Genomic DNA, 288,358 nt, shown 5'->3' with positions numbered 1-288,358 from the left:
GAATAACTGTATGCAAGAAAGGGAAACACAGAGATGTTTTGACCTTACACTGCTACCAAGAGATCATAAATGTCACTTACTACTATTCTCTGGTTAGAAAATAAAGTATGGAGAACAGGTGATACATGAAATTCTGGTCCAAATCCATCTCACAGTAGACTCATTAGTTATTTCTCCAGTAACTGAGTTTACAATTGGGATAAACTTAGAAGATGGAAACCCTCAAACTAGTTCCCTGAATTCTGAAGTTAGAGCCTTTATAATAAGGGCCAAGTGGGAGATCGTTGTGACATTTATAGTTCTAACAGCAAAGCAAAATCAGGTAACACCCATTTTCTTCCTGGGCATCATTTGAGATGAGGCTGAAAGTACTAAAGACAGAGTGTGTCCTCTGGGTGTAATTTGAGGCCCACGGGGCAGGTTTCCATCCCCCTAAGTAAGTCTTGCACCCCCTAGTCTATCTTTGCAAAGGAGAGGGGAGACGATTTAACAGGCAGTCAGTTATACTCTCTAAACCACCCATCAGAGGATTTTTTTAGCCTGAGCTAGATACTCTCACTCACAAGATGATCACAGGCCACAAGTGGTGTACCCAGAAGGATGTAGAGCAGGACCCCAGGGCACTAGCAGGGCAGCACCAGCAATTTCCTTCAGGGAAAGCCCATGTATCAGCCTACACAGCCATTCAGTGCTGACTTCTCACCAGGGACAGCTCAAGTTCAAGGGATGAGATCCACAGGAGCCAAGTACGGGAGCTAACCTGGCTTCAAATCCTCACTCCCCAAAGGAGCCAATACTCCTTGTAACAAGTCCCTAGACATAGCTCTCATCAAACCTACAGGACACCCATTACACAAGTCACCTCACTTAGGAAAGCCCAAAGGATGGTCTCCTTAGCAGGAATTTATGGTTCTTTATAGTTCCTCCCACTCCAGATACAATTTCCCAATCAGGAGAATTTTTTTTAATCATTTTTATCATCAGCAATATAGTAGAGTTTGCCTTCTACCCTGAAGAGGTTGCCAAAGTAACGGAGCTATACAGTTAACCAAAGGGCACGTTCTTACGCAGAAGAAAAAGGTTTGTTTACCCTTTACCCACCCATCCTTACATGAAAGAGTCTACAGATTGTGCTCTTCAGGAAGGATCTACTGTAGCTACAGGGGTACTCCAATGTCTTCGCGGGAACTGCACAGAAAGACACAGATGGAGGGAGAGGAACTCCAGCACCAACTTTATCTCCTCCACTTGTTTTTCTGCAACATGTGCTACTTGAAGTATGAGATCAATGTGGTTTTTTTTTTTTTTTTGTATTGATTGATTATTTGTTTCAAATAGGGAGGCTACTGTAGCAAATTCCAGCCAAATCTTAGGGCTTCATGTGCAAGCCAGAGACTGAGGTGCTTGGGACTATTAAAGCAGGATGTCCATGTTACCCACTCTCTACTATGCTCTTCAGATCACAGGCAGGACAGTCTCATCCAGGGTCCAGAAGGTCACCTATCAAGCCACCTGGTAGGCTCACCCTGGGTGGGTAATCAGGAGCAGTTCTCCTTAACCTCTGGGATCTCGCCTAGCTCCCAATGACACAGGTCCTGGGGCAGCAAGGACCTCTCACCTGTAACTGTTCTTCTGTCGGGCCCCTGAGCCCAAAGGCCTCTTCAACTCTCTGCTCCCTTTTGTAGTGCATTCTCTTTCCCTCTCCCAGATTTTGTCCCTTGGCTCCATTCCATGTCCTCTGGCATGGAGCTGGAGAGAATTCTGGGTCCATATGGATGAAGGGCAGAATGAAGGTCAAGCGTATATTTACACAGCAGTAAAATCGTTTTCCTAATGAGAGTGAGTAACTCCGTAAAAATCTCCTGCTCCGTTTTGCTCAAAGGATCTCTTTCTTCTCCCCTTTTGAGTTACATTAAGAACAGGTCCTCTTCTGTCCTCTTTGGCTGATGGGTGCCATCCCCCAGGGGATGGGGGAGAGGCAAAGAATTCATTCTACACATAAATGCTTCCAACTTTCCAAAAGCCTGCTTGGTTTGTTCCAAGAAGCTGAACGTCCATAGAAAAAGGTTCTTCCTAAAAGAAGATCTCACCTTCTCCCAGGGGTGTGCACAGGCAAACTCTTCATGGAGACCCATGTTGTCATCTTCAGGGCTCTGCTCTATCCTCCTTGTGGCCAAAATTTCCCTATGCAACTTGTGGACTGGCACCAGCCCAATGGAGAAAACTCGATTCTTTTCTCCTGCAGCAGGTCAAGACATGTCCTTAATGATTCCAGCGGTGCTTTGGTCTATTGTCCAGAGAGCCAAGAACAGGCTCTGGGGGGAGAGTGGGGACCTGGCATCTATGGACCAAGGAGAGTTGTGCAGTGATTCCTTAATGACTTTGTTTAGCGGGAGATGAAATATAGGGCAAAGTCCGAGAAGATGGGGTGGGGGGAGCTGGGGAGAGAGAACAGATGTTGTAGAAGATACTCTTTCATGTTTCCTGTGCACCAGAAATCTGCAGATGCACGTTGGCAGGGCTCCAGTCAGAGAGCAGAGGGAGGCTGGGGTTTACACATCTGGAAGTCATTGCAGGGGCAGAGTTCAAACGCTTTCTGCTTCAGCTGCTCTTAGACATACCTTGCCATGCAGACCATTGCTGAGTGAGGGGCCAGCCGTTCACAGAGTCCCTCTGGCCTCACTCCGGTGGAAGCCCTACCTAAGCTGGTGGGTTTTCTTCTGTATCAGTTCAGTCACATGGAAAAGCTGAAATAATTATAAAAAGAGAGAAGGGGACCAGGGAGGGAGGGGAGCAAAAGAGGAGAACGCACCACAACTGAGAGAAGCGTGGCTGGAAATCAAGAAACAAAATGTACTTGGACCAAATCCAGTGCATGAGTTAACTTGAGAGCAAAGAACACCATTCGGGGGGAAAGGGGGGGGCCTTCTCTGCAGCATAGTAACACCCAGGGATCATGCTCACACCACATTTATTTTTCTCAGAAATCCCTGTACATTTTTGCCTTCACCGATTTTAGGAATGTAGAGGACTCTCTTGATCCTGAGGGAATTACTCCCTTTGGAAGGATTTATGGGGCTCTGTAAAGAGAGAAAGCAGGGTCTCTGAGGGCCCGGTCATCACCCCACCAACCTGCAGCCTCCTGCTGCCACCCTGAGATATGGTCCTCCCTCTCAGAAGGGGGCAAGGTCAGCTCTGGTGTTTCGCTTCCCTCAGGGGAGAAGCACATCTTTGGGGTGAAATTGTGTCCCAGCTCAAAGTTGCCACCATGTTCAACTCTGCAGACCATATTGCTTGCTGCTGCTGGCAGCCTTAGCTTGGGACTTCACACAGCCCGGTGTGGTGAGGTGAACTGGCAAGGGGGCGGTAATGAGTTAAAGGCTCCGGGGCATCCCCAGGTTGGTTAATGCAGTCCAAGACCTCAGGAGGATCAGAGTCCACCTGGGGAGACAACAGAGCACTTGAAGAGATGAGTAACAAAATACAACCAAATATAATAAATGCCAAGTGTGAGATAAAACACGTTCAGACGGATCTCCTCATAATTCTCACCCCCTCAAACCTGCTTAACTTCCTGTACCCACTAATTTGATGGATATCTCTGTCATCCCCATAGTTGCCCAAGCCAGAAATGTTCACTTCTCCCCCTCCATCACCCTATGTGTCCAATTTGGCCCCAGGTCCTGTTGATGTTATGCTCTTCACATCTCTTGAACACGTCCACCCCTGAATCCCAGCACCCTTGGCATCTCTGGCCTGAACCACTGTAGCTGCCACCAAATCGGTCTCCCTTCTGCCAGCCTTGACCCTTGAATCTATTCTCTGATTTCCTTCCTGAAATACAAATTTGAGTGTGTCCTTTCTCTAAACAGTTCAGTGATTCTCCATAGCTTTCAGGACAACGTTCAGCCTCCTAAGCATGAGATATAAAATCTTCATGATCTGGTTTTTGTCCAACCTTCCAAACTTCATCTTCAGGGTGCGCTGCTAAATGTTGAATATCCAGACCTCCAGGCATACCATGTGTTATCTTATAGACACACTTCCCCTAGAACAAACAGGAACTTCTACCAACTTCCTGGTCACACCCCAATCTCTCCTTCACCAGGCCTCTGCATATATTTCTCTCTCTCTCTGCCCAGAAAGACCTTCCTCCTTCCTCCCTACTCATCCTTCAAAACCTATCTCCTCCAAGAAGTCACCCCACAGCAAGCACCGTGGCCATGGAAATGCTGCACTGTAATCGTGTGCCGTGGGGCCTGCTGCTCCAGCCAGGCACCAGTGAGAACAGGCACTATCTTTATCTCTGCACCCATATTGCCTTACACAGTTCCTGGCACACAGTAGCTACTTAGTCATCGCTGAATCAGAGAATGCAAACAGTGCTAGTTTTTAACTTACTACTTATACTCTACCCTCTTGTACAAAGATTGTAAGTGCTATAGGCCTTCTACGGCTCTGGGGACTACACAGAGTAGCCAGAGAAGACTTCTTGGAGTAGAGTTGCCAGACTTAGCAAACTAAAATATAGGATGTCCAGTTAAATTTGATTTTTACATAAACAATGAGTAATTTTTTCAGTATAAGTATATCCCATGAGATATCTGATAAATACTTACAGTAACAAAATATTTGTTTATCTGAAGAGCGCATTTAACTGGGTGTCCTGTATTTTATCTGGCAAGCCTTTCTTTTGAGGAGGCTGCATCTGAGCAAGAACTTGATAAATGAGTCAGATTTAGAGAGGACAAAGAGAGAGGGGGCTGGCTCTTCTCATTTGAGACTGGCGGGAGGGGCCCGGAGCAAAGAGCTCAGAGAATGGAAAGCTGCAAGGAATCTTCAGATTGGTCTGGCAAGAGGATGCTGTCTGTGCTCAGGAAGGATGAGAAACTGAACACGAAAATGGACACTGGAAGTGACTGGAGAGGAGAGAAATATAATTATTCAGACGTTTGTTCAGAGTTTATAAGTCCTGACCTGGCCCAGAGGTGACTGGAAAAAAGGACGGGAAGAATGGGCAGATTACTAAATGGGGGGGAGGGGGGATAAAAGGGAGGAGCTAAGGAATCCTTGAAGGCTGAAGACTCAAGAGAAGAAGCCAGACTGGAAAGGGCAAGCAAGGAGGATGAGCTTCATTTAGACAAACTGACTTCAATGTGACAGTAAAAGGCACAGCTGAGCTGGAGATGGGGTGCTAGGGTGTGACAATGACGGTGGAGTGACCCTGTATATGTGACCGGGATGGTTTGCAAGGGCTCTCTGTTGCTTACATGACACAGAAACCTAACCCTAACATGCTGCTGTGTTCAAGACTCCACATTCCAGAGCTTCTCAAGAGTCCTCCAGGCCACCAAGGGGACATCTTGCTCTCTGGCTTCCTGACGGAATGATTGATGTCGTTCACCATAAGACATCCCCAAGATGGAAAAGAGCATTTTTCCACTAAGTCACCTAACTGTGCTGTTAATCCCAAATGTAATAGAGTTCAAATCCAATCCTGAACAGAGCAAAGTGCTTATGTACATGAAACTCGCAGAGGCACAGTCTGTAGAAATAACAGATAGGAAAGCGCTTTGAAAATTATAATGCACTACACAAGAATATTACTATGCATACCAACTGAATATCTCCCAGATAACTGAAAATAAATGCCCCGACATTTAAAATTACGTTTGTGTACTGCCAAACATCTGGATATCTCAAGACAGTCCGATTCAACCCTTTCCCTGACACTCCCTATGCCCCCCTCATCTTTCTCATAAATACCAGTTACCACCATCCATCATATTCTATAAGCAACACCTTATTTTGTGTTTTCTCTGATTACCCACAAAACCGTACAAGTCTGGAGGGCAAAAATTGCTATCTTTACTTTTCAAAGGGATGGGTGCGTCGCATAGATATATCTTGGTAGCTCAAAAGTGTCCTGAAAAGACAAATATGAAAAAAATCTCCAAATCACAACAGCCACTGTCCTATAGCTGGGCATCCAACTGTCATGCAGGCGTATTAGGAGACACTGTCCATGTGAACAACTTGATTGTCCTCACAATAAGACAACTGTAGGCCAGTGCCTAAGTCCTTCCTGGTAGAGGGTAGTATGGGCATGCTGGGTGCCCCGTGAGAGTTAATTTCTCTCCTTGCTAAGCTGGGCTCTTTGGTATTTCCTCTCATACCCCAAGAGGCCTCAGAGCCTCACCCCAGCCCCGCTGAGCATTGACTCAACAAAGACACCATGTGGACCATGCTTTTCTCATCGTCCTGGGATATTGTGTTTGAGTCCAATGCGAGAAAAGAGCCATGTTTGAATTCAGATTCCAGAAACCAGCATGTCTACTTGAGCCTATGGTTCTTTTTGCACAGTTCATTCCCCTGTCTCTGGAGCAATCCTAACTGCCTCAGAGTGTTGACTGGACACCGCCTTGCACATGCTATTCTACAGAGCAAATGGGAGAGAAAGGATTCCTGCTCAGCTTCCCAGTGTGAACTGGCAACCCTGATGTAGACAAACAAAAAATACACCAGCTGAAGCTCAGATGAGCCTTGAAAGACATCCAGCTGCACTCTTCAACCCAGCTGGTATGCGTCCTGCTTAAATAATGGAACAGACTGGTAAGTCTTGGAGAACCCAGTGCTAAAGTCCAAAAAGCTGTCATGTCTGTGTGTGCTTGCCCTCCCTGGGAAGCAGGAGGCTGGGGGCGGGGGGAGGGGAGGATTCAGTAGCAGGATGTCAGGAAAGATGGAGGCGTCCTAACTGAGACCCTACTCAAGAGCTGACTCTTCCTTGGAGTCCAGTGCCAAGGAGATGGATGGAAATTAGCAGGGACAGGTGAGCCACAAGGCCCAGAGGGGGCAAACTAGAGAACCCGAGGAAGTCATGGGTGGTAGCACCTGAACTCCCAACAGGTCATGGTGATAGGAAACCTGTTGCCCTTCTCACCATTCCCCGCTTGACTACTCTGTCTCCTCTCTCTCCCATGTCAGTCATATGGCCACCCACAAAGAGGCCAGAGAGGAGGCTCCCCTGCTGTCTCCTTCTAACACCGGGGACTTCCTCCTGCAAGTCCTCCCCTTCCTCTGTAAGGCCATCCAGCCTCATGGAGCCTATCAACCCTTTCTCTTTTCCATTCTCGTCCTCAGTTGATTCATTGCAGGATTCCTTCGGCCTCCTAATTACTGCCAGACGTGAAGGTGATGGGTCGGCCTTTACAGACACTCTTCCTGCCAGATCCCTCTTCCTTTCATTGTCTGGAAGCCTGTCTCCATTTAAGCCCTAATCCTTTTTGCCATTTTTGACCTAGTTTCCATTATTTTATATTTTTCCATATTAAGTTAAATAAGCCACTTGTCAACCTGCATATATCTTATTGGATCCAGTTCTTCTTTTGTGACTCAAATGAATGCCTGATTGGAAAAAAAAAAAAAAATTCTACCAGCCAGTAGTAGAGATTTATCCACTTTCTTAACTTACAGAATAAAGGACTAGATGGAAACCCCTTTTAAAAATTCTGGTGATGTTCCCTAACAAGGCAAAGCAGTGCTATAACTCATTACCCACCTACTCTCGGCTGTCTTCAGACAGACCAATGTGTTTAAATATATAGAAAATATGAAACATGTGTGCATAAAGCCCTCCTTACAACTGTTAAATCTAGCCATTACTGAATGAAAAAGTGCTAACAGTTGATGAATGTGTTCCACGGATAAGGGGGAAGGAGTAACTGAACAAGAGAAGAAAAGAAGAATGAGGAATGAAGAGTTTAACAACAATAATTAGACACTCACGTAAAAGGCATAATTAATCCTCCCTCCTTATCTTAAGCCCCAGATAACTGTATGTGTGACTAGGCAAAAGCCTAAGAAGCATGCTGTGGAAAACATTATTTCTTGAAACATACATGGCATGACCATAGGTATGAGTGACAAAGACACGTTTAGTGATAACCCACAGACTGGTCCGCCGCCCCTTTCTGGGTGTATTTCACAAGGAATCACATGTACTGTGTCCATACCACAAAACCTTTGCACCAAACCAAACTTTTAAAGGCTCTCACTATTGCTTTAATATGTTCTATCTTGCTTATCCATCATTTAGGGAGACATTAGGACTACTTAGGGGTGTTTTCAGGTACCATTCTTAGTCCGTTTTTCGTCTCCAAGATCAAACAGTCTCACAGCTGATGAACTGAAACTGGAGAGCAGTGGGGTTCTCAGGGATTGCACCCAGAAATACTCCCATGTTAAGGTGGTTTTATAACCCTGGTAAGGAGTGATAACTGCCTTGTCCTGACTGGTGGAACTTGCACTGTGCAATCCAGAGATAACATCTGGGACAAGTGAGAAATAAGCAAATTGATTGGTTTTGACCCTCCAAGAAGATGACCTGATGCTTATCCAATCCTCACTGAATGATAGAGTCAATCCATTCTATTTTAAAAGAATATTTTTATTTTTTTTAAATGTAATATTTTTTTTAATTTATTTGACTTTTTAGAGAGAGAGAGAGAAAGAGAGGGTGGGGGAGGAGGGGAAGAGGAAGAGAATCTCAAGCAGACTCCCCTCTGAGAGCAGAGCCTGATGCTGGGCTTGATCTCACAACCCTGAGATCATGACCTGAGCTGAAATCAAGAGCTGGACACTTAACCAACTAAGCTACCCAGGTGCCCCTAAAGGAATATTTTTAAATTACTGATAAAATATCAATAGTAAAAAATAAATTAAAATAAGTAACAGGAATAGCTGTGACAAAAATATGCTATGCACTTTTTATGCATTATTTTAACACAACCATCTATCAGACAGGTATTATTATGATGTACATTTTATAGATGGAAACCTGAGGTTTAGTTAGCTAACCAATGTCAAAGGACACTAGGTAGATGTGCACAGGTTCATCTGAACCTTGAGTCCATGCACTTAGGTACAATGCTTTAAAATACAATAGAAATTTTTCTAATTAGATATGTAAAAAGGATAGCAAAACCAATTACAATCACATTCACTCAGAGACAACGTGACAAAATCTCTTCTACATATATCATACATATCCCCACAATTTAACAAAAAAGGAAGCAGAGATCATTCCTAACATATTCTTGTATAAGCTTCGTATTTTCATTTGAATTACTGCATGGAGGTCTTTCATGTCAATACACTTCTATCACATTGTATTTAATGACTGTTTTCCATTGTTATCCCTACACCATAATGTATATAATAAATCCTCCCCTGGGACATTTTGATTCTTATACAGAGTGATGATATAAATATCCTAATAATTGACTTCTTACACACATTTTTACATCCTTAAGATAAATTCCTAGAAACAAAGTATAGGTTTATCACATATTGCCAAACTGCCTTGAGAAGTGTGAATTTTCATTCTTATCAGCAATGTATTAAAGAGCGTCCTCTTTCCCACACCAGCACTGGGTGTTAGCATTTTATCATCTCTGCCAATTTTAAAGGGGAAATAATAAAATCTCATTGATCTTTTATTTGCTCTTCCTTAATTAGCACTAGGGCAGGGCATTTTTCATGTCTTTGGTATTTGTATTAGTGCTTTTGTGAAATATCTACTCCTGTCCATACATGATTTTCTTTCAGGCTCATTACATAGTAATCATTTGCCAAAATAATGCATTAAATATATTTCTCCCAATTTTTAAATTTTTTTCAATTGCAGAGAACTTAAAATTTTTCTTTTCTTCTTTGGTTTCTGTCATCATCATCATCATCCATAAAAAGAATCTCTATCCTAAGGTTATAAAAATATCTAAGTTTTCTTCTTATACCTCAAAGTAATTTTTTAACATTTCAATATTTAGTTCATCTAGAATTTCTTGGTGTAAGATGTACTTTATTTCTTACAATTTATTAAATCAAAAAGTCCAAACACCATTTACAAAACAATCTAAAAATTCATAACTCATTTGTAATTACTTATTGATTTTATACCAGAACTTTATATATACTTATGTTCATTTCTAGCATTATTGGTCTAGTTCATAGACTTTTCTTCTGATTCCCTTGCTACTATTATCTATTTCGGTTCTTAAAGCTTTATAAGCCATATTAATGTCTCAGGGTGCAGTTTTCCCATCATTATTACTAACCATTTATTCTTCCAAATGCATTTAATAAAAATTACTATTGTAAGTTCCCCCTCCAAACAAAAATGACATTATTGTTAGAACTGTGTTAAATCATTAGAATAATTTGGAAAGAATTGATAGCCTTACAATTTGAGTAAATTGTTCCTACTAGGTACAAGCAAGGCATGTCCATTTATTCAAGTTTTCTTTTATTTTTCTCAATAATGCATTCACTTTCTTCATATATAATGTGTGCCATTTTATGAGTAAAATTATCTTTGTTACATTTTACAACTACAAAGAAACGTAAACCGGAATCCAAGCGGTCCTCATTTTGACAAGGGTAAAGCTGATGCGCAGAGTCACCCTCTTCATTTGCAACACAGCAGGGTTTATTAGAGGCCACAGTTAGCCCCAGTGACACTGTCTCCAGGACATATTCCTAAAGATTTGTCCGATTTCCCATCGCTACCACCACCACCACCCTGCTCACGGCACCAGTGACTTTGCTGACTTTGCCCAGGCTGTTATTTGTATAACTTCTTAACTGACACTCCTGATTTCACGCTTTGCCCTTTAATCTATTCTTTGAATTTCAAAAATGAACAAATCATACCACTCCGCTGCTTATTACTCTCCAGGGGGCTCTTAAATCCAAAAATCCTACTCTGGCCAACAAGGCTCTACAAGATCTTGACCCCATGTGCCTTTCCAAACACACCTCTGACCTGCCCTCCCTTCTCGGGGTGCTCCACCACCCTTGCTTTCATTCAGCTCCCCCCACCATCCCTCTGCCTCAGAGCTCTTCTTCCAAAGGGCTGCTCCTTCTGACCATTCAAAACTCAACCTTAAGTGTCACCTGCTCAACAAGATCCTCCCTGATCATCCAGTTTAAAATAGACACCATGACTCTGATCATATCTTCCTGCTTTGTTTATAAAAACATTGATCGTGAAATTTTGATTTGTGTACTATGTATCATCTCCTCTCAGCCTGTCTCCCTCATCTCCATCTTGAAGACAAAGTCTTAAAATAGTTGTAATTTCTGTCTTGAACACTACAGGATTGCCAGGGACTAGATAAGTACCTGGCACATAACAGATGCTCAATAAAAATCTGTGGAATGAATGACTAAATGAACAAACTCATATTTTTCTGAGTCATGGTGAGCACAATTTGGCGGAAGCAGCATGCATTTTACAACAAAGCAGATCTGTGTTTGCATCTCAGCCCTAGTCCTTGTTTGAGTTTCTGGGGAAAATACTCAAAGTCTTGGAATACTGCTTTTTTCAGTCATAAAATGGGGTGATTAGTAACTGCATCACAGAATTTGACAATTTAATAAGAAAACAGTATAAACACTAGTATAATTCCTAGCACATAATCGGTACTCAAGATATGTTTGTTCTTTGCCCATTCCTGAACTGCTTTCACTCACCAACTAGCATGTTAACCTATGTTACACCTGGGAAACTAAGAAATTTAGTGCCCAGACAGTCTCAATATTAGGTTAAATCAGACTTTCAAAGTAGGTACAAAACAGGAAGCGCTGACATCTGAGATAGGTCTTTGTTGCAGTTTGCTTTCTGAAATTCAGAAGGAATAGACAAAACATTTCAGCAAATTATTCCCTACCTTAAACTGCAACATAGAGTCAAAGACAAGGACAAACAAGTCAACAATAAACTTCATTTTGCTACAAATCAACACAATTAGGGTCTTTAATCTTAATGCCACATTAGGGGAAAATACTCATTGCTCAGATGTCATATAGCACATTGGAACTATAAAAGGGGGCATTAAACATACTCCCCAGAGGAGGATCCAAAATTCAAATAAATCGATGATTATGGTTTCCTAAAGCAATTTCACTGAGTTTCCATGAGCCACCAACATCAGCAGAGTACATAAATTATATAAGGCTATAAAGTCTGACACAGTAAAAGTGGTTCGTTCTGAAAAAGGAAATGAATTCTTTGACCTTGACTATCAAAACACCACCAATGATTTTTTTCTTTTTTTACACTTTCCTCTGGAGTTTACACTTGAGAAGCCAGTTCATTTTGTTTTCTCTTTTGTTTATACTTTTGGGGTTTAAGCCCATGGATACAAGTTTCCTAAATCTTAGGAAGGGTAGGCTTGTCATCAAGAAGGCCAACAATCCCTGTTCGTGATACCCTTCCAATCATGAGCAGCCTTTCTTAAAATAAGGACTCACTCCATTTGAAATACTACCTGGAAAGTAGTGGGCACAAATTATAGGTCATACCCTATACTGAAGCGGTTATGTGAGCATTTTTTTCTTAACAAACATGCAGCATATGCTTTCCCACGAAGTACTAGAAGAGAACCAGCCAGCACCAAGAAGGAGTACCAGCCAAGCATGGCAATTGAGAGTGCAGATTTCAGAACATACTGCTGAGTTTGTTTTTTTAAAGATTTTTATTTATTTATTTATTTATTTATTTATTTATTTATTAGAGAGCCAGAGAGAGAGAGAGAGAGAGAAAGAAACAGCATGAGAGGGGAAAGGGTGAGAGGGAGAAGCAGGCTCCCTGCTGAGCTGGGGAGCCCGATGCGGGACTCGATCCCGGGACTCTGGGATCATGACCTGAGCCGAAGGCAGTTGCTTAACCAACTGAGCCACCCAGGCGCCCCCATACTGCTGAGTTTGAATCCCTCCCTGTTCTACAACTTACTAGCTGTGCGAACCTGGGCAAGTTACTTTTCCCTTCTGTGCCTCAGTCTTCTTGTCTGTAAAATGAGAAAGATAATAGTGCCTACGTGATATAGTTTTAATGAGTTCAGATTTGCAGGGAACTCAGTAAAGCTTATTAAAGGCTTTCTATAACCCAGTTACAACTCAAGGGAGAATTTTCATGTTCCTGTTCTGTGACTTTGTGTTCTCAGTTAGATGAGAAAGTGAGCCCTCCCGCAGCCTTAGTGGAGTGATGAACAGGGACTCTCTTCACCTTGCCCCACCTTGTTCCTCCTTTGTCCCACAAGGTGGAAGAGGTAAACAGGAGTCGTCCACTCACTTTTATCCGTGAGAAAATGACAGCAGTGAAATGAATAAAAAATCCAATCCCACTCATCTTAAAAATCAAAAGAGGATACAGTAATTAAACCCTGGTCCTCAGCTTTCCAGGCCTTCCTATCACTTCCTACAGGTGTCATAACAAACTGTGGCCTATTCTCAGGGCAAAGATGCTGCAGGTAAGTATCCACTGCCTGGGCAAGTATAGAATATCAAAATTTCCTCCTTCAGAGGGCTCCCACAGAGTCAAAAGAAATAAAATAAGACAACACCATTTTAATGCTCCCAAACATATAAAGCTGTGGCATGAAAAAGAACCCTTCAAACTCTTCAGAGGGTCAATCTGATTGTGCCCCATACCTCACTACTCACTACCATGCTGTCTCACCTTTACCCCCTGAGTACTAGATGATCTCTTTGAAATCTGAAAATAACTTGCAGTACATGCCATGAGAGCAGCCCATCTTCTGAGAAAAATTTAAATGAAATGTTTTTGGCTTGGGTTTGTTTTTTTTTTTTTAACCATGAGATGGGAGTGATTTTAAAACTAAGGTTTGTAGGGGGAAGAAGAACCGAATCTGGATGCTAACCAAAGAGGGCTGTTTGCAGGTATTGGGCAGCCAGATAAGCTATGGGTCTCCCCAAGAAGCAGCGCAGACTTTCCTTAACTAGAGGATGATTCAGGAAAGTGAGAACAAAGACAGCAAGAGCCCATTCATCACCACTGTAATAATGAATAGCCATAATGACAATGGAAGGAGAAAGCAGAGAAAATAAAATGTTTCAAGATGGAGAGGTGGTTAGGAAAACTGCATACTGATCATTTTTCTTCAGGAAACACCACTGAGAAAAATTAAGTCTTTAACCTCTGATGGCTTCCTGTAGCTAAGCCACAGAAATCTAATTGAGAGACTCAGGTCCACAGAAATCTGCCGTCTGCTCTGGCTTCAGAATCATATTATTATAAGCCTTGGACTTGATTACTGTAAGAAACAAAGAATTATTGCCTAAGCACCATTATAAAGACTGTACATCCAAATGATGCTTTTCTAATCGTTGTTTACTAGTCTTTCCCTCTTACCTCCAGCAAAGAGATGACAGAGATACCTCAGGGGACACTGTATTCTGTTTGGTTCTGGGTTTTTTTCCAAATGCATTTTGTATTCCCACTGTAGAAAACACAGAGAACTGAGTGCCTGTATAACAGACAAGAGGGCAATTACTTTTGGGCTATCACTGTAACATTACTGATATTCCAATACACCTTGTTATCTTTGGGGCTAGGAAAGATGTTGCAACCACATAGCTTTTCACAATTATGTGCTTGCATGCTTGTTATATTTGCCCATTGCACATTCAGAGACAGAGCAACTGTATTGTTCCATTTGCTCACAATGTGTAGCTCTAACAGTATCTGCACAGAACAAACCCCAGCCGAGAACTGGGTCTCCAGGTAGTTTTATACTTTTCCATTTTCTAGCTAGTGGCAGGTATGAACAATTTGACAAAGCCAACGGGCTTTCAGAGGAGGAAGAGGCAGCTAAGATGTAATCTCAAAACTCCCTCTGTTCTCTGTTAGAGTAACTTTATTCAGTGTTGCCTTAAACCTCCATCTTTTGTTCATCAGGAAAATCCCCAGGACAAACGTCACCCCCTCTGGTGGCCTTCACTAGCTGTCTCAAAACAGAGAGAAGGGCCCTCACCTTCTCCTGCCCAAGCAACTCCCTTTGCACAAAGCTTTTTCACACTCATCACTTCCACTTATAATGACCTCTCTGCAACTCTGCCTCCCCAGTTTGGTTTTTGAAAACCGCACCAAGCCCCGCGCCTGGCTCTCAGGGAATGTTCTCTGAATAAATGAATGGATGAATGAATTAATCAACCAAGGATTACAATTAAATGGTCAGGAAGTAGGGGCGCCTCGGTGGCTCAGTCGGTTAAGTGACTGCCTTCGGCTCAGGTCAGGATCCTGGAGTCCCGGGATCGAGTCCCGCATCGGGCTCCCTGCTCAGCGGGGAGTCTGCTTCTCCCTCTGACCCTCCCCCCTCTCATGTGCTCTCTCTCTCTCTCTCATTCTCACTCTCTCAAAATAAATAAATAAATCTTTAAAAAAAAAAATGGTCAGGAAGCCTCAGGAACATGAGATGTTGACACCGGCTAGGAGTACAATCTCTCGTTAGGTATGCAGTTGACGCTACAATCACAAAAATAGGACTCCCAAGAGAACACGGTAATTTTTCATTAACCAAAGTATCCAGTATTGGTCGCATTAACTTCACTGTTTATGGCATGCATTTTACATAGCCTGTGGGGGTAAAATTTAGTAGCCACTGTATCAGTTCAAGGAAAAAATAATGATGCTGTTGATGATGATAATGAAACAATCAGTAAGGGGCAATACAGGTTAATTTATCATAAAGAGTAGCAGTAAGAGTAGGTTTTATTTTTGGTGATGGCCTTGTGCTGGGGCTGGGCAGTAGGTTCACAGGTGTTCACTATTCTATTAAAAAGTCTGAACTACACATGTCTTGAACCAAAGATTATGATCAAAGATCAATAAAATCTTGCACTAAAATAGAACAAAAAATAAAGAAAGCAAACATCCTACAATGTGTAATTCTCAACCTATTATAATTTTCTATCTTTGGATAGCACTTCAACTTAAATAGCACTCAGTTCTATTTCATGTAATGATTTAGATTTTTGTCTAAAGTTTAATGAAGTCCTTTGTTAATATGGAAAGAGACAGATAGCTCTCAATATCCCTAAGTGAGCTGAACATGTAAGACTTTAATTATAAGTAGATGTTCTGTTTTAGGGGACACTACAGACTCATAACCTATTTGTATCTACACAATAAACTATGTTAAAAATGAATTAATAAATAAAAACAGCAGGGTTCTATGATATTCAGACACAAAGCTTAAATGGACTTGTGAAAATCAATTCAATCCTTATTTTCCTGCATTCATGAGCAATGCCCTGAGCTGTCATAAAAACTAATCCTAGTTAAAGTTCAATTCAGAGGACAGAATTGAATTAACCAATGTTCCAACAACAGTAACAACAATAAAAAGAATAAAAACTGAGTAATGACTTCACACTTGCATAAGGCTTTACTGTTTCCATGACATTAGAACCTGTATTTGTTACCAATGCTAGGATCCTTCAGCATGCGGTCGGTACAGCAGAGCACCCAGTGTGAGGCGGATAAATATTCATTAGTGACAGTGATCGAGCCGAAGAGGCCATCTACAGTGCTGTGCATCATTCGCTCAGGACTCTGTATGATATCTGACCATAAACACTTTATTTTATGGCCAGCTTAACACTTGCCTTCAGAGAGCAAAACAATTAACAGGAATGAAGTTAGAATTTAAGTAGTGGGAGCATTCTACCCTGTGAGGCTATAATGGTGCCTAAGAAGAGTCAATTAGCTTCAGGTTCAGAGCCAACCTTGAACACAAGAGGATTTTTAATCATGAAGAAACTGCCATCTTTCTATGTTATTCTAGTGACCTCTGGGTCACTTAAAACACGGGTTACAAAAGACTATCACTCCTGTTGCCTTTACAACAAATGCTCTAAAGGTGAGTCTCACAGATTGCAATCTGTCGTGCAAGGATCTTAGAGGGACTGCAATGTCGCAGAATATGGGTTAAGGAAAGGGCTTTATCGAGGAAAGTGGAGGCTTGCACAGCTAGGCTCAGCAAGAGGAGAGGAAAGGAGGTGGGATCACCCCTTGCCCTCTGAAGAGTGGCCAGGGCACCCTGCTAGACAAGCAGGGTGGCTTATGGTCCAGTAAAGGAACCCAAGGCCCTTTCCTCTGTACCTCTGTTAAGGACATGCAGGAGAAAGTGGCCTTGTTATAGGAAATGCAGACAGATTCCTGTTGCTAGGTGGGCTGTGTTTAGTGCTGTTACTATAGTTGTCCAGGAAATCCAGCCACCCAGCATCCAGAGATCTTGAAGCCCATGTGGGATTACAGGTCTCCCTGCTGGGACAAAAGCCACCCATCATGTGAGAAGCTGAACTGGGGCACATCTCCGCCCGGCAGAGGGAAGCCAACAGGACCAGCTGAATCACTGTCGAGGCAACCCAGAGAAGGCATCTGTGGTCGTTTGCAGATACCCATTGCTCGCATCACACTATGACTCATTAAGTCTGCAAAGCCTGAATCTTTTGCTTCCCTGTGTCTTGACTTGCCCGTATTAGAATGATCCTGTTATAGCTAATGCCAAATAAGCATTCTGTATCTTCCTTGTAAGAAGAGGGCATCCCTACCCAGGTTCCTTTCTTTCCTTAGAAATATTTCCCTACAAAGCAATTCTAAATCCTTGGCTTCCTGTTATTTTGTAATCCTATTATACTAGGACCAATGAAAGGAAAAAATAAAACTAAAGTATAGATCACGTTTGTCATCAGAGCTCCTGACCTGCACACTGCCTCTCCCTCACCAGGCACCAGATCCTTGGGTTGCCCACCTGGGACTCAGCCTCAGAGTGCTAAGCTCCTGACCTGACCCCCTTTTGCCAACAAAATGTACCTGCTTCCTGCCCCAACCTGTAACAATAAATGGTGATTCGATATGCAGATAAATCAACCCTCTTAAACTTTTCCATGATTTAGTGTGCAGTGCAATGTGTGAATAAGGAGTGATGAAAATTCTGGCCACTCAGAGAGGATATGTTTGTCAGGGAAGGCTTTCGTGTTCCTTACTTTCTAGCCTGGGGTCCTTTTTACACTTGACTTCAGGTTGGCGTGTGGCCAGCCAAGAGCCTGGACTGTAACAGCCCTCACGTAACATTGCTGAAGTCCTTTGGTGAAGTTCGCACCAGCTTTTTGTCCTGATCTCTACATTCCGGCTCCTCTGTCTTCTCTTTTGTCCTTATCTATTGGACATGTTACTGCTGCAGACCACTAGTTTCCTTTACAGAATGAGGTGCTGTGTACATCGATTAGTAATACACACTTTGGGTGTTGCTTCCTAATAGTTTTTGGTGTACATGAATCTCAAAAATGGAGCTCCAGTCTCAAGTTCTTGTTGATTAGCTGTTAAATACTCGGTTTGCTATGTACAATGCCAGAGCAGTGTACCAAACCTGGAACCCAAAAATCCCAGTTTGATTCCTGATCCTGCATTTGGTTTTTTTCCCTAAGTCTCCTCTTTCCTCTTCTGTTTCTCCATACCGGGGAGGAGTGGGGTGTCATAAGAAAAAGAAATGCAAAGGGTGCACACCACAGGAAATCACCAAAGACTCTGTATATTCTTGGCAACCTTTCACAGTCAGGGAAAAAGGTTTTGTTAAGAAAAAAGGAAATATCATACTGAAATAATTTATTAACTGATTAAGTACCAAGATAAGTATGACTCAAGTCTCATTAACAAACCAACTTCCAGCCAACCCTTCAAACCTCTTTTAGGAGACCTTTTCATAGTCCTTACAGTAAGTTTCCTAAGGTTTAAAACAGATTGCTTAAACTTGAGCCCAAATCAACAAATTTCTCCCCAGGATTCCCCAAGCCCTCCGGGTGAGGGCCTGACAGCTAGACATGGGCAGGACACAGGAAGTGCTGTGTGTACTACCTGGCGCGCACCAAGGAATGTCTGCAGCCTTGGAGAACCAAGCAGGTGCCTGTCTGGGTTTCCCATGGTCTCCAGGAGCTGGGAACTAGACTAAGTCACACCATATTTCAGCTGCAGCAAAAGAAATAAACGGCAACGGTACAGTTCCAACAACAAGCAGGTGGCACTTCTTTGACATCAAAGAGGTTATCCCGGAAACACACTTCATTGGCTAGAAGATAGGTAACACACCTTTCTCACAGGCAAAGAAGGCTTGAAGCTGTCAGTTCATCCAGGTCTTCCGATTCTCTTCTCTACAGTGGGCATGTGAGACCCCTTCGTAACATAGATGAATGCATAAATGAGCAAAGAAACGGCCAAATAAATGACACTCCTGTCACTGTTTCAGAACCACTAGAGGACAAAAGTAGAAACTGCAGCATGAACCCCAGGTCTTCTGCCTGTCAAAATGCTTCTCAGTTGCTTTTACTTCTGTATTAATCAGCCTCTGGCTGGTTCAAGATTTGTCATCACAGAATGAGATTCTTTCCTTTGTTTTTTGTTTTTTGTTTTTAATATCAAATTAAGAATTCAAATCCTTTGTGATGTACCTCTCTGAAATGATTTTTTTCTTCTCAAATACTATGTCACATTCAATTCTGATAGCTATAGGATACAGGGGATCTTTTCTCATTTTAAAAAAACTCATCAAAAAAATCATCAAAATACCTGAATATTTTAAGTATGACTGTGTGATGAAATGTCCCGAATAAACCACTTAGATTCCCGATGTGCTATGGGACCTGACACCAAAATCGAATATCCCGATGTACAGAAGTACCATATGTATCAGAACTAGCCCACCTGCTCCAGAATAAGCTCAGGTAGATGACCACAGCCCGCCTCCCCCAACACTCTCCCTTCACACACACCATCACTCCCACCCCATGCAAAATATTTCCCTCCACGCAACTTCCCAGATGGACACACAGGTATCTCCGCAAAATAGAAGCTAAAACCTTCTACCCTAAATATAACCCAATTATAAAGTCTAATTATAGATTTATATTCTTTCAGATACTTCAAAACAATAAAAACGATTGTTTATATTGCTGTAGGCTCAGATTCTGCCAGCATGTTGAGTATCACTGTCCTTAGAGTTACATACTCTCATTAACATAATTTTTCCCTAAGCAGGAACCAGTTGATTTCTCTATCATGAATTGTATTTCCAGCTGAGTCAATGCCTCTGTGGCATTAATGAGCTGGGAGCTATCACAGCTACAGTTTTCCTATCAACTTGCACTGCTTTCCCCAGCCAGGGTAAAAGTCCAGTTTTTCCAGGCCTCCTGCTTTGTGGATAGTGGGAAATGTTACAGTTATGCTTAGACAGAAGTTGATGAAAATTGTATGAGAAGTAGAAAAATGTACGTATGTATATACACACGTGTGTTTATTACTGTATCTATAGCCCTCATCTGGTTGTAAGGGAAGCAGGTTTCTTTTTCTTTCAAAGAGATCCACATTATGTTACCAGGCTTTATCTAAATACAAATTTCAAGACAACCTAGACCTTTTCCTTTTCATTTCCTTGCATTTCCTCCCTTGAATAATTTCTGAGCTCAACCCCTGATCTGCCACACAGTGGCTTCGTGACAGTGGACAGGTTACTTAACTTCTCAGAACCCCTCTTGAGAATGGGAAATATTAACATCATCTGATTCGGAGAGTTGCTATGGGGACGAGATAAGGGAACGTCCATGTTAAGTTCTGGGTGACTCTACTCACTTTTGTTTAATAACTTTCCACTCCTGCCTTTCTTCAGGAGTAAGATCATTTGGGCCATTACATGAACACCCTCCCTTCAAAGCACAAGCTTGAAAACACTCAGCTTTTCATCTCTCTGTCCATCAGTAAATGCTACTCTAGACACACACAGAATGCACAAACACTTTTAATAACAGTGGTGGTGGTATCAAGGGAGTCACATAAAAGACAGTATGTTTTCAAGTAAGGAGTTACTTTCCGAGTATTAACTTACCAGCTTTCCACACACCAAGTTCCCACAGCAGTCAAGAACATCTGAGATCCTGCTAGCCTCAAGTTTCCCCTAATGGGACACTAACTGTTTTCAAATAAATGCCCCTAGTGTGCAAGCTGTCTATGTAGAACACAAGTAGATTAAGTAATGGTAAACTGAACCCATCATTCTGATGTCTACAATGTCATGCTTCAGAAGATTCCAGGAAGGACCTGGTTGGAACTAAACCTATTTAAAATCCAATAAAAATATTTAATATTTAAATTACAAGAGTATCAATCATTGAACACCTCCCTCAAAAAACAAACAGAACACAATTCTATCACTGCTCCCCATAACGTTTACTTTTCCTGGAATGATTACATCTTTAATACACATTCACACACAAATAACCATCACACATGCGCACTCCACTCCTGCGATACAAAGTATTTTCTTGTGAAAGCCTCTTTAATTTTGTGTTTTCCTTCTTTATTTGCAATCTGGTTTAAGGACTTTAAAATGAGGTGTTTTAACAGCGCCACCTTGTGGCAATAAGCCATTTCAAATTCATCTACCCACTGTCTCTTCCCCCACATTTCTGTTTTGCAAGTGGTTTTCTTCATTTGTATTCATTAATCATTCGTCAGCATTGATGTTACTGAAGAAGATAGGATTTCATCAAAACAAAGTTGGCCATTAAAAATACTAACAAAAAAGCAATAATGTGAGCCGAACAGCAAAACCTGTACACTTAAGAAAATGCCACTCTTCGGGGCAAGAAATGTAGCTACAAATCAGAGATTTATGAAGAAGGAGGGAAAGAGAGAGAGAGAGAGAGAGGAGTCCCAAATGGGTTTTAAACCTGATTTAAAGCATTTTGGCTAGTTTTCTTCTTACATCCACCACATTTTCTGCCTGTTGCCAGTCTGAGAGCCAAGCAGCTTAGAACAGCAAGCAAATGCTTCCCAGCCACAAACAATGGAATATTAAAGCCATTGATATTCTCCTCACAGCAGCTGGAGCCAAAGCCAGGTGCTAAAGGAATCAGTTGTTTATGAAGAAATAATCAAATATTCCTGCCTGCCTTCCTTCCTCCTCATTGCTGCTTCCTCTCACATAACTACCAGCATCCCTTTTCCCAAGGGCCAGAGTGCTACTTGGGGAAAATAATAATAATGTATGATTTTTTTCCCCCCTCAAACACTTCAGCACTAAAAATTTAGACCTTCATTAAAGAGCTTTTATGTCCAGTAGCAGGTGTGGCCCAGTTGGCCAGATGGTCATCAAAACAGGTAATACATGTATTTTTTTTTTTAAGATTTTATTTATTTATTTGAGAGAGAGACAGAGTTCGCGAGAAGAGAGCATGAGTGGGGAGGAGAGGGAGAAGCAGGCTCCCGCTGAGCAGGGAGCCCGACGCGGGGCTCCATGTACTTTTAGTATTAAATCATCAAGTCCATTGCAAACTTCATCCAGCCTCTGAAAGCCCTTGACTCTTTCAACTTTGAAACAGATCGTGATGTGGATCTACCTGAGGAAAAGGAGTAGAGAGAAGACTTGAGAATGATGGCCAGAGAATACCCACTCATGAGTCTAACTAAGGACACCCAGGCTGCAGAAGGAGCTTCCCTGAGCAGAGAAGCCCAAGGGGAAGGTGACCTTCTGATTTAAAGGTCAAAGTCAGATATATGCACACATGTGCACACATACACACATATGAACACTCACACACAGGGACAATCATCCAGTCCAGTGGCAGAATAGGGTTCAACCCCAGCTCCTTGCACTGACCTTCTATGGAAAGACATTTGTCTTCTAGGGCCTCAGACCTGGGACCAGATCCCAGGGATGGAAGCATAGGGTAGGGGACTCAAAAGTCAAGTTGTCAAATTTGTGGAAGATAAAACTGAGAGAAGACAAATTGTGTCTTCCGGAGATTTTGGTTAACAGAAAGAAATCTTAGCATCGGCAGATGCCAGGCCAGGGTGAGATACTGGGAGGAGTCATGGACCTGACTGTGAGGAGGGAGAGATGACTAGAGTAGCCAAAGGAAGTTCTGAGTGGGCCACTGTAATCACCAAACTCAACGTATTATTCCGTGAGTGCAGAGCCCTGGAGGCCTGCCAAAATCAGACATGCATCCTAGCTGACCTTTCCAGGTCTCAGTGACTCCCAACCAGACTGAAGACTGTGACTGAGAAATGAATTCCTTTTCCTTCCTGGTGACCCCACATTACTTTCCAGTAAGTTCTCCCACAATACTATTGTTCCTTTATCTGCACAGGAAAGGTATTTGTGATTCCTTCTGGAAACCGGAGCACTGTGGGTGCCAGGCTCACTGTCTTGGCTGCTGGCTCAGAGTCTGACCATACACAGACCTGGAAGGAAGCCCAATCATGTGTGGGTTGTGATGCAACAGCCCAGCTCACCGCCAGGCTGGGTGGTGGTTTTAACTCTCCAGAACCCAGTAGCCTTTTAGTGACCAACATGTAGAAGTCACTGTAACTCCAAAGGTATAAAACAGGGGTCAGCAAATCATAGCCCCCAGGCCAAATCAGGTCTGCTGCTGTTTATAAATAAAGCCTTATTGGAACACAGCCATGCTCATTCATTTTAGTATTCTCTATGGTTGCTTCCACACAAAAATGGCAGAGTTGAACAGCTGCAACACCAACCACCGGCCAGCAAAGCCTACACTACACAATACTAGGCCTTGACAGGGAAAGTCTGCCAACCACCGCTTTAAAAGAAAGATCCTCAAAAGAAGGCAGTGTGGTGTACCACAGAGACCAGGAGAAGGGGACTCCAAAGGGGTCTCCAGCTCTGAGTAACCCTGAATGCCTCTGCTAAGCTGCAAAAGATACAACAACTCTGTAATTTATGCATTTGGTAATGCACAGGATTTCAGATGCCAATTTTACTGTACATTTCCCCAAAAACGTCATTTTTCTATTTGTAATCCAAGGATTGTGATACTTAAAATCGTTACGTTGGAATCCATACCTTGGGCTTAAAAGGGAAATAGACACACACAGGCACACATATACACACACACCAGGGCCAGCCATCCAGTCCAGGGATATACGAACAGGGTTTCACATCCAAGCTCCTTAAACTGACCTTCTATGGGAAAGGCATGTGTCTTTCGGGGCCTCACCACTTGCTCAGAGAAAGCTGCTGTGTCTAGGGCCTCACCATCTGTAAGGCTGTGATCAAAACATCACTATCAGTTACCACCTAAGGCACAGCTGTAGAATTACGGAGAAGTGTTTTTACAAAACTGAACAACTGTCTGAGTCTGTCCCCTGACTAAAGGAATAAGAATCCCTAATTCACAGAACATTTCATACTTTATACCACATTTATATAAAATTCAGTTGATGCCATCCTATTTATTTGTATTCTGTACCATCTGGCTACTTTATGTGACTTGCAAATAGTCTCCAAACATCTCTCAAGCTAAGAAAAACATAACATAGTAATCTGGTTTTAAATCAAGGCTCTGGCTTAGTCTGGGCTTTCTTCAAAAGCAGAGCCTAAGACAAGATTATTTATTTGGGAAGTAATTCCAAGGTACAGGAGTAAAGGACTAGGCAGAATGAAACAGGGAGGGGAGGGAAAGCCAATCCAAGGATCCCTTATTGAAATAGTCACTGCTATGGGCAATTGTGGCTCCACCCCTCTGGGATGCTTTGATTTGCCTTGTGGAATGAGCCCCCAATGTCTTCCTGAGGAATACGGGGACTTGGTAGTGTTCATCCAGCAATTACCACCATTGCCACATAGGATTTAGTTTACTCCCACTTCCAGAGTGAGCACAGAGCAGAATGAGTGGCCTGGCCTCTGCAAGCGGAAGCACTGGAGAAGCCCCAGGTCAAGAAGCAAGACTTATGTGGTGCAGGTGAGGCAAGGAGCTGATGAGTCACAAGTGCACATAGTTGTCATAGCAACAGCCAGAATCAAAAGGTAGGCTGGGATGCCTGGGTGGTGCAGCTGGTTAAGCATCAGACTCTTGGTTTCGGCTCAGATCATGATCTCAGGGTCATGAAATCAAGCCCCACATTGGGCTTCACACTCAGCATGGAGTCTGCTTAAGACTCTCTCCTTCTCCCTCTGCCCCTCCCCACCCTGCACTCACTCACTCCCTCCCTCTCTCTCAAAAAAAAAGAAAAGGTAGGCTAAGGGGAGAAAGGCAAGATGGTGGAAGAGTAGGGGACCTCATTTCATCCCTTGAATTCAGCTAGATATCTATCAAATCATTCTGAACACCTGTGAATTCAACCCGAGACGTAAGAAAAGAATCGCTGGAATTCTACAAATAGAGAAGCAACCACTTTTTGCAAGGTAGGAGGTGTGGAGAAGTGAATCTGATGGGTGTATCAGAAGATAAACAGCAGGGGAGGGAGCCTCTGGAAGCCAGCTACCAGAAAGTGATAGAGCCCTGGAACTTTTAGAAGTCTGCTCCAGTGAAAGACATCCCTGCCTCAAAGGGGCTCAGGAGATAAAGTAGGGCAGAATCCTAGGTGGGACATTGTGGTCTCAGGATCCCTGGGGACACAGAGTGAACAGGGGATGCCGGAGCCAAGAGAGTTCCCAAGCCTCCGAGCAGGAAAGCCGCTGCAAACAGCAAGTCCAGGAGTGGGCTTTCAGCTTGGTGTTGCCAGAAACCTCAAACCACGACATAATCAGGTGACCGCTCTCCCTGTGGGGGCCCTTCAAAGGACAAAAACATGGAGACCCTCCTCTCTCCCCCAGGAGGGAGCAACTACATGCCAACAAATTAAGCAATCTGGAAGAAATGGATGCATTCCTAGAGATGTATAAACTACCAAAATTGAAACAGGAATAAATAGAAAACCTGAACAGACCCATAACCACCAAGGAAATTGAAGCAACAATCAAAAATCTCCCAAAAAACAAGAGTCAGGGCTGGATAGCTTCCCAGGGGAATTCCACCAAACATTTAAAGAAGTGCTAATACCTATTCTTCTGAAGCTGTTCCAAAAAACAGAAATGGAAGGAAAACTCCAAACTCATTCTATGAGGCCAGCATTACCTTGATCCCCAACCCAGACAAAGATCCCACCAAAAAGGAGAATTACAGACCAATAACCCTGACAAACATGGGTGCCAAAATTCTCACCAAGATACTAGCCAGTAAGATCCAACAGTACATTAAAAGGATTATTCACCACAACCAGGTGGGATTTATTCCTAGGCTGCAAGGGTGACTCAACATCCACAAATCAATCAACATGGTACATCACATTAACAGAAGAAAGGACAAGAACCATATGATCCTCTCAATTGATGCAGAAAAAGCATTTGACAAAGTATAGCATCCTTTCTTGATTCAAACTCTCCACAGCGTAGGGATAGAGGGAACATACCTCGATATCATAAAAGCTATATATGAAAAGCCCAAAGCGAGTATCATTCTCAATGGGGAAAAACTGAGAGCTTTTCCCCCAAGATCAGGAACAGGACAGGGATGCCCACGCTCACCATAATTGTTCAATACAGTACTAGAAGTCCTAGCTTTATCAATCAGACAACAAAAAGAAATAAAAGGCATTCAAATTGGCAAAGAAGAAGTCAAACTCTCTCTCTTTGCAGATGACATGATACTCTATGTGGAAAACCCAAAAGACTCCACCCCAAAATTGCTAGAACTCATACAGGAATTCAGCATAGTGGCAGGATATAAAATCAATGCACAGAAATCAGCTGCATTCCTAAGAAAGAGAAATTAAGGAGTTGATTCCATTTACAATTGCACCCCAAACCATAAGATACCTAGGAATAAATCTAATCAAAGAGGCAAAGGATCTGTATTCAGAAAACCATAAAATGCTCATGAAAGAAAATGAGGAAGACACAAACAAATGGAAAATATTCCATGCTCATGGATTGGAAGAACAAATATTGTTAAAATGTCTATGCTACCTAGAACAATCTATACATTCAATGCAATCCTTATCAAAATACCATCAACTTTTTTCAGAGCTGGAACAAATAATCCTAAAATGTGTATGGAACCAGAAAAGACCCCGAATAGCCAAAGGAATGTTGAAAAAGAAAACCAAAGCTGGTGGCATCACAATTCCAGACTTCAAGCTCTATTACAAAGCTATAAACATCAAGACAGTATGGTACTGGCACAAAAACAGACACACAGATCAATGGAACAGAATAGAGAGCCCAGAAATGGACCCTCAACTTTATGGTCAACTAATCTTCGACAAAGCAGGAAAGAATGTCCAATGGCAAAAAGACAGTCTCTTCCACAAATGGTGTTGGGAAAATTGGACAGCCACATACAAAAGAATGAAACTGGACCATTTCCTTACACCACACACAAAAACAGACTCAAAATGGTTGAAAGACCTAAACGTGAGATAGGAATCCATCAAAATCCTAGAGGAGAACACAGGCAGCAACCTCTGTGACCTCGGCTGCAGCAACTTCTTGCTAGACACATCTTCAAAGGGAAGGGAAACAAAGGCAAAAATGAACTATTGGGACTTCATCAGGACAAAAAGCTTTTGCACAGCAAAGGAAACAGTCAATAAAACAAAAGGACAACCAACAGAAGATATTTGCAAATGTCTTACCAGATAAAGAGTTAGTAACCAAAATCTATAAAGTACCTATCAAACTCAACACCCACCCAAACAACAAATAATCCAGTCAAGAAATGGGTGGAAGACATGAACAGACATCTCTCCAAAGAAGACACACAAATGGCCAACAGACACATGAAAAACTGCTAAACGTCACTCAGCATCAGGGAAATACAAATCAAAACCACAATGAGAAACCACCTCACACCAGTCAGAATGGATAAAATTAATAAGTCAGGAAACAACAGATGCTGGCGAGGATGTGGAGAAAGGGGTACCCTCTTACACTGCTGGTGGGAATGCAAGCTGGTGCGGCCACTCTGGAATACAGTATTTTTAATTCAAGAAGTTAAAAATAGAGCTACCCTATGACCCAGCAATTGCACTACTTGGTATTTACCCCAAAGATACAAATGTAGTGATTCGAAGGGGACCTGCACCCCAATGTGTATAGCAGCAATGTCCACAAAAGCCAAACTATGGAAAGAGCCTAGATGTCCTCTGAATAGATGAATGGAAAAAGAAGATGTGGTATATATATAAAATGGGATATTACTCAGCCATCAGAAAGGATGAATACTTACCATTTACGTCGACGTGGATGGAACTGGAGGGTATTATGCTAAGCGAAATAAGTCAGTCAGAGAAAGACAATTATATGGTTTCACTCATATGTGGAATATAAAAAACAGTGAAGATCATAGGGAAAGGGAGGGAAAACTGAATGGGAGGAAATTAGGAAGGGAGACAAACCACGAGAGACTCTAAACTATAGGAAATAAACTGAGGGTTGCTGGAGGGGACATGGGGGGGATGGAGTAACTGGTTGATAGGCATTAAGGAGGGCACAGGATGTGATGAGCACTGGGTATTATAAGCAACTGATGAATTACTGAACTCTATAGACATCTGAAACTAATGATGAGTATACTATATATCAGCTAACTGAATTTAAATAAGAGAATGAAAATTAAAAAATAAAAATTGTAAAAGGTAGGCTAAGAGGACATAAGAGCACAGGAAGTCACCATATAGTATGTAATGCTTGAATTTTACTACCCTATCCTCTTAACACACCATCAGTTAAGTTAGCATGATCACAGTATTCCTTTATGCAAAATCAGAAGAGCATCTGCCTCACGCTAGACACCTGAAATAAGAGATGAAGACAGTGACCTTGTGTTCAAGGGGAAGTCCATTTTAAAGGAGGATACAACTCTGAAAATAAGTTATTTTAATGCATTCAGATCAATACCACCAGTTAATATGCAAATACAGATAGCTCTTCCAACCTCTACTGGATGGGGAGCAATGAATGGATGTCAATACAAGGGAAGTCTTCTTGGGGATTAAGGAGTGCGTTTATGATGAGCACTGGGTGAAGTATGGAATTGTTGAATCACTATACTGTACACTAAACTAATATGTTTAGTGCTAATATATTAGTACACTGAAACTAATATAACACTATAGTGGAATTAAAATGAAATTTTTTTTAAAAGGGAAGTCTTCAGAAAGAGAGTAATGCCTAAGAGATTTCAAAGGACCAGTAGTAGTTTTTCAGGAAGTAGAACACAATGAGAGAATGAATCATCTACACAGAATCATGGTAGTTAAAGTGAGAATGAGTGCAGGAAAATACAAGGACTTTAGAAAGGATGACATCTAGGTAACATGTGGGGAAAGGGTCAGCCATAAAGAGGCAGCAGGGCCCAGACCATGAAACCCCGGGCCCCATCTTAGGCACCTTGAACTCCATTCTCCTGACAAGAGAGGGAACATGTTAAGATTGTGAAAAAGGAATGGAGTTATTCAGTTTGTTTTTAAGGAGAAAGGTAACGCCAATAACATCATGGAAGGGAGTTTATATCATCTCAAAGGAGTTGAACTCTGTGTATCTTGATGATCCCAAGATTAAAATAATTCAGGTCCGTCAAACATGTCAAGTCATAGAACACACAACTTACTTTTCTGTAAATGTACAGGACATTATGGCTAAATTTAACACAAGACTGAATGAAAACCACTGCAAGCCTTCATCAAAGCAGAGACATTTGTGAGAGTGTAGGTCTGTTATTTATTATTTAATGCTCACAACACGGTAACACAGGCCTAGAAATAATTTAAACCACTGGTCATTTCCCTGGCCCTTAGCTTCTGCAAAGCAACATGAATATTCAGGAAGACTAATGCCAGGACTCAGTCCCAGAAATATATGTTTTTCCCACCCTGTTGACAAGAAAATCAGTTGCCATAAACAAGGGGCATCTGATAAGCAAAGTTGACTTCCTCAACTTAAATTCAGCAAAACAGCAGAGTAGTTCTAATGTTCCCTTCTATGAATCTGTGTGCCAAATACAAGAGGCAGAGTCATATCAAAGAAGAAGACAGAGATAGAAAATTGAACATGAAGGGATAAACTCAGAGACAAGAGAAAAAAACTTAAAAGGACCAAAGAACTTGCTGTACCTCAGTTTCCACATTGCCTAGAATGAGCAAGTACCCCGTTTTTCCCTTCACCAAACTGTGACAATAAGTGGCGTTGATGTTGAGTGGCTAGAAATACGACAATTCTAAAGAGGTACCCAGAGACCATCAGCTTATGTTGAAGCCCCTCCCCCTCCTTTAGTCAAGACCTGCATTCATTTCGGAGCCATGGCCCAAGCCAGCAGTCTGGTAAGACTTATAGACCCTTTCCTATTTCTAGTTTCCCTAATGTATTTGAAAGCATAAAATTATATTGAAATGCAATTACCAAAATATTAAGAACAAATTGTGTGACAGACTAATACATGTGCTTCTCTATCAGTGCATTAAATATCAAGATCTAATGGTGACCCTGATAACTAGCATAATTTCAATGTAGTGAGGAGCATGAATTACATTTTGAAATATCTGCAACACTGTGAGGCGATATGAAGTATCAGTAATTTCTACCGGTGACAAACTCTTATGTGCTGTTAATATTGTTTTGGTCAATTGCCTAGTAGTAATTGATGCATACGCTAAAGCTACATTGGAGGCTGATAAAATTGAAGATGTAATTCACGAATCCCCAGTGAAGTCTGCTAGCCACACTTCTGAAGGTGTGGCCTCTGTGTTTCAATCCTTTTCCTGGAAAAAAGCAACTTCAATTTCAAAGAAGTCCTCAGACCTCCATATGATAGAAGTTGTAATTTTTTAAACAAATGATTGAAAACAGGTATAATAACCAACTAAAAGCTACCACAACTTTAGTTACTTAGAAATATTTGCATTTGATAAATCGCAACCCCATCTTCACGTATTAGATCTAGAACAGCACCCATTTACCCGTATGTACAAGACCGTGTTTTCAGGCCACAGACAATGCATTAAGCACACAAGAATTTAGAGAGCTATGTTTTAACACAACTGACATCTGTTTTTTAAAAATATATTTTTAAAGATTTTATTTATTTATTTGAGAAAGAGAAAGAGAGAGAGCACAAGCAGGGGGGAGGGGCAGAAGCCTAGGGAGAAGCAGGCTCCCCACTGAGCAGGGAGCCCAATGCAGGGCTCCATCCCAGGACCCTGGGATCATGACCTGAGCTGAAGGCAGATGCTTAACCGACTGAGCCACCCAGGCGCCCCTTAACACAACTGACAACTGTTTTGGAAAAAACATATAATCTCAAGGATAAGGTATAGACTTTGGCTTCTTTCTACAACCGTGAACAAATGAACTCAGTTTTCTCATCTGTAAGATGGGTGTTAAGAGTTATAATGACTTCATAAGATTACTGTGAAAAGTGAAATGAGCTAAAGAAGTTTTTTTCTACACAGTGGGTTGTAAATCATTAAGAGATAAAATCCATTAGCATGTCACAATCAGCATGTTTAAAAATGAAGTAGAATAAAATGGGAAACAGCAAAGCAGATCACATACGGTAAAAGTAAGTGTTTTATGAAACTTTTATTCCAAATATATAGGTCTAACCTAGTCCTGCTGTACAACATCACTTTTTTAACAATGAATCGTAAAATTATTTTTTTAAATGTTGAAATATAACACATAAAGCATATAGTGGAAGGCATGGCACTCAGCAAACTACTGCTAGCAATAACAGTAAATCACTCGTGCCCGAGGTCCAGTCACAAATTGGGAGCCACTCCTCTCAAGAGGCTGCTTTAAGACCTGGCTTGCTAGGAATGTGTGAGACCAACAATTGGTTGGTCTTCAGAGGGATCAGACAAGCCTTGCCAAGAAGAGAACATAAAAATGGGACTCTAGAAAAACAGGATAGAATTTTATTTAGCTTACTTCGAAAGATCACTTGAGTAATAACTAATCATGTGACCTCACACAAGTTATTTAATTTCTCTGGACCTCAGCTTTCTAAAAATTAGGATAACAGTGTAGTTATCTCATAGGGTTGTCTTGAGTTAAACATAAACAGTAAACAGGAAATATAAATGTTACATAAACAGTAACAATAAACGTCAGCTGTCATTACAGTTGCCAGTATTATTATTATTACAGTACTGAGAACAGACAAAACTACAATTTGCAACCATTTTTCTACTCCCCCCCCAGCTTGAAATGACTTTTATCTTTTATTGTTATTCCTCCAGCAAACAAAAGACTTGTTTAAACCAAATACAAGGCTGCGAACAACTTCATTTTTAGGAAGTCCTTTATATATTACCACCTACGTTCTTCTTTTCTCTGAGATCTAAGTTATTTTTCCAGAGCTATTTTTTATTTTTGTCTTGTGTGGCTGACAGAGGGGGTGTGTGTATAAATGTTCACACTCCTAAGCATATGTTGAAATTTTATCAGAAGATCCAAGGTGCTATTCCCAGTTTTCTGGATGCACTACTTCTTGCTTTCACGTGGAAAATACCATATGGAATTCATGTGACCCGTGCAAAGGGCAGTTGAGCTTCTCTAATATTCACAGACATATTGGCCCCTGGATTAAATTTGGGATTTAATATGCCAGAGACCAATCCCCTGACAGAGTCTGGTAAGTGCCTGCCTGGAAACGGACTTTCTAGATGACCGCTGAGTTTCTAAATCACTTCACCCTTTCGTCAAGCCACAGAGCTGGTAAACGGTGGAATAATTCAGAACCTCAGACATCAGAGAAAAGCATGCACTCCAGAGAGGAATTAGTCTCTGCATTTCTTCTTTGCCCTCCCCTTGCCTAGAAGCATCTTTTTAAAATTGTGAGGCATGCAGCATCCTTCCACTCACAGTCCTGTTCTTTTTGGGCTCGCCAGCCAAACACCAGGTGGTGTTTGGAACACCACCCACATGACGTCCCATCCAAACCCCTATGCTCTGTGTGTCCCGTAAGTCTCCAGAGGTAAACATTTCTGATCCAAAGTAAATAAATTGCCTTTGGGGCTAGGCAGAATCTCATGAGAATAAGTAACTGTAACCAAAAGCGGAGCCAAGAAAAATGGACAACAGCAGAAAGGGTTTTCCCCAACTTTTCAATATGAAAATTCTCTAAAATGAAAGTTGACAGACTAGTACAACCAGTATCTATATATCCACCACACAGATACAACACCTGTGTCTATTTTGGCATTTCTATGTATGTATGTATCCACTTGATCTGTGTGTGTGGCTGTGTGCATTTGTGTGTGTTTTGAATCATTTGAAAGTGAGTACCTGATATCATAATTCACCCCTAAATATTTCAGCATGCCTCTTCTCAGATTGACGTTCTCCTATATATTCTCCTATTATTGACAGAATAATAACACCTAGGCAAATTAAGAGTAATTCCATAATATTTAATATTAGCCCACATTCCAATCTCCATTCTCATCCTAAGAATTAAAGCACTGTGTTTGATTGCTATAGCTCTTTAGGCTCTTTTAATACAGAGCAATCCTCCCTCTTATTTCAATGACAATGGCTTTTGCATGTGTCTAGCCTCTGTCTAGCAGGGACAGCAAACTGAACTTGCCATCACACTCAGACGGGAGGACAAAAGTCCTAGCTCCATCCCCCCACCGCGCTTCACCCTTAAGTCACTTGGCGGCGCTGGCCTCTGTGCTGCTCCCAACACGCTAACAACACGCCCAGCTCAACACCTGCTCCTGATTCTTCCCTTCTTGGAATGCTTTTCTCCCCCATATCCCGACAGGTGCCTTCCAACCTCCTGCAGGTCTCTGCTCAATAAAACCTATCCTGAACATCTTAATCACAACTATAAACGGCCTTCCCCACCTTATTGTTTCTTCGCAGCGTATTTCACCATCTAACTTTCTAGGCATTGTGTTTCTTTTGCTGATCGTTTACCTCAGCGCCTGGAACATACCCTCCTCCAAGACAGGGTCTTTGTGTGATATGATCATTGCTGCATCCCTGCTCCTATATGAGGACTGGACTCTACTCAGTCAACAAGTATTTATTAAGACCCCCTGCTGTGCTCCAGGCACTGGCAGAGCAGGAGGACCTGCTCAAAGCTGGCCCAGGCTGGCTCTCCAGCCCCCGATGCCCCAGCGCAGTGGCGAACCCACTGCCCAGCATTCAGAATGGCTCTCAGAAGTCAGGTGAGGCCCTGGGGCAGCGCACATCAATTCTTGAGCCCCGGCGTTTGCTTGGAGGTAGGACTGACCCTACATCTCACCCCTGTTGTCCCACCGTTCCCCACGTGAACCCCATGGCTGCCTCTGCAGGTCTCTGAAAATGTACCTGGGCCTAACAACTCCTCAGCGTGCTCCAGTCAGAGCACCCAGAGCAAACGTGCCCGTACCCACCCCCAAAGGACCACTTCACTGGTTCCAGTCACCCACCGTCCCGCTTGTTTTCCTTGAGGCCACTGCAATGATCTAAGACACACACATGGCCAAATCATTACTTCAGCTCAAAATACTTCACTGGCAGTCTTCCTTGTCCAGGATTAAATGTAAGCACCTAGCCTGATATGCACACAAGACCCTTCTTAGTCCTTCCCACTACCACCTCCCCCACCCCCATCTCCTGCCACGCCCCACCTCACATTTGACACCATTAAGTTACTTTTTAGTAGTTTCTGGAACATCCATGCTCCTCCCACCATGTACTTATTTATCTTTGTGCCCAGCATGCCCACCCATCACCTCCCGTCTTTGTCCTGGCAAACTACTCTTCCTTGAAGTCTCAACTCAAATGCTACCTCCTCTGAGAACCTTTTCTGACTCTGTAGGTGAACTTGAACACTCTCTTCTATTTATACTCACACGGGGCATTCTGCCTAAAAAGAAAATCACTTTAACAGTGGCACCCTCCAATTTCTAGTGTCTCTGCCTGCCAGCCAGGTCTCACTGCAGGCCTGCAACACATGCCCTATGAAGGGGCTTGGGCCTTTGCATCTTCCTATCCAGAGAGTCTCTGGCAAAATACTAGGCATTTAATAAATTTGTACGACTTGGTCTAAGGAGCTATTTTGCCCTGGGCAGAGCTGTGTTTAGGGTCTTAAGGATCAGAGTCAGTGACCCTGATCTTCCCTATTCTGATTTTATGGCTCAGGCCTAGAGTTAATGGTAAATGTCCTCATTGTTTCGGTTTACTGAAACATTATGTAAACCCAGCATCAGGCGGCTGTTTGACTGGCGACAAACAATTCTGCATTCCAGAGCATGCTGACCCTGTGGCCAGTTTGTTTTGTTTGCTTTTCACTAACAAAGAGGCTCTCATTTAAAGTTCTGAAAGTTAAACCACATTCTATGTTCCATCTTGCCCTCCCTCATAAAAATGTGAGAGTGTGTGTGTGTGTGTGTGTGTGTGTGTGTGTGTGAAAGAGAGCGAGAGACGGAGACAGAGCTGTGAAATCAGCATGGCAGCTAGGCTTCAAGCTCTTATGCCCTGACCCAAAAGGACGGTATAAAGCACATGGGATGAGGCATCAAGTCCAAAGGTCCCATGGTGGGCGGTCACTAGACTTAGCAGACCACCTACTTCCAAAGTATTAACAAATATGGACCACATCCTCACCAGTTCTCCACTCCATTTTATTTCCCTCTTAGAGTCACTACCTTCTTCACCCGCCTGAGTCCACACAATTATATGTGCCTAACATTCTGGTCATGGTTAATACTCAATGAATGGCAGTGTTAGGATTTCTCTAAGGAGTTGAGACTAATTTTCCACAACCTAAGAATCTTCTATATGGCAAATACACTTTCTGTCATTTCTATCTACAACATATTCACATGGCTACAGTATCACTTGATGTTATCATTTATAAATTTGCAACCATTAGCCTACCCCATAGAAGAATGGGTGTCCATGGTTCCATGCAGTGGGAGTCCACAAGGACTCAAAGGCTGCTCGCATACTCATACTTAGACTTTACAGACTTCAGGCTAATGGTGAGTAAGCATTTCCGGCAGGGTCTTGAGACTCCTTCCCCTGGCTGCTAGCATTGTTTTACTTTGTCTGGTTTGAACCAAAGCCAGCTGAATCTCCTCCAAGTTCCAGTTTTGGTCAGATCTCGGGAGACAGCCTGTCTGGTTGTTTAAAAACAAATATCTACTTGCACATCCACCCCAACCTGATATGGCAGATCACTGATGCCTTGTGACCGCACCTGTGTCCCCATTTGTGGTGGAGGGAGGGGTAAGGACATTAAGTGCTGGGATCTCCACAGCTGAGGTTACCAAAGTATGAACAAGAGGTCCTGCGAGCAGACAGTGAGGCTACAGAGCCCGTTACGCTCTTACACAACCAGTCTCTGCCGCCAGGCACCCATGCTGTCTTCTCCTTCCCCTGTTTACTCATGAATGTCTCCTTTCGTGGCCTCAAAGCACGTCTGATTGTCTGCCACTACCGAGTGAGCCTACAGTGGGCCTACCCCTGATCAGTGTGCTGAAAAGACAGGAGAGCACAAGAAGAGGGGAGTCTTCACTCCCAAGGAGTTTATAATACAGAGGTGGAGACAAAAAATACACCGACATGAAAAATGGAATAGAGATCTGGGATTATTGTATTGTGTACACAAAGAAGGGGCCTTTTGCTCACTAGGTTTTACTGCAGTGAGTGAGATCACCCTCAGAATGGCACGTAAGACCTATCCATCAAGGGGGCAGAGGCAGGGGGGATTGGATTCAGCGCTTGAAATAATCCACTTTCAAAACATTTAACAGTTAACATTTTGGAATTCAATTATAGTGACGTCAAATATTTTTCATTGAATTACAATTTTTTAGTGAAAAACCCCTCGTCAAATTTACCATTTAAAAATTTTGTTTAAATGTTTAAGAATATGTATATTTTATTAACAAAAGCTTTTCTCCTCTCAATCTGTGCCAACCTCCCTAAGTCTGCCCATCTATCTATCTATTTACCTGTGTTTCTTCTTCTACCAGGAAATGCAGAGCAAATTCTAAGGCTAATCTCCAAACACTAATATAACAGGGGCATGTGGTAATTAATATTATAAACAACGCAGTAAAGAGGCAGGTAGGTGTGGTAGAAAGAGCCTGGGTATCAGAGAAAGGAGGCTTTAATTTGAACGTGCCCCTTTCTCATTAGGTGAACTTGGAAAAGAATAATAATCCTTATTAGTTGAAGGATTTTATCTCATAAGTTTTTTAATAGGAAAAATATTAATGTACATAAAAGATCTAGCACAGTGTTACATATGTTATTTTAAGCTGCCTTGTACATTTTGAGAATTAGAGAGAAATCATTAAAAACCCATATAACTCCTGTTTTTAAAAGTTAGTGTTTTCAAAAACACAAGAAACAAGTGTTGGCGAAGATGAAGAGAAAAAAACAAAACCTATTGCACCGTTGGTGGAAATGCAAAATGGAGCAGCCACTATGGAAAACAGTATGGAGATTCCCCAAAAAGTGAAAAATTGAATTATCATATGACCCAGTAATTCCACTACTAGATATTCATCCAAAGAATTAAAAAACACTAATTCATTGAGAGATGAATGGATAAAGAAGATGTGGTATATATACACAATGGAATAGTACTCAGCCATAAAAAAAAAAATGAAATCTTATGATTGGCAACAACACGAAGAGATCTAGAGGGTATAACACTAAGTGAAATAAGTCAGTCAGAAAAGACAAATACCGTATGATTTCACTCAAATGTGGAATTTGAGGAACAAAATAAAAAAAGAGAGAGACAAACCAAAAACCAGACTCTTAACTATAGAGAACAAACCGGCAGGGGGATGGGGGAAACAGGGGAAGAAGATTAAGACTACACTTACCCTGGTGAGCACTGAGTAACATACAGAACTGCTGAACCACTAGGTTGTACATCTGAAACTAATATAACACTGTATGTTAACTGTATTGGAATTAACATTTTTTAAAAGTGTTTATTAATAACTGTACTACCTTTCAGGATGAAATTGTGCTCTCAGGCCTCCCCCAGAGACTTGCGATAACCAGAACACCTGCAATGAAACAGGTTCATCAAAGTTGGGTATGGTTTACTGAGTAATAGCTTTGAAGAGGAATTTGTGTTTGATGGAGGTTTAAATTAGGAGGATTATGTTCTGACAGAAAATGAAGAGGACATGAGGAGCAAATGCGTGAGACTGGAAGGACAGAAAAAAGCTGGAGACAAGGGGAATCAAATCAATCAACTCAAACAGAAACCCTCGAGTCCCTGTGAAGAGACCGCATGGTAGTGTGGAAAGCTCACAGGCTTGGCAATCAGCTGCCTCCAAATTCCTGGTCAGCCACTGGTACTTGTGTGGCCCTAGGCAAGGCACGTAACCTTTCTGAACTTCTACGTCTTCACAGCAAAATCCCTGAAAAATACCTATCTAGCATGAAAGATTATGATCTGTGTAAAGTGCATGACACAATACCTTGTCCACAGGGATGTGTAATAAATGCCCTATTATTACCTCTTAGTTATCATTTGCTATTGGAATCCCCTGGCACCAGTGTGAAGCAGATCCCTAAGAAACTAAAACTAGCCAACTGTCCAGCCAATACAGGAGCAGACACTGAGCTAGAAAACAGACCATTCGAGAAGAAAAAAAAAAAATCTTTTTGTAGCCATAGCAAGATCAACCAAGAAAAAAAAGGATAATATCGGAATATTATGGGAAAACGTTTTGATATACCCACAAGGAATAAGTTTTGGGGGACTTGGTAGCTAAGTATCAGGAAACCAGAGTTCACTAGCTTCATCTTATGACCCTTGGTAAGTGCAGCCATGTCCCAAAGCAGAAGTCCCCAGAGGAACCAGAGAGAAAGAAAGCTGGGCTACCAAGTTATAATTATAGACATCCAATGAAGAAATTCATAACTTATGTACCTGATATAATAGCAACAGATGACACCCTTTCTGTGGAGGAGATTAACATGCTGTCTTGAGAGGTGGGATTCTGGCCACTGGAAAGGGGCATCCAGGTGGAGCCAGCGAGGTTCTCCTTCTCCCAGAGCTCCTCCGTGATGGCCCCATGGCACAACACGGTCAACAGCAGAAGGACGGTGCTCAGAGACTGACTTAAAGACCAGGAAAAGAGGTAAAACTGCAACAGCTGGGACCCATAACATTCCTTAAGAATTTCTCTGCAAAAGTTTCACTTCCTGCAGGGGCTGAAGAACGGGATCATTTCAGGAAAGATACCCCATTCCTGGGTCCTGGATGCCAGATCCTGGACAGCAGCAGCATCCTACAACACACAGGAAAACAGCAGAGTGTAAACCATCAGCTCCGGAATCATTTAAAGTACTAACACCATGTCCTAAATCCTGCAAAATAAGAATAAATATATCGTATGCCTGATAATACAAGGCCTCCCTGTGTTCTCTGAACAGTTCTACTGTATTCAGCCTACAAATATATATTCTAGCTATAAGGAGTTTTAAACACGTAACTGACAATAATTATCTTCTTGGAATTCAGGGGAGTTTTTTGAGGCAGTGCTACAAATGGCCTAGCTCTCCTAACACAAACCAAACAAACACGAACTCTGACCCAAGAACTTTATACAGCTGCCTTCTGATTCTGGTCACATATGTTAAATTAAACAAGGAAGCCATTAGACTGAGGTGGCTTTAATGCCTTGGTAGCCTAGTGAACAAACCAAAACCTAAGCCTGTAAATGCCTCCAGGTTAAGAAACTGAAACCTAAGGACAAGCAATCACAAACAGCCAACTGGGCTTCCCAAGCAAGGCCACCACTTATGCTTCAGCCAAACTGAGTCATTCCTTTGCTTGCTTCCCCGTCTTCTCTTTGAACGTCTCTCCTCTGGCTCCCAACTTCTCTAGCGTGTCTCTGCCCAATTAGAACCCCTGTTTACTCAAGTAAACATTTTAATATGCCTCATTTTATCTTTTAACACATTCAAACTCAGTCCTGAATACCATTCTAGCTTAAGGTCATGTCCTCTGACATTTAAAAAGGGAAATGTTTTAGAGATCATCCGGCCCACCCCACCCCACTCTCACCCTGTGACCACTTAAAATAAGGGAACCAAGACTCAGGAAGGCTGAGGGATGTCCAAGATCATAATGATGCTAATGTTGATCCTTCCTTCTGTGAATGCAGACCAAATGATTTTAATGAGACTTAACAATATCCACATAGATCACTCCTCCCAGCACGTATGAGTGACCAATGCTACTCAGTTATGATAGAAAAAGTGAAATGAAAGTTAAGTGATGTGTCATGCCCTCTCACGTGACAAATCTATTCTGTGGAAGGCTGCCACAAACAATGTGAACGTTCATATCAGACCAGGGAAAATTTAGAAACGGGAAGTGTGCCCAGTTACATGAAGCTTATAGAGATAGCCCTCCAAGTAATTCATAGAGAAGCATTTTTAAATTATCATTTTTATAGGGCTGTATTTTTAAAATAGCTTTAAAAATATTTCACCAAAATGATTATTTCACAAAACGTCTAGAAGTCTGAAATCTAAGTAGAGCTTCCTCTGTTTCTTCTCCTCCCCCTCCCACGCCAAGCCACCACCATCAGTCCACACTCCACTCTGGCTCCAGCATGACCCTGCAAAATCCACCATTGTGATGCTCACCCTGTTGGGCCTCTGGACAAATCATTCTGGTTTGTCCTTATGTCCTTCTGCCACAAACAAGCAAGTCCCTCTCTGAAGCTTACTGGTCCTTCTGTTTGCCTTGAAAAGACCTACCTTCTCATCCTCTCTATGCCAACAGCAAATGGATTCCATGTTGCAACCTAAACCCTACTCAAATGTGTACAAAGGAGTGAGTGGGCCATCCAAGCACCTACAAGCATCAACTTATTAAATGGACGCATAAATGCAACATAGGAATAAATAGGCCAGTGTGCTGGTTTTCCATATAAAATTCTTCACACACTGGCCAAATGTAAGCCCACTCCTGGCTCCCACCAACGTGTATATTTAAGATCATCCCACATAGTACCACTTTTTCCATACAATGCACCTCAGTGAGCTGGACGATCTTGAGATGGGCTGACAGAATAGCAACGGTGGGCAATAAGGGGCCAACGAAATGCAGAAACTATAGGATTCAGGGTATAGTATTATCAGTAACAAGTGAGTCACATTATTATCTCAATTTGAAGGCTCACCTGAGAATTCTACAAAGTTGTCTGGTTCAGGGAAAAAAAAAAAAATCTCAAAAAAGAAGTGAGAGAGAGTAGGAACTATAGGAAAATGAGAAATGTTTTGTTATCATAGAAGTCAGGAAAAAACTTTCAAATATATTTTGAAAAAAATTTACTACTATTCATGTAGTAATTTGAGGTCGTTTTTCCTACACTTAGTAAATGAGAGTACCTAGACTACTACTACCACTACAAAAATATATGTGAAGTGAAAGGCAATTTCAACTAAGTCTAAATGTTATACTATATCAGGGTATGCAATAAACTAATTTTTAAATATAAACATAGTTCTGCAATTTTTCAAAAGAGAAAACCAGCTTCTCCCTGCTATGACAGAATGACTATTAAACAAATACTTGAAAAATATCCACTTGAGGGGCACCTGGCTGGCTCAGTTGGTACAGCATGGGACTCTTGATCTCAGGGTTGTGAGTGCAAGTCCCAGGCTGGATGTAGAAATTACCTAAAAATTAAAAATTAAAAACTTTTTTTTTTAAAGATTTTATTTATTTGAGAGAGCATGAGCAGGGGGAGAAGGGGCAGAGGGAGAGGGAGAAGCAGGCTCCCCGCCGAGCAGAGAGCCCAATGTGGGTCTCAGTCCCAGGACCCCGAGATCATGACCTGAGCCGAAGGCAGAAGCTTAACGAACTGAGCCACCAGGGCGCCACCAAAAATTAAAAAAAAAATCTTTAAAAAAAATAGCCACTTGAAGGTTGTCAGATTATGGCCCTGCTCCCAGAATCCTCCCCACGTGTCCTGGGTCCTGCCCTGAACTCAGCCCCATTTTATGAGCACAACCACACCAAACATCAATTCTGCTTCTCCCTCCTCTCCTCGCAAATTGCCCCGCTCATTGCTTGCTATTTCTGTGTCTTGCTTCTCCTATTTCGAAAGCAGAAAAGTCTCTTTCCTTTCCAAACTGCTTCTTCCTCAGCTCCCACACATAATTTTGGTTTTATCAATCCCTTGCCTCTTTGGTCTACCATTCTGTACTTAAGTACTCCCTTCTGAGCATCACCCAGCAGGGCTTGAGTCTCCATAACCCTAACACACCCATTTTTTTCCTCCAGAGCACTGCGCCTTAGCAGCCTCTTTCTGTTCTGCACGGCATCGACAAACTTTCAAAGGACCAGTCTAGATTTCCTTACCACTTTCACATGCTTTAAGCAAAAATGCAACCAAGCAGCAAGTATGGGAGCATGAGGCTGAGTGCATCTGAAGCAACCTGATACGGGCAGCCCCCCACCTCCCACCATAGCCCTGATACAGGGGCTCCAGCAAATATCCAGCCTGAGAGGAAGGAGGGCCCTGGGTCGCCACATCGCTTAGGTTTGGAATTTTGAATTTTCATGTGAACGCTAATAATGGTGAAATAGTAGCAATTTATTTGACTTTTTAAATAATGAGGAACAAGTAAAATACCTCTTTGGGTTGCATCCCGCCTATGGCCCTGAAATTTGCAAACTATTCTCTGAAACCTTTGGCTTCCTTCACCCAACTTTCCAAAACCAGTTTTCTTAGAAGTCATCAGCGACCCCTCAGCTGCCATAAAAGAAGGCCTTTCTCACTCCCTTTCCTGAACTCTCTCTCTGGGAGGGTGGGCACGTTCTATCACAAACCCCTGTGGTAAACTGCCATGGCTAAGACTCTGTGCCTCCACCCTCTCCTCAGTGTTCTTGTCTTGTCTCCTCTGAGGTTTATCTTGCTTGATCATTTTCTTTTTTGCTTTTTCAAAAACCTCTAATTGCAGAGATCATCTAGCCTCTGGGCTTCAACTATTCCCACTACAGAGCTCCCCCCACTAAAAATCTTCAGTTTCTCTCATTAACCCCATTCTCAAACTCCTATGTATTGGATTCAAGAACCCCCCAAAACACCCTGTGCTGACTCCACCTCTTCCTCAGCGCCACTGCCACCAAATCCACCAGCCGACCAGCCTCACAACTTCACCAACTGCTTCCTCTCTGCTGACAGCCAATCAGCCATCTCTTCTCCTCTGTGCCCTTTGCAAAATGTATCGTGAATATTTCTTCTTCTCCTTTCTTTCTCCTGGACTCTCATTAGCTCTCAGCTGGATGACTAATCCCAGAGCCTGAAACCCCGTCTCCCAGGCCCAGCTCCCTCACTGCTTACTTCCACTGTGGTGCCAGAGTCAGGTTCCGGAAGGTGTCAAGTCCTGCCACTCCTCGGCTCACAACAACTAAATGGCTCCCCGCTACTGACCAAACTGGAACTCAAGACTCTCTGCCAGCTGACCGCCCCCACTCTTGTCAGCCTATCTGCCTCCCATCCATTTCAAATGCCAAGCATTTCAACCAAACTGCCTCATCTGTTTCCCAAACACACGTCACTCTCTTTGCTTAAGCCACTCATTGTCCGCCCTTTCCTCTATCAAAATCCTAAACGGCAAGCAAAGCACTTTTTTAAAGGTCCCAAATGCCTCCTGACTAATGCAACCCTCCTCTTCTCTGAAACCTTATAATCCTGTATCTATTCCTCTGGCAGGACTTAGCACCCTAGAGCCTACATTAGAGTTCACGGTTGCTTATGTGTTGTCTCCAAGACAGTGGGTTCCTCGGTGTGGCAGGCTTGGGTCTCATTTGCCCTGGACCCCTCACCACACTAGCACAGTAATGTCCGCCGATGTATTTGAGGACCAGGTGACCGAGCCAATCTTCTGTCTGTACTGGTGATAACAATCACATCATAGGTTTTCACCACCTGGGGTTGAGTCTAGTCGTAGGAGAAAGTGAGGCGGACTTCTCTCGCAGGCTGAGACAATCTTGGAATTAGAGTGATGCATACATTGCAAGGGAGTTACAGGTGCAACATTGCACATTTAAGCTTGACAATGATTCATGTCAAGTGAACTTTCACTGCTATTTCTAATTCTCCTTCCAATCTGATATTACAGCTACTGCTTAGTCACCAGGACAGCACGCTCCTTTGCATCAAAACCACCCTCCTCAAAAATCCCCCCTGCCATCCCGCCCCTGATACTCCATCCACGTCTGATCCACCATGCTGTCTGGACTACAAAGTTTCATTTCATTCTCCTTCAAAATAAATGTGGTATGTTTTTAATGGAAACAGGAATACATCACACATGGTTAAAAAATAATTCAAGCCAACAAAAGTTCTGAATGAAGTACTGAATGAAAAGTCTCCTTCCCAAAACCATACTTCCTCAGCTGAGGAATCTCTCAGTCTCCTAAAGGGCAGCCACTATACCATTTTTGGGATACCCTTCCAGAAGTTTTCCCTCCCCTGAAAATATATAGAAAATAAACTAACTTTTTCACAGGAACATGAGAACACAATGCATACTCTTGTGCAACTTGATTTTTGTTCTTACCATACTCAGTAACTTGTAAATCTAAGTTAATACATGCAAAGCCCTTAGAATGGTTCTTGGCCCACAGTAAGTGCTAAGTAATTTTCAGGTGGAGTGTATCAGAGGACATCGCAGCACTCAAGAGTTTATACCAATTAGACCCCAGAAGCACACAAATAAACGCTGGGATTCCGCTGGACAAGAGCTCAGAGGTGCTTCTTCCCACGCACATTCCGAGAGACAGGCTCCCTGCAGACTTGGCTATTACCTCTCCCCCTGGTGTGGCATTTGGAGGAAATGGTGGCCCCAGAGCTCACACTTCCTAAATAAAATCACACCTACCTCCCACTGATCCCACCAAGTCTAAACAATACACAGAGGAGTAAAGGCTTCCTAAAGGGTTTTTGCTGCAACCACTTTCAAAACACAGAGAAAAACACTTTCTTGCACTTAAACTTGATTACACGGTAAGGAAGGATATATTCAGCCAGGTACGATTAGCTGTGTGGAATCAGCACCCCGAAAATTCTGCCCGAGCTGGCTCAGCTCTGCACTAGGTCACGGGGTGTTTCTAGAAAGTCAGGTGGAGTCCCTTGCATTTGTCTCAGGTCCCAACCCTTCCTGAGTCCTCTAAAAAGAGCAGAACTCACAGGAGGTGTGAATTCAGATGTTGACTCAGGCGAGCGCAAGGCCACGCGTTCCAGCGGCTTTGGGAGATGACCGTAGAGTCCCTGTCACCCCTCCAGAGCAGTTTTCAGCTCAGAGAACTTTGGAAAGCTCAGAAGAACACAACCCTGTTTCCGCCATTTTCGCTCCCACACCCGCAGGCCCGCAGCACTTCCGGCTCATTTGCATACCTGATGGGCCTTTCTCGCCCCCGCCCCCACCCTTTCCAGGATCTTTCCGCAGCCTACCAGAATGCAGCTCGTCAGCCTGGACACCAGGGGGAGCGGGGGGGAGGGGGGGAGCGGGGGGGAGGGGGGGAGCGGGGGGAGGGGGGAGGGGGGGAGAGGGGGGAGGGGGGAGGGGGACGGGGGGCCAGGGGAGCGGGGCGCCAAGCGTTCTGACCCTAGGGGCCGGGGTGGAATTGGGAGAGCCTGTGACTACAATTAAGGGGAAGCTGGCGACTTAAACACTGCTCCTGAACAATTAGTTGAGGATCAGTTAAATATAAGCCCCCCAGAGACTTCTTTGCAAGGACATGTACCCCTGTGGACGCCTGGACCCATGTGCACACACACACACACCGGATCCACTCAGCAACTGAAAAGAGGAGAAAGAGAAAGAGAAGGAAAAACAGTGGCACTCCTGCGTCTCACAGGGGAAGAAACATGAGAGGCTTGACCCCTTCATGTTGCTTGCTGAGAGGCTTATGTGGGGTGAGGGACTGGGTCAAAACAGGGTCTGTCTTAGACACCTGTTCTTGCCACCGACTCTCCCAAACGTTTCCCAAAGGCCTAGAGCACCGGATACACGTACCCACATAACTGCACATACACAGAGAAAATGAGCCTTCCTTCTTAACAGCTGCACCTTCTTAACGGAATGGACTTTCCACTGAGCCTGTCATATAAACTAGCCCACGGCCCCTGTCAAGGAGAATATTAAAAATCCAGGAAGAAGTGGAGTCAACAGGGCATAGCTTACCTAAAGTAGCACTTGGCCAGGCCACCTGGGCCAACAGAGGTTCAGGGGCTACTGAATTACCTCAACTGTTCTGGACCAGAACAAGTAGAAGCTTTTCTGAGCAAAATAATAATCAGGCCAACCTCCTAGAGCCTTAGGTGTGAACACAAAGCTGAGGGGCAGAAGGACAGGGCAGTGTCCCACCAAGCTCAAGACGAAGGGAACACACCGTGACAGTGCATCACGGCTGGAATGTGGGCTGAGCATTGATTGTGCTGAAGGCAAACTGACCTAGTCCCCCCTGCACAGACGTGAGAGAGGAGTGGGACGTAAGTGTAGGGGCGGGATCAGACACTCTCCAGGGAAGGATGGATGATGACTCCGAGCAGCTGTCTGGAAAGTTCAGGGCTGTTGAGCTGTTCCAGTGACTTTAGGGAATTAAGATGTTTGGGGTAGGAGTCCCAGACAAAACTCTGAATTTAGTCTAGTTTCCAGTTGCTCAGACCAAAAAACCTTGGTGTCATTCTTGACACACATCTCCTCCACCCCCCACCCTCCCGCCAAAGTCCAGTCTATCAGGAAATTCTATCAGCCTTATTTTCTCGATATATCCATTTCTGCCCATTTCCCACCACGTGGGAAATGCTGCTATCTATCACCCTGGTCCGAGTCATCATTAGCTCTCATCTTGATTACTGACATAACTTCCCCAGGGTTTTTGTTTCCATCCTTGCTCACCTACAGTCCACACAGCAGCCAGAACGATAGTTTGGTAAGTGATGAATCACTACATTCTCCACCTGCAACTAATATTACACAGTGTGCTGACTAACTGGAATTTAAATAAAAACTTGGAATTAAGGAGGGCATGTGATGTGATGAGCCCTGGGTGTTATAGGCAACTAATGAATCATTGAACGCTACACCAAAAACAAATGATGTACTACATGTTGGCTAATTGAATTTAAACAAAATAAATAAATGAATGAATGAATGAATGAATAAATAAAAACTTGAAGAAAAATAAATATTTATTTGCACAGCAAAAATAAGTAAATAAAATGTAAGTCAACTGGAAATCCTGTGATAGCTCCCCTTCTCACTCAGAGGAAAAGCTGAAGTCCTTCCACTGCTTTACAAGGTCCTCTAGAGTGTGGCCCCCATGGCGGCGAGGCCCTCACCTCCTACTCCTCTCAGCCTCACTCAGTGCACACTGGCCTCCTCATCCACCAGGAACTGACCAGGACCACTCCTGCCTCAGGGACCTCCTCAAATGCAGTTCCCTCTGCCTGGGAATCTCCTCCCCAGGTATATTCATGATTCACCACCTCAGCTCCTTCAGGCTTCTTTTCAAATATTGACTTCTCATAAAGCTCTACCCCATTTAAAATTACAAGCACATACAAATCTCCCTTAAACTTCTCTATTTCTTTTCATATCATTTATCACTTTCTAATGTTATATTTAAGCACATTTACATATATTGAATGCATTTATTATACATTTATTACCCTTCCTGTCTTTCCCCACACAAACATGCAAAGTTCCATGAGCACAAGGAGTTTTACATAATTTGTTTACTCGTGAATTCTTTGAGCCTACTAGATTGTCAGGCATTTAGAGGACTCTCAACACAAGTAGTCTAAATAAACAAATATGGTCATTTATGTCAAAAGCTATTGAATGGCTCCTTTGCCAGAGCAGGAGCTCCTCCATGAAAGGAAATGTGGCATCCATCCATTCACATATGTGGTAAGTATTTACTGAGCACCTAATCTATACCAAGCACTATGCTGAACAAAACATGTACAAGTTCCTGCCTTCATGGAACTTACAAATTAGTGACTAGAAACAGATACTCAACAAGTAACTGCACAAATGAGATCATTACAGCTGACATAGTATACCATTAAAATAGTCCAGGAAAAACGTTATGTTTTCTATTGGGTTGGTGGTAGAGGAGATGGAAAAAGCTAAGCAGATTAAAGATTATTTAATAAAGAGAACATAATGGGAGATGTCAATGTCTTAGATGGGTTTGGGGAGAATATATGACAAAGGTTAAGTCCCAAAGCTCTGGTTTAAGTAACTGAGTGGATGAAAGTGCCCTTTGCTAGAGTAGTGTAGTAGGCTGAATAACGGTCCACCAAATATATCCATGTTCTAATTCCTAGAATTTGTAAATGCTATCTTATCTGGAAAAAGGACATTTGCAGGTATGATTAATTTAAAGATCTTAAGAACAGGAGATTGTGGGCGCCTGGGTGGTTCGGTTGGTTGGGCGACTGCCTTCGGCTTGGATCATGATCCTGGAATCCCGGGATCGAGTCTCGCGTCGGGCTCCCTGCTCAGCGGGGAGTCTGCTTCCCACTCTGACCCTCCCCCCCCATGCTCTCTCTCTATCTCATTCTATCTCTCAAATAGATAAAATCTTAAAAAAAAAAAAAAAGAACAGGAGATTGTTCTGGATTATTTGGGTGGGCCATAAGTGCAATCCCATATAATCACATGAATCCGTATAACACATGTATCCTTAAAGAGGGAGATCAAAAATACACAAACACACAGGCACAGAAGGCAGTATGAAGATGGAAGCAAGAGAGATTTGAAGATGCTGGCTTTGAAGATTGGAGTGATGGGATCATAAGTCAACTGTGATGGTTAATTCTATGTGTCAACGTAACTGGGCCACAGGGTGCCCGGATGTTTGATCACACATCATTATGGGTGTGTCTATGAGGCTGTTTCTGGATAAGATTAACATTTATTGCAAGACTGAGTAAAATAGATTGCTTCCCTAATGTGAGTGAGCCTCAGCCAATCAACTGAAGACCTGAGTAGAACAAAAAGGCTTAGTAAGAGGGAATTCCTCCAGCCTGACTGATAGAACTAAGTAAGACATTTGTCTTCTCCTGCCCTCAGACTGGAGCTTATACCACTGGTCCTCCTGAGTCTCTAGCTTGCAGATCTTGTAACTTCTCACCCTCCATAGTTGCCTACGCCAGTTCCTTATAATAAAACCACACGTACACACACACACACACACACACACACACACAAACACACACACTATTGATTCCATTTCTCTGAAAAACCCTCGCTAATACACCAAGGAATGCTGGAAACCATCAGAAACTGCAAGGGTCAAGAAACAGATTCACCCCGAAAGCCTCCCAAGGAGCTGCAGTCCCGCTGACACCTTGATTTCAGCCCAGTGAAACTGATTTTAGATTTCTGGCCTCTAGGACTGTGAGACTATAAGGCACCGCTTTAAGTCAATCTGACTGCAGTAATTTGTTACAAAAGCCATAGGACACGGACACAATAGGAATCACTATAAGAGGAGATAGGGGAGGTCTCAAGATTTGGTTTGGAACATGGAATCTGGGATGCCTATCACACACCTAGGCATCAGGATTTGGACATGCAGGTATGGAACTGCTGGAATGGTCTGAGCAGGTTTATAAACCCCGAGGTCCAGGGACTGGAATGCATAAGAAGCAGAGCAAAAAGGAAAGACGGATGAGCACCACATCCTCTAAGGCAGTCTCAACAGTGAGAGGTCAGGAAGAAGGATACCCTGAGAAAGAAACAGGAGAGCATGGGGGTGAGGCCAATGGAGGTGAGTGTTTTTGAATTACAGGGTCATCAACTCTGGAGCAGAACCCAGCGTGGAAGAGATTTAAGAGTGAATGGCTGATGAGGTAGAAACAGAGCCTGTGTGGGCAACTTATTCTTGAAGGATATTTGGCTTGGAAAGTAAATAAAGAGAGCAGATAGTTGCTGGGAATATTGGCCCCAGGGAGGATTTGTTGTTGTTGTTGTTGTTGTTGTTACTTTAAATAGGAGGGTCTAGGGCATCGGGGCATCGGGTGTGCCTTGAAAATGCCCTGAGAGACTAGAAACAATCGAAAATGCAAGTGAGGGTGAGGTTGCCGGCCGGAGCCTGAGAAGGACTGAAAGGGGGAAGCATGCAGAGAGCAGGTCTCAATCTGCGCCGTCATTTAGGATTTCCTGGGGATAATTTTAAAATCCTGATGCTCAGCCTGCACCCAAGACAAACGACATCAGATTTCCTGAGTTAGGACCCAGACATCAGTCACTGTGAATGCTTCCCAGATGATTCCAAAGAAGTGGGCCAGGGGCTTCAGACCACACCCAGAAGTCATGGCCTCGAGTCCAAGGAGGGTCAGGCGCAGGTGCGGGTAGGGCTGGAGGTTTGGTGGGTTTAAGTTAGGGAGTTGCCAACTTCACCTTGGTATTTTCAAATTCAAGACAAGGTCATGTGCTAAGTATGTCCTGAGCATATCATGGAATAAGGGGAAGAATGAGAGCTGAAGAAAAGGGAAAAAAGAGATGACTTAGTTCATACTGAAAGTGGAAAAGAGAATATGGCCCAACTGGGGAAATGTGGCAAGAGCGCTGGAAAGGGCTGTGAACTTACAGCTATACCATCCACCCAACCAGTCAACTGTCATTTGTCGGAAAGACACCACACTAGGCAGTAAGGATAAAATATAAGCAAGACACTGTCCTCACAGATTTCACAATTCAATGAGAAAGGAGACATATATAATAAAGAGAAGATTCAGGAACTTAACCCAATCAGAGGGATAGCTGGGGCCCTAACCCTTATGGGGACCGGAGGCATCTCCTTGCATCACAATACCTGGTACACAGGGTGCCCGAAGCTGTGGTCATTGTACTCCAAGAACTTGCCCGCTGCGGGGAAAGGGAGGACATGAAATTGACATGAAATGACAATTCGGCTTTTATTCGTCAGGCATGACTAAAGCAGCTGCAAAACATAATGACCTATCAGCAGCACAGTGTCACATGGCGTCTCCAGGCAGGAGGAAGTCTCAAGAGCTCTCAGAAGGGGCGCCAATGCAGAGGTCAACATGGCATTTTCTACATGGTAATCTCCATGTGACATTCAGAAAGTGGTCACTAGGTGGCAGGATTTACATTTGCAAAATGACTGCCAGTTGTTGGATAGGATGTAGGAACTAATCAGATACCAGCTGGTGCCCAAAACCAAACTTCCTGGCCTGCCCAGGGAGTTTCCCGTGCCGATGTGACCAGCAAGAAGAACAATAAATAATGATGGTTTTAGGTCACTGTTTAGATCACTGTGAACTGATTGACCCATGGTTATTTAGTTTCACGTATCTCTAGCCTCTAAAACTATGTTGTCCAATAAAGTAGACACTAGTCACATGGACCTCTTGAACACTTGAAGTGTGGCTAGTGCAAATGAGAAACTAATATCTAATTTTATTTTCTTTAATTCATGTAAATATAAAAGCTGATATTCTATTTCAATTATTGAAAAACTTTCAATTATGCTTAAAATCACTTGGGTATGTCAATCCCAAGTTGAACCATTTTCAACTATAAATTTTCTGAAATCTAAATACAGACTAAGGGGGTGCCTGGGTGGCTCAGTCAGTTAAGCGTCTGCCTTCGGCTCAGGTCATGATCCCAGGGTCCTGGGATCGAGCCCCACATGTAGCTCCCTGCTCCATAGGAGCCTGCTTCTCCCTCTCCCACTCCCCCGCTTGTGTTCCATCTCTCGCTGTGTCTCTCTCTGTCAAATAAATAAATAAAATTTTGAAAAAAATAAATACAGACCAAGAATTTCCAATGAAAATGTACTGTGATATTGAGATGTGGTGTAAGTGTAAAATCCACAATACGAAAAATAAAAGGTAAGTATTTCGTTAATATTTTACACCGACTACAGTGATTTTTACATTGCATGGAATTTTATATAATGTTTTGATGTATTAGACTAAACTCCATTACTAGCATTAACTTCACCTAGTTTTTAAATCTTTTTAATGTAGGTATCTTAGCCTGCTGTAACAGAATACCATCAACTAACTGGTTTGTTTAAACAACAAACATTTACTTCTCACAGCTCTGGAGGCTGGGAAGCCTAAAATCAAGGTGCGACAGATTCAGGATCTGGTGAGGGTCCTCTTCTTGGTTTGGAGACAGCTACCTTCTTACTCTATTTTCACTTGGTGCAGAGAGAGATCATCTCTCTTATGTCTTTTAAAAGGGCACAAATCACATCACAAGGGCTCCCCTCTCATGACCTAATGACTTTTCAAAAGCCCCCACCTACAAATACTATCAAACTGGGAATTCAGTCAGTCAAAACATATAAATTTTGAAGAGACATAAACCGTGCAGTCCATAACAGTGGGCTACAAGAAAATCTAAAATTACTTAGGTGGTTCCCATTGTTTCTCTTGAGCACTGTTGTTCAGAAGGATGTGTCAAGTTCGCCTATGCAATGGGGTTTTTGTTTAATGAGATGACATGGGGGACTGAGAAAACACAGGACAAAAAAGTGGCTAGGGAATGAGGCTGACCTGGGCGAAGGGAGCAGTTGTCACAGAGCAGTGGGCTGGCATTCCCCTACCTTGCTCCACTCTTATGCATGACACCCTGACCAAATGGGCATTTTTCATTTCTAGCCCAAAGGGACAGTAGATTCAAGTCCTGGGGAGACAGGGTGGCTGGGGCAGGGTCTTTCAAATTTCACCCAGAGCCTTTTCTGTATACAATCCCCCACTTCTAAAGCTGGATCCCTCTCTGTTCTCAGGGGCGCTGGTCTCAGTTCAGATCCTGTCCTAAGAGAGGATTGTCAAAGGGAGTAGGGGGAGCAGAGAACAGAGTTCAGAGATTTCTTCAAAGCATTGGGAAAAGCTGGTTGTTCTGACTGTTTCTTCTCTTCTTCAGATTTCCCCGTCACCTTCCTTCTCCTGTTTTATCTCTGGTGCCAGACTCCTTAGGTTCAAGCCCTACACATCCCTGAATGACCCTGAACAATTTATTTAGCTTCCTTGTGTTTCTTCACCCAGAAAAGACTACTCAGAGTGTAGTCATAAAGATTAAATGAAAAAAATATCTGTGAAGTACGTAAAACAGTACCTGGCCATAATAAGCACTATGTGTTAGATATTATTATTATTTTCTCATACCTTTTTTTCAACTTCCTTATGAAGGCGATAAAGAGTTGGCATTCTAAGTCATAATATTTTTAAAAAACTAAAAAGTAAAAATACTTCCCAACCCAATTTTGCAGTTGAAAGTATAAAGAAAAAGTGACAAGCCAACAAAAGGTACATCTCTTCTGCAACTGTGAACCATGGTCAGGCTGTTTTCCTGGTAGATTTCTGGGTTGGGAATGGGCCACCTACTGCCTTGAGCACCCAAACCCTCAGGTATCCAGATTTCCGCTCCATCCCATGCAGAAAAAACTGCCTGATGCTTGGTCGGCATGTGCAGAGCAAACTGTCATAGGTCTTAATGGCGGTGGTAGCTCAGTCATTCCTAACAGCACATTTTGACATGACAGCTGACTTCTCTGGATGCACTGCCCTGCTCAGGCTTCACATCTTTCTCAGAAAACCACAGCTTGGGCTAGCTCTAAGACAATTCCTGCAGTGGCTCCGACATTATTGGCTCATACGAAGCAAACATTGTTTGTCATGTGCTTGGTTTATTTTTGGCTCTTGAATACTTACCGTGCATATGTTTCAAACCTACGAGTCAGCCTCACTTTACACAGCAGATACAAGAGTAGTTAAATTCTGAAAAATCAGGTCATCTAAAAATGCACTAGATGTGGTTACAGTTTAAAGGAGGGTGAGGTGCAGTCATGGATAAACTGAGTCCTTTGTTAAAATAAATCTTTCCATTTCATCAGTGTAACAAATTCCAATTTTTATGGTAGATTTGTTTAAAATGAATTAAACTATGTTTAGAAAGTGAAAAGGAAAGTTTAGAATTTCCTCCTTCTACTTCATCCCTTTTTTTTTTTTTTTTGGTTTGTTTCTTAATAGACCTGCAATGGGAAGGAACTGTGTTCAAAGAGGAAGACTATGCTAGAACTGAAGCTATAATCGCAATCTTCCCATTCTTGGCCTTGGGGTTGCAAGTTTGATTGCATCTCCATGTAAAGACATTTTTTCTCTAACCTTGATGTTTATTTATGGCTGATCTTCACAGTCTATGTTTATGCAGGAATACAAAATGGATTTTCTCTCTCTTGTTGAAAATCCCAAGGCCAGTTCTTGGCTTCCTATTTTCTTCCCCACAGGTTCCACATGCTTGCATCTCATTTGAAAGAAAAAGCCAAAAGCTAAATGTGTACCATCTTGGAGGTGAACTGCCTACCATGTCGGTCAATGTCAGGGTTGGGGGCATGGTGCATCTCAGGTGTTCAGGGCCCTCTGCTCCCTGACTTCCCTCCAGCAAGGCACAACCCATTGGCCAGGCTCAGCTGACCACGGGGTCCCAGCCCCAGAAGTGGAGGAAGCTCGAGGCTTTTCCTTTGCAACTGTACTGGCTACTGACCTGATCAGGCATCTGGACAACCCCACAGGGTCTTGGAAGAATGAGGACCTATGGAGAGAAAACACATGGGTGCTGCCTGGGCCTTCCAGAGACCAAGACACATGATGATCCTACAGAAAAAACGTGCGGAAGAGTAAGGGCTAAACGGGGTGCTAGGAGGATGAAAAGCTGTAACTAAAGATGAGGCTCAAAAATAGAAAGGAATATAAAAATCCAAGAGGAAGAAAAGTTAGAGATAAAGGTATTTGAAGCAAGAACTGAACGCCAACAAAACAGACAAACTTTGCAAGAAAAAGGTTTTCAGAAACGAAGTACGGGAGGAGTGGCATCCCCTGGTTGGCATGGAAGTAAGGGCTCGTGTAAAGGACACAAAGGAGAAGAACGGAGAGGCATTTCCCTGAGCACAGAGGCCGGGCGACTGCAGGGCTCTGACCCACTCTCTCTGAACTGATGAATTCCTGTGATTGGGGTTGGCTTTGTCTTGTTTTGTAGGTTACAGCCCAGAGTAACTCAGTACACACTTACAAACACGATATTTTTCATTATTTTGAAGTAAAGCACTCCAAAAGGCAAATTGTCCCAGACTAGCAAATCTTCCCCCCAAACCAAAAACCTTCAATATGTTCCAACTATGCAGGACCTAAGAGAGACCTATTTGGAGTGTAATCAGGGTGTCTACTCGGGACAAACAGTGACCCTCTGGGGAAGTAAAAGGGGAGAGAGGTTGGTTCCAGCCAGGCCATGTTCAGTAGCTTCGGGCACCTTTGGAGATGTGAGCTATGCTTTAACATAGACAGAAGCTGAGCTGGTGTGTGAGGTTCAAGCCAGCTCTAGAAACGTGTTTACAAGACACGTGCAAGTGTTCAGATGTCGCCACAAGAAAAGCTCTCTGTGCAGCATCTTAACCTTCTATTTCTAGTTCCTCAGCTCTTCCCCAAAGCCCTTCATCCTCCACCCTGGGCACCCCCGTGCAGGCTGACTGCTCAAGAACTCGTGTGATTGGAGACAGCCTCCTTCACAGGAGGCAGCAGCAGTAGGCATAGATTGGGCAGGCAAACCTGGTGGGCTCCCTTAATAAGCTTCTTTGTTTGTATAAATATTTCCCCTTGGCCCTACTTACCAATCGGCAGCCATGATGTTTCCCAATCACAACAATAAATGGGGCCTGGGGCAGCCACCTCTTGCTCCATCATTAAAGAGGACTATTTACAGTGGCCTTTGCAGTCAATCCATCTCCTTCTCAGTGGAAAGTCAACTGCAGCTCACAGTAGTCACTGGTTGTGAGTGAGGAAGCACTTGGTGGTCAATAGCACTGGGCCTTCAGCAGCCCCAGCAGTGGCTCAGAGCTGTAGATTATGCACAATTAAGAAAATGCATCTGTGTGAAGCAAGGAACAGCCCACAGGCCTGGGGACCGAGTCAGCATGTCCTTGGCATTTACTAGGTCCAGATGTCTTTATCTTCTGGGCAGGAAGTCAGAGTCTGTCCAGATGGCTTCTTGATTGCTTTCAGCCCAGCTGATTAAATTTCTAGGGCTGACATCCCTTCCAAATACACTCTCCATCCTCTGAAAATGTGGTTGTCAAATAAGTGCCAGAAGAATCCCTGCACACAACAGCTAACTGGGAGGGCTCAGATTGGAACCTGAGTGTCTGGGACATACACACTGTGCAAATTTCCTGCCACGTGGTTGTGGTTCTGGAATTCTTTCTGTTACAAGCAAGGGAATTTCTGGAAAGGCAGTGTGGTGAGGTGCAAGAGCGTGACTCTGGGATCAGATGGAGCCCATGAGGAGTCATGGATTCTCCACATTCTGACCTGTGACCTTGAGCATATCCCTAAACCACTCTGGCCTCAGTTTACTCACCTATAAATTTATGATAACAACAGGAACTTCCTTGATAGGTTGTTGTGAAGATTTTTTTGAGAATATGCATGTCAAGTGCTTCTAGGAGTACCTGGCTCCTTCCTAGTAAGGGTTCCTTGCATGTATTTTCTAAGGAGTCTTCTTTAGTTTTGCTCCTAGCTTCTGAAGGAGGACCTGCTTCTTAGAAACAGAGACCTGAAATGGGGGTGACAAGCCAGCCTGGGCACCCACACATTCCTTATGTTAGAAGTAATAAATTATGGGTGCCTGGGTGGCTCAGTCCATTAAGGGTCTACCTTCGGCTCGGGTCAGGATCCCAGGGTCCTGGGATGGAGCCCCACGTTGGGCTCCCGGCTCCGCGGGGAGCCTGCTTCTCCCTCTCCCTTTGTCCCTCTCCCTTCTTGTTCTCTCTCTCTCAAATAAATAAAATCTTTAAAAAAAAATAATAAATTTTTCTCCATAGTCCTTTACGGGTTACCCTTCTATCACAAGCACCCTTGAGAGGTAAGCAGGACAGATGCTATTTCCCTTTTATAGAAGAGGGGGAGACTCTGAGAGGCTAATGACTTGTCCAAGGTCACACTCAAGTAGCTGAGTCTGAAGATGGAAACCCATAAAGGCTGCTGAACTCCTACCTGCTACTAATCCTACCCCCAAGAGGAAGTCAGTGTTGTGTGTGGTGCAGAGGAGTTGAACAAAAGCTCCCCTCAAACCACCACCATCACACCCCCAACTAATGCCTCCCCTCACACCAATGGGACTTTTCTGGGGTTCACTAGAATGAAGAAAGGATGCCATCCTGCCATTTACCGAAATTGTCTCTTCCCTCTCTGCTGGTTCAGCAAGTGCTTTCCTCCTATGCTTCACTGGGCAAGGGAATTTAATCTTAATATGATGCTCACAGTAAAAAGCCTGACAAGAGACAGGATGTGAAAAATGTTCCAGAAGGGCTAAAAGTAAATGGTTTACTAATAATGTGAATATGAATAATCTCAGCTCTTGGGAACGTCAGGCTCATGTTGTTCTTTTACATGCTTAAATTAAAAAAAAAAAATGACAGGCTTGGATTAGCTTATTTTAAAGCTTATTTTTAGTTTTAAAATTTCTAATATTAATGTACAACTATCAGGACGACTTTATTTCAGAGTTAAGGGTTTATCTCGGAATCCCCATTCCCAGTCCTATTCTGTAGTCCCTGTAACCCAGTGCCTGTTAATATATATTCATTTAAAGCTTGAGAGAAAAACCCTAAGGATGCCTTTAACATTTATGCCTTTATAAAATATACCAGATGAAAGAAAAGTTACTAAATGGCCCTGACATTATGGTTAATTGGAAGTTAAAACTTGATAAATAGGGCGCCTAGGTGGCTCAGTTGGTTAATCGACTGCCTTCAGCTCGGGTCATGATCCTGGAGTCCCGGGATCGAGTCCCGCATCGGGCTCCCTGCTCGGCGGGGAGTCTGCTTCTCCCTCTGACCCTCCCCCCCTCATGTGCTCTTTCTCTCTCACTGTCTCTCAAATAAATAAATAAAATCTTAAAAAAAAAAAAACTTGATAAATATTCTTATATATTACACATATTTCCAGAACCATATGTGTAACCAGATGACCACAGATAATAATGAAACCTAGATTCGGGGAAATGTTGAGTTTAAAACATCCATTTTTGAATGGTTATAAACTTAAAATGCTATAACTTTTAAATCCAGTTTAAGTGGTTATAATTCCAGGGACTGGCTATTTCTGATACCAGTCATCTTGGAAAGGCGTGAATCCTGGGGCAGGAAATGCAAACTGTCCCTGGACTGGGCAAGAAGAACTCCCCCTTTCTCTGAGAACAAAGGCCAAGGAGGCCTGGGCTCTGAGATGTGAAAAGGCCTGGGGCATTTTTGTGGAGGAGAAGCGAAGTCCCGGGAACTCAGGTTCACGGACCATGTGAAGTTACGGTGCCTGCTTGGTTAATGGTGGTGGTGGTGGTGGCGGTGGCGGTGACAACAGAGCCATCAACCACAGCATAGAGACACAGGCAGTTCTGGAGCAAGACGATCAAAGGTGGCATGGCGAAGCCATCAACACAATGAGCTTGAACTCGAGCACAAGGTAAGAAGAGCCATGTCTCCTCTACAGGTGGGGAAGGGGCTCTGTCTAGCCTGGGGATGTCATAAGAGCCGCCAACTGAAAGGCAAAGGCGTAGAGCATGACGAGAAGCCTTGAGGTCTCTGTTCTAAGGGGCCCACAGGCAGCATACCAGGAAACCCTGGGAGAGAGTGGGGGAGGACCTAAAGAGGGCTTTACTTCTGGACGTCATTGCTCTGAACCTTCACGGTCTAGTAAAATAAACAAATATGGAGAAATACAACAAAAAGGCATAAAATTGATCATAAGATGCATTAGAATATTCAAGTTTAAGTAGAATTTTAGATGCAAGTAGATTTAGCCATCTGGGGGTGGGGGAGGAACCAGGAGGAAGGGCAGGCATGACCCAAAAGCAGAACAAAAACTAAATGTACAAGAGGAAAAATAAAAAAAAAGATAGGACAGTTGTACACCACCTGGTGCCCATAAGCTGTACATGGAAATTAAGCATCTAGTTCTTCACTAAAGTTGGAAGACAGAAGCCTATTTTGGTTTGTAAACCCCTGAAAGTAGGCATATTAGCCCTTGGGTTGTAGCAAAGAAAGGGCTTGAAGAGGCAAACAGGGTATCCAAGGTATCCTAAGATCCCAAGTCACTCCTCCAGACTATAATCAAATGGAAACATGAGAAATTGAGGGCATGGGCCTCCCAGACATGAAAGCGGGCAGTTCTGGGAAGTCACCCATGAGGTGGCAGCTCACCCAATGGATGAAGGCATGGGAACATGGGGCAATAACTGCCCTGGTTACTGGTCCAAAGAGATAAATGAGTTTCTAGTGCCTTTCTCACCTTCTCCTTTCTCCTTCCTTATCTCCGCAAGAACTGGCTCTTAAAATAGGGGACGGCAGTTCCATCCCTTAACGGCTCTGTGAATTGGTCGGGATCACAGCAATCGTGATGTCCACTGCTCCAGCCAAACCTCTCTTTGTTTTCTATTTGCCAAGAAGGGGCAAACCCACCTGGAGTAAGAAAGAGTCATTGTCAACAAATAGCAAGTATAAATCCATTTTATTGGCTCAAGCCAATCAGTTACATTAGTAAAATGGAAATCGCTGTTCTGGAAAAGTACCTTACAGATAAGCTAGTCTAACTCCATCATTTGACAGATGAGGACATTAAGACACAGAAGGACCTTCCCAGTGACTCACAAGTTAATGGCAAAGCTAGAACTAGAATCCAAGTCACTGCTTTCCTTGGGAGACCTGGAAAATATGCAGATAGACTGTAAGGGATTCGGAGGCATGCAGGTATGTAACAGTTGGAGGAACCAGAGATTTTTAACCTGGGAAGGGGATCATTCAGAGACATCTTAACTACTGTCAAAAGCTAAAGGACCAGCAATAGATAAGGGCTTGAACTTGTTCTGTTGGCCGGAGGAAAGGAAGATCACTGGAGGGAAAATGTTAGTGTTTTGGTGGTTTAGGTTTTAAACAGTCAAAATTTGCCAAAACAATTTGTTTTGTTCTGTCACCTGAAGCATTTCAGAATAGACTGGGAGGTAATGTAGTGTATATGTTTTGTCTATGGAAAGGGGTGGGGCAAAGGGTGTGGAGGAAAGAATTCAGGCATGAAAATCATTTGGATGGGGTGACCTTTAAGAGCATGTGATTCTTTACAACCTGGTACCAAATAAGGGTTTCATTCTTGCCTTTGAACTCTAAAACCTATCTTCCCATCTGTTTGCAATAGTTTAAATTTTAATCTATTTCATATTTCAGGGTATTATGCCCTGAATATTTGATTTGAATGCTGTGGCAGAAGGTCACTCATACTCATTTATTTTCTTTTACTCTTATACACTTGCAGTGAGTCTTTTGAAGCCATTATGCAAATGCATGCAAAACATATGCAAATAGTGTGGCCTCTGAAAATGACAAAATCCTATGGCCTTAACTGAGCCATCAAACCTTTCTTTAATAAGAAAAGTAATAACACCTTTTCAACGTCTCTGGGGCAGGAGACAATTTCCTGATAGTGATATTTATATGACATCGGAATTGGTTAATCAGAGGAGTAACACGTTCTTTATATTTACATAGGACTTAAAGGTTAAAAAAGCATTTTCACATGTATGCTCCTGTTTGATCCTCATAATTACCCTGTGAGGTCAGCAGAACAGGAATTGGAATTCCTGTTCTATTTTTCACATGGGAAATAGACCCAGACAAGTGATATGACTTGCCCAAGTTCATTTGGTTGGTAATCAGTGGACTTGAGGCCGAGAACTACACTCCTTCAAGACCAGAGCTCTTGCTTTAAAGACATGCCTTTAAAGTAAGGTGGGCTGTCATCAAGTTTGCTTGCACTGTGTTTTACCAAACGCATCTTTGGAGCTGCTTCTGTCATGAGGATGGCATTGGAGCGGTGAGACTAGAAAAGCCTAAATATTTGTAGCAGCCCTAGCACAATGCCTAGGCCACAGTTTCTTCAGCCCCCTCTGCCTTGCAGCGTGCTCTGACATCTCCAGGTGACGAACTGTCTTCACCCCACCTATTCTTCACTCTTTCAGGAAGCAAAACTCTTTCTTAAATTACGGAGGGTAATAACACAGTCTCCACCATGAGACCGTGGATCTGAAGCCGTTGTCCACCATTTCCTAGTTGTGTGGCCTTAGAGAGGTCATTTAATTTCTCTAAGCATCAGTTTTTACATCTATAAAGAGGAGGAACTAACAGCACCTCTATGGTAGGACATGCGATAAGGATATAAACACAAACAAAAAACGCCCTGCCTGGTGTCTGACATATAACAGGTGCTCAATAAATAGTAGCTCCTATAATCCTTGATTAGCAGTCATAATACAGTAGTGGGAGCAGCATCTCGAGTCATTCTGAACTCTGCTGCGAAGAACCAGGCTCTGGGAAATGGAATGGGAGAACCAGAATGCCCAGCAGCCCCTCTATACCAGGAGGCTGGAAAACAATGGCTGAGGTAGCTAAATTCAGCCCAGGGAGGAATGCCTGAACTCTGCCTTTCTTTAATCACTACCCCATCTTGCACCATGATGAGGGTAATTGCCATCCTGCTTGAAGCTATTTCTGAGAAGAAACAGAGCCAAGGCTGACATCCTTCACCCTGCTCTCCTTGCCGGACTGCCCCATATACAGTAGTGCCCCCTACTTCCCTGGGTTGGAAGAGAATAAAGGGGGGATTCCATTCCACCTCAACTGCTTTATTTGGCCTGCATCACTGGGTCAAAGGATGGATGTGTTGTCCTCCCGTACTAAGAGCAGAGGCAGGGGGAGCCAGGCAGCCTGGGCAGCCGTGGAGGGGCCTGTTCCCTCCTACTCCAGTTCGCACCTCCAGCAGGCCCCGCCACAGAACCTGATGGGCCTTCCGTCTGCCCCCACGGCATGCCGCGGCACCTCTCCCCATGGCTCACTTAGACAACTAGCGAAGCGGCTTCCTTTGTGAGGACAGCTTCCTGCCTCTACAGCCTCTCTGGGGGAAAGGGACCAGAAGCTGTTGGAGTTAGCCAAACCCGTGAAGCTGGCCTAAGTCAGTAAGTCTGGGTGACCCACCCCAGAGGGGTGGTCAACTGATACATGCTTGCCAGGAAATGCACTGGGCCATTCTGGGGCTGGGTTCTCAGCTATTTTTGGCAAGGATTGGTGGTATGCAAAAGCAACTTCCCCCTTTTTTTTTTTTTTTTTGGCACAGACCTAGCAAAAACTGAGCAATCAACATTTCTTGTTCCCCTGTCACCCTCCTGAGCACCTCTCTGCCTGCCGAATTACTGAGGCCATTACAGTTGGATTCCATTTCTCCACTTCAGGCACGGAATAAGCCCAGCAAGCTGGGGTGGCCTCATTCCGGTGATGGCTCTCCGTACCAGCTGCTTCCTGTTGGCGGTGATGTTTTCTGCAAGTTGTAAAGCCATCACCTCCTCGGATGGGATGTGCACTGAGGTGAGTCTGAACTGTTTGTCCTTAACCAGGTTAAACTGCCTGGAGATTTTGAGATTCAGCATGCAGTCCTATCTGAGCCTTGGCCTCCCAATATCCACTGTCTTTAAAAGGGTGACACAGTGTGTAAGTTTTTCTTTAGAGTGAATAAGGAGCCCAGGGGATGGGCTCAGCCAGGGGATGATCTGGGAGATTCTTCACTGGAAGAAGTGAGTGTTTTCCTCCTCGGCAAACAATTCCCTAAAAAACAATCCTGACTGGGGGCTCCTGGGTGGCTCAGTCATTAAGCGTCTGCCTTCAGCTCAGGTCATGATCCCAGGGTCCTGGGATCGAGCCCCGCATCGGGCTCCCTGCTCCATGTGAGGCCTGCTTCTCCCTCTCCCACTCCCCCTGCTTGTGTTTCCTCTCTCGCTGTGTCTCTCTGTCAAATAAATAAAATCTTTAAAAAAAAGAATGATCCTAATTGGGACATAAGACACCAGCAGGGTCTCAGGGCAAAGGACAGCCCTCCAAATGTGCTTCCAGCATGGAGGGGCTTTTTGCCCAACAACCTAGCATAAGGCCACTACCCCAAATAGTTTTCTGGTTTCCTGGAGATTAGTGAAGATGGCGTGTGCCAGGTTTTAGAGCATATAAAGATCACTCTGAATGAGTCTGGCTTTCTTCTCGCACTGGACAGCCCTCTATCTGTTTTATTAACCCACAGGAGTAACACTGGAGAATAGGGCCAGATTGCATCTTCTGTTTTGGCCCATAACAATATTTACCAACTTGTGGGACGTTCTTGGAGAGGATGGTGAGAGAAGGGAGAAGGGCCTCAGTCTCTTGCAAACTTCTAAAATGTTCCAATGTTCCTCCCACTGAGAAACTTTTCACAATTCTGGAGTCTAGAAGTCTAAGATCAAGGTGTCGGCAGGCTTAGTTTCTTCTGAGACCGCTCTCATGGGTTTGTTCTCTCTGTGTCTTCACACTGTCTTCCCTTTGACGTGTCCGTGTCCCGATTCTTCTCCTAAGGACACCGGTCATACTGTATTAGGGCCTATCCTAATGATTTCATTTTAACTAAATTACCTCTTTCAAGACTCTCTTTCCAAATAAAGTCACATTCTGGGGTACTCAGGTTAAGACATATGAATTTGGGGGCAACACAAATCAGCAAACAAAGGAACGGGTTCAAGGAAGAGGTTTTATCTAAAACCCCCAGAAGGCTACCTCCCCCTCATTCAGGCTGGAAGGTCAATTACACACAGACATGCAGGGGACATGATAAGAGGCTCGGAGTGCGGACACCACCTCCTCAGTGATCAGGGAGGTATGCCATTCACTATCTGACAACATCCTCAGGTAGGATAGTACCACAATTAAATTCCAGCTCACTGGGAAGCAAGCTCTTTTATACGCCCCCCTCTTAAGCCTACCAGTCCAACTCTTAAACCCCTGCATTGCTACAAAGCCCACGCAGCCCTCCAGAGGCCCACAAGGGAGTCCTGGGAGGCTCTGGAAAGCCCGTGGAAATACTAGACCATCTCACTTCCTATTGAGGACACTAGGTTCCAGAGTTGCCAGTTCCTTTTTGCAGGTGGCCCAGGCTTTGGCAGGGGAGAGGGGAAAGCAGCAGGGCGAGCATCCTAGGCCTTGTGCTACCTATTCCACAGCCCCCCTGACGCTCAGGTGGCAGAAGTGATGCTGAGGGCCCCGGGATCTCTGGGCCTGGCCCTATGCCGCAGCAAGAGCTTTCTTTTGGGAAAGTCAGGCGAGGCTGAAACCTTTCAATACCACAACCTCCTTGCAACTCTCCCTCCGAAAGGACCAATTTTCAATGCTTTGGAACCAATGCAATTAACATTGGATCTATACTTTCGTTTACATCCTCTATCGTGTATGAGTTTTGGTAACAGGATTCGCAGACTGTTTCCTGAGCGATCACTCTCTGTGACTCCTGGGACGTTGCTAGGGGATACAAAGATGAGTGAGAGTTTGGTCCCAAGGTAAGAAGTGCTGCTGGGAAGTGCAATAAAAGTGAGAAGGATAGGAGAGGAAGCTTTGGGTTGAAGTGTTTGGCCTTTTTTCAAGTGCAGATCACCCCAATTTGCCCAGCCCTCTCGCTCACCTTACTTTCCTCTTTTGTTCTGCCCTCCAGGTTAAGCAGATTTAACCACACACTGTCTATGGGCTCCTGTGGGCCCCATTAGCTCACCAAGCCCTATCCTGAAAATAAGTCTTTTGTTTTGCTTTGTCTGGAGTTTAATAAACCTTTTACTGAAGTAAAACATACATACAGAAGGCTCCCCAACCCTAAGTGGGCAGTTCAGTGAGTTTTCACCAAAGGGAATCACACGCATGTGACCGGCACACAGATCAGAAACAGCACATTCTCCGAAGGCCCTTCATGCCTCTTTGCAGTCACTAGCCCCCGGGGGCATCCAGTATTCTAACTCCCATGACCAAAGAATGATTTTTGTCTCTTTGTGAATTTTATATACAGGAGACCACATGGTATGTACTCTTCTGTGTCTGGTTTCTTTTGTTCAGCATTAAATATACGACATTTACCAAAGAGCCTACATAAAGCAATCATTCGTTTATCGTGTATTGTATATTTTTTGTGTATTGTGGTAGTCTCTTGTATTAGTGAACCACTATTTATTCATTCATTCTACTGTTAATGGCCATTTCCCTTGTTTTCAATCTCTTGGCTATTATAGATGCTGCTGCTTTGGACATTCACATCTATGTCTCTAGAAAAGAGATGTGCAAACCTTGATTAGGTGGTGATGTATTTGGTCATAGGGTATACATGTATTTAATTTCAGTAGATATTGCCAAATGGTTTTCCAAAGGGTTGCTACCCACTTATACTCATTGGCAATGTATATGAGTTCTGATTTCTCTATATCCTCACTAATAGCCTCACTATTGTTTAAGAATGTTAACCATGCTGCTGGATGAGTAGTGGTATTTACTGGGATTTAATTTTTATTTTCCTGATGATTAAAGTGAGTACATTTTCAACTTCACTGGCCATTTGCCTATCCTTATGTGTGTGTGCGAGGGAGAGAGGGAGAAAGAGAGAGAGAGGGAAGTGCTTCTCTTTTGCCCATTTTCCCTTGGGTTATCAGTCTTTTAAAAATTGATTTGTAAGAGTTCTTTACGTATTGTGGACACAAGTCCTCTGTCAGATTGCAAATATCCTCTCCCACCCCATGGCTTGCCTTTCCACTCTCCTAATGATACCTTCTGATGAACAGAAGTTCTTAATTTTCATGTAGATTAATTTGTTATTGTTCCTTTATTTTCAGTGCATCTCTGTCCTGTTTAAGAAATTTTTGCCTACCCCAAGGCCATAAAGATATATCCTATGTTTTCTGAAAATATACTTTGGATTTATTTCTACTGCCAGATTTCATATTTACATCTACAACCCACCTCGAATTGTTTGTTTTGTATATGATGTGAGGTGGGAGTCAAGATGAATTTTTTAGTAAACTTTTTATTTGAAAAATATTTCAAACCCAGACAAGTTCTAAAAATGTAATGAACATCCATAAACACTCCATGTGGAATCCTCCATTGTTATTTTCTACATGTTCTCTGTGTGTGTGTGTGTGTATCATAAGTAACAAAATTAGAGCCATGACCACATATTTGGAGGCTGACAAATGTGCAAAGTCTAACTGGAGTAAGTGTTCTGTGATTTGAATTCTAGTAGCCCTTTAGATGCACTCTTGAATAATTACTTTGGGGTGTAGACACAACACCTCATTTCACATGGGCTCATCTTGGCTGTCCCGTCCCCTCCAAACTGTGGTAGGAGGCAGTCCTTTAGTCCTGCGGAGGGGTGGGCAGTGCTTAGTGGAACTTCTTGTTAAGAGAACTCCAAGTTCACAAGTTCACAGATACAAAGACTTCTGCAGAGTTGTCAACAATGACATGATATTGTGATGATTCGGAGAAAGATGACTCTCGTCTCGTGAGTGCTCAACATACATTATCTCATTGATCCTCAGAGCTGGCCTGCAAACAAGGTTATCCCCCATCTATAGTTGAGGAAAAAGAAGGCTCAGAGAACACAGTTTAGTGGTTGAGAGCTGGGATTTGCCCCCGAGCAGTCTGACTCAAGACAAAGAGGAAACGAACGGCATATAATTGGGATGCCCTTTGCCTGGAGGTGTCAGTTTTAAGACTGGGTCCTCCTGGGAATATTTTATGTTGGGGAGCAATTATTACTCTGGGATTTGATGCAATCACACTGCTGTCTCTGGATAGAGGAATGAAAAATGGAAGGAGGGTCAATGTTTGTCATCCCAGACTCCTCATGCAAGGGGAGGAGCTAGCCGCTGTGGGTGCCAAATGCAGACGAGACATTCATTGGAGAGGTGGGAATTGGCACCCGGTGAAACTCAAAGGGTTCAAAATTAGAAAATGATTTCAACACTTTCGATAAAAGAAAATGCAGTGGGATAGCAGGAAGTTAGAGATACAGTGGAAGGCAGCAAAATAAGATCTTGATTGAAAAAATGCAAATGTATAGCTGGGAGGGAAAGGGATCGCAAACACAGAGGTTGCACTTGGAAGTCCTGCTGTGGTGAAAAGGCACAGCTCCAACAGGACGCTAGGGACAAAGTGGTTGGTGCCGGTCCCAGTGCACACGGGGTCGTGAGTAAATGCTCCCTGACTGGGAAGGTGGGGGGGGAGGCCGGGGACGGCTGCTGTGAATGCCCCGCAGCCTTGCTCAGCCCTGTATGGCTGCATGAGTTCACAGCAAAAAGGGACCCGTGTGCCATGGAACCAGCCAGGCTAGGAGAGAGAAGGTCATTTCAGACAGTGACCTGGCACTGAGGGCTAGAGAAGGAGAGCTGGTTTTATAGGAAGTGCTCATGTGGAACTCAGAGGAACCACAGGGGCTGCCTGGAGAAGCGATGAGCACGTGTCCCTGGCAGCCAGCCCTGCCCTGGGCAAAAGGGCAATGGCCACACGGTGTTCCCGTTCTGCAGCCTGTCCCTTCCTTCTCTCTTGCATTGCTGTTCCGTGGTCCCGGAATCCTGTGCTCTGCTAATCGCACTCCCACAAAGTTTTGAGATGGATCCTCACAGTAAGCAAGACACAACTTCATTCATGCAGGATTTCTGCCAAAAATGTATAACCTGCATCAAATCATGAGGAAAGATATGACCCCCAAGTGAGGGACATTCTGTAAGATATGAGGCTGTGTTCAGTAAAAAAATGAAATAAAATAGGAGAAGAAAAGATGGCGGAGGAGTAGGGGACCCTATTTCAACTGGTCCCCGGAATTAAGCTGGGTATCTACCAGACCACTCTGAGCACCCATGAAACCAGCCTGAGATGTAAGAAGATCTGGATCTCTACAAACAGAATTTTGTGGGTGGTTGGTTTCAAGGTACGAATGATTCCGCAGGCAGATATCGGAGGATAAACGGCAGCGGGAGGGAGCCTGGCCATGGGGATCCTACACGGCCGGTGAGCGACAGACTCGTGCTGGGGACCCAGCACAGACTCGCAGACGGGTAGCTTTAGGGCAGCCTCTGGGGCAGAAACCCGGAGCGGGATTGCACTCGGTAGAACTGGGAGCAGCTGGTGGTTTTAGAACCTCAAAGGGCAGAGACATGCTCCAACCTAGAGGCAGGACTGGGGGCGCTGTGGAGGGGCGCACAACCCAGGCCGCTGCAGTTTATAGCAGCATGGACAGAAACGGAGACAGTGTGGCCTGGAGAGCTCACTGAAGAACAGACTGCGGTCTTTCTGCTCTGAGGCAGAGGATTGGAAACGGTCTCTTCTACTCTGAATCGCGGGAGACGCGGAAAGCCGCCAGAGAACAAAAGCCCCAAAAACTGATTCCCACAGAGCCCATCCCCCACCACAGGGGGGCAGGGCTACTCCACCCAAACAGGGTTGCCTGAGTAACAGTGCAGCAGGCCCCTCCCCCAGAAGACAGGCTGGGAAAACAAGAGGCCAGCAACCCTAAGGTCCCAAGAAAACAGGTATATCTTGCTTGGGTTCTGGTCAATAATTTGGACTCTCTACATTCCCTCAACCACCCGTCAACAGAATGACTAGGAGGAGGAACCCCCAAAATAGAAAAGACTCAGAGATTATGACTTAGGCTGCAGATTTACAAATGGATTCAGATATAACCAAGACGTGGGAGATGGAATTCAGGCTAGCAACTGTGAAGACAATGGCTAGAATGGAGAATTCAATTAATGGCAACATAGAGTCTCTAAGGGCAGAAATGAAAGCTGAATTGGCAGAACTTAAAAATGCTATCAATGAGATCCAATCCAATCTAGATAATCTAACAGCTAGGGTAAGTGAGGCAGAAGAACGAATAAGTGACCTGGAAGACAATATAATGAATAAAAAGGGAAAAGAGGAGGCCAGGGAAAAACAACTTAGAATCCATGAAGCATTCCAATGTCAGAATAATTGGAATCCCGGAGGGAGTGGAGAGAGAGAGAGGACTAGAAGATGTATTTGAACAAGTCGTAGCTGAGAACTTCCCTAATCTGGGGAATGAAACAAACATTCGCGTCCTAGAGGGAGAGAGGATCCCTCCCAAGATCAAGGAAAATAGGCCAACACCCTGGCATGTAATAGTAAAACTTGCAAATCTTAAAACCAAGGAAACCATCCTAAGGGCAGTTAGGGGGAAGAGATTCCTTACGTACAGAGGGAGGAACATCAGAAAAACGTCAGACCTATCTGCAGAGACCCAGCAAGCCTTAAAGGGCTGGCAAGACATATTCAGCGTACTAAACGAGAAGAACATGCAGCCAAGAATACTTTATCCGGCAAGGCTGTCATTTAGAATGGATGGAGAGATGCAGAGCTTCCAAGACCGGCAGAAACTGAAAGAATATGTGACCACTAAGCCAGCCCTGCAAGAAATATTAAGGAGGGTTCTATAAAGGGAGAAAGACCCCAAGAGTGATATACAACAGAAATTTACAGGGACAGTCTATAAAAACAACGTCTTCACAGGCAACATGATGACAATTAATTCATATCTTTCAATAATCACTCTCAACGTGAATGGCCTAAATGCTCCCATAAAACGGCACAGGGTTGCAGATTGGATAAAAAGACAGGACCATCCATATGCTGTCTACAACAGACTCATTTTGAACCTAAAGGCACATCCAGATTGAAAGTGAAGGGATGGAGATCCATCTTCCATGCCAGCGGACCTCAAAAGAAAGCTGGGGTAGCAATTCTTATATCAGACAAATTAGATTTTAAACTAAAGACTGTAGTTAGAGACACAGAAGGACATTATATCATTCTTAAAGGGTCTATCCAACAAGAAGATCTAACAATTGTAAATATCTATGCCCCCAACATGGGAGCAGCCATCTACATAAGCCAACTGTTAACCAAAATAAAGAGTCATACTGATAACAATACGTTACTTGTAGGAGACCTCACAGATCATCTGAGCAGAAAATCAACACGGAAACAGGAGCTTTGAATGATACACTAGACCAGATGGGCCCCATAGATAATATACAGAACATTCCACCCTAAAACAACAGAATACTCATTCTTCTCGAGTGCACATGGAACTTTCTCCAGAATAGACCACATAGTGGGTCACAAGTCAGGTCTCAACCAATACCAAAAGACTGAGATTATTTCCTGCATATTCTCAGACCACAATGCTTTAAAACTGGAACTCAATCACAAGAAAAAATTTGGCAGAAATTCAAACACTTGGAAGCTAAAGACCACTCTGCTCAAGAATGTTTGGGTCAACCAGGAAATCAAAGAAGAACTTAAACAATTCATGGAAACCAATGAGAATGAAAACACACCAGTCCAAAACCTATGGGATACTGCAAAGGTGGTCCTAAGGGGGAAATACATAGCCATCCAAGCCTCACTCAAAAAAATAGAAAAATCCCGAATTCACCAACTAACTCTACACCTTAAAGAACTAGAGAAAAAGCAACACACGATGCCTCTAAGACACGCATTAGTAGAGAAATAATAAAAATTAGAGCAGAGATCAATGAATTAGAAACCAGAAACACAGTAGATCAGATCAACAAAACTAGAAGTTGGTTCTTTGAAAGAATTAATAAGATCGATAAGTCACTGGCCAGACTTACCCAAAAGAAAAGAGAAAGGACGCAAATTAATAAAATTATGAGTGAAAGGGGAGAGATCACGACTAACACCAAGGAAATAGAAACAATTATTAGAAATTATCAACAACTATACGCCAATAAACTGAGCAATCTGGATGAAATGGATGCCTTCCTGGAAACCTTATAAGCTGCCAAGACTGAAACAGGAAGAAATTGACAACCCGAATAGGCCAATAACCAGTAGCGAGACTGAAGAAGTGATTAAAAACCTCCCAAAAAACAAGAGTCCAGGGCCTGATGGATTCCCTGGGGAATTCTACCACACATTCAACGAAGAAATAATACCTATTCTCCTGACGCTGTTTCAAAAAATAGAAACAGAAGGAAAACTTCCAAACTCATTCTATGAGGCCAGCATTACCTTAATCCCCAAACCAGGCAAAGACCCCATCAAAAAGGAGAATTTCAGACCAATATCCCTGTTGAATAAGGATTCCAAAATCCTCAACAAAATCCTAGCTAATAGGATCCAACAATACATCAAAAGGATCATCCACCACGACCAAGTGTGGGATTTATCCCCGGGATGCAAGGGTGGTTCAACATTCGCAAATCAATCAATGTGATAGAACACATTAATAAGAGGAGGGAGAAGAACTATATGGTCCTCTCAATTGATGCAGAAAAAGCATTTGACAAAATACAACATCCTTTCCTGATTAAAACTCTCCAGAGTATAGGGATAGAGGGAACATTCCTCAAGTTCATAAAATCCATCTATGAAAAACCCATAGCGAATATCATCCTCAATAGGGAAAAGCTGAGAGCCTTTCCCTTAAGATCAGGAACACGTTAAGGATGCCCACTCTCACCACTATTGTTCAACATAGTACTAGAAGTCCTGGCAACAGCAATCAAACAACAAAAAGAAATAAAAGGTATTCAGATTGGCTAAGAAGAAGTCAAACTCTCTCTTTTCGCAGACGACATGACACTTTATGTGGAAAACCCAAAAGATTCCACCCCCAAATTAATAGAACTCATACAGCAATTCAGTAATGTGGCAGGATACAAAATCAATGCACAGAAATCAGTTGCTTTCTTATACACTAACAATGCAACTGTAGAAAGAGAAATTAGAGAAACGATTCCATTTACAATAGCATCAAAAACCATAAGATACCTCGGAATAAACCTAACCAAAGAGGTAAAGGATCTATACTCTAGGAACTACAGAACACTCATGAAAGAAATTGAAGAAGACACAAAAAGATGGAAAAATATTCCATGCTGGGGCGCCTGGGTGGCTCAGTCGTTAAGCGTCTGCCTTCAGCTTGGGTCATGGTCCCAGGGTCCTGGGATCAAGCCCCTCATTGGGCTTCCTGCTCAGCCGGGAGCCTGCTTCTCCCTCTCCCACTCCCCCTGTTTATGTTCCCTCTCTCACTGTGTCTCTCTCTGTCAAATAAATAAATAAAATCTTAAAAAAAAAAGAAAGAAAAGAAAAATATTCCATGCTCATGGATTGGAAGAATAAACATTGTTAAAATGTCTATGCTACCCAGAGCAATCTATATCTTCAATGCCATCCCAATCAAAATTCTAATGACATTTTTCAAAGTGCTGGAACAAACAATCCTAAAATTTGTATGGAATCAGAAAAGACGCCGAATTGCCAAGGAAATGTTGAAAAAGAAAAACAAAGCTGGGGGCATCACGTTGCCTGATTTCAAGCAATATTACAAAGCTGTGATCACCAAGACAGCATGGTACTGGCACAATATGCCTATAAGACATATAGGCCAATGGAACAGAATAGAGAACCCAGATATGGACCCTCAACTCAAATAATCTTTGACAAAGCAGGACAAAACATGCAATGGAAAAAAGACAGTCTCTTCAATAAATGGTGCTGGGAAAATTGGACAGCCACATGCAGAAGAATGAAACTCGACCATTCTCTAACACCATACACAAAGATAAACTCAAAATGGATGAAAGACCTCAATGTGAGACAGGAATCCATCAAAATCCTAGAGGAGAACATAGGCAGTAACCTCTTTGACATTGGCCACAGCAACTTCTTTCAAGATACATCTCCAAAAGCTAGTGAAACAAAAGCAAAAATGAACTTGTGGGACTTCATCAAGATTAAAAGCTTCTGCACAACAAAGGAAACAGTCAACAAAACAAAGAGGCAACCCACAGAATGGGAGAAGATATTTGCAAATGACATTACAGATAAAGGGCTGGTATCCAAGATCTATAAAGAACTTCTCGGGCGCCTGGGTGGCTCAGTTGGTTAAGCGACTGCCTTCGGCTCAGGTCATGATCCTGGAGTCCCGGGATCGAGTTCCGCATCGGGCTCCCTGCTCGGCGGGGACTCTGCTTCTCCCTCTGACCCTCTTCCCTCTCGTGCTCTCTCTCTCTCTCATTCTCTCTCTCTCAAATAAACAAATAAAATCTTAAAAAAAAAAAAGAACTTCTCAAACTCAACACCCAAAAAACAAACAAACAAACAATCAAGTCAAAAAATGGGCAGAAGATATGAAAAGGCACTTCTCTGAAGAAGACATACAAATGGCTAACAGACACATGAAAAAATGTTCATCATCATTAGCCATCAGGGAAATTCAAATCAAAACCACACTGAGATACCACCTTATGCCAGTTAGAATGGCAAAAAATGGACAGGGAAAGAAACAATAAATGTTGGAGAGGTTGTGGAGAAAGGGGAACCATCTTACACTGTTGGTGGGAATGCAAGTTGGTACAGCCACTTCAGAAAACAGTGTGGAGGTTCCTCAAAAAGTTAAAAATAGCGCTACTCTATGACCCAGCAATTGCACTCCTAGGTATTTACCCCAAAGACACAGATGTAGTGAAAACAAGGGCCATATGCACCCCAATGTTCCTAGCAGCGATGTCCACAATAGCCAAACTGTGGAAGGAGCCAAGATGCCCTTCAACAGACGAATGGATAAAGAAGATGTGGTCCATATATACAACGGAATATCACTCAGCCATCAGAAAGGATGAATACCCAACTTTTACATCAACATGGATGGGACTGGAGGAGATTATGCTATGTGAAATAAGTCACGCAGAGAAAGTCAGTTATCATATGGTTTCACTTATTTGTGGAACATAAGGAACAGCATGGAGGACATTAGGAGAAGGAAGGGAAGAATGAAGGGGGGGAATCGGAGGGAGAGAGGAACCATGAAAGACTATGGACTCCGGGAAACAAACAGGGTTTTAGAGGGGAGGGGGGCGGGGGGATGGGTTAGCCCGGTGGTGGGTATTAAGGAGGGCACGTACTGCATGGAGCACTGGGTGTTATATGCAAACAATGGATCGTGGAACACTACATCAAAAACTAATGATGTATTGTACGGTGACTAACATAATAAAATTTTAAAAATAAATAAATAAAATAAAATAAAAAATATACATCTATCTCAATGCCATGAGAGTCAACAAAAGGCTAAGGAATTGGCACAGACCAAAGGAGCCTAAAGAGCCATGAAAACTAAATGCAGTGTGTGAACTTGGATTAGAAAAACAAAATTAGTATAAAGGACAATATTAGGACAATTGCCAAAATGTGAATATGAACTGTATGTTGGACAATAATACCCTATCAATGTTCAATATTCTGAATTTGGTAACGGCACTGTGATTACAGAAGAGACATTCTTGTTCTCAGGAAATTTAGGGGTAAAGGGACATGATGTCTGCAATTTACTATCAATAAAAAAGAGAATGAGAATAGCCTCTGTGTGTGTGTGTGTGTGTGTGTGTGTGTACTCCTGCCTTAAAAAAAAAAACAATAACTGGGGCACCTGGCTGGCTCCGTTGGTAGAGCACGTGACTCTTGATCTCGGGGTTGTGAGTTTGAGCCCCACACTGGGTATAGAGATTACTTAAAAATAAAGTCTTTAAAAAAAAAAACATAATAGACTGCAAACAATTTAATACTGCTTGAGTGATTCCAGAGCACGGGGAGCTTTGTATCACCATCCATAATAGTAGCTGTGATTGTACAGGAGTGTAAATATGAAAGTCAAAGGGGAGGGGCTGTGTGTGTGTGTGTGTGTGTGTGTGTGTGTGTGTGTGTGTAGCTTAGGACATTCTCCTAAATGTGCTTGATTTTTAAATTCTCTTATAAACTGCAATTCTTGTCATTTGCCTCTTTCTCCCAGGAATCAAGGGCAGAGAGTTCATTGCAGTTTATACCTAACTAGAGATTAATGTATGACACAGGCTCATGGTGGATTTCTCAATACTCTGTGGTAGTGTTATCCACTGGTTCTCAGTTTTTCACTGGGTTGAAACTGAGGTTTTCATTTATCTGTCTTTGAATTTCCTAGAAGCTCCCTCAGGCCACTGGTTCAGTAGAGCTCCTGCTGGATCCTCAACTTTCTGAATTACATTAATGCAGTAAAGTGCTTAGTAAAGCACAGAAGAGGACTAATTTAAGTGTCTTGGGCACTTATATATTCAGGAGAAGGAGGGAATCACCAGCATGGTGCCTTTTGCTAAGGAACAGAAAAGAGCAAGACGACTCGAGGGAAGGTCCCTTTCTCCAAGTGTATGTGACATCAGTTATGCCAATGGAGACCAGAAAAGAGAAATGTCTTCTCAAAGCTACTCCAAACCTTAGCAGCTACTGGGCCTAGCAACATGTGTTTTCCCCACCAGTCGGCTAAATCTAAGTTTAATTGCAAAGTGTGCATTTCAAGGGCATTAGGTGGATCTGTGGCAGTGCCCAGAGGCGTTTGGGTCTCTAAAATGGGTCCGAAGAATGAATTGCAAGGAAATAAAAATAACAGCATTTTCATTAGTGACATTCATAACATTTTCACAATATAGAAGAAAACTGGTGATTTCCTGTAGATGAGCATGCTCCATGTCCCTACAAAAATGAGCACCACTATGCAGAAGTTAGAATCGAGCAGAAAGCAATTAAAACGGTGACATCTCTACAACACCAGGCTTCACAGTGAAGGAGAATGTGCTCAGTCTTCTGTTTCCTGCTAAGCGGGACTGTCTGCAACTCAGTTTGAGGACAGCTGTGAACTAGAGTCTGCTGGGGCAGGTCTTGCCCAGACCAGGACAGTCTCAGCGGGGCCGCTGGTAGGACCACTGTGTGCTGAGGGCAAAGGCAGGTCTGAAAGGGTGGATGAAATCACATGCAGTCTGACATGATGTGGGAGATGGCCCCCAGGTGCACCTTCCCGCAAATCATTTCTTTCTTTCCTAGGAGCCTCCTTGTGCGATATATACCCCATCAGACCTTCATCCTACCCCACACCCCTTCATCCTAAGGCATCATCCAGATAAATTATGGCCAACCCCTTCCCATTTTTACCTAGCTTGTCCAAGATTTGTGAGGCAGGGCATCTAACAAGTAGTGATTAGCAGACTTCTAAATACTTGACTCCCGTGGGGCACAGGATGAGGCAGTCCTCTGAGCTTACATGCATGGCTGCGCCCAAATGCTAGGGTCTGGTATCAGCAGCCTATGGTTCCAGAGATCCAAAACTGAGTCATGCTTCAAAGTTGCAAGGCCTCACGACCTACGGTCTGTGCCACACTGCTAGTTTGTTTAAACGTTGTATTAAGAAAAAAAAGTTTTTTGATGTGGTGGTCAATGATTCATTAGTTGCATATAACACCCAGTGCTCATCACATCACATGCCCTCCTTAAATATTAAGAAAATTTCTAAGCAGATACAGAAGTAGTTAGTTACAAGGAACCTCCGTGAATATGTATCTATATTCAACAATCATCAGTATTTTGCCTACTGATTTCACCTAACCACTCCTCCCCTCCTTTTTGCCCTGTTTTAAAGGAAATCCTCAACATCAAGTCATTTTATCCAGAAATACTTCAAGAGGCTTCTCAAGAGAGTAAGAACGTTGCTCTTATAATTAACAAAATTCATAATTCCTTAACATCTTCTAATATCCTGTCCTCAAAGTTTCTTGATAGTCCATAAAATGTCTTTTCCTAATGCTTTATTTGAATTAGAATCAAAACAAGGGGGCTACTGTATTGTTATTTGGTTTTACCTCTTAAAGAACTTTTATCTCTTGGTCACTTTTGACAGGAGCAATCTCCTCTTGTCCCACGCCCCTCTCTCTCTACTTCCCTAACACCATTCACAAGTCCAGAAAACAGAGTCGGTAATTCTATAGAATGCCCCACCTTCTGCATTTGGCTCACTGCTACCTTGTGGTGCTGTTTCACTTAAATCCGTCATACCATCTGTAGACTATAAGTAAAGTCTTGGATGCAAATTTAACTCTGGGGGGAGAGCGGGATGGGAAGAGGGACGAATACCTCATAAGCAGTACTGTGTACTTAATATTGTCTCACATTAGAAAGTGTGTAAGGTAGGACTGTCTTGTTTTAGTGACGCAAATGCAGAGTTGTTTGTTTTCAGACTGAAATAAAACATTTCCATGCATCCAAAATCAAAACTACGAAACAAAGTATGATCAGAGAAGTCTTCTTTCCTTCCCTGCTCCTCCATCTGGTTCCTTTCTTCCTCTTCAAGGCAATGAGTTTTGGGCTTTTTTCCATGGTTTCTTTTTGAAAATATAAGAAAGGCACAAACCTTTTTTTACAGAAAAGGTAGCACAGAATATGCAACATACTACATACCATATACCATGTACTACATACCATACATGTACATTCTGTACCTGGCTTTTTACACCTTACAGTATACCTGGATATCACTCCATATCAGCATGTGGAGATCTTACTCATTCTGTTTTCATTTGCAGACAGTTCCATCTTGCGAATGTACTGTATTTCATTCAACAAGTCCTATATGGATGAATAATCTGGTTATTGCCTATCTTTTGGTATTGCAAAAATTGCTAAAGTAAATAATCTTCTGCATGCGTCACTTTGTGCCTTTGCAGGTATATATTTGGTAAAGATTGCTGGAAGTGGGATTGCTGCTCAAAGGATAAAATATATGTAATTTTGCTAGTCGATCAAATTACCAACTCTGACATGAATTTACATTGTTTCTCTCATCAGAAAGAAGCCAACAACACATATAACTGTGAAAATTTAGGTCTCACAGAAGTTCCCAATACGTTACCAAATACAACAGAATTTTTGGAATTCGGCTTTAATTTCTTGCCTACACTTGAAAATACAACTTTCAGCAGACTCGTAAGTCTTATCTTCTTGGACTTAACCAGGTATGTATCTGAGTTCCTTGTCTGTAGTTGATGTTTTACTTATGTAATAACACAGCTTGCATTCAAATTGTTTCCAGGATCTTCTTTTGGGAGCACAGGGACACTCTGTCTATCCTGCATGTTTACTCTTTCCCATGAAATGTTTTTATGCAGGTGAAATGTAATATTTAAAAAACCCAGTCAGTGGAGAGAAAAGTGGATTATTTTCAAACTAGATTGCATCAGCAGTGTTAAGAGGTTCTAAGGAATACTGATTAAAAAAAAACAAAACTGAAAACAAATCTTGTATTAAATCAGATGCCATAGTTTATTCTTGGGTGAGGACATTTTAAGAAAAATTTACAGGAGAAACACATAAGCTACTCACTTTTTCCTCCTCTAAATTGAGAACAGAGTTCCATTATTTCATTTTAGAAGCTGAATCAGGATTCCAAAGGCTGAACCAGTGTTTGTGAACCAATGGGCAGAAGTATCACAAGAAAATAAGGGAAGAAAACAGAAGGGAAATACAGCCTGCGTGTGTGTGTGCATGTGTGTGTGCGTGCGTGTGTGTGTGTGCATGTGTGTGTAAGACGGGAAAGGGCTTTGCATGTGGATGGGGTCTGCCTCCCTTGCAGCAGCTCTATTTCTTTGGTGGTTCAACTTGAGCTTCTGCAGAGTGGCAGAGCATTCACATCCCTACAACTATTTCAACTCTATAACCACCCCTGGGAGGTAGGCATGCTGAATATCACCGTCCAACTCATGTTCAATGAGGAAATGGAGGCTCAAGGAGATTTTGTGAGTTTGCTTAGGGTCACAGAGTAAGGGAACTGGGACTCTGCTCTCCTGAGTCCCAGTCCAGAGGCCCCCAGGGTACCCCAGGCCACCTCCACAGCCAAGATTCCACAGGCTGCCTGCCCACACTTCACTGAGACAAAGCCTTGCCCTTTCAGACAGGGACAGAGGTAAGTCTACTACCTACCCATTGTGCCCTTGAGACATTTACTTTCTCTCTACTTTACCATTTCTCATTTTTAGATGGAATGAGTTTGACCACATTTCTAACGACTGCCTGGGGCCGGGAGAGCTTTTCCAGCTAGAGGACCCTAGGTTTCCTCTTCTGTTATTTTCAAACGGTGATACAAATATGACCTCGTACTTTCTAAACTCCCTCTCCTTAGCTCCCCGAGCCCCTGCCTCTTACCTGGCCACCAGTCAGACACTATTTTTATTACTTTAGCAGCTACTGTTTCTTTAGCTTTACCAACATGTTTTCTGTTTTCTTTGCTCATTCTTCATCTTGCTTTTCAGACTTTCTCTTGGAACGATTTTCCTTTTTTCCTGAAGTAGATATCTGACAATTTCTTTCGTGAAAGTCTGTTAGCAGTAAACTCCCTTGGTTTTTGTTTTGTTTTTCCAAAAATGTATTTCCCGCATGATTCTGAGTTGGTAGGTGTTTTTCTCGGCCCATTGATGCTGCCGTTCCATTCTCCCCTTGTCACTGTTAAGACAGTCACCTGTCTATGTAATCACTGCACACACACACGTAATCTTTCCTCTCTGGGTGTTTCCAGTAGTTTCTCTTTGTCTTGGGCACTCTGTAATATCACTGTGCTGCACTGTGTACATCGTTGGGCTCCTTGAATCTGCAAACGGTGACTTTCATCAATTCTAAAATATTCCGGCCATTATTTGTTTGCAACTTGGTTTGCTTCCATTCACTCTTTCATCTCCTCTGATTCTCTGATTCATATTGCAGCTTCTCATCCATCCTCTGTATATGTCAATATGCCCTTTTTGTTTTCTGCCTCTTTGGTGGTTTGGACTATATTCTAAGTAATATTTTCACATCTACTTTTAGTCCATTAGTATCCTCTTCAGCTGTGTCTAATCTCTTGTATAAACTGTCCTTGGTCTTTCAATTTCATTAACTTCCTATTTCAGTAAATTTCAGTGACTTCATTTTACAAATATATCACATCAGTTTTAATAAATTTTTCCTTCATCATATTATTGGTTCACACTGTTTCCTTTAAACATATCAAACACATGTTTGATAGAAATATATTTATTATATATTCTGATAACATATATCAGGTATCTCACATATTCTTTATAAATCATATATATATTATCAGATATACCTCATAATTCTAGTATCTGCTGTTTGTTTTAACCTGATTCTGTAGAACATTTTTTAAAAGGATTTATATATTTGCTTAAGAGAGAAAGCATGAGCAGGAGGGGCAGAGAGAGAGGGAGAGAGAACCTCAAGCAGACTCACACTGAGCGCAGAGCCCGACACAGGACTCCATGCCATGAACCTGAGATCGCAACCTGAGCCGAAACCAAGAGTTTGATGCTTAAGTGCCTGCACCACCCAGGCCCCCCGTAGAACACTTTTTTAACTGACTTTGACTACTTAATTCCCTTATGTGTTCAGTGAAATGTTACTTTGAGCTCATTTATCATTTGAAACTTGATGTAGATCTTTGTTTAAAATACTTTCCTGGAATTAGACAATGGTATAATGGCTACAGAAAATAAGCCTACATTTTTTTGGAGATGCATAATGAAATATGTATAGGATATCTAGGATCCAATTTAAAATAATTCAGGAGGGAGAGGTAGGAACAGAAGAAGCAAAGAAGTATATATGGCAAAATCTCGAGAACTATTGCAACTGTGTGATAAATGAAAGTCTATTGTACTATGATCTTTACTTTTATGTAAATTTGAAGGTTTTTCATATTAAAAGTTAATTAAGTAGGTACATTACTCCCGAAGAAATTTCTGTTTACTTCTGCCAATTACCTGAAGTCACTATCATTCCAGAGCCACTTGAAACTCAATTTTCTCCAGAGGCTTCTTTTGGGTGGTCCACAGAGGGAACGTCAGCTCGGGCCACGGTCCTCATGAATAGAAGCTTATGGGTAGAGACTCTCAGAGGAGACCTCTCTCATTATTGTTGTTGTTCCATCCAGAGCTATGGCCAAGAAAAACACGTATCCTCAAGGTCATCCTCTATGACTTTTTTTTTTTAAGGTCATCCACTGAAAGGATCCCTTTTGAGGGTCTTGGCGGTTGGCAGGTTTTTAATAGGACCTCTTACTCTGCTTGGACCCCAACCTTTGTCTCCTGCCATGGTGCATGTGGCTTATTACAACTCGGGCTCTAGGCCACCAAGGACTGGCAGACATTGGCAGATATGACAAAGCTAGCTCTAGGGCTCACTTGCTCCTAGGGATTCCAACTTCTTTTTCTAAGGGAATTAGAATTCTAAGGAATTCCCTTATTGATCTCCAGGGGAGTTCTGTGTGTGCGCGTGTGTGTGTGTGTGTGTGTGTGCGTGCGCGCGCGCGTACATGCTCGCACCTGTGTGTGCATGCATAATCCAGTATTTTCAGATGATTCAATACCAGGATGAAAACTCTAGTGTTCCATATTTCTATGGAGCATTTTCATATGTATCATTTGACTAACAGCTGTTCCACAAAGTACTCATCATTTCTATACTTTATAGCTACAACAAAAGAGGTTGAGATAAGTTGTGATTTGCCCAGAATGACAGAGATACATATATCATATATCATATGTTATATATTATACATTATATATAACATGCTGTAAATTACTTAAAATAGTAAATAGTTGGATTTTGCCTACACTCAAACCGCTAACTGTTCCTTAGATTCTAAACACAAACCTCAGAGAGTTCAATCCAAAGGGGTAAGATACCTGGAAAAAATTCTAAATTAGAGTTTTCAGAATTGAGGTTAGCCAATTAATTCAACAGATCATCTGTTGGTACTGAAGAAAGTTTTTTGTGTTTTATTTCAAGTAACAATGTATACTGTTTTTACTAAACACAAAAGATGGCTTTGTTAATGTAGGTCACTGTGATAGTTTTTCTTTTTTCCAATTAATTACTGTTAAATGTTATTACCTTTTCAAGGTGCCAGATCAACTGGGTACATGAAGACACTTTTCAAAACCATCATCAGTTGAACACAATTGTGTTGACTGGAAATCCCCTGATATTCATGGCAGAAACATCTCTTAATGGGCCCAAGTCGCTGAAGCATCTTTTCTTAATCCAAACAGGAATATCCAATCTTGAGTTTATCCCAATGCACAATCTGGAAAACTTGGAAAGCTTGCATCTAGGAAGCAACCATATTTCCTCCATTAAGTTCCCAGAAAACTTCCCAACCCGGAATCTGAAAGTTCTGGATTTTCAGAATAATGCTATTCACTACCTCTCTAGTGAAGACATGCATGTTCTGGAACAGGCCACCAACCTAAGCCTTAATTTCAATGGCAATGACATTAAAGGCATCGAGCCTGGAGCTTTCCATTCAAACATCTTCCAAAGTTTGAAATTTGGAGGGACTCTTAACTTGTCTGTTGTATTAAAAGGTCTACAGAACTCTACTACTCAGTCTCTCTGGCTGGGGTCATATGAAGACACTGATGACCAAGACCTTACGTCAGCCATGTTTGATGGACTTTGTGACATATCTGTTGAAAGCATCAATCTACAGAAGCACTATATCTCTGATATCTCATCTGCCACATTTCGGTGCTTCACTCAACTCCAGGAATTGGATCTGACGGCAAATCACTTAAATGAGTTACCCTCTGGGATTGAGGGGATGAAGGCTCTCAAGAAATTAGTTCTCAATGTAAATAGTTTTGACCAATTGTGTCAAATCAATGCTGCCAGTTTTCCATCCCTTACAGACCTCTCTGTCAAAGGCAACATAAGGAAACTTGACCTCGGTGCTGGGTGTTTGGAAAAACTAGAAAATCTTCAGAAACTTGATTTAAGCCACAGTGATATAGAGGCTTCTGACTGCTGCAATCTTCAGCTCAAAAACCTGGCCCTCTTACAGTACCTAAACCTGAGCTACAATGAGCCTCTCGGTCTCCGGAGTCAGGCGTTCAAAGAATGTCCTCGGCTAGAAGGTCTAGATTTGGCATTTACCCACTTGTACATTAAGGGTCCACAAAGTCCTTTCCAAAACCTCCATCTCCTACAGGTTCTGAATCTTTCTCACTGTCTCCTGGATACCAGCAATCAGCACTTTCTAACAGGCCTGGTGGATCTCCGCCATCTAAATTTACAGGGGAATCACTTTCAGGATAGGAGTATCTCAAAGACCAACCTACTTCAGACCTTGAGCAGCTTGGAGATTCTTATTTTATCCTCCTGTGACCTCCTCTTCATAGACAAGCAAGCATTCCAGAGCCTTAGGAAATTGAGTCATGTTGACTTAAGCTACAACAGCCTGACGGGCAATAGCATTGATGCTCTTAGTCATCTTCAGGGAATCTACCTCAATATGGCCGCCAATAACATCCACATCATCCCATCTCATCTCCTCCCCACCTTGTCCCAGCAGAGCACCATTAATTTAAGTCACAATCCCCTGGACTGCACTTGTTCAAATATTCATTTTGTAACATGGTACAAAGAAAACCTGCAGAAATTTGAGGGCTCAGAGGACACCAAGTGTGCAAACCCCCCATCTTTAAGAGGAGTTAAGCTGTCTGATGTCAAACTGTCTTGTGGGATTACGGCCACGGGCATTTTCTTTCTTGTAGTATTTTTATTCTTGGTTGCCATTCTGCTCATTTTTTCAGTTAAATTCCTTCTGAGATGGAAATACCAACACATTTAATGCTGAAGGTTTCTAGAGATGGCAAGTCAATGTGTTCAGTGAGAATGCCCCAAGTAAAGGAACTGTTGTCTGTTCCTTTTCGGTCTGTCAGACTTTTCGGACTGGTTCCTGCAGCTGGGCAGGGATTCATTGTGCTTTTCTGAGTCCAAGAGCTAATGAACCTTCCTGGAACTTAAACTGACTAGGGCTGGGGGCGCCCAACCACAGCTGTGAGAGACCCAGAGCCATTCCTTCACATGGAAGGTGGTTGGAGGACCCATGGCAGGGAAAGGCCAGGAGAAGAATGCACTAGGAGGCCATCTCCCTTCCACTTGTGGGCACCCCTCAAAGCAGCTCCTACCCTGACCCTAAAAGATGATCAACTCTTCCCACTAAGCAGTGCTGACAGCCCCAGCCCAAACTCTGTCTCCCACAGCTTGGACATCGTGCTTGGCTCTGAGTCCTCAGTAAGGCAGTCATTTGAAAAACGTGTTGAGGATAAAGTCTCAAAGCTTATTTTAAATGAAAAAGGGGATACACGGTGAATTTAAAAGAAGAGGCCGAGAAATGAATCTTGACATCAAATTGACTTCACTAATCTCCTTAATCCTTAGGTTCCTAAGGCCTCTACAAAGCCGCTAGGGCGCAAATAGCTACCAAAAAAAAAAAAAAAAGGCACCCACCAGCCCCCATCCCCCAAGGTCTAGGAGTTTAGCTACATTGGCCCCCCTCTCTTCAGAATCATGGAAGCACCTTCTACCTATCTGGGGTGTTTGCTCTTACATTACAAATCCTACCTTATGCACGGGCCGTGGTCCAAATGCTCTTCTCATTTGGATGCCTGGTCCTTAGAAGCTTCTCTCCCGCAGAAACTATGAAATAAATGGTGGTTTGGTTCCCAGGCCAGCTCTCAAAAGTCTGTTCACCTGGGACAACAATTGAGACAGCACATTTCTGTTGAAAACCAGTGGAAGAAAACATTGCTTGTACGCTAGCTGTCCAGAACACAATAAGCTGGCTTACTGAGTTTCCGGTGAGGCTGGGGGTGTCAGCAATGGTTATACCAGTGGAAAAGAGAGGACGAGACCATTGAATGTAGAGAGATGGAAAGGCCAGGGAAGGGGGAAAGTGTTATGACTTAGGCCTTACAAGGCACAAAGGGTCACACTCATGTAGGGCTTGATCTTCTGCAGTCTCGACGGCAGATAAGATTGGAACCTCTTGTCCTCAGGTGTTGCATATATATGGCCTTAAGTTCCATAATGAATTTTAGGCTAGAGGTGGTAACTTAGAGTTATGAAAATCTGATAGGCTATCAAAATCAAATTAACTTTCATATCCAATCAGAATTGGTTAGCCCTTCAGATGAGGGCATAAGAATGGGACATATTAACAGAGTGGAAACGTGGGGAGCAGCCTCCCTTTACCTCTGTATCCCCAAGCACAGCAAGAAAGACAGGAAATAGTGAAGAAATGCCACAAACCTCTACTGCAAACGCTCCGCTAGCCTTAGGGGGATTTTTTTTGTGTGGTCCTAGATGGGAAGCCAAGTTTTCTCAGAAGTTCTTGGTTAAGAGCACAAGGTGGGGGCTAAGGTAAAGTGAGAGAGGCACTTGCCTTGGGTGCAAAATTTAAGGGGGAAACAAAAAACTCATTTTTAATGCAGTATTTTAAAAAACTTTTTTAATGCAGTATTGTAAAAACTTTCACGAAAGAAATACATGGTAAATAAAATATCAACATTCTTAAAAACAGGATCCATAATAACAGTCCCATGCTGAACCATATTAAAGAGCCTGAGGCAAAAGGAAAAATCAGTAATACTGATGCTGCCTTTACTTAAAATTTTGATATTTTGTTCATGGTTGATAATTTGCATCAGTTTTTTTTTTATTTAATGTTGCATTAAAATATTACCTTCATTACTGAGTTCTTTGGTGCCCCCTTAAATTTAGCACCCAGGGTGGGTGTCTCACTGGCCTCACCCTGTTCCCACCTTGAGGAATGCTAAGAAGTAGGGATTCTCAGCTAACTCCCAGGCCACTGTTCACCCAGGGCCTATTAGCAGGCATGTGGTCTCAGTTTTACTCAGAAGCATCTATCTCTTTCCCCTCACTGTCTGGCAGCAGGTCAAAGTGTCCAAGAACTTACACCTTGTTGTCCAAGGTGTTGGTAACTTCCAGCTCCTGGGCTCAAAGGCATCCTTCCTTCAAAGCCAAGAGAGGTGGCAGAGATGAGTGGGTACCATATCCCCCTGAGCTCTAGGTGGCCCGGACCTGATGAGCGAGGGCAAGCTGAGCACCACTCTGCTAATGAAATGACACATCACACAATTAGCTGCTTTAATTACCTTGGATATCAGTGCTTGGGAAAACAGGTGCCTGAAAAGGAAGTTTTCCTCAGCTTTCCTGAGGGAGCATTGGAGATGCAATCATTTAAACATGTGTGTGGAAGGAGAAAGTAAGGGCTACAAATATGAGGAGATTGGGCTTCACCCATCATCTCCCTTTCTTCCTTCCCAGGGCCTACAATGGTGGGGCACCATTCTGAGAAGGCCAGTTCAAGCCACTGCTGGGTTGGTATTGGCCTTGAGTCTGGCAGCGACCGAGGCCTTTTCTCACTGAGTCCTGGGCTCAGGAGGGACCTGGCACACAAGTGGGCACGGCTGCCTTGGCCAGGCTCCGTCGGTGTGCAGAGTGTGTGTGTCGGGGGACGGTCTTCCAGGCAGCTCCCTACCTGCTGCCATGGGAAAGTCCCCTCGTTCTGGGGACCTGGAGGCAATGCTAGTTTAAAAGTTCAGGCAGCCAACCCTCCCAAGTCAAGAGCGAGCACCCCAGCCGACTACAGCACCCCATGCACCCCACTCTTGTGCCAGAGCCACTCACCTCTGAGAAGTCAGGGGGGCAGGGGAGCAGGACACACGGTTAATTTGTTTCATTGATTGTGTTCATTTGCTTGTACCAAATTAGATGATCAGCTTCGGAAACTCTTGAGAGATGTTCCTGGTAGTGACCCTGAAGATGCAAAAACCATGCTCACTGTTTCCCCCCTCCCTCCCTTCTTTCTCTTTCCTTTTTCTTCCTTTGTGGTCTCCTCCCTTCTTTCCTTTTCTCCTTCCCTCTCTGTGCTTCCCTCCTTCTTTGCTGGTTTCAGGCTTTCCTTCCTCCCGTCTTCTACACCTCAGCTTATGGAAGTTCACACTCTATGAATCCCGTCCAAGACAGAGCCAAGCCACTGAATTCCCTGTGCATTCCAGCAAATTCAGGCTCTTCCCTGACTTCAGGACTTAAGCTGCGGATAGGAAATGCTAACTGCTGACTTACCACTCCAGAGCCACACTGTGCCCCACAGCAGTTCACGTGTGAGAACAAAAATGCAAGTATTCTGTTCAGGATGTCCAGGATGTGGATTGCATCACGTGCGAGTCGGTGGGGTCCTAAGGCCCAGCCAAATGTATTTGCCTGTCTTGCTTTCACTTCTCAGGCGCGCGCCCCTTCTGTGGCATGCAACTTGCTATTCCGTAAGGACACACTGATCCAAGGCTTTGTAACAGCTCCTCTGTTTTAAGCAACAGTAAATTCACCCTGCAAAGTCAGAAAGGGAGCTTTTTTGATAGCTGCTGTCAATTTTATTGTTTTATCCTGGTTACTAGGATAGAATCTGGAGACATGGTGTGTTTATTGGTTTTATGTATCGCATGTTGTTACCGCTCTGACAAGCTACTCCTATAAAAATGTGTTATTATTGCATGTTGTAGCTCAGTGAGCTGACCCTGCATTTCAAAGCGTACTGAAGCAAACAGCAGTGAAGTCCATAAAAGCTGACTGGCCTCCATCACAGAGGACTCTCTATGCATGAGCTGCAACTCCCACAATCTGGTGGCTAATTATCCCTTTCCCCGGAGCCACAGCCATCATTGCTAAACGAACACAGCACAGACCCAAACAGAGGCATTATCTGGAAAATTTCCAGACAGGAAACTGCCATCTTAGTCCTACTCTTCCAATTCCCCAATAAGTATCATTTGCAATTTTGAAGTCTATGAAAGTATGAGATGAACGGCTTTTAAATGGTTTTGTATAAGATGCAAGAGGGGCAGCTGACATGGTTTTCTCCCTTGACTGCTAAAGAAAAAGTTAACTTGGGTTAGAGCAAGAAAGAGTGTGATTAGTTCTAAGCAAGTCACAACTGGGGATCCTGGGTGTTTAACTAGAATCAATCGCGTGGAATGTGAAGAGTTAGAACGTTTAATAGCGGAAGGTGGGGTTAGCTTGAAGGCTGCAAAAGAATGGGCCAGCCAGGTATGGCTCCCAGAGACTGATTTATCACCAGAATCATCTGGGGGATTCATTACCAAACAGATTTCTCTGCCCTACCCCTAGAGGTTGGAATTGTGTTTAGACTGGGTTTGGCTCCAGACTCTAAGCCAAATGATTTCATGTGAAATATCCTTCCCTAATTTTAATTTTATCAACCAATAGTGGAGTTGTATGTTAAGCTCCATGAGTCAAATGAGTTGAAGAACTGCTCCATATTCTCTAAAAAGAAATTTTTGTAACAAAATGGGAATAAGGGGCTAAGGAGCCTTCAAATCCAAGGGTGAGACATCCTGGGGCGTGAAGCCTATTGGTCTCTTGCTACAACTGCTGGGCCACAAGACTCTGCTGCGTAGCTCCCTCGCTCCCCGACCCACCCTCCACTTGCACTCCCATTCCAACCCGTCTACTTACAGTATGAAATCAGTTGTTGAATAATGCTGGTCTTGAGGAAGGAAAGAACTAATCTACAGATTATTTTTAAAAAGTCATTATTGTTCATGAAAAATTAAACAGTGAACTTCATTGAACTCTCATCCCCCCCAAATTGAGATATTCTCTAAGCATGTGACTGTTCAAGACAAGGTATTAGATCCCACAAAGATAAGCAGAGGACAGGTGGCCACCAGAGTATCCATCCATCTCCTCCTTCTCCCTGCATGTTCATTCATGGGTTTCCTCAACAGCTTGGGTCTCCCTTTTTTGCTTTCTCTTATCTTTGGAAACAACCTAAATATTCAATAATAGAAGAATGACTTAATAAATTAGATGATGTGAACATCATCATGTTCTGTATTCTTGGGTGGGAAAGGAACATTGGAAACCTGTTGGTATGACCAGGAATTAGAGAAATACAACTTAAAATGAGATAAAGGTTTATATCTATTAGTCTGGCAAAAAAGAACGAGCTGAATAATAGCATCGGTGGGATGTGGGGTTATAGGAACTGTGTGCATGGCTTATGGCTGTAGATGGGTGAAGCCATTCAAGAACCCTGTGACAACAATTAGTCAAGTTAAATATGTGACCCACAAATTCTGCGAGGGTATATTTCCAAAGAAAATCTCACATTTCCACAACAATATTTAGTGCGGCATTATTTATGGAGGGGGACGTTCAAAGCAGTTTGAGTGTTCATCACTAGGAAAATGGGTAGGTACATGTGGAAGACACCCACCATGGGTATTGTACAGTCGTCAGAAGCAGTGGGCTAGATATAGCTCTAGCAATGTATTTGAATCTTAAACATACAGTGTTGGAGGAGGTCATCGATAGGACACGACTACTGGTTGACCCATGAGTTGGACCTGCGCCATCAGAGGCTCCTCACACCCTCCCCTGTTCCTGGAATGTACACTCTACCCACCATTCCCACAATGGGAGCTGGTTTGAAGGAGCAGTCTGGAGAGAGCCACGTTCTGTTGATCTGGATGGTACACGTAACTGAACCCTGTTAAGACCTCTATACAAACTTTTAAGATTCAGGCACATGGGTGCAGAGATCTACTTGTCTGTGGCCACCCAAAACAAGCCTCATACGCAAGTTTCCTTGCTTATTAAATCTGCCACCTACCAATCTGGACTGGTCTGCCTCTTCCTTCTGTCTCTCCTCCCTCTTCAGGTACAGGGGCCAGTTTGTGAACCAACGTAGAGAGCTTGATGGGAAACAAGCAAACAAACCCCAAATGACATATCAACACAATTATTTTTATACATTAAAAATACACGCATACTTCAGGGCGCCTGGGTGGCTCAGTCGGTTAAGCGACTGCCTTCGGCTCAGGTCATGATCCTGGAGTCCCGGGATTGAGTCCCACATCGGGCTCCCTGCTCAGCAGGGAGTCTGCTTCTCCCTCTGACCCTCTTTCCCTCTCGCGCTCTTTATCTCTCATTCTCTCTCTCTCAAATAAATAAAATCGTTAAAAAATAATACACGCATACAAAACAATACCAGCGTTTTGTAAGAACACAAAAAGATAAGCCATTTAATTAACATGGCTGCCTAGTGGGTGGAAGGGGGGATCAACGGAAGTGTGGGCATCGATTCAATGAACTCTGGCATAAACTGGCTGAGAACTGGAGAGCAAGACGACCTCAATTGTCTACATCTGGGGCTCCCTGCCGTGAGTGAAAGCAATATGGCACATGCATAAAATGAAATGCCATGCAGCCATCATGAACAACATTGCAGGAGCATATTTATAGATATTGAAATATATTTGTGATTTAATACTCAACCAAAGAGGTCAGCAAACATCATGTCCACTGTTATTTCAGTTTTTGGAAAAAATTAAAAACCTATATACACTGAAGAATGACAGAGTGGCTGGTGGATTGCAGCAATTCATTTTTCTTCATCTCTGTATTTTGAATTTGCCTCCTATGACCATGTTAGGCAACGAAAAGGAGTTTCATTGTTTAAGAAAGACTTCTTTTGTTTCTACAGAGGGACAAGAAGAATAAAAAGATTACTGGTTGTGAGAATTTACAGGTACTGAAAAAGGAGGCAGGCCTTTGCCTAAGGTTCTGTGTTTTTAAATACCAATGGTCAAGCCCAAGGTTTACCAGTTGCTTTTTGAGGTCAGGGAGCAAATAGTTCTTCTAAGGGTGCCCACGTGAATGAAGCAGGAGGCCGAGGAGCTGGGGCTTGCACTACAGGCTGGCACCCCAGTGATGGATGTGGGTGGGCATCTGCAGGAATCGCCCTAGTCCCCCAAAGAGTCAATCTGTCTCCAGCCTGGGAACGTCACTTCACAGCGCTGTGTAACACAGTGTGTGTATTCCAGAGGGACAGAATCTTCAGGCAAAGGATTTTTATTTAGACAGCTTAGGGCTGGAGGTTATGGCGATGCCAGGCTGACATATGAAGTCCTGGTAAATGCAACATGCTTGCTTCAGGCCTCGCAAACAGCTTCATCTTTCACCTCCTGGCTACTGACAGCCATCTCCAGGCCGTGCTTAATGACACGGGAGATGAGTATTTGTTAGAGGCTTTCCGCTGCATAGTATCAACAGACTTTCTGCAAAGCGGTGTACGACAAGACCTACTAACCATATACACCAGATCTTTCTTTTCTCGACATCCGAACAGGCTTGACTGGCACGTGACGGAGGACACAGGGAACTCAAGTTTGGGGAGCAGATTCCCTTTTAGAAGCACTTGCCTGCACCCATGTGTTGCAACTGACAGTCCCCATGTCAGCCTGCGACAAGAGAGGGCCACCTTGGTTTTTGGAACACACGGTCCCAGAAGTCAGTGGGGGTGTTGTTGTGTGTTTTTCTGTGAGGACTGGTGCTGAGATTCCGGTCCACGGTGCAAGGAGTCTGAACTGCCAGAATACTTGAATCTGGGCCAGACAGACTGACTTTCAATATGCAAAACGTAATGAAGCCAAGGTTCAACAAAGCTGTGGTCATGTCTAGCTTTTGTAGATACATAAGACATGGAGAATATTCATGGGGGTAAAGCTAGAAAAAGAGAGGACTAACACAAATCATTGCTTTTAGTTAATAAAGCTACACTTCTTCATGTTACATTTGTGTTGTGACCCAAAAATGCTAGATGGGAAATTGCCTACTGATTAATTAGAATTAATAAAGGAGCCCTAATACAGAGAATGATTAGCTGCCTTGGCTCGTGGTTTGCCACCAATCATCAAACATATAATTTTGCACCATATGATTTTTCTGCATGTAAAGAGACAACGAGATGGCTTCAAGCATTCACAGAGGGGCCCAGACCTGAATGCAATCACATGACATCTGAACATATTTAGAAAGGTCAAGAGCTTTAGAGCCAGAAAAAAAAAAAAAATCTGGATGCTAATACAAGCTCTCTTTACAGGGTTGTATTAAACAAACAACATAAGTCTGTCTGGGCCTGTTTCCTCATCTGTAAAATAGGGATGCTGCTACCATCTGGGTTGGGGCTCAAATGACATGGGAGATGAAAAGCATCTTGCCCAGCACTATGCATGCACATACTAGGTAATATATGTATATACTAGGTAGACAACAAATGTTAGGCTGTATCTTTCATTCCTGGTGGTTTCAACGGCTTTGATTACGAGGAAGGAGACAGGAAGGGAGGAAGTGAATGAAGACAGGGCACAATGCTAATTGATGGAGGAAGGTTTTAGGAGAAGTGAAGGAGATGGTGTCCCTGAGGAAGAGACTGCACAAAGACAGTGACCGTGGTGTGGAAGCTGGTAAGTTCTGCAGGCAAGGAATAAGGTTGGGAGAAAATGTAGGAAGGCATTATAGGAAGACTTAATCTCCAAGAAGAGAACAGTTGTGTAAGTTACATCAGGGGCACCTGGGTGGCTCAGTGGGTTAAACATCTACCTTCGGCTCAAGTCATGATTTCAGGGTCCTGGGATTGAACCCCACGTCGGGCTCTCCACTCAGCGGGGAGTCTGCTTCTCCCTCTGCCTGCCGCTCCCCCTGCTTGTGTTCTCTCACTCTCTCTCTCCCTCAAATAAATAAAATCTTAAAAAAAAACACAACAAAACCATTAGAAAACCATTCCCCTCCATAAAAAGCAATCTGCAAAGCCCCATACTTCCCATAATATACAGTTATATTCAGTAACACTGTAGAGCTGTTATGCGTATATTTAAGAAAAGAACATCTTAGTCATTATCTTTTCATGCTAAATTTTTATTTCAATGTTATGCAACTGCATAAGTATAAATATTTGTTCCATATACAACAATTATGACATCCATAGGGAATTTCTTAGAGAAAATAAGACTGCAAACACTTTATTGCACAGATCCTAACAAACTTTGAAGCTGGTAAATCTACAGCTGGGAGTACTACCGAGGAGCACATCTTACAATCACAGGAGACTGACCAAATAGAACACAGGAGAATTTCTACCAGCTGACTGGAGAGGTTTACAACAACAAACAGGTATTACATGAATGCAACCTTAAGTACTCTTTACTCGTCCAAAATGCAAAAACGTATTTGGCAAAAATGATAATACACTATACAAAATATACATAAAAATATCATTTGTAAACAAGCAGCTAGTTGTGCTTTAAAGGAAACTGGACAGTTAAAAAGCAAAGGCCATAAACCTTGAACTACGTCCCCGACAGACCTGCCGTGGTGTCTGAGTACAGAGGACTGGGTTATGACAACTGCCAAACACAGATATGAATTATAAATGTTGAGACCACTTGGGAAACCCACGTGAGTTCTTTTACAGTATTTGTTTCTTCTACAATTTCACAATGTAGTGATGGGGAAGAGCTAAAACTACATGGGGAAAAAAAAAGTCAGGGGCAAGGAGGAGACTTTTTTTTTTTTTTTTTCCCATTGCCAACTCATTGTACAATGAAGGACAACCAAGTAGTCAGTTAAGTTATGCCTTTGTTTTTTGGAGCAGGGTTTACAGCCTTGCTTAAATAATTTATAATCCACAGGCTGTGCTTAGAGGAACAATTTTATAGCTTAAAGATACTAAGATATCCGAGGGGGTTTGGGTGTTGAATTCGTATTTATTGGTAAATTTTTTTTCTCTTAAAAAACAAAATAAAATATCCTGCTATGGATCCCAAACATCTTATAAAGACTTATCTGTGTGTATTTTCTCTTAGTGCCTTTAGAACTTATGTCAGCAAGTGTCGTCTTACAATACAAAACAAGCCACCAGGACAACTGCAACAAAAACAAACAAAAAAACCCCCTCAGCACTAAAATGATTTGACGAATTCTACATATCCCATGGTATACAAAATTTAAATAAGGCTTAGCAAAAGTAAAAAGGACACATTCAAGCACCAAATAGCTCCACCAAGTCTTTTTGTTAAAAAAATGCTGTTCTTTATTAATACAGTATTTTTTTTTTTTGCATACAAATAAAGAGATCGTGTTATGCAATGTATGGAGCTACTCGATGCGTCAGAAATGAATGTGAAACCCAGGAACTTGCTAAAAACAGCAAGCTTCGTCTACAACATAAGGCCCCAGCTATGTATTAAGATGTATCTGATGTCCTGATTATTCATTTATATGCTATGATGCCAAAATCTACCCTTTTCCCTCAAAAAAAGCAATTTAAAACCTCTTCCAATGCCTGATCCTTCTTACTCGATTTAAGTACGATCCGATTTGTGTGTGGCCAGTAATCTTCCTTTTTGTTCAAGAGCAGGGCTGGTGCAAAACGACTACAAAATGTGTGCTTCTTGGACTAGTGACTCATAGCATAAAGGCCTGAGTTTAAGAGCATGAAAAGAAGGGAAAGTAAGAGAAATAAAGTTGACGTGTGTTTACAGCCCCCGCTACAGCAAGGGTGAAGACCCCACATACACGCCCACAGACAAGGACAACTGGCCTTTCAGACAGTTGGACCCAGGATCAGAATGTCCACTGGGATGGCTGTGAAGTGAAAATGGTTCCCTCCCTTGGCTCCGGCCATTCCTAATGGAGGAAGATTCCAAATGCAGTGATTAGAGTAGTTCTTACTTTCAGATCTGGAAACACAGGTAGCCAGATACAGTACTACCAAAGTCTCTCTTGAAAAATACACACAAAAACTCACGATCTACTGTATCTAGGACTTTCACCTTTAAATCTACTTAGAATGTTTCAACTTAGAAAAATGTAGCTTCATTGAAACACTCTCTTAAAACCACAGACCAAAAAACATGTGGGTGGATGTGTATAGACGAACAGGAGAGTAGCTATACTTTTCCATACACCCAATTTTAACCGTTTGCTTCATTACTACATTATGATAAGTGGTAAAGCAAAAATCTTAACTGGGAAAAAAAAAAAGCTGTGGTAAACAATGCAATCAGCAGCAAGGTACCGACTCTACATCCCAAACCAAACACATTGCTAGATATTTACAGAGAAAATCTTTTTCCTCAACAACCCTCAACTGTAAAGGTTTTTGTTGTTGTTTGTACAAACACTATCTGGTAACAGTTTTACCGGTAACAATTGGGAAGGCAATTGGAAGAAGGTCCCCTCTGTCTTTCCGACTTTCTTTCTGGCCCTCTCCCCCCCCCCGCCCCCCCCCCCCCCCCGCAGTGAGGCTCCAGGGCGCCCCCCCACAGTGCTGGTTTCGAAAGGTAGTGAAGACTCAGGTACACATTCAGGTCGGGTCTCCCCAGTCCGGCCGGGGGCCTGCCCCATTATGGGGCCTTTTTGTGAGGGCTGCTACGCACACTCTCTTTCCCCCGCCTCTGCCGGACCACAAAGTCCTTCTCAGAAGAAAGGGCGATGGGCCGCTCAGGGTTTGGAGCCGGGGACGCCTTGGTGACTTCTCTGCCCGTGATCTGCTTCCGAGTCTGAGGGGGCTGGGCCGGGGCGGGCTCTCTCCCTTTGGTTTCTCCCACGGTGGCAGTTCCTGACAGGGCCCTTTCCCGGTGGCCGGCGCCCCCCACCACACTGGGGCCGGGGTGGTGCAACTCCAGAGTGACGGTGGGGCTCCGAAAGGATGGCAAGGAGTCACTCTTGGTTATGGGGGTTCGGCCATCCCCGCCAGGCAGGGCCTTGGCGCTAGACGCGTCACTGCCACTCGCGGCGGCCTCTCGCGCCCCGGGTCTGGCTTCGGGAAAGCTGGAGGAGTGGCTCAGAGGCTTCTCCGGGAGGGCAGCGGGTCGCAGAGAGCTCTGCCCGGTGGCCGAGGGCGACCGGCTCATGCCACCACCGGGCTTGCCTGCCTCAGTCGGAGGCTTCTGGGGACTCAGCCCTCTCCCCTTGGCCTCCGGCAAGCCCTTCCCCACGGCAGCGGCCGGCCTCTCCGTGCCCTTGGGCCTGGCCTCGCCGGGCGCCAGGGGAAGGCTGGCCTCGGGCTTCCCGCTGTCTGCTGCGACACAAAGTGCTTCGGTGCATTTCCTGCCCTCAGACCGCCTATCGGCGGCGGCCGCGGCCTGCGAACTTCCACTCTTGTCTGTCGGTCTGCACAGAGGTGGGCAATCTTTCACAGTGGATGGTTTGGGGTGCTTTGGAGACAGGTTTTGCTTTTCACTGGCAGTGGCGGGTTGCCGGTCTACCGACGCCTCAGCTCCGGGGTGTCCTTGCCATGGCAGCCGCGCGGGCTTCTCCAGCACCTCCGAGGGACGCCCGCCAGTGGCGGGTTTCAGCTTGGTGTCGGCAAGACCCCCTTCGGTGTGCAGCGGAGCTGAGGGTCCACCTCCCCCCTGGCTCATCGCATCAGTGGCTGTGTTCTGGGAGCCTGGCAGGGCGGGGAGCGCATCCAACACACCCTGGCGGCCGCCCTTCCCCTCTCGGCCGGGGCCCCCAGGGGGCTGAGCCCCAGGCTCTTTGCCCGCTGCAGGCCCACCGCCCGGCTTCTGGGGGGAGGGGGCCCTGTCCGGGTGCTTAGACTGCGGAGGGCTCGGGTCAGGGCCAGGCCTGGGCTTGGGGCCGCCGCTTTCACTGTGCGCTGCGGTCGGCTTGGGGGCGCCGTGGAGGCCGGGGCCGGGCTCTGCAGCACTGGGCCTGCCCCCCGGCTCCCTGCCGGAGGAGTGGCTCGGCCGAGCGGCCAGGCCCGGCAGTTCTTTGGTGACTGGGGCGGGCTGGGAGCTACTGCCCACGTGCTTCTGTAGAAGCTCTTCCTTCCTCTCCGGCTCCTGGGAACTGTCTTTCTGCCACACCGGGCAACCAGAGAGCTGGTATCCTTTCCCCTTCTCGGTGCCGAGTGGCTGCAGGGACCGCCGGGCAGGAGGGGCTTCGGGCGGGGGTTCCGTACCACCTCTTCCTCTGCCCGGCTCCCTCTCGGAAGGAGTCCCTGCGGACGGCAAAGAAGAAGAGTCCTCCCTCGCCAGCGGCCTCACCTCAACCCGGCCCTCTCTGTGGCTTGCTTTCCCACAGGGGCCCCATGCTTTCTCCGTGGGGGTGGCGTGGGGCTGTGTGTAGCCGTCGGGGCGGGGCCTTCCCCCAGAGGGGGCGTTTCTGGAACTGTCACTGGTTTTAGCAGCTGCTGGAGGACACACCTCCACGGAGGGGTCTCTGCGGGAGTCAGGCGCCGTAGCCGACCGCTGGCCTCTGGCTGCGGAAGGGCCCCTTTCAGACGAGTCCCTTCCGCTCAGCTTCTCCCTCGAGGGGGCGCCTTCAGGTGGCAGCAGGCTGCGGGACCTGGACGGGTCGGCACTGTGGGGGTTTGGCCCCAGGTAGGGGAGTTTAGTGTCGGGGCTGTGGTCTTGGTGTTTGCTGGGGCCCCCCTCTCTCTGCTGGGGATCGCTTTCCATGGCTGTCATGGGGCTCCGGGCAGCATGAGAAGCTTTTCTGTCCCGCTTTAGCTCAGGCTCAGGCAAGGGAGCTGCTGGTGAATTCTGGAGACCCCGGCTGGAGGGCGGGAACCGTGACTCCAGCAGGTAGGACTTACTCATCCTGAAGCCGGCATTGGAAGGCTCCCTCTGACCGGCCGTGTCACCCTTCATGCCCCCGCTGCTGGGGAGAGCCAGTGGCATAGAGGGCCCCACCTCCCTGGCGGGGCTGGGGCTCTGTGCGGGCTCCGGGGAAGGCAGCTCGGTCTTGGAGGCCTGAGGTCCAGACAGGAGAGCAATATCCAAAGTGCCCTCAATTGGCTTCAGGCAGGACACAGACCTACCTTCCAGCTTATACTCTGAGGGGCTTTTGCGGACAGGTGACTCGGGAGCAACCAAGCCCGGCTTGTCCACTCCACCATCCACCCGGCCGGCTAGGGCCTTGAGAGGGACAAAGGAGACAGCACTGATCTGCGCCGCGTGGGCACTGCTGCTGAACGCCCGGCTCTCAGAGGCCGGCAGGGCCTCCTGCTGTGCACCCACTGCCCGGCCTGGGTTCCCGGGCAGGCTCTCGTGGGCACTAGAGGTCATCTTGGGCTTGAGCACAGGGCACAGGCTGTCATCTTTGTCTTCAAGTGACATTTTCTTTCGGAGGTAATCGATGTTGGCCAGCTTGCTGTCTAATTTCTCACATCGGAGACACTCCTTGGCCTGGGGGGCCTTCTCCAGGCTGTCCCCCTTTGCGGAGCTGCACCTGTCCGTGGAGTGACAGAGAGTGTCCTGGAGGGTGCCGGGAGCAGAGGTGCGCTTGAAGTCACAGATGCCCTGGCTGTGCTCCCCGGGTGCCAGGACTTGGCCCGTCGCTGCCCCTTCCGAGGTCACCCCCTCGCTGCCCCGAACGCTCACCTGCTTGTGAAGAGCCCCTTTCAGCAGACTGCCCAGGGACTGGGTCTCCTGCAAGGCCACTTTGTTTTCAAAATGATTTGACCTTTCTAAAGCCTTTGGGTATATCTTCTTCTCTCTCTCTTCTAGCCTAAAAGTTGAGAGGTTCTCCAAATCACTACCAAGTCCATGGGATTTCTGGTGGGGTTCCTGTTTCTCTGGGAAGCCCTCTGGTTTCTTCACTACCACCTTGGCCTTCAGCTTCTCTCGGTCCAGCTCGTCCACAGACTCCTGTCTCCCCAGCTTCCGGGAGACAGGGCGCTTCAGGCAGCCTTGCTCCACAGGCCTGGCGCGGCTGAGCGAAGGCGCCTCACACACGCTCTCCTCCAGGCTCTGCAAGGTCACTTCCCGCTGAGGCTGCTCCTGCTGCGCTTCCTCCTGGGTCACCTCCAGGCTGTGCTTGCGGGAACACAGGTGCTTTTTGTCACTGCCATAGGAGGGGGAGAGCTTCTCCTCTGACTGCACGCGCTTGAGCAGCGGGGACCTCGGGGGCTCTGCGCTCTTGGGCCTCACAATATGTCTGACGATGGTGGGAGGGGAGTGCATTTTGCTGGGAAAGGCCTGAGTGATCTTGGAATTGCCAAGTGAATGTCCCAACAGAGGGGATGGTGACCGCTGGGGGGAGGTGGGCTGTGGCGTTGGAGAGGGGGTCCGGGCCAGTGGGGAGAGGGGGATGCTGCCAGCTGACTTCCGCCTTCCGGACCGGTAGCGCTGTCCGCTGAGTTTGGGGGCCAGACCATGGAGGGTGCTGGGCCGGATGTGTCCTGACCCCGCTGGGGAATTGGGGGCGCTTGAGCTTGGGGAGCTGCTCTGAGAGGAATTAGTACCTGTGGGTAGAAAACAGCCGTGAGCAGTGGACTCCTTCCCTTTTCTTTCCGTGCTTCCAACCCAAACTCTTTTAGATCAGGTCCGATAAAGGTCAGCAAATTGTCTTAGTATTTAACTCTAATGAATACACGCTTTTCAGGTAAATCTTCCCCACATCAGGGTTCAACCCACTACTTCCTGCCTTAATTAGGTCTAAATAGCCACATCTCATGACTGCCCTATAAATCCTGTTTGTTGCCATCTACAACCTCAACCATCTTTCGTTAAGTGGAAGAAGCCTCCTGTCACTCAGGAGCTCAGATGGTGATTCTGACCTCCTCTCAACTCTCCCTTGCTGTGTGGGCCAGGAGACTCACTCACCGGATGGGAAGTCGGGGGTGGAGCGATAGCTGGGCGTGGGGGACCGGGGAGACAAGCTGTGAGTGGGGGAACCCGGGAGGCTCTCCCCTGATGATAGGGACCGGTTCAAGCAGGAGAAACTTCGGCTGGTGTGGAGCAAAGGAGAAGGCTGCTTGGCTAGTTTTTTGAAAAGGGATCTTCTCCTGGAGTGAAAACAAGAGAAAACTGATTAGATTCTACATCTGGGGCCACCCCGTCTCCCCACAATACCCGTGTAGTCAGTTCACACTTCTGGGCGAGGGATAGCGGTCTGGTGGCAGATCCTACACTAAGGCGCAGGTACACACTTTCAAATTAAAAATCTTCTTATGACTTAGAAAGGAAGAGTCTTTGATAGTAATACAGTGGAAGCTCTCTCAATTCCAAATACTTTAGGAAGGGCTGAGAAAGAAAAAATATAAAATACATGAAATAAATATTCATTTATTTATTTGTCAGGCTTATGAGGGGGCATTCTTTACCTGAAAGCTTCTAAGCATGTACCCTCAGACAAAATGATACAATTAAGAGATAATACAAACTAAATCTCTGGAAGAAAAACCATTATCTTGGATATAGAATTCTTTAATGGTGATACGCTGGGCAGAGGCTTTATCTAGGAGGGGCTGTTTGCTGTGCTTATTCCACTGTGGGCTCTTGAAAATTCCTAATGACAATGTAGGCTATACATTAACATAGAAAAAGCGAGAAAGGTGAACTGAAGCTTATCGTATCAGCAGGGCACCAGACACTACTAGCTGCAGCAGAAGCAAATGTGTATTTAGTGCTCAACAAGTATATCTTAAAGCAAAAAAAAAAAAAAAAAAAAAAAAAGCCTCACACAGCTTAGAAGTGCAAGTGGCTGTAAGAAAGTTCTTTTACCTCTGCCATCATGCAAGCCTCACTCACCCCCAGTGAGCTTAAGCAAAAGTTTAAACACCGCTGCCCCTTGGAAATAGTGCTCTGTACGACTTAGAGCACAATCCAAATATAAAGCACACATTAAAAAATATATAAATCACTTATTTATCTAATAAAGCACACATCTCAGAACTCATGTTTAATTTTAATCAAAGCAATACATGTACTTGGGTTAAACAATTACATCATTTTATACAGTTCATAATGAAAAATAGCAACTCCGCTACTCTGCCCTTGGCCCAGTCGCCTGAGAAACCACTTTCTACTCCTTTAACTGTTTCTTCTCCTATTTGTCTGCATATTGCTAAGTAATCTCTTTATGCTATGTTTTCGTTTTTCAGTTTTAGACACTATCTGTTGATTTCCTAGCATAGAAGATGAGGATGAAGCTCTTACACAAGCCCCCTTCCACCTTCTGACCAAATACACTTCCCTTTTTCTATTCCTCCCTCTAGAGCTAAACCAAAACTTTCGGTTAAAGAAAAGGGTGGCCTTTTTCCCCTCTATTTTATATTATAAATATTGTTCACAGCTGGGCTATGCAAAGCATGATTCCATTTCCTTTCTTGTATGCTTTTGTCTTTCCTGGAGTTAATACGCATTCTTTTTTTATTTACTTATGTTCCCACATTTCTGTTGCTAAAAATCCTCTTAATACAATCAGACACATTAGATCCAAGTGGGCAAAGGAGAGATGCTTCTGTGGCGTCATGTGGGGAGCCCATCCAGACAGTTGTCTGGCAAGACATGTCCCCACCGCAAACACATACACGCATTCTGCCAGCGTGTGCAGAGAGCACAAAAAGACTCACAGTGCCTCCCCGATTGCAAATGTGTAACCCAGTTAGATCTTCAGTCAGTAAAACAAAACTCCTTTATTTTTAGGCTTATTTGGATGCTTTAAAGATATAGTTATTTTCAAATATCTGCCATTTAAAAAATATCAATTGTATGTTTTTAGATAATGTAAAGGACATTATTAAATGTAGATTTAATGCTAAAAACTGCCTGAAGATCCAGTGCCTTAAATCCAACTCACTTGAAATGAAGTCTAGATGCTTAAGAAACAGCAAAGGGCTTTTCATGGTACTCGCACAGGAAAAAAAAAGCAATCTGAATTTTTCTATGACGTAACTATGTAAATCTTTTCATTGTGAAAAATAATGCTATTATGAATGTGAACTTCAATGTATAAATATTTGAATCACAGCATGAAATGTCTCACAGAGCAATGGATCTTTCTCACATATAAGTGTTTAAATTAAGTAAGGGTAACTTTCCTCTGACATGGGTATATACCAAACTTGCAAAAATACTGCTGTAACTAACCTTTCTAGACTTTCCTTCTTCTTAGATTTCTTGCTCCGCCTCACCATCCGGCTCTTATAGCTGTTTCTCCTCGCTGGTCCCGTTTTGATTGATGTGTTTTCAAATGGGGTAGTAGTGATTGACACCTTATTTCCACTCTACAAAAAAAGTGGGGTGGTATTAAAGAGAAATTCTGGGAGGAAATAAGATCAGAACTGGGCTAGGAGATTCAAAGACAAAGCTACCTAAAGACATATGTACAAAAGCCTTCCATTCCTAAGTAACCTTTTAAGCAGTGACATTCTGACAGAATACAAAGGGTGGAGGGCAAAATGACAGGTTGCTTTAAGAGGGCAGGCTCTGGACTCCACAGAGGTGAGTTCAAATCCAAGTCCAGTGACTGCAGGAGGTTGCTTCTCCTCTCTACCTCCAACACCTGCACTATCCAACAGCAGAATCTCACGGGGGCTCATGTGAGGATTTCATGGGATGGAGTTAGTAAAGGCTCCAGCACCGAGTGTGACACGTGGAAAGCACTCTATAAATAAGAGTTATTTTCGTCCATATGTATTAAGTATAAATGTGCCCAGGGGCTGTCTGTTCTTGGTTGATTTCTTTTTCTTTTTTCTTTTTGTGTTTTTCCTTTGACCTAGAAATCATAGACTAGCAAAACTGAATGAGACTTTTATTTTTAATTATTTTAAAAGACTCCTTTTCTGTCACCATAAAACTTGTCAGCTTGCAGAACTGGAAAGTTGATGTCAGTGAGTATAAAACAGCCTCTCTTTAACCAGGTCACGCATGGTGAGGTAACTCCTGGTGGCTTTCTGAGCCTTTCACTCAGTGCGGGGACAGGGCTTGCTGGGCAGGCCCTGAGGGTAGAGAGGAGAGTGGAGTCAGAAGCTGGGCCGAGGGGTGCCCAGGGCAAATGGTAGGACTGATCCCCTTCACTCCTGCATCAATGACCTCTTCTTGAATTTCTTAATAACGGGGGGAGAAACATGTCCTTTCAAAATCACAGATGGCCCTGATTACTTCGAAAAGACAAGAAGTATAAGGAGAAGGGTCTTTTAAAAGGCCTAAGCCTGGAAAACACCTAGCAAGTCAGCTCTAAGTGGTACTAAGTGATGGGGGAGTTAAGTATGGTGAGGGCAGGGGACCAAACCAATGAGGATTGACTGCTTTCATGTTAACATCTACTCCCCTGTTCCAGTTTGGGAAATAATACATGACATCATAAGAAGTAATTGTAAAGTGTAAGTAAAAATAAAAATCACTGAGAAACCTATCACTCAGCTAACATAATATTTCAGTATATTTCTTGATCTTTTTTCAGGCATGTATAAATTATGCACATATATGGACATACTTCATAAATAATTTTAATCTTAATCTAATATTTAGCTTTATGTTGTTTTTCCATTTCACATTATATAACTTGAAAAACCTTCCCTGCATCATTGAATGTTCATTAAGAACATAATTTTTATTGGCTGTATAAATAATATTCCAGGAGATGGGTGAATCAAAACTTAACTATTTCCATACTGCTACTGTTTTCTACTTTTCAGTTCTTTTACAAGTCATAAGTATGCTTATCTATAAATCACTGTCCTAATCTCTGTCATTGTCCCTAGATTACATAATTAGAGTCAATGCAGTCAATCAAAGGCTCTTTCCAAACTTTTTATAGACTCTTGGTCCATACTAATACACTATTTTCCAGAAAGTTTATGTCAATATGTATTTTTGTGGGCAGCACATAAATTTTTTTTAAGATTTATTTGAGAAATAGAGAGATTGAGAGAGAGAGAGAGAGAGAGAGAGCAAGGGGAGGGGAGGAGGGAGAGGGACTGAGAATCTTAAGCAGACTCCATGCTGAGCTTGGAAGTCAACAAAAGGGTTGATCTCAGGACTCCATGACCTGAGCCAAAAGCAAGAGTCAGATGCTTAACTGACTGAGCCACCCAGGTGCCCCCATACATACCTTTCTTACCACAGGTTTGTCAGAACTGAATATTAACATTAAACAAATGATCAATTTTATACAAATAAGCTCTATCAAGTTTTAATCTCCGTTCTTTGACGGAGTCTCGTTTATTTTGGTCATTTCTATCTCTTCAGGAGATGGTCTGTCCATATCTTATATCCACTTTAGAAACAGCAAGTCTTAGTATTTTGACTGATTTTTAGAGTTTTTTGTATATTTAAGACATGAATTCCCACACCTAATGTCCTAATTGTAAAAAAATATTCTAGGGAAACAGGATTCGAGCTGAAACAAAAGGAAAAAAAATCATTCTGAAAGAATAAACTGTATGTTCTACATGCAAATGCCAAAACTTTAAGAATAAACCTTCATCTGATGGTAAAGACTGACACTCTATTTCTTGTTTGAACAGAACATTCAGCTTCTAAGTATGAAAGGCCTACCACTGGAGGTTGTTTGGAATGGGATCTTCTCTTCACAAATTGAGGGAGGTCATGCTAAAATGTGAGTTTGTCCTGCATGCCTTAGGTGAATGAAAAGAGCAACCAAGATGGATGGAGTTCATCTTTCATTGTGGTTCTTTCAACCTTTTTCCATATTCATACATAGATGGGACACAGAGAGCCTTTGTGACCACTGAGGCTGTCCTAGTATTGTGAGTCACTGAACCTGAGTCCAATTCTACCCTTTCTATCATAATTCACCACTGGCCTTCCTATCTTTATAAGTGGTTAACAATGTCACACAGGCTTTTTAAAAGCGTATTTTGAGCATTAAAGTGTTTTTCACATATATTCCCTTATTTTATTTTCACCACCACGTCAGGAGGGCTATTTTATTTTTTTACCACCTGGTGAAGTGGGAAAGAATTGTTATCCTTGCATGAAAGATGCGGAAAACAGATTCAGGGACACTGGGTTTTCTTCTTCCCAAGGTCCCAGAGCCCAGTGGAAGAGCCCACTCCTGACCCTCTGCCCCTCATCTCCTGTGCCCACTCGTCATGGGCACAGCACGCTCTGGTCCTCCACCTCTCTTGCTCCCAGCAGAGTACATGGCTTGTACTTAACAGGTGGTGGCGAGGGAACCAGGCATTGGGTTAATATAGGGAATGATCAACGTATCAGACTGTCAAGAAGAAAACGAAGAGATATAAAAATAGCATAAACATTTTAAGAAATAAAAATAAACGATGAACAATCTCATCAGAAAACAGTTATGACCAGGGTTTTTAAATCAGAGCACACCACTGAGCTCTGTACAAATATTCCCTTCCCCTATAAAAACCAAACCCGGTTTTATCTTTCTTGTTTCTATGTATGGCTATTCCAGAAGACAGTTTGCTTGACTTACTGTAAATGCACAGAGATAACTTCCCTAAGGAGGAACTACAGACACAGAAGATATAGAGTGCAAATATTTCACCGGGATCATTAATGACAACGAAAGTGGTAAATGAATGGAAAAATAACTTTTTCGACAATAGGGTAGGAATCATAAAGCCTGCCACCTGGTGGATTCATTGGCTACATGGAGGGCTATCTGAGCTCAGTGCAATTTGTCTTACTTGGTCAGTTCATCCTCAATACATTCTTCTGAAGAACGAGTGAACTCTTCTAAGAGAAATTCTATGGTACTCGTTTAAGAAACAACAAGAAATGGGGCCAGCAGATTGTTAAATGTTCAGTTTGTTCACTTTTACGATAAACCATTTGTATCAGTGTGCATGGTGGGAGGGAAATTACTTTAAGCTGGCTGAACTCAATACAATAGGAGGCTAACCAATCTCTTCCTCTCAATCTGGCTCCGTGTTAGCTTATGGGTGGCCTTGGACACCTTATTGGGGTAGACTATTTGTACATTCCTTTCTCTGTATCACGCACATGGGGAATGCTGCACGTTCTGTAGGCCTATGTCTTTGCTCTTGTTCACATCCTCCGCAATCCAGCCTCAACCATCTTGCACACTCCATCCCATATACAAACCCAGGCTCCTGCCACACTAGTTTACTCATGTACCTCAAGCACTTTGAGCTTTTTTGCCCTTCTGTGTGCACACACCCTCTCTGTTCTGCTGAGACCATCCCACACTCCCTTCACATACGCTAACTCTCCACCCATAACCCCCAGCTCTTCCTCCCTGTCTACCCTAGTTTAAGCTCCCTCTCCTTTGAAATTTGGGCCATATTTACAGTCTGTTCCTTTGACTACAGACTGGTATTGCGACCGTTTTTCCATGTGGCAATCAGAGAACTTCAGGTATAGGGCACTATGGTTGGATTAATGCAAGGCACGGGCTCTGATACTACACAGCAGGGTGCAAATCCTTTTCTGCTCCTTCTTAGCAGATAACCTCGGGCTGCTCTGCTTTAATTTCTTCATCTGTAAAGTGGGGACACACTGGGGACACACTGTTATTTATAGCATCTACCTCCTAGGGTGTAAGGATTATAGGAGCTCGTCTACATAAAGCACTCCCTATTACCTATTATTCTTGTGTGTCCTCTGTTGTATGACCTTTCAGGACCTAACACAATGCTGTGCACATTTTCAGGGCTCAAAGAATTATGTAAGGATGGTAATAATGATCCTATTTGATGGCCTTCATTCTAGTATCTAAAAGTTCCCCAGAGTTCATAGAAAGGAAATTTCTGAAGCACGGGCTGATGAGGAACATACCTCTCTTATGTACTGGGCACTTAAACTAATGCTATCCTGAAAAAGCAACCTGACTGAACTGAGAGTTTCCCAGATTAGAGAGGTAAAGCTGGGCAGGTTATTACGTGCATCAGTATGGACTTCACCCACCACGGCAGTGGGTGGAGAAAGATATTATTGCTTTTGCGAAGTTCTCTAAGAAAGCTACCTGAAAGCCCAATGGAGGTGATTAACTCCTTGTGGCAGGGGAGGGGGAGGCAAAGGTGAAGGAGCACACTTTAAGGGAGTCCCAGAGCCAATGGGGAATTGAACTGGAGAAGCAAAGATTCTACAATTCCATGGATCTAGGATGTGAAGTGACTGCAGACGTAACCTCCCCAGCAGGTTTGCTTGAAAGTTGTAAGAGTAAATGAGACCAAAGGTTGAGGTATTAAATGTGGAAAATGCTTCCTACGTTCACATTCCAAAAGATAAGTGAATACTGTACAAACATTTCTAAACAGACACCTAGCAGCCTCCACCTTTTCCTAAGGGTGCCATGACATTTCATGAAGTAGTTTGCAAGTATAAAACATCAAGGAAACAGTATCCAAGAACACCAAAATAGAGCTACCACCCTGGTGTTCCACGAGCTATGGCATGAGGGAGCTCAGTGCAGATGCTCCTCACTTTACACTTCGTCCCAGAATCGCTGTTTAAATTTGGAAGAAAGCTACATGATTACACAGTTCACTGGGAAGATAATTAAATCCCTTGTATCCTTTTTGTTTCATTACATTGGTTGCTCCTCTCCAGTGCTTCCTTTATGAACCAGAGGCAGGATCCTCTGTTGGCTCTGTGACAGAGATGCCACGGCTCTCCAGTACCCTAAGTGTGCGTTTACACAATTTCAGAGACACGCTGACTAGATCCAGGAACGAAGGTGCTCCGTAACCAGACGAGGACAAAATGTTATAAATGGGATTGGATTCTGCCAAGAGGCCTTGCCAGAGACCTTCAGGAGAAATATATATTCAAATTTCACAGAAGCAGGTTTTAAAATCTTGAATCATATCAAATATAAAACAAATTATGAAAATCATCAAATGTCTCAGCCAAGGAAACAAATGGGTATTTTCTAAAGATATATATATATATATATATATATATATATATATATTTCAGTTTATTATTTCTTGTGATTTTATGTGCAGACACACGAAATGATACGAAGATAGGCTGTGGCAGGAGCTATACCACACGTAACAGAACACTGTTATAAAGAAGGCAGAAAGCCGAACTGTGTTACCATTTAAAATCCCTTTGACCAGGATGCCTGTGTGGCTCAGTTGGTTAAGCATCTGCCTTCAGCTCGGGTCATGATCCTGGGGTCCTGGGATCGAGTCCCGCATGGGGCTCCTTGCTCAGTGGGGTGTCTGCTTCTCCCTCTGCCTCTGCCTGCCACTCCCCCTGCTTGTGCTCGCTCTCTCTGACAAATAAATAAATAAAATCTTTAAAAAAAAAAAAAAAAAAATCCCTTTGACCCTCTTTTAAATGCTAATGCCAAGATTTGCAAAAGCTCCAGCAGGATGAATAACAACTAAGAGAACCTCACCTGTAAAACACAGACTTATTATCTAAAACAAAGGGTGAGCTCCTAGAAAAGAGCAAGGAGCATTTTAGAGATAATAACACCTCTGTCTGCCTACCTCTGCGGTGAAAAGGTTTAGATACCGGATATTTGGACAGGGGGTGGGGAGGAGGGAAACCCAAAACAACTTCCCTGGACTCTTCTTCACAGAGGGTCGATCTGTGAGTTAGCAATGGGGCAGGCCTGGACCACAGGAGCCGGTACTGTGAGAGAAACTGCCTGTCAGACTCAGGAGTCTTTACATCCCTTCTAGAATTTTGCCCTGGAGAGCCCAAAGTCATTTCAGGTGACTTTCACAGAGCCAAAGGATCTCCGAGTCAGCAACCCTGTTGTGCCTCCTCCCATTTCTTGGACACTTACTACGAGTGAGTTGTTGCGTACCAGGTGGGCAAAGAATATTATCAGGGATAGATGGGGAACGAAACTAAAAAACTCAGGTCTTATTCACCATGTCCTCTGTTTCTGTTCGGTAGCCACACTGCAAGGCGTAGCCTAACGGCAGCCATTTAATGTTGAACGGTGAAGTGAATGGCATATATAGCAAGACGTGAGTCAAAACATAACAAAAGTAGTAGTGTGGTATTTGGCTCCTCCCATGGTAACTCTTGGATAGCAGGCAAAAGAGAACCCCACTGTTCACCTCAATACCACAAACAGTGATTGGGTACCCATCTATATCCCAGGTGTTGGGTAAATGCTGGGATTATGCAGAAAGCTTTAATAGTTAATATCTGCCCTGCAGGGCTCTGTCCGATTTGCTATGTGTTCAGCACGACCTTAGGCTGATTTCCAATGCTGCCTATGGCACTGTGGTGTTCTCTCAATTGAGTCCCATCCCTCCAGCGATCGATACATGCATTTGTGAGAAAGGTGGCTAGTGTTAGGGGAACAACCTGGTGGGTATGAATGACAGCAACGTCAGGCCCCAACCCCTCAGACTTCAGTTTTGAGCCCAAGACCAAAATTTCATTAATAATGTGAATTAATCGATGGCAGTAACTTTCCTACAGTCTGCTACTTCACAATGGACCTTTGAATATGCATGCTATTAACTACTCTCAAAACCTAGGCCAGACCCTTAATTTTTTGAAGAATATACTCCTATTAGCTGTTGGAATGACAGAAAATGAGAAAAGTCATTAAATTGCACTTATTTTTGGAAGGCTTAGCACACCCACATCTTTGTAGTGCCTCCTAGATTTCTAATTTTCTTTCATGTTTCAATTCAATGAAATTTCTCTATGATGTCTCTCCCCACTCCATAGAATATTCTCTCCGAGAGTATGACATTCCTCCCTCTGCTACAGCCCTAAGTTGAACTTTATCTGCTTCCATACATCTCCTACATCTCCCATACTTCTCAAGGGCAAGGACTATACCTTAATTCCTGTGTTATCAACATCTACTACGGCACAGGACTCAGAGCAAGTGTTCTGAAAACAGTCTAAATGCACATTATTTAAAGCTATGGCTCACACCTCTCGTAGAGAAGTCCCTTACAGCCCCTCTGCTGCTCAAAAAGTAAGAGGTCATCCATCCATAAATCTGTTGCTTTGTAAAATAATCCTCCAATTAAAGACTGTATTTCTGATTAGACTTCTTTTTCTGAACAGATTTAAAATCAAACACAACTTCATCTTTGTTTTACAAGATCCATATTTGGAGCTCTAACTTTATATTCTACAGTCAGCAGGTGACACAGCAAGTAACTCAACAGAAATGAGAGGATCAGTGTAGATTTTCTCTCTCCACTCACGTTCATGCTTCTTGTGGTCTTAACTCTATAGGTTTTATTCAGCTTACATTCAAAAAAGAAAATGATTTACGTTCAAATTCATTTGTGTGAGAGGGGAAAGGCCTAATGATTGCTAGCACCCCTTCCCCCATTACTACCTATTTCTTTCATTTACGGTATATGTGTATATTTTCACAATTCTTTTTGCAAAAGATTTATTTGAGAGAGAGTAAGCAAGCGTTAGGGGGGCGGGGGGAGACAGAGAGGGAGAGAGAGAATCTCAAGCAGACTCATCGCTGAGAGCAAAGCCAGATGTGGGGCTCGAGCTCATGACCCTGAGATCACGACCTGAGCTGAAACCAAGTGGGGGAAGCTCAACCGACTGAGCCACCCAGGCACCCCTGTATTCACAATTCCATCTTTCAAAGGAAATCCAACTGTCAGACTGAACCTTCATATCTGACCTCACAGAGTAATACCACTTCATCTTCCACTGCACTAGAATAAAATTTACGTAATGTCCCTGAAGAAAATCACCCTTAGGATTGGTGATTTCCAAACAGATTTTGCTATGTGGGGTTCACAAAATGAAAAACTCTCGTTACCTGTGACTTAGAATAAAAAGTTAAATTAGGAAGTGATTGGGCAGATATAAGAACTTGGTTTTCACAATAGAAATAACCAGAGAATTCACATTCTCTTCTCCTTTATATTAAACCTTAGACTACTGAATACCTTTCTCAGTGATAAGACTGAGTGTGTATGGGTGTACCATAGAGAAGAACTGTAGAACTTAAGGAGAGAATTCTTGGTACCAGTTGTTTCTGATGACCTGCTTTATCTGTACGGCATGGACATAAAAAGATAATACCTTTAGCAAGAGCTCTATAACTTCCGTGTGGACAAGTCCATGCACCGGTTCTCCATTGATGTGTGTGATCAGATCCCCAGCCTTCAGTCCTGCCTGGCATGCTGGACTTCCTTCTTCTACATTCTAAAGTCCAAGAAGAGAGTATATATTCGTAAGCCAACAAATGGCAACCCTAACAACTGCTGTTTCTTCTGGGAGACTATTCTGAGTTAATCAGCAAATGATCCTAAGCTCCTAAGAGGAAATCAAGAAGGCATGGTTATTATTCCTTTTCTGTCATCATCGTAAAATAGGACCATTCCTTATAAAATTTCAAGTGGGTGAAGAAGGTAGTTTTGTTTTGTTTTGTTTTTAAAAGAGGACCAGGAAAAAATTACATAAAAAGAAAAAGAAAAAAACAAAAAAGAAGGGTGGCAAGAGGACTTTCTTTGACTATTTCCACCAGCTTGCTATGCAGACTGGACAATCGAACATGAAAACTGGGCAGAATTATGAGAAATTACCAGTTTTCGCTAAATTCAATGCCACCCCCTAAAGGGAAAGGGCATGAAACAGGTCCCAAATACCAGCTTAACAGAAAAACTGCTTGTAAATAGGCCCCAGCCAGCTTATTCATTCTCCAGGATGCGCGGGAGTGAAAACTAACAAGGATGAGAAGCTGCTGCCCTTACCCAAACAATATGGTGCACCGTATAGATGTCACTGTCTCCCACATACACCCGGATGGCTCGGATGGTGAAACCATAGTTCTTCCCGGAACTGTGGATCACGATGGGCTGATGTGGACTGGCGGAAGCTGCTGAAGAATCTCGGCTGGGAGAGGAATCTCGTGAAGAAGAAGGGTCCGAGGACAGGGAATGGGGGGACATTGGACTTCCCAGTGGAGAAACAGCAAACATATCTGCAACACAGAAGCCAGTCATCAAAGCTGATCTTGACCACACAAACATCCAAGCCGCCAGCCCACACCGCATTAGCCCTGCCATGAGTGGGAGCTTGGCTACCCAAACAAATCCATTCATGTCTAATAAAGAAATAATATAAAAATATTTATATTGCTAATTAGCATGGCTTTCCAAACAGAGCCTATTAAGAAAACTTCAAAAGAGTATTTTAACTCGTTTTTCAATTAATTCTCTGAAGTTATAATTTCTTAATTCCCTACACTAATTAAAATACACACAAAACCTAGCTCCTACCTGGCTGTGATAGTTCTAGTTAGTACGTTTTGTTTTAATTAAAGAAACAAATCAAAGATGCACAAATTTCAAGTAAGCCTTTACACAGAGACAACTGTTTGGCCTATAGTAAGAGATCCTCAGGCTCCAAATCTTGCCCTCAACAACTTGAACATGGTCATTCTCAAACATCCGTGGTCAGGAAAGCAATTTGTCAATGCCCCAGTTGCTTTTTACAGCATTACTGAACTAATACTCAGTAAGTGATTTTGATCAAGCAACAGTGAAAGGTCAATTTCTCTATGAATCACTCCTCATTTCTCTGAGGAGTGACTGTATATATAACTGACTGTCTTCATATGTTCCCTATAATTCTAACGATTCTGAGAGGATAATACAGGTGAAATAGAGAAATCTTAAGAAAAACTTAGTTCACCTTCCACAACACCAATTCTACTCTGTTTTTCTTGTTTCATAAGCAGACACACTTCTAATTTACTGTTGCTGTCCCTGTTGCGTCTGTGTGAATCTAAACAGAGCTTAACTGGTCATGTGAAACTGTGTGTGTGTTTGACAAGAAGAACAATCTACAGAGGATGCTGAGGTTGAAGGGTGAGCCCCGTTGGAGCCACGCCACTAAGCCGCAGGGCTACTGAAGACTCAGCAGGTGCACAGAGTACACTCTGGCCACAGTGAGCTGAAAGTATCTACACTATCACTTCTTCCCAGTCTTAGGTCTGGCCAAAGTAGAGCAAAGCTAAGTGTCTCACTAGCCACGCTCCTTCACTTTGTGACTGCACGTGGCATCTTGGCACTCCTTTGCTGGCTATCTCTTATCTAAATGTCAAAAGACCAAGTGAGGAGACACACACTGGTGGGCAGCAAACTTCTAACCATGCAAGCAGGAACGGGACAGGGTGGACACACGCACACACACATACATCGAAACTGCTGGAAAGCCAAGTCCCCGATCCTTTCCCTCATGACAGTTTCCCTTATTGCCCCAAATTGAACAACTGCCCTACTTGACCAAGAGGTGGGCTTTCTTACCAGCTTTCAAAAGCGGACTTACCTTCCCAACTGCAGCTGCCCTGGGGCCACTGCCTTTGGGTCATGAACCGTCATTCAAACTAGGGAGACAGGTGTTTGTTTTATAGTACTAAAGAGGATGTCTCCCAGCAAAGAGTATGCTAGAGTGAGCAGTACCCCCAACGTGAGCATTTGTTTCTGTCAAATTTCTTTCTGCACAAACAGGAAATTTTGAAAATATCAACACTTCCTTTTAGACATGGTCTGTATTCTTCCAAATGCAAGCCATCTGCAACAGAATTCAGTTGCCACTTGGGTCCCTGGCCGCCATTTGAGTGTTCAGTCACCAACACTAGCGTGCATATTTCATCTTTTCCAGTGGAATTTCTGTGCACGTAGTGATTTGTGGAGGCAAAACCCAGTTGTGGAAAAATACTGCCAATTCCACAAAACCGTAATTAAGCTCCGTCTTCCAATACAGGGAAGAAAATGGTTTGACTACCAGTAGGAGGAAGCATAGCTCAACAGACAGCGTTGGGAAAAAGTGTAATTTCAGTGCTGTCTGTGACTCTCTGCATCCCCAGAAATGAAAAACTTACGTCCTCCGTGTCTATTTCCTCATTAATTAGATGAGGAAAAACTATACTTAGCTTTCCTACACAGATGCTACAAACAGCTCGGTAAAGTATATAAATGATGCCCAATCTAGGGAAGAAAAATTATTCAGAGGAGGTAAATTTACCACTTCACTTGGGAAGGGGGGAGCAGAAAAGGAAAGAAAACAAATACAAGAAGGCTTTGTGGGAAGGAAGCCTGCCTCATCTCCTGATGCAGAAAGAAGCCAGAAGACACCAGCGACACATGCTGTCTGGGAGCTCCCGGGCTCCTGCAGGGAGAAGCCCCCGGGAGAGCTGTGCTGGGCGGTACCACCGTTACTGCTTCTAGCCATCCTGCATCCCCATCAGCATTCCAAACTGGGGAAGGGGGGGAACACATGCACAAATCACACAATTTCATGCGAGTAGATGTCTCTCTACCTCCTGGGATCATGAGGGACAGAGCACTGGCAGAAAGGGACTTTGTGACCTTCCCCGAGATTTTCTTTTTTTCTGTGCTTTCTAATCGCTGCCGGGCCATGTGAGAAGCGGGTTCACTGGAGGGCTTTGAGGAATTATCTGTACTGTCCACACACTCGCTTCGTCCATTTATCTGATCCAAGTGCTCTGAAAAACTGCCAACTGCACAAAGAAGAAGGGATAAACACGTTCAGGGAAATCTGGGACAGGAGAGGCGGGGAGAGGGGAAGAGAGAGAGAAGGAAGAACACACTGGGAAACGTCCTCCCCTGCGGCTCGCCAGCCCTTATGGTGTCAGCCAAATGTTACAAACACATGGCTGGTCGGAGAAAGGTGCCGTGGAGAAGGAGAGGAAAGGGGCATCCGTTCAGGTGTCACTCTACCTGTCCATGAGTCTGCTCATTCTCAGCCCATGACTCCCCTTACCTAGAGACTCATTCTTTCTAGAATCTCTATCTTACAACCCTTGTAGTGACAACTCCTCCCCCTCGCTTCCAACCCATGGAAGGCCACGCTATGAACCAGCACCACCTTATCAATGCCATGACCGCCCACTGTATACTATGACCATCCTGTGCTATCAGTGATCATCCTTAGCAATGCTGTTAATGATGTGGACAAGGCTGTTTGTGGTAAGCGGACATCACCTCATTTCTTCGTGTAGACTTATGCCTGTGTCACCTCCTACCATCTTCCTAGGACACACCTACACTAAGCTCACGCGTTAATTGAGAGAGGAGCGCCCGAGGTGTCACCTTTGACTTCTCATGCCATCTGCCCCCTTACACTCTCTGCTCCTTGCAAACTCACAGGATGACAAAGCCTATTACCCACTGTGTTACTCAGTGGCTCACTACATCTTCCAGGCTTTTCCTCTTGGCAGTGTGTCATTCGCTCTGTCCTGAAGTTGCCGGACCAGTGGTAAGATCCTTTCCCCTCTAAGCCAGCCGTGCCTTCTTTATTCTTAACCTTAGTAACCCTTAAGAAACACTGGAGGTGTTTTTTTTGTTTCTTGTTTTTAGTTAGAAAATTAGGACTCCCCTCAGGAGAGGATCCGAAGAGAATGTAACCATGCAGGAAGTGACAAAAAATGGAAAATCACTGATGTCTGTCTGGGCAATGGCACAGACAAAGAGTAAAAGTTTCTGAGCAGAAGTAACATGTGGAGTGCCCCCAGAGAAAAGGTGAACAGCATCCCCTCTTGGTTCTTCCTACTCTTGCTTTTGTAGACTTTCAGTTTTCCTTCTATCTTTTTTTTTTTTTTAAATCACTGATAGTTTATCTTTGTCCCTCCAGAAAAAGCAATGCTTATCTCATTTTGACTTCTAAATGCTGTGTTACAAGCCCCCCGTGCTTTAAAAACCACCAACACGATCATCACCTTAAGCTTTGCAATCCAGGCAGAGAATCCGATACCATTACAAATGATCCTTTGAAAGACCAGCAGGCACATTTTAAAGCACATTGACACTCTTGGCCTAGGGAAGAGTTAGGCTGGATAAGACTTAACTCACATTTCTGTTCTGCTGCTGAATGTACCACTCAATTGAATGTACCAGTCAAGTCTGGCCTTTGTGCACAGAGTGGGCACCTGCCCTAGAGATGGGGTCCTTGCTGAGGGCAGCTGGGATTTGGGAGAGTGCTGTGGGTGCGGGAAAAGATTCAGACTTCCATGTGACACCCACGTGACCTACAGAGGAAGACAATCCTAAGGGAAGTATCCGCAGCCTTCCAGCTCCCATCCACCCAACTCAACCTCACTCAAGTCCATCTACTCTGTGCTCTCTAAACAAAGAAATCAACAGCTCAAGGACTTGATAAAAACTGCGTCACAAATCAAACACCTCATCTCGAAAACCTTGAGCTTCCTTTTGGGTAAGTTACATGCTCTTCTCCTTGCTAATCCAGGTGGGTGGGACCCTCGACAAGTGCAAAATGAAGAGCTGATGCTCTTCACAACGAATAATGGGTTTACTCAAGCACTACACCTAAGACTTCAGGACTTTTACTTTTCACCGATTCAAAAGCAATGTAGTCACGAAGAAAGAGAAAGCGGTATAAAGCTGTACTTCCCTAAATACCCGAATGTGACTATATGGTATTCTTCTCTAGCATCCCTCCCTCTTGCCTCCACCACCTCATTTCATAGCCCGGGATATAAGCGTGCATTTCTGTTCTGCCAATGGTGGATAATGTCACCTTAATGTTCTGTAAATGTCAAGGGTTCTTTCTTTTTGATGGTGGAGCAATATAAAAATCAACAAATTTAATTTTACTACAGTCACGGTTTTCAGATTTCCTAATTACCCTTGGCCATGAGCAGATCAGCTCATCTCTCTATTCTGTACAGCCCCCAAGGTCTTTGATTATTTTTAGTGTGTGTATGGGGGAGACACAAAGGTGGTTTGAATCAATTAATCAAAATGCATGGCAGGACCTAAGCAGTTTTTTTTTTTTTTAAATTATGAAAGTAATCAATCAACTGCTTAGATACCATTTCCCTCCCTTTCCCTACGACACTGCTGATGGGGACCAGGGCATGGAGACTAAGTGATCCATCGTATTAAGAAAAAATTTTAAATGGAGCTAAGTATACTCTATTCAGAGCATGATCATAAACTAGGAGACAGAGACCTTAGTAACCAGAAATATAAAATATTGAGATAATTCCATTTGACTTGACTACCAAGATGAACTAAAAATAATTAAGAATCTTGGACCACTAGGTTGTGTCTACACTACTTCTACGTTGCTACTCTCTTGGCTTTATAAAAAGGTAAGGATAAGGGGAATTATCCTACATGGCAACAGAACTGAGGGGAAGAGGGAGGAAGAAAAAAAAACAAACCCACATTATTTTTCCCCATGATAAACTAGAAGCACATGTGAAGCTCCACAGAAGCAAACTTTTCAGCAAGGCTGAAATAAACCTAGCCTGTAAAATGTGTTTTCTTGAAATGATCTTAAAGAGAGTTATGCTGTGAATATTCAGTTAAAAAAATGTTCATAAAAATTCTTGGAATTATTCATGGTTATCAATATAGCATATTGAATATAGCTTAATGAAAACATTTATCATAGCAACCCTAACCCATATCCATGTTTCTTTCTTTTTTTAAAAAAAAAAGCATAAATGCACACTGCTCTGTAGAAGGATATGCTGTGCCAAAAAAAAAAAAAAAAGGTTGTAAACCAAGTAATATTTTAAGTGCGCTTGGTTTGGTCTGAGAGAAATGTAAGTTGGATCATCTAATGACACATTAAGCCTTTTAAAATACTTTGAAGATACTGTCTCTGCTGTCAGGAAGGTTGTCACACAAAAGTGACACTATAAACGTGCTCTCCAAGAAAAGCCCAATCCCCTTGATTGCCTCACCACCACTGAGGGACGTGTGGGAAGTTTCTGTGTCCAGTTACCCAGAGACTGGGACAGTAATGTGTGTCTGCAGTGGAGTCTTCATATGCACATGGAATACCAATTTGAATTGTGTTGGTATTTCTCACTCTCTCCTCCCCTCTTAGTCCTAGATGCACGGAGATCATCGGGGAATCCCCCAGAATAAGCATCTTGCTGCACTAAGAGGCTGGTGTGGATATCTACAGAAGTTATCTGGCACAACATGGCCCCATAACAGAAACCAGCTCCTTCAAAGAAACCACCACCCATTTCAACACCGGGAGGAAAGCTAGCTTTATACTGTACCTTATGGGGGACGAGAGCCATCTTTTGAGGGTAATTTTGAGCACATCGCTGTCTGATACAGTTCCTTACTCCTAACTTTGACTTAGACACAACTGTGGGAGACCTGCTTTTGCATCAACAACAGAGAACACCACACGGTCCTTAGTGAGTTCTGCCTGCCATCCGAGAATCCCACCGAGGCCCAGCAGTGAAAGCGAACTGGCTCTTGCGTCAAATTGAATCAAGGAGGGTTTGCTCTATGGCCACGTGGCCAGGAGGCGTGACCTCAGTTCGTAAGAGCTGACCCCCCAAGTCCTAGACGTGGGGCCGTGGAGGGAGCAGAGCCGCACCAAACAGCCGCTGTCACTGCCTAGTGAGGCCAGCCTGGGATTCCCAACACCGGCCATCACTTCTCAAGGTGGCGGACGGAGAACGGGTGGACAGCAGGCTGCACGCCCAGGCTCTTACCCGACAGCGTGGAGCTGCTGATGGTGCTAGCGGGCGTGGAGACCTCGGGCTCCTCCTGAGCACTCTCTGCAGGAGGAAGGGCTGGCTTTTCTGGCTCCTCCGGCAGGTCTCTGGGGCAGGGGGCAGCCTCATCTTTCTCTGCCTCTGTTGAAATAGCCAGTTTGGGAAGTGGGCCAGAACTGAGTTTATGTCTGTTGCTTTCAGTATCTGAAGAGTTGGATGTGGATAACTGTTGCCTTAATTAAAAACAAAACAAAGTCATGTATGCATACACACTAGGAAATTGCATTCAAGGAGACTCTGGGAAGCAATGAAGTAAAAATGGAACTGAGGTAAGCCTAACCAACGCACGTCTAGTGCAGTGGTTCTTACAGCATCCCCTGGAACTTAGGACAAAGGCACATTCTCGGCCTCCATCCCCGATTGAGCGGAGCAGACAGGATGGGACAGGCCCAGCCATCTGTGTTCTCACAGGGTTTCCAGGAGATTCCGATGCTCCCTCAGGCTGAAGAACCACTGCGCTAGCAGCGACCGCTTACGACCTCTCTTAACAGGTGTTTCACATACATTTCGGAATATTCCGAACTCCAGCTGAATGTTTCTGTGGACGGCAATGCTGTGCTTTTCGTTTTGTCTCCGGGGTCTTCCTTCTCTTCTCCGGAATTCTGAGTTATTCGGTCTATGCTGCTGAAAACCTGCGAGGCGAAGCATTGGCGTTTATTATCAGCTTCTCGAAAGAGTTTGTCAGAAAAAACCTCAAACCTTGGGAGAAAAGTCTGAGAGCATGACCAAAGTTTCAACTGGGACTCTGTATTCAGAAGGTACTTTCCGACGCTGTTTACTTGAGTTCTGAGATGAATGGTCCGTGTATCTATTTTTTTCTCCCTGGAGCGGGGAAGCTACGAATTCATCACCTGCTTGCCCTAGCTCGTTATGGACTTTGCATCTGCAAACACAGTCCACAGAGGCTTTGGGGTTTCTAAGCCCCAGGATCAATGCACATCGTAGATGACTCTTTAACCATGAAGTCTATCAGAAAAAAGAAAGTCACAGAGAAAAATATTTAATGGCCATCAGTCAGGAGTGGAAAGGAGAGAAATGAATTGGAATTGGGTGCAAAGAGAAGAATAAATTACCTCTTTCAAGACGTGTGTGTGGGGAGGCAGTGCATATTTGGTTCTGAGTCAGAGGTGTTTGTTTGGCTTATAAATCACATACACAGATGGGCAGCTTCCTATGATGGGACTGGTGTTTCTGAAGGGGATCAGAGCTTGGGCAGAGATCTTAGATCTCCCTTAGATCTCTGCTGTCCCACAGGAAAGATGGAAAGAAAAATTGGGAGCGGAGAGCCCAGGGCAGGAAGCACTCCCCACCGTCTAACACAGCCCCTTGCTGCTCTTGTGGGAGTGGCCCTTAAATGGCCTGTCATCTACTGCGGTGAGGCCCACGGTGGCTAACGAACAGGAGACAGTGGGAAGGAAACAGAGTTCAGGGCCCCTCTTGGATGGGCCAGAGCACACGCACGGGGGAAAGCCTGTCCTCAGCTTCAGTCCTGGCTCTGGGCGGGCTGGCCAGCAGCCCCTCTAGGCATACCCCACCTCTCCATGGCCTTCCCTTAAACAGTGAGGGCAGCGCCGGCCCATCTGCAGACGTGCTCTATCTAGTGGTCACGTACAAAAAGGTACGGAACACTACAGAAGAGCTGAACAATCATCAAGCAAAATGCCATGGCAACAGGTAATGCATAGCTACTGAAAATAGAAAAAAGGGAGGAAGGGGGCCCTCCATGTTCCTTTCCATTTTCCTAGGGCCCTGCCCAGTTTCAGGACTGTCCGGTTTCTTTGTGAATTTTTTCATCTTACCGCTATCAGTAAAAAGCATCATTCTCAGACATCGATTTTATTTTCTTCTCCCATTTCCAAATTTCTAGCTTGGCTTCCTCCGGCCTCTGTCATGTAACTTACATTTTCTATTACTGGCTACAAGACTTTCTCATTCCATAGCAACTATCCCCAAGGGTCCTAGCTGATGTCAAGGACTCCCGACTGCTCCCTTGTATTGTATTCTGTGTGATACTAGGTGGAGGCTGTGCACACAAGGACTCAAGCTCAATGTTCTTTATTAGAAGAGCAGAGAAATGGGGGACTCCTCCACAGCCTGGCACTGAACTAGACTCCGTCCTGCAGGGTGAGGTCAGTATATATATGGCTATCGTGTTCTACGAAGACAGCACTACGAGTCCAAGTCTGGGCCACTCATTGGTGGAGAGTGAAACAAGCAGGTAGGGACTCTGGATTATCAAGATGGTGGGGTCACTTCCGAAACTCAAAGGAATTTTATGTACAGGAGACCCCAAGCCCCAAAACACTGTGGGTGGTTTTTAGGATCTTGTCCAGCTACTTAGGCATGCCTACTATCTGGCCGGAGGGAGATTCTCTGGAGAGACCCTGCATGTTTATGCCCCATTTCACTTACTTTGGAAAACCTGTGTGAACAGGAGGAAAACTGCCTTATTTCCACATTAAAGTCTTCATCGTTCGTGTCATCTTCTTCCTCTGTCTCCATGTGATGATACTTCTCTGATCGAGCTGCAGAGAAAGTTTGGGAACAGTTCCAATTACTCTGAATTTCAGCTTTTAATTTAGATATATTAATTAGGAGCTTCTATATCAAAGCAGCCTTATGTGTAAGAACTCACAGGTTCAAGACTGGAAGGTTCTATCCTAAGTGGAGATAATTTTCTACAAAGTAAAGGTCAAACAATGTTTTATGTCAGAGAATTCACGTACTATCAAAATAACTTGTGTCATCCTCGGATTCCAGTTGGGGAATAAATTCTGCCTTCTGTCTCAGCAAACTGTTCCAGTCTAAAGAACGGAAGAATCGATGCTGTTTGACTTCGTAGGCACCACCTTGGGGGGGGGAGGGAGGGAAAGGACAGAGGGGAAGATGTTAAACTGCCCTCCAAGCAAACTTTTAAGAACAACCCCCATGCCCCCAATCTATCAGTAGAGAAATAAAGAAATCATGGAAATCTTACTTTTTTATTCAACAACCAACGCCCCCCAAAAAAAATTTCTTCCCCATAATTTATCAGCAGAGGATTTGATTATGCTAACAGCAGTTGCTACGGCACACTTTTTCTTTGTTAATTTTTCCATGACTTCCTCCATTTTTCAAAGGTTAATGATGCAGCCACTTAAAATCACATTATGCCGAACCTGGGGACGTGGACGCACATTGGCCCAAAGCAGACTCGCTCATTACAAAACCAAAGAAATTCTAACAAGGCGCAAAATGTGTTCACAGCAATATTTCCTCTGGAGGCAAGGTTAATAAAGATGAATATTTCCTGAATAGTATATAATGGTTTCCATTCAATTTTACTGGATTGCTCGTTAACATAGGTAGGACTTTGATTCTGTGGATTACAGATTCTTATGTAAGAAACTGGCAAACCTATTTGATAGATTTATAAAGCATAGGATGAAAATCAGTCACAGTTCTTAAGTTTTAGGCGTTTTTTTTGCCAAGTCAGCATGACTATGCAATTCGGCAAAATTTTTTTTAATTCATAGTTTTATTATTTTTAAAAAGTATTTCTTTTTTTAAAAAAATATTATTTGAGAGAGAGAGAGAGACCACAAACCAGGCAGAGAGGGAGAGGGAGAAGCAGACTCCCCACTGAGCAGGGATCCCCATGTGGGACTCGATCCCGGGACTCTGGGGTCATGACCTGAGCTGAAAGCAGACACTTAATCGAATGAGCCACCCAGGCGCCCCTCAGTTCATAATTTTAAAGAAGGATTTGGAAGGGCAAATCCCATCAAAATATCACACCCTACCCCAGGAAAGAGAAGAGGGCCCACATGTTATACGGTTGTAGCATGAACATCAGTCCCCTGCCTGCTCCCCCTCCAAAAAAACTGCTAAGGAGGGAGAGAAGGAAGAATCTATCCTGAAAAAACACCAGGAAGAGAAATTTCACACAAGACTAATAGAGGCTCTAATCGCTTCCCTGCCAGGAGACGCCCTGTAGGGGTGACGTAAATGCCTCTTTCATGTACTTGTTGTCATGCTTCCCACCCTGTCCTTAGTGCAGTACGAAGAAAGGGGATGAGAAATGCAAAGTGAAGGAGAAATGGGTCTGGGTGTTGGGGTGGGGGAGCTGTCTGCGTGGTCCAGAGACGTGGCTGTGTCCCCATCAGACTGCTCTAGCGCAGGGGGCAGGTCGGAGCCCCAGACCCTACCAGGACGAATGAGTGTATGGAGAACAATGGAGAGAAAAGAGCAAAGTGGGAAAATCACCCCAAGAAAAGGAGAAGAGATTCTTCGTTACTAAGTATTTGATGAGAATCTTTGTCCAGGATCGTGCACGGGCATTCTCTGTGTTTCCAGCACAACAGCAAAGTCTGACAGTGGTCACAGCGGCAGCAGTGCTAGCCAGCTCCGAGAGGAAGGCTGACTTGGACAAGGATTGCACTACATGCTAGAGGCATCTAGTTTCCTTTCATGAAATCACTGAGAGCAACCCCGCAAAGTAGGCATTCTGTCAACTCCATGTGTGGATGGGGAAACGAAGCATAAGCAATCAAGCATACCGAACCGCGAGCACCTGTTAAGTACAATTTGGAGAGGTTGAGCTGAAGTCTGTTTAAAAAGGGCCAGGCCCATCCTTGGTGTCACAGTGCCAACACGCCCACACAAAGCTGCCAGACACACTCTCTTCCAGCGTTCTTAGCTCAGAGAAGCTGAAAGATCTTAAGCATCTATCCAGCTCCCTCACTGTGCCGATGACACTGAGGTCCACAGGGTCAAGCCCTACCGAGTGGCGCACCACACACCACGCTGCAGGACCCTCGCTTCTGCTGCTGTTCATGGGGACACACCAATGACAGCTGAGACTCCGAGGTCGCTCAGCTTTACTCAGAGAAGTGCAGTTCTCTAGATCCAAGGGCTCACAGGGCACTTCCAGACCGTAGCAGCGGGAGGGTTTGGGTTTTCATTCCCCCACCCGCCACTCTTTGGAACCCAAGTCATGGAGAACATTCACTTCATCTCTGTGGATGATGATAAGTGGGTCCTCCCCACAGAGTCACAGCCCATGGGTGACCCAGCTCACACTTCTCACCCTTTGGCCTTCGTGCTCTGCCCCCCCCCCTCCCCCACCGAGAAGAGGCTCCCTGACCACGGAATCCTGTTTCTCACGCACTTTGGCCGAGATGGGGAACAAAAAAATTAAAAGGACACACTGGGGAGAAATGACCTCTGGGCTAAACCACTAGGGCAACGCGGATGATGGCATTACGAGCCCTATACAAATGATCGGGCACAGGAACTCAGGCAGGTGACAGTGCTCAGTGCAAGAATTCACCATGCAGGGAAGGAAAGGGAACGGATTATGTCTGGAGCTCTTGTGATGCACTATGTTAATGTACTCTGTAGCTTCATGACCATGTTTGCATTCAGTCCTTGCAATCATCCTGAGAGCGGTACAATAACATGCCCATTTTCCTAGATCAGGAAACTGTGACCCAGGTCACGAAGAAACTACTCTGTATCTCCCAGCTGGTACCCAGGTGGGAGTCAGTCACCTCTGAGCAGCTATAAAGTCCAATACACCAGGCTGCCACTCAATACTTCACAAGTTCAGAAGTCTAATTCAAGTAGGACAAGTTTCCAAATTTTAAGTTATGCTTCACACTAATGTTCTCCCTCTTGAGTTTTTCTCTCCTTTCATTGAAGTTTCTTAAACATCCATTATGTTCTTCACACCCCTCTTCTCAGCCTCTCTAGTCTCTCGGGCAAATGTGAATTCACACATTTTCACGGTGCATTATTTTGCCCGCTCAATATGCATTAAATCCAAAATGCTGTCATTGGGAGCAGCATGGCAGGCCTGCGGGATTCTCAGTCTCATTCTCCGGGCCCTACTGGGATCTGTCACGTTGGACCTGCCTGTTTGGCAAGTACTTTCTGAAAATGCTAAAAGCTTGGGCAGGGCCTTTTAAATGTCTTTTTTGAGCTCCTGCTAGGAGATTCGCGTCTCTAATTGTCAAGCCCTGAAAAGAACACAAGTAGCAGTCAGGGAGAAAATGCACAGATAACTCACAGCCTATAACATAGAAGCATGGGTGTGCTGACCAGCATCAGAGCCCCGTTTTGTAGAAGTCAAGCCCAGTCAAGATTCCAAGCATTCTCAGAGGAGGGAAACAGGCAGAAGACTCAGTGGGAAAACTCTCCAAACTGACCCAAGAACACTGAAGAGAAGCAGGCTCTTGGGAAGGCATGTTACAATTCTATTGTTATCTTCAGTCACATCTCAGGACAACGCTTCCCCAGGGCAGCTGAGTAGGACATATACATTGATATTTGTGTTGTTGCAGGACAAGCTGAAAATCAGTCTTCAAAACTCTACCCCATTCAGAGTGTGACACAGATTCTTTGACCGCTACTCCTATCTCTGGGGCCAGAAAGCAAATGTGACTGCAGGTCACAGCCGGCAGTGGGTAACAACTTTGCTAGTCGCTTCAGACGAAAGGAACACCAAATAGGAGGGGAAGGAATATATTCTGTTCAAAGAGTTCAGTCAGCTGAAAGGTAGGGGCACCACCACCATTTCTGGAACTCAGACGTCTATAGGGGAAAGCACAAGATTATGCAGGCAGGAAATAAAAATGACAGTACCAGTGGAAGCAGTGTCCCACCTGGTTCTAAGAGCCAGACTGGGTGATCTTTTGTCCTCATGAAAACCCTGTGAGGCAGTACTTCTCTAAGCTCCATTTTACAGATGAGGAAATGAGGCACAGAAAGGGAAGCATCCTGCCCACAATCACACAGCAGAGATTTTAAACTCAGGCGATCTGACTGTGGAGTTTGTGCCCTTAATTTCCACTTATATTGCCTCTCCTAGCCGAAGGCCCACTCATCCACTGCAAAAGGCATACAGGCACATGGCACTCCAGGAAGAGGCTCAACTCAAAAAAGTTTTCCCGAGTGAGCCTGAAGTTTCAATCTTCTTTGATATGCTAATGCAGTCAATGAGATTTTTCTGTACAAAGCCAAAGAGTAAATACTTTAGGCTTTGTGGGCCATACAGTTTGGGGACTCAACTCTGCCACCGAACCATGAAAGGCAGCTACAGACAATGTGTATGAATGGCACGGCTGTATTTCAATAAAACTTTATTTACAAGGTAAGAATATGGCCTATGGGTTTCAATGCATCATCGTCAACTCTAGGAGCACAGCATACTTAAGCAAGAATGGAGCCCTCCCACTGAGGGGAGCTGTGGGCAAACATGGAGAGTAACATGTGTATTTGAAGCTGTTGTAAATTATCTTCGTCTAGGAAAAACTGAGGGAGAGAATGATTTGTTCAGTATTTTCAGATATTTCTATTACAATGAAGTAGAATGAAACAGCTCAGATTAAATATTCCATCAGGTCAACAATTTTCACTGCGGAAAATTATGGATACTATCTACAATGTATACGTGTGTGTGTGTTGTGTTTATATTTAATATTTAGTCCCATCTAGATAAATTCATATACTGAGGTAGACTGGGACTCGATACTGGGATCTCTGTGTCTATTCAGAATACAAGAGAAGCAAGAGGAGGAGCAGAAAAAAAAAAAACTGTAAGTAGAACAGTTGAAGGGGAAAATAATCAGCAAGAAATTATCTTGAAATTATTTCCTTAATCTTGAAAGCCAACGGTTTTAATCCTCTTTCTTGGGCTATGGTGCTGATCACCATGATGAGACAGCATAGTTCAACCCCAGACACTCATTTCTAGTAATTAATTAGTTCAAGTACTGATAACCCATTTCAAAGCCTCTAGATAGTAATGGGCTGGGTCAAATCTTGCTGGGAGGGAGGGAGGAGAGAGAGAGAGAGAGAGAGAGAGAGAGAGAGAGAGAGAGAGAGAGAGAGTGTGTGTGTGTGTGTGTCTATATCCAAACAAAAAAGCTTCACATCTTAAATCCTCTGTTTTTAATTTATTTAAGATGCATGTTTTTCAGGATAGAAGAATTATATTGTGCTCAAACAAATTGAGAATGACTTTTGCTTTGCAAAAAAACAAGAAAAAAAAATCAAAGACAACCAACCACCAACCCTCCTAGTGTACATACTGCTCTGAATCAGAAAAAAAGTCCAAAATATTATTGTTATGATGTGTTGTAGTCATGTCCTACATCAACCAACAGATGTTTCTTATGCCAAAAAAACAAAACACAAACAAAAACCTCTGAGTGCTCCACAAAGGCATTATTTTTTGCATATTAGCAAAATTAAAACATATGTGCTCTAACCTGTTCCCAGTCTCTCCAGGGGATTCTGCCTAAGAAGCAAGGTAATCAGATCCTGGGCGTCAGGGGGTGGTGCCTCATCCTTTTCTGGCCAGTTGATCTCATCTAGAAGGGAGACATGTCATTTACAACTTTATTGCTCAAATAGCAGTCCAGGTCCCAACAGCCTAGAGGTTGCCTGGGAGTTTGTTACAGAAACAGAACTTTAGGCTCCATCCCAGACTGAATGAGAATCTGCATTTTAGTAGGATTGTCAGTTGATTCCTGGGCCCAGTCAAGTTTGAGAAGCATTGTTTCACCAGACATGAACCAGCACAGCTTACAACAAGGCAGGGAGAAAACATTTCGATAAGCAGTACCTTCCATTTGCTTTTTTGATTCTTTGTATTTTTTTTTTCTTTTTGGCAGACTTGGCTCAAAACAGATTATTCCTTCTAGTTATTAAGAGGACTTAATATGGTGAAAACTCTTAACACCTGTGTTTTAGACGTCCCCCTTCCAGGGAATCAAGAGAGTAAGATTTTTCTTTCCTACTATCCTCAAATGTGAATTTGGCCCCAGCCCTAAAGTTCTTCAGCGTCCAGAAGCACAAATTAATTTTGCAAAAATAACTATTTCTAGAGACAAACAAAAGGCCAGTGTTAAGTTTGAAGACAAAAAATCCAAAGTAATCATAGTAATAATGGAAGTATTTAAAGTCTGTCATAAATACTAGAATATGTTCTACATTCCACAGGAGTTTGCCCAAAGATAAGGTGTGCATGCTTGTGTGTATGGAAATGCAATAAAAACATGAGTTATTTCTGTGTGTGCCTGCCTCCAACTTCCTCTGCTGCAGTTTAAATCTGATTTGGAAAATAAAACATGAATATGCATCTGAGCCGTAAGGCATGGAGAACAAAGCCAGCATTTGCTGCTGTGTTAATTAAACAGTTGATTCCTCCTGCCATTCAGGCCTTAGTATATCAGAAAACAGCCTAGTTATAAATCCATAAACAGCTCAGATATTGTAGAAAAGGGTTATACACTGCAGGCAACTCACAAATCTACTTTGTTAAAGTTTACAGATATGCCTGGCTTGAATAGTCAATGATAGAGAATAATGCCGTGATTAAGGGACTCCTCATCCCAACATGAATTTTCCCTCCCTTTCCACTGATAGACCCTGTAAGCACAGTCCAGAAGGTGGCGGGGTGGGTGATGGGGGTATCAGTGATGACTGACAAACTTTGAGGAGGAGAGGCCTTTTTGATCTAGGCTTCGGGGAAATTTATAAAAACAGCAGGTAGGGTAGTAATAGAGCCTATTTAATTATCATTTAGTTTTGCCACAAGCCACATAACAATAGTGAGGGTCAGTGTGCAGGTTAAGATCTAGAGGTTACTGAATTTTAAATGAAAGATGAACAGCTATTACAGAAATAACATTACACCATAACAACCACCAATGAAATCATTAACAATCTGTGAATTAAATTTGCTTCCTTCCTGTTCTCATTATTTATTATTTGGTAGACATTTGTTTTAGGGTTTATTACATTTTTGTTAATTTCTTCATTGTGCCATTAGCCATTTTCCCCCATTTATGTAAATGTTACCCACATTAACCTTTTCTTCCCTGGTGCAACTTTCCTATTATGGAAAGGAAGACTGGACGGCAATGAAATAATTTGCAAATCCCACGTGAATTTCTTTTGCAGAAGAACACACCATAAAAATTGGTTACACTGCTAGTCCATTTCCAAATTCCATGTTAACGAAACTTCCTCAGATCAATTTTCAACACAAATTGATCTCCTGAGATTTGTGAAAGTCAGTTATGTGCTATGATGAGTGAGTTCTTTTAATCTGTTGGCTAAACTGTTTGATAAAGGTTAACATTTTAGTAGTTAAAACAGCAGTACTCCACAGAATTGCATGAAATAGCTGTTTCCCAACAGTCGCTTGAAGATAACTCCTGATGATATTTACCACTGATGACTTGTCCAAATAGCTCTTCTGGAGTATCCCCAAAGAATGGCACGCATCCAACAAGAAATTCATAGAGGATAATCCCCATGGCCCACCAGTCCACCGGCTTCCCATAGCCCTGCCTCAGAATCACTTCTGGTGCAATGTATTCAGGTGTGCCACAGACCTAAAAGATGATTGCAATATTAGAATAATTGGAATATTAGACATGAATTAAAATGAGCAAGATGGCTACACACCATTTATTTTGCCCAGAGTGCACCTGCTCAACCACATGGAACCACACGGACAAAGAACTTAGGAATGGCAATTATAAGTCAGTATCCATAACACCAAAGGCAATGAAATATTTAAATAGCAAAAAAGGGAAATTTAAAATGCTGCTGTAATGTTAAACTGTGTAGTGAGCAATTTCAAATTGAGGGTTTGACCCTATTTGGTGGTTTTACTTATTTCATAGGATTAAAAACATTTTTAATCCTCAAAGTTAATATAATGATGCATTTTTAATCTGTCACTACCACAGATAGTTTTAGTATTTATATGACCAAAATATATTCATATCCTGGCTACTTCATAAAAGCATGACAGTTGAGATGTGTTTTACCTTAAGTAACTTACAATGAACAGATTGTAGGCACATGGTAATGAGGCATGCTTAAAGGGAAATGGGCCATGGCTCGGATTTTAGCACCCGTGACTGTACAATGCATCATGAGTTTCATGAGTACTCTGCTGAGATTCCTGAATTCCTTACAAAAACCGTTTTCCATTTGTCTCTCTCACATTCTCACTTGTGTGCAATTACATCGTTCGTCTTGCTAATAGACCATAATGCTGGGGGAGGAATGTGGAGGAATGGACAGTTCAAAGAGGCCTAGGGAGAAAAATGGAAGCAATCTGCACTTTATTAAACGTAAGGCTCATACTGACATCTAAGCTCCCAGTCCTAACGTGGACCTGGCTTACACAAGTTGATTCTGAATGTCACTGGCAATATCGTACTTTGTATCCTTCTCTCCAACTGAGCAGGAGCCAAGCTTACCTGTTTGTCCAGGAACTCTCGAGCATCCTTCTCGATATGACCCTCATAGAGATTGGTAGTCATGCTCATTAGTCCCACCTTGGATAATCCAAAATCTGTCAGCTTTATGTGCCCCATGGAGGTGACCAACAAACTATGAAGCAGAAGGACACATATTATAACACTTGTTTGAAGTTCTTTCTTTTCTTTTTTTTTTTTTTTTTTTTAGGCTTTCTCCTCCTGTCAATTGGTAAGACTATTCACTATAGTGGTATCAATCTTTTTCATTTATTTATTTATTTATTTATTTATTTATTTATTTCAGAGAGAGGGGAGGGGCAGGGGACAGGGAGAGAGGATCTTAAGCGTGGAGCCCAACATGGGGCTCGACCTCATGACCCTGAGATCATGACCTGAGCAGAAATCAAGAGTTGGATACTTAACCGACTGAGCCACCCAGGCGCCCCAAGGTATCAATTTTAATATTAAACCCAGCCTGGGAAGAGGTAAGGTCATATGAACATATTACATATGTGTATCTGGCTCATGAGTGTAATTTACAAGGGAGGGCCAGACACCCGGCCCACCTAATCTTTGTTGGGGCAGCCACATACAGTATCATTTACAGGTTTAAACTTAGAAAAATCCAAGCATGGGACTCTGACATCTTTCTATTTTCGGAACAATAAAATAGAAAAGTGTTACCAATAATCCCATGTCATACATAAGAACTAAGATTAGCAACCTGTCTGTGATTTAAGTGACACATAAGCTAAAGAACTTGGACAGAAAAATGATTTGAGATTTTAACTTATGGCTCAAATTTAAATTTCTGTTCATTAAGCACAAAATGTAGATTTCTTATACAATGCAAAGAAATCACATGTGGCAGTTTTATGAATTTAATTTTTAAACATTTTCATTTTCAGAGGAAAAATAAAAATTTTAATTAATTAAAACATTAAAGGAATAGAGGATGTGAAAAGAGGAAAAAATAGCTACTGGAAGGAAATATTCCATATTCTAACAGCTGTCTTTGTTGGGTAATGTTGTGAATGAATTTTTTCATATGCTTTTCTGTACTTCAAAATTTTCTGGAATGAGCATGAGTTAATTTTATCATAAAATTTTCAGCATGCTTAGAATCTTTACATATTAACATGTAATGCTTTTAGAGGTGTCTGAAATTAGTGGAGAAAGCATAAAACATTTAATAAATGGTGTCAAGATGAATAACTTAGTCATTTGAGAGGAAAAAAAGTGTATCTGTATCTCAAATCAGACACTAAAATGAGCTTCATGAAGATTAAAAATTAAATTCAATATTAAATGGTGAGAGAGAATATAATATCAAGTATATCATCTTGGTGTAGGACAGGGTTATCTATGTATAACACCAAATGCAGAAACTATCCAGAAAACAATTAGAAGCTTTCTATGAAGCTATTCAAAAATGAACATAATAAAAACAACTTAAAAAATTTTAACTAACCCTGGCTTTATAATCTTTTTCTTTTGTTCCTTATAAGCTATTATTATAAGCAGCAGAGCCTTTAAAGTATTATATAAATATTATCATATATACTGCCAAAATAACTCATTTGGGAACATTATGGGAGAATTTCAAAACATGCAAAGCAACATTAAAAGAAAACATTTTTAGAGACATAAGACAACTTTTTGTACTGTGTGTAAAAAAAGATGTTTCCTCAGTGTACATACTTGTCTGGTTTCAAATCCCTGTGTACAATTCCATAATTATGTAGATATTCCAAGGCCAGCACCGTCTCGGCAAAGTACATCCTGGCCATATCAACAGGGAGAGGCCCCATGTTCTTCATTAATGTAGCACAGTCACCCCCTGTAAAACCCAAGCACAGGATTTAGCAGGTGGAGTATCAAGAAGACCATCAGTTCAGATTACAGACCTTCAAAGCAGAATGGCCTCTACCCACAGACACAGGATCTCAAATTCCAAAGTGGAGGCCATGCACTGAGTAATCATGTTTCTAATTAAGATGTGGTATGGGAAAAAATATATATATACATATATATATATATATATATATACACACACACACACACACACATATATATTTTTTTTCTTTTTTTTTTCAAGTAGGAGTCCTCCTAAGGGAGGAAATTTGCTCCAAGGTGGAACTGAAATTTGAAGAACAAAACACACCAGCATAAAGCATGGGTTCTAGAATCAGGCTACCAGAGTTCAAATACTACCTGTGACTCTCACGGGCAGGGAGATCTTAGACAAGCTAGTCCCAGCTCTTTCCTCTAATATCAGGATGGTAAGACTGTCATCCTTTTTCAGATTATTGTGAGGATTAAATGAGGTAATCTATGTAAAGAATTTAGGATACTGCCAATATTTATTAAACATGTGATAAATGTTAGTTACTGTAAACACAACCGAGGTTAATAAAGCCAAGTGCTGTTGTGGGGAAAAAAAAATGGGTGGAAATCAGGCAAGATATGCTTTTGTCTTGTATCCACGAGGAAAGTATCTAGTAAGTCTCTCCCTTTTGAGGATTTCAGTTCACTCATCTGCAAAATGAAAAGGTTGAACTAAATGATATTTAATGTTTCTTTGAGGTTTATAGTTTTGGAATTCTGCTCCTACGATTTTAAGAGCTTAAATTAGATGCTTTGAAGATTGTTTTGGCCCTTTCTAATATATTCCTTTTATTAACTTTGTTTATATCAATAAGTCATGGCCAAAAACACAGAAATTGAATGTAAAACTGAAGGAAATAAGAACATTTAAAAGGTAAGTCGTAGACGTCAAAAAAAAAAAGCTACATTTTCTTGACTTGTATCTCGTCTCCTAATTCATTTTTAATTTCATACCATAGACGAAAAAAGGATATATTTTTAATTCATTCTTTAAGAAGATCAATTGTAATGAACGATTTTATGCTATGTGATAAAAGTGAGTAGGAAAAAAATCCCATCACCTATATTCTAACTTTAATGACCAATAGGATTAAAAGCTATTAAAAAAGAAAAACAACCTTCTTCCAAATAGCACTAATTTTCCCTTTGTTATAGTAGAGCAGGCACTTTACAAGCAATTATCAGAAGATAATGACTGGGAATACAGCCATCTCATTGCCTGGCTTCGCTTCCTAGGTGGATACAACCATTATGTAGCCCAACAGGGAAAGCCTCCACCGCACAAAGGAGGAGGCAGTTTCTGGGTACCGGTGTCATGTTCTCTGATTTACCTTCCACGTATTCCATGACCATGCATAAGTGGCGCCTTGTTTCAAAGGAGCAATACATGCTGACAACAAAGGGATTCTCTGCAAAAGTCAGGATATCCCGTTCCACGAAGGCCTGCTGGATCTGATTGCGGAGGATGAGGTTCTGTTTATTAATCTTTTTCATAGCAAACCTCTGCCGGGATTCCTTATGCCGAACAAAGTAGACTGCCCTGAAAAGGAGCACAAGAGTTGGGGTTCACGGGAAGTGAGGATGCTTCTGGATACGGTAAACAATGGGTGACTGTCAACTTTTTTTTTTTTTTTTTTTACATTCACATGGCACCTGGAATTCAGCTCACACACACTATCCTAGCAGCTACAAACATCCCATTCCAGGCCAAAATCTTATGGCTACATTTATTTCTAAATCTTTCAATAAAGGTCACTGATCATACATAAGGCATCAAATTCATCTTCACCACAAGGACAGAAATGGAGTCTCCAGTGTGAGCTATTTTCCAAAAGCTAGCTGATGTTTTCAGTTTTTCCACAAACAAAACAAAATTCAATATATAAATCAGAGCAGGAAAAGAACTAACAAAAGTACATACATACCATGAGCTATACCCTTTCAAGCATTAGATATATGTTAGGCATTTTTTCTAGACTGACTAAAGTGATAATTTTCTATATGATACCCTTGGGATCTGCAAAAAAAAGGACCAAAGCTTCTTAGGGTAGGTGGCTTCCAACTTGAGGGTAATTTATTCCCCATGAAATTCCAGATAAATGAGAAGTATGTAATAGGTCATAGGAGGCTGTCCTGCAATGTAGCGTATTTCCCCACTACACACCTCAGCATGATTTACACCTGTGGCTGTTTCAACAGAAAATGCATTTCCCAACATAAAAGGGCACCAATAATACACTGTTCCATCTGACCCATGGCCAACGTGACAGCCAACTTTGCTGTAAAATGAATTTCTGCTGCAAGACTCACTCACATACTCTAGAGAAGCAATTCTGGCTGGGTAAAGACAATGGACTCCATGAAGCTTGATGTGGAAGAAACAAGTCAAGAGAAGGAGGAGGCTTAAAACCTCAACTGGAAATGAGGAGTAACGAGGAAAATGTCTTCAATTGGCTCAGTTTCTCCTAAGCTACTCTTCACTTGTCATTATTGTAGAAGAACAGATTTGAGCTCTCAGGTCAGCAAATACTCAAATAAATAATAATTTACAGAAACAGCAATCATCCACAGTAAAGGATATCCAATGTCTGTCTCCTAAAACAAAGGGTTATCTGATCCGAGATGCATATTCCACTGCTCATGAAAAATAAATGCAAGGTGGACTAGGTCACCCTAAGTCCCCGCCGAACCAATACACGCAGAGCAATCCACTTACATAAACCTTAAGTATATTCTGTCTCAGTTTAATTGGTATTCACATGTTCCGCCCAAGTGTTCAACTAGGAATTCATTTTTCTTTCAAGTCTGTGTGGGTTTGCCTTTCCATTGTATCCATCTTTTTCCTTCACTTGCAAAATTACATTTTTTTGGTCTCCGTTTAAACCTTATTTATTTATTTATTTATTTATTTTACTTTACTTTACTTCTTTTTTCCTCTCTCAATATTTCTTTGGTCTTCTCTTTCTTCCTTCACCGTACAGAAAAAATCTCTTTTATCCACACTTTCTATAACCAACTCAAGGAAGAATCTAGTGCTGTTATTCCCACTGTACCACAAACTGACAAGGGAACTGGCCGGCTGGGCGGCCAGCACTTTCCACACAGGCTAGCGGTCTTCTTCAGGATGCCAAACGCTGGGGCTCTCACCAGCTGGGTTTCTCTCTACACCTGTTTTCTTGGCAAGGCTTGATATCAGGATTAACTAATTTAAACAAATATTTAAACTGATGAAACAGGAGTGTGAAAAGGAAAAACTTTGTTGTTTATAAAAAAAAAAAACCAAATGGAATGCTTTGGAAAGTACTGATAGATATGTTAAATGTGAGTTACTGGGTGTTATGCACAAACAATGAATCATGGAACACTACATCAAAAACTAATGATGTAATGTATGGTGATTAACATAACAATAAAAAATTAAAAAAATACTAAATAAAATTCCAATTGACTTAGTATGGGTGAGAAGGTTTTCAAAAGTGGAAAAAATAATACAGATCTAGAGTCCTATGTGCAGATTGCTTCAAGCTCCCGCTTCACCTTTAAAGCAGCGAAAAATGAAAACAAAAACAATGTATTAGGAGGATGGTTTATATAGGCTGTCTTAAAAAGACCTTATATCAGAGGACTAGTAAATTTATATATATGTATATATCTGTGTGTGTGTGTACACACACACACACATTTTATTTATTCATTTATCGTTTCTTTTTTTAAGAGCGAGATCGTGCGAGTGGCGGAGTGGGAGGGGTGGAGGGGAGAGGAGAGAGAGAATCCCAAGCAGGCCCCACGCCCAGCACAGAGCCTGACATGGGGCTGGATCTCACAACCTAGGAGACTGTGACCTGAGCTGAAATCAAGAGTCAGACGCTTAACTGACTGAGCCACCCAGGCGCCCCTGAATTTACATATATTTAGATTGAACTGACATGTTTAATTTCAATATGCATCTGAAATTAAAAGTATATTTAAAGTATACTTTTTTTTTTTTAATGATTTCTGACTTTGACTTCTTAATTAACCAACCAACTACTCCTTTTTTCTGGATCAGGTTAAAGGCTTTTACAGTATTTTTCTTTTCCCAAACACTGATTGGATAAAATCAAGTTCCCCCCGAAAACCTTGCGCTTCTCCTAAGCAGATGCTGGAAGGCAGACAGACAGATACAAAGGGAGGGCAGAAAATAACCTGGCTTCCGCAGACACAGAAGACAAACACTGGTGAACAAATATTGTTATGAAGAACTTTTTAAAAGCGAATTTCCCTTTTAAAATAAGATTTAGAATTTGAAATGTTGAAAAAAAGAGTATCTTTATATGAGCGCCTGCCTCTTACTGAGAGTCAACTAGAACATAGCTTACGTTCTATCTCTTCTTTGAATATTTCACACTGAGTAGATGTAGCGCTGAGGACCCTCAGACATGATACTAGGAACTCCACTGTCAGGCGGCTGCCACTGGATTTTCATCAACTCTCAGCGTTTCTTACATAAACTGCTCAGCAATATGTCTGAGAACAACAGGAAGTGGGGAAGGAAGAATAGGGCCATCCACCATTTAATGAAACAACAAAGGGGAAAGAGGCCTCAGGCCCAGTTTGACCAGCATCCAGACCAGGTTTCCCAGGGGCACTCTGTGAATGAAGAAGGACTCATATCTTTACTTTCAGATTTGCAATTTGTAAAACCTCATCTGACTTTTTGCGCGGCCTTGCTGGGATGTGCTTAAAAAGCATCAGTTAATCCCTAGGGAAATTTACCTACACCAATGGAAATTAATCCTATAGGTAGCTTGAGACATCACTGCGGCAGGACGTGCATATCTTGATCAAGTTGCAAAAGTCAACTAGACTTCTCAATTAGAATCTGCTGTAGCTAGTTATCTGCTTGTTTCATGTTCTTGTTTTTACAGTTCTTTACTGCTTTAGGAATACTCTTCTTAACGCTGAAATCTGCTTGTTGAGCAGTAACTGTCCTCTCTCACGTACACCTTTCTTCCTCCCCTGTAAAGTGATGTTCCAAATCTACTTAAGTCAGCAGAGAGAGGGAGAGATTGAAACAGACAGACAGACAGCAACCAGCTGACAGACAGGACATCTATCCCTGCTACGCATAGCTATACACCGTCCAAGGTTACAAAACTGGACCGAACGGATTCAGCCCCTCATTTCTCTGCAGTTTGGCCTCAAAGGCTGCTTTCTTTGAAAGGGCTGCTTCTGTCTCTCTCTTCCTACACTGACCTGCCAGGTAAATAGTAGAACTCAAGGGTGGGGGGTGATGCGCAGAGCGGGGCAACTGTCCCCTCTCAGTCAAGCTTTTTTTCATCCCAGGCAGAAGTGAGGGGTGGGAGGGTGGGGAGAAACGGAATCAAAAGCTGATGGGATCTAGAACAGAATGAATCAGTCCTATCAGGAGTGTGAATGTCTAATGCGTATAAAATTACGCATACATCTGAGAGCCCAGGACATGAATTCGTGCGAGCAAATCTGCACGTGGGAACAAGAGTGCATGTGTTAGAGGAAAGGCTGTAGGGGGAGAGGCGTAAGCCACCAACCTGCACACATGGGTCTGTCACGTAAATGACCCCATCTTTTGAGGCATAAAAGAGAATGATGTGCAGCGAAGCTAGAAACTAAAGCAAAGTGGGACAGAAATGCTGCGCCTTTCAAATTTAGTTTTTTAAAAATTTTGAGTCAATTTTATTCTTTCACTCTGAAAACATCTGAAGCTGTCATTTGAAAGTCCAGATGGAATCAAGAGAAGATGGCTCCAAGTTGTAACAGGAATACTTTGAGAAGGAAGGAGCGCTGCTTGGAATCAGCACATCTGTGACCAGCCATGCCGCTGAGCCTCTCTTTCCCCACACCTGGGTGGAAATAATATCAACGGGGCTCTTACGAGAAGACAGCATACATAAACCAGCACCGTGCCTGGCACGTGGCAAGGATGAGCTTTCTCCAAAGTGCTAAGCTGGCATGAAAGGACGTCTGACCTTCAGCCAGGGATCCGAAACGCGTTCAACGGAGAAGGAAATTGGATGATACCAAATTAGCAGACTGGCTTTATAACATGAACTGTCACTAAGTATGATGTTGAGAAAACCCCGACGTGTTATAGCTCCTTCTAATGAGAGGGTTAGTTTCCAGCACAGGTGATTTTCACCAAGTCGCAGAATCAGGATCACTCTAAGCCACTGATGTGAGTGGTGGACTGTAACACAAGCGCCAGGGAAACCCCCAACAGCCTCAGTTCATCTCCAGAGAGGCATCCACGTGTTCAGCCAGTTCGCATAAGCCTGCAATCAGCATCTTGACTGGGTGGACCAATAGGTATATAGCTCCATTCAAATTTTAAATTAAAAATAATTAAAATGAAGAGGAAGTCTGTCAGAAATGTAATGAGAGATTAAATCTAAGAAGAGCAAAAGAGGGAAAAAAGTTTTGGCTGACGGGCAGAAGCTGCGGCAGGCAGCCTGTCAGCCCATTCAGGACTTGGCCTGCATCCTGGCTGTTTACTGATTCACAGCTTGTTTAACTTCTTGTATATTCCCAACCATTCCCCGAAGTGTGATATACCTCATCTACTAGACAGGGGTTTAATTGCACTACAAATGAGTTTACTCAACCAATTAGAACTCCAAATACTGCTAAGATATATGCCCAAATTTTATAAAAGCGGTGTTTCACAGATAATCTTATTCTAGAATTCCACTGCCAATAAAATCAATCAGTGCTCAAGCCCAGAGACCCATTAAATCAAAGTTCAGTTTTTTCCCTAATGAAGGAAGAAATCCTCAGAGGATCTCGAAAACTAAAACTAACTAAAACCAAGTAAGAAACAAATAAAACTCACAAAAACCGTATGCTAAAACAATTTTCTTAGGGGGAAAAGTTTCCATGAGGTCCTTGAACTAAATGAAATATTATGAAAATAGAACATCAGAAAACATTTATAAGCCACATCAAGAAATATACCATTTGACATAATCCTGAAAATAAATCAGTGAAGCACAGAAAGGACTCACAAATATTTAAGTTCTTCACTAAGTTCATGGTGTGGAAAATATTAGAGACAAAAAACAAAAATCGTAAGGAGAAACATCCCTCGTGGCATAACAAAAATCTCTTTGATAATCTGCTCATATGTGTGATAAATGGCAATAAATGTCTATGGGATTGTTTATTGCTCTCCATATACAGATGGAATTGAGATTAATACTTAATTAAACTAGAGCTCTTGGGCTGTCTAAAAATGGATCAGGACACAGTATGTGTATTAATTACCCTAACTGCCTCTTAGTAACTCAGCAGGATCTTGTCACCACTGACCCTACCATAAGAAGAAAACCTTGTGTCTCTAACAATGAAGCAAGAAAGGGGCACCACTAATGTGACCAGATCAGAATACAGACTTAACTGAAAAGAAAACAAACAAAAAACCCTGGTATAATATAAAGACTGAAAGAAATGCACTGCTTTCAGTTTTCAAGCAGTCTTCTTATTTAAGTACTTCTCTCACCAGACTGACTGGGGGGGTCAGACAGAAAGTACCGGCTAATTCTTAAGTAGTGATCCTATGTATGAGTTTACATGTTTTCAGAGATACAGATTTTATATATCCAGATATGGCTGTGTGTATGCATATATACGACCAAAAGTCAGGTGTTTCTGCACCCAAAAGGGAGGCAGAAGGTCTATATAAACATTTTCCTTTACTTGATAAAGTCTTCTTCTCTATACCTCTAAAATAACTCCAGGTCACTTGATAGGTTTTCTTGATGGACTATCTAAATGAAAAACAATTTTGGCTGCACACTATACCCACCACTAAAGGAGCAGTCAACTGAAAACTCAAGTCCCTAATGACACCTATTTGGCCTAAGATAAATGCGAAGAATATATTACTCAGGTGTGTAAAAATACAACAAGAGAGTTTTCTTGAATTACTCACCCATAGGCTCCATTGCTAATCAATTTAATCGTTTCAAAATCACTTTCCCGAGGTTTCCTTTGAAGTTTCAGGGAAGCATTAGAGCTCTTGGAAACAAAATATGGAAGTTAGAAAATAGTTGGGAATTCAAGAAAATGATTTTAATAGCAACACAAATGACACTTGCATTCTATGCTCTGGCGTTGGATCTGCTAAAGGGCAGTATTCGAGCCAAAGGAAGCCGGCACCCAGCTTTAAAGATCAATTCTGCAGAGCAGCGCTGGTAGACTGCCTCTCAGGACGGCGCCTCAGTCTTGTTTAAGTGAACCCCCATTTCTTGGAGATGAAGGTACCAAGCTTCTGAAAATTTCCAGTTTGGGGGCACCTGGGTGGCTCAGTCGGTTGGGCATCTGCTCTGGTCATGATCTCAGGGTCCTGGGATCAAGCCCCATGTCGGGCTCCATGCTCAGCGGGAAGTCTGCTTCTCCCTCTGCCCCTCCCCCTGCTCATGCTCTCTCTCTCTCTCACTCACATAAATAAATAAAATCTTAAAAAAAATTTCCAATATTAATTTACCTCTGTAAACTATTCAGGTTAGCCTCATCCTAGTCTTTTCAAGTTTTGAGATTTAAGTCCAAAATGACAAACCTTAACTCTAGTTTCATTCAGTCGGAACAGAAAGGACGGGCCATTGTGGCTCTACATGGACTGATGGACAGTGCAGCTTCTCTGTCCCTGACCAGAGGATGTCTGTCCTTCCTATGACAACCCTTCTTGTTTGGAAAAGGTAGTCGGCAACGATGAGACAATGTGTGCCTCTCTTGACTTCCATACCATTAGTCTTACCATGGTTTAGATATCTATTTCAAAAAGATAGCTCTTTAAAAAGTTGAGCTCAGGGGTGCCTGGGTGGCTCAGTTGGTTAAATGTCTGCCTTCGGCTCAGGTCACGATCCCAGAGTCCCGGGATGGAGCCCCGCATCGGGCTCCCTGCTCAGCGGGGAGTCTGCTTCTCCCACTCTCCCTGCTCATGCTCTCTCTCAAATAAATAAATAAGATCTTAAAAAAAAAAAAAAGCTGAGCTCAAAGTATAATAGTAAGTAAAATTTTTTTTTTTCAAATATTCTCTAATAGTCCACATATCTTAGCACCGAGAGGGTGAGCACTGACAGCCTCTTTGTTTCCACTGCAGAGCCTTCCTATAATTGTGGAAGAAACCCCACAAGTCTGAGGTATGTGCCACCCTCCCCCACTGGATGCTGTCATCTACTGATGTGCTGTTTCATTTATCTTAGGAAGACCTGGGTACCCAGTTTCCCACCTTCCTCTCTGCTCGTGTTCTCTCACCACCCTGGGTGACTTCAGTGTCCGTGTAGGTAACTCATGCTACACTCTGGCCTCTGGGCTACTTGAGTTGCTCAACCAAACAACTCTTCCTCTCCTCTATTTCCTCTTGCCCTCTGGCCACAGGCCCTGGGTCTAGTCATCACTGCTGATGCCCCATCTCAGAAGACATAATTGAAGACTGGGACCACTCACCTGTTCCACCATTCCACTCTGATGGGTCCCCACAGCTTTGGGCTCAAAGATCCTGTTCAAGGCCCACCTGTCTCAATGCTTCCCCACCCAGGTGACCTCATTCATGCCCACGGATGACTGCTACATCATTTAGAACTCCACCGAAAACCCTCCGAATACCAGGAGATTCCATGCCATGTATACGGATGCTAGTGTGATGGCTTTTCTTGAATGTCCCCCCAAAACTTAAGTCTACACTCATTCAAAATTATAATAATTACGATAAAATTAACAAAACAGCTATCATTTACTTAGCATGTAGTAGTATTGCTGATCTAACCATTTCACGTAAATTATCTCATTTAATATTTTGTCATCTTTTATATTTACTTTACAGAAGAGGAAACTGAGGCACAGAGAAGATTCCCACAGCTACCAAGAGATGCAGCCAGCTTTCAAATCCAGGCCATCTCACTCCAGAGCATGAGTTCTTAGCCTCCAGGCTACACAGCTGCCTCTATTTCCTGACCACTCGCAACTCGCTCCAGTCTTGTTCCCCTTTTGGCTTTCACAGCTAGGGACAATGGCACCAGCATCCCAGAACTCTCACTTGTGCCACTGCAGAGCCTCCTGAGAGGCTTTCCCATGGTCGCTCCTGCCTGCCCCCCTCACCCCATCTGTGTTCTATACCGCCATCCTAAGATTGTTTTTAAGCCATAACTCTGACCGGGTCATCTTCCTGTCCACCTGTATCCACCCCACAAACACATACATTTCTTCCCAAGTTTAATAGCTTCCCACCATTCTTTGAAAGAGAAGATTTAACAAAGAAGAACAATAAGGACCTCTATGTCTGGTTTTTGCCCCAGCTCTCCAGTCTCTATGGTCTCCTTGCCCTTACCCTCAGACGCACTCTGCTCCCTTGTGGCACAGTCTTTGTCCAGGATGTTCCCTGGGCCTGGAATGTTCCCTCTGCCCCTTTCTCATCCTAGTAACTTCTCATACCACAGCTCCTGGGCCATTTCTTCAGGAGATCTTTTTGGACTGGCAAGACTAAGGTCACTCTCGGGGTGCCTGGGTGGCTCAGTCATGAGGTGTCTGCCTTCGGCTCAGGTCATGATCCCAGGGTCCTGGGATTGAGCCCCGCATCAGGCTCTCTGCTCAGCGGGAAGCCTGCTTCTCCCTCTCCCACTCCCCTTGCTTGTGTTCCTGCTCTTGCTCTCTCTCTCTCTGTCAAATAAATAAATAAAATCTTAAAAAAAAAAAAGACTAAGGTCACTCCCTATTAATGTTATGTTTTAGTAGCACATGGCCCTTTTCCTTCGTACATCTTATTCAAGTTTATCATTTTTATTTCTTGTGCATGGTTTCTTTTTATTAATTACTTTCTCTTTGAAAAGAGGGGCCAAAATTGTATGCTGCCTTGCATGATACATGTTTATGGAAGAAATAAAATAACTGACACACTCCAAATCTCCAGACGCTGATAAATGGAAAAACCAACACCATATTTCATCAAGAAAGATACTTACACTCACTGATTCATCTGTTTCTGGTGTTTCTGCTGTCCCACTATCATAGTTTCCCAACTGAGCCATTTCTAAATTAAAAAAAAAAAAAGAAAGAAAAAAATTGAACAATTTCAACTAGACAAGAGGTAACTTCTTCAATATTTAAAAAAAAAGTTTACACTTCAATGTACCCATGGGAAAATCTTAAATCAAAAATGGCAAGACCCAATAATTGACGTTCTTGAAATTGTTCAGGACATGCCCTTCCCTGGAACCCCATTTCTCATGAACACTTAGACACAGGTACTTCAGAGCTGGGCCTCTGCTTCATCTAGCAGGACTGACTGGCCAGCACAATCTAAGGGTTGGGGGGCGGGGGTGTGTGTGTATCAATGGCCCTGCTTATAATTGAGTTCTCAAGAGAAGCAAGTCTTCCCAGGCTCTGACAGGCATCGAAAATGCACTGACTCCAGCTCAGAGATGATTCTCAACTTGAGGTTGAGTATTCCTCATTCCATTCTTTCACAGCCACTGAGTGATATCCCCTGCCTAGTACACAAAGAATTTGCAATTTGTCACAAAGGAAGTAGTAGTTGTTACGGGGCTGGACAATGAAAAGACTTGGCACACCACTATGATCAGCACTTACTAGGGACCTTTCACCCTCAGGCTCTCCATCGTAAGGTGGGAAGAATGTATTCATCTTTGAGAGTTTCTTATAAGTATGACATAGGAAATTCATGTAAGGCTCTTAGTGTGTTGACTAACAAAAATGAAGTGTTCACTGAATACTGATGGTTATTTATGGTTCTTAGTTACATCCTGTAAAGAAGTCAATCCTGGGCTGGATGCCACATGCCTGATACCAGCTTAAGTACTAACCTGGTGGTCTAGTTAAAAGAGACAAAAGCAAAATTAAAAAAAAAAAAAAGAAGAAAAAGAAAAAGGCATTTAATTGCTCAGTCTACAATGGAATGCATCTCTGAGTCTATATAAGTAAATGAAGAAACCTAATTCATTTTATTGTTCATTTTAATTTTTATATTTAAAGAAAAAAAGATGTTTAATTAAAAAAAAGAACATGAAGGAATTCTCTCTAAAACTCTGATAGGTAGCTACCTCTGAGTGTTAAGATCATAGGTACTTTACATTTTCTAATTTTTCCAAAATTGAACATGTATGCTCAGTTATATATATATATATAATAACTTATGCATAAGTTATAGTTTTTAGTTACCTATTTTTGTATGCATCTAAAAGTAGTCCTTAGACTCTCATTTCATGTATTCACATTCCTATAAATATCATCATCCTTTTCGGGAGAGATTACACATAAAAGCTATGAAGCCAAACAACACTGGAGTGTTGTCTTTAGATAAAAACTAACAAACTCCAGAATCTAGAATAACTGATGATACTAACTTCCCTAGTTTACCAGTAGGGGAAATTCAAGAATAAAAATGAGCTCAGTACAAACCAGGTGCTTTCTTAGTGTCGTTCAAGTGATGTCAACATCCTATAGGACGAGCACTTTAGATTGGGGGACTGGGAGGTGAGCGAAAATGTATTCAGTCTCAGGGACTCTCAAGGATAGGACTGATTTTAATATTGTTTCAATAAAACAGCAACAGTAGCTAACATTTATCACGCATTCCTGCATCTTGGGGGGAGAGATGAACTCATATAATCCTAAAAACAACTCTACGAATAGGTACCATTTCCTTGGTTTTATGGAAAGAACACTGAGGCACAAAGAGGCTCATCAAAATAGCACAGGACTGGTGCCAGGGTGCAGACCTGAGCTTCTCCACTCTACACCCGCACTCCCAACCTTCAAAGGTCAGACCGTAGGTCTGTTATAGTGTAGATGTTGACAAGAAGGGGTAACAAATGTAGATCAGAGTCCTTAATAATGGCATGTTAAGTGGTAACAAATAGATTAAAAATCATCCTCAGATCTGAATCAAGAAAATGAAGTGTCAAGAGTTAAAAAACACAACTCCCAGGGATGAATTTGTGTTATTACTAAACTCAACACTTGTCCAAGGTCACTATTAAGATTTTTTTAGAGTCTCTATAACGGTACATAGATGGGCCTCAGATGATTCATCTACCAAAGTTCAGCCCACAGTGGTCTTTACTGCCAGGTTAAGAACACTGTGAAGAGCTCACTCACTCTACAGTTCAAGGGCTGAAACAACCTCAACTCCACCAGCGTGAACAGTCATTCTAATATACTTTGACAGCCTCCCCACTCCAATTATTTTCATAAAAAAACAAATTAAAAGATGGTTCTGTTTAAATAGGATTTCTGCTAAATAACTATTATCTGGGAAATACATATTATTTGCAAGCAGTGAGTAGTAATGGAATGGAACCAGGAGTCAGCTTTTGAAGCAGGAAGCTAAGGCATCGTTTTGCAATGCCTGAAGAGATTTTTAAAACTCATCTAAATACCATTAAACATCTGCCCTTTTTATTTCATTGATTTAAACCATTTCTGAAGACTCATGATTCAAAAAGGTAAAGATGGTAATTTAAAAGCCATGGGGAAAAATCTCTCCCCAGGGAACTTTTCAGAAAAGCAGCCACCAGTCTCTGATAAGTGATGAATCTGATGTGGTATTGCTTTCAGGACAGTATAAATTTATCTGGCATTATCTCCCCGGAATGCATGCATCATTTCACTGGAAGCAAAGATCCGATGGCTGTAAGAGCAAACAAAGTGGGGGAAACAGGAGAGCAGGGCAGAGAGCAGCAGGTTCCCTGGCTTTAGATGGGAAAATATCTGTGCCAACAGTTACCATCATTACAAACAATTTAGCAAGATAAACGCTATTTGCAAATTCAATTTAATGAACCACGAAGAGGATTTTGAATGAAGGAGTCTCTGATTGTTTTTGACTCTTTTTAGGCAGTATGTAACTTCAGTGTTTTAAAGGACAATCCAAACAATAATGAGCAGGGGAGTAGTTTACCGATATTAGATTTAAAAAAAAAAACAAAAAACACTAACAAGGTGCTTAGTCTTTGGTGTACTTAATAACATTAGACCTATAAGCTTTCAAAAACATTTCCCCCCCCACTGGCCTTCCTGTATATTATCATTTTTCATAATTTTTTGGTTACATGCAAAAATATGCCCACAAACACTGTGCCTGATCTAAATCTATTCTCAGGTGCATTCCTCCCCAATTACTTTAAATGTCACTTTTAAATTAACTATAATTAATTTCTTTGGCAACATCTTCAAAATTAAAAGGACACTTGAGAAGAACCCTACTGAGCTTCGCGAAAGAAAAAATACTCAGAGAAGGCAGAAATCTAAACCCTTTCAGGACACTGTGGCATTGTCAGGCAGACAGGCCTCTGGGATTTCAAGGCCTATCCCCACACTCTAGGTACAACACAAAATGGGTCAGGTTCACCTGCTCTTTGGGACTCAACTTAGTGAGTTGTGAACCCCATAGTTAAGGGTTGCTTTTCTCTTCAAAGCAAATTGGCCCCCAAATTTGTACTTTTCAACAGACAGAGCCAAATCATGTGGAAAAAGTAAAGACCTGCTAAGTTCCTATCTGAAGTCACAGTGCAGAATCAAATGAAAGGTCAGCCCAACTAAGGTACGTACCTTCCAAAGGATCCTTATTGAGCCCCAGCTGGCTAATGATGTACCTGGGAATGTCAGTTTTAATACCCTGTCCTTCTTTTGCATGGCCTTCTGCTGCTTCCAATAGGTAGTAAAATTCTTCAGGATCAAATTCCTAGCAGAAGACAAACACAGATGTATACTTATTTGAGCCAAAATTCTCTGAGGTTTTATTACATAAATTCCTCTCACAATAAAATTTGCTGGATATACATGGTTGTGGGTTATTTATGCAGAAAGGAAGCAAACGACTTTTAAAAAGTATGTAATTCTTAGTTCATATTTGAAGCCTTTCATATTCTAAGACAATACATGTATGTCCTTGGTAACTCATATAGTGACCACTTCCAATTTCCTTGTAATGCAACTTTGAAGATATCCTATTGCTATCTTATTGAAAATGAGTATGTCTAAAATTCAATTATGCCTTTTTAGTAAAATTTTTAAATCTGAAATCTCAACCAGAAGATTCAGTTTCTCTCTGCATAAACAGCCACAAAAGGAGTAATGTTAGAATATATATTCTCAGTGGTTTTGCAGGAAACTCCATTAGTAGGGGTGCAAAAGTATTTTTTAAAAATATCAAAATTACCACTTTTTATCAGTACATTCTAAAATTAAGATTCATGTAATGTGAAGATGAAGAAAGACAAAATTACAAAATTAATTCTTTCTATTACGTGTGTCTATTTTTAAAATTTGGTAGCACATTTTGCCTATGCATTTTACTGTCTTCGGTTGCTACTTCTAGGATGTAATAAAAATCTTTTTTTTTTTTTTTGAAAGATTTTATTTATTTATTCATGAGAGACAGAGAGAGAGAGAGAGAGAGAGAGAGAGAGAGGCAGAGGGAGAAGCAGGCTCCCAAGGAGCAGGGAGCCCGATGCGGGACTCGATCCCAGGACCCCGGGATCATGACCCGAGCTGAAGGCAGACACCCAACCATCTGAGCCACCCAGGCGCCCCTAGGATGTAATAAAAATCTTTAGGAGCCCATCACTCTAAATGGATGCCATGGATTTATTTGTTGTATACAATTACGTTTGCAGATTTAAACCACAGAGGCTATTTTCAGTTACATTTCCTAGATTTTTATCCCCTCAGGATGTTCCCCATTTTGATTAATACCCCAACTAGGCAACTTTAGGATATCAGCATTTCACCTGAGAATTATTCAAGGGCTTTTTTTTTTAATTTTATTTTATTATGTTCTGTTAATCACTATACATTACATCATTAGTTTTTGATGTACTGTTCCATGATTCATTGTTTGCATATAACACCCAGTGCTCCATGTAGAATGTGCCCTCTTTAATACCCATCACCAGGCTACCCCATCCCCCTCCCCCCTCCCCTCTAGAACCCTCAGTTTGTTCCTCAGAGTCCACAGTCTCTCATGGTTCATCTCCCCCTCCGATTTCCCCCCCTTCATTTTTCCCTTCCTAAGGGTTTCTAAAGGCCATGTAAAAAATGCTCGCTTCAAATGGAGGAAAGCCAAAACCAACGTATACACTGAGCGCCCTTTCTAGAAACCTACAATGACACAGAGCGCAGGCCTGAAACAGCAGGCCTGACACCACTAGTTGGAAAACAACTCCTAAAACCCTGAAGCTCCAATTTCATCTGAGCTTTAAATAGTGCTGAAAACAGCAACACTTTCAATTCTGTTCTTAAGTTCGTCTGTTTGTATCCTTGAGAGGCTATACTTTTACTTTTTCTCTTCTGGTGAGGAGGGATTACTGAAAAAATTAATTTCCTCTTTTAAGGCAAGATCTTCTATTAGCATATCTGCTGCTGTCCAGAGAAATAAGTTTTAATGCTAAATGCTATTTTTCCCCCAAATTAAACAAATGCAGGAAGTACAAGCATGTGGTGCATTAATTCAAAAAATACAATGGGAGACGCAGGACAAAAATCAGACTTCCTTCTGCCTGCATTTGCCAGGTTCTCCCAGAGGCATCCAGAGTATTTTTCCCCCTTATCCTTCCAGAGACAATGCCAAATGGTGCTTTTGATTCTGTGCTTCTAAGGGTCCTGGCCACTGATGGAAACACCGACTCCACCACGCCCCTCCTTGTCTCCTCAAGATTTCCCCTCTCCCGTGACTCACTATGCATTGGTATATATTTATGAGGCTGTGAACATTTCACTATTATAAAAAGCTATGAATGTTAATTGAAATAAGGGCAAAACCCTAGCAATACCGCCCTATATGTATACGTGTGAATGTATAATTCTGAAAAGCTGTACCACACGTAGTGTGACCAATACTTTAATGGCTGGCAGAACTTGAAAGTGAGTGTTGATACTATGTTAAGCCCCTTAAAACTATTCTTACATTCAAAGCTTCGTATCTGTTCACAGTATGGACTGAAATGTCAACCAAAATTACATAAACAAAAATTTTAAAATAGGAAAATGACCAAGGACAATATAATTGACAAAATGAACTCATCTCTGAAAGTCTCACTTCTTCCAGTCTATATGGGACCCTACTATATTCTCCCAAGTGGGTTGCCACTGAGCATCTTTCTTTCTTTTTTTTTTTTTTAAAGATTTTATTTATTTATTCATGAGAGACAGACAGAGAGAGAGAGAGAGAGAGAGGCAGAGGGAGAAGCAGGCTCCCAAGGAGCAGGGAGCCCGATGCGGGACTCAATCCCAGGACCCTGGGATCATGACCTGAGCCGAAGGCAGACGCTTAACCATCTGAGCCACCCAGGCGCCCTGAGCATCTCTTTCTAACATGCCATATTTTAAGAACAAACACTAGTAACTGTAGGTTATGAGAAAACCTATCTCTGATTTCCCTCTCTCTGCATCTTGCCAACTCCAAAAAAGTGAGGCCCAGCAAGTGTTTTAAATTAGCTGTCACACAGTAATGGTGTTGAGATAAGGTTAAGCCCATTAGTTCATGATGATCTTTCCAGTTTGACCAGAATGTGATATGATTATCACTCAATACAGCACAAGTCCTAGAGTTTTTACTTAAACCAGACAACAAAATCACATGGGGATGTGCTCATAAACATTCCTAAGCTGTAGTTCCTGTTGACTCTTTCCATTTAACTCTGGTCTTTGAAGCCAAATGGAAACTGGAGGTTTCTGATGGTCACTGCTTTCCCACAGTTAACAATAAATAATGGAGTCCCCTCTAGGGGCAACTTACCAGGCACTCCAATAACCGAGCTGGGCGGGCAATAACAATTAGGATCTTTCGAACTAGTTGTTTAATAAATGCCAATTCTCCACTTTCTGAACGATCATGAGCCTATGAGAAAGCAATGAAAAGAAAGGTGACTAGGACTGATCTATTAAATGGAAGAGAAAGTCAGCCAAGTACGCTAACTAGATAACTGCAAGTATTTGAAAATTAAGTGATTTAGAAAATACTTTTCAAAGATTGATAAGCAAACATTATCACTTCACATATGGACACCATTAGACTTCTTTATCTACAAAATGGCTCCATTAGCTAAATTTCAATTGTAAAACTTTGATTTATTCTGTGTTAAAAATCAAACGTTAAAACTCTCAATGTAAACGATGAATGATGGAGAGATTAACAGATTATGACACATTAAGCACATGGTACAAGTGGAGTGGGTGGCTGATAAGGAATCTTCATTTGCCGGATGTCGCAGAATGAAGTATGAAATGGCTAACATAGTGAAGGGCTGCTTTTGTTATCCTGGGCATTTAACACATTTATGAAATAGATTTTACATGTGCACCACAATTAGCCCTATCAATTCGCTATTTTATAACATGTAAGAAGTGTGCATTGCTTATTTCAAATGTTAGGGGATAATGTTTATACTCGGACATATACATAAAAATTTGGTTTCATATACTGAATAAATAATACCTATGCACTCAACTCAGTAAAATTTAACTGACTTCCCTCTTTTTAAATTTTGTTATATGTTGCCTAATAAAGCACAAAAAATATCCTGAGAATAAAACTCAGTTTGAGTCATTTTAATTTTCAATGATATTTTCTTGAAGAAATGAGGTAAATCTGTAACAAGGCAGACATAAAACCAAAGTTGTAAAAGTTTAAACATGTAAACTTCTATGCATGCTCACTTTAAGGCTGTCATAATTTTTAAATTGTCGTAACAATTTAAATTTACCTTCCTCTAAGGATTAAAAAGCATATCAAGAAGATGCTGGTACAAAAGAATATAATTTCACAGACATACTAATAAACATTTAAAATCAGTCCTGAAGATGCTTTATTCTAAGAACCAGCCCTCTCATGAAAAAGTGGCAGACCACATCTGTGAAAAATGATTAAACTTAGTAGTAACAGGTCTACTGATTTTAAGCCATCAAACCAAAGGCAACTTTCCACAAGGTAGGTAGAGGAACATATACAGGCAAAAGCAAAGCAGCTAACATTTCAAAGAAAGAAACACAGGGGAAAAGTCCACTAGTGAGTAATTGTGGAACCGAATGTGCTCAAAGAAAACCAACTTGTAACAACAACTGTAGGTCCTAGCAAGCAGCTGGGATGCTAGAACATGTATAAGGAGATACACATAATATTCTTTAAGTTTTCATTCCAATTTTTGTTTTACACCAAGGAGAGACTTTGGAAGATATAATGAATGCCAAGAGGTATGGTTATATATCTTCTTTGTAGCTTATTCTTAATCAAAACTAAACGGGAAATCTTAAAGATAAAGCAAAAAAAGCCACCTAACTTCCTGATTGACAATTTGGGTTACATACAGAATGTCCTCTTACTGTAATACTTACTTTATAAATTCAAGAATATAAAGAAAATCTAAAAAGCCTGAATGTGTTTTACTGAACTCTTCAAAGAGAAACAAGAGCTCTGTATCTTAAAAAATCTTTGGTCAGTTTAGATTATACAAATTCCATTTGAAAAATTGTAAAAATAATCAGTTCATTCCTACTTCTTACTTCTAAGAATAATCAGCTGTAACTAAGGCCAAAACATACAATGGGTAATGTTAACTCAAATAACATTTTATCTACTAACACTATTGGGGAGGGAGTTTTGTTAAGACAACACCAAACAAAATCACAGTTAGCATGAGAAGAGATTGTTTCCAGGCTGCCAACAGCAAGTGCCAACACTAATGGATACCCTGTGTTTGTATTTTAAGTGTTGGCTGCTGTAAAAAATGCTGAGACCCATATTTGAGTAGGTTATAGCTTCCTATGTATAGTATTTTCTTTGGCAAATACACCTAAGTGAGAAAACAAATGGAGACAGAAACGCATTCATCTGGAATTAACCTAGACCTCAGGACTTTAAAAAGGCATCAGTTAAATCAAGCCTATCAAAGCCACAGGGGGACCCTGCCTGGGTCCGCAAAAAAATCGACAACGGGGGACATGGCCAGGAGATATCGGGCAGGCACACAATGTCACAGCTGGGAAGTGACAACAATTGCGTCCTGGGGAAGGCAAAGGCAATTCCCACAACAACGGCTCCATCTAAAAGGTACAAGTCCCCCTGTGACCGTTCAGCTCCAAACTCTGGAAGGACACTGTTAATGTGATTCTGAAGATTGTTTTAATTTTCCCACAAGGACTGACTGAAGGAAATGTTTATCTGTGAAGATAAGTAAGAAAACATTCCTATTCATATCCCAAAATGCTCTTCATACCGCAAGTATACATGCTTCTTTGCCGAAAAGATAAACTTTCCTAAAAACCAACTTTATTATTTAATTTTTTTGAGACAGAGAGAGAGAGAGAGAGCATGCAAGGGGTAGGGAGAGGGAGAAAGAATCTTAAGCAGGCTCCCCGCCTGCTTGGAGCCCAGCATGGAGCCCAACACAGTGCTCCATCTCACGACCCTGAGATCATGACCTGAGCTGAAACCAAGAGTTGGACACTTAACCAACTGAGCCAGCCAGGCAACCTCAAAATCACCAGTTTTTATCTATTATATGGTACATTCACATGATTTTTGAAACCTAAGTTTTGTTTTGTTTTTTTAATAACTGCCATGAAATAATTTGCCAGTCCTGTTAGAAATAAAATTCAGCGTGTGTGTGGAAAGGAGGGGATTTTTTTTTAGAAGATTTTATTTATTTATTTTAGAGATAGAGAGAGAGAGAATGAGCAGGAGGGAGGAGCAGAGGGAGACGGACAAGCAGACTCTATGCTGAGTGCAGAGTCCAATGTGGGGCTGATCCCACAACCCCAAGATCATGACATGAGCCAAAATCAGTAGTAGGATGCCCAACTGACTGAGCCATCCAGGCGCCCCATTGGGGGTGGATTTCAATGTAAATAGCTTTGGATATTGATTCTATCCTTTTCAGAGAAAGCCTCTGAAGGAATGAAAAACACAGGACTAAATTAGTAATTATGGTAATACCCTGGGACAGAACTATGGAATTATAGGAGTATCTCACAGAGGCTGACCACAGAGTTACTCTCTTATCTGCTTCTTCTGTTTAAAAATGCACCATTTGAGGTGCCTGAGTAGTTCAGTTGGTTAAGCATCTGCCTTCAGCTCAGGTCATGATCTGAGGGTCCTGGGACCGAGCCCCACGTCGGGCTCCCTGCTCAGCGGGGAGTCTGCTTCTCCCTCTGTGCCCCCCCCACCTCATGCTCTCTTTCTCTCTCTCAAATGAATAAATAAAAATCTTTAAAAAATGCACCATTTAACAAATATCATTTTCAAGATATTCTCATAGCAAGTAATATGCATAGTGCTCTAGCATTTTTCGGGAGCTGATTTGATTAAAACGAACAGCAGAAGTGAATTATTTGATGATAAATCAAATATTCTGTTATGCTTATATACATACATACCTTCTTTCTCCCTCCCTCCTTCCCTTCCTTCCATAGTTACTGAGAAAGCAAGTACCAGCCACAGTGCTAGGCACCACAGAGTTCAAGGTGATTTGAATGTGATTCTTGTCTTATCAAAGAGCCCTCTCATGCTATTGAAGTGAAACCCCAAAACAGATCATTACAAGGCATTGTACTCAACAGGCCATGTTAGGGTTTTTGTAGACAGAATGTAGGCAGAATGGAGCCACTGAAGACTGTTAGACAGATGTTCTTACAGCCTCACAGAAGCAAGAATCTGCCTTGGTGGAAAGATACTTCGTAGCCAGGCAGACACATGAATTTGAAATCTAGGAGAGAGTTGCTGGTCTGAGATACAGAAGGGAAGCCGTTAAGAGTTCATGGGTCTTTAAGATAGCCATCAAGATCCCCAGAGGGGAGGAGCAGTGGACCGCCAATCAGATCATGGGAAAGCTAACTTTTAGAAAACACAAGTTAGAAGAAGAGCCCTTGGAAGAAGCAGAGAAGAAATAGAGGTACTAAGAATATCCTGAAAGGAGGGGGGTTAGCAAGAAAGAAAAGGAAAATGTTACTATTGCTAAATGTAACAATATTCCAGTCAAATAGGCTGCTCTGGGGAAATGTCCAGTGGATATGACAATAAGGAAGACAGTAAGACTTCAGTGAGTTTAGTGAGAGGACGTCAGAAGCTATTTGACAAGAGTTCTTCTATGTGTTAGACACTATTCTAGATGAACAAAAGAGACAAAATCCCTGCTCACACAGCCACTATATCCTATGCTGCAGCCAGTCCCTGAGCTATCAGCAGTCTGTGATGACCTGAGTAAAACTGAGTAAGCATTTAGTAGCTCTTATATTTTTTACATTTCTTATACACTCAAATGCATGATCATTTTCCTATAAATTTATTTTCATTTTTAATTTACAGGAGAATTGGTGCAAGACAAATTGGAAATGAACAACAAAAAACAAAAACAATGTATTCATCACCCCTAAAATATGGTGAGAAACACTGCCTTAATGGACTACGATAAGTGGAGATACGAGTAATGGGAACAGAGTACAGAAAACTGTTTGGATGAGAAAGAAAAGAAAAATAGTGGCTGCTGGTCAGACAGAAATCATCTCATCTCGCCAGAACTAAGTTTAGTAGGGGCAGAGACATATGAATTTCCAGAAAACTAGGATGCTAATATTTTCCTTCAGGTCCACGCAATTATTTACATATTCATGCTGAGAGAAAACCACATACAATCATGCTGACACGGGCATAACTTCTGCCCTTCGAGGTGGAGAAATACAATATATCCAAAGATACAGGCTAAATAGGTTTTACTTATAGGCTGTGGCTGATCAATTTCAGTCACAAGAGCAATATATGCACTAATTGCATTCTACCATACACATTCCTTCCTGTCGTGGGTGTTATCAGGGGCTAAGCATTCAAGTGTTAGGCTCAGGCAGGTCCTGTGTTTATCTGTCTTTTGGAAATTGGATATTTTGTTAGAAGAGGAACTGACACTAATGAAAATATAAGTTACCATTTACTACCCACTGCCATGTACAGGTTAATTAATACGACACAGGCCTGGAAGAAGCCAGCCATTTTCCATTTAGCTTTTCCAGATATTAGGACTAGATAGCGTCATCAAATAACACACATGCACTCAGGCAATTTATAACTTTATCATTGGGGGTAGGGGGAAAAATAACTGCCTCAAAATCCTTCACAATCCACTTATCCCAGAGCCATAGATTGTCGGGTCCCGAGGTTCCTGTAAAGGTTATTACATTAACTTCCTATTACTATAAATGATGACAACAATCAATTTATAGCAAGTAGCAATCAGTTTTTTCTTCTTCTTTGCTTCCCTGGAATATGAACTCTATCTCATGGTTAAAAACGTGTAAGCAAACACACTCGTTTGCTTTTTTCGAGGGAAAAGGAAAACAAATCAGAAAACTTTATATAGTATGTGGTTCATACCTCTTGTAGCAATTTATCTAATTTGTGCTGTAATTCAAGGAAGTATCGTGAGGTGATGAGACCTTGGTGGGATTTATCCAAGCAATCTCGAGCCAGTTCAATAATCTGATGGTGAGTGAAACTAAGCACTCCATCTGCTAGAGGAAGAACGTGGTCAGGGGAGTAGCTGGTGATAATTTCCTTCAGACGTTCTTCCATCTGAGCCGTAGCCTATTTAGAGAAGACATGCACACACAGATGAAATACGACAAAACACACATGTGGACAATTATCACATTTATCTGGCATTTTCAGAGACCTCCACAAATTATGAAATAGAATTCTCAAAACTAATGTATACACAATGTCATTATATAGTTGTGAAAACCCACAGAATGTACACCACCAGGCATGAACCTTAAATGTTAACTATGGACTTTGGGTGATTATGATGTGTCAAAGGCAGGCTCATTGATCATTAACAAATGGACCACTCTGGTGGGGGATGTTCATGCGGGGAGGGTGTGTGGGTGGGTGTGCTGGTATGTGGGGAGGTAAGCTGGGGGGGGGGCATGGTCAGGGGGTATATGGGAATTCTCGGTACTTCCAGTTCAATTTTGTTGAACCTAAAACTGCTCTAAAAAATAAAGTCTGCTTTTTTTTTTTTTAAAGATTTATTTATTTATTTGAGAGAGCGAGAATGAGAGAGAGAGAGAGTACATGAGCGGGGGGAGAGTTAGAGGGAGAAGCAGGCTCCTCGCTGAGCAGGGAGCCTGATGCGGGACTCGATCCTGGGACTCCAGGATCATGACCTGAGCCGAAGGCAGTCGCTTAACCAACTGAGCCACCCAGGAGCCCCAAAGTCTGCTTTTTAAAAAAATGTTTTATTTAAATTCAATTTAATTAACATATACTGTATTGTTAGTTTCCGAGGTAGAATTCAGTGATTCATCAGTTGCATACAACACCCGGGGCTCATTTAAAGTCTATTTTTTTTTAAAGCACCAATAGCAGTCGTCTTATCACATGAAAGAAAGATCTGATGTATATAAGGGAAACTGACTATCTGAGGATGATATTTATTTTTTTCTATCCTCTCAAATAATAAAATGTTCTATGGAAGCTTCTTCAAATAAGCCGAACGATACTGTGCATTGTTATGCTTTCGTTTTAGATCTTGGGCTCTCACTTTCAGATGGATGCTCAAAAATATCAAGTTACATTTTTACCTACTCAAAACTCAGAACTGTTGCTGGAATTCCACAGGGTGGGCCAAGAGTTGTTTTGTTCAGGAGGTTTTAATGTACCATGAACATCCTTATCCTTCTCTCACAAAGCTACATCTTGAGCAAAAGGCCAAGGAGAGTCTTTGGGTACATGTATCAAAAGCTCCCTTCCCAACTTTGATTTCATTCTCTGTGATGCCCTAGTGCCTACTCAGTACCCCCTGCGTATATTAACTGTCTTTGCAGGGGGGTACCCTCTGCCCCTGCTTCTCTCTAAAATCCTAACCAGCACTGACTATGTAGACTCAGGACCTATTTCCCTGGTGAACAAGGGACATGTAATTAATAGCTAAGATGGCTTTAATCAATGACATCAATGTTGGGTTCATTACAAATAATAAGTACTCTGCTCGTGATTTATGAACCCAGAGAGATTTCCTTTCGTTTTCTTGCCTAGGGCTACACAAGTAGCTGGGGAGGAACAGGAACACAATGGAAAGGTTGTCTTCTCCTGACTGTGTAGGAACACTAGGGGAAAGGCCTCGGAAACCAGGGGATGGGAAGCGTCAAAGAGCAGGTTTTTGCAGCCAGGGTGTCTGTCAATAACTCTTCAGCAAGTCCTCTCGGGCTCAGTGTGAATTCCCTTTGCCAGTCTATTGGGGAACACTGCAACTCTCCCTTCCCTTCTAAATTAATAGGGTTAGACATATAATTGCTGAAGACATAGGAAGTCACAGAAAAGAAAAAATGAGGTTTTTTTGTTTTGTTTTGTTTTTTAAGAAAAAAAGACGTTCATCACATCCCACTCTACAGGCTTCTAAGGAAGAAAAACGTTGCTGCCTGACCATACAGCAGCAGGCCCGGACCATGGGCAGAGCAGCATGTAGGTGTAGAAGCCCCCTCGCCCTGCGGCACCTCATCACGCCCACCCTGTGGGCTGGGCAACCAGCAGGACTCGCTTTGGAGGAGGCACTTTTATCACAGACAGTGTGGCTAGTTGTCAGCCGTTTTAAAAAAATGTTTAGTGATTTCACCTTTCTTAGAAGCTGTGGTGCTGTTTTATACGAGTCTAACTCATTACTACTGGATTGGCCCATTCCTTCCCCTAACAAACCACCTTACAGACACTACACCCACGTTACCTGTTCGTTTAGATGCTAGGCATCTTCAATTCAATTCATTACCTTTGGGAACCTTTCTTTGTAGACATGGTTCATCATAATTATTTCATGGTCACAGCAGGCGGGAGAACGTCCAGGACTGCAAGCAAAGCAAATTACCCTTTTAAACTTGCCTCAGCATGAAATGAAAATAAGCTTTTTATTTATAAACAATTGGTTGGATCAAAAGTACTATACAACCTTTGCAAGAAAAGTATATTAGGTAATAAACTACAAAATCAGTCATTAGTACATACATAAATACCCACAAACAGTGACACCCTGAATAGCATTCAAAAAGGAAGCTCTAGAAATGGAACGCCATGAAATAATTAGAACTACAATATAAAACGAATTCAGAAACGTTCTTAAATTGAGATTATATTCTGTAGGTAGAATGCATTTCTGTAGTTCTGGAAACCAATTAATGAATTGCAATATAAAACAAAATAGGATCGTTACAAACACCCACATCTAGGACACACTGAACAGTATAATTTCACACTTTTATCCTACACCTGCGCTCTGCCACGTACCACTGAAGAGGGTTGAGAGTCTTCCATGGCACAGGAGTCACCAATGAAATCCATTTTCTAGCCTCACAGAGATCTATCCGGGGTGCTGAGGTAAGCATTACGTACAATATGAAACAGAGGCATGTAAGTGTTGTGTGCTTTTCTTTCTTTCAATAGTAGGTTCATATTTCTTCTCAGTATTACGGAGTTGTGCAACTTCAGTGTGTGTTTACATTTCTGGGAGAATACAACCTGTACTAGATATCCAAGGAACTCCTTTCATAAAACCATAAAATGGGCACCCATGTGGTAAAATACAATGCCCCTAAATGAATTCATAAAATTGACCTTTTATTCCCTAACTCAAAATGATAACACATTCCCGAATTATTCAATGTGGCTACATTTACTACCAGCTTATTATACTAAATAAAAAAGGTACAAAGAGGGGGGCACCTGGCTGGCTCCATCAGTAGAGCATGACACTCTTGATCTTGGGGTCATGAGTTTGAGCCCCACGTTGGGCGCAGAGTTTACTTTAAAAAAAAAAAAAAAAAGATACAAAAGGGAAAACCCTCCTCAGTAAACTTTGATATTCAACTGAACACCTGACAAACTATTTTTTTAGTAAAATCTTAAACAGGAAAGTACACCAATTCTACAGCATCAAGATTTCATACTGCGGAGATGGACTGCCTTGATCATCCTGCAGAGAACGACCTGCTACCCCCAGGGGATGGGACCGCAGAAGCCGTCAGCCATCAGTTCCTTCAAAGACGGCCTCAGCTGCAGTCACTTCACCCAGGCCACGTCCTTCCTTGGGCACCGTACTCAATGACTGAGGTAGGGATAAAAAGTAAGGGCCATTTGGCACAGAGGGATAACTCTGATGGGTCATGCCATCCCCAGAGCTCCCTGTGGAGGCGGCTGTGTGGCAGCTAGATTTCTTTCTGCCCAAGTCAGCTTGCTTGCCTTCCTTAAATAGGTATAAATCCTGAGCACTCCCTAATAAACATCCTGAACACAAATCTCTGTTTTAGAGTCTAATCCTAAAAACAAAACAAAAAAACCCCCCCAAAAAAAACAAACAAAAAACCTGTAAGACAAATCTCTCTCTCTCTATATATATATCTGGCCCTACTCAATGTCAAAATTTAAGGGACACAAACTCCTAACAATTTATTCATAAGCTTGGAAAAAGTAAAACTCATGAAGGGAAGAAAGAATGAAAAATATGGGTTAACTTTTATAATGTGGAATCTGAATGAAAATCCTTTTATTTTTGCTGACCTTCCTTTTTAGCAAGGCTTACCCCTCTTAAAAAAAGAACACTAAGTGCTCCCGCACCACAACTGGACTGTCTTGAAATTTCCAATGGCAAGAAGGTTTTACAGGAGGTCCTGTTAGTCCATCGTGATTACTGCTACTACCCCAATTAACAAACTGAGAGAAATTAAAAGAAAAACAGTAAGATGCCTTTCAGTGGTAATTAACAATATCATGTAGAGATGGGAAAAACCACACTATATTTGGGGTAGTTCACAAATCAATTAACACAGAGATGAATTAGAGGACCAAAAGCCTTCCCTTGAAATGGTTAAAAACAGATGATCCAATTAAGTAACATTTTTCAATCAGGTCCACCAACCTCAGACTTCGGGAGCGGGGGCGCATGGGTGTGTTCCTGCATCTGTTTTCCGTGGCGATGCTTTCGGTAGTACAAAAATGTTTCGACAGGAAGTGCAATTCATCTGGTGTCGGTTGGTACGGTAACTGATGCAGCTTCTCCTGGGAGGAAGAGGAGGACTACAACAAACCACAGGGAGGTTAGGGGACCATCTGAGAAAGAAAGACTTCAAGTGAATTCGCAGTCAAAGCGGTGAACCTGGGTGACATCACCATTTTATGTTGTTTCCCTTTCATGTTATAGTTACAATAATTAGTGTCTAAATGTATATCCTTGCTGCTTTCTCTGTGAGGTCAAAATGCCTTCCATATTGCATCTCATTTGTCTATAAGACCATTCCCCAAAAGATGCTTCCCCTCTTGTAGAAAACCCAGGCTCTGAAAATAGGGAGGACTCGCTCAAAGCCAAGGCAAAAAAGCGACACCTGGACAATCTGGGGGCATGAAATGACAGATTAGTTCTCAACTGAGTATGGTACCCTTGCTTGGACCACTGCTCACAATCAAACACCATGACTTTCAGGTGAGTAACATAAAATGAATTTTATGATGTGTGATCATAAATAAGGTAATGAGGTCTTCCTTTACAAAGCTTATCGTCCTGTGATACTTCGATATGTGCCTTAGGTAAAAAGGGGAGGAGAAGAAGATACTTTTCTCACTAATGTCATTGTTTTAAAAATTGGATTTTTTTTTTTCCCTTTTTTCCTTTGGCTAAGACTCTTTTTTTTAAAGCCGCTTCAGTGGTGGTGAGTTTTTTAATTCCTTGCATATAGATTTGCTTTTTGAAAACTGGCACTTAATACTTAGAGCAAGGTAATGCAGAAAAAGTGAACAGCGAAATAACACTGTTTTTAATCAATCTGAGAAATAGAACAATAAAGCAAACAGACTTTTAGTTTTTACTGGGAGGTAAACTCTATAAGCAATTCTAACAGAAGAGACAGAAATTTTTGAGCAAGAGAATCATGATTAGACTAAGCATATTTGTAAAGGTAACACTCATCTGAAAATCTCAGTTTTAACAGGTGTTTTTTTTAAAGCTGTCATTAGTTTAACAATAAATGCACTTCATAAACACTGCAGCATCACAATGTAGTAACACTAGAAATTAATGACTAAACCTTAAAAATACTCCCATACCTTGAAATTATAAAACACCTTATAAGTCCATACTGAGACAAAGAGGAATTTTTATAACGTAATGAGATTGTTTTATAAGCCATAAAAATGAGAACGCTACTAGAAAGACTTAACAAGATAAACCAAATCTCTATTCAGAAAGTACAAGCACAGTCTTAAACACTTTTCACTGCAAAAAACAAAAACAAAAACAAATAAAATACAAACTAAGTCAACTCAAGCAATCCGGAAAAGAACAGTAAAATCACTGTAAGCAGGAGAGAAGGAGTGATGATAAAAGTGAAGATAAGGAAATCAGCTAATAAAAAAAACAGAATTAAGAATCTGTACAGAGGTCTCCGAGGAAAATCAATGTCCACGGTTCTGTATCCAAGACTTCAAAACCCTAAAACCCCGAAGTTTATTTGTAAGTTTAGAGTAATCCCTTTTGATGGCACAGCATCAACTGAACTGATGGAAAGCTATTTAAAATATGTATTCAATCCACTTAGTGTGAATGTTGATTCAGGCTGTGGTGGAAATATTAATATATTTGACTATGAACTGCTGGCCCAGGTGCTGCTGGGCTGTTGTGTATAGTACAGGGATCCTGTTACCTTTCTAAAATATGAAAATTTATTCCAAAACACACCGGTCTCTAGAGTTTCACATAAAGTATCATGGACCTGTACTGGCATGGAAATGACACAATGATACCAAGCGACTTCAGGAGGGTGGGTTCCCTCTGTGGAGGGAAGAAGCAGAAAGGGACTGGGTGGGCAGGGCTTTACTTGTATTTTTAACATTTATTAAACAAAATAACAATTTATTTTAAAAAACAGTTGTAGCAAATGTAACAAAATTTTGTGGTTATACCATATATGCAGCCACAGAAGGAAACTGCAAAAGGAATGTGCCCCAGGTTTACTGATGGGGAATACGGCAAAAGGAATGATGCAGCGGTGTTAAGAGTTCTAACCTTGACACTACTAAAGAAGCGAGGAGGCAAGGAGCGCCTCCTCTCAGTTGAACAAGCAAGGTACAAATGGGAGGAGGGTGATACCCTGTCCAAGTGACAAAGAATGGGTTTCTGGCACTGGGGACAACTGTAGGCCAGCAAAATGGCCTCAGGGACTCAAAAGGTATCAAACAGGGCCCCCAAAAGGAGATGATATTGGACAATCAAGAAAACCAAGGTTAGGTTTTAGTAGAGATTAGGGACTCACTCCGTGGAGAACTTTTGAAGCCAGTGAGAGCTGCAAGGCAGCAGAGGTGCAGGCTCGCCCCAAGACCACACACCATATTGCAAAGACACCTCCACTGGCCAAAGCATCCTGGGAGTACCACTTTGAGGAGAGCTTCAGTAATTTGTTTGGGAGTTTCCCAATAAACTGTGTCTGATTACTTTATATTTCTAGCACATTCTCTAAGTGCGGTGTCAGGTCTCATCACCCAACTGGTCTGCACATGACTTTTGATAGCGTAATAAATCAAAGAGTAGAGTTACATAATAAAGCTGTACAAGACTTCCCCAACACTGTTCTGAATAATGATGTCATTTAGTCTCTCCAGATAACCATTTTGCAACAGACAATACTCACATGAATGCATAATTTTCTACTCGTTATTAAATGTAGTATCATTTTATAGTCATACCTCACGTATTTATAGGTATTTATATTCTTATTTCCATTCCCTCAGCAGAAAATAATCTGTTAAGAAATATGGGGGAATGTCCTCCTACTGCTGCAGTTTCTATTACTTATTTTAAAATGAAAAATTATGACCTCAATATTATCTTGAAAAAGTTCCCCATAGATTAATTTTAATGGCAAAATTTGGGGTTGAAAGAAGCTGCAAAACTAAATATTTTCTGGAAGGACTGATTAACTTCCTATGACCAAATTTTTTCAATTTTGGAATATAGCATTTTTAACACTTGCCAATTTTACAGGTGCCATATACCCAAAGGATAAAGACATGATGTTTACATTTCAGCAGAAGTAGTTCTGCAATTCAGCTAACAACACAATTACCTGTCAAACCTAAGCTGTATTTTCAAAGTGTTTGTAATTTTATGTTCTGTATGTTTGCTTTTAAAAAATAACTAAAATGCATTTCTGATTGGCTAAATGACTAACATTTAACCCACAAAATAAAAATCTGAGAGTGCCTCAGAGTTAGAAAAGAAGAAAATGAGGGGCGCCTGGCTGGCTTAGTCAGTGGGACATGGTGACTCTTGCTTTCAGGGTCATGAGTTCGAGCTCCACATTGGGCATAGTGATTACTTAAAAATAAAATAAAATACATATTTTAAAAAAAGAAAGAAAAGAAGAAAATGTAACTACTAAGCAGTTTTATGCAAATTTTGCCCCACTATGTAAAGGACAAGAACCCCAAAACACTGAGGGAAATGGAAAGTAGCTTTTCAAATTTTCACTCATTATTTTTATCAATAACCAATAGGGAGAATAGATAACTGAACTTTTTATGTGTGGAGGACCTACAGTTCACACCCATAACAGTTCCTTGTGTCTTTTGGCACAAAGTAATTTTGAAAGCAAAAATTTTAGGGGCGCCTGGGTGGCTCAGTCAGTTAAGCGTCTGCCTTCGGCTCAGGTCATGATCCCAGGGTCCTGGGATCGAGCCCCGCATCGGCCTCCCCGCTCTGCGGGAAGCCTGCTTCTTCCTCTCCCACTCCCCCTGCTTGTGTTCCCTCTCTCGCTGTCTCTCTCTCTCTCTCTCTCTCTCCCTCCCTCTCTCCCCCTGTCAAATAAATAAATAAAATCTTTAAAGAAGATTTTATTGTGAAGGAAAAAGTAGGAAGATGAGGTCAACAATTATACGTACCACCTTCTTTAAGAAACACTTAAGAGAAAAGCTAAAAGCGATCTTACCTCCAGTTAGCAGCTGTTGGTTAGAAGCACAGCAAATATGTATGTGTGTGTGACTAAAAATGGTCTCAGGTGGCTTCTTCCTTAGACACATATGGAAGTCAAGGATGGTGATAATTCCATTGTGACAGATGGCCAGGTCATGTTTATTAATGAAAATATTTATTTTTAGAAATACCATGTAAATTCCTTAAAAAGAGCCAAGAGGCTGGAGTCTAGACCTTACTGTATTCTTAGAGAAAGGAGGGTGTTGGTCAAAGCCCCTCAGTGCATTCTGTGTCTTACATTTCTGATAAATAAAAATGTAGAGAACGGTAGCAATTGCACGACATGGTGTATTGCCAGGATTAAACAAAGACTACAATGCACTGGAAGTAGTCAGGCTAATGTCTAGCACATAATAAATATTTCTACCACAACTGGTTTTTAAAATTTATTTGTACCAAATGAGGTCTGATTCTAGGTAACTCACTCTTTTTGAAGAGATTGGCTTTTTAAAATGGTGTATGATTTACTAGTTAGAGATGCAAGGATCTTGTATTCTCCCCTATTTTTCTTGCAAGAGTCAAATTACTGTATCCAAACTGTAATAAAACTTGACTGAAGGGCAAAGCAAGGTCATAGAGATGAAATGAACAAGAATCTGGAGACAAGAGACTTCCCCGAAAGTCTGTAGAAGAATAATACTTAAATTTCAGAAAGTTACCCTTGTTCTTCTTTTTGGTCAATCAGTTTCAGCATTCATTTTCACACTGGAGTTACCCATGTTCTCAGCATCTAAAATCGATCAATGACCAGTGATGGTTCTGGACACAGCAGCCCAGGGTAGCGTAACTGTTTTTTAGTGACAGTTTTGTCCACTGAAGCCATTCAGGAGTTTGAAGCATCCTCTCCAGTGTGAGGCTTCTACGTTACTGAAATGACTCAAGACTGTCAGGACGTCTCACCAAAATTATCAAAATAAACTCACATACCACAACAAAATGGAATAGAGGATAGGCAAATAAATTACCTCTCCTCAATAAAATACCAGGGAGATGGTAAAAATAATCCAACAAATTTTAACAAGGCAGTATTAGAGGTGCTCCAGAAAACACATTATATTGCATCTGAAATTCTGGAAACACATAATATTAGGCAGTGGTGACACCAGTCAGTTTATAAACTTAATTGTAGTGTCCCTTCTTTTTTAAAAAATTTATTTGAGAGAGAGAGATAAAGAGAAAGAGAGAAAGTAGGGAGAGAGGTAGCAGGGGAAGGAGAGAGAGAATCTCCAGCAGACTCCCTGCTGAGTGAGGAGCTTGATGTGGGGCTTGATCCCACAATCCTGAGATCATGACGTGAGCCGAAATCAAATGTTGGATGCTTAACCTACGGGGCCACCCAAGTGCCCCAATTGTAGTGTCTTTTCAATGCATGAACTATTAAGTGACTGGATGTACGTGCTTAGCACAGTGCTGGGGCCTGTGAAAAACCACCACCACCACCACCACAAAACAATGGATGAATAACCCTACACAATAAACCACAGACTTTCACAAAATGAAAATGGAAATGTACCAGAAGGAAATCTAAAATCATCAGGTCCACATTCCTGGTTTGTCCAAGGGCATTCGGACCATTCCATTAAGTATGTATTGAACACCTACAACAGATCTGGTCTTTCTAAATGACCTCCAGCTTCCGAAGCTCTGCAGAGACAGATATCCCACAACACCACTAATTTAAACTGAGAAAGCATCTATCTAACTTACTGAATCGTTTCCATTAGTTGCTAGGGCTCTTGATGAAATGTTACAGTTTGGGGCAAGAGCATCCTTCTTTCTCTATTCTATTTCCATGGCTTCATTTTGTCTCTTTGTCTTAACTTACTACTAAATTCTTTTAATCTCTTCTTAAAAAAATTTCTTACCTAGGAGGTACAGATTTAAGGCTTGCCATTTTTTTTTCTTTGAAGGAGAAAAACAAAGAAACAAAACACCAAAAACAAACAAAAAAACCCCTGCATCTAAGCCACACAAGAAAAAAAAGAAAAAAAAAAAGACCCAGGCCATCAAAAGTTTAATGGCGTTTTCAGTACTGATATCACTGGTGTGGAACCAAAGCAATAAAACCAGATTGCATTTCCCCCCCACCCCCCCAAACTTCACCAAATGGTATTGAAACAAAAGCTCCCAATCTCCTCCAAACTTGTGATCGTGGGACTTAACTCAATTTATGCACCATGGTTTAAAAGCTTGCAGCAAAGAGTATGTCCTTTTTACATTTGTAAGCTCATCATGTGATGAGGAACCTATGCAGAGTGACAGACGTGCAGAAATTATCTCCTTCTTCCTACCAGGAAACACCCAGAGAAAACACCTGCTGTCCCAGAGAGCCGTGTGGTTGTGAGGAAGAAGACAAACGGTGAGGTACTTACAGAGACTGTGGAGCTGGGCGTATTTGTCCCATAGCCAGAGGAGGGGAGAGAAGCCAAGGACCAGCGGCGTCCATCAGTCCTACTGAGAGAGGGAGATTAGCTTTGGCCAAAGCTGGAGCACGGTTACACAGGAACCCCAGGGAAACTGAGTATTTTTAGCCAAACAAATGACAACAAATATAGTCAGTGAAGATGTGGAAATGTTCAGCAAGGGCCAGAGTAAACAAACATTATACAGCAGGTTGACTTTTATTTAAACTGAATCGATACACCCAAACAAGGAGAAAGTGAATGGGCTGATCCATATTATTGATCTCTCACTAACACACTTTGACAAAATGAATACCAGGGATAATTACAATGGTCAGACTCAGCAGATTCAAATGAATAAAAACAGAGAGGGAGGAGGGCAAACACTCGTGTCTGGGAGCTGATAACTGAGGCCATGGGTCTTTGGAAGGGCCTGAATGGCAGCAAGGTACAAGAGCCAGTGGGGACTTCGATTATATCCTAAAGACTCTCCACTTGTTTTCAAGGGAACTGTCCTCCTCACCACACCTAGGGAGGGGATTAGTGGGGCTCAGGGCTGGTTCAAGTCTTAAGTAGCAAAAAACTTCCACGCTAAAATAAGTGACTGACACTATATTCAGAATCTCTAAGCGTTACTGTCTTCTGACATGACCTGGCTTCGTCAAGTGTTGCAACAAGAGCGAAGGTTGTGAGTATATGCAGCCCAGCTCTGGCCTGGGGCAGCATGTGCAGAAAGAAAATTCTCCACTAGTGACAGAACCTAATGCGGAGTACAAGTGTCTGCCCCAGTCATAGAGGCAAAACTGTCAGGAGTCCTTAAAGAGAGTGATTTTTCTCTCCACATGGTCCAAGGGTAACTTCCGAGGTGGATTCTGGTCATGAAGTTAGGGTCTTTACAAGGGTCTCAGATGACCGAATGACGTAGTACAGACAATACTGTTGCAGGGGAACACAAGAAAGCAAACTTTCTGAAATCTCTGGCATCCCAGAGTCATTACTTTATTATTTACTCTATTTTAAGTAAGACTGTGACTTCAAAATCATATACCCCTGTGAAAACAAATAGATGCGCATCTGCCATGGGGAAAAACAGGAAAAACACACATTATAAAGGCCTATACTGCATTCTTTAGATGGAGTATCCTATGTACACTTCTTGTAATTTATGACTGTACTAATTTACGAAGTGAGAGGTAAGGGGGGCCAAATTTACCACAGACACGTTCACAGGAAGTTGAAGCCAGGGGATTCGACAGCACTAGACTTGAATTTGAGAAATGTCACAATTAGATGTAAAAAAACTGACATTTGAGACTAAATTACAGTCAAGGGAAAATATAATCACAGGCTACCATGGATGTTGCCTCCAATAAATGCAAATGGTCCACAAAGACAAAATGGAGAAATTCAAGTGGACAAATCACAGAAATACTACAATGTTAAAATCTGAGTAAAATTTACCTGTCATTTCTGTGACCATGATTGAAGTACAATTGAATCAAGTTTGTTTTTTAAAAAAGAAGCAAGATAAAATATTTGTAAATATACCAGATACAAGGAATGGGAACAATTAAGTCATAGGTTCTTTAAAAATATTTTTAAACAACTAAAAATGGTAAAGATTTAAGAAGAAAATCATTATAAGAACATGCTTCTAAAGATATCTAGCAATTAAATGGACACAGGTTAGTCGTATTTTATTTGATTACTTATTGAAGATTTAAAAACCCATGCTGTACTTTATATTTTAAACACCTCCAATTTTTAGAAGTAAAAAAAAAAAGGTGGGGGGTTATGATTTTTAAATGGATTCTACAGTCCATTTAATAGCAATTATCAGAAACTAGTCTCAGGAAAGAATGCGGGCACGATTTCTCCCACCATGATTTTGTTGTGTGATTCATTAACTCTCCTTTCCCTCTGGTATCAGTAAATATACTTCACATGAATGAACAATTCCAAGACATGTTCTTATTAGCTTTGAAACATAAATTACATTTGCTTATTCTGGAAAACACACAACTAAAAGATGTTTAAACAAGATGTGCAGCCATGGACCAGAAATAATTTATGTCTCATGAAGTTCCCCAAGTTCTCTGTGTCTATTTACTCAAATGGGGCACAAAGGACTACTGCATTTTCATTATGACCGCACATCAGAAGTTACTATACATGCTACATAGGGTACTTAAGAGGGAGCACGCCCTTTCCTTTTTTTCAAGAAAGCTATCACACAAGTGCCATTTGGATCCTGCTAACGATGTTGTCTTTTCTTGGCAGAAGCTACCAATAAGATGTTATCAGAAGACAGACTAAATTCTAGTCAAAGCAACAGGCTTTTTTGAAGAGTGATTTTTTTTTTTTTTTTTTTTTTTGGTGGGTGGAAATCTCTTAGTGTTAAACTAAGTGAAAAAGTAAGAGGGGAAAAACATCTGATGGGAACACAATACAAAAAGTTTTGCAAAAAAACATTTCAACACTACTCACAAAAATTTAGATTAATACAGTATACAACAATATCAACCTGGCTATTATAATTGTATGAAGACGATTTATTTATTTGTTTAGTTGTAACAGTCACGTGGACTAACAAGTTTTACATTCTGTTTGATACTAGAAGAAGTTGAACTATGCCAGGTGCTCAACAAGTGTCCAACAACCTGAACTCAGCAAGTGAGTCTGTTCTAGTAATTTGCTTGTGGAAATATATTCTGAGATTTACCCTGGTAAGGGACAATGAGGCCACTAGGAAACACCCATGGCATGTAGTCAGGGCTCCGTATTTCCAACATAAGTGAAAGCACTATGTAATGCCTCAACTCCAACAACTTTCAGGAAAGGCAGAACAATGTTATTACCTCCATCTTAAGTCAAAGAAAAAAATGTTAATTCTGTAATCAGATAGATTGTAAATCTGTATCACAGTTCTTAGGAAAGTAAAAATATGTTTCCTTGCTCCTGACAAAATTTACTCTGCTACAATGCTTATTTTCCTCCTTTTAACTTAGTAGTAAAAAAAATTAGCTTGATAATTTTACTCTTACGTATGTATTAGATAGGAAGTGAGTGCCATCGTATTTTCCAGTCTGAAATTAAACTATTCTATTACAGGGGATGTCTAGTGGGGGGAGGGGGGAGTATTATCACATACTGGTATAAGTAAGATGAGTAAACATTAATAAGCCTGATCTTTATCCTTTCACTCAAGAATAATTTTAAAAACAGGGCAATCTCTTCCCTGTTGGACTAAATATACAAAATAACACGTGAGAGTCTCAAAATGATATCACTTCTTAAAAGCTCAAAAATGCATACTGAATGGAAGGGAATGGAGACCCATGAGTGGTGTTTCCATGTTTTCCTGAATAAAAATCAACTTTAAAATGGAGGAGAGAGACACCAGATGTTAAATAAAAATACACCAATTTGAGTTTTTATAGCAAAAGCAGGGTTCTGTTTACTTGAATAAAAGTTTAAAAAGATGATCACTCATGCCCCAATCTAAATTAATATTTTTTGAAGAGTGTGGAGGGAGTTCCATCTGGAAATGCATGCAAAATGAACTACAGGTCTCCTGTGATAATCTTATGTCATGGTTTATGGTTTATTTGTCAAAAATTAACATGCCTGGGGGTTGTGTATTTTTTTTAAATTGCAGAGAAACCAGATTCCTCTATCCTCCAGTCACCCACTTAATTATCAGATTCTCTTCATTTTTATAAATCCGGCAGGATTAAGAGACTACGATTTCTGTCATGTTTAAATGCACGCTAGAATGAGATTTGCATTTTTCTTATTACTTCAAGTAATTAAACACATTCTTTTAAGAGATGTGTTTTAAAGACTACGGTGGGTTCTTGCTTATCCATTTTTATAAGATTTTTGTTTCCACTCAGAGTAGCACTATCATGAATTAATATTAATTGGACCAACATAGGCTTTGTGGGACCAGTTAATTTTCACATTTTCTTGATAGTGCTTAGAACAAGTTGCTAAAAGAAAAGAAGCTGGAACTGGGTAAAGAGTTAGGGTGGGGGTCTCAAGTTCCCATGAGAGCCTGTCTTATGGCTCTGGTGTCCTGGCATGATAGAGAACAGGGACCTTGCACACACAGGCATCTCCATATGGTGGGGGATGTGTAACATTTAGAAGGGACTCTTAATTACAGAGAATTTTGAAAATACTGCCAACAGGTCCCTTTCTTTGGATGTAGTAATGTAAATGCACTGCATGCTGACAAATAGCAGTGGGGATACTGTGGGTTTTGCTGCTTTGAAACATGTGTTAAAACAAATCTATTTTTTTTTAATCTACACATGAATCTTTATTAAGTGCTATGTTAATCCACTTCATGGTATTGTTAGGTCTCTGAGGAAAATAAGTAGGCTGGACATGTAGACCACAAACTGAATGTATCCTGAATATTCAGAGACATGGCTGAAGGGGCATTTTGTTTTCTGTGTGTTCTTCCCGGGCAGGAGAGGACAGGGTACGTGTGTAAGAGGGGTGATGGAGCCCAGGAAGCTTGGAATCGGACGGGGTGAAGTACACTAATTCCACATATGGAACACAGAAAATGTGGCTGTGTAGACTGACTCCTTTGACTTGGAGAAGTCACAGAAGAACATCCAGAACTGACAAGATTTGATGTTACATCACATGCCTATGATCCTCCGAATTCACAACAAGACTTCCTTGTTGCTCCATGACCCAGATAGAACACATGTATCTTCGACACTTGGTACCAAATTCTAACTAAGATATGAAGAGAAAACATAAAATATCCTATAGTCCATGCATGGCTTTATCTCAAGGGGATCACTAAATTGGTGGCTTCATGCTCTCAAGTAAAGAGGCATCCTAGAGTATTTATACCCTGTCATCCCAAGAAAGGTTATTAAAAAAATATATATTTCAACAACAAAAGCAGATGCACCAGGACACAGAGATGAGTCAAGTCCTTATAATGTAAGCTCAGACAGTTCCATAAAAATCTGTTGAACATCAAGCATGTACAAGGCACTGCACTAGAGTTAAGAGAAATAAAGGAAACAATCTTTCTCGCCCTCACTGGGAACCCACCATCTAGGGAAGGACCAAGAGAGGTACACTGAACTCTAACATGAGTCAGAAGTCATTATTAAACTGTTAAAGCGGGGGTGCCTGGGTGGCTTAGTTGGTTAAGCGACTGCCTTCGGCTCAGGTCATGATCCTGGAGTCCCTGGATCGAGTCCCGCATCGGGCTCCCTGCTGAGCAGGGAGTCTGCTTCTCCCTCTGACCCTCCCCCCTCTCATGTGCTCTCTCTATCTCCTTCTCCCTCTCAAATAAATAAATAAAATATTTAAAAAATAAATAAATAAAACTGTTAAAGCGGGAGTGTTTACAACAGTTGTGCATTGGTCTAAAGCTATCTTTGGGCAGGGAGCTTTAGAGAAGGCCATATATGATAATGCACAGGATCTCACAGGCAGAAGGCAGGGGAACGGAGGGTAAGGACGAAGAGGGGGTTCAGGAGATGCGATCTCGACCTAACACTTTACTATTTGACCCACAGGAAGTCCTTACCTCCGTGCAAATGAGAAATGGGCTGAGGCACTGGGGGAGAAATTTCTTGGACTATCTTGAGGGCTGTTTCCTGTAAAGAGAAAGAGGGGAAAAAAAAATCATAACATGATTTTGTTTTTGTAACATTATCCACATCCAGGATCATCTTCTTTCTAGTAATGCGTTTTGTTTTGTTTTTTCAACAAAGGGTAGCGGTTTAGTAACGCGTTTCTGTACATTCTCACACAACGTCCATCTCTTCAAAGATGTTTCAGTGTTCCTTGGAGCAGGGGCAGGGGTGCGGTATGGGGAGCAAGGGAATGGGCTTGAGTCCCACTCAGCACAGCGTTCTGAGGGTGCAAGCTATATGAATAAGCACATCCACCTATCACCAAGCGGCAGTCTCCCAGGGATTAATAACCTAAATATTTCAGTCCTATAGAATAATGTATATACAAATGCCTGGCTTCTCAGTCTTCCAGATGTTAACATCTTGAGCAACAGGATGGGCGTGGAAGTCTATGCTTCACCTGGTGGTGGGGGTGGGGCTTTCTACTTTCAGGAAGCAGCCTTAGTATTCTTTGTTTACAGAAACCGAGTACATGTCAGAGTTCTCAAAAATAAATCCTCATATTCCGGGGGTCCGTGTTTTAAAAGTGGAAATGTCAGTACTAGTCATAAAATACTGGGAAGAACCCAGCCGTTTGGACCCATTTCTCCAATGACCCAGATCTACGGCCTGGGTGGCCCAGCAGGATTAGCCCCTATCACTGGTTTCTTCAACAGCCCCCCTGCTTCTGAGCCTCTGGGCTATGCCTGGCCAGGCAGGCTTTCAAAGCCACCGCCCCACAAAGGCTTTTTCCTCAGAGGGTGTTTCCCTCACATCCCGCCGACGCCGGCGAGCTGAGACCGCTGGCTGTAAGGAGAGCAGCTCCTTGGGGGCTTGTTACTTCCTCCATCAGAACACCCAACCTGCCGCTGATCACTGAGAGCGCGTGGCAGGCAGCTGGTGAGGGGCAGCTCAGGACACCCCAGACCACCCGGCTTCCCTCCGCATGCTTAATTAGATTGGCAGAATTATCTGAGGACTGGAGGGAACTGTAGCTGGTTTAAAGAAAGAGGTGAGGAAAGGCTGCAAGCTCGTCTTGTACGTTCTTGAAACATGGAAAATAAATCAGGAAGATACGTTTAATCCCTCCCAGCCAGCCAGTTCCCACATTACTGATTTCAGAACGGCAGTGACAACTGTGGGTAGGTGTGAGGAATATAAGATTGCACATGCAAGTCAGTACCTAGCTGCCAACAATGTATTACCTGTGTGCAAAAAGAAGAGACTAACCCGTTAAAGGGGATAAGGTTAGTGTTAAACTTGAGGACTTCTGGACTGGTTACATCTCTACTGAAAGTTTCAATTAACGTAAGGTTGCAAATTTTATAGTGATGTCTTCAACAGATGCCATTAACTTTATGACAGACGGCGCAATTAAAGTCATTTGACTAGAAAGCACTGAAAAGCCTATTTCTTTATGGACAGAGAATCTAGAAGCATTTTTCCCTCTGCTGCAATGAAATTTATCATGTCTCTGCATCTGTTGTTCCTTGGGCCCCTGGAGAAATGGATTCTGCTTTTGCCGTCTAGTAATCCAGGACTCTTTCTGTCCATTTATCTACAGAGCTAAACTAAGTCCCTCAACTTTTCCCAACAGCCTTCACTCCCCCCGCCCTGCCTCTTCCCAACTTAGCTTATATATCACTGTTCATAGCCTTAAAAGATCTTGAAAAATTCAAGATAGCTAAAGATTTTTGTTTCTGAAAGGGAAATGAATCCAATGCCGGAAATTTTAGTGTAGATTTTGTTTATTTGGAAAAAAACGTTCACTTTGCCCACATTCCATATAGAGCAAGCTACCAGTAAGTTATTCGGAAAAACAGAACAACTGATTGCTGGAAGCCAAGGTATGATCAGTTTAACAATCCCTGCTACCCAATTCATCGAGAATAAATAATAAGATCCACGAAACTTGGCACCAAATTCTTAGCTCCATGTTCTTTGTAAGATGAACACTATACCTGGAGATTATAATGAGATCAACTAGAACTAGAGAGAGCTTACTAAGTATTCTTAAGACTAAAGGGAGAAACAAGGAGTTAACTTAAACCCTTTTCACTTTTAGAGATCGTAATGATTGGTCCCCAGGAACTCATGTAACATCTTATAATACATGGCAAGCGATCACTTTGAGGATGAACGGGCCGAGACAAAGATATATAGAGGTAGGTTAATTTAACACTGCTCTTAATGAAAAAAAAAAAAAAATCAAGGCTACCATTAACCATTTCTAATCTTTGGGTTTTGCCTCTCCATTTTATGCTGGCTTTCTAAGCCCATCAACTGAAAATGTTCCTCATTTTCTTCTCATCTACTCCTACATTGCTATTAAATCAAACACAAATTTCCACATTTTTAACGTCAAGACTACAGAGCCACCTGCATAATCTTGCTACTAACAGCTCTTTCTTCCTGTTTCATGGCAGATCTAGAGCTAGGTTTAAATGCCAATGTGTGTACACATGCACACACCCTGCCTCCCCCGCCCCCACTATCACAAAGGCTCTTAAATGTAGTGGGATATTAGAGAAAATGATGGTGGCCTGAACTAGAATGCCCGATAATTCATTAAAGACAAGAGATTACAGTTTAATTTGAGGACAGTTCAGCAAGCTCAAGAGAAGAAATGGAAGAACCTCAGGAAGGGGACAGACAAAACCCAAACACAGTAGGGTGATACAGTAGAGACAGATATTCTGGCAGTAGGGGATTCAGAATGGTATACTCAATGAGCTGTGAACTATGTTTATTGGTACTAACCAGAGGAGGGCCTTAAGAGACATCAGCAGGCAAGAGAGCAACGATAAGAGATTTTAACCTGGCTTGAATGTGTTGAGTGGACAGATGAGTGGCCAAAGAAGGGAGGTTTAGGAGCTTCGATTAGGACTTGAGAGGCCAATAGAAAGAATATTTTGGTGAACAAACCAAGCATAATTAGTGATGCACTAGAAATAAGGTGATGAAAATATGACAGATTACAAGTGACCAATATTTCTAATGTGGGTCAATTGTGGGTGACTGACTACCCATTGTGGGAGAATGATTGCCTGTTGATAGGGAATTCTGGGAGAGAAGTGGAATGGTTGTGATAGATGAAAAGGGTGGATGAGTATTCTGCAGATTTTTGTGCTATCACAGAATATTCCTCCATTTTCCTTAGGGAGAAGTAACAAGATTAGGAGATTAGATAGGGGGGAGTTAACCTTTGTTTCTGTTTTTGTTGTGTTTTGTTTTTAGAGAAGTGGGGCAGAGGGAGAGAGAGAATCTTAAGCAGGCTCCACGCCCAGCGCCAGCCTGACTCAGGGCTTGATCCCAGGACCCTTGAGATCATGACCTGAGCTGAAATCAGGAGTCGTACGCTTAACAGCCCGAGACACCCAGGCGCCCCTGGGAGTCAATCTTTGAAGTCTGTGTTCTTATTTGAAATAAAAATCGATTGCTATGTTACCTACTCCGTCTCTGAAGCCTTAGGGACACTCTTCGGTTATACAGTGATGAAAATACCACTCATTTAGAACAGACTAAATCAAAAAGCTCATCTTATATACGTATTCTTAAGAAATGACGACCAGGCTGCTGTGGACATGCCCAGTGAGTCTCCAGGATGAGGAAGCAAGACGGATTGAAACCAGAGTCCTATACATGACCTTCACTCCTCACAGCACTGCTCTCTGAATTCATCTACCCATCTGTAAAGCAATACCTGAGAGACTCTCAAATGAAAACTGGTGCCAGTTAATTCTCTGCCCATATGTGCAGCACTTGCTTATAACTCAAATCCTGCCGCTCCCAGGGATTTGCTGGCTCTTGGATGTTGGAGAGCTAGGACACTTCCTAGAACGCCGTTATCGCCGCTGATGTTTTTGACCTGGTAAAGTAAACCTTAGTAGTGGTCAGGCATTTGGTAGGTAATTAACTCTAGGGTCCCGGGGGGTGGGGTCCGGGTGGGGGGCACTAGCACAGCCAATATACAAGCAATATAACAAAATGGGGCTTTACCTCACGGCTCTGTACAGGGTGCCTCATTTTCGAGGCAGTTACGGTTAAGAAAGTGATTTCCAGATTAATTAAATTGTTTGATTGCTTTGTAATTAGGTTAGAGAAGTCCTGTGTCTTTACCACAGAGAAACAAGTGGCAAATCTTTTTAAAAGGCATATGTTATAGCCACTACAGATTATTAATGTGCTTTTAATAGCTGTCTGTTCACAAAATGATAGTTTCTGGTTGCCTTGATTTTCTGTCAGGACTGAGGGAATCCAAGAAATAATGATAATTGCCATTTGAAACTCCTGGTGGATCAAAGAGTAAGCCCCCACTTGAATCCTTGTTGTCATTACTTGACGATCAGCTTAAATGACTTGTGGCGTTTTATGCTGTTAACAATCAGTACCGTGCTTCCTATTGCTTTATAAGAGATTGTGAGCAACATACTGCCATTGCTTTAGACTTTAAGACCAAACCTGCAAGAATCAAACCCAGCATCTCCTTCCAAGATGAATTCTAGCAGATAAGACGGACGTGAGAACAGTTATGCAGGAACCTCAGGCTGAGTGAACTTGCAAAGACCCTAGTCCCCAACGCCTGAGACCTTTGACTCTATCCTACCAGACCCAGCTAATACAAGCAAAGTTAAAAATCTTCCTTTCACTTAAGACAACTGTCTCAGCAACTGGCTCCTCTCCAGATACAATTGTGGAATATTAATTAAAGCTGGGCAGCTGTTTAGACTCTTAAGTGGACAAGGAGAAACCTTGATTGGCCTTCTGTGGAACTGTCTATGTCTATGCATCCTATAAAGAATAGAAGTAGACTCACCTGCCTGGGTTTTCAAGTAAATAGAAGATTACAGACAATGAACCAAATTTTTCATAAAATGTAGGCTCTCTGAACCTGTTTTGTTTTCCCTGTCCCTCATTGCTTACTGATCCTTCAGCAGCCAGGACCACTACTATCATCTGATCCATTCATTCAACAAATACTTATCCATCCCCTACCATGCAGAGGACAATAATAAGATTTGATCTACATTTTAGAAAGATCCCTCTGGTGTTCTGTGACCGAGGGGCTGTAAGCAGGTGTGAGTGGAAGCAGGGAGTTCTCGGTTAGGAGGCTACGAGCACAGACAAGCTAAGACATGATGCTCTGGGTGGGGTGCCTGCAGATCTCAGGTACTTTCTGGCACTAGAACGAACAGGGTTTGCTGAAAACCTGGACTGAGGGAAATGATGAGGGAAGGAGAAGAAACAAAGAGGACTCCTAGATTTTAAGACTAAGCAAATGAGTAAGATGGTGGCATTAACTGAGACGGGGAAGACCAAGGGAGGACAGGTTTTGGGAGTGTAAGACAGAACTAAGAACGTAATGCCAATATCTGGGTGGGCGTTAGGCTCTTTTACTTACAGAGACACCACCTCAAATTATTTCAAATATATCAAAATGTACTCATACTCCACTTTATATGCAGTTATATATAACAGTGTTACACTTGCGGTTCTCATGTAACATTCATATTAATTACGTAAAAATTCTGTTATAGTTGTTATTGTACTTGAGAGCAAGTAACATTTTTCCAGCTCACATTACTTAGTGCCTAACAGACTGAATAATCCTGATCTGCTTCAGACACTCAAACCACTCGAGAGTGCTAGTGAAGGGTTTGTAGAGAAGGAAAATTCTATAGGCTAAATACTGAAGATTGAGTAATGATAACTTCAATCATTCTGTCTCCTGTCACCACAGGTAAAACTAGATGGAATTTAACGACGTGTACTCTGTTCCCTTTCTCTCTTCCTCTAACTGCTATTTCTAAATGTTGGTGGGGAATAAACTTCAGTTATACATGTAGATACAAAGTGTATTTTGAATTCTCAGTGCCTAACTTAGTCTCTAAAATATAGAAAACTGGAAACATACTGTTTTTTTAAACCGAAAAATTATGTATTAAGTTCTTTATGTTCACAGCTTTGAGCTACCTACTACAACAGATTATGTGGTGAACAAGACTCAAAGAGCTAAAAATCTGATAGAGGCAGCTAACTGTAGATATCATCCAGCTCTAGACTCATCTTGCAAAACCAATGCTGGATCCAAATTCATGTGAAAAAGACATTTTCTTAAACCAAAGCCCTTAAATATATCAAAATTACTTACTAAAAATGAACTCTCAGTGACAATACCATATGGAGAATGTACTGTGTCACAATAGACTCCTGACATATGTACACGTAATGCTTTCTAAGGAATGAGTGATGAGGTTGGAGGGTGGAAAACATGTAGGGAGTAAAAGAGAGATCCAATAACAAGTCAATTTCTATGTCCTAAGACTCTCACCAATGCCTATTGTCTCCATTTCAAGAAGGTGTTCCTCTGGAATTTGTGTACTCTATTTGAAATGCTGTGGCATTGACACGAATCCCTGGGAGATGTGTTATAATGGGTTCTTGAGAATGTTTTAGCTTTTCATTGACCCTTCTTATTACTCTGAATTGATGTCACATCTCAAGGTGATCTGGAGTAAAGACTGGTGAACGTCAAGAGTGATGAAGAAAGTTGATTTTTAGTTGTGTATTTTCCTCCCATCTATAGTAATTCATCTCCCCACAATAGAGAAGAGATTATTTTTAGTTTTTGTTTAAAAGTTGCTGAGTAGCATTGGTAAGATCAAGGAAGGGGAGTTAATAACAGCCACTGTAACAGATATTCCTAAGTTTCATGCAATTTTATGAAACTTGATGCACTCCTTCATCTTAGATAATTAATTAGTATCTGAATCAGGATAAAAGACTGAATTAAAGAATGTAACCTGAGGTGCGCACATTTCTTTTCTGTCATACATGAAGGGATTTTAATTCTTTAACGTAATTAGATACAAAGAACTTCCCTTTTTACTTTGAAGAGTAGGGAGGGCGCTATCAGGAAATTGGTTCTTCTCAGATTGTTTGCTTCGACTGCTTAGAAATTTCTAGTCAAAGAGGAAGTATTTAAATGACATGGTGCAAAATAAATAAATAAGTAAAATAAATGACATGGTGCACGTTCATATACCTTGCTAAATGTAATCTGAATGTATTCTCTGTTATAAACTTTTTCCTTTCAGTACTTCACAGTTAAAAAAAATACATATTTGACTTAAGGTGGTCCCATTTAACAAATATTAATGTTCCTTTGGCTGCTGGTATACCGGAATTCTATCTGAAAGAAGCAAAATATGTGTATTTTTTCTTTTAATAGTTACCTAATCATTTTCAGTTACTAACTCCAGAAACAGGTTCAGACTTAAAAGACTCAAAGACATTCAATTCTATTGCCTCATTATAAAATAATATGCAACGTGCCAAGGATTTAACAATTCAGAATTGTGACTCTGAGTTCCCATAAACCATACTGATGTCGGAAATTCCCTGGCTCCGAGACTTTGCTCTAATATTTTTTCTTTCACTCTCCTCTTTCATGTCCTTATATCAATAAACAGTTCTCATCTGGAGTGCATAAGAGAATCACTTGGGAAGCATTAAAAATGCTTATATCCAGGCCCTAACATGCCCCTTTTTAAATGAAGTGATTGTAAAATGCTGCCAGGGCTGAGAACCATGACCTTAGAATTTGTTTGTATACTATAAATCAAATCCAAAACTTCTACTCATCCTTTAGACATCTTAACCAGGAAGTTTGGATTTTTTTTCGCTTCCCCATTTCATTCTATAATGCAACTTCCCTCTTTGTCTCAGGTACAATAATAGTTCAATGTCCCTTTTACAAATTCACTTCATGTGACCTCCAAGTATTGTCAAAACAGGACTAATGCTTGAAATTCCTCCCCTATCAATCCAGACAAAAAGCATCCTACCATGTGAACACTCTGGAAATCCCACCTGCCCGCAGGTATTATCTGAGGTTAATCAAATAAATTATATACTTCTACTCAATCCTACTGCTACCCTTCACTTCATTATTCTCACTCTATTATTTCCTCTATAATCCCTTCATTATTTCCACTTTTTCTCCCTTCTTTTCAAAGAGGGTGTAACACCCCACCCCCCCGAAGCTTAGCTGTGTATCATTCTTATGTTCCTAGATTAAGACTAAAAGTCTCTGTAAAAGGAAAACATAGGCCAAAAAAAAAACCCATTCATTGACCAAATCTTGTTTACACTTTTACTATCAAGTTTAATCTTTTGATTATTCAAAGTTAAACACCAGTTTTCATTTCAGTCACCACCTAACAGTATATGAGTGAAATATTTGCCTTAAGACTGTGCATTTCCTGCTTTCATTTTCTCATAGGCAGAATGCCTAGTATTTGGTTCATGTAATATTGAAACTTTTAAAATTATTAGGACAGTTAAAATCAATGCACAGGGCCTCAGTGCAACATGTGATTATCAGAAGAAAAAATAAGACCACTCTAATTGTTCTACTCATTCCTCCTTACAAAAACCAGCATTTGGGGGCACCTGGGTGGCTCAGTTCGTTAAGCATCTGCCTTCAGCTCAGGTCGTGATCTCAGGGTCCTGGGATAGATTCCCACGCCGGGCTCCCTGCTCAGTGGGGAGTCTGCTTCTCCCTCTCCCTCTGCCTCTCCCCCTGCTTGTGTGCTCTCTTTCTCTCTCTGTCAAATAAATAAATAAAATCTTAAAAAAAAATGATTTGGGGGCATCTGGGCAGCTCAGTCGGTTAAGCGTCTGACTCTTCGTTTCGGCTCAAGTCATGATCTCAGGGTCATGAGATCAAGCCCCGTGTGGGGCTCCACGCTCAGCGCAGTCTGCTTGAGATTCTGTCTCTTCCTCTCCTTCTGCCTCTCACCCCTCTCACGGGAATATGTGTGTGCTCTCTCTCTCAAGATAAATAAGCTTAAAAAAAAATTAAAAACCAAACAAACATGATTCAGTCTTTTCCATGACAGAGATGTGTCCATTCAGGTCCTTATTCTATTTATGTTCTATACATGTGTCCATGGTACTTTTAGCATACAATCCTGAATTATTGATAGGTGGGGCAAGGGAGCTTATTTCAAACCACACACAACCCTGAGATTCTCTGCCCAAATACTAACTTTTAGAAAATCACTAACTTCAGGAGCCACAGTTATTAATTACAATGTGCTGAACCCTTCAAGTATGTTGAGGGGCACTGAGGTAGGGAACAAAGTTGTGATTACCCTTCTTAAGCAGCACGACTTGGTCTCTATGGCCCTCTGAAGGAAAAATTAGGTACATAACAGGTACAAATTTTAAATCACATATTAAATCATATAACAAATGCTTACCTAACTAAATTCAATACCAGAAATTGTAAAACTGTTAGAAGAAAACAGGGAAAAGCTCCTTGACATCAATTTGGCAGCAATTTTTGGAATATGACACCGACAGAGCAAACAACAAAATCAAAAAGAAATAAGTTAGATTACATCAAACTTTTTAAAAAGCAGATTCTACAAAGCAAAAGAAACAGCACAATGAAAAGGCAACCTACCAAATGGAAGAAAATATCTGCAAACTATCTATCTGATAAGAGATTAATATCCAAAATATATAAAGAGCTCATACAACTCGATAACAAAAAACACAAAAACCCAATTAAAAAATGTGCAAATACCTTGGATATTTTTCCAGAAAAGGCACATAGCTGGCCAACAGACACATGAAAAAATGTTCAGCATCAATAATCATCAGGGAAATACAAACCGAAATCATAATGTTATCACTTCACATCTATTGGAATAACTACTATCAAAATGACAAGAGACAACAAGTGTTGGCAAGGATGTGGAGAAAAAGAAACCCTCATGCATAAGCAGTGGGAATGTAAATTGATGCAGCCCCTGTGCGAAAAATGAAGATTCCTCAGAAAATTAAAAATAGAAGTATCATATGCACCAAAAATTCTACCTTTGGGTACTCATCCAAAGATAATGAAATCACTACTTCTAGTATTTACCCAAAGGTAATGAAATCACTATCTCAAAAAGATACCTGCAACCCATGTTCACTATAGCATTACTTACAACAGCCAACATACGGTAACAATCTAAGTGTCCACTGATGAATGAGCAAACTGTGGCGTATACATAAAGGAATATTATTGAATCATAAATAAAGGATACCCCATCTACTGCAACAACACAGATGGAACTTGAGGGTATTATGTTAAGGGAAATAAGACAGATACTGTATTTTCTCACTTAAACGTGGAGTCTAAAAGTCCTCAATTCATAAGAGCAGAGAGTAGAACGGTGGCTGCCAGGGGCTGGGGGAAATGGTGAGATGTTGTTCGAAGGGTACACATTATAGGTAGAAGATAAGTTCTGACAATTAATGTAAAGTGTACTGACTGTAATTAACATACTGCATTATATACTTGAAAGTTTAAACAATAGATCTTAAATGTTACCACCACACACACAAAAATGATAATTATGTGAGGGGGTGAGGGGATGAACTAATCTTATTGTGGTAGTCATACGTGTATCAAACCAACATGTTGGGGCACCTGGGTGGCTCAGTTGGTCAAGCAACTGCCTTTGGCTCAGGTCATGATCCTGGAGTCCCTGGATCGAGTCCCACATCGGGCTCCCTGCTCGGCAGGGAGTCTGCTTCTCCCTCTGACCCTCCCCCCTCTCACGTGCTCTCTTTCTGTCTCAAATAAATAAATAAAATCTTTAAAAAAAAAAGAATATTTAAAAAAAAACCAACATGTTGTACACCTTACATGTGTTATCGATCAATATCTCCATAAAGCTTGGTCGGGGGGAAGCCAATCAATATATGCTGGGTACTTCAGTAGATCCATCAAGCCTAAGATAATTGATACTGGCGGCTTCCTTCAAGTGATGCTGGCAGTGATAATGGATGAAATGGGTATTAGCAATTCTGGAGACTGTGTCTGAGACTAGAGCTCTGTGTTCTAGAATACCTGAGGGGTCGGAAATGGCCAATCACTCCCTGTGTGAGGCCAAGCGTGACTGTAAGGCAGACCAGCACTTAGGATCTCAACAGGAAAATAACTGAGATGTTAACCATGACAGACTCTTGGTAGCCTCTGGAGAAAGTCAGATGAGTCAGATCATCCCTGGCCACAATGCTCTCACCCATCACACAAGGAAGAAAGATGGGACAGAACATAATAAGATCTTGCACTCATGTGAAATAAATAAAGCATGGAAGCCATGAATTCAGAAGAGGAATGGATGGTCACACAGAGGCAACCTCTGATCTGAACCTCCAGGGAAAATGGTAGATGAAAGACTGAAAGGAAAGGAGACTTTTGAAGCAGAGGAAACTTAAGCAAAGGGAGAGAGCAGCAAAAGAGAACAGCATATTTTTACATACTTTAGTTTTACTACAAAGGCATTTATACACACCTGGTTTAAAAAAAAAAAGAAATAGTTCTAGAAGGGACACAATAAAGACTAAAAATCTCTCCTAAAGTCTGAGTTCCATCACTGATTCCTTCAAACATTTATTATAATCTCACACATGACGTACTGCAGCAAGCTCTGGGCCCCCCATGCCCACCTCCCGACCCCCAATTCTACTCTTCAGGTGCAACCTCTTTTGATAGGGTATGGCTCTCTCCAGAAATACATACAGATGTGCAAGCATATATTATGAATATAGAAAAATCCAAAAATAATACCATGCCATATATTTATGTACATATAGTTTTAAATTTGCTGCTTTTTTCTTCATAATCTAACTACATCTTCCTGTATCACCACACCTGAATCTCTGTCATCATCTTTATCATCAAATAAAATTCCAGTGTGCCCTATACCATAATTTCTTCGTTTCCTATTAGTGGATATTTGAGACTGATGGCAGTGTTTTGATGATTCAGTGAGTATCCTGTAAATACTTTCTGGAGGAGGTCACTCAGAGGATGTGACCTCCATTTGACCTGGAAGCTGGACCCAGGTAATGGGAGGCTCCCGACCCCCTCCCCGTCCGTGGAATGTACCCTTGGCTCACCGTTCCCATAGAGGAAGCTGTTCCAAGGACATAGCCTTGAGAGAGAGCTGGACTCCCAATACGTGACTGAACCCAGTGAAGTCTTCTATATAAACTTGTAAGATTCTGGTCATGATACACATTTCTCCTCCTCTAGGAGGCTCCTCGAGACTGCCTTGTACACAAGTTCCCCTGCTTTTAAAGCTGCCACTTAGCAATCTGGAGTGGCCTGCCTCTTTCTTCAGTTTCTCCTTCCCCTCTGTGTAGGTGGGCCAGTTTGTGAAGCAACAATAAAGTGACTGCATCCAAGAGCTGAATTCCTAGAAACAGAACTGCTGGGTCCAAACCTGGGTTCATTTTCCTCTTTGTTGCCTATCGCTAAATTGCTCTCCAGAATCACTGCACTAATGGATACTCTCACGGGTAGCACATGGGATACCTTAGCCTCTCAATCTTGCCCATGTCGACTTTTTAAGGATTTTGGTGGCATCTTTATATGCACTTCCTTAGGTTGTGAGGGATCCTGAGGATTTTTTAAATATATTAACCATCTGTGTTTCATTCTCTACAAACTACCTGGCTTGTACTTTCTTCTTCTAAATTTTTAGTCTTTTTTAATTGATTTTTGTTTTTGTCTATTACACTTTGAGGCAATTCTGTCACTACACTGAAGATGTGTCTCCCATTTGTTCTTATCTTTTAATGTTGGTTATGTTACTTTTCTAAGGAGAAATTTTTGTTTAATCATATTTATATCAGCCATTGTCCTTTATGACTTCTAGGTTTTGCACCTTGTTTGGAAAGGCCTTCCCCACTTCCAAATTCTTTCCTCAATGCAGCCATGCTTCCTTCTAGTACTTTTATGGTTTCTTTTTAAGTTTTTTTCTGTATCTATATGGGATTTATTTGGCGTACGGATTGAAATAGCAATCCAGTTTATTTCTTTTCTAAATGACTAATCAGTGGACTCAAGGCCATTTATTGGCCCTAACAATCTACATTTTCCCCAATGATTTAAGCAAAGGCACATTTAAGGAATGACAAGTCATTTGATGTCATAGAAGGAAAGTTGGAGGGAATTAAGGCAGGGCAGGGCAGTGAATGGTGGGAAGCACAAAGAATGAATGAAGATTAAACCAGAAAAAACCTGATGGCCAGGTGGAACTCTCCTTTAAGGCAATATTCCAGGTGATTCTGCACCTGGCTGGAACCCTAGGGTCCCTATTTTTATTGAGTACTCCAAGATTCTCGGGCACACCAAAGTTCCAGAATCCTAACTTTAGAAGAGTGATTCTTAACCTTGGATTCACATTAAAATAGCCCAGGGAATATTAAAACAAACAAAAAACTCCAATGATCAAGTCATACCTCAATCCAATTAAATCAGAATGGGGACCGTGGCTGGGGCAAGATCATTTTTAAAGCTTTCCAGGGGATTCCAATGTGCATTCAAGTTTGAAAAACACTGCTTTAGATTCTGCTAAAGCAAGTGGATTTTACAGATTAAGTTGTTCTCTAACCTTACTAAGTATCACAATCCCCCTGGGGAGCTTTTAAAAAGATATATACTGATGCCAGGTCAGACACATGGAGTTTCTGATTTAATTGGTCTGGGACCTGGTATTTTTTTTAAGCTCTGCAGGTGATTCGAATGTGCAGTCAGGCTTTAGAACTTACAGAGCTGTAATTCTCAACTGTAGAGTGTATCAGAATCACCTTGAGAATTAGTTAGACCACAGATTACTGGGCACCACCCCCATAGTTACTTAATTAGTAAGTATGGGTTGGCGCCTTAGACTCTGTATTTATAACTAGTTCCTGGAGCTGCTGCTGCTGATCTGGGAATCACACTTGGGTACCACTACACTCATGTATGTCATGACAAACCATGAATGTTGCTTTAAAGACATAATTACATTTATGTATTAAAAAAAAAAAGACTTCAACAAAATCGAGGTGGACACAGGCAGTGCAAGGAGGTCGAAAGAGGGAGCCCAGTCCTCACTCTGCTGCAGATGCCCTGAACCAGGGGCTGGGGCCAGGGCGAAGCACCAGAGGTCAAACAAATTTCAGAGGGAAACTAAGACTTAGCAGGGAGCGGGGACCAAAAGATGCTGGGTAGCCAGGTACAATGACATTACTAAAAGTGAGAATGAACAGAACTGGTGATAATCCAGTTGCTTATCTGAGGTGCTGCCAGGACATGTTCAGATGGAGAAAGCTCCAGCAAATAGAAACATGCATCTGTGTTCGGAAGAAATGTCCAGGCCCGAGATAGAACTGTAGGAAAAATCAGCACATGGGAGAAGCAGCAGGTCTTGGTGAAGGCGTGCTTGTCAGAGGTTAAAAGGGTGACAAAGGGTGTAACACAGGGGATTCCAACAGTTAAAATGGATGAGGACACAAAAAGGAGCCAACGGGAAGGATGGGACTACTACAGAGACTTAGAGGATGCAAGGGAAGGGAAGTCATCAAGAGGTAGGAAATGGTTCCCGATATTAAATCCTCCAGGGCGCTCAGGCTGAATACTACAACGTTACAAAGAAATCACTGGATCTGACCCCTGGGACATGATGGTTTTAGCAGAGCAGGAGGATGGGAGTAGTGTCACGCCTCTCGGTACGTCATCGATGAACACTGGCCAACGCTGGACCTGAACTAGTTTCCCAAGGGAACTGGAGTCGGACTTGCTGGCTCTGCTTCACAGAGACATAACATAAACACAGTAACAACACCCACGCTTGGTTATTAATTTAATCAACTTACAATTTTTAAAAGAAATTTTAAATGTTGTAATAGCTTATCATTTCATAGAATGATTTTAAAACCCCCTATTAAAAATGTCCTCTCAGGTGGAAAATGGATGAGATAATGCCCAAGTGAGGGGTAGCTTTTGCATTTTATGATACGAAGCTACAGAAGGACAAAACCTCCTCTGTTATAGGCCAGAGGATTTATAATTTTTGAATCTCAGCACAGGCCCATTTTACTTACGATATTTCTAATTAACATCTTTTTAACTAGAAAATGAAGTAGTTCTGCTAAATAGTTTTGTAATGTTTTCCAACAGCAATGAACTCAGCTCACTCCTCCCCCCCCAAAAAAAACCCCTTTTTAATAATACGTGTCATAAAAAACACACTCTGATCTTCCGCCAGATTCTATGCTGCTCTGCGGCAGGCACGGGCTTCTCCAGGTGACGTTAGGTAGCATGCAGCAGCATATGCCCATCACCACTGAGGCCTGAGTAAGGTAAATCAGACTGAGGGGATAACTTTAGTACTGCTACTAATACTGGAAAATGCTAAACATAAAACTGTTTAACTACTTCAAACTGAAGGCAGATGGTGAGGGTAGAAGCAATATGCACATGGGGTTTTGCTGGTGAAATGTTGAAAATCCACAGTAGAGGAACTGTTCAGTTTTAAAATAACTTTTAAAAACCTGATTCTAAAGGTAACACATGCTCATGGTGGAGGATTTGGAAAATAAACTATAAAAATGAAATCGGTAATCCTATTAACGTAGGGTGGTTATTTTTCTTTAGCCTGGTTTTTGATAGCGTGTGCACATACACACAAACGTACTTTTATTTTTTTTTTTTAAGTCATCTCTGCGCCGCGCATATGGGGTATGAACTCACAACCCTGAGATCGAGGCACACGTTCCACCAACTGAGCCAGCCGGGCACCCCACAAATGTACTTTTAAATAGGATCACAAACCATATTCAGGTTTTGTATCCTGTTCCTTATAATTAGGTTGTAATCATAATTTTCCTATGCCATTAAATTTTTTTCACTGTGATAATTTTTTAATGGCAACACATTATTCGTTATACAGATGGACCACAATTTAAGCATCACTCCTCTTCCTATACAATATTTAGGTTGTTGCCCACTTTTGTGCTATTATAAATAATGCTGCGATTAATATCCTTAAATATGTATTTCTGAGTACTTTTCTGATTAACTCCTTAAATTATATTTCATGAAGTGCAAATAATAGTTCAAGCGATGGAAACTATTTTTAGTGTTCTTCACAAAATACCACTCTGCTTTCTAAAAAGATTATAAATTTACATTAATGTACTGAGCATTACTATCTCACTACACCATCACCAGAAATGATTATTACCGTGCGTGCTTTTTAATACTTGCAAATCAGGTGAAACCGGTATTTCATTATTTTGATTTGCATTTTTTGATTAGTGTTAGATCGAAGTTTTCATTTGTCATTTCTACTTTTGTGAGCTGTCCATGTCCTTTGCCTATTTAGTGGGACATTAGAATTTTTTCTTTCACTCAACAGTTTTTTGTGACACTTCTGCCCATTATATTTGTTGAAGATATTTTCTCAGTTACTAGTGTTTTAATTTTTTATGGTGTTTTTGACTTATAGAATATCAAGCTTTTAATATGCTTGTATTATCCATCTTTTCCTTCACTATTTCTTCCACTTATTCATGCTAAGAAATTATTTCCTCATCCTAAATAAAATAACTACATCCTAATTTTACTTTTTAGGGTTTAATTTTTACATGTCATTTAGCAGCTGTATGAGAATCATTTTAGTACAAAGTATGAAGGAAGTCCACCTCATATATTTTCATATAGACAGCCGATCTTCCCACTACCCATTTGCTGATTAAGCTCTCTTTCTCAGGGCCGTGTGATGATTCCCTCACCTTACCATTATCAACCCCTGGAAATTTTTATTTCATGTGTGATCGACTGCTTGCACTGTCATCACCCTAGATGGATGTCCGCTAAACTCAGGTAGTCAGGTCCAGCTCCCTGAATTTATGTGGCCAATGGCATCTACACAGTCTCCCAGATGTACTTTATAGTCATTATGTCCGGTTACCAGAGTGAGTATTTGCATCTTTATGCTCACCCAGTGTCTTTTGAGTGATCTTCCTAGAGAAGAGGAATTTCCCACATCAGGAGCACTGCCTCCCCAAGACTGATGCCACCACCCAGGTTCCCAGCTTGCTTTGCAATGAGGGCACAGCCGAGGCTTTGCCAATTAAGTCTCAACTCAACGTCGGCTTGAAAGAAGGCAATATGAGGAAGTAGGTGACGAAGTAATTAATTTTCACGGCAAAAGTGGTGGCAGGGGCACCCCTCTTGGGGGTGGGGGCAGCAGTGTCCGAGTTTCTGGAATTCAGGGATCAGAATCAGTAGCCAAGAGTTGCTCTGCACAGTACCACGTGGTCTATGCATTTTTCCAGGCTATGTGGACTTCCTTGCTTGCTCTCTGGCCCTACTGAAGCTTCTCTGAGCTTCCTAATATACCTCAATAAATTCCTCCTCTGCTTCAGCTACAGAGTGAACATGTTGCTTGCAATGAAACAGTTACACACGCGGGCACACACACACAGTCACACTATCAAGAGGATTTGGATTAGAGTTGTTTTAGAACTTGTGATTTAAAATGGGGAAATCATAATATTTAGCTTTTTCTCCAATGAACAGGACATGTCTTCCCATTATTCCAAAATAGTTTTGCTTTCCAATAAAGTTTTGTTGCTTCTACATAGCTATCTCTTTCAAGTCCCTTTTGGTTACTTCAAAGGCATGGTATTTATGCCCCATTTCTTTGGTGGAAAAGGGGGTTTGAGAAAAGAATGAAATGCTATCATGAATTGATCCCTTTCTTTCATTATCATTTGTAACTGGTTATAGCTGATAATATTCAACATTCATTTCCATATATTCATCTTGTATACAATCTACTTAATGAATACTTTCATTAACTTTAGTACTTACACACAATTAAATTCTCTTGCATATTCTAGGTTATTTATGTCATCCAAATATAACAAACTTCACCAGCTCTTAGCTATAGATCCTATTTTAGTTTTATGTGTTGCTTGACTACAAAGAATCTCTAGAATAAAGTTAAATATTAATGGGGAGATATTTTAATAAAAGGCTGCTAGTATTTCAATAAAGTAAGACACTGGCTATTCACCTGAATTAGATATGTCTTACTATATTACACAACTCTGTGTGTTCTCATTTTCTAAAGCATTTTCAGCAAAAATGGATGTTTAATTTTATGAAGCGCTCTTTCAACATCTATTCAGATGAGTATCTGACCCACTGCTTTGACGTATTAGTACCATTCATAACATTAAACCAATCAGCATTCTTGGGATAAACCTCAGTAGTTTATAGTAAATAACTCTTAACAGTGTTCTATTAGAACTCTCACATTTATATTTCAAAGTGAGGTGTGATGGTATTTTCTTACTCTGTATTGGGAGTATTTTCTTCTTTCCCTCTGTGACATACAAGGAAATGACTGCTTTTCGTGCTAGTACGTTTACTCTAAATGTTTAAAAAAAACACACCTGAATGCCTATCTTGCTAATGAAGAGATTCAAAAGGAGTAAGTATAACACTCGTTCCCTGCCTCACTCCCCAAAGTTAGCCAAGAAACCTGGCATATGTGTACTTCTGCCATATCTCCACCTTTCATCTTGGCTGATAGGAGTTCTAGATCTATCCTGTTGTTAGTGAATCATTATTTACACTGTTATATTTCTAAACTATCTTTTCAAACTTTTAGTATGGCTCAACATACTACTTTTAGACCCCATCTTTCCAATTCTTTAGTTCTTTAACTCTTAGAGATCTATCTTTAAGTCAGTTCCTCAGGAAAGACATGAAGAGTATATTTTATGTGACCTCAAATGAATGATAATGCATTCACACATACATACATACATACATACATATAATATCTTATCAAATAGAGTTCTGTGGCCACATCATTATCTGGCAATTTGTGGAAGGAAGTCTGAGGCCAGCATAAATTTTATTCCTTTGTAAGCAATCGGTTTCTTCTTTTCTGTTCAGAAGTATACTGGTGTTTTTCCTTCATTGCTTAAAAATCGAAAAGTCACAGGACTATATCCAGGGCAGAGATGAATTTTTGTTTCTTATTTTTGTTACTTGATCTCTCTTCCAACATGACAAGTCTTCATTAACAGTATCTTTGATTATTGCTTTTCATTTTTCTGGTTCCCCACCAGAAAAATATAGTTATAAATTAACGAATCCTCAGTTTATCTGAGGTAGATGTTTAATACTATTAAGTATAGTTTCTCAAATATAATAGAGAAAGATAAGGCTGCTGGGAGAACAATGGATGTAAAACAGCTTTCTTGTGGTAGGAGGAGACTGCTAAATATTTTGCTTCTTGGCTGAGGTACAACATCTCTTGACGTCAGAGGATGGATGCAGCAGAGGAAACTGAAAGCCACTGTCTTGTGGAAATGTTCTGTCTCCGCCCGTCAGGCTCTTAGGCCATTTCTGAGCTCTAGGCATGTGTTGAATGCGTTTGAATCACGAGATTCTATGTTACACGTAAGGTTAATTCTGCCTAAATATGCGGACAGTCATTGGCATATACTTACTCCTGTGTTACTGCAGTTTTACAAACTGGAGATGGTAGGTTACAGGTATTTCAGTGAAAATCACGGTTAGCTAACGAACACACAACTTTTAAGTCAGCCACTCACCGTGAGGTATATTCCTGTCAGCGACTAAAATTTAGGTCTCGTAACTTCTACCTTGCTAGCTAAAGACAATTTCCGGAAGTGAAATGTTAAGCAGGAGTCAGGTAAGACACACATAATCATGACAGAAATAGTGAGAAATAAAGTCTCACATCACCACAAGAAATGAACATCCATCATTTGCATCAACAGTAAGTACGGGAGAAGTGAAATACGACGGCTTCACAGAGCTCCCGACAAAGCAGACTGCTACTGCTTATGGGAAACTTGTTGCAGGGGAAGTATGTACATCTCTTGGTGTTAAAAGTCTGCCTGGGTCTCCAGAGAAGGGAGAAGAATTTATATTTGGCCTTTCTCTTTTGAAAATCAAAGTATCAAATGAAATGACTTGTGATAAGCTTCAAACCCACATTTCCTACTGAAATAATGACACAAAAGCACCAAATGTGAATCTACTCACAATATTTTTTTCTTTCAATTTCAAGGATGCTAGAATGTGTCCATTTCCATGCCAAATTACTGATCCTACAAGGGAAGAGGGCTTTTTACCAATCGAGGAACTTGCTTCATTTCCTACATTTGGCCAATATAAAATATTTTGCATCTGCCAACATTGAAGTGGGGCTTGTTCTCTGCCTGAGGATCTCTCTCTCTTGCTCGCTTTCTCTCTCACACACGCACACACACAGGCACATGTGCGCACATGCACACGATTGGTCCCTCACTCTCAAACCTTCAAAACTAAATGCATTCCTTTAATGATCAGGGGGTCACTCTGGTAACTACCATAGAGTTCCAGAACATGTCCACATATACAAAACAAGGCTTTTAAGCCTGACTGCTCCAGTTTATAGACAAACCACAAACGGAGACGTACTGCTACTCCAGTAAACACAGGGATGGCTTTCAAACTGTGCCTGGGAGGCCCAGGCCATAGGACAACCAGTTTTCCCACCCAAAGTCCTTCCAGATAGAATATCCATCCTCAGACGATATCCATGACCATGTCCAGGACATGCTTGTGGGTCACTCAGGCATGCCCCCCTCCATCTTAGGTTTGTAGGGTCCAATCTACTCTCTTACCCTAAATCTTTTCCTTATTATTTTAGATGCTGAGAAACCATTTTCTATCAGCCCCTAGAATACTAGAAGCATGCACCCAGTGAAAAACATAAGGTCAGTATGAATTAATCTTGATAACACAGTATAGGTTCCAAACTCCTTTAAAACAGAAGAACTGGAAATATGGAGTTAGAGCCTCAGAATAAATATTTAAAAAGAATATTAGACTAAATATATATAATCCAATCTCCACCTTTAACAGAAAAGGAAATTAAAGCCAAGTGAAGATAAGAGAACTGTTCAAAGTCATCCATGATTAATAGCAAACCACCACAGAACTAAAAGAAAATTAATCTGAAATATAACTTCTTTATATCTACTGAAAAAAGGTGCATGTAATTAAATGCTGCTTTTTCATTCACTGACAACTGAGACCATAATAGATGGACCAGTCTGGGATGTTTATGCTTTGGGGGAAAATTTTCAGGTGTACCTGTATTGGAGATTTTGCACCGAAAAGGGGGATGTTGACAGGAGAGTCAGCAGCAGTATATAATTAGGGGATGCACAGTTTTTATAAAAATGAAACTTTCCCTCTCTCAGTCCACTTGTTTACTAGGTAGGTGTGATTTCCTGCTGACCTTCCTTCACTGGGTTTAGTCATGCGGGGTCTTGTTAGTATATTGCTGACACGCTTGTCTCCTGACCAACAGTTACTCTTTTAATGTATTAAGGCAACTTAATTCATTCCTAATAGAATCTGAAATTGTTCTCTATCCTCAAAACACACCATACACGGTAACTATATTAACAAGATGCCTATAAATCTATGTGTTTACCTATGAAAAGTGAGCTCCCCACCCTCCCCCACCCCACTTCAGGTGGGAGACCCAAGCTCTTTCAGAGAATAGTACAGAAGAAACATAAATGAAGAAAACCACTGATCTAAACCCTGCATCAGGGCAAGGAGAGAAAAATGAATCCAAGCTAACTCTGGGGGTGTTCCCGGTCTTCCCCGATCCCTCCAAAAGACATCTTCAGGGTCCTACTAAAGGTCCTGCTGGGAAGGGTGCCAGAGGCAGTAACTGGGAAACCTGGTGCCAGACCTAGCTCTGATACCAACAAGCCATGTGATCTCGGACACTTGGCTGCACTGGGTCTCAGTTTCCTAGAACGGTTTTTAAACATGCATTTGTGTGTACATACATGTATACACACTAAATCTTCTGCTCAGGCAAAAGACGACTCTCCAGCCCAAAATGTGACAAAGGTTAATCTTTTCCAGTTGAAGCAAAGGTGAGGTAGGGGCTGTGAACCCCACTCCTAAATAACTAAATAACCCTTCCCACTCCCTATCCCTGAGGCAGGCCCTCTGGAATTGCCGTGGTTCTGGTCCACTGGAATTGACTTTTTATTTTTTATTGTTAATTTTTTAAAGATTGATGGATGAGAGAGAGAGAGGGAGTGTGTGTGTGAGCGTGGGGTGGGGGAGAGAGAAAGAGAGAGATTCCCAAGCAGACTCCACACTGAGCTGACCTGGAACTCAAGCTCAGGACCCTGAGATCACGACCTGAGTTGAAAGCAAGAGTCAGACACCTAACTGACTGCACCACCCAGGTGCCCCTGGAATTCACTTTTAAAAGAAGTGCCGTTCATTTCCCAAGTCAGCTCTAAACCAGACTAAGTACACAGTTGAGGGACTTCAAAGGCTGGAATGCCGAAAGGGAAACATCACAGACTATGACACGTGTATTGCAATGGGGACTGTTACAAGGATGCCACATTCCACTGTCAGCAGCCCACCTGAAGACTGCAACAAGCCTGTGTTCGAATTTGCTCTGTATTTACACACCATGGTATCCTATCATTTTAACAACCTTATGAATTCAGATTGGTCATAAAAATACCTTAACAGTTTCTGAAAACCTTGCACTACTGTGGCACTTTATAATACTGCAAATATAGTCACTTTTAAGCATTCATATGACGTGGCAAGGGCAGGCTCTATTATTTACATTTTTATATATAAGGAAGTTGAGATAGGGAGAGTGATTCGCCCAAGGGAGCAGCCCGATGGTAGAGATGAGCTAAAGTCCTGATCTTAACCCCAAGGTCCGGTGTTTATTACATACACCAGTTAATCCTTCAACGATTTTGTTAAAGATCTCAAAATTAAAAGGATTCGGTGGCAGGATCAGGGTGACATACTAGCCGGAGGTTTCTACACTAGAGTCTAAGTCTTCAGTGTCTGGGAAAGCGGGGACACAGCGTGAAGTGTGACTAGCTCGGCAGCTTTGTGCTACAGTTCCTCCTTCATTGACTTCACTAACTTTACCAGGTCACCATGATGTCACTGGGGACGGAGTTCCTGGAAGTTCAGCAGAACTAGCTATTGTTTCACCTAGAGAGAACACACTCCAGAGATGTACTTAGATACGTGTAAAGTTATTTTGGTGCCTACACAACACATTCCTGATGCTTATTAAATGTCGTTTGCAGCAAGCATTAAAGAGCATTTCCCGTGGACACAATCTCTGACTCTAGGGCCTCAAAAAGCCACAGCAGACAATAACGAATGGCCGGACAACACAAATACAAGACAATGGAAGGCCAGCACTTTAAAGAGTACCCTCCCAGATTAGGCTGAGAAACTAATCAGAGCTGATCACAAAGATTGATGTGTAATGTTATTCACCACGACATTACTTATAAGAACAAAAAAACAGGAAAACAGCCAAAATATTCATTAGGGGAAGGCAACTATGGCATATTCACAGAATGGAGTATTCTGGACTTTTTGAAACCAAGTATTTGAGAAAAAAAAAAAAAGACATTTAATGATATGTAAAAATCTCAAAGAAAGAAAAATGATCTAGATACAAAATTGTATCTATGATCCCATAGGTCACATACAGTATAGACAAATTATGTGTATATATAAAAATTTATATTTTATGCACAAATTTATGTATACACAGTGTCATAAATATTATAATGGATGTGCATATATAAACTAAACATATTTAGACAAATACCCAAATGTTAAGTAGTTAATTCTGAGTGGTGGATAAGAACACAGATGATTTTTGTATTCTTCTTTATACTTTCTTGTATTTTCCAAATTTTCTACAATAAACATGCACAGCTTTTGTAAATAGGAAAAAAAGGTTTTTAAAGACATTCTTAAAAAACGTAAAATATTTCTTTTTTTAAAGCAAAGATCATCTCTTTTCCCTAAAACTGTATGACTTTGCTCGTATGTATGCTCTTCCAAATTTTTTCCACCTCTCTCTTCCCGAGTGTAGGGATGCCAAATCTGCTATCAACTCCAATGCAAGAGTGTTGATGGGTTCTCCTTCCCCACAGCTGAACCCTCTAAACTTGTGATGGTTGCCACAGTATACACATACCTTAACATTTAGTGACAAGCTCTGTAATTACCCACTGTTACCCCTACCATAAAGGCTTAGAACTTGAAAAGCCTGCAATTTGCCTGGCTTTCTGGAGAAGTACTCACACACTGCTGTAACAAATACAAAAAATGTGCATTAAAGCATCATTAAAGCTGAAATTGTAATTATGCCAGAGTCAGTCAGTTCAAAGACAGAGATGGCATTACTGAGCATGTTTAAGAAAATGCTCTTTAGCAGAGGTACTTGAATTTAAAATACAGATTTATAAACCTCCCTTATTTAAGGTTGCCCGACAGGTACAAGCCACTAAGCTTATGTTGATCATCTTGCCTTCTACCAAGGGCGCTGGCAATGAATGCAGACAGCTGGCTGATCCCAAACTAATGGGACCCCGGTCTCAAGTCCTTTTGTCTCTACAGAACAGGCTATTTTTCTGTGATGCAAATCCAGACACTCTCGGCAGCTAATGGGCTGAAGAAGACAGTCTGTACATACACGTAACTAGGGATTTCTAACTGAAGCTCAGAGATCATTTGGGGGTACACTGGTGTAAAGTGTGCCAGAAAAACCCAAGTCACTGTGACAATCTCCAAAGCTGTCCAATCTGAGACCATCAAGTTCTGAAAACCTTGAGGAAGAGGAGAGCAGGGATTCAAGCAAGGATTTTAAAGGCACCTTTTAACCTTTTTATGTTCTAGGTGATCATTTATTTACTACCTGTATGAACATTAAAGTAACCCTAAACATAAGGCAATCTCTTCTTTTTCAACAGGTAGATAAAAATAATCTTTTTAGCCAATGTGAATATAGAAACTTCCAGACATTTAGAAGACCTAATAACACATGTCATTTATCTATTTTCAAATAGTGAAATATGTAATTATCACAGTGTGAGATTTAAATCTAAAACATCTAATGCAAAGGTAAACACTGTTGATAACTCAATTACTTTAATTTCTAATTGTAATATTTATAAAATGTGAAATTAAAAGATTTTTTCTACTTCAATAACTTCCAAGAAAATAGGCTGTTTTGAGACTTTTGCTTCTCAAGAATCCGCTCTCTTCTAAAACTTGCAAAACTCTTTTCTCACAGCAAAAATAACTTCAAGAATTTACAATGTCTATTTTCTATGGTTCAGATTTCCTTCATTTCAGTGAAACACTGCCTTGTTTGCTCTGTGGATTTGGGAGGTGGTAGAGCACCTTAGCATCCAAACTACCCAACAGTTATGAAAGGCAAGAGCTCCCTCTCAGCTATTAGCAATGGCTGAAACAGATTATATCATGGACAAGGTAAATGAAAGATTTGCTGAAACTACTTTCAAAATAAAGTTACTAAGATAATGCACTCAAATCTGTGGGGCTTTTTACGTAAGTAGATATTTCAGAGGACTTTCTCTTTGTGGGGGAAACAAATCTTCGATCTGGAGAGTATGCTGAATTTTTGGTCATCAGATTAAATGAAGCTCTGTGCATTTCCTTATGAACAGTTATTTATTCTTTGAACAAATATTTGTTAAGTGCCTGGTAGAGACTGAGGACTTGCTGGTAAAACTTACCACTCCCTCTTTCTGGGAGCTCTGTCTTCTCTTAAATTCTGAGATAGTACATTCTCCTCTTTCCCTCTTGCCTCTCCGGTTGCTGCCTCTCAGTTTCCAAGGTGACTTGTCCTCTCAGAACCTTTAAATGTTGGCATTGTAGACTCAGCACCCCCACCTCATCGGGTTTAGTCTTCTTTTCACTCCAAAACTCTCGCCCTCACTGATTTCAGTCTCTCCCAAGGTTTTAAATACCACTAATGAATGAATGGCTTCCAAACTGGTATCACCGGTACAGACTCAACCTCTGAGTTTCAGACCCATAAAAAAATTGTTTCTTTAGGTCACTTAAATGTATCATAGGCATCTTAAACCCAGTATGCAGCAAAGTGAACTCTTCAGCATTACCTCAGATCTGTTCTTTCTGCCCCCTCCATCTTGGGAAGTGCCCCTTCTGTTCATCTATATGCTCAGCAAGATACATGCACTCCATCTTTGATCAATTCTCTCTACCCCACAGTGAACATACCACTAAATACTGTCAATTCTAACTTGAAAAACAGGTAATTAAGATCCAACTAGTACTTTAGCAACTAAACCAAGCCAAAGATAATCCAGTTAATGCATCAACACAAAAAAGTTGCAAAATTTTTATTTAAAAAATGAAGAGCCATCCCCAATGGATGAAGGAGTCAAACCTTCCTGAGTGGCTGCCATGTTCTATTAAAACAAAACAAAACAAAACAAAACAAAACAAAACCCCACAAAAAACTAATATCACTTTTGTTAACACAGGGGAGGTTTAAAATAAATTTAAAAGGCAGCTTCCCCAAAGCTTCAATTTATAATTGAAGGAGAAAATAAAAAGCTAAATCAAAGGCCATTTAGATTAATTCTACATTTAGAGTTTAGGGATACAAGGAAATGTCAATTGTTAAATACTAGGAAAAGATGACATATACATATTATAGTCTAGTCTTCTCAAAGGACCAAAATGACAAACTCTGGTCACAGGGCAGATGATCTGCATGAAGGAATCAAGAAATACTAATGATGCTGGTATATACTCCCAATTAGTGATTCAACACCAAGCAAAAGACAAAACTAGGAAAATACAGTGACTGACGTCAGTCCACCTGATTTTATCATACTTTTCCTTAAGCAGGAAGGGCAGTATGTGTCATTACTCAAGTCAACAATTGACAATTAAACAAAGGCTAAGAATTATAAAACTCTGAATGCAGCATGGAATAAGAAAGGTAGTATTCTCTATAATTCAGAGAAACTGATTTGTGAAATACTTGAAGTCACAGAATAGATGCATTGTGAAATTATATAGCTTGGACAAACACACTACATTAGGAAATCTGGTCTTGGGCCCTTTGAAGATTTTAATCAAACCAGACGATTCCAAGGTGGTGTTTCTCTTGACTAAATTTATCCATAAGATTTCCTGATTTTAAGCTCCATAAAATGAAATTCTGAGGACATCAGATGCTCCAGACTGAACACAAGGTTTTACAAGTTTAAGTTGGTATGATTAAGATCTGCTTATAATTAGGAAAAAAGACAATGAGTGACCTATCAGAGATTCCTCTTGAGTAAAAAAAAAAAAAACAGTTTCTACCATTTTAAAGAAAGAGTGGTTATGTGGGGCATCATGAAACAATTTTCATTAGAGTTCACAATCAATTTGTTATGACTCTCTGCGCACATAATCTTGCTCTGTCCTATTCCCTAAATACAAAGAAGCAAGGGAACCATTTGTCTTGTACAATCATGTCTATATGGCCAAAGGAGGCGAATGCCTTGCTGAATGAAAATTTTTACTAAAGATCGACAAAACCAACTTAAACAATTCAGCAAATATCATTTCAAGTATGGGAAACCTGCTGAAGGCTTTTGAATGACAGTTAACAAAATAAATGGAACAGACCTACTATCACACTCAGGGCTATGTCCCTAGTCTCACCTCATCTAAGGAGAAATTTTTCACCGATACCTAAAGATCACTAATCTCTAAGTCGTTCCCACCAGTAAGCTAAAATTCACAAGTAATAGCTTTCCCTCTGTCTGTGTGCAATATACAAACCTGGTACCACAAATATCAGAGAAGAAATACATAAGTGAATTCAGAAAAGCTCCTGTTGCTCAAACACTCACTCACTGCTTGGGAAAACCACCACCCTATACAACAGACAAAGAGTATGAGAAGGTAAAGAAACATGTGACTGATACTAAATTTGTCAAGCAGGAGAAACAGTGAGACCAGAGCAGACAATTTTTAGAGCAAGATCAACCTTGTTTAAAAAAAAATGCGAGGCACCTGGGTGGCTCATTTGGTTAAGCCTTTGACCCAGGTCTTGATCCTGGAGTCTCGGGATGGAGTCCCAGGATCGAGTCCCGCATTGGTCTCCCTGCTCAGCGGGGAGTCTGTTTCTCCCTCTGACCCTCCCACCTCTCATGTTCTCTCTCAAATAAATAAAATCTTTTAAATAAAAAAATGACACTCTACAGCAACTAGGCACAAGGACAACAAAAGTGGAAGAAATCAGAAGGAAAAAGACTGGACCACAGAAAAATTAAAAATAAGAAAAAAAAACCCTTTACGTTACCAAAGCACCAATTAAAAAAAAAGTCAAATAGCAAATCAGGAATGACTATCAGTGATATGATAAAAAAATTAATAAAACATACTCATTAAAAATACGAAGATATTCACCTCACACATGTTAGAATGGCCATTATCAAAAGGAGAGAGTCAGTATGGGTGAGGATGTGGAGAAAAGGGAACCCACGTGCAATGTGGGTGGGAATGCAAACTGGTGCAGCCGTTATGGAGAAGAGGATGGAAGGTCCTCCCAAAATTAAAACTAGAAATAGTATATGATCTAGCAATTCCACTTCTGGGTGTCTATCTGCAGGAAGCAAAGTCACCAAGAAGATATGTGCAGTCCATGTTCACTGCAGCATTATTTACAATAGCTAAGACACCGAAACAACCTAGTGTCCATCAAGAGACAAATATATAAAGAAAATGTGGTGTGTATATATAAATACAGGAGTACTAATCAGCCATAAAAAAAAGAAGGAAATTCTGGGTGTGTGCAACAACATGGATGGATCATGAGAAGATCATGCTAAGTGAAATAAATCATAAAAATACAAAAGGTCCATCTGCCAACTATAAGATAAGTTCCGGAATACAATGTTAACTAAAGTCACCTTGCTGTACAATACTGTACTGAATATTTAAAGTTGCTAAAGAGTAAATCCTAAAAGTTCTCATCATAAGAAAAAAATGTATCACCTAGGGGCACCTGGAGGGTTCAGTCGGTTAAGTGTCTGCCTTCGGCTCAGGTCATGAGCCCAGGGTCCTGGCATCAAGCCCCACATTGGGCTCTGTGCTCAGCGGCGAGTCTGCTCCTCCCTCTGCCCCTCACTCTGCTCGTGCTCTCTTTCTCTCCCTCAAATAAATAAATAAGATCTTCAAAAAAGCGCGTCACCTACATGAGGTGATGGATGTTTACTAAACTTATTTCCTAGTGTATACAAATACCAAATCATTATGTTGTAGAACTGAAAATAATACAATGTTCTATATCGATTATATCTCAATAAAATTGAAAAAATACTATGATATTCTCTTTGGCTTATATTGATGGAACCTAAAACTTCATACCATGAGCATTGGGCAAGTGTGCACTAAAACAGAAACTCCAACAGATGCGTTGCCATCACATGTATACATGTATGGATATACAAGTGCACACATATACAGGAAAAAAGGACAAGAAATACAATAAAATGTTAGCAGGGGGTTGTGTAACTTTACAGGAGATTCCTATTTTCCATATCATTTCTCCTATTTTCTACAAACTATCAGTTTTCACTGTTATAATCAGAATATCACATTTTATTTTTTAACCATACCAGCCTGAAAGATCAGAGTCATGGACACATGGCCTGTCAAATTTCTTATGAGATTTTACCACTTCTTTAAAATGGCACAGAGTCATGTGGATGTTGGTAAGCCGATTAAGGACTTGGTTAGCACCCAGGGCTCAAATTTCAGGTTTTACTAAATCCCTTATTGCCCATCTTCCAAGCTTAGGGTTCCCATTCTCCACACAGTGTATAGAGACGAAGTTCCCCACCAACATCAGGGATGCTCTCGGGGACATCTCTGGCACCCTGGAATGCTTGCTCCCCTGTTCTACCCCAGACTATCTTCTTGAACTCTACTCCCCAGTGTTTACTTTTTTCCCTGTCTCTATCTCATTGCCAGCCTATTAACTTCCAATTCTTTGCATCAGCAATGCCTGTCTGCAAAAACCACTGCGTGTGCTCCCATCCAATTCAGTGTCCCATCCGATGAATGAGAACACGGATACAGTGCAAATGCACGTTGTAAAGTGGTGACACCACTTCTCACGTGGGGCTCAAAAAGAAACTCCAAAACAAGTCCCAAAGAGGAAGGTCCTCACCACTTTCTGAAATAAGAAAAACCTTACTGAAAAAATATCCATGGTATCTCATAGTTTCTCCCTTAATCTGTGCCCTGGGTTGTTAAGCCCACACTTCCTGGCCCCCGGGAGGCAGGGAGGAAGGAAGATGATGAAACGTGCACCACAATGTCTACAGGGACTCCGTCACACGAGCAGGATGTGAGATGTTCCATTGTATTGCCTAGCCCCCCTGCGCCTATCCCAGGGCTGTTCCGTGTCCTAGGTTTCTACGCGGAATAGAAGCTCTCCAGTTCTCAGATTATTTCTGCCTCTCTGGGCCCCCTTTAGTTCAGTTGTAGCTTTGAAGAAGGGCTTGGTGAACAGGGCAGCAGCAAATAAGGTGGTGACTCACCCTTCAGACATGAGGTACTTTATTATTATAAAATAATTTTTGAAACTTTTTCCAACAACATACTAACCTAACATTAGGGATATTTCCTGTCTGGAGTAATTCCTAGCACTGTCCAATAGGAACGTGAGACTTCTTTTCATCTTTCCTTCCAGAAACATTCTAATAAATGAATCTCAGCAGTCACCTGCAAATTCCCAGTAAAAACAACTTCTGAAGACACAAACGGTTAGGTATTTTGGAAGGGGGAAACATGTGCTCTTAGAACTTAAAAAGCCCGGAGTCACTACCCAATCAGATAAGCCTTTTCAAAGAAAAAATGTGCTCTAGCTGATGGCAGGCGAAGTTAGAGATCTGAAGCATGAGAATGACTGGGTGTGCCACTGGAGGCTTGCAGGTAGAGGATCGCAGCCTCCAGAGGATGAAAGCAGCCTCCGGCCGATGGTCAAGATGAGACAGGGATCTCATTCCTACACCCACAGGGATCTGAATCTGTTCACAACCTGCATGAGCTTGGAAGGAGATTCTTTCCTCATCTCCAGATAAGAGCCCAGCCCAAAGGACACTCTGATTTTGGACTTAACGATATTCTAAGCAGAAACACTAGGTGAGGGTTCCTTGGGAACTAGGAACTTACGATTTTCCACCTTTCTTTGATTTTGGCCTTACAATACGTGAGAACCCCCTGAGCTCAAGCAAGTCAAGTGTAACAGAACTTCTGCCCCACAGAAGCATAAAATTAATACATGGATACTGTTCTAAGCTACTAAATCTTTGGTAATTTATTACACAACAAGAGAAAACTAAGGTGGGTATTGTTTTTTCTTTATTGGGTTTAGTTTTAGAGCCTTATTTTATTATAAAACGACTATATGCCAATTTCCCTTCCTTCCTATTCCCCAAAGGTTAACAGAATTCTCCTTCCAAAAATTTCCTATGACTATGCATGATATACAAGTGTGCCTATATGCCTATATGCAGTCTAAAACACACACACACACATATATAAAATTTCACAACGTATTTTTTCACTTAACTATCTATCTTGGGCATCGATCTAATATCAGAACATGAAAGTCTATCTCACTCTTTGTAACAACCATGCAATGCTGGATTGTACGTCTGAACCATTTTCTATGAAACCAGTCCCCTACTGAAGGACAGTTAAAATGACGTTAAATGATGAAGGGGTAACAACTTCACTTTCTATTTGCTATTTACAAGTAGCTGGACTTGTTATTTTCTGTTATTTTGTGAGAATCTCACCAGATAATTTCCTAGAGATGAATTGGCTGGGCTGAGGGGTAAATGAAGTTGCAGTTTTAACCAACAGTGCAAACTGCTAACCAAAATGGTTGCACCAATCACATCGACACTGTTATCATGTGGCAGGGCCTCCTTCTCTACAATCTTGCTGTCATTGGATTCTGTCACTTTTATAAAATTTTTGACAGTATGCTAGGTGAATGATACTCTAACTATTATGGCTTACGTTTCTCTCATGATTCCAATGAATCATTTCTTATTTTGGGGGGGACATTTCAATTTTTTTTCTATGATGTGCCACTTACATCTTTTGCCCATTTTTCTCCAATTTATACAAGCTCTTTGTGTATGTATTAATGCAATCAGATATTTATCAAGTATGGGCATAAAAATATTTCTCACACTTTGGTTTTCTTTTGATTTTATTTACTACAGAGAAATTTCCATGTTACGGGAGATATACCAGTCTTTTCCTTTGGGGCTTCTGGATTAAATTTCATACTTAGACTCTTCCTGGAACTAGAAGCCTGTGATTTTCTACCTTTCTTTTTTTAAAGGGACTCCTATTCACTGCTCTTTTGGGAATCCCTGGCTCTCAACAAACATGATTTTATTTGTAGAGATAAGCTCCAGAACACGATGCCAGGCTCTCTTTTTCCTTAGAGCACTATTGACACATCCACACAAATCAACTCATGTTCTCATCCCTACTAATTCATTTGACAGGGGATCAATTCATGTGTCAGTGAGGAGTGGCCTGATTCACATAATCCTGACCTAAAAAAAAAGAAAAGAAAAGAAAAGAAAAGAAAAGAAAGTTTAACTTTATCTTTGGGTCAGAAAGCACTGAAAGATGGTAGTTTTTCTTTCTCTTGTGTTTCGTAAAGACATGTAGGAATTCTCACCGACATTCTGTGCTTCAAACACATGACACAGAAGACAGCGACGGAAAGGCAGAGGTGATGCGGCAAGGTGAGTGCGCAGGCATTCACCATCCTCAAGACAGGAGGACTGGTCTTTATTTAATTTACGTTTTCCTTCTCTTCTTATACGTAAATAGGAAACAACCAGATTGCGATAAATACCATTTCTCACAAAGAAAGTCTGACAGAGTTCTACAGGTTCTGAGTGAATAAAAACCTGTGGGCTCTTCAACTGAAGGGAAAATGCTGTCAGAACCCAACAGACGGGCTTCTCTCTGCCCACTCCTCTGACTAAATACTATAATTATGTTTGAAGAGAAAAGAATTCAAGCTAAGTCTACATGGAGAAAAAGAAAAATAATTAAAAGGTTCATTGAAGTCTTCACCACATTTTCTCTACTCTCAGTATTAGCACTGAAGAAAATCACAGCAATAAGACTCAGCAATAGGGACATAAACTAGGGCACAATTACTACAGAACACTACAGAAAGGAGTAGGATTGAAGTTTTTATTTTTAAAATATTTTATTTATTTATTTGACACAGAGAGAGAGACAGCGAGAGCAGGAACACAAGCAGGGGGAGTGGGAGAGGGAGAAGCAGGCTTCCCGCGGAGCAGGGAGCCCGATGCGGGGCTCGATCCCAGGACCCCGGGATCATGACCTGAACTGAAGGCAGACGCCTAACGACTGAGCCACCCAGGCGCCCCAGGATTGAAGTTTTTAATCACTACTGAATTAAACGGAAGAAATAAAATTCATGATACACTTAGCACTTGTATATACTGCTGGGCACTGTGCAAGGTTAATATAAAGATAAAATTCCAGGGGCGTCTGGGTGGCTCAGTCAGTTAAGCATCCAACTCTTGATTTCAGCTCAAGTCATGATCTAGGGTGGTGAGATCGCACGCCACGTCGGGCTCCATGCTGGGCGTGTAGTCTGAGATTCTCTCTCTCCCTCTGTACCTCCCCCCCCCACATGTGCACGTGCTCTCTCTCCCTCTAAAAAAAAAAAAAGACTGTAACTCTTAAAAAAAAAAGATAGTATTTCAGCCCCCAAGTAGGTATTTGGCCTTGCTTGCCCCTCAAGTCACCTTCTACTGTTCTGATGATAGTGTAATACAGATCCCCATGGTATAAATGGTAATAATAGAAATAGCTGGGCACTCATCAAGCAACTGGGGAAATCCAGTATTACCAACTGCTCAGCCCACCCCCCAGTGACATCCCCCTCACACCTTTTCAGAGGTAACTACTACCATGAAGTTGGTCTTTAAAATGATGTTTTCCTTTAGACTCTTAAAAGAAATGTATATACACATTTATGAGTATATGTGTGTATCCCTCAACAAAATTCTCTTTATAGCCTCATGCTAACCTTACATGAATGGTTTCAGCCATCTTCTTTTGCAACTTGGCTTTTGCCGTCTAACACTCTCAGAGTTGCATCCGTGCGGACACGCACGGCGCTAATACATTTTGTGCACAGTGCTCTGTGATGACTGTGCCACAATTCATTCACCCATTTTCCAATCGAAAGCTTCTTAGGTGGCTTCAGATGTTTAGCTATTACAAACAATGCCGCTATGAACAGTCTAGAACATGCCTTCTTATGTATATATGCAAGAGTTTCTCTCAAGTTCTACCTGGGAATGGCATTTCTGAACTTCAGGGGTGTTGCTTTAGTATCGGAATTTTATCAATTTTATCAATTCCAATTTTGCTTTGCCGTCTTTTATTTATTACTAAAGGGAAAATAAAGTTTCATTCCAAAGGGGCAACTATCTCTCTCTCTTTCTTCTTCCCAAACATGTTATAGGTAACTCCCAATCTCAACTTGAAAGCAACCCTTGAGGAAAGAGTCACAGCCCTACTTTTAGGTAGGAAATGAGTATCAACTGAAAGCCCATCAGGGTTAGAATTTCTACCAGAGTACAATGACTTAGGGCTTACTCGTTCATCCTTCCCACCCATCATCCTCCAGAATCCTCAAGACAGCTTCTCAAAACACAGATCCTCCTCAAAATCCTTGAAAGGTAATCAAAATCAAAATTCCTTATACTCTCTGACTTTCCACCTTCATATTCTCTTACACCCAACACACATGCCCCACTCCAGCCACACTGGTAATTCCCCTTTCCCCCCCATTTCTACCAGCCCAAGTCTTGCCTGGCTTTCAGCATCCTGACTAAGTGGCTCCTTCAACTCTCCCATACTTTCCTGGTTGGAATTAACCCTTCTCTTCCTTGCACCACCATGGATATGACTTAAAAAAAAAAAAAAAAAAGGAAACAAAAACCAAACCAAACCAAACCCCAATATTCAAAGCAATCTTCACTACACAGTTTTTCTAATATGGCTAGACCTTCCTTATAATTAGTACTTGAGGCTAAGGTCTCATATCTTCATATTCACTGTCCCTATAATGATTATAGATGTAATAAATAAGTTATATCTGCCACTGCCAGGCAAAACTTGAGATAAACTCTTGCACACATACTAGAGAAGACACATTCTAGACTGCTCATAGCAGCATTATTTGTAATAGGGAATGTAAGTAATGGGCAAGTTCAAGTTTAGGGAGAATAAATGCTGAATCGTTCTGATGGAGGTTAAGACACATGGCCTCAAAACATGGCATCCCGACCAACAATATTTTAAACTGAAGAAATAGGAGAAATGCCATGTGCAGGAAGGTTCTTCAGATCTGCACCTAAAGCACATCATCAAGTCCTCGTGTGAGAGGGGTCCTCTCTGCTACCTGGGGAAAGGAGCGTCCTGATTTCTGAAATCAAGGAACACAGAGGACTGTGAACGTACAGCCCTTGCTCAATTTGCCCCAGTTTACTAGAGTTAGCTCATTTCTGTCCTGTCCTTGCACAACTTTTCACTCTTCATCAAACCTAGCATTAATATATGCAGGTTAACCACGTCTTTGGGTCTTCATTTCCTTACAAAGGCTCCTGTGTCACAGAAATCTTCTATTAAATAAATGTGTTTGCTCTTCTCTTGTTAATCTGTCTTTGGTTAGGAGGTTCCCAGTCGAGAACGTAGAAGCATAAGGAAAAATATATTTCGCCTCCCCTAGAGTTCTTAACACTGACCCTCTTCATGTGAACTAACACATCTGCATTCCCCAAAGATAATCCAACATGGAAACAAGTCTTGCATCATTCACGGATTTAGAAATGGAGAAATAAGTAATTGAAAAAGGATTCCATATAAAAAGAAATTCTCAATTTCAGTGTCCAAACACTCTGAAAGAGAGGATGAGGGTTGGGCTAACTTATCAGAAAGAACAATGTACTGATAAAACAAAAGGAAAACCAAGAGAAGCTAGAAAGACATACCTGAATTTCAAAATGCTTGGATTATTTTAACAACCAGCAAAAAGAAGTAAAACACAACTCAAGAAAGGGTAAGTCATTACCTGCATGAGCAGAGAGAGGTGAGTGTGGTCGAGGCAATGCTGGTGACTGTCCATTGCCTATCAAGCTTTTCCGGTTGCTTGTTCGGCAACTGCCAAAAGGAAAAACAAAATCAGAGTTTTAAAAAGCAAATATAATGCCAGTAAATGTCCAGGTATATTCAACCTACACACATACTAGAGGTTCAGCAACCTATCTGCTCATGTTGTGGCTTAAATTTTTGCAAGTTCATAGGCACTCACTAATATTTGAGGGGTGGCTGCCTCCTGAATATTAGAAAATACAATGTATTCATATAGCATAACACCATCAATATTCCTCACCACCAGTGAAGTTATAATCAAATGCCTTCTCTCTGCTCCTGACTGCAAATAGGTGACACGCCATACACCCAAGTGATAAATTAAGGATTCAAATCAGCAAACCGCAGGTAGCATCTCTGTTGACATGAAATTTCTAATACGAAATTACATGCAATGAAGCGCAATGACATTCATCTTACAATGATGCACTAATTAAAAATCTAATTATTTAGACAAATTTCCCATTTGTGCCTTTTGTCAATCGAACAGCCGATGCCCAAGATGTATTTCACTACTGATTCATTTTTCATCTTGTATACTCCATTCAAATTCCTCATTAAGGTAAATATCTTGGAATCATAAAAACAGATTCCAGTTGGTATTAAAATAATAGCGAAAGCCTTTTGCCAAAGGCACACTACCTACTGTTTTTGTCCTGGGTACCCACTCAATAGAAACAAACTGCTACATTTGGGCAAAGGGCAACTACTTTTTCCTGATTCTGCCAGGACCAAGTTATAAAATGCCTCCTTGGATTCGAAAGTAACTCACAAGCAGCAAAGAATAAGATAAACGTGAAACTGGTTGATGATGAGGTGAATATTATCTCCTTTTCATTTACTTTCCCTTCAGTGCAGACCGGCACTGCATTCTTTATTAACAGTATAGCAGTGAGAAAAAGGGGAATAAAAACCAGCAGGTCACCTCACCAAATTCACCTATAATAAGGTTCAAGGCACTGTGATTATGTCCTCCTACATTTAGGCCGCCCTCAACCACCATTTAAGGTTTATCGTAATGTCTTCTTTAATTCAGAATATACCTGTTATAACAGGCGCTTCAAAGAGAAGTTTTCACCTGACTTCTAAATTAGGTATTGTGGACGTTATTTGAGGGTTTGCACAGAATATCTGAAAGGAACATTTCTCAATATTCAAATAATACATTTCAAAACCAAACTCAATTCCTTTCAGCAATATTAACTTGGGAACCAATCCTCTCCCTTAAAGGTTTGCTGCTTATTATCATTTGTCAACATTCCCATATTTATAATTTCTTAAGGTCAGTCTGCATCATTTTATTTTCCTTACTGGAACAATCAACATCCCTTAGCATTATCTATGAGTGTAATTAAGATCATGTTTATTCAGCCTTAAAGAAGTTGCTGATTAAGAAGAGGCCCTTGATACTTAATTATAAAGGTGGATTGTGATATTATCAACTCATCTGTTAAGAACCATATTTGACCTATTAAATTCAAAATTCATAATCATTAAATCAGATAGTATGATTGTTTTAAAAAGATACTTTATAATTTATTTCGTGTTAATTCAAATCAATGTCTTCTTTCATTCCAATACAGGAATATTTAACATATCAACCTGCTAATGTTAATAAAAGAAATTACAAATGACAGATTTATACCCTGGAAATCTCAGCAAAGTTATTTGTTTATTTAAGCAAATTAACTGAAATACGAGTTAACTGCTAGAAAAATGGCTATATTATTTTTTACATTTAGTATTTGATCTAAATCACTTACAAAGATTTTTCCCTTCACATTCAATTATTAGTGTTTATATATGTAAATAAAATCTTCAGTAAGAAATGTAAATCAACAGAAATAGTAACCTAATGATTATCTCCAATAGGAATACTGGTGAAATATGAGAACTTAAAATCTAAAAAATGGTATTTCTTGAAGAAGACCTTAAAAAACTGAATCTTTTTTTTTTTTTAAGATTTTATTTATTTATTTGACAGAGAGACACAGCGAGAGAGGGAACACAAGCAGGGGGAGTGGGAGAGGGAGAAGCAGGCTTCCCGCTGAGCGGGGAGCCCGATGCGGGGCTCCATCCCAGGACCCTGGGATCATGACCTGAGCCGAAGGCAGATGCTTAACGACTGAGCCACCCAGGCACCCCCAAAAACTGAATCTTCCTAACAAACATATAGAATGACTAGTACACTACTACGGGCAAAATAAATAGACAATGATTTAAATTTAAAACAAAGAAAAACAAAAGAAATTTTCAAAATTATGTCAGTAATTTAAAGCCTACGAAGAAAAGGCAGGAAAGTTCTGATTTTAACAATGTGACTCAAAAAAGAAAAAAAACTCACAAAGAAATCTCTAAATAAAACCTGGAAATGGAATATACTTGTTTGCTTACTGTAAAAAATAAAAATACTTAGTAGAAAAATAGGATAAAAGTTTATATTACATTCATCCTGTTTGCCTACTCTCTATAAAGACTGTCATCTTTACAAACAAATGATTATGAATGCAATTTAAAGCAAAAGAAAAAAGGATTCTTCATCTATGAATATGGGAGCAAGAAAAAAAGTTAAAAACAAGGTACAGGGACTATTTCATACAAAACCTTAAGTAACCAGAGGCCTATCTTATTTACAAACACTATGAACAATCAATGCTGAAAGGGTCTTCTGTAACCTCTCTATGGACCTCGAGCATGAAGGTAGAGACAGTATTAAAATTACAATAGACTTGAACTTTCCTGAATCTCCCAGCAATCAAACAGGAAGCTTTTAAACATGAACTACAAAACTAGACTTTATAAAATACAGATTCCTATGTATACACAAAATAAATCTCTCTACTCATGAAGTAGTGTCTTGCTTGGCCTCGCGAACAAATTTATTTATTGCTAACATTCTTTAAGGGTAAAGAGGAATTTTATACTGTATTTAACCCCAAAATACCTAATTCTTGATAGATAGATAGATAGATAGATATAAATATTAGTGCTCTTAAAATCCTAGGGTCCTACTGAGATATTCTGTAGACAACTTTCCACGGGTGGGGGAGACTGGCAGTCATCCAATCTCACTACAGCTTGCTTCCAATATCTCAGACAGTCACTTCATTTTATTGCTCTAGGTACCTGGCTCCCAATGAATGAATTAAATTCTCATTTTAGGGGAGCCTGGGTGGCTCAGTCAGTTGTGTCTGACTCTTGATCTCAACTCAGGTCTTGATCTCAGGGTTGTGAGTTCAAGTCACACACTGAGCTCCACGCTAGGCGTGGAGCCTACTTAAACAAATGAATAAAAAATAAAATAAGATCTGATTTTAACCCATAGTAAAACAATTCCTAGTTGGCAGGACCTATGAGGGTTTACTACCTACACTGCCACAACACCTGGAAGTGCCCACATTGATGACACTGGTACAAAATGCTGAGCTGTCCTCTGGGGTCATCATTTATTCATCCAGGTTATCATGCTCTTTCCTGCAGATGTAAGGAGAAGCTCATGGCATCCAAGTACAAAACAAGCTTCCCAAGTGGCCGTGACTGCACCATACTCATTTAATCCATAAAGTGAAGAAAGAGGAGATACACTGCCACTTGGACAAAATCAAGGTTCATTCCCTAACCCCAGCATGACCAAGTCAATTCAAACCTTGCTTGCTTTTTCTCAAGCAGGGTCATCCCAGGAAAAAACAGGGGATGTCCTACCAGGTAGAACAGAAATATCACTTCTACTACAGCAGAAATCTCAACTTGCTTAAAACTTATCCTCGCCTAAACATATGAGCTTGTAGAATTGTCTCCAGTTTTCAGCCTTCAGAACAAAGGTGACTGCAGAAGTCAAACTGAAGAACAGTTATAAACTCAAGTTTCAGCTATGCATTCTCTCCGCTCCACTCTTTAAAAAGGAATGGAAGCCATTCTCCCTGCCTCTGCTTGGATCTGGAAGCCCAACACAGGAATATCCACTCCCCAAGGGGCACCTCCACCCTTTAGTTGTGCACTTGAAGCAACACAGGGAGGCACTCCGCTGTTCTATGAATCAGGCACTCCAAACTGTTCTATCAGTTTGGAAGGTGACGCAATGGCAGATTCTTTACTTGCAAAACCTGACTTGAGCCCAAGACGCAGCCACAGACAACTTGAGACAAAGGCAAAGGCAAACAGTGGACCAGGACAGAGAATGATGATGCCAAGTAAGTATTTCTCTTTACCTCATTCCTTTGGTTCCTCCACCCACAGAAGAACTACACACATCCATACAACGAGCACACGGTACCACAGATATTGCCGACCGTGGACCTGGGACCTGAGAAGAATGGAAGGTGGGAAGGCATTGACGGTACTTTGAAGTGAGTGGGCTGGCTAGCCCCTGGGGGCTGGGAGGCAAGGCAGGGAAAGACCGATGCCCGAGAGGAACATCACAGCTGGATGGGCACTTGTGGGGGGGGGGGGCGCAGACATGCTGTAGAGTGACACAAGGCCAGCACAAGAAAGTGTTTTGTCTGCCTGGTTTTTGGCTCTGGCAGGTGAAGTGAAGATTGCACAGGGCACCCCTCCTACTCTGTGTTCACTGTTCCCATCACCAAAGCATTCTATAAGGAGCTGGTCCATTTCCTAATCAACACCAACAGTGCCTTCCACTTGTCAGGAAGATAAAGAGACAGATCATGCATTTTATTTTTATTTTTTTTCAAATATTTTATTTATTTATTTGAGAGAGTGAGAGAGAGAGCACACAGAGAGAGAGTGAGAGAGAGAGAGAGAAGCAGACTTCCTGCTGAACAGGGAGCCCAATGCGGGGCTAGATCCCAGTACCCTGTGATCATGACCTGAGCCGAAGGCAGACGCCCAACCGACTGAGCCACCCAGGTGCCGAAGACAGATCCTGCATTTTACCATCTAAGTCAGGCCTGACTCAAAAGTGTGAGGCAAGAGCGGTATGCTCAGGCTGCCACACTGAAGGAGAGGAGGGGAACAATGGTATACGTATTTTGGGTCCAACACAACAATATTCTTTATTTGCGCAGGTTGTCCTTATGCTGAGGGTTCCAATGAAGGGCTTGGCAGGACCTGTAAACCTTTCACATCTGAATCTGTCACATCTCTCTTGGCCAAAGAACCTGTTCATGATCCCTGACTAGGTCTGTAAAAGCTGGAAGGCCCACCAGACTTACTGTTCTGGGGAGCTGAGATCCAGCTTCATTTTAAATTACATTCATTTTGAGGCATGAATACTCACCATATCTGACCATAGCAAGACGCATGGCAAAGGGGAAACCCCAACAGGCAGTAATTTCTAACATTCACAGCTGATTTGAAAGGCCAAAGCTCAGTATGACGTATGAACGGCCATGACTGAGGGGCAGTGATCACACGGTGGACTGCATGGGGAGGGCCCCAGGAATTCAGACGCTAGGCTGTCATTTATTAGTTCATCCTGATGAAAAATCGTATAAATGTGCACAGTAGACCAATTAAAGACCAAAGCTTTACTGGATGTGAACATCTGTTATTTTGAACACCTTAACAGAATCAGAACATTTGAACATTCCTTCAGTGAAAAGGAAAGCTCCAGGGAAGGAAAGTGGGCATGACTGGGAGACAAACAGTCCAGCTCATGTGGATTCGCTGACTACATGTTATAAACCGGACAGGCTTCAGTTTCCCTCTCTGTACAATGAATGGGCTACACCAAGGGAGAAAAAGACTAGTACATTTATTTATTTTTTTGTCTAAGACGTTTTAAAAATAGAGAAAATACAGAAAAATAATACTTCCCACTTCTTGGAATGAACAACTGTATCATTTTGTCCTGTTTTTTTCCCAATCATATCGTAGAGATAGGGGGAAGTATACCCTTGCACATACAAACCAACCAACATTTTCCACTCCCCAACCAGACAACTACTAAAAATTGTGGCTTGGAGCTTTCTCATTCTTGTTTGGAACTTGAGCGCACATGTGTGCATCTAATGAACACCACATAGGTAAGTGTTTACGGTTTCACTAGCGGTTTCAGATACCAGGAAGAAATGACAAAGATGTGGGATTGTGCAAAAGAGATGAATGGCTTGCCTTTCAGTGGCTCGTTAGGCTTTACACAGTGGACTCCCCCAGGGGATTACCTGATTCTATGAGGGTGGACAACGTCCATGGTCTTTCTACAGACTAGACTATTTTAAAACTCTGTAGGGATAGAAGTTAAACTGTAGAAAACTGGTAGTAAGGCAGGGATTCTTGTCATCAAAATGCAAACGAATTTTGTATGGTACAGACACAACTCATAATCTCCATGGAGAGATGATCCCAAACACTTAAAACAGTATTATCCTACAAAACATTAACCAGTTTCACACATACTAGCAAATTCATGTCATCATTCCTCATTTAAAAAACATATATATATATATACACACACATGTACAAGCACATACATATATGTATATATTCACATGTGGTTTTCACAATCTTTTAATCTTTAATATGTTACTGCTACCCTCATTAATTAATAACAAATAAAATCTTTAACCTATGGTCATTTTCTTTTTCTAGGACAGTTGTGCTTTTTGACTTTTGTATAAATTACACTTTAGCACACACTAAATTATAGGTATTCTGCAACTTACTTTTTTCACTCAACATGTATTTTTGAGATTTAACCATGGCAACATAAATATATGGGTCTAATGCATTCCTTTTTTAGGTTATTCCCTTGAAGCAAATTTTAGAATTCTTAAAATGCACTAAAATTATATATATCATGGACATTTCTTTTTCCTTTTCTGCAACACGAAAGATCACTTCTGTATGTTTGCAAATTCAGACTGCAAAAGCCTTGGGAAGTATCTTTGAGGCTGTATTTCGAAAGAAAAATGATATTAAGCAACATAAATCAAATCTTCCTTAAAATCTGTAGACAGCCTCCCCCAAATCCTGCTTATTCCTTCAGAGGCTACTCTGTCCCCATCTCCACTTCTGCCTTCATACTACTGTTTTCTCCCAGAAGTAAGTTTTTGCCTTTCTGATGTAAATCAATCTCCCTTTATCTGGGCTTCTTCAAGCCTACAGCTCTCCTCCTTTTTCTGAACAGTTCCGAAAGCAGCAGAGAACCAAGCATTAGCATTTCTACCTCTGTGACATCCTTTATTACTTAGGGGAAGCCAGGCACGGCCGGCATCCAATTTCCGGTCCATGAAGTCGCGGTTCCACCTAGGCTTTCAGTAATTCATTCAACAAATTGCTTTTTGAGTCCCTAACATGTGCTAGGTATACTCTCACCAGTAAAAGCCCCTGCTGCCCTCCAGGGGCTTACTTTCTGGAGAAAGAAGCAGACAGTAAACACAATAAATACGTACAATTTATCCTATACTATGGGAGATGGTGAGGACATGTGTGGTGGGAGGGCTGGTGATGGAGGAAGGAGGACGGGGAGTGGGGAGTGCCAATGTGGCACACTGCAGTTGTATGGAAGTGGTCAGGAAAGTCCTCGCTGGAGAGGTGAGGGGTGAATGAGACCGGAAGGAGGAGGCAACCAGCATTCACAAAGAGAAGCGAAGGCCCTGAGACAGGAGCAGAGTGCGCCAGCTGCAAGCAGCCAAGAGGCAGTGGAGAGAGAGCAGGGGCAGATCTGTAGCAGCTTGTGAGGCGGGAGCTTTGAGATCAGTTTCTAGCCCGGGGGGAAAAGGAAAGCCGCTGGAAGGTTTTGAACATAATCTGACTTTTGTCTAAAGAGGAAGATTCAGGCTACCACAATGAAATAACCAAAGGAGGAAGTCGGGAGGCCAGTTAGGAAGTGAAGCTGATGTGCTCATCAACTCCTGTGATTATAGTTTATGATATTTTATTTAAAAAACTAACTTTTATCAAAAATGGCTCTAAAACTCAATGCAAGCATTATGTCAGCCCATGCTCTCTCTCTTTTTTTTTTTTAGTTTTTGATGTAGTGTTCCATGATTCATTGTTTGTGCAATACACCCAGTGCTCCATGCAGTACGTGCCCTCTTTAAGACCCATCACCAGGCTGACCCATCCCCCCACCCCCCCCCCTCTAGAACCCTCAGTTTGTTTTTCTCAGAGTCCATCGTCTCCGCCCATGCTCTCTTGTATAGCACCAAACAAATGGAGAAATCACAAGCGCTCGTCATGTGGTAATAATGACCAAGCCTGAGCGCTACCAGCCTCGGCACCAACGTAATGATCTAGTGCACAGTTATTCAGGGTATATAATTATGAATACTTACTATTGATATTATCAGCTTGATACTCAAACTTAACTTTTCCATTAGTGGAAAAATTCCTTTTTAAAGGCATTAATTATAATGGAAATGAATAGCTGTTCACACTGTTTTCACCTATGAGCAAAAAATTTAGGCTAATTACATATTAGAGGAAGGCATAGGTCTCCCAAACTTCCAAAAATTCTGAGGAAAATCAACAGGAAAAAATACATATTACTGTCTACAGTAGTTCTTGGAAATATATCTAATCCATTAAGATAACCCATACTGAGGTCTGGCCCAATTTTCTGTCTTCATAGAGGAAGAGAGGGATGGCTGAACCACACGGATATTAGCAAGACCCTTTTCAGTGTAACAGAGAGCAGTGGAATGTCTTTTCTTATGTACAAAGTACTACGAGAGATAAGAACATGAAGAAAACATTCTCCAAGTGCTTAAAGTATAAATGAGATAAGAATAATCCACAGATAACTGCCTTCTAAGGTAGAATCTGGAAGACAGGTACAAAACAAAATTTGTTGCTGTTTAAAGTGTGACACAGAATCCCAATCAGCTTTGAAACCTATTTTCATAAATAATAAGCGCCAGAATTTGATAGCATATACCATGCATGGCAAACTGTCCTTCCATTTCATAGGTTTTCTCTAAAATAATCCCTTCATCTCAGAGATCTGCCTGACATAAAACATTTTTAAATCCTCTTTCTTTTTAAAAGTCCATTTTGTGGCTATCTGAAAACAAGACATATCAACGCAGCTATTTCTATGTGGCTGACGTGGTGAACTCTAACGTCGTATGTTGGCCAGTTGGCTGATGGGTGGCTGACATTCACCACACTGTTCAGAGTGATCCGGGCAAGCACAGCACCCACTCTGAAATCACTCATTTATTCAGTAAACATAACTGGGGATTCTACATGGAGGTTATAATCTAGGAGGGGGGATGAGTTCCTTGACACCAAACATTATATTTTATATACTAGTGAATCTCTTTGGGCACCCAGAAAAATACAGAAAATAAAAATGTTTTCAGTAGAGATTCAGTAAATATTTTTGAATGATAAAATATTTACTGAATCTCTACTGAAGATGGTTCCAGTCTTTAAGAAGTTTATAATTTAACTCGGAGGACATAGTGTCACTTACAAGATTCAATTGATCCAAGATGATATAATATAGTCTAATACTACCTCATTGATCAAGGCCATGTATAACTGAGAAAACACAAAAAAACTAACAGGATTGTGGGCCTGAATGTACGGCATGACACATCTTACTGGGAAAACCTACCTACATGTTGTTTTGAATAAAATTACAATGGGATAATCAGTGGAATTAAAAGAGGCTTGACATGATGCTCAAAGTCAAACAGGAGTTGGTAATGATAGAGGTATTTATAGTAGCAGGGTAAGCTGAACTGCTAAAAATGTTAGAAGTAAAAAGTAATTCAAGTGGGAAGCATCTCAAAACCCGTGAAAAAATTTTTTAGTGCAGTTTATCTGCAACAAAATCTAGGAGGTGCAGATTTGCCCATATGCCCCTCAGGAATCCTCAGACTTCCGTCTATCTGAATGAGGACAGCTGAGGGCTAGGAAAATCAACATGAGACACAGATGACTTGTGAACTTATGATTCCTCAGGGAGGACACAAAGGCTCAAACCTCACATGAAGACACAAAGTCAAGACTGTTCCTACCTGGGAGGAGGGTGTGAAGAGAATGCCGGGAGGGCAAGGTAATTAATTTTGATCTAAGAGTTGAAAGGCATGTGCTGTATCTTGGGAAACTGCTCCAAGGGCTGATCTGGCCAAAACACTGTATGGAGTCATTCAAAACTAAGGTCTTATCTATCCTGCAAAGCTGAAGAGCTGCTATCTCCTGGCTGTGCCCACCTACGGCTAGGCTATCAGAGTGGCAATAAGAGACAGTTGGGGGTGGTGGCCCTGGTTCTGTAACTGGGTGAAGGGTCAGGGTCAAATACTTTTGAGACTCACAAGCCTTTGGTTGTTCTCAGGGCAGCTGCAGACAGGGGCCAAAGGTAAGTCTACAGATCTGCTGGAGAGTTAAGAAAGAATAAAAAATACAAATACAAACTAATGTTTTCCTAAACTTCCGCTTTGTGTGTGTGTGTGTGTGAGTGTGTGAGTGTGTGGGTGTGTGTGTGTTGCCGCAGAAGGGGGATGTGGGCTAATTTGTGACTTAAGGATTTTTTTTTTAGTTCCCATGTTTCATACTCAATATGGATGAGAGTTATAACTTGATACATTTTTCCCTAAGGAGCAGAAAACCAAGTTCAAAGTCCAACTATAAAAATTACTGTTAATCAATTTAATTTAATAACATTGAACTATTCTCAGTTGGCCAGTCATGAGGAAACAAACAAACAAACAAAAAGCAGCTTTTGAAAGTGGCAGCAGCTCCAAACCAGAGTAAACTCATCACATTAAATCTAATGTTCTGACCTGCCTTTCTGGTAATACCATAATAAAGTTTTACTATTAACTTCTTTCTCTGGTAGCTGTCTCCTACTTTTATCGCTTTTAAGAAATGCTCCACACCTTTATAAAGCTCAATGGTAAGATTTTCTTACATCCAAATTTTACTTGGACAAATACAAAACAGCTGAACTGTTGTATGTAATACTATTTTACCCATCCCAGACTTCTCCATCCAGAAATTAAATCTCAGCTTAACTTGCTACACCCAGAAACTTTTAATTTGGTGGATATATTTTAGTCTGGTAGGGTAATTTAGCTACAGAGCTAAACATTACCCATAAAAATCAAAAGCTCTGGTCCTTCTTTCTGGTTCAGAGGACCCTGAGGCCCATCGGTTCTGACCCACAAAAGGGAGGCGAGTTTGCTTCTGTAAACACCCGATCTCCTTTCATGACACTCAACAGAAATGTATGTCAAACACGGAATGGGCAGCATGACTATTTAACACCACTCCAGCTCTAAAGCATTCTGCATTTACCACAGTTTGGCAGAACGCTCTGCCCACGAGTAAACTGTCCCTGATTCCACGTGCCTCCAGTCAGAACACAAACACACACGTGTAAGGCCAACAGCAGAGCTCCACTTTGTTCTTTTCTGTGAGGAAAAGTCATGTGGCAAAAAGCCATCGTCTTTCTGTTCAGTATGTTTTGTTGCTTGCTGTGCCTAATTCAGTATCTTGCAAAAGGACATTGTGTTAATGACATGAATGTCAAAACTGTGATAATGGACAGGAGTAGAAGAAAATGTTTCCTAGATGGAGAAACAACAGGAAAACTGCCAAATGGATATGAACATTAGTTGTGTGCTCATCCCATACTTAAAGCACTTACACCTAACCCTTACTATTTGTTCCCCATAGGAGAAGGCTGGAGCCCTCTAAGGAGGAAAGAAAAGCCTACCTTGATGAAAAGCATGGAGGGGGAGAGGGGGAGGGAGAAGTCAAAGCATGCTTTCCTTTAATTAACTGGACAAATGTCTTTTTCCCCCCCTCATTTGTATCCACTGATGTTTTCTTAGTGGGTCTCTCATTTTGCAAGGATGAAATTGGCCGCAAGGAATCAATTCTGTTGCTAAAGACGGGAGGGCTGGAGAGATACCAGAGATGCTGACTGGTAAATTGGTTGCCCAGTATTCAGTCTGGGTAGCAAATTCACCTTGCTCTTGTCATTTGTAGGCTGAGCAATAGAAATGTAGCTCTGGAAGATGATGCGGTGTCTGCCAAGGGAGCACTGCCAAGTAGTGGTAAACAGGGTCTAGGAAGGGAGGTCACGTGGCTCTTACAAGCAGGGTACTGTCAAAGTCAGAAATCTGCATTAGACAGAGAGATAACATTTAACTACCACTTATATGAGTGTATAATAATTCTATTCCATAGAGAGAGAGAGAGATCTTTTTTAGATTTCATGGAATGCTACGAAATGTAAGGACTTGCCCTTGGTAGATCAGTTTTCCAATTCCAACCCTCTTAAGCCTCAATTCAGCATTCTGTAGAATAGGGGTAAGAATACGAACTACCTCAGAGGGCTATGTAGAAATTAAATGAGATAATGCATGTAAAGGAATTATCATCACAGTACGTGGTACACAGCAAGTGCTTCATAAACATGAGCCATCAAAATAAAACATTTTGGTCTTTCTCTCTTGCATATGTTCTTTCATGCATATATGTTTTAATAATTACAGTGTGACACTGAGGCTTTCTCTCAAGGATCTCAGAACAAGAAGCACTAAGATTAACCACAGAATTAACTTCTAAGGGCACTACAATGAATTATGTAAGAGGTAAAGAGGCTAGATCTAAGGCAACAAGACTTGACAGTAAATGAAAATATTAACAGTTACAGAAAAAAAAGTAGCCATGTGAAGGTTTATGGGTTGGCTTTTAGAAACACAGAAAAACAAAAGCTGCAGAACCACAAGTTCAAGTGTCAATCCAAGCACTGACCAAGGACTTCAAACTGGCAATGCCAAGGTAGAGGGACATATTAAGGGGCTCCACCCAACGGACTTCACTGTTTCAGACTGACTGTCAAAACCACGTGCATGGGTCCACCTTTGCCCAATGCCATCCATCATTTCAACCACCTAGCTACCATACTCCCCAAGCAACCTTCTGGTTAGCTTCATGGAGAGGTATGTCCAAGCATGAACAACAAAAACAGCAATAATAATAACTGCTAACTCTGACAACTGTTTAACACACGCCAAGAAACAGTTTAATTTTCATGAAAATCCTATAAGGTAGGACTTATTTTTATCCCTATCTAGCAGATGTGAAAACTGAAGAACTGAGAAGCCTAGAGGCTTGTCTGACAGGATCACATAAGTAGTAGGAAGTCGAAATGGAATCCAAGTCCAGGCAGTTTGCTTTCAGAACCTGAGCTTTCAGTCATTCTGTGCAAGTGTCTATAAAACAGAGAAAAAGAACTTTGAGGGGTCTAAGCTCAATAATGACTATATTTATCCTTATAAATCCGTATCTCAGCAGTCTGGTCCTGTGCACCAATCAGTGAGCTTGGAAATACAGATCCATGCCCAAGAGATGGAGGGGATCTTGGGGGTACCAGATCTTTGTACCTATAACCTAATGTTCAGATAGAGAAGGTAGATCAAGCCATCAAGCTTCACACCAGATGATGAGAGTTTTCTGAAGTAGCAAGCCTGACCTAGGTGGACAGACATCCCGATGTCACCAAGCAGGGCATATCCTGGGATATACCTGTATGTGTTCAGGCTCACGTAGATAGGTCAGATGTCATGCCGTGGACATTTCCATCTCCACGGGGTAGTGTCGAGGATCCAAAGGCAGCTGACCCAACACACAGATTTCCCATGGCAAATAGGCACCTCCACCTTAGCCCTCTCCAAACCAGCTGGTCTAGACACACGCTACTAGAGAAAAGAATTGTAAGCATGTATGAATCAGATTTTTTTTTTTTGTTCCACTGTTTAACAGATTTTAAAATTAAATTGTAAAATTAAACTTCTGGATCATGCCCCCTTTAATATGGCTTTTTCTTCTTTCCCTATTTCTAGATGTCTGACTCAGTATTCGAGAATACAGAAACCAGATTTCTGATGTGAAGCAAGTTTATGGGCACTGGCTTTGGAGAAAAGGATTGACGGCATGCACTGTTATACGCATCAGGAGGTGAATTTGGCCAGAAGATGCAAAGTGTATGATAAGCTATACTGACTGTATTACTGAGACAAACTTCTTTTGTAAGTTGAAATATTTACAAATGAGACATCTCAAAATAAAACAAACTCATTATAAAATGTACATATATTTACAACTTCTATAAACTTGTGGCCCCAATTCTTGGATTTTTCTGTTGCATTTATTCAAGATGTCATTCCTTTAGTCCGGCAACTTCCCCCATTCTTGCTCCCGGAAGACTTCCAGGACTTTAAGAATGCGTCTGTGTAGAAAGAGCTTTCAGTGAACTGTGAATTGTTACAACTATGGCGGAGTTCAGACAAGCTGGAGCACTGCGAAAGCATCAGTTGCCAAGGAAAAGTTGAAGGCTGGCTTCATCTACCTTGAAGTCGCTGGCATGCCTCTTACAGGCACGGCCACCTGTTTCTCATAAGGCCAGCCTTGTGTTCAAAGAGGTGACCTCATTCGTCCCTAGCCTGGGGTTTGGCCCTTATAAGTAAGTACCCTGAGCTCCAAGAGTAACACACCAACTCCGCCTCTTCACCATATTCACCAGGCAACCAACCCAAACTCATTCTGCATTCCCCACAGTGACTCACAGAGTTCCTGTTCATTGTGTGCCTGGATTCCTGTTTATTAAAGTTAGGGAATCTGACCTTCACATGACAACATTTCTAAGTAGAAATTCAATGCTATAGAGAGCATCCTACTGTGTAAAATTTCCATACTGAAAAGGATCCTTAGGGACTTGCCCACATGACATTAAATTGCACATCAAGACAAGAATTAGGATACATCCATTTACTGAAAACAAATCAGTGACCTGATGAAAGAATGAATGTGAAATCTTTCACTGGCTACTTTTGCTTCTTATTTTTCTAAAGAGACCCTAAGTCGTATTGAAAGAACATAATACATATGAAAACAACAATACAGCTAAGCCATCTTCAAAATAAAATTTGTCAATAGCTACCACGTGAGTCATTCCTTTGGCTTTGTGGTCACATCAGATTTTCATTCACAGTATAATCATAAAATTACAGGGCTCACTTATATAACACAGCGTTTTCTGCCTGGGTCTTCAGATATTAGCTACACCATTAACAGAAGGCACCAAAGTTTCTGAACTCACACAATTATATAGTAAGGAGCAAAAACACCTTGAACCATTAGCTAATCTGCCTCATGGACAGTACACCAAAAATTTGATGCTATGGTCTTCAAATGACAAAAAATCGTTTCTCATTTTACTTCAAAAAAATTACACCAACACCTTAGTTACGTATTTTTGCATCTGAAAGTTTCAATATTTTTTAAAATAATGTAAAAGAAAGCAGATGAGTGGTTAGCAACAGGTCATGTCACCTTTCCACAAACTGGAGACTCAGCACCTGGTGATAAATTCTCATTAAGATAGAGTTGTCTTCTAACCCCTCCAAGGATATAACCATGAACATGGTTTCCTTGTTTTAACTCCTTTTTTCTCATGGGCAGCTTTACTGCTCCACCAAAAATCCCCCAGCATTTTTTAAAGAATGTCTCTGTTTCAGGCAAAGGGAGGACTGGTACCAGGACCCAAGAGATGTGCCTATGAGTTTGCAATCAGGAAATCCGGGGAGGGAGACATTTCCCAGAGTTTTAAAATAGCTCCATTGTTTAATTAGGCCACACTATGTATCTGAGGACCAAAAAAAACAAAAACAAAAACAAAACAAAACAAAACCCCAAAACCCTGCCTACCCAAGGTTTGATAAAAACTAGGCAGTTTTTATCTAAAGCTAAAAAAAAAAAAAAAAGTAAAATAAAATGAAACAAATTAACATATAATCATCTAAATTAGAAACGCAACTGTTAAAGATTTCAGTATCCAGGCAGGCAAATTGTTCCAATCGTACTCAGGTTAGGGCATTTTCTCAAGTGAGGAGAAGAGAAAGTAAAGATATCTAGGAAGGGAATAATTTTATCATTGATAGACATGAAGTAGGGAATGAGGAGGTAGCAGAGGTCACAGGAAGACTATTTAATAATACATCATTAAACTAAAACATACAACTCCATTCATAAAACAATTTTAAAAATTATTCTATTTCAGCAAACACCAGTAGTACCAATAATTAATGTGTGTGTTCTAGTTTAAAAAAAACAAAACCAACAGCAAAAGATCGGCAACAGGTCTGGCACCATAGTTGGGAAGAATTAATGGCACATTAATTATGAATGATAACTCTATCCCCCAAAATCCTCCTGGTCCTCACTGTCACAGCCTTGCTTCAGAGAGGAGTCATTTTTCAACTGTGAAAACTTCCTCTTAGAGAAAGAACTTTGATTAGTTTTCTACCTCCTCTTGCAAGATACGATTTTACCGCAACAAGATTAATCTCTAACTCCTCTATGAAAAAGTTAATCAATTTGTATAGAAATGAAGAAAGATACTTCCCCATCTTTTTAAAATGTTTTTTAAAAATTGATAAGATTCAGGAATAGAAATAGAGCTGGCAACTTTTCTTAGGAGAGCTCCTTTTTTGGTCATTCTGTCCTCCAAACGCTTTTTATGTACTAAATGAAAAATCTATTTTTAAAAACCTCCCCCACAATAAAGACCTAGTTCTGTCTGAGTCACGGCAGCCTGAGATGCAGTGATGAAAAAGTCCAGAACTGAGCGAAGCAAGGGTGGTCTGAGGTAGCTCCTAGACTGAGGCGGGCAGTGGACTGTCCCTCCCGTGGCAACAGAGGAGCCGAAACTTGCACCAAGACCTATGTGTTCCTCTACTCACTGTTTGCCCTTTTAAGAAGATCACCTGACAATCACCTAGAATTAACGGCCTCCTCTCTGGGGAAGGTTTTCTCTTTCCAATCTAGCTGTTTTACCATCCACTCTCCCTCTGTACGCACATCCCTTTGGGCCCTTTTTCTGAGATGGCGGAGAACTAATGATGATGATCAGTGTCCTCTCCTGAAAACCCTGAATGAAAAAGTGTGGTGAGCTAGGCTATGACTACAAGATGGGATGTTATTCCAAAAATGCTTACAAAAACACAGGTGAAAAACAAACCTGAGATCAAACATGTTTAAAATACACAAAAAGGCAAAGAAAATGGACTGGAAGGAAATGTCTGTCAACAATAACGGTGATTACTCCTCAGCGGCAGGAATGGGGGAGTGTAAGTATGTGTCCTTGTATTTAGTTTTTGCAACACTGGAATCCTGGATCCTGTAACCTCTTAATCTATAAAAATATGCGTGTGATGTGAAAATTAGAGCAGATGCCTTTTTTAATATGGCTAGCCATGATTCTCGAGAGGAATGGAGGGAGGTAGAAAGTGACCATGTATGTGTCCTGTGAGAGGATAGTTTACTGAGGTATTTATCTGTGGTATGCCCTCCCCTGAAGGAGAATGCAAAGTATAAAGAAGAAGAAATCCTGGTGGGCAGAGTCTGGCTCCTGGGACTTAGAGGGCCTGTTGTGGGGAGTTTGGGTTTCAGGAGTGGAAGCGGAAGTCCGGAGGCAGCCAAGGAGGCGAATCTCTACCCAGGTCCTTCCCTTAGGACCAAAGAGCCTGTGAGCCCGGCTGCTACAGAGAATGGAAGGGAGGAACTGCCCAAGCCTAGAAGAGTTCCTGAGATGGGGAGAAGGCAGAGGTGCCTGCTTGTGCATCTGACTTGTGAGTGGGACCTGTGTCTCCTCCTTTCTAATCCAGGACTCCAAGAGGTACAAGATGACAGGCCTGTGAGGGGCATGCCTGTGGCCGGGGGGCGGGAAGGGTAAAGGCGGACAGGACAGAATTAAGAACAGGAGCCGTGCTTGCTCAGCAAGTGCCAGCTACGGATGTTTATGCCCACTGCAGGCATCCAGGAATACCACACCCCAGCTGAGAACACGCCTCATCATCCCACGTAGGCTTTGACTATAAACAACTCAGATGAGCAGGAAGCAACTATGGGTTTCCACATCACTTGCCCAGATTGGAAAGGCTACACCAAGCAGCTATAGTATGGCAAACACTGTGCTGCTGGCTGCATGAATATACACTTACCTCTGACCTCACCAAGTTGTATACATTAAATATATACAACTTTTTCTAGATCAACCATACCTCAATAAAGCGGTTCTTAAAAAAGAAAGCATCTATAGTAGAAAAAAAAATGACACCCCAGATCACCTCGGTTGCAAAGTACCAGCCAACATTAACTCACTCACAGGAACCCAGCATACCAGGGAAGTGTCTTTTTCAGGAAATCATCAAGAAATGTCATTTTAGTATTTTAGCAAAAGCTCATCTTTCCTCAGAATCTGATTTGAAACATGAAAACAGAAACCGAGCACAGAATGGTGACCACAGAGTTTGCTAATGGAAGGAATCGTTGGCACCCCTTTAATTACCATTGAGTTGCTTCTGGTTGTGAAAACACAGTGGTGCTAATCAAAGCCAGGGCAGGACAATTCTAATAGTTATTAATGATGTGAGGGAGATGCAGCCAGACCTTGGCAGGCTTGGCCAACTCGACAAATAACAAAGCCAAAAGGAAAAAGTTCTCCTCGACTTAAAACGTCAATGAAAACACCACATACGACCCTGGAGTTGCAGAGATTTGAAAGCAAAAGCAGGTAATCTCACTGGTTGCCTCTCAACTAGCAGTCCCTTAGGCCTTCAAGGGAACCTTTTTGCTTATCAATTAACCCCCTCAATTACACAAATATGCTCTGTAAGTGAAGTCTACCCTTTTAGAATATCCACATAGAACACACTTTTGCAGAGTGGTAGACAAAACCAGCTATTCTAGAACAATAAACAGCTCTACATACATCAACTTTCCCCAGCATTTAGTGTTAAATATTGTCACTCCTTTTGGAGCTTTAATTAACTAAATGTATATTCAGGTGGTAATTACCATATTGCATTGGAATATCAAGGGTCTCACATTCAATGTGCAGAACACTCACAGAGTTGAAGCTACCATGCAGAAGCTAAGGAAAAGCATAGTGTCACACGTTAAAAAAGCTCCCAGTGTTGGGGTTAGTTATATGGAAGGAATCATCTGTTATCACATAGCCCCTGGTCCTCTCTACGGAACGTGTGGCTATGGAACAGATAGGGGAAAAAGCCTAAATTAGGAATCCAGCACCACAGGGAGAACAGGGAGACCCTGTAGTTTTGGAATCACTGTTCCGTAGCTCCCTGTTGCAACTATGCCCCACACCCCACTCAAATGCCCACAAGTATCGCTTGGCAGGGACCTCATCCATTTTCCTTCATAGCCTTTTCCAAAGGTTGCAGAAATGCCATGCTTTTGTGGTGACAGAGAGCATTTCAATCACATAGGAAGTCAGAGCTCAGAAAGGATCTGTTGCTTCTCAATACCTTACTTAAAGACAGCTTAGCAGAAAACATCTGAATAGGGACTAAGGAACAATTCCAAATTCTCTAGGTGTGCCCTGTGATGACACCACAACAAAAGAAATAAGCCTTTTAGGCAGGTAGTTTTTAAAGGAAGAGACTGTACAAAGCCAGGTAAGACATTTTATACTGAAGTCACTGGCCAGCTGGCTTACGCTCTAATCTCTTGTTTGAAAATGTGGTCTGGTATGAAGAGTAAGCTGCCATGAATGGCCTTTTTCATTGAGAACCAAACAGATAAACAGGGTCATACCTATAATGAAATGCAATACAGTGTAAAAGCCTGTTCATAACTACATCAAAAACTAATGATGTAATGTATGGTGACTAACATAGCATAATAAAATAAAATTAATAATTAAAAAAAGCCCCCCCCAAAAAAAAACCTGTTCATAGACTTCATTGTTTATATGGATCTCCAGATGGATGGTGTATGGAGATGTAGATACACAATGCCACAGTATTTGACAAACTGATTCCTTCTGCTGAAACGAACTTATTTTGCTCATCACAGACAACGGTTACAAAAGCAAAGATAAAGGTTACAACTGTAATGAGCAAATGAACACAAGCCGACTGTCTCCCACAGTAGAATCAAAGTTAATCAGTTATATATCGCAAAACCTAGACCATCCTAATGTGAAAGGATTCACAGGGCACCACACATCATTGCTTCCACACTGTAATTCTGCTTAACTAGCTCTCGGTTACTTTAGAATTGGCTGTTCCACGTATGACTTTGAGCAGAAGCTTCTGGTTCTTACTCTGAAAGCACAGAACGTTTTCAGCAATATAAACCATGCCTATGTTGTAATGAATCTCAACAAATGAGCTCAGTCAGATCCTAAACTTTTTCTCTACAAGGTCTCCTCCAAGTATTGAAGTTATCAATAACAACTTGAAAAAAAGCATAAAGAGATTAAGATCCAAATAAATAAATGCTCACAACTTCATCAGTTAGCAGGGAACAAAATTCTGCTTGGGTATTTTAATGTAAATAGGTGCCACTTTTTAAAAAGTGCTATGAAGTCAGCAAGAGTTTTTTTTTTTGTTTTTTTTTTTAAGGGTGAGTTGTTCACAGGAAGAAGTAATTAACAGCCAAGAATGAGATGGATTTCAAAAAGAATACTATTCTATCATCAAATGCTGGCTTCCATTTACTTTCTCTATACATTAAGTATGATCATTCATTCCTAACCTGTGAGTCTGTAAATATGGTTAGACTAGGGCAAAAAGGGTTTTTATATTATTCTAAGATGAAACAGTTATCTTAAATAATGCTGAATTGAGGTTTATCTTGTTTAATGTATAAATATGGCATATAACTTCTAATACTTTGAGGTACAATATTGGACATGAAAGAAAGAGCAATAAATCTGAGCTACCCTACGTTTATAGGTTTATAGTTGCCACATATATGTATATTTATTTGTAATTAGTAAAATATATTAAAATAATACACACCACTTTCCTTTTCTAGAGTTCAGAATTCTGTCATTCTCCATAAATTCTCTCATATTTGCATAAACGTTTATGGTACACCATTTCAGACCATGACATATATGACTGTGTTAAACAGGTGAACCTTTATTTAAAATGGAATTTAAAAGTGGTCTCACTCTAAAATGCCCCTTCGCAGTTCTCCTATGGGAAACTGTCAACTCCATGTGGGCAAGCATAGATCTTATTCTTCCTGTGCCCCTACTGACTTGGCACAAAGTCATCCTGGACTGAACCTCGCTGGATACATGAACCTAAGAATAAGCTAATAAAAGTGAGAAAAGCAAAGTTCTACTGAAAATGGGGCAGGGGAGAGTGTGCTCATAATAAACTGTGGCCTAACAAATCTTCCTTTTTTTAAATTAGTCCAAGTTACCATTTTACAGTTTCTCCTCCAATCTTCAATAGAAAGCAGTGATTGGTGGTGGGGGTGGGGGGGGCAGCAGGATCTGCTGAGAACCATACAAGGTCAGACTATGCCTGGTGTCCAAGGGTCGATTTAAAATGGATTACATGTACCACACAAGTACTGATGGAGAGATTCAGGTAACCACGAAAATTCTAAAAGAACCTTAGGCTAAGGGGTTAAAGTAGCAATTGAGCAAGAGTTTCTGGAAGGGGGACAGATGGCTTTTGACAAATAAGCACACCTTTCAACGCAAGTGACAGAAGTAGGTCACGATGAGTAAGTGAATTTTCCACTGACTCATTTCCACATGTATCATGGGCAGCAAAGGATACCAGTGATCCAACGCTCCACCAGGAAGAGCTATACAAATTCGTTCACAAATGAAAGAAACTGCAATTAAAATTGACGTGGCACGGAGAACCACCATCCTAACCTATAAACAGTTCAGTAGGCAGTAGGGTCAAGAGGCCTTGACAAATGATAGGCACTTAACAAAAATCCTTATGTATTCAGAAAATCTGGTAACTGACGAGTTTAGGGACATGAGAGAAAGGTGATTCCTGCTCTTTCTCCAGCTAACAGATCAATGCAATCTGGTTTAAATGGGCCGCACTAATTAACATATATTCAACAAATTTCACTAAGTCTGCATGCAGTTTTTCAGTTTTCAGCTTTGAATGCAAATAACCTCTATTTTAGATCTGGCAGGAAAAAAACCCCTGGTAAATTATTTTTAAATACAAATTCATTTATTTTAGTGCCAATGGAGCATACCACTGTAAATGTCAAATAGTCATCATCCATTATGGTAATAGGGTCCGGACAATCTTACCAACTTATTCAAAGTTCACTGCATGAATGATCAGAGCTCTCAGTCCCTAGACAGAACTTAAAATATGTCCTTATTAAAAAATTCAAAGGCAATAAATCAGGTTAAAAAGGTGGCAAGAGATGACCCCCCTCTGCCATCTACTCTGGGAAATGCCCAGTGCTTTCTGCTGCAGCAGACGGTGAGAGCTGATCATTTCTGTCTGTGCAGAGCACACCAGGATGGGGTTGTACTATGAAGACTGATGGTCTCCATTCTCCTGGAACTTACATTAAAATAAGTCTGTTGAAATGCATGTGTTTTACTCTAGTGGGGGATTACCTACAGATAAAAGTAAATGCTTTCCCTCACACAGGAAAAAATACTGTCCCCATTGGGAAAGATTCCACCCAATGGACATCCGTTTTATTTTTTCCAAGATAGTTAATGAGTATGGCAGCCTCATCCATATTTGAACAAAAGTAGTCAAATATTTTCAGCCCGCTCTGAAGCACCAGTTGCAACTATAGGAAAAATAATTTTCATTTAAAAGTTGACTGGCATGGGATCAACACTCATAACCTTGGCCTCTTTAGCACAATGCTCTACTGAACCAAGATACCAAATAAAAATACAGCGACTGAGATACCCAAGGCTCTATAAAATGAAACACTGTTAAGAAAGTGACAGGAGCACTAAAGACAGGAAAGTGCTGAGGCAAAGAACATTTACAAAACATTAGGCTCTCCAAATATATAAAGCTTATGTGGTTTTAATGTTTCAAACTAAAGCCATTTGAAACTACAAAACAGAATGGAGAGGTTAAAACCACAATCTCATTACTGTACACAAAACCGGTCTTCTTCCAAATATCACCTCTAGGACTTTTAATGATTTGCCTCAGGAGTGCTACGGAATGATGGTTGACAGAAATGAAGAGCTATTTTTTTTTTTCCTGACTTAAAATGTCACTCAGATGATCTATTTCTGCCACCAGGGTTACGGGTACCTTGCCAAGAACCAAACTGATGAATATGTCATTTTACAACAGCTATCCAATAACCATCCGATGGTCAACTCAGAGCTTTCACTCAGTACTAACCTGGTTCAAGCCAAAGTTTATAAGGACAACAACCTTAAACCATCAAATAATGCCTGAGACCATAAAACAAATGAGATATGGAATAGAGGTATCATATCATGGAATTACTAAATTAATTATGGAGCTTTTATATCATATTGCCCTGAAAAATTATTTGTTTAAGGAAGACCTATAAAAATGTGAAAGTGTGGGGTGCCTGGGTGGCTCAGTTGGTTAAGTGTCTGCCTTCAGCTCAGGTCACGATCCCGGGGTCCTGGGATCAAGCCCCGCATCGGGCTCCCTCCTCAGCGGGGAGTCTGCTTCTCCCTCTGCCCCTTTCTCTGCTCTCGTGCTCTCTCTCTCTCAAATAAATAAATAAAATCTTTAAAAAAAAGTGGAAGACTGATATTTATTCACATGTATATGAAACATTTAGGTAATAAAAAATATGTACTTAATTTGGAATTTGGATTTGTAATTCTCTACATGTTCCTAAATATTTGTACCATTTCACATTTAATTGTGAAATCATAGGGAATTTCAACTTTGTAACAGGTCTACATTTTTTAATTTAAACAAATTTCATTATGTGAAATTCTGCAGTATGTAAATCAGAGAAGTTAAAAATGTATAAAAATGTGTAAGTCTTCAATTCAAATTAGGATCAACATTGTATGGACCCGTACACCTAGCACAAACAGCCATTTCAATGATGTGATTAACATCAGATTATAAAGTGAGCAAGAATGAACCTCTGTTTAGCTTCCTCCTACCTTTTTCCCCATATAAGCAAACTTGCTTTCCTTCTAAAACTACCATTCTGTCCACCATATTTTTCCTCTTTGTGGACCCAGAAATCATGCTGCCAAGAGAGGACTTCTAAATAGAAAATGCTTTCTGTTCAAGACAAAGAGGGTAAAAAAAAGCAAAACAAACAAAACCCAACAATCAAAACCCACTACGACTATACCACAGACTTTTGCAACTCCGGTTCCTTACTCCACTCCTATCGTCTCTTTCTCTCCTGATTTCTTTTTCCTTAGCGATGGAATGTACATGACAGTAGGGTTCCCCCATATATTTTCAACTATAAGAAAAACACCAGCAGGACCAAGAAACTTCAGTAGCTGTGGGATTCTATGACCAACGATGGTTAAATCCTCAACATTACCCCCAAGTAAAAGAAAACACACATACCAATGGAAAAGGTGAAGTATATGGTTCACTACTTAGATCATGTGCAAATCATCTCCCACCCTCACCTCCATTTCACTTGGGAACACAGAGGGCACGAAAGATTAGATTCTGTCCCTGGGTCTAGGCAGCCCCAACCACTGAAGACTTCTGGAAGGGAAATATTCCACAGTCATCAACTCTGACGTTCTTCATTCATCTTTATGCGGATGAGTCTCTATCCCCGTCCTGGAGCTCTTTCCAGGTTTCAGACCCTTGCATCCAAGAGTCAGCTGTATGTCTCGACCTGGGTATGTACAGGAGCTAACCAAAATCACCACCTTTGTTCAACCTGTCCTGCTTCCTGTGCTCCTAGTCCCATCCTGCCTCACTTGAATCATCCAACTGGTCTACCAGTCCGGTGGATTCCAGCTCCTCTCATGCTTACGGCCACCAAATCCGTGCCCGTCTTATCACCATCTCTGGCCTGGAAGCCTGGCCTCCTCCTTGCCCCATTCCAGTTCCTCCTCCATGCCAGGAATCTTTCCAATGGGCAAATGGGATCTTACCGCTCATTGCCCTAGGTAAACCCTTCACTGGCCCCTCCTGCCAGGAGAGTCAATTCCAGGCCTCTAGCACTCTAATACAATCTCTTTAAGTTTCACTCCGAGGGCTCTGTGCCTGGAATATTCTCCTCCACCATATACTGGCTCCTCTCTCAGCTACCAACCTGGTTTAATTCCCTGATAACTCGCTTTCTGTTACGTGGCCCTGGGAGGCTCTCAAAAACATTTCTATACCTTCGTGACCCTCCACACCATGGCTAAGAGAGGCAAGCACAGATACACAATCGCACACAATGTTGCAAGCTCCTGTGAATCTTTGCGTCTTCCCTGTCCCACAACCCCCCCGCCCCCCGGCACTGGACCCACCGCTATCACAATTCCCATGAAACTGCAAGCTTTCAAAAGGGCAGGAACCATCTGTCTCCTTTACCACTCCCTCCCCAGCACAATGCCCTACATAAGGAAGGTGTTCGGCTAATGTTTACTTAATTCACGAACAAACAGATGCAGAGGATGGAGGGCAGACTGCACGCAATTCCACATCCCAAGCTTCATCTCCCAAATGACATCTCCCCTGCTTTAGGCAGATCTTCTTAAACTCAGAGGTGGCCATAACAACAGAGCTTCCCCTAAGGGGTGGCTTCCAGGAAGTAAGGACATTTTTTTCTCTGAAGTGCTTAAAACAGACAAGCCTAACACATTTACATTCACCTGTGGATGTGTACAGGGATATGGGATACAGCCAGAGTCGACTTTGCTTCCATGGCACAGTTAGGACTCTGAAGAGAATAAAACATTTATTCATGAGCTGCTGGCCAAGACAGAGAGATTTTCCTTTGTTTTTGTAATAACTATATATTCTGATGAGTTCTGTGCTACAAATAAATGTGAACAGTAGTCAAACCATCTATCTTAGTACAACATTAAAGTAAAAAACTGCTGTCTTCTACGCTAATTATCTGAATTGTATCATTAAATATGTAGATAAGAAATATCCTTATACATCTTCAAGTAATAACTCTGATAATTTACAATAACTACATAAACATTCCTTCCTGATGAAGATAACTTTTAATAATCGTATGTAAAACATTAAAATAGAACATATTATACTTATTCTACCTTCCATATTTAATGTGATATATTTGGGCTTTCACAAATAAAGGTAACTGGCGAATTTAAACCTGCTTTGTTTTTTAGCATGGTGGGCTTCATTTTCATTTGCATTCTGAATTAAAATATAAGGTGAAGCCCAAAGATAAGGAGGGAAGGGTCTTTGCCATCCACATCTAGGAAAGTTCCCTGTGTCACTAAAAAATGATGGATTGTTTTTTTCATCTTTTTTGAACAGAATTCTGTGGTCTCAAGTATTACAGGAGGGGAAAAATGTGCCTAAGGGGCTATGATTTACAATGATTCTGTTTCATGCTGATTAGCATAAACGACCATGATAGAAAATTGCATGCAAACCCTAGAAGAGTCAATAAAAGATATTGATCCACAGCAGCAACTAAGGGAGGAAAAACTGCTTACGGCCTATGCTTCAAGCTTCCTATCTAATTTGGTAAAGGATCTTGTAACCTGAAAATGATTCTGTGTTTGCAAAGCCTTCTTATGGATGCATGAATTACCTTTCACAAGCAGATGGACAAATCAAATCTCAACACTTGGTTCTATTCACAGGACTTTTAGGCTAAAAGTTTGTATCCAGATTAACACGGAGGCATTTATAAGGCAAGCGCAAAGCCAAAAATAATCTCTCTCCCCATCAGAAGCTAATATCATGAGATGATGTCTTAATAGACAAGTGGTATGACATTTAAGAGCATTCATAGTTCTCTCTCTCCCCCCCAAAATTTTTCTCACCAAAATGCCAAGTTGAAGTAGGTAGGCAGGCAATGAGAAGCAATGGCTTCCATGCTCCGAAAGGATTAGGGTAAATTTTGCTTGCCACCCCTCTTATTTAGAACATACTCAGACCTTCACCATTAAAACACAAACTCTAGGAAAGAAAATGACTTTAAGACTAGCAAATGAGAAGGGCTTTATCAATTTTATTCCTCAATTTCTTTTTATTTCAAAGATCTTATTTTCTAGTTGGGCAATGTAATTCAAGCCTGATAAGCAGGCAGGTGCAGCACATGATTTCCGCACGTTCATGGCCGTAGTTAATTAGGGGAGCAAATGTGGTTATGACAAAGAGGTGATGATGCTCTGATGGCAAGATGCTGAGGGACACAGGCTCCAATGCTGTAAGGTCACAGCCTACTACACAAGGAGCAGGGAACACAGCCACATTCCCATAAGTCCTGGCCTTTGGGTCTTTCCAAAGGCAATGGTCAGGGTGACAAGTGCCTCGACTACTCTCACGTTCCTATTGTTCGTTTTAATATACTCCTGGGCTTTACTAGCAACAAGCGCAGTAAAATAAGTGATGAAAATCCAGCACATTTTTCACTGTTTACTTCCCAGCCAGGTGAATCATATTTACACACACACACACACACACATCTGTGTGTGTGTGTGTGTGTGTGTGTGTATAATGGAATATATAACACAGAACATGCATAAATTCTTTAGAACATCTGTTGAACTACCCAGCTCATTAGAATCCTCATTTTCCACACAGGGTATTTTTAACTGAACACTGTCTTTGCTCTATTCAGCTTAGCCCCCACAAACTTTATACCATCTACAAGGTGGCTTTTAGGTGATTCTATGTGTTCATTAATAGTATACCTGTACCAAAAGGCAGATACTGCTATTTATCATTGGTAATTTACGAGGCAGTCAAACACTAGATGAGGGAGAGCAAATTATCAAACTCAAAAAAAGCTCTGGGTACCCAATGTCACAGCACAGAGACTCAATCTTAATTCACACACAAATCAGATGAAATGAAGACGGAAATGCCTATTAGACAAAAAGTTTCAAACCTTGATAAAAGCACACCTTGGAATGTGCATTAACAGCAATTTGCATTTAGTAATATTTCATATCTGAACATTAAATGTGTTGACGGGGATAAAGCAAATAAAAAATATCCAAATGCTTTCTTGGAATAATGATAACAATATAGTCCAAGTTCAAAGCAATTAAAAAGAACCCAGGAATTCTTTGTCCCTCTAATCTATCTTTTATCCTATACCTTGCCCCTACTGCCCACCTCCCTCCATTTTCCAAGTCCCACAGCAGGGACATTTATTCTTTTAGAAGCTTTTCATCCTTAAGCATATGAAATGTTCATTCCAGACTTAAATGTGGCGATGTTGTACCCTCCTTCCATTTCTTTCGCTAGGGAAAATGTGGAACACCAAGACTGCCAATCTAGCAATAACACACCATGCAATAGGAGAGTCACAAACTTGGAAGGAATCGCAAGCAGACATAAAAGCTACTTGGCATTATATATCAAGATTCATAAATACATGCACGTCACTTTGGCCTAGAAATCTCTATTCTGGGAATTTATCCTAAGGAAATAGTTCCAAAAGACAGAAAAGGCTATATGCATGAATATGCTCACTGTGGAGTGCTTTCATTCAATAAACCTAGATCAACTGTCTATTACGTGCCAGGTACCATGCTGGCAGAAAAATCTCTGCCTCAAGACATTCAACGTCAGCTGGGAATTCAGATAAGTATACACAGAATTATAACATGTTGGGATAAATGCTAACAGGCCTGGATAGAAGCACTAGAAACACTGAAGTGCACTGGAAAGAAGAGCAAAGAGAGTCAAGAAGGAATTTACAAAATTTGGGGTAATGCTGTTATCATCTCTTCACGGTATTTTTTTTTTTTTTTTAGAGACATAGATCATGTTAAAATATTGAAAAATTTTTATTATCCTGAAAAAACATTCCTCGGGACTTTTTTAAAATAAAAAGTAACAAGCATTCATCATTGCCCTTAACAGCCCTCTGAAAGCCCCACCATCTTTCTCTCTACCATGTGTGGGAGTTGGCGTGTACCCATCCATCACCAAGTCCTCACTGGGCACATTCCACCAGTCTGTTCCCCGTCTTAGTTTTCTATTAGACACCAGGGCGTCCCTAATCAAAACTGTTGAGAGATACTTTGAGTTCATTTTGCTTAAAATACAAAACAAAACAAACAAACAAAAAAAAACCCGTGATCGCTCTTTTGAGAACTTCCTCTTTCAAACGGCCCAATCACTTCAGTCAGAAAACTCCTGCTTGGCTAAGGAGGTCCTTTGCTAAACACGGTATTTATAATTTGTAGCAATTGTTTATGTCTTTAGAAGTGAAAAAAATTCCAGTGTTAGCGGTTGTATCGGGAAGGTTTTGAAGAAGTACAAATCGGACATACCTCACAAGAGGGTGGGAAATAATCTAAACTAAACTGGGACATGTTGCCAGCTCCACAGAACGCCCGTGTTTACACTTGGATTAGAGTAAATTCTATCCCTGCAACCAGCACACCACCCAATTCAAGTCCAGACATGCTATATATCAGGGTGTGGGAGTTGTGGAGAGAACTTTTTCAACATGTTCTGTCCTGTGTCATGACTCAAGGCTTTGGCCGTATCCCAGAGGTGGATAGGGGCTTTGGAAGGAACATTAGAGAAGGCCACACCAGAACTATTTTTCAAGAGGGCCTAAAGAGAAAGACGGAACTTGAAATCATCAATGGGAAGACTAAAGGCAAGGTAAGATCACTGTTTACTGAGTGCCTACATTTGCTAGGCACTGCCGTAGGCGCAGGGCTGGGGAAATCCCCCGAAAAGGACCAGACAGTACACATTTTTGGCTTTGCAGGTCAGAGTTGCATGTTACAACTACTGGATTCTGCTACTGCAGCACAAGTAGCCACAGTTAATACCTAAATGAATTGATGTGGCTGAGTTCTAATACAGCTTTATGTACAAAGACAGGCAGTGGGCCAGACTGGGCCCAGAGGCTGTAGTTTGCCTACCCATAACCTACAAGCTCATACCTTATATAAGGCACAAAATGTGTGCTGGTTATTTTTCCTAGTTAAGGATGAGGAAATCAAGTATCAGAAGTAAGGTGACCTGCCAGGTCACATGTCTAGTTTGTTCAAGAGTCTGGATTCCGACCAAGGTACGTCTAAAGCCTAAGTCTGAACTCTTTCTATTTGCAAAGGTTCCCTTAGGTTGAAAACAGATAAAGAAGTTCATGTTGAATGAAAGAAAAAAAAATGACAAGTCAAAATCCTTCCTCTCACTTAACATTAACCAATCTATGCCCACCTATGACAAAATATGGAGGACAGCAAAAATGCCGGTAAATAGGGATATAATTGAAACACTCCTCCCAAAAGAAGCTTCTGGAATATTCAGTACTGAAATCCTTCCTACGAGAAGGAAAAACGAACCAAATTCTGTATTACAATGTGTCAGATTATTGCAAAGCTACAATGAGGTCACTCTGCTAGAACTGTAACACTTACAGACAGGGAGGACTCTCTAAAACAATCCCATTGATATTCCTATATTCCCTAATTCATCCATTTCAGGTCCAGACAGCACACCACAAAAGTGCTTAAAAAAAGGATGCGGCATTTGTCCTTTCGGAACTTCTACAGAGTTGGAGGCAACGCAGTACACTGAACAGTTAATCATCATCACCTGCTGATCTGAAAAGCCACTTGAGCATGTAAAGAAACTCTAAGGGTGATGTGTCCAGTTCAGTGCCTGGAACTCGGGGGAGGTGAGGCAATGAAAATGAGGGTGTGGTTGCTTCTATGTGAACCTTTTATTCCTCCTGAGAAATCCAAGATTCTATTGTCACCACGGTTGTCCTCATTTGGAACCTGAAGACCAGGATTCCAGACCATTCAGGTTCCAAGTTGCTGACCAGCTTGAAAGTCTGACACCTAAAAAATAATTTCCTCATCTTACAGTAAAGGGGTTTGACTACATGTTTCTGAAAGTCTTTTCCAAGTTAAGCCTTCGCTGAATGAATTTTTCAAACACAATTCAGTATGTCCAACAATCAAAAAGAAAATAATAACCTGGATGCAACTTAGATGTCCACATATTTTAATCCATGACATAGGGTTCTTTAAATCCTTATAGTAAGAAAAAGTTTCAATTATTAAAACTTATCTCCGTTAAAAAGCAGAAAGTATCACTTAGAGAGTTGCACAATTATTTCTGAAAATTAAATGATGATTTTCCCCAAAGGACAGAGGGGAAAGGAAGATGTGGAGCAGATGGATTCATTGTTCCCCTATGGAGAAAAAACATTTCTACACCTTGCAAAAATATATTAATTGGCCTGCCATCTGGCAAGCCTGCTCACATACATAAGGGATAAAGTTTAGAACTTGAGGTTTAACATTTAAGCCTGTGGGGAGATGGTAATTGGAATCTTTCTGAGTTAGCATTAGTATTTTTAAAGGGAACATTTCAAGAGAGATCTGAATACGAGTAGAGAAAAACAACACCTAAAAAGTGAGACCATCCAAGGTGATATCACTGTGTCAGGGGCCGGGCCCTCACACTGCAAACCAGGGAGCCGGCCACGGCCACGCCCACGTAAGGGAAGGTTGTGCATTAGCTCAGAGGCTTTCAGAACGTGGTTTTAAATGCTTCCACACAACTTCATAGATAACGCCCACACATCTTCTTGTAGGTTAGAAGTATTTTTCAAATTTTCTGGAAATTATACTATTGTAAAGCTGGGTATTTAAAAGAATCTCTAATTTTTTTTTTTAATTTTTTTGTTAGAGAGAGCGAGCGAGTGAGTGTTCACAAGCAGGGGGAGCGGCAGGCAGAGGGAGAAACAGGCTCTCCACTGAGTAGGGAGCCCAATGTGGGACTCGATCCCAGGACCCTGGGATCATGACCTGAGCTGAAGGCGGATGCTTAACCGACTGAGCCACCCAGAAGCCCTAAAACAATCTCTTTAAGGGAAAAAAATCAGCTCATAAGACAGGAGATATGAACTGTGAGTTTTGTGGTATGTATATACACATGTGCATAAACACGCACTCAGAAAAAATATCTCAGAAGGATAACCCCACAATTTTAACAGTGGTCATGTGTGAGTAACAAAATTTGGGGAGATTTTTTTTTTTTTTTACTTTATAGTTGTTTGCATTTTCTCCATTCTGTCTTCAGCATCCATTGTGTTTAAATTTTTCTTTAAAAGCTATATACATCCCACTGAAATTAAAATATAATAAAAATACTGGTAAGATATGATAAATTATTTTACAAAGTAATTCAAGGATCTTTAATTTACCTTTTATAAAATGTATGTTTTGTTCTGTCTTCACTTGCATTGAAAAACTCCAGGATTCCTTCTGGATCTCTGGGTTTATTTTCCCACGACCATAATCTATGTCATTAACTACATACCTTCCAAATCCTCCACCTCATGGCCCTCACGAAACAACACTGGGTTATTTTAAACAAGTCTGACTAGCAGGAAATAGTTAATCTGGTTTCTTACAACTTGTTCACCTATGTTGGCTCAAAGGGGCTTTTGTATATTAATAATGCACCACATGATTGAGGTAGTTTATGCTTTTCTTTCAAGTATCTCGTGGTGCATCTTCCTGGTACCTCCTGGATATTACCAAGTAATCGAACTATGTGTTAATCATCTTCCCCATGAAAATGATTTCTAAAAAGGATTACACAATGTCACGTGGTATCCTGGCTGGGATTCTGGTACAGAAGAAGGACATGAGGGGGAAAAACACGTGCAGTCTTAATAACACATGGAAACTAATTTTTTAGAAGGGGCAGAGGGAGGACAGGGACAGGAGGACAAAACATCTTACTCTAATCCTATATTAGCATTGCCAAACAATTAGAAAACACCTCAAACTTTCTAGGGGGTGGAAATCATGGTGGCAGTTACATGACTGTGTTTGTCAGAATTTGTGGAGCTGCAAACCTAACAGGAACAATTTTACTCTCTGTAAATTCTATCTCAGTAAACCTTATTAAAACAAAACAAAACACACCCATCTCCCTGGAGTTGATTTTTCTAGAGCAAGTAAATACAACCGGTAAATCTTGTGTCAGGAGGAATATGAAAAAGGCTTGGGCCTGGGTTAGTGGCCATATAAAGAAGAGCATCTGGAACATTTGAAAAAGCACCTGAAGGGAAGACTTCTTCCATTCTATCCTCAGGGAAGGGCAGCCATTCCTCAAAAACAGCTCAACATACCCTACCACTGAGAGCCACGAGATGGCCAGTGGAGGATTCTGTGGTTTAGAGAATTCTGGATACAGTATTTGTGCCTTTTGCATGTTATAGTTTACTTACACTTTATTCTTTTACAATTGTGGTATGCATAACAAAGCGGATATTTCTTAGTTCTTCAAACACAATGGCTCTCCCAAGGAAAAGATGTATTTAAGTGAATGCTACCAACTCATCTCCTTTTTTAAAAAAGGTAGTTAGCATTAGCATATTCAAAAAGAATTATGTTTTTAAAAAAATGAAGAAGCCTGTAGGCAATTCATCTCTAAAACCCCAACAGTTCTCCTTTTTTTTTTTTTGCATTCATACTATACTCGCATATAAGATGCAAGAACTTTTGTCTTTCTATGAAATGAACTATACGCACTATTACAAGATCAGTGATTCTGAGATGTGTCCCCATAATATATACATTCATGTGAATGGACAGGATTTTATAATATATAGAGTGAAATCTCAGAACAGTAAGCACGAGTGCAGAGAAATGTTACTCGTTCAAAAGGCCTGTAAGACAGAAGCTGTTCAGAGCTATATCATAAGTAAAACCCCAATTTTAGAAGTATACGCCCACTCAAATACCAGTATAAACTCTGATACTTTAAGATGGGGAAATTACAGGAGAATACATATCCAATTTCCATTAATGGGAGAGAGAGAATCAGCAGGTGGCATTTTAAAACAAAGTAAAACCTACTTCTGTTTTTCACTCTCTTCGCACAGACAGCAGGTGGCATTTCAATAGCAAAGATCAAAATTATCAGGGCTCTGTATTCCACACATATCCTCAAATTGCCAGGAGGCTTCTGCACTATAAAACCTAAAATCTTACTTCACAAGTATCTTTTTCAATAATTAGAATATCGTGAGAGCTCTATGTCTCTTGGAGACAGGATAGTACAGTTAAGTTTCCAGATTTACCTCTTAGTACCATTGAGATTTGGGTACAGTTAATTAATCTCTTTAAGCCTCAATTGTTTCATCTGTATAATAGATCTTATAGACTGGATTAAGTGAGACAACATATACCGAACTGCCTCAACAGATATTCTGCCTCTCTCTCTTCCTTTGCTGAATGACGTTGGTCTATCTCCTACCGGTTCTTACACGTTACTGTAATTAACCTGGCTGTACTGCTTTCTAACCCCACTAGAAGAAAAGGATCATGCCGTACACATCTTTGTTTCCCAGGTGATAACCACAGCCCTGATCACATAAAAGCTACTCAATAAATATTTGGTACATAAATAAGTAAATGAGGCAATGCGATGAACCCCTAGACCCTGTGCACAGAAGTCAAATGTCGTCAGACTAGGTTATTAGGTTATCAGGATTCAGAAGGTGATTCAGGCTATCCGCAAGCCACAAAGCAGGAAAAGGATCACACAGAAATGTGTAACTCATAAATAACCCCTCCAAGTATTTTTAAATAAAAACAACGTCCCACGCTTCAGAGGTTAATGCCACAGTTCTGAGCCTCTGGTTGCTCTATCTTTAGGTCCAGTTTATAATCATTTGACTCCTCTTTAGTGCTGCCAAGGTAACCAAAGAAAAGAAATTGACAGAGGAGCGGCATGGCCTCGAGTACAAGGGGCTGTCCCATCCCAACTCAATCCCTAAGACATCCTAAGGAACTCAGTCTATGACTAGAAGGCAAAAACAAAACAAGCAAAATAAAACCGACATCATTTTAGTCTAATATGCCTTAACATAGAGTTCAAGATATATACACACCTGGAACTTCCCAACAAAGTCCATAAATGTTGGGCCATGAATCCCCTCCACACATGTTAGTTTCTTATTAAAGAGATTTGAAATCAAACCTGTTAAGTGGCTGAAGAAACAGCTACAAGCCACTGCCTGCAGGACACACCTAAAAGAATGGAAGGTCTGAAAAGCCAAGCTTGTTTCTTCGGCTCTGGGCTGGGCACGCCACTCACACGGGAACTAGAAAACTGGCTTAAAATGAGAACTATAATCTTTCTGGAACAATAGGTCATGACGAGCTTCCTTAATGCCAAAATAAGTGTTTAGAGGTGACTTCTGCTAACTGAAAGAAAGTGTAAAGGGCATATATATTTACTCTGGCTTGAATACAACATTTCTGAATATGTCTATTAGTGCCAGGAGTCAGAACCCTTTTCCTCATGGATTTTTAAACCCGGGACCCATTCCACAGAATGTGTTTCCTAGGAATGGCATCAAAAGGTTGCATCATATTAATAGCTAAACAGCTCAGTTATCTGTACCTTTTGACTCCCAAATCACCCTAGGTCTGGTGTGAGAAGGTAGACTAATTTTAAGGTTCATTCTCATGAGGTAAGACAAACCACAACTTCTATTATGTAAAGAATTTCTTTTAAGAAGCCAACAAATGATATGTCATCAATCACAATTTAAAAAAAAACAAAAAAACCAAAAAAAAACTGGTCTACCTACCTAGAAGGCATCTGGGCAATGATGATGCTGGTAAAATGGCATGAAAACCACTAAGCTCTAAGAACTGGTCTGAAGAGAGAACTCCTGAGCCTGGATTCTTATGTTAAGAAGGCTTATACAAACCACTATTAATTTCTCACCTTAAAAATCCTAGATTTGGAAGGCTAACGCATCTGAAATTGACTACAGAGAAAACAACTACGGACAAAGAATACTACATATAAGTTTTATGGGTCACATAGTGAAAATATGGCAAGTTTTATCCCTTACTAACTCTCTGGGTCCAAACATCTAACCCCAAATATCAAACCCTAAAACACACAGGAAATTATGATTTGTAAGCACAGAAGCTCATTTTGCAGAATCCATAAGAAGAACTATGACCTAACATACCCCTGAACTATCCCATACTCTCCCCTGTTCCACTATTAACCACTATGGCCATTTGAGATCTAAGATTAAAAACTTCCTTTGCTTAAAAATCCACCGTTTATGGAAAATGCAAATGCATCATCAACCATTCAATCCGCCAAGTTAGGTGAGTATGCCTATCAGCTGTTTTGCCACCTGTGTACCCTTTGGAGTGGTTGGGCGAGCGTAGGCTAATTGTACAATGAACCATTTTTCGGATTAGCAAATAATTTGTGTTTATTTGGATGGGTACTCAAATGGAGAATACCAAGTAGATAAAATTAATCCTTACATGGAAAAAAATTCTATCCGACATGGCTTCAATATCTCTAGGGCTCACTGTCTGACCAAGGTAATCCACTTGGAAAAGTCTTTGATTTTGTATCCAAAGTCTTGAGATTAGCCAAATGAAACTGGTATTTTTACAGGAATTTTATCTCAAGTTTCAAGATCAACAAGCCATTCCAAATCAGACGTAAGAAATAACATTACATAATAGTCACTTAATGGCTATTGTTTTACAGTAACAAAGGTTTCATTTACCATATTTCCTAGAGTGCTTTATTCAGCAGGCAGATTTTCCCATGACAAATACACTGTTTCCTCTTAACCCCTCCATATATCTGTAAAAGTAAAACATTTAACAATTACGATTTCCAATTTAAAGATCCCCATCATATAGTATTTTAAAAAAGGTACAAATGTTAAAGGGATACAGGGGATTTTTTATGCAAGCTATGGGTTCAGTGATTTTCTTCTAATTTAGTAGCCAAGAATTCTGGCAGTGGCTAGACAATATTCTAAGTGACTCAAGAGAGAAACGCAGTAAGGTCAAAGGCAGGGTCCTGAGACATCAACATTCACTGTAATGTTTAAAATTAGAATAAAGCATAGCAAAAACAGCTTCAGCAAATACTCATCAGGCAAAATGAGCCTGGTGAATCCATTCGTTTTCTCCCCTCTCTGACTCTATGACCCTAAGAGCCCTCAGCAAGTGTCATCAGCTCCTCATTCTTCCCGCCCAGGTGATTCACTCGTGACCTAATACATTATCTCCCAAAGCGATCTGGAATTTGAACTGCCATGTCACGTTAGAAAGTTTCCAGGGACATGGAGCTGTGTTTCTTACCTTGGAAGAGCAAAAGCTTACTTGAGAACTTCAGAACATAAATGGCCGCTGGGTGACCACAGGCCAAGATCTGGATTTTGCCTGTATGTTCGCCTGCAATTACAGTCTCCTAAGAGATCCCAGACTGGAACACAATCTGAGCCATGGATAAATCTCAGATCACAAAGTTGGTGGAATGTACAAAGTCCCAGGGTTCTGTAACAACCCAAGCAATGACTGCCCATTCTCTTTACCAGTCTGTTTCACCATCAAATGCTGGTCAAAGCCTAAGTTCTCTCTGCTCAGGCCTTTAAAAAATAACAAAATGAAACAACACAATAGCATGATGTTTCAGGCTGACACTGGTATAATTACCTTCCCTAACAAGCATGTCCAATGGCGATCAGTGTAGCTAAACCTCCTGCAGATCCTCTCCTTCTATTAATAAGGTTTAAGGTCAACACTTTCGGAATTTACAACCAAGTTCACAAGGGAACTTTCCTAATTACCAAGATAGAGGAAAAGAAAATAAAGAACCAGAACTACAAGTGTTAACAACCATGGGAATTTCTATTTAGAGATCTTTCTCGTTACACAATGTCCCACGTATCAAAAAAACCAAATTTGCCGCTTTAGAGTCAAGACTTCCACTGATAGAGACTGTGCCTCTAATAAATGGATTTATACACACCCTGCTCCCACTTTCATCCGGGTAGCCCCAGGACCATTTTAAGATCTTGGCTCTACCACTTAACTTTCAAAGGGATTACTCAGTTACCATGATGTCACTCCCAAATGACTAGGTTACATGTAGTAAAGACAGCCCAGATTAAAATAGCTTACGCATGCTCACTCACACAAGAAATGGGTGTGTATGGGGGTGAGGGGGGTGAGGGGCTTCCAGTCTCAATCTCTCTGAGAAACCAGCCTATTTCCACTCCAGCCAGTACAAGGAGGAGTCTCCCAAATTATTCAGAAGGAGTCTTATTCCCAGTTTTCTCCCCTATGACCCATTTCCACACAGGGACTCGAGGGATTACTTAACCCCAACATCTGTCAGTTTTCAGCCCGAAAGACAGATGGTCTCCATCTTGAGGCTTAGGATCCTCTTGTTTAAAGATACGTCCTGGGCTTCCGACAACAGGACCTATGTGTAAAGAGAAGCAAAAAAAGCCATAAAGCGTATAGTGTCCTACCCTGCCTCTGTGAACCTGGTGACACACATCAACACACTCCTCCCGGTGTTGACAAGTTCTAGTAATGGATAGCCCATGCCTGCCCACGGAGCAGGCTCCACAGTCCAACGGTTTATTTTTAAAGAACTTCTAAAACCCACCTTTTGCACGCTCTCTCACACACACTCCCTTCTCATTTCTTTCCTTCTCTCTCCTTTCTCCCTCCCTCTTAACCCTCAGGAGACCTACCTATTTCAAACGGGCAAAACGATAGGTAATCTACGGAAAGCTTCACACTAGAGAATAAAAACGACATTACCACCGTATGTGTATTCCTGCTCACGTGCTTTGTACCTGGTAAGCTTTAACAGGGTACAGGATACACAAGGAGTCTGTAAAAACATGCTGCTTTGGTCTGGGGCATCCAGGCTCTGCCCAGACAGCACTCAGAGAGCTGGTAGGACCTGCCGGCTGGGGTCTCAGCTCTCTCCTCTTCCCTCAGAGCACCTCTTAGTAGGCTGGGGGAGGAGGACCCGTGAGTGAGGGTTTCATGGAAAAGCACCAATGCTGGAGCTGACCATGAGAGGCGGACTGAAGGGTGAGTCCTGCAGTGACAGGCAGGCCGGTCCCGCCTGCAGAAAACACAGTCTGGAGCTTGAAGAAAGGAGAGGGATGAAAGGAAGCAGTTAGGAAACAGGCCTGGGCAAAGCATAGAGTGGGAGGAAATGGGTACAGAGACTCGGGGAGGGGCCGAGCCTGGAGGTCAGGCGTGGAGAGCCTGCGAGGAGGCCAGCCAGTGAGTTAGGGTTCAGCCTCCTGTGGAACGGGCTGCGGGGAGAGGCAGAGCTCAAGCTCCGGGGCCAAAGTGCTGGTGGGCGGGGGGCGGGGGTAGGGGTAGCCAGAGGCACTCAACAGCCAGGGATCTGAAGCCAGAGCACTTAGAAAGGAGATACTCAGAAGGCAGTGGACAGAGCCTGAGCTTCCAGTGAGGCGGTGAAAAGGAAACTGTCATTGCCCGTTTGGGCGATGAAGCAGACAATAAAGGGAGCAACAGTGAGTAAGGGGATGTGATTCAGGGAGGAGAGCTGATGGGCCAGCTGTGAGTGTGCAGGAGCTAGGACACAATGATGTGTCACCGCTGTAGTCAGCTACCCACAGAGAGTGGTTACCACCCATGCTCTGCCATTCCTCACCTCTCGGCTGTTGCCCGGCTCCTCGGCCTCGCCGCCACCCCCACTACCCCATCACCGCTGCTGGTGTTCATGCTGAGGGCATCCCTGCCTTCCCTGTTGCCCTTCTGTGTCCCTGTGGGGTGACAGCGCTGCCCGGCCTCCTCTTGGGATCTCTCTGAGTACACCGTATGGCCTCCTTTTCACCAGACTCTCCTCCAGGCCTCCCTGTGCCTGCCTGCATCTCAGCCCACTCCTTAAATGGGGCATCCTTAGTTCTCCCACAGATTTATCTAACATATTTCTCAGATGGTCCTAATGATAACTCTCAAGCTTATTATTTCTGGTCCAGCCTCCCTGGTGTCCTGAACCCTCACATCCAAAACTGCCTGCCTGGGGCTCTTTCCTTCCTGCCTCAGAGCCTTTGCCCTTCCCAGATGCCTACCCCAAGTACTCCCCACAGATGGCTCTTTCCCATCTTTTAGGTCTCCTGTTCAATGCCACTCCCTCACCACATTATGTGAAGTAGCCCCTCACACTGTGACTCTCTTCTCAACACCTGCTTATAGCCTTTGGAACACTAACCACCATTGGGCAACTGACTTATTTAGATGCTTGTTTATTTGCAAGGCCCAAACACTCTGTCTAGATGTTCACCATTAGAGCCCTTGCTCAGCACGGGATATCGGTGCTGTGAATCTTGGCTGAGTGAAGGAATGAATGCTCAGTGGTATTCAGTATACATTAGATGCTCAATAAACGTAGATTAACTAGGCTTCTGGGGATCAAATGAATGAGTACAAGTTCTTTTGTCTTCCCTTCCCCCACTCTTGCATGTATATAGGTAGTTCGTTCCTCTCCCTGGTCCCCCAGGTCAAAATCCCCAGGGCCGCTGTGGAATGTTTCCTTGTCTCTCAGAGCCAGTGGCTCATTAACTTTGATCACCTTTATATCCTCAGTGTCTCTCAAAGCCACAATCTCACCATATTCCTTGGTCAGATCTGCAAAACCCTTTAGACAGGCTACTGCAATAACTTATTAATTGGTTTCCAGGTCTCACCCTTCCCTTCCAGACCTAAACTCCCCAGCGCTGCCAGACGTGCCTTCTCCCTTTGGGGAAAGGCCAAGCAAGCGCCCACAAATATCAAGTGCCTCAACTCTCGTCCTTGGCCTCACCACCCAATACTCATCCTCTTGTTGTAATGATAGAAACAATGCGCATACTTAGTATTTACAGAGTTTTTACGCGCCAGTCATTGCATTAGCCATTTTACACATATGAACATATTTTACTCACTATAACAACCCTGTAAGTAATTTACTTGTCCCTGTTTTATAGATGGAGCAACCGAAGTCCAACGAACTTCCCCAATCTCATTCAAACCCAGGTGAACTGGCTTTAGATCAATCCTCTTCACCATTGTGGGATATTACACTGCCTCTGCAAGCTTTCTGCCCCAGCAATACTGAGCTATGTATAGGCCCTTGAGCTCTGCTGTTAAGGCCACTATGCCTTTGCACACACCATCTCTTTGGCCCTTTGGGAAGGCCCTGTCCTTCCATCTGATAAATACCAAACTATCCTTTAAAACCTCCCTGAGGTGTTGCCTCTCCTTTGTGGTCTCTCTTTTGGCTCCTTGAGACTAAAGTCTCCCTTCCCCAATGACCACTCCTAAGGCTTATATGTACCTTACAAATACTTCTCTATTACCCTGGTTTGCAATGATTCATTCCCATGTCTTCACTGAAGGCAACCCTATGACTCATCTTCGAGCCACAGTGCTCAGGCACACAACAGATGCTCAATAAATGTGGATTTAACTGGACTTTCCGTAGAAGGGGTGAGTACAAACTCAGTAATATTCAACGTGTCAGGACAAGAGACAAGTGTGTTCTCCATACTTTTTAAAGACACATATTCACGAGCAAAAACAAAAACTCACCCAACACTACAGATGTTTCTGAAAAGAAGACGTAGCATATATAAAAATTCAATACATTCTGACAATTGCAGCAGTGAGTTTAGGATCCCCAAATGTAAATGCTGTTCAGGGCAACCGCTGAGTAATGTGAATTCAGAAATACACACACACACACACACACACACACACACGAAACCCCAAAACCAACTTTTATCCCATGGGTTCTCGGCAAAGTACATCAGAAAACTCGCTCCAAGTGATTAACTGAGTCGCAAGCTGCCCACTGGCATGGATAATGACACTTGATTCAGTTGTCACTGAGATTTGGATATTGTCACGTAAGCTCAATGAAAGTATGAGATTTCTGACCATGAAGGTTAAAAACTAAACATCTTCTAGAATCTCTAAATTGTGCTTTAGCAACACTAAAGTTGCACCTCAAAACTGAGCAGCAATATTTATAGATCAATGTTAGTCCTCTCCTTACATGTGATGTACGTAAAAAAGAAGCTTAAAAAGAGAGAGAGAGAGAGAGAGAGAGAGAGAGAGAAGCTTGATCTTCTTCCCTCCCCTGACAAAGTTTTTAACCCAAACGGGGAAAAATGTTATAAACCTAAGGAGTAACATACAGCAGCCCTGGATTTCTGTCCCTCAAAGCAGCAGGTGAATGGCTGTACTGAGTCAGCCTTGCAGAAATAATGTAGGGGCAGGGGAGACAAAGCCAAACATAAAAAAAGAAACTTTCCTGTTAAAGAGAAGTGATGAAATGGGACATTTTTACCTTCAACCTGATCTAAGCAAGGAACACTCCAAGTTTCTCACTATGGTAGTTCCCCTTATTTACAGAGAATATGTTTCAAAACCCCCAGTAGATGCCTAAAACTGCAAATAGTACTGAGCCCTTTACATACACTATGTTTTTTCCTATACATAGATACCGATGATACAATGTAATTCATAAATTTGGCACAATAAGAGATTAACAACCATAACTAATAATAAAATAGATTATAACAACATACTATAATAAAAGTCAGGTGAACATGGCCTCTGTCTCTTGTGATGTAAGATGACAAAATGTGTGTGGGATGAGATGCAGTGTGGCAAGTGACGTAGGCATTGGCACCTAGTCTTAGGCCCCTATCATTGGCTTCTGGACTGTGGCTGACCACAGATAACGGGGACTGCAGAAAGGGAAATCAGAGACTGGGGGGAGGACTACTGTATTAAGTATGTGCTAGCTGTAGGTTTTCCGTAGATATTTTCCACCGAGTAGCTGAAGTTCCCCTCTGCACCTGGTTTTCTGAGAGTTTTTGTCATGAGTGAGTACTGGGAATCCTCTCAAGTGCTTTTTCCACATATACTAATGTGATCATGTGATAATCGTTAGTTAGCTGATTTCTGTGACAGATTACATTGATTGATTTTCTAGTGCTGAACCATTTTTGCATACCTGGGATAAACCGGTCATGATGTCCGTTTTCATACATTGTTGGATTTCATTTGTTAATAATTTGTTGACAGAACGTATGAGGTTTTCTTCCAGGCAAATATTCCCTAGAAGTATAAGCTTTAAGACTGTATCACTTAAACTCAATTTTAAATGACAGCAACATAAGAGAAAGTAAGGATATTTTGAAAGGTTTAAGACTTTTATATAGAGTATTTAAAAAAATTTTCATAAAATTAAAAACAGATAATTTCCTGTAAAATAAAGGATATATGATAAAAAAGTAAAGTGTTTCCAATGGAATATGTAAGCTTTCCAGCAAGACAGCAGACAAAGTCCATATGCATCCAGACAAACTGTTGTCTGCCACAGTCAAGACAAAAAAGCATAAAGGGAACAATAAACTGTCTTTGGGACGCAGGACAAAGAATATCAATTCAATACTGTGTAAAAATCTAGGCCTGAGATTAGGTCTGTACGATCCTCTCTCTAAGAACCCAGAGAGTTTAAAAGTTACAGGCCCAGGCAGGCCCAGCTAGAAAAGAAACTTTCAAAGTTTTCCTGTGACAGAGCAAAGCAACAAACCAGTACCATGCTGAATCGACAAGGCAAATGCGATGGAACCAACCAAAAAGGCTTCCATGATGAAAATGTCTACCATAATATAGACCTGAGGGAAGAGTGTGAAACCCTTCAACTCTCCTTCTTTTGTCTAAATGGTACACACACCCCACCCCTCTGAGATGTTCATTCACATGCTCAAAGCTGGATTTACTTGAGAACAAGTGGCTAGGGGAAAAAAAAAAAAAAAAACCATGTAAAATGAATGATCAGGTGGACAAAGTCAGCAAGCATGCAGAAAAAAAGCTAAGTCTGGGCAGGAGAGATATTCCCAGGGCTAGGGCTCACGCACCTGAGGGCGAGGGGCAGGTGTCCTCACCTGAACACTGGGTACACTCACAGTGAGACTGGCAAAAGAACTTGAGGATGGCAAGGTCCTTTTGAAAGGACAGACTTAGGGAACCTGATCAGCCAGGTGCGGAATGGGGTTAATGTGGCAGTTGGAGGAGGACACAGCATTTAGAGCAGTGAAGGGAGGTCACAGAATGGGAAGAGCCCCATTGGAAGCATGTGCTACACGCCCTTCGGGAAGCACACAGAGCTGGAATTGATCACTGTATAATAAGAGAATTCAACAGCTACATATACTACCCTGGACAGGAAGACACCTGCCCTTCAAGTTTCCAAATCTACATAATAAATATAAAGCAGCTGGTCCTTTGAGACCGATAATAAGTAGATGTACGCAGAGATGATCTTCAGGAAACCTATCTCCAAACTCCAAGAATCCTGGAAATCCCCAGTCACAAACAGGCTGCGACGACTTCCACTAATAGAAGGGAGGAAAGAAAATCCACCCCCTTTTCTGTTTCACTGAACTGAAAAAACGGGTCCATGACTTGGGGAGTGGGGAAAGGCCTCTCACACTCTCCCACTTTGCTGGGAAGAGCCTAAGTTACTTCAGTTCTTTAAGAAGGAACTTAGAACTCGGGCTCTCTCCCAGTGTGAGCTGTCTGAATTGCAGTGTTCTGGATTGGAATGCCCTGGGCTGGAAAGTCAGGGTCAAACTAGCCTGAGAATTCTCAATAATATTATCAACAGGTAGACGGGGCAAAGAAAGGCTCCAACCGCTCTTCAGGTGCAGACACACAGGTGCAATGTCACAACAGTCCAATCTCTTTGAGAAGTGGCTTCAGGTGAGAGTAGAGACCGCCTCATCCCCAGGACCACACCACTCAAATATTTAAGGGCCCCTGACAAACTTGAAAGGTAAGAAGTTACAGAATGTACTGACACGAAAGTTGTGGTCTTGTTCATAGACAGCATTATCTCTTCAACTAATTAGAGTGGCATTTATTTTGCTGGGGGGGAGGTGTGGGGGGGTGGGGCAAGGATGACACATCTTGAATAAAAATGACCAACACCGAAAGGTTAGGTCTCTGAACAGCCTAGTTAACTCTGAACAGCCTCTGAAAAGCCTAGTTAACCTTAATTTAAATCTAGACTCTAACACGGTTTCGTGGGACCAACACTGTTCAGGTTGTATTAAAGGTAAGTATGACTTTAAAGTCTACTCAGGATCAGACAGAGGTGTGTGCGTTTTATAGGTGTACATTTGCACGTGCGCCGAGAAATACGGCACCTCAGAGTATTGCAGGATGCTTCTGAAATCTACAAAATACCATGGTAAATTTCGGAAGGAAAATTTACTAAGTTTTCCAAAGTATGAGGTATCTGCATTCACGCTACACAAAGTTATGGATATAACAATGAGAATACACCATTTCTTGTCTTCTTTACGCACTGGAGCACAGAGATTATGAAGCTCCCAATCTGAGAGGCAGCATCCTGTTTATGTGAGGGCACCACTGCTCTTAGACACATTCATGGGGACCCTGCAAGTCAAGTTGCGAAGAAAAACGAAGAACCTAGAGTTAGGCAACTCGGAAGGCACGCCCTTCTGAAACCACAATAATGCCACCTTTCTGTGCTGGACACAATGGGGAGAGAAGAGAAACACTCCCCTCCAAAATCATATTCTCTCAATCTGAGTGTCAGCAACTAACTCTGAACTGCCTTTCACTTCTGCCACCAGCTTCATCCTGATTTTAAAACTCTCTTGTCCTCCACCTATTCTGTCAAATGTGTTACAAAATGAAAAGGCCAGCCTGTATTAGGAATAAATGTCAGCAAACCCGTAAAAAAACAAAATGGCAAAGTTATGCAGACCTGTCTCTTTCAAGCAGACAATACGAAACAGGCTAACTGGAGCGATCCCTGCATTGCACATCTGCATCTTATAAAGGTCAAATATTTAATAGAAGGGAACATCTGAAAGGCTCTACAAAGGGAAGCAGAAGCCTCCAGTGCCTGAGTGAAGGAAGCGGATGAATCTGATCAGATCAGAGACAGACAAAAGTATCTCTCCTCCTCCCTTTTTCCTCCCCCCCTCCACTCACAACTCATCCCCCTCTCACCCACATTTCAAAAGAACTCGAGAAGCACAGGCCAGCAGGATTACGCAGGAAATCCGCAAGGATGACAGAATACCTGAAACAGTGCCCCCCTGGCAGGGGAGAAACTTTCCAAACTGTCGCCCAGTAAACAAAACCCCAGCTGCTAAGGGGCTTGGGCAGTCTGGCTGCCTCCAAAGCCAACACATTCCCTCTCCAGGCAAAGTATCCCCGCGGTTTTTTTTTACCTTTGTGTTCTCCGAAGCCTGTTCCCACTCCTCAAATGAGGCAAAGTAAAGTTTGAGAGTACAGTCCAAAAATTGGGGTCAGACATATCCATTTCTTTCTCTCTTGAATTCACTGTGGGTTCAAGGCCATAAGGCCAAACCAGGGAGGGGGCGGTAAAACGGAAAAAGAAAAAAAAAGTGGGGGGAGAAGAAAAAAAAAAATCCCAATTATCTACTCGCTCCCTCCAGAGGAAACGTGCTGTGAACTGTGATCTCAAGAACAACTTGGAGCCCGTCTGAAAAGTACCCGTCCTAGCCTTTAATTAACACACAGCCATTTCTCCAAGGTTCAGGAAACTTATTTCCTCTTGGATTTGCCCTCTCCTGGTCAGCCTTGGGCAGCTATAAACAGTAATTACAAGAGTTGGGCCGTGCGTTCTGCACAAAATGCTGTCTGTGTGTGATTCAGTCCAAGGTACTTTGTCATCTGTTTGGCAGATACCATTTGCAGCTCCTGCGGGGGGGGGGGCGGGGGGGAGACGACTATTTTAAGTCTTTGGTTCCGGGAGGCTGTTGCTTATCAGCAAACCATTCAACATCCGAACATGCCCAGTGCCGAGTTTCCTTTTGGTATCTACATACAAGGAAAAGAACTGAAATACAAAAAGCGCCTCTTCTCCCCCTTCGAGGGGCGGGGGGGGGGGGGGGCGGGCGGTGTAGGAAACTTACAAGCACTTTCAGAAAGCCGGCCTACAGGCTGACTTGAACAGGACACCTTTGTGAGGCTCCGCGGCCAGGGGCTGGGCCGGGGGAGGCCCCCTCCCCACCCGCAGATCCTCCCCCGGGAGCGAGGCCTCATGGGAAAGGGGGCCGGCGGGGCCCGTGCGCGAGCCCAGGAGCAGCCCGGACCCCAGCATCCCCCGCCCGCGCCCCCAGCTCACGGCCCCAGATGGATCATTCCCCTCAAATAAATAAATAAATCCAGCCGCGGCCAACACTCAGTGAAGTGAGCGAGGCGCACACCTGAAGGCTGGTCTGTGATTCACTGCAGAATGGATCACCAGGAAAACACTCCTAGGAAGTGAGTAATTACTCTTTACCCAGACGCTGTTTGCAGGAAAAGCACGCCTAGGGGATGCCACACTCACGGAAAATGTCAGTCAACTATATTTATGAGTTTACATCCATTTGTTGAATTAGGGCAGGTGCACCTGTTTGGCTTCATGGACAGCAAACACAGCCAGGGAATGGTCAGCTGCCTGTAAAGACACTACCTGGCGTTTATTTCATAAATGCTCCATTATTTCCCTTCCACGTGTGTTCAGACTTGAAGGAATGTAAGGGAAGGTTGAATCCATGTTACTGTTTTCATCTTGAAGAAAGGCATGGTATTCAAGTAACTGCCCAAACCGACAAATGCTTGTGTGAAAGTCTATGAAGGAAAAAAAAATTAGGATTTAAATTAACTGCCTTAACTCTGGCGTAACAGGGTGAGAGATAGTAAATTTTACAAGATTTTAATAAAAAAACTCATAAAAATGGTTTAGTTCACCTACTATGTACTGGAAACAAACTTGCTTACAGAAATATGAGAGAGACAAGGGGAAGGGGGGCAGCTGACAAAGGGGGGGGATGAACAACAGAAGTGCACTTTGGGATCCTCTTTATCTAATTCTCATGATTCCCGAAATATTTTAGACCCCAAGCACTCTGGGAATTTCTGATAATAATTATTTTACAGGGCTTTCTTACGTATTATCTCCTGAAATTCTCACTGAGCCTCCTCAGATCCTTGGTATCTACTAAGATAGACAAAGGTGGCAATATTCTCTCAATTTAACAAGTGACAAAATACACTTCACCAGACACTTAGGAACTTGGTTCAGTATGTTTGGCTCCATACTAAGCCATTTCTTCTCCTTTTTTTTTTTTTTTTTTACTGTTTTTAAGGACTTAAAAGGGTATTTTTTAAAGGCTGACACAAAGACAGTACTACCCATGCTCCAAAGCCGTTTGTCAACCTCATTCCTTGGACGTTAGGCTGGATAATTCTTTGTTCTGGGTTTTCTTTTTTTTTCTTTTTTTTTTTTTTTTTTGTACATTGGAGGATGTTTAGCAGCATCCCTGACCTCTACCCACTAGATGCCAGTTGTGACAATCAAAAATGTCTACAGACATTGCCAAATGTTTCTGGGGGGGCAAAATCACCCCTGGCTGAGAACTACTGCTTTAAATAAAACCTCCCTCTGAGAAAGGTAGCGCAGAGCATTGGTTAAGAACAAAAAACTTGGGTCTGAATTCTGGATCCAACAATTACTATGAATTAAGACAAGTCACTTAATCTCTGCCCATTTCCCCCATTTTGGCGGCACATGATAGGACCAACCTTTAAGAGATCAACATATATAAATGAGATGACATATATAAGCCCCTATAAGAAGTGTTCAGAACACACTAAGCATAAATGTCAGCAATATACAGAAGTTAAAAGAATACAGTGCTGAGAGGTGTAGGAATAGAGCAGAGCACACTCCACACCATGCCCTCTACTTTCATGGTGGCAAGAATGTGCGTCCACTGAGGTGTTGAACACACCACTCACACTGAGGTGTAAACAAACTGTTTACTGCTGTCTTCCCTATTACTCTGTGAGTTCCTCAAGGCTGTAGTCATGTTTTATTGATTTCTCTAATTCCAAAATCTGATGGTTCCTGATTTACATAAGCAGTTAGTAAGTACTTTTTGAATGGAGATACTTGAGATACTTGGGTTTTTCTTAAAATGCCCTAAAATTATCAGTTAGCAGGTCAACTGATTTTTTCAGAGAATCTTAACTTCTTACAAATCCCATGAAAATACTTTTAAGTTCTAAAGAATTGACTACTTTTTATCTACACACTGTAACTGAAAACAGAACTGAAAACAGAAAACATGTCTTAACATGGCTCTAAGAAACATCACAACCAAAACTAAGAGAAACTCTCTTTGGATCCCACCCACCACCTCCATCCCCAAAGGTAAGCCCAGGGAGTAATTTTTGTGTTCAGTTACAGGTATTTGAGTTTAAGAGGGAAAATTACATATTAGAGGCTGCCCAGAGAAGAACCATCAAGATGGGGAAAGGAGACATGAAAGTGTGTTATCTACATTACATGGTGAAGAAACTCTGTGTTCAAAGTGCAGAAAAATTTCGGGAGCTTGAGAGTGGTCCTTGAATACTGAAATAACTACTATGTGGGAGAGTCTTCGGATCCAAAGATGAAAAGGGCTGAAAGCCAAAAGAGGATGTCCTATAAGAGTGTCTGAGTAGAGGGAACTTAAAGGAGATGCAGTGCACAGAATTCAAGTTCTGGATGGTTCCAAGAACTAATGACACTGTACCCCCCAACTCCTGTATTCTATTTCTTCTAGAAAAGTCCTAGTATTGGGGCAACACCCATAACAATGATAACTAAAATGAGTAAATGAATACATAAAACATTTTTTTCTTCTCTTGATTGAATGATAAATATCCTGGCCTGTGAGCAGTTGTCATTACAATCTCCACTCTGTACATTCTGGGTAATCCATCCTGCAGATTTTCAAAGGGATGGGTAAAATATATTTTTTTAAAACTACATATACTTAAACATGTTTTTTGCACTTAGAAGGCTTGGGAAAATTTGGGTCATATCCAAAATGAAAAAATAAAAATAGGTAAAGTACATGAGAAGCTAGAAATGAACTACTTAACACAGTGAAAGTGGCTGATACATTCCCACATTCGTTTAAGATAAGAGTAGGTGTGACACTCAAGTGTAACTTGTCTTCTAACCTGTTTGACTTGATTTGGGAACCTATGATTCAGAAGATAATGCAGTCAGCAAACACAAGAATTAAAATTGTCAGAACTACTGACATTTTCCTACAGACAAAATAATTATAAGGGCTAAGACTATAGTTTAGTTGCAAGTACAGTGAAACTGGCTACAAAATTAAGAGGAAATTGAGATTATTGGAAATTCTTAAGACTATAGCTGGTCTAAGTCAAAATACAGATATTCAGCAAGATTTTCTACTTATTGCACAATAACAGCCTACATAGTAATGGACAAGCTTTGTGATCCAGAATTCTCACTGGTTTAATCAGATGATATTATGAGCCATTGTTTTTATAAGAAAGGTAAATGGCAATGAAAAATGAGCTTGTCACACTACTGAAATGCTGGCTTAGAATGAAATGAGTACTTAAGAACAGGTCAAATTCTTCATTGTTTACCCCCCTTTTATATACAAAGAATTCCGTGTTCTTTTCACTGACTTGAATTCTCCCATCCACTTCCCACCCTCGGCCCCATGCCCACTCATTAGGGTTTTCTCCCACCCTACACAGAACAGTGTTGCAGATAATATCCCTGGAGACTTCCTTGAACTTAAACACTGTGGGAGACTAAGCTCTCTAACGCAGGTGTATAGCCTGGGAATCTGTCAGCTCCCTGCACCGACACTCTGGCCACAAGGCCAATTCCAATGGGAAGACACTATGAACAGTGGTGTTGATACCAAGTTTCCAAATGTATTCTACCTGATCTTGGCCTCCCCCAGGGATTGTGCTATAAACTAACTTGGATCTCTATCCAACCCCGTTTTTAGAGCACCTAGAAGTGACTACTTCCCTAATATTGTCCATACCTACAGGTCTACTTTGGTCACCTTCTAAATGCTGCCTTGTGAACTGAAAGGTAGAAGTGTGAGCAGCAAATTGCCCATCCTGAATAAGCCATCCTTGTAATCACTGCACATATTAAGAAATAAAGCTTAAAGGTGGAGCTAGAGATGTGAAGAAAGTTGCATCAAAGTGGTGTAGGTTGATAGAAAACTCTACTAGTGTTATTAAACAATTTTTTTTTGCTCACATTACCAAACTATGAAAGAAGATAAAAGAGATAAGTGAAAATTATCATGTAAGGATAGATGTGAATGCCTGACACCAAAAGATGGATAATAAGTAAGGTTATATCATCCTTGGAATATGAAAAAAAATTTAAACACTATCACAAGGTAGATTCACATTGATAGAGTGAGGAGATAAAGCTAACACAATAAAACTGATTTATATTTGACAGGCTGAGCAGAAAACTGCATAATCCCCAAGGGCTGGCTGAAGGCTAAGGTCCGAGAGAGCAAAGACCAGGCTAAAGACTGGTTAGAATGGGAAGAGAACATAACATTTTCCTCAGGTACTCCTTGGATTCTAGGAGAATCATTGGCTCAGGAAATGTAGCAAATAACCAATAACTTGCAAAAATCCAAGAGGAGAGAACAGATGAATACAGACAACGAAATACTTATCTCCCACACTGGTGACTCCTTGATGGGTGGGATAGAGAAGTAGAGTCGAACATGTGTGGGTACAGCCCACCATACAGGACCGGGTTGGGTTTCATGATCACTGCTTGCAAGCACATCACCCTAGCACTCTATCCTCTGGCTCACCAGCAAGAGAAGCCGCACAGTTAGGCTGACAGAGCTCTACCCCTCTACCCTCTGCAAGAGGAAGTGGACAGAAAAGGTCTATCATCCTAATGGGGCTGCTGCAAGGGTCATCCTACAGGAGATGACAGAGAGGGAACCAGAGATGAGTGCGTCACTCCATTCTAAACCAGCTGTCTGGAAGGTCCACCAATAAGTGACACAGAGTAGTGGCCTGTAACAGAGCTAAGCAATCCAATTTGGGAGCAGAGAACAAGGCTTGGAGATCAGATCCCTCATCTCACAAAGAGGAAGGCTAACTCCTATCTTACTTTAAGACTGGACTTCTGGCCACTTGTTCTAGGCAGCCTTCCTTTGAGGTTCCCTATCCCCACCAGGTTGGGTATCCCTCTGCTGGCCTCTCCTCCTGAGAGCTTCTGCAGAGAAAAGGTTCTACCACTGTATCAAAATCAAAATCTGTTTGTTTGCAGATCAATCCTCATGGGAATAAGAGCTCCTTGAGGGAAGGGCTCTATCGCCTTCATCTTTAAATCCTCAATACAACCATTTGGATGAATGTTGAGAGAAGGGAGAAAAGGAAAAAAGGTTTGCTCAGGGTTAAAACGATACTTGATAGCAAAGTCGGGTATAACATCCTGATATTTTGAAGACTCAGTTTGTACATGTTTTAAAAAGCTTTTTTGGATCTATTCCTCCTGAATTTCATGACTCCACTGCTGTACCTATTAGGCAGGTCTGTTGTCTCAGATTTCAAAATCTCAGAAAAGAGAGACCATGCATATATAGTTTTATGTATGTATACATATACATATATATATATATATATAATTAGTTTATATGAAGTACTAAATGCTCTTTGACTGTAACAGTGACCCCCAGTTAGTAATCATTGCATTAGTCTCTCAATCTGGAATTAACTTCAAGGACATGGAGTTTCTTGATCCAGAAGCTTGGGTCTAAGGTTCATCATTTCTTATCCGGTTCCTGAGCATGAATTACAGTGCAATTATCACAAGTGTCAATTTGGTTTAAGTGGGTCAGGGTAGTTATATTTAGCCCTTTAGTAGCTGACACTAAGACCTTTCTGTAATGTAAGATTCAAGTTAATTTATCAGTTCTTCTTTTCTTGAATATTTTTTCAGGTCAGACATCTAAAGTCAGGGAAAATTATCCCACTAAAATAAGAGATAAGAGTTTCCATCAAAGTACCACATAGGGAGCATATACAGACTGAGGTAGAAACCATGTGCTTCTGCTAACAGTCAGAATTTTATTCCATTGTTCAAGTTGATTCACAGTATTCCACAAATCAGAGGCTATTATTTTAGGGAAGACACGAAATATTTTAGCCAAGGAGTTCTCAAGCTAGCCTTAGTATCTATATCTAGTAAGTTATGTCATTTTCATTACCAACAAACCAACCAACCAAGAGTTTAAAAGAAATATTAATTCATAGAACAAATACAATGTTTAGAATGAAAAGTATTCAGTCTGTTTTCATGGATAGGCAATCAAAGCGTCAATTAAATATTTTTACCCATTTAAGTGGCAAAGATGAAAACAAAAATACCATCAATGCTGGTGAGAGCAGAAGGACCTAAGTTCTCTCTACTAACTATCTGGAAAGCTATCTGGAGATAGCTTTCACACACACACACACACACACACACACCCCAACACATACATCACCAATACACACACACACACACATAAATGTACATGTCTGCTACATACGTATACATATAATATACACATACAAATATATATTTTAACTATGAACTGACATTCTGAAACTTACACAAATATAACCAACTATATACACAAACATTTATGCATGTGGAAATTAATCTCAGAATTCCTTATAATTGCACAATATGGGTGACAAAAACCAAAGGTACAACATGTTAATAATGTTAATAAATTTAACTTTATTAGGGCAAATGCTAATAAAGACTGAAATAGCCATAAAATAAAACACTCTAAAACCAATAAAGACAAGAATAATAGATTCCAATGATATCCAAGTTCTAATCCCTGGAGCCTGTTAATACATTACCTAGTAGGTCAAGAGGAATTTTGAAGATGTGATTAAATTAAGGGTCTTGAGAGGGAGAGATTTTCCTATATTATGAGGGTGGGCCCTAAATGTAGTAAGTGTCTTCGTAAGAGGGAAGCAGAGGGACATTTGCTATAAAGAAGGCATTGTGACACAAGCAAGATGCAACCCTGCTGACTTTGAAGATGGAGGAAGGAATGAAAGGAATGCACAGAATGCAGCTCTAGAAAGAAGCTGGAAAAGTCAAGAAGACATATTCTACCTTACTGTTTCTGGAGGGAGCTCAGCCCTGCAGACACCTTGATTTTAGCCCAGTGAAACTGATTTCAGACTTCTGGCCCCTAGGACTCTAGGAGAATAAATATATGTTGTTTTAAACCATTTAGCTTGTCGTAATTTGTTACAGTAGCCATAGGAAACTAAGACCACATATGTAAAGTATACATAATGGGAAATGCTCCAGAAATGTGTTTAAAAAAAAAAACAACACAGAAAAAATAACTGGAGCAGTTAGGATATAACTTGCTTATAATATATATATGAATGTTTATGAATACAAAAGAGAACAAAATACTTTTAGTGGCCATCTATAAGTGTAGAATTATGGTTGATTTTGTTTCTTTATACATATGTGTGTGTGTCTATTCTTTTTTATAATGAGTCCTATTATTTTTAATTAGGAAAAAAAACTCCATTCCCAGAAGCCATATATTTGACAGTCCTTTTACCATGACCTGAAAGTTTATGTTCCTGTGAATTTTAGAATACTGTGAAGAGTTTACAAACTTAAAACGATACACTTTTACATGGACATTTTCATTAAAATTGGATTGGCATCTTTTGGCAAAATAAAATGCAAATGTAAAAGCTCTAAAAACCTTAGAAATACTAACACTGCTTTAACAATGAAGTCTTTCCTACTCCCGGGAATTTCAGAATATAAAAATGAAAAATAACTGTTTCTACACATAAATCCTTACCTGTCTATGGCAACTGGGCAAATGGGTATTTTCAAAGCTGACTGGGTTATAAATCCATACAGGGCTGTGTTTTGGGTTGAATATATATGTTATTTGCAGACTGGTCAGGCTGTGCATTTTATGTGACCAATTCTGAATTCCAGAATTATTTCATTGTGCTGTACATGAAGACTTTCTTCTTTTATTGCTCAGAACATTTACTTGTTTTTAAGATTTTGAGAAAGAGAGCGAGCACGAGTGGGGGGGCAGAGGGAGAGGGCAGAGGGGAGCCTGATGCAGGGCTTGATCACAGGACCCCAGGATGATGACCTGAGCCAAAGGCAGACGCTTAATCTACTAAGCCACCCAGGTGCCCCCAAAATCATTTACTTTTGACAAAGCAAGCTCTATTTTAATATTAGCCAACATGTATGCAGAAAAAAAGATGTTCCTAACTTTAAGATATTATATTGGCTGTAATTTGGGATTACCTCTGCCCTCTTCCCAGCGAACACAAACTTGTTATTTCCCATGATGCTAGATAATTTAGATTTTACTGTCTTTACTTAGCTGGATTATGAGGACCGAAAGGCACAGACCAAGTTTCTGGTACCAACCAAAGAAACATTCTTTGAACCAATGTATTGTAAGACATATCATAGAAGACAAGTATATTAAAGTTAATAGTTATCAAAAAAAAAACTTTCAAAAAGAAGTTATTCCAGGTTTAAGAGCCGTAGCAACAGTCAATCATGTCATCCAATATAATGGCAGATGGGTGATAGATGAGTATCTGTCGGTGTGAAGTAAGAATGATCTCTACAGGTGGCTTTTAGCAAATGAAGCACATACAGAATTATAAAGAATGCTAATACACCAATGATAAAAGAAAAACAGGGCCAGATGACATGTACGCAGCAGAAATAGAAAACTCAAGAGAGTAGAAAAAAATCTCATTTAAATGCAACAAAAATACACTAGTTGGGAAAATTAGAAATTGAGAGAAAAATAAATTAAGTTCTCACTGTACATAAAGTAAAAACAGAGCAGATTTTCACATTGTACGGGGCCCCCTGGTCAAAGGCCTCCATTACCTCTTGCCTGGACTCATAAAATGTCTTCCTCCTCCCCACTGCAAACTATTCCTCTAGAGCTGCCAGCCCTGACGTGTGCACACAATTGTTTGACTCTCCCTCCTGTGAAAGAAAATTCAGTGGTTGCCCACTGTTCTAGCAATATTCCTTTAAGTACAGTTTCTGTCCCACCCTCACTGAATTACCTGGAGTGCAGATTTAAGGAGGCTTCTCCACACCCACAGACTGAGGATTTCTGGGCATGAAGCCCAGGAATCTGCATTCCACCCAAGTGCCAGAAGGGGCAGGGGGGCTTCTGCACATTAGAGTTTGAGAGGTTAGTTGTTGGAAAATCAAAACCTCTTTAAATGGAATACTTTATAAATACAGTCCCTTATTGCTCCTGCCTCATCCTTGGACACATGTCCCTTTGTGGTTTATGCTCCAATAATAAAAAAAAGTATGTACTTGTCAGAAAGAGTGAATTACTTTCAGCTCCCCAGACGCAGGAGCTGTGCCATACCTCACTGCCTCATTGCCTTTGCACATCCTGTTCCCTGTTCCTAGAATTTCCACCTCCTCTGACTGGAAAACTTCTGCTCATCTTTCAAGTGAGAAATGTAAGGTCACCTCTCCAGCTAAGTCAGCCTGACTTTCTCTTGCAGACCTGAGAGGTTTTCCTCCTGGATCTCGAATGAACTTTATACATACACACGCCTCTTTTAGAGCAGTCATTTTACTAGAGCACAATTGTCTACAGGGCCAATTCTCCACAAGGTTTTAAGCACTCTGAGTACAAGGATAGTTTCTATGCATCTTGCAGGCCTCTGAGTACATCACAGATACTCAGCAGACTTCATGGATGCACACACATTATTTTTTAAGGCTTAAAACATATATATACACACAAACCTGTTATTTTTCTATTTCTCTAACTTCTACATACAAGCCCTAGGGGGATGCTTCCAAAACCATGTTGCCTTTTGTCAACTGGTTGGATGGCTTTTCATTTAAAGCACTGTCATTACAGACAATCTTCATGATTATTAATAAAAAGAACAATGAAAATTTAAGACTGTGATTTTTAGGCAGATTTTAAGGGTTCATTAAGAAATGAACCAAAAAAAAAAAACAACTATTAGCTTTTTATAGTCCATCACAAGTATGGCTGAAGTCAAGTGTTACTTTGTCCCCTCTGAAAAGATGACTAAAAATGAACTTGGGCAGTGTGACCTTTTTCCAAGGCTGGAAACTCAATCCTCCTGGGGACATAATCAACATGTGCGCACCCCCCCACACACACACCCTCCCTGCCCACTGCAGTGAACAGATGAGAATTTTGAGTACCATGGCAAGAGTGCTCAAGGTCTGCAACCTCCTGGCCACCCACCTCACAGTCCCAGGCTCCTGGCTCCGGTATGTCAACCTGCTCAGCAAAATTCTCCATCCCATTGAGGAGGAACAGACATAGTTGATCTGTCTCCTCTCCTAGCACCTCTCTCCCTCTTTGGCAAATGCCCGTTTCCACATCTTGATCTTCCTTGTATTCCACAGTCAACCAATCCCATCTAGGGGTCTAGGAATTAACTTTTTTTTTTTTTTTTTAGAGACAGCAAGGGGGGGTGGGAAACAGAGGGAGAGGGACAGAGAATCCCAAGCAAGACCACACTCAGGGAGGAGCCTGACCCGGGGCTCGATCCCACGACCCTGAGATCATGACCTGAACCAAAAATCAAGAGTTGGATGCCCAACCAACAGAGCCACCCAGGTGCCCCGACGAATCAACGTTTTTATTGATAATGTTGAAGGTCTTACTCTCCAGCGGGGTTTATATATGGAAGGAAATTAAAAGTCTTAGAGAAACGTACAAGGAGGAGGGCGGAGTCCACTCATGGCCACAGGAGCGTGTTGAGTGAATGATGCCAATCCAAATCTGGAGACGGGCTCCTCAAGAGTAATGGCCACTAAGTCCCCTCCCCACCCCTCCTCACTAGAGAAAAATAGAAGTGAAGCCGTAAAACCTTTCAGTGAGAGGGCTGTAAGGCCCTGAGGCCGATACTACTGTCTCTCTTATTTGTCACACACGCATCAAGGGTAGATGGCTTATTTACTAATTATGCAGCCACCCAAAATGATCATTACAAATTATATAACAGCATAGTAATACATACATGGAAAATCTCCCCCAGAAGTAGCCTAACTATGGCATGATTACCATCACACAGAACACACAGGAACACTGGAAAGGATTTGTACGTATCATGGAAAACTGGAAACAGTCCGTCCTAAGTGATTTATTTTACTCTTTCATTTCTGTTATTGTTGTTTTAATATATACTAAAGCACATGATATATTTTAACAGTATTTCCTGGTCTTTAGTCAACTTGCTCCATTATCACCTCAAATTGCCTTGATGCCAACTCCTCTTCTAACTCCCTGCAAACAACACTGCTTGATACAAAAGCACACAGAAAAGGTAGGTAGTAGGGCCCAGGCTGTCTCTGGTTGAAGCTCGGGGAGGGACAACTTCAATTGTTCAAAACAGTGGACAATAAACTGCTGGAGGCTGAAAGATAAACATAATCATCACCGAGCATTTTGGGTGGCACGTGACATCATCAAAGCCCTTTCTCTCCCCATTCAAAATAATCACTTCTTTTATTTATCCTTTGTTAATGCCTAGTACCACAGCTTTAAAAACATTACCGTGGAATTCATGGCTCAGAAAGATTCATTCAGTCATTCTGTGCCACAAATGGGAACAGTTATACTTCTGTGAGCTGCCAGGTATCTGTAGGGTACCCAAAAACAACACATTACTTGTTACTTTCAGCTTTAATGGGGAGCAAATCCTACCGCATGTAACTTACATAACCGGAGAGCTCTGGCCTAGTCTCCCAAATTACAAAGGGCATTTTAGGAGGTGCTTATCGAACATAAAACAGGCAATGGAAGTTCTGGGTGGGTCTAATATCCACCAGTCAACATGTGGTCTATAAGTTAAGCCCATCCGTTAATGTAAGTATCCAGACAAGGACAACTTTGGAGGGGAGGGAGGAAAGGAGTCCTTGTAGTGTTTCATAAATATAAGTCATGATATAAATTACTGAATTTGTTTTCAATGAGCTGCTTCTAAGGGAAGCAAATAAGAGAACAGGTGGAAAACAATAAACAGATGAACAGAGCAGAGCATGGAGCCCAGGCGGGCATCTTTCACAGATGCACACTAAGTGTGGGAAGAATGTCATGCCTAGAATCTGTAACACACCTCTCCCACCCTACTCACCACCGAGGAGTAGATTAGGGCATAAATGCTTCTTCGAGCGGAGTAGGAATTTAAGGTCCTGTATTTCAGAGTCACATCTTGAGAAGCTTTCACTGACACAATTCCAAATCATTCCTACTTTTATTTTTCATCTAAAGAACCAGCATTTCAGGAGGGAATAACTAAATCATAACATGCTATACTCCTAGAAAAAGCCCAGTAAATAAAAAATAAATAACATGTTTCCCCTATGAAACCACAACTAATCTACATGTCAGATTGTATGAAACTCTAGAATAGATTCCTATCTAGCAGTTTCCAAAACTGATTAAGTAATTAAAAAAAAAATCTCAGAGAAATATGACCAGATAAATTTATCATGAAGTGAGAGATGAAGTAATATAGAATAGTTGTGGTGATATGGCTCTTTAAATTTGGGTATGAAAGCTGACTTCATAAATAGAATATACTTCTAAGGAAAGTTTATTACTGATTTCAAAACAATTAATTGAGTTTCCAAGGCCATATAAAAATTTGTATCAATTTCTTTGTTAAGAAAGAATGAGCGAAACATGAGTAAGAGAAATCCCCTGATAATCCATAAATTTCACCTTATGAAATTATTTTAACTTCTTGTCACAGTGAAGCTTCCACAGAGCTGTCAACACCTGGCAAACTTGAAGTCTGAATTTCACTTCTTCTACATCTCCCTATGAAAAGACTTGCTGGAGAGAAAAAAAAAAAAAAGCCCTAAGAGAGAGATCTAGAATAAAGCTAAAAAAGCAAAATTCTCAGTGTGTGTGTATATATATATATATACAGTCTTTGCCTATTCTGTGATTGATTATAGATAAAAAAATATTAATGGAAATGGGACATGGAATACAAGTATCTAAAACAGAGATTTAAGATAGTCTAAAAATTCTTTCATGTTTCAAGTGAAAATATTGATCATGTTTTACTTATTCTAGAAAAATGTTTCCTTCTTCCTTGGTTGAAACAGCTTTTGCCTAGTGTGAATACTTATTTAATTGCAGATTGTTGTTTATCTGCAACTATATTTCTTTCCTCGGAAGAGTTGGTTTCAAAATGTCAGTGTGGGGGAAAAAGTAACAATTTAACAAATAAAATAACATTTTCACACTGCTCCAACTTGTGTGTCAATATAGCTTTTGGCTAGACCCATACAAGGGCATTGCTGCTGTGCTTCCATTCCCAAGTACCACAGACTCTGCCCAATTTGCTTGAATAATTCTGAGCTGTCACATACTTCCATGGGACAATGAGAACTTTAACTGATCAAGGACTGGGCAAAATCACTCTGAAGACAAATCGTTCTCCCCAAATGTTCTTACTGTTACAATTTTTTTTTTTTTTTTTTGATGAAAGTAACTGGCTTCCTTACAGAAAAATAAATGGCCTCAAGCAGATGATGCACAAGAAGGGGCGAGGAGAGACAGAGATGGCTTAAAGGTGCTTCCAAGAATCGAGAAGAGGCAAATTTCAGGGACATTTTTTAAATGTCAAGGTTCTAGGGATCTTCCCTTTGCAAGTCCCATCTGACATACTGTCAAACATTCCCACATCCCACATTAAGCCTTTTTTCCTGTGAAACATGTTGTGAGTATTTGTCTGTTTGCTGCATATCTAAGCAATCATCATACACACTTGGGAATTCTTATGAAGTGCTAAGATCTAAAATAGAAACTGTTTTGGGGTGCCTGGGTGGCTCAGTCCTTAAGCGCCTGCCTTCGGCTCAGGTCATGATCCCAGGGTCCTGGGATGGAGCCCAACATTGGGCTCCCTGCTCAGCAGGAAGCCTGTTTCTCCCTCTCCCACTCCCCCTGCTTGTGTTCCCTCTCTCACTGTGTCTCTCTCTGTCAAATAAATAAAATCTTTAAAAAATAAATAAATAAATAAAATAGAAACTGTTTCCAAAAGTTTCGTTTTTGTGATTGTTAAATTTAATGATTAACAGAGTTGATATGTTATGTCTTCAGACAAATATCTTGTTTCCTCTAATAAAGCTGTAAGCCAACAACCTGATTCCAGATAGGTTAAGATGTAAAAAATGTATGTTTTCACAGATAAAATACGGTATAAATTTTGATTCTGTGGTTTTCCTTTTGTTTTTTGAACCAAAATATCTTCCCCCTTTGCAGACTCAAACTGGTCATAGTTCTATGACTGTCTCTTCGTGCACGGAACGTGGGGTGTATATGGGGTGGCAGTATCACAGAGCACCTGACAACATGGACGGGAGTCACCACCCAGGTTGTGATCACACCATCAGTATTTACTAGTTATGGGATGTTGGGTAAGTTATTTGACCTCTCAGTGCCTTAGTGTCCTATTCTGCAAAATTAGAAAAATTATACTTACCTCATACGACTGTTGCTAGGATTATGTTAGTATTTTTTAATGCTGAAAAAAGGGGCTGGTGTTTTAAAAGTATTAATCAAGCTACCGTTACTTCAAAACTAACGGATGAAGTGTGTCTGAAAGAACCACTCATTTTCCCCAGGAAAGCTGCTCATCCACTGGGAGCTGTCTTGAAGAAATGGATAGACCCCCCATTTTGGGCAGACATAACTACAAACCAATGTCCTTAATTCTGTCTTCTCCTTCCCACAGATTCTTCTCTGAAACAGGGGCAGGGGTGGTCCCAATGGTAAGGATAACCCTTCCGGGTTAAGGGTCAATGACGAGGAACAGAATCACAGAGATTAAAGACCTCTCCCCAGAACAAATAATAGAGTCACTTCCCTCTAGTGGCTGAGATACAAAATTACAACTGCCCCAGCCGAGTGTAATTCTTGAGATGTGTTGTAATGGAAATAATTCAGAGGATGGTTAAGTGAAAAGCCAATTTTTAGCCAGTGGGGAGTGAGATACAGAATAACAAACCATTGAGGCTTTAAAAAAAAAAAATTAAACATTTGCACAGTGTCATAATTTTTAACCTTAACATCACAAAAAGAACAATTTTAATTAAATGTAAACCCACTGTATTTAATACCTACTTCAGTGTCCTCTAAGTATAGTCAGTGTAGTCCACATGATAAATAGCTTTCTCTTTCTCTAAGTTTTTTAACGGATGGGCCTCATTAGTCTACATAATCATCCCTAAAACTAGGACACCGCTCCCACTGTTGCTTTGCAGTGAAATATTAATCCTACCAAACCAAATATTTGACATGACCTGTTGGGCTTGGAGTATTTTCCTTAAACCATTAACTTTGCATGGGTATGGGGAGACAGGAAAAAAAAGAAAAAGAAAAAGACATCTTTCATTACAGTTGTGTTGCATGAGGAATACATAACAAAGACACCTGGATTTTCTTTAAAAGTCCTGAAATTCTTTCTTAGCCGTTTATGTTTTAAGCCGTTGCAGACATTCAGACATCCAGCAATTCTGAAACGTTCTGATTTTAAAATCCCATTGCATATGATTCATCAGCATACACTCTGTGCTATATACTGAGGAAGGAAGGTTACACCAAATAAACTGTAAAAGTGGCTCATTTTTCATTTATAAATTCACATAAGAAAGCTAAGAAATGTCATCCACAAGACACAGATGTTCCTAAAACAAAGCTCTCCTGTTTTTTTCTTTCACATAAACCATATACACACATTTGACTTTTAAAAACCTCTGATCTAAGATACACCCATTAGAAGGCATATTTTCTTCTTTCTTTCATGCTATTAAATACACAAACATCAAGAAATAGTTTCTCTAGCACATAAAGTACCATGACGAATCTAATAAATCGACATAGTTTCATACTCACTTAAGGTACTAAGAGGTGCATAATAGTACACACATGCATATTTGTGTGAAACAAAATATAGACAGTGTTGGAGAAGGAAGAATATGAGTTTTCAACATTTTTATTTGATGTGGTGGCAACTCATCTAAGGAGTGATATTCTCTCAGCATTGGGACACACAGGACTAGAAATGAGCGGGGTGAAAAACTGATATGCCCATTTACAAACTTGCTTTCTATAATAAAGATCAATTACTTCTCTGTTTAAAAGCCTATGATCCTTACAAAACGAAACATACTCTTGTCGTGTGATCCAGCAGGTGCAGTCCTTGGAATTTACCCAAAGGAACTGAAAATTTATGTCCACACAAACGCCTGCATGCAGATGTTTATAGCAGCTTTGTTCATAACGGCAAAACTTGGGAGTAATCAAGATGTCCGTCAGGAGGTGAATGGATAAACAAACTGTGGTACATCCAAACAATGGAATATTACTCAGGGTTAAAAAGAAATGAGCTATTAAGCCATGAAAAGACATGGACGAACCTTAAATGCATATGACTAAGTGAAAGAAGCCAATCTGAAAAGGCTCTATATGGTATGATTCAAACCAAATGACGTGGTGGAGAAGGCCAAACTATGGAGTCAGTACACAGATCAATTGGTGCCAGGGAATGCAGAAGAGGGATGAACAGGCAGCCAACAGGGGCATTACGGGTCAGTGAAAATACTCTGTATGATACCATCACGATGGATATGTCATTATACTTTCGTCCAAACTCACAGAACTCCAAGAGTGAATCCTCACACAGACCATGGATTTCAAGCGACTATCCTATGTCAGCGTAGGTTTACCCACTGCAACCAATATATCACTCAGGTGGCGAACACTGATGAGGAGCAGGGTATGTATGTGTGCGGTCAGGGGCGGGGTATGTGGGAAATCTCCATACCTTCCCCTCAACTTTGCTCTGAAACTAAATGTGCTCTGTGAAAAAATAAAGTCAACTGAAAATGAAAAAAAAAAAACAAAACTTTGTATTTTGGGGTACCCGGCCAGCTCACTTGGTGGAGCATTCGACTCTTGCTTGATCTTGAGGTCATGAGTTCGAGCCCCATGCTGGCTGTAGAGATTACTGAACATAACATAAAATAAAAATTTTAAAACTACGCATTTTAAGCCAAAAGGCATCTAAGATTACTGATAAATTATTCTTTAATGAAACCAAGCCAAACCCCTGATCCCTCCTGCCTACAAAAATAAAGGTCAGCTTGGGCTCAGCCACCTTCTGGAGCCTCTGCACTGAACACTTGCCTTCCGTTACCTACCGCTGGAACCCTGCCTCCCTCGTAACCACAACACTCGCTCCTGAGCCTCCTGATCTGTTCCTGCCATGCTCTTTGCCCAGGACTGGCTTCCCTGCTAGCTCCTCTCCTCTTCCTCACTGACATCTTTTCATCCTTCTACAGCCAAATAGCATTTCCTCTGGGAGCTCCCTGTTGAAATTTAATCAGACAGAATTAATCCTTTCTCCCCTTGTCTGTTATTATAGTACAGTTAACTGTTTTCATGTCTCTCTTCCCTGAGGGAAGGCCATGGGTCATCCATCGTGGTGGCCCAGCCTCTTCTGTGGGGTAATTACTGGCAATCAATACATGTTTGTAGGATGAATGAGTGGTTCCACGATGTGTATCTACATGTCAGTGGTTTCAAATCTCTTTTAGAAGTAGGTGGGACATAAATCTTAAAAAAAAAAAAAAAAGGATGCCTGGGTGGCTCAGTCGGTTAAGTGTCTGCCTTCAGCTCAGGTCATGATCCCAGGGTCCTGGGATCAAGTTCCGCATTGGGCTCCCTGCTCAGTAGGGAGCCTGCTTCTTCCTCTACCTGCCGCTCCCCCTGCTTGTGCTCTCTCTCTCTCTCTGACAAATAAATAAAATCTTAAAAAAAAAAAAAAGTAGGTGGGACACGTCATAAGTAAAACCTGAGTATCCACTGTTACTGTACTACTTACTAGAGTTTTCACCCGCATGTTAAATACACTGCTCATTTTCTTTGTAACTCAATTGTCTCTCTTTCCCTTCCCATCTTCCACACCTTTATTCTGCCTCCCAAATCTTATCCTTCCTCCACGCCTGGTCTCCTATCGTACCTACCCTCAAGGCCTTTACCATCTACTTAGACATGTGCAGGCAAGCTACGGATTGAAGAAAAGGAAAAGCTAGGTTGGGAAGTCACTCAAGATGTACTGCTCACATGAGGCTGCACTAAAGATAAACCTGATCTGGTAACAGGGAAGGAAAAGGTTTCAAAATGGATAGTACTCAAATGTCACACAATGAGCAAGAGCCCCAATTTTCCCAAAAGACCATCAAGAGCCCCCGTGTGGCTGCTATCACAAGGGTCTTTGTCCTTTGTCCCGTGTTTCTTCTGGTATGTGCTTCCTACCCTGCGCCCATCGCTCTCCTTACCACAGACCCCTGAATTCCACACACTGTGCACTAGGCAGGACTGACCATTCAGCATCACTCTCAAGGGGAATATTCCCCTGCTGCAAACTCCGTGATTTCACTTCTGTGAAGCCACCCATCTCTTCTTCCTCCAGATCCCTGGCCATGTGACCTGCAGCGCCCCAGCTCAGCATCTGGATCTGCAGTATCTCAGAAATCTACCCCAGAGCCACTTCTCACAAGTTAACTTCATCCAGTCCCATGACTTTATGTCAAGCCCCGAATCTGCTTCTCTGGACCTAAACTTTCTTGGGAATTCCAGACTCTACCTGGGTATCACAGAGGCCTCTGCAACTTGACATGAACAAAACTGAACTCATGATTTTCTGGCACAAACTACTCCTCCCCAGGTCTTCGTAACCATGAGAAGCAGACTTACCATCTAGTCTGTTACTCCAGCCAACAATCTAGAAACTCATCCTGATTTTGTTCTTTCCCTCAAACCCCTTCTTTCCAAAGCATCCCCTGGCAAGTCCTATGCACTCTCCCTTCAGAATGGCCAGAATCTAACCACTTCTCCCTAAATCTCCATTTACTGCCTAGTAAATGGAGGCCACCACTATCTCTCATTCTAGTCTACTCCCTAAATCACAAAACTGAGGGCAATCCACCCACTACATAGCAGCCAGAGGAAACTTTAAAAACCACAAATCAGGGGCGCCTGGGTGGCGCAGTCGGTTAAGGGTCCGTCTCTTGTTTTCCACTTAGGTCGTGATCTCAGGATTGTGGGATCAAGCCCTGTGTTGGGCTCCAAGCTCAGCACAGAGTCTGCTTGAGATTCTCTCTTCCTTTTCCCCTACCCCTCCCACTCATTCTCTCTCTCACTCTAATAAATAAATAAATCTTTAAAAAAAAAAAAAGCAAATCATACCACATTATTCTCTTATCTCAAAGTCTCAAGTGCCTCCCCCTCAGGCTTAGGGAAAAGCCAATCCCTCACTCTGACCACTGAAGCCTTTCACACCTGGTCCTGCCCATCTCCCACCTCATCCATACCACCTTGTCCGCATGCCCTCCCCTTGCCCACAAAGCTCTTCTTTAGGTTGCTCTTGCCCTACTCAGTCTTCCCCTTTGAAATGCCTTTGCTTTGGTATTTTCATGGTTGTCATCTTCTGATCATTCAGATCCAGCTTGCATATCACACTCTCAGAGAAAAAGAAATCATCAGACCATCCTGCTTAATTTCTCTGCAAAACACTTGTTACCCTCCAGTGTTTTCCTGGCTTGTTTTATGGTAGTTCCTCTCCTCCCATCCCCTACCCCACTAAGATGTAAGCTTCATGAGAGCAGAGACCTTCTCCGTGATGCTCATAGCTGTATCCTCAGACTCTAGAACACAGTCTCACCAGTAGCTGATGCTCAAAATGAGCGAGTGTTGTGTGAATGGAGGTCAGACCCAATGCCTGTGTCTCCCTGTGTCACCCTCAGCACTTTTTTGCCAAAACACTTTGAAAAGCATTGCTCAGGATTTCTCTGTTCTCTTTTTAGAGTTAATAATATCCTACACTCTATGCCTATAAGTTAAGGTCATAGGTTATATCATTCTACTTCTCCAGGATTCCTATCTTTAGTAAGACTTCACCTTCTGGGGGAACCCTCTAAAACTGTTGGTGGGAAATGCAAGCTGGTGCAGCCACTTTTGAAAACAGTGTGGAGGTTCCTCAAAAAATTAAAAATAGAGCTACCCTATGACCCAGCAGTTGCACTCCTGGGTATTTACCCCAAAGACACAGATGTAGTGAAAAGAAGGGCCATATGCACCCCAGTGTTCATAGCAGCAATGTCCACAATAGCCAAACTGTGGGAAGAGCCGAGATGCCCTTCAACAGACGAATGGATAAAGAAGATGTGGTCCATATATACAATGGAATATTACTCAGCCATCAGAAAGGATGAATCCCCAACTTTTGCATCAGCATGGATGGGACTGGAGGAGATTACGTTAAGTGAAATAAGTCAAACAGAGAAAGTCAATTATCATATGGTTTCACTTATTTGTGGAACATAAGGAACATTAGGAGGACATAAGGAGAAGGAAATGTTCCACAAATTTGTGGAACATAAGGAGGACATTAGGAGAAGGAAGGGAAAAATGAGGGGGGGGCAGGAATCGGAGGGGGAGACGAATCATGAGAGACTATGGACTCTGAGAAACAAACAGGGTTTTAGAGGGGAGGGGGGTGGGGGGATGGGTTAGCCCGGTGATGGGTATTAAGGAGGGTGCATACTGCATGGAGCACTGGGTGTTATACGCAAACAATGAATCATGGAACACTACATCAAAAACTAATGATGTACTAATGTAACATAGTAATAATAATAAAAAAGACTTCACCTTCTGCCAGAACCCCTGCTGTTACAATGTAACACAGTAAGTCCGAGCCCACCTGCTCCTCAGCTTGACAGCTGTTGACTCATCACCTTCACTGTGCCCTGAACTCTATCATCGTCAACACTCAAAAATATGTGTTAACTTCCCCGTTACATAGATGAGGAAACTGGGATTCAGAGATACTATGTAACTAGTCCCAAGACCCTTAAAGTGAGTGGCAAGGCCATATGTCCCTCACAAATGGCAGGGTACAACATCTCACAGCGAGGGCTAGATATACTGAAGTGAATAATGGTCTCTTCACTTTCAAATCGGCATCCCAATTGCTAGCTTCTGTCAAAATCATGAGAATGATCAGATCCAGAGTCATACACTCAGGTTTTTGGAACAAGGCTAACCGGTGCTCATCTGTTATCATGGAAAGGAAGCACCACAAAGGTAAGTGACAGCAACTAAGCCCTCCAGAACTAAACTTCCATGGTGAATTTACTCAGGGACTCAGCCACAAATGTTGCCACCAAGCACAAACTATCCACTAGTGACATTTCATAGCCCTACAACCAAGAAGCTACACATAGACCTTGAGACCACAAGAAAAGCTCATTGGCAGCAAAGGGATAGAACTTTAAGCTCTGTATCTACCCCTATGAAGCTCCTTAAGTAACAATGCTATATAAATGCTATGTGCCAAATAAAAGCTAGAATTCTCTGATGAATGGGGTAGCATTACTTGCTACATAGTTTAGTGTACTTTAGATCGATTTTTTAAAACTCTAGCTAGACAACGAGGCCTATGTAGTTGGGCCAATGAATCATCAGCAGAAGGGCACCACACTCCAGCAGCGGTTGCAGGCTCCTTTGAACAAACTGCAGATAGGCACTTTAATGAGGGAGGAAACATAAGCAAACATAACTAGTCAAATCAGATCCTACAGGCGGGAAACACATTAACTGATGTGCTGATATCTGCCGCCAAAATATCAGCTAGGGAGAACAAAAGGCTGTCAAAGCAAGACGCTGTAACTAAGCCAAGACAGCCCAGGGTTTGGACTTAAGCTGCAATATGACATTCTCAAGAGGAACATGAGTTTTGTTTCCAATGTCAGCTCTCTAAGTGATTTTTCATTGATGTCATATTTTTAGGACTTGCTAGTTCTTCCTGACGACCAACAGGAGATTTCAATAAACTGTCATGATGACCTCAGCTATACACACTGAGATAAGTAAGAAATTTTCTGTCATCCTTAAACACTCTTTTATGACATAACTTCCCTACCTATGCAGGTAACAGTGTCCAGACACATTCCTATCCCTTGAGTACATCTCTGAGTGACCCTCCAAGTAAGACAGTTTACCAAACCCTTATTGAGATCAAATTCAGCCTCGTTGAAGTAAAGAAACATGGAGAAGTTAAAGGTGAACACGCACATGGACACACACACACACACACACACACACACACACACACAGATGCAACAGTTCAAAATGGGGTAAGGCCAACGACGGTAAAGGAAAAAGAACATCTCATCTGCACCATGCTGAGAAGTGCAAGGCCTTTTCTCTACAAGGACAAAGGGGGTCCTGACCTTGCTGCTTTCTCGTTGGTGAGACTCTGGACAAGTAACTTAATCTCTCTAAATTCTCATTTTCTCACCTATACAATGGGAATAACACCACTGAGTAACTCCACCTATCCTACCTCTTCCCACAAAGCGGAGGCCTCAAATCATTTGGGACAGCCTCAAACCATTACCCAGGAATAAATAACAGGATAAAGTTCAAATAAACAAACAGTAAAAATGACCTCACTGGGTTTTTATGAGGAACCAATTAGAGTTTGTATGTGACAAGTGCCCCTAAACTGGATGGCACTTTACAATTACTGAGCCAAATCGATCTTGGCAGAGACAGAGTGTTTAATGTTCCTCTAGAAGCAATACCACTACACAGCCCTCAGAATTAAAGTGGGTCAGAGAGTCTCTTGAAAAAATGAAATCCCAAAATTAAATGGGGGCAAAAATAAGCCTGACCCTAGCCTTCTTTATCCTTCAACACCCAAATCAATTTATCAGTTTATAGTACAGGGTGATAGAATGCGTGCTCTCTGGGTATAACAAACTAGGAATGGCTTTTTTTTTTTTTTTTTTTTTTAGAAATATCTAAAGCTTCTGGCCAATTTCTGTCAAAATAAATTCAATGCAGCTATATCAGTTCGGGGACACAGTTTCCAGTGGCAAGTCTATGACGCAGGCGCTGTCCACAGTTAAGTATTGCTGATCGACTCTAGTTTTTACTCACTAAGCCTCCCATACAGCCTCAGAATCCTTCTTCGCATGGAGGTCTGAATGCGTCTTACAAAAGAGTAGTCAGAATGAGGCGTCTCTCACTAGCCATCCCTAGAACACAGAAATGAGTAACTGACTTATCGTCAAATGTTTTCCAAAACGGATATTTCTACTTTGAGCTGATAATTTCCAACAAATAAAAGCATCGAGATTAAATTCATTCCTGAGCTCAATATATTCAGCCATTCGAGGTAACATTTTCCAAGTACCTCATGCTAGGAGGCTTAAAAATAAGCAATGCTATTCAAAGTTACACGTTGTACTATATTATGAGGTACATGGAAAAGGCAGCCATTTGTAAAAATTTTGCCTTTCAAGTTTTTAATGGCCAAATGATCTATCCCACAGTCCACTGCATGGAGCTTTGGGATCTCAGTCCAGTGCTACTTTTTCTTTAGCATAGTTCTGTTTGTTCTTGAGAGAAAAAAACAATGGGCTGCAGTTCACCTCCACAAGTAAAACAAAGGCCTTTGTTACTGTTAGAATTCCTCAGGCTCCTTACTGGCATCAAAAGCAGGAGGGGCTATTCTGCCTAGCTTCTGGGGCATTTCTAGGAGAGTGAGAGGCTATGGGCCCAAAGTGGAACTTCAGACGATTCCAGTATCTCTCCAAATCTCCAAATGTAGGCTTATTCCACAGTTAACTGGACTCAAGAAATCTCAGTTCTAGGTTACAACTCAACATGCCTCCCAGGGCTAGTCCCTGTTCCCTGAACTGGGGGAACTGTTTTTATCCTCGAGTCTAGACCCAAACCACGGTAACAAAGAGCAAGGTGAATTTTGCAGAGCATCTGCCTCCCCACCCACAACTGGAAAGCGTTCTCAGTATCTGAGGATATCTCACACACCTTCACCCACATCACGCATGAAGTCCTGGCAACGCTTCCCAGCTCTGGGATCCATCTCCAGCAGCATGCTGGGTGTTTCCACTTGGCCGTTTCCATATCATATTCAGACACAACATTATAAACATGGCTAAAATGAAATTATTATCTTGAAAATGGATTTTTTTTCTAATTTCCCTTTTTCTGAGACAACACAATTCCTCTGATCTATATGATGTTTCCATCCTTCTGCAAGGTCTACTGACTCATCTTTCCTAATATCTTCCGCCTTCTTCCTACCCCTTCTCAAGGCTGTCCTTCTATTCTACTCTTTGTTTGCCCTTTCCTGCACTGTGCTTCTTCTACTCTATTCATGCCATGGGCAGAAATTTCACCAAACTACCAAGTTTATCAGATCAATATCCTGGTTAAAAACCTCAGACACACCCCACACTGAAAAAATAAAATGCCAGGCTTGTAAATTGGCACGAGAGACAGTCTACAATTTGTTCCCAACCTTTCTTTCCTATGAAATCCCCTCTATGCAGAGTCTAGTCTTACTCAAGCTCTTGGGCAAGCTGGTTAATTCCCCATCCCTGACCATGTGTGTCTGCACCATTCCTTCCATTCCTACTCCCATGCTTACCCCTCAAGACCTACCTTCCTCTCCTCTCCCTTAGCCCCTCACCAACTTTCATAGTCCATCTAGTTCAGATCCTCCTCCTGTATTCCTAAATCCTCCAGCTGTACCACTTAGGTGGCTTTTGTAGCATAAACCTTAACATCTTATTTTTTCAGGTGTTTTGGCTTGTTATTAAAAACCAAAATAAGTTCCAAGAAAAACAGAACATCTCTTCTTGACATCTTCTTCCATGATATTAGTAGAGCAAACCAAACATAGGTGGTTCTATTTGCTGACTGGTTGATATGCTACAACTTACAAATAGTTTTGAGATGATTCCTAAGGACTGATTTTTAAAACACAGAATAAACCAGAGTGGGTGCATTTTAGGTTTTGCCTTCATTGAGTAAATCTTATTCTCATGATTCTAACTTGCCTACTGCCACCCAACTGTGGAAGCTCTTAAGAAACTATCATTTTTGGAGGGAAGGAGAGAACAGAGGAGTTTATTTTACTTTACTGAAATGATTATTTTTTATTTTAACACTGTGCTAAAATGATCACAATAATTTCAAAGTTTATCTTCTCTCATGTTCATTCATAACCAAACTTACAAACTTAAACACAGAATAAAACAGTGTCTCAGAATAAGCAAGCAGTATAAAAACTGATGTGTGATTTTACAGCAATGTTACACAACAGATTCAAGATGAAAAATAAAATCCACTTTGAAGCTCTAGAGAAGCAGAGAACAGAAATGAAAATGCTTTAGGAGATAGGATAAACAGAGTTCCAAGCGCCAAGTTCAAATCCTCAATAGTCATTGCCATTGTATCAAAATGCCACTGGATCTAGTACACAATTAGGCAAACACTGGCAAAACAATAAATTACATTTTCTGTCAGATTTCTTCAGTGCTGTTTCCCCAAAGGAATACAGCATCAAATGGAATCTCACTTATTTCTGTAAGTCTGGTGATTTATCATCTTTTTTCCCCCTCTGGAAAGAAACAAGTCCAGTATAAGCTCAGAGTATAACCTGATGGGTCATTAAGGTGAAGCACAGCGACCCTGCTCATGAAGCTATTATGAGGTATCTGAATCCAAACACTGCCGAGAGCCTGAATAAACAAAACCACACAAAGAGGCACATTTCCCCCCCAGATGCCTGCAGCTATTGTTGTGATCAATAAATTAGACAATTTTAAATGTTCTGGAATCTGGAGTCACTCTCTGCTTTCTGTCTTTTCTCTTTCAAGAGATACATTCAGTCAAGGGATCATGCGGGTGATCTACAAAATGCCTCACACTAAAAAGGAACCCCAGAATCATAAAGATGAGACTGTCTATATCAGATCCCTGATGCTAACCTCATGTAACATCCAATGCCACATAATTCTGGGGCTTGCTCAAGCTCTCAGGCTGCTGGTCTCTGTGCTATGTTTACAAAATTTAGCTCCTTTTACAACTTCCATCATTGATACAAGGATAATAGATGGCAAAGGAGTGGAGGATGGTGGTCAGTGGCCACTCAAAGAATCAAAGGGGTGTTCAGTTATCCATACTGTACTTCACACTGAGCTAACTAGGAAGCCCATGTAAACTAGATAATGCTGTAAGTTCTGCAAAGTTAATAGGTACAGACAGGATAAACCAAAGCCCATTATAATCACTGCACACAAAATATCGAGATCTACACCATGGGGATGCTAACTGTTCAGATCCTCCTATAAGATGCCATGGGTCCAGGGACTCTCTCCCACATCCTGGATCCTGGGTGAGCCTGCAGAGTCCCCTGTGTTAAATACACTGCTGTGTTCTCCTAACTGAGGAGGGAGCGGCATGGGAGTATCACTGCCCTATTGTTGCTATCACCCTTCAGTCCAGCTGTTTCCTTGTCTGAATTCCACTGACTTTCATCTCCCCAAGCACCACATCTGGCTCTCAGAAGCAAAATGACTGAACAGATTAGGGGACACGAATTCTCATCATTGGGGCAAACTAGGGGGGAGTGGCAGTACGGGCCATGAGGCCTAGAGTGTGCATCTGCAGCAGGAGACCTTTAATGGCTCCTGGGGAGAAAGAGTGAGCCCTAGCAGGTGTTTTCCAGGAGGGGGCTAAGGGCCCCAGAGGACTGGAATTGTGGTTCATTATGTGGCTTTCCTCTGCAGCCTCATATAGGCTTACCCAGACCCCATGGCCTGTAACAGGCCAGGAGGCCACCAGCACAAGGAAACCGTGGAGACCATGGCTCCATGAGATGGGGCTAGCAGGTACTGTGAACGAGAGAGCAAGGGATTCTCTCCACCGTACAAATACAGACACACGGACACACACACCAATCAAGGGCATCCAAAATCTGGAAACCACTTAAAACAGCCACTTAAAGAAGAAGTGAGTTCCCCTGGACTGTGGGAAACAGGCTGGTCATCTTCCTGTGAGGATGCCTTTGGGGCCCCAACTCTCATAGGTCTGTCTCTCATGAACTCTATAAGCAGTGTGCGCGGTTCACCGGCCCCAACTCTGTGGAGGAGGAGGGTGCCAGGGTCAAAGCAGCACTGGGCTAGGAATCAGGAAAGCTGGTTTGTGTGGCAGGACTCCCTCAGTCCTTGTGCTCCTTCTTCAATGAAACCGAGGTCAAAGTCCTCACCACACAGCTCTGACAGGGTCATGTGAGAGTCATGAGAGAAGTGAAAGAATGTACAGTTGAACATCCTACTTTGTTGTTATGGCTGCTGTAGCCAATGAACACAAAGTCGGTGGTTTAAAGCCACAAAAATGTCTTCTCTCACAGTTCTGGGGGCCAGAAGTCTGAATTCGGTATCACTAGGCCCAAATCAACATATCAGCAGGCTCTGCTCCTTCCAGAGGCACTGGGGGAAAATCTGTTCCTTGTCTCTTCCCGCTTCTCCGTGGGGCCCATCCCTCTGCCTCTTTTACAAGGATTCTCGTGATTGGATTTAGGACCGACGGGGATAATCCAGCATAATCTCTTCATCTCAAAATCCTTAAATTAATCACATCTGCAAAGGCCCTTTTTCCATTAAGATAACATTGACAGGGTTCGGGGATTAGGTTCTGACATCTTTGGGGCCACCATTCAAGCCCACTACATCCACCAATTACATTGAGTGTTCATGTACAATTCCTGCCCCACATTCTTTTCTTATTCCTTATCATCTCAGCTAGAAGAGAAATTCGTCAAGAATAAGACCTCTTCTAGGGGCACCTGGGTGGCTCAGTCAGTTAAGCATCTGCCTTCGACTCAGGTCATGATCCCAGGGTCCTGGGATCGAGCCCCTCATCGGGCTCCCTGCTCCGCGGGAAGCCTGCTTCTCCCTCTCCCCCTCCCCCTGCTTGTTTCTGCTCTCGCTCTCTTGCTCTCTCTGTCAAATAAATAAATAAAATCTTAAAAAAAAAAAAAAAGACCTCTTCTACTCTGTAAGTCCCATGAAAGCTTTTAACATACTATGTACAGAATGGATGACTATTTATTTAGAAAATAAAACCGTTGTTCTACTTAATTTTTAGTTCCCAACATGAGTACGCAGGTAAAAATTCTAACATAATGTCAAGTGCTTCATTTGTTATTTCTAAAATAGCCAGCCTGTCTGTTCAGAGTACCTGGAGAAGAGAGAACTGCCAAGTGTCTGGCCTAGAGTGTCACCCGTGCCGCACTGTTTATAAGAGTTTCAAATATCACCAGAATCCAAAGGCAGGAGGACTGCTAGACATGAAAATTGCAATGAAATCCACACAAATGAGTGAGGACCCCCTGCAGCCCGATTCATCTCAGTGTCAAGAACAGAAAAGCAACAGCTAATCTGGAAGAGCTTGGTAGAGGCTCAAGATGGGGGTAAACTCACTCAGGTTTTTCACCCACTATTTGTTGGGGATGTTCTATGTTTCAGACACTAGGGACCCAGTGGTGAACAAAACATTGGCACATCCCTGCCAATCTGGGGGTTTCATTCTACTTGGCTAAGATGAACAACAAATAAATGTTATATATTGAATGGGGATGTGCACCACGATGCAGGAAACATCATGAAGCAGGTTTAAAGGGAGATGGTGGGGCTAGGGAGGGCCTCTCTGTTGCAGGGATGTTTAGTTCAGACACTGAGGAAGTGAAGGAGAGATGAGGTGATTGGTGATCAGGATCCTCTACTTTTTCTGCACAGCTAGAATTTGTTGTGTTGGAAAATGAAGAAATGCTCACACACACACACACACACACACACACAAACCCACACACAAACCCACAAAAAACTAAGATGGTCAAATTAATATGACCCAGGAGTCAGCTTGAAAGGATTTCCACTGATGAATCTGAGACAACCTAACCAACAAAATGGGCAATGATGGTCATGGGTCATTACACACCAAATATGTATTTGTTTTGTTTTATTCTTTAAAAATGCATGAATCAATAGTAATACTCCCAACAGTGGGAGGAGAAGGAGAAAAGTTCTTTAACTGCAAAACATCAGCTAATAACAAATAGAAAACTGTCATCTGACAAATGGCAAGATATTAACTGATTCAAGGTCATCAGTGAATGTAAAAACCATTGAATGAAAGCTTGAGAAGATATTATTCATGCGGACTCCAAATGTCACTCCAGAGATTATTTAATAAAGCATAGAACATGGTACCACAAGGGAAAAATCTGGCAGACATGGGATTCTGGGCTTCCCAATGTGATGCTTTTGGGAAGACAACATTGTCTGTTCCTGCCAAATATGTTTAACCTGAATCTAATGAAGAAGATACCGCCAGATAAAGTGAAATTGTGAGACAGTCAACACAACAGCTTTACTATACACTTGAAAAATGTCAACATTATAAAGAGAACACCCCCACCCCCCCACCCCCCACCAAATGGTAAAACTGTTATAAATTAAAGGAGACTAAAGGAATATGGCAACGAAAATGGAATATATAATCTTTAATACGATCCTGGATTTAAAAAAACAACTATAAAGAACTTTTTGGGGACAACTAGAGAAATGTGATATGGGCTGCATATCAGATAATAAGGTAATCATGTTCAACTTGAGAGTATAATAATGATGTCATGATATTACGCCTATGAAGGAGAATGTACTTGTTCTTCAGAGATAAAGGTTGAAGGATTTATGGGTAGAGCAAATGTCTGCAAAATACTATCAAATGGTTCAGCAAAAGAAAAAAATATTAAATCTACCCCAGGGCTAAGAGGGAAGGAGGTAGAAAGATAAAGCAAATGTGGCTAGTGTGAGTTGGTGAATCAGAGTGAATATTTTTCCAACTTTTTTTGGGTAGGTTTGCATTTTTTAAGGTGAAAGGATAGGGCAGAATATTTCAGGACCGGGGGCAATATGTGCCGACACAAACACAGTTGGAATGGTCCAGAAAAAAGCAGAGCTCAATGTGGCCAGAAGGAAGTGAGTGAGAGGCAGCAGGAAGGCAGCTCATGGAAGATGGGAGGGTGGCCACTGGAAGTTTCTGAGCAGAGGAGTGACTTACCCTGCAAAGATCACTCAGAGAGCTGGCTGGAGCACAGACCTTGGCAGGGCACAGGCTGAAATGAAGCATTAAACTAGGAAGCTACTACCAACATCCAGGGATAAGTGATAGTGGCTCAGACGAAGGCAGTATTAAAGAGGGAGTAAGCAAAGCAGACTGCAAAGAATCAACAGGACTTCCTGATGGGTGATACATCCACATGCCGCCATATACAACACTAAAAAGAGGCGTGGAGGGGTGGAGAATTAAAGATGATTTTTGACTCTGAACTTGGTTAAGATTGAGCCAAATACATATTTACGCATATTTATTTTATAGATATTTACGCAAATATCTATAAAGAGAAAAGAAAAAATTCTAACACCCCTGCTGGAAAAGAAATGTTAGCTCACTTTGGTGTAACTCCACCAAAGTTTTAACTGGATCAGATAATAATTCAACAGAGCATACTGTCATGGGAACAGTTGTAAAAAGCCCAAGAAGCCATGAAATTTAGCTCATCTCTTATTCACTCGAGATCATTAGTACATTTATCCCAGTTTCATAATATCTCATCATTCACTGTCATGTTAGAATATGCAATAACCTTCATACAAGGGTCGGGTTCTGTAGCTCATTTTCAATACTGTGTTTCCAAGAACAATCTGAAGCTAATAATAATAATAAAATAGAACACTCATCTTGGAACTTTTCACCAACGCTGCCTAATTAATTCTCACAACACCTCCAAGGAGTATTATTATCCTCATGTTAACTGCTGGAGAAACTTGAGAATTTTTTAATTCTACATTTGTATTCATTTACTGAGACACCTTCGTACTTCATATTATCATCACCATCTTATGCTTTCAAGGAATATCACAACTTAATTCTCTTATCAACAGGGTGGGTGTTAATGGCTACAGCAACATTTTAAGTACAGGAAACAGGTTTCAAAAAACGATGTGAAATCTCTTTTTTCCAGTCTAAAAGCAATGCAGAAACTAACGAAAATATAGGACAGAACTGCCCCCGGACCCTGCAACACACACACACACACACACACACACACACACACACACACACACACACACACAGAAATTTCTTCATCTGCCCCATGATGACCTAGTAAATAAGAGAGAGCTGCTAAAGCTCCCAAGAGTAATTTCAATATATTCTAAAATCAAAATTCAAAAAGTTGGTCACAGTATTTGGTCCAGAAAGACTGTAATAATGACTACTCCTGAGTGGTAGGGCCATATAGGTGTTTTTGTTTTTTTAAGATCTTATTTATTTGACAGACAGAGACACAGCAAGAGAGGGAACACAAGCAGGGGGAGTGGGAGAGGGAGAAGCAGGCTCACGGCAGAGCAGGGAGCCCGATGCGGGGCTCGATCCCAGGACCCTGGGACCATGACCTGAGCCGAAGGCAGACACTCAACGACTGAGCCACCCAGGTGCCCCTATACATGTGTTTAATGGGGAATGCTAGAGAGGAAGTGTCCTGGCTCCCTGCGGAGGGCTCCTTCTTCAAGCCTGAGGAGGTGTGGCTTCCAGTAGAGTTTCAAGGGCCTGGGACGCTCAGAGCAATGGGGAGACGCTGTCAGCCCCCAGGCGAAACAGGCCAGCCCTGGCTGAGGGAACCCTGCACAGGCTGCTCAGGTTAGAGCAGCAGGCAGCAGAGCCCCTGTGGCCCACGGCCTGATTTCCAAGGGAAACCAATTTAACGCTCATTGCACGATCTAGGCTCCGTCTAAAATAAAAATTTTTAGACAGAGAAAAATAGGGCACCCCAACTCAAAACATACTCCCCAGCCCCACAAGCACACTCTCAACAGAGGACTGAAAAATTTACTTGCGTAGTGAACCAAGCAGAAGAACTCCAAACGGAGTGACAAAATCACTTCCCTTGTAAATAGAATATTCTACTCAGAATGCAAATTTAACATGATTGTAAACTCCATGTGTGTTGAAGGAAAATGTAGACTGTGCAGCTCTAAGCCACAGAGTGAGAATGTAGGCTCTCCTACCAGATGCTCGAGTTTGAACCACATCAGGCCTCTTTCTTGACATAAGTAGGTGGGTATAATTTGTTGCCCAAACTTGGAGAGTTTGAAAGTAAGGGAAGGCACTTTTAATAACCACACTGGGACAACAGGCATGAATTGAACAGAACCTGGGCAAACCAAGATGTGTGTTGGCTGCATGTAACCGTGTTTCTTTGTGCCTCCATTTTCGTGTTTGTAGAATGACGATAGTAGCCTTGCCTCACAGGCACATTGGGACAACTACATGAATTCATCTCTGTGAGGGACTAAGGACAGCACTGGGTATGTAGCAAGCGATTGACAAATGAAAACTAAGCCAATACTTACGCAAATATCTAAGTTAGTCATGTTGGCCTCTCAACCAAGTCCTTAAACCAGAGAGCAGAGCACATGAAAAGTAAACACTTAACAAAAACCTGAGAATCATCATGATAAAAACGAATGCCCTGGAAGGCTGCCCCGGGCCTGGCCCGTGCAGACACCTGTGAACGCATGAGCACAGGCTGGGAAAGGACTCATGCGTTCCCGGGACCCCAGTGAACTTGAAACTTCTGCCTACCATCTGACCTCACAGGACTTCATGCCCTAGGCTCAGTAACTTTGTAACAGGTACGCTTATGGTATCAGTTCAAAATAATAATAACAACATGTTCTAGAAAAAGAAACTCAAAGGAAAACTACCAAAGCATCTTTCTGCAGTAAGTTTATTAGAGTCACCCTTCCCCGTTCCCGCACGGGAGTCTACTCCGGACCCACCCCCTCTTGGCGTACCTCAGACACGTCACCTCATTCTCACTTCTTTGGATTCTTAGAAGCAACAGAAACCTCCAGGTGGTAGCAGAGGCAGAAACTGGGGTGGGGCCCAGGGAAGCGCTAACCTGCCTGTCCACACTTCCCCTGCCCCATTCTGATGCCAGCCATCCCCATCTCTACCTGGACCCACACCCACAGGACCAGCAAAGCGTTCCCGATCAAGCTCAGCTCTGCTCAGTGGAGCCGTTCCTCGGACTGTGTGCACTAAACAGATTCAGTTCTATGTAGCAATTCCAAAACAAAACTCAAGGACGCATAAGGCAATTCATTAAACCATCACATTCACAAAAGCACAGGAACTGGAATCCGTACAGTACAAAAAAAAATGCCATCTGGTACCAGCTTCTTCCGATTTTCTCAATGTTCTTCATCAAGTGAAAGGGGAGAAACCAGGATTAAAAAGAAATGGTCCTGCTCATTCTATCAAGTCAATGAAACAAAAAGGGTTTAGTAATCACATGACTTCCTTTCGCTTCCAGGTTCCCCAGGAAAAGGAGACACAAAATCATAACATATTGCCATGTATTTGGTAAATACTTATTATGTCTGCCCATCACCATGGCAACAAGTGAAGGGCATTCAGGCAGCTGTGGGTACCCAGGAACCCTTCTAGCAGCAACAGGACAAACGGACAAGCTCTTCGCAAAACTAGATTAGGTGACATTTGTCCCTGATGCCCTCTTTTATTACAGTATTGTCTACCTGTCCTTCTCACTACCCTTTGGACCACTATAGGTCCCATTCTTGCTAATACACATTTATTGCATTAAATATCTATAAGCTACTATTCTTATTCTTGTCAGTGAGGCAGGGGATTTGCAGATGAAGACAATGAAGGTCCATAAAGTTCATGACTTGCCCAAGGTCACAGAGCTTGCATGTGTTAGGGGCACTGACCTCACAGGACTTCATGCCCTAGGCTCAGTGACTTTGTATCAGGTAGGTTTATGGTATCAGTTCAAAAATAATAAAAATAATAATAACGTGTTCTAGAAAAAGAAACTCAAAGGAAAACTACCAAAGTATCTTTCTGCAGTAAGTTTATTAGACTCACCCTATGAGGTGACTATGATTCCTAGTCTGTTGGGGTCCCAAACTCAGTTCCTCCAGGACCTGACAGGTAACACCAATAAAGGAAGCTAGCCAGGTGGGGTCTGTAGGGCACCGGAGAACAGGAAGCCTATTAAAAAAAAAAAAAAAAAAAAAAAGAGGGTAGCAGGGACCCAGCTCTACACTAGATTAGAATCACACCAGGAAGGAATCCAGACTCCCCGAAGGGCTCCGGAGTTTCTCAGAGTAGTCCCCCCGAAGTCCCCAGTTCAAAAATCTTTTGCTGCCTCAAAGCACGTTCAGCGACAACAACTGATTTTATTAAGTATCTATTAAATACCAAGCGCCATTAGGTGCCGCGGAGATGGCCAGAGAAAAAGGCCTCCACTCTACGGAGCTTACGTTCCAACTACCTTTCCTTCGAGTGATGTATCCTCTTTGGCATGGGGTCTGCCATGACTTCTAGATTGTTTCCACTGTCCCTCACTAGAGCGAGGCACGGTCTCTAATATACTCTGGGGTTCACCTTTCTTTAATTAAATGCTGGTCTATGTCGGCCTTGAACCTTACCTTACTTATAACTGATAACTGGTCGGTTTTTACAGGCTGATGGCTATCATTTAATATTTATGAAAGACTCAAAATGCATGCCCTACCTCTCAAACCGTACATACTACGTAAGCATAGGCCATGTTTTGAGCTCAGGTTAACAACTTCAGAACAGCCTTGAGCCCCAAGGATAACGGTCATTTCTCCAGCAGTACAATATTTAAGGAGCCTCTACGATGTGTGTCAGGCACTATTTTAGACTTTGCAGATACATCTGTGAAGAAAAATAGACAAAAAACATTGTCTTTGTGGAGTGTGTAGCACGGTGGCAGTATTCTTCTCGAAAACTAGTACTGAATCCTACTAGCAATGTGGCATGGGTGACTGTAGTCACAGCTGACACAGGGCGAGGGGGATTCGTGGGGATCTAAGAAGAAACAGAATACACGTTCTGTTGCCAACTCTGGTATAGCTGACTGTGTGTCTATGGCCTGAGACTCCAGGAACCAAATGGAGAGGTGAACTAAGGATGGAAGAAGTCAAACAGAAGGAGTGTACAAAGT

The 288,358-nt window shown here is 41.8% G+C and overlaps 2 protein-coding genes and 1 long non-coding RNA gene across 3 annotated transcripts; 1 reads left to right on the top strand and 2 right to left on the bottom strand.

The window, feature by feature from the left end:
* Positions 1–37,664: 37,664 nt before the first annotated feature.
* LOC114224633 (uncharacterized) lies at positions 37,665–39,819 on the bottom strand. Its single transcript, XR_003612424.2, has 3 exons — positions 39,739–39,819; positions 38,599–38,959; positions 37,665–37,723 (listed from the first exon to the last, which is right to left on the bottom strand). It is a non-coding gene; the product is annotated as an uncharacterized LOC114224633 (long non-coding RNA).
* Positions 39,820–61,928: 22,109 nt separating this feature from the next.
* Positions 61,929–89,008, top strand: CD180 (CD180 molecule). Its single transcript, XM_028123878.2, has 3 exons — positions 61,929–62,145; positions 77,305–77,471; positions 81,409–89,008. The coding sequence occupies exons 1-3, from the start codon at positions 62,056–62,058 to the stop codon at positions 83,135–83,137; spliced, it is 1,986 nt and encodes a 661-aa protein (XP_027979679.1). The 5' UTR covers positions 61,929–62,055; the 3' UTR covers positions 83,138–89,008.
* Positions 89,009–94,494: 5,486 nt separating this feature from the next.
* LOC114224674 (microtubule-associated serine/threonine-protein kinase 4-like) lies at positions 94,495–252,734 on the bottom strand. The gene is made up of 25 exons (XM_028123908.2): positions 252,643–252,734; positions 206,600–206,688; positions 170,549–170,618; positions 164,953–165,031; positions 158,480–158,637; positions 156,341–156,416; positions 153,952–154,161; positions 148,330–148,431; positions 145,143–145,275; positions 141,536–141,603; positions 138,508–138,593; positions 131,894–132,102; positions 130,377–130,515; positions 128,676–128,808; positions 127,631–127,796; positions 125,664–125,765; positions 120,138–120,260; positions 119,824–119,936; positions 117,916–118,043; positions 117,349–117,584; positions 110,588–110,817; positions 109,917–110,039; positions 101,058–101,194; positions 98,790–98,971; positions 94,495–98,428 (listed from the first exon to the last, which is right to left on the bottom strand). Exons 1-25 carry the CDS (start codon positions 252,732–252,734, stop codon positions 94,581–94,583), a joined length of 7,032 nt encoding a protein of 2,343 aa, XP_027979709.1. The 3' UTR covers positions 94,495–94,580.
* Positions 252,735–288,358: the final 35,624 nt, after the last annotated feature.

The sequence above is a fragment of the Eumetopias jubatus genome, unplaced genomic scaffold (genome assembly GCF_037043125.1).
Source record: "Eumetopias jubatus isolate StellerSeaLion01/CBP00866 unplaced genomic scaffold, mEumJub1_p1.0 scaffold_5, whole genome shotgun sequence".
Classification (NCBI taxonomy): Eukaryota; Metazoa; Chordata; class Mammalia; order Carnivora; family Otariidae; genus Eumetopias; species Eumetopias jubatus.
This window is presented reverse-complemented; position numbering and strand designations above follow the sequence as displayed.

What these genes read in the sequence shown, in the direction of transcription:
- LOC114224674 (XM_028123908.2), bottom strand. Translation starts at nt 252,734, where the DNA reads ATGGATATGTCTGACCCCAATTTTTGGACTGTACTCTCAAACTTTACT. An exon ending in ATTAGCAATGGAGCCTATGG is followed by an intron (nt 132,103 to 138,507) that starts GTGAGTAATTCA and finishes GCTCCTTTTCAG; the next exon opens with GGCAGTCTACTTTGTTCGGC. An exon ending in CAGCAGCTCCACGCTGTCGG is followed by an intron (nt 110,818 to 117,348) that starts GTAAGAGCCTGG and finishes TCTGTGTTGCAG; the next exon opens with ATATGTTTGCTGTTTCTCCA.
- CD180 (XM_028123878.2), top strand. Translation starts at nt 62,056, where the DNA reads ATGGCTCTCCGTACCAGCTGCTTCCTGTTGGCGGTGATGTTTTCTGCA. An exon ending in CGGATGGGATGTGCACTGAG is followed by an intron (nt 62,146 to 77,304) that starts GTGAGTCTGAAC and finishes TTCTCTCATCAG; the next exon opens with AAAGAAGCCAACAACACATA. An exon ending in ATCTTCTTGGACTTAACCAG is followed by an intron (nt 77,472 to 81,408) that starts GTATGTATCTGA and finishes TACCTTTTCAAG; the next exon opens with GTGCCAGATCAACTGGGTAC.